Source organism: Acinonyx jubatus, chromosome C1, assembly GCF_027475565.1.
Source record: "Acinonyx jubatus isolate Ajub_Pintada_27869175 chromosome C1, VMU_Ajub_asm_v1.0, whole genome shotgun sequence".
NCBI classification, from domain to species: Eukaryota; Metazoa; Chordata; class Mammalia; order Carnivora; family Felidae; genus Acinonyx; species Acinonyx jubatus.
Window position 1 is genome coordinate 17,766,323 of NC_069381.1, and position 246,909 is coordinate 18,013,231.

The 246,909-nt window shown below is 49.1% G+C and overlaps 3 protein-coding genes, 1 long non-coding RNA gene and 1 pseudogene across 21 annotated transcripts; 3 read left to right on the plus strand and 2 right to left on the minus strand.

The window, feature by feature from the left end:
- Positions 1–61,951: 61,951 nt before the first annotated feature.
- LOC113599717 (uncharacterized) lies at positions 61,952–62,074 on the minus strand (annotated as a pseudogene).
- A 33,661-nt stretch (positions 62,075–95,735) lies between these two features.
- On the plus strand, positions 95,736–130,395 carry GRHL3 (grainyhead like transcription factor 3). 4 transcript variants are annotated; one of them, XM_015075202.3, is made up of 16 exons: positions 95,736–96,008; positions 107,485–107,671; positions 110,695–110,756; positions 112,159–112,504; positions 112,761–112,834; positions 113,854–114,007; positions 114,218–114,329; positions 115,668–115,762; positions 117,404–117,562; positions 118,119–118,197; positions 118,320–118,453; positions 120,452–120,486; positions 121,601–121,689; positions 122,585–122,670; positions 125,099–125,163; positions 129,438–130,394. In XM_015075202.3, exons 1-16 carry the CDS (start codon positions 95,992–95,994, stop codon positions 129,550–129,552), a joined length of 1,809 nt encoding a protein of 602 aa, XP_014930688.3. In that variant the 5' UTR covers positions 95,736–95,991; the 3' UTR covers positions 129,553–130,394. The 4 variants fall into 4 exon arrangements, with proteins under 4 accessions (XP_014930688.3, XP_026915883.2, XP_053064928.1 ...); XM_027060082.2 differs by having other exon boundaries at positions 95,750–96,008; positions 118,317–118,453; positions 129,438–130,395; XM_053208953.1 differs by lacking the exon at positions 95,736–96,008 and adding an exon at positions 97,955–99,056 and having other exon boundaries at positions 118,317–118,453; positions 129,438–130,395.
- A 3,825-nt stretch (positions 130,396–134,220) lies between these two features.
- Positions 134,221–189,479, minus strand: STPG1 (sperm tail PG-rich repeat containing 1). Of its 13 annotated transcripts, none has more exons than XM_027060075.2 (11): positions 189,351–189,479; positions 188,817–188,977; positions 183,365–183,505; positions 171,215–171,336; positions 164,175–164,333; positions 160,199–160,300; positions 155,600–155,770; positions 151,344–151,452; positions 146,075–146,240; positions 137,463–137,653; positions 134,221–135,506 (listed from the first exon to the last, which is right to left on the minus strand). In XM_027060075.2, exons 3-11 carry the CDS (start codon positions 183,435–183,437, stop codon positions 135,430–135,432), a joined length of 1,170 nt encoding a protein of 389 aa, XP_026915876.2. In that variant the 5' UTR covers positions 183,438–183,505; positions 188,817–188,977; positions 189,351–189,479; the 3' UTR covers positions 134,221–135,429. The 13 variants fall into 13 exon arrangements, with proteins under 13 accessions (XP_026915876.2, XP_026915875.2, XP_026915873.2 ...); XM_027060074.2 differs by lacking the exons at positions 188,817–188,977; positions 189,351–189,479 and adding exons at positions 185,693–185,804; positions 187,343–187,380; XM_027060072.2 differs by lacking the exons at positions 188,817–188,977; positions 189,351–189,479 and adding an exon at positions 188,160–188,285.
- Positions 189,480–189,603: 124 nt separating this feature from the next.
- On the plus strand, positions 189,604–240,091 carry NIPAL3 (NIPA like domain containing 3). 3 transcript variants are annotated; one of them, XM_027060071.2, is made up of 13 exons: positions 189,604–189,750; positions 194,165–194,488; positions 214,408–214,476; positions 215,948–216,119; positions 218,665–218,724; positions 221,282–221,427; positions 225,093–225,189; positions 227,259–227,394; positions 229,438–229,526; positions 230,960–231,023; positions 233,804–233,898; positions 235,312–235,343; positions 237,789–237,915. In XM_027060071.2, the coding sequence occupies exons 2-12, from the start codon at positions 194,393–194,395 to the stop codon at positions 235,326–235,328; spliced, it is 1,041 nt and encodes a 346-aa protein (XP_026915872.1). In that variant the 5' UTR covers positions 189,604–189,750; positions 194,165–194,392; the 3' UTR covers positions 235,329–235,343; positions 237,789–237,915. The 3 variants fall into 3 exon arrangements, with proteins under 3 accessions (XP_026915872.1, XP_014930652.2, XP_053064977.1); XM_015075166.3 differs by lacking the exon at positions 235,312–235,343 and having other exon boundaries at positions 237,789–240,091; XM_053209002.1 differs by lacking the exon at positions 237,789–237,915 and having other exon boundaries at positions 235,206–235,344.
- Positions 194,499–204,109, plus strand: LOC128312974 (uncharacterized). The gene is made up of 2 exons (XR_008293033.1): positions 194,499–197,944; positions 197,980–204,109. It is a non-coding gene; the product is annotated as an uncharacterized LOC128312974 (long non-coding RNA).
- Positions 240,092–246,909: the final 6,818 nt, after the last annotated feature.

Below are 246,909 nucleotides of genomic sequence, written 5' to 3' on the forward strand. Positions count from 1 at the left end.
CACCCAGGCGCCCCACCTTTATAAAACTTTAGAAACGTGAAACGTGTTGTACAGAAAAATTTTAAAAACTATTAAAAAATAAAAATAAAACATAATTCTACTCTTCAGAAGGACTCATTGCTGCCATTTGTGTGTCTGTCTTCGGTGGATGTATGCATAGATGGTATTTTTACACGCGTTTTTGTCCTAATTTTCCATTTAACATTATATAATAAGCCTGTCATTTAAAACCTTTTTTTAAATCTTGATTTTTTTTTTTTTTTTTTTTTTTTAAATAACTGCTTTCAGAATAGCTGTACCAGTTTGGGTTCCCATGAGGTGTGGATGGGTAAGCTTTGGAAGGAGCGGCATGGCCCTTCCACACCTGGACACAGGCTCTGGCCTTTAAGGGACAAAGACCTCTGCTGGGAGGGAGCCTGGTCAGGGTGTGGTCCCAGAGCGCCCAGGCTCCTCCTTTACCTTGGAGCCTGGGGGTTCTCCCAAAAAGCTTCCTTAGATAATCAACCAACTGCATTTCCTAAGAGTGAACACTAGGGGACACCACACACCAAGGGAAAGTGATCCAGACTGAGCCGTTGCATTGGACCCAGCCATTTCCCCAGCCACTCCAAGGCGGAGAGACCGTCTCCCCTGACCTCCTTGACATCCTCCCTGCCTGACCTCCTGCATCCTCTGGGTTAGGTGGTGTGTGTGTGTGTGTGTGTGTGTGTGTGTGTGTGCGTGTGTGTGTGTGTAACTCTCAGACGTGCTCAGAGGAAGCTCTGTGAGTTGCAGGGATCAGGTATTATACAACATCATGGTAAGAGCTCTGGACTGTGCTTCCCTGGTGTGCCTCTTTGGGCCAGTTACATCATTGTGTGCCTCGATTTTTCTCATCTGTCAAATGGGAGTGACAATTCCCTGCCCTTCTTTACTGTGTGTGTGTATCTTGTGTAAAAGTACTGTACTTTGAAAACCAGGGGCGCCTGTGTGGCTCAGTTGAGCATCTGACTCTTGATTTGGGCCCAGGTCATGATCCCAGGGTCATGGGATTGAGCCCCACATTGAGCCTTGCGTTGGGCTCCATGCTGAGCATGGAGTCTGCTTAAGATTCTCTCTCTCTCTGTGTTTACCCCTCTCGCTTGCTTGCTCTCTCTACAATTAAAACAGTAATAATAATAATAATAAAGGTACTTTGAAAACCAAGAAGACCTAAGGGCCGTGCCTGCAGTGTGGACACCGAGTGCAGGGGGTAAAGGTGCATGTACCAAGACTGCCTATGTGGCTGCCATGTGAGCCCAGGGGTAGCTGGGAAGGTGATGAGGAGCTGGACTCTGGACGTGTTTTGAGGGTAGAAGTGGAACCGATGAGATTTGTTGGAAGATTGGATGTTGGGTGTGGGAGGTAAGAGGGTTAAGGATGATACCAAGGCTTCTGGCTGAGGAACAGGGACCAGTAATGCCTTGTGCCTAGAATGGGGAAAATGGCGGGAAGATGGCTCAGGAGGTCCCAAGCAAGGGCTCATATTTGGACAGGACAAGCGTGAGATGCCCTTTCAGTCCCTGAGTGAACAAGTAAACACAGAGGTCAGAGGGTTAAGCCTTGGCCCCCTTCTCGGGAAACCCCTTTCTGGGGAAATGGCTTGGTCCAATGCAACGGCTCAGTCTGGATCACTTTCCTTTGGTGTGTGGTGTCCCCTAGTAGGTTCGACGAGATCGGAAACGCTGCCCCATCCCTGCCTGTGCCCCCGACAGACATCAGTAATTCATCGCGGCACTCAGAATCCTTCTCAACGGAGTTCTAGACAGCAACTCTAGAACCAACCGAGTGGAGATGATGGAAAGACCGCCATCATCCTCAGACTTGACGGGAGGCCCAAGAATGCAGTTAAAACTATAGGCTTTTGAGTGAGACACCTGGGCTGGAAAGCTAATCTTGCTACAAACTAATGTGAGACCTTGGAAAAAATCATTTATCTTCCCTGCTTCAGTTTTGCCATCTGAAAAACGGGGTTAATAATAGTTCCTATCTTATAGGGTCATTGGGAAGATTAAATGAGATAATCCAGGAGATTTACTTAGCACAGTGCCTGGGGCACGGTAAGCTCTTAACCAGTAACAGCAGCGGCAGCAGCAGTAATAGCTGTTGAATGTGTTATTCCAGCTCGAACGTTCTAGAACAGATCTCCCTTACCTGCTGTTTGTGACCTCTAGGACAAAGATACTGTAATGCCGAGGCTGTGCAGCAGGAGGCACTGTTGACATTTACATCTCTGTTGCCCACAGAGATTGAGGAAGTGGGGAAAATTTTCCCTGGAGTAGTGACCCCCCGTGATGGTCCTGGCAGCTGCCTAGACCCTTTTTTCCTGGTACAAGAAACCAAGCTCCTGGCTCCTCCCAAAATACGGTGTCTCAGTTTCCTTCACGGGCCTGGTCCTGTCTCCTCCGATACTGTTCCTGGCCTCCTCCTGCTTATAAACTCCAGCGAAGCCACTGAGCCTGGCATTCCAGACCCCCAGCCTCCCACTGTCCAGCCTCCCAGCCGGTGTCGACTTCCCCAAAGTGACCGGGCGTGTGCTCGCAGCCTTCCCTTGGCATGTTGTGCCCACCTGGAACTTGGGTCCCTCATCCTCCTTTCCCCTTTTCCTCGTCTTCAGAACAGGAAGGAGATGGAGGGGGGTTCTGCTAACCCCACCGTGCAGACGGAACGAAAGGAAGGCACATGTTCCGCAGCACACCCCAGCTCGGGTCACGGGCAAGCTAAAGGGGAAACCAGAACCCGGGTGTCCCCAGCCTCAGGCATGGCTGAGTCACTCACCACCCAGACCGCATTCATCGTCAGACTCAGGCATTCATCTGGCATGTGTTGAGCACCTGTGATCTGCCCGGCACCGGGCCAGTGCTGGGCCAGACCAAAATGAAGGCCCCGTTCCGGGCCTCCAGAGGGCCAGACGGTGCTCAGATGGGCGGTAACAGGGCCGAGCGAGGGTGCCGTCACAGAAGCGTGGGTGACCAGGGTGCTGGTCGGGGGGCTAATTTCTGGATGCCTGTGTTAACCCTGAAATCCACAGCCTCACTGAAACTTGCGCCTTTTTTATTTCATTATTTTATTTATTTATTTTTTTAATGTTTATTTTTTAGAGAGAGAGACAGAGAGACAGAGCATGAGAGGTAGAGGGGCAGAGAGAGAGGGAGACGCAGAATCCGAAGCAGGCTCCGGGCGTCAGCACAGCGCCCCCGACGTGGGGCTCGAACTCACGGAGTGCGAGATCATGACCTGAGCCGAAGTCAGAGGTTTAACTGACTGAGCCACCCAGGCACCTCAACCTGTGCCTTTTTTAAAGGGTCCATCTTTCCCCACACCCCACGTCCAACATGGACCTCTCCTCAGCCTCCACATCCCTTTCTTGGCCACATATCACCTCTTCCCTGCCTCCCCCGCACCCCCAACACACACACACACACACACACACACACACACACACACACCCCTACACATGAGCACACACACACATATATGCACACAGATGCACACACTGCTGTTCAGCATGAGATGCCATCATGGGAAGGCCCTGGAGGAGGGCCAGTCAGCTGGGAAGCAGCCTCCGAACCACCTCCTTTCCTTCCCCATCCCTGCTGCACCACTGCCCTCCACCCCCTTCCACCGACCCCCCGCCCCCCGCTTCATGCCCACTCTCGCCCTGGCATCTGAGGCCTAGAGGACATCTGTCCCCAGCCTTCGTCACTCTCCACCCCCCCCCGAGCCCAGTTGGGTACACAGGAGATGCGAGAACTTATCACTGGATAAACCCCGGCGTGCCTGCCCCCCCTCCCGCCGTCCTGCAGATGAAATCTGAGCTCTTTGGCATGTCTATGTTCCCAAAAAGCTACCAGTAGGTCATCAGCTGTCACCGTGAACAAACAAGAAAAAGAAAATGAAAATTGGGCTGCTTTTCGAGGCTCTTGTACCCCAAACTACAATGACAGATCTGGAGTTTTCGGTGGAAGGCAGCATGGGTCAGCCTGCGTGCTGGCCGGGAATGATACATGAGTCAGTGGACACGGGGAGGGAAGTAGTTTCTCTACACGTTGATAAAAATGATGTCTCTCCCTCTCTTTTTTTTTTCCAAAAAAAGAACTCTCCCCCCACAATACATATTAGCTGTACAAAAACTAGGAACTAGAAGTTTTAGACGTAACAGGAAAAGCAAACGTGTGCTTGTCACCCCACCACCTAGAAACAGTCAATCACTGGGAATGCCCTGGAGGGTGCCTCAGACCTCACACCTTTCTTTTTTCTTTTATGGAGTGAGTTCATACTGTATATATGTATATATTTAGAGCCTACCTTTCTTATTGAATAGGATCTTCGGAGTAAAAACAGCTAACGTTTATAGGGACTCTACGTCAGGCACAGTGCTATGCCCTTGACATGCGGGATCTCATTTCGTTACCCCCCTGAGGTTGATTGTTTACTGTCCCCATTTTACAGCCAGGAAGGTCAAAGGGTCAAGGGCTCTTTCTACCCTAAGGGACAGTAAGAGACGGAGTGGAGCCCAGGATCCAGTTCATTCTGTCCCTGGTTCAGGGCATCAGTTTTCTCATCTAAGGAATCAGGGTTGGGCCAGACGACCTTCTCCCTGGGGAGGGGGCTGCAGACCCCCCTCCTACCTACAGAGCGACCTCCTCCGGGGCCTCGCTTCATCCTCCTTCTCAGGCCGACAGTAATCGCTAATGCTCACTGGGCTGCGTGCCTGGATGTCCCAAGCAGTTCGTTAACAAGGTAAGAGTTATTTCCATCCCTCTTTCCAGGCGAGGAGACTGAGGCACAGAGAGCTGAAGTCACTTGCCCGATGTCGCTCCATTCGTTAGGGGCAGAGTCAACATGCAAAACCCAGACTCCTTCAGTCCCAGAGCCTGTGTCCTTAACTATCACCTGTAGCTTTTCCGATGCTTCCTCACCCACAGTAAGAAGCACATTTCACATCCTGACTCAGTAAACGCGCGTATGTCAATATTGAACTGGAATAAAAGTTTCATGAGCTGAAAACCTGAACTTCGTGACATAGTCTTCAGTATTATTTCTTCGAGTCTCTTCTTGAAAATTTCTCTCTGCGGCCACTACATTGCTTTCAAGGCTCATAATAGATTGTGACCTGTAGTTTGAAAATCATTGCTTCTGCCGTTTCCTCTCTGCCCCCAGGGAAGCCCTTTTCAATGGGTGCGGAGTCTGTCCACTTGATCCTAGGAAGTCGCCAGCACAGGCCCTGTGATCCCGTTTCAGAAGGGAGAAAGCTGAGGACCAGAGAGGGCAAGGGCAGGTCCTGCTGAGGACAGGTCACTGGGAGAGCACTGGGATTTACAATCTAGGGACAGGCTGAGGGCTGACCCAGGCACAACTGGCCTTCCAAGGAAGAAGCTCAAGTCAAGACAGTGTTTCTATTGAGCCCTGTTCTTTGTGGGGCATCTCATACCTCACGGCATGAGAGTTTAGGTCAATCTTCACAGACAGCAGGGGAGTTAGGAGCCCCCTGTTATAGATAAGGCAGCGAAGACTCAGAGAGGTCGAGTGACTTGGCCAGGGCCACCCAGCCTGTAAGAAGCTGGGTCTGGTTTGGGTCCCCACTGTGCTCCCGGAACCAGGCTCAAGGCTTGGAACACAACAGGTGCTCAGTAAACATGTCTGTCTGGCTGGCCCCAAAGCCCCCTTCCTCTGCCATTGCTCTGTGATTTCCTCATCAGCCCCCTTCCTGGGAAGCACGGTCCTGGGGCTGGGCATGCTTGGGTTCCGCCTGGGCAAGGGTCCCTGGGGTGGGTGGGTACTCTGCTGAGTTTCGGTCCCAGGTCCGTGCACGCTAGTCCGGCCCAGCCCTGTCAGTTGAGAGGGAGGGAGGGATCTAGACCGCTCCCCTGGGCTGGGGTGGAGGAGCCTGGCCGGCGCCTCTGCTTACGGGGCCTCTCCCACCCCTTGCCACTCCTGGCTCAGGCCTCTAGTGGGCCCAAGAACTCTGGGGCTACCTCCAGCCTGAGTCAGGTCTCACTCCTGGGGCTCTCTCCCTGGGCAGCAGGCACCTGATTTCTGAATCTTTCTGCTGGAGAAGTGGTTGTAGGTGAGAGGGCTGAGCCCCGGCTGAGGTCACGCTTCCCCTGGTGGAAAAGACACAGAGCCTCACACTCTCTGTTCTTTTTGGAATGTGCGTTGTCCTATCCTCAGAGAAAGGAGGTGGGGTCCCTGGAGTCTTAACGCTAACCCTCCCTTCCCTGAACAGGCAAGGATCTGACCCCTAGCAGGAAGCCCAGAGCTGACTCAGGAGATGGTTCTGGACCTTGGAGGGGAGGAGGGGAAGGATGAAGGGCTAGAAGCCAGGGCAGAGAGCCAACAGCTGGCTTTGACAAGGCACCGCATGTTTTGGAAAGTGCCACGTGTTGCAGGGATGTGGCATTTTCGCCTCCACCCTCCTCCCTGCCCATCTGGGCCCCACCCCTCCTAAAGAGCTGCCTCAACACTCCCTTCCTCCAGGAAGCCTTCCTGGATTGATTCTATCCTGCATTGCCTGGCATCACTTCCCCTATGAGGGAAGGAGGTGAGACTGAGACCCAGCTTGGTGTAAACTCACAGTCCAGTCGTGAGCCTGCACGTCACAGAAGTGAGCTTGCACATTGCAGCTGGCCCGACCTGTCTTCCATCTCATGCTCAAATGTTGGGTCTCTCTTTGGAAATGGCTGTCAGCAGGATTTTGCAGATGAAACGCGCGCGCGCGCACACACACACACACACACACACACACACACACACACACACTACTTGATCGTCCTATCTTGTTTTTTGTGGGGTTTTTTTGGGCCAGGAACAGTAGATGTTTCCAAAGTGAATTCTAGAGGTTGCCTGTTGATGTTAACCCACCCTCCTGACTCTCCCACCAGAACGAGGGAGCCCTGTGGTCCAAAACCTGGGGACTGTGGGACTTAGGGGTGTCAATTTCTGTGCAGCAAGCCTCCTCAGATCTTTAATAGACTGTGCACATTGTGAATCTCTGAGCACCTGCAGCTTCCCACATTTACCTGACCTCAGAACTTTTTTTTTTTTTTTTTTTTACAGTGGAGCATTTCAGGGGCTCATTACTGAGCACCCTTCGAGAAATGCTGGGGCAAAGACTATTCCAGAAAGGGCAGACCCCGCTTAGCAGTAACTTAAATTAACAACACAACACACTTCCATGGACCGAGGGCTAACTCTGTGCGGGGCTCTGTGCTAATAAGCCTCTCAGCAAATTCTCAAAAACAGTTGGTGAGATGAATATGATTCCGGAAGGAAGGAAGGATGCCTAGGTCATTTGGTGGTTTAATTCATGATAACCTCCCAAACCACGGGTCTCCCATGACCTGGAATGATGTTCAAACTATCAACCCACATGGGACAGCCATTGACGAATATGCAGGCATACCTCACGTTATTGCACTTTGTAGATACTGCCTTTTTTTTTTCTTTTTGCAAATTGAAGGTTTACGGCAACCCTGTGTCAAGCTAGTCTATTTATCGGCTCCATTTTTCCAACAGCATTTGCTCACTTCACGTCTCTGTGTCACATTCCCACAATATTTCAAGCTTTTTCATTATTATTGTATTTGTTACTGTGAATTGAGGTCGGTGATTACAACTCCCCGAAGCGCAGATGCTGGTTAACATTTTGTAGCAATCAGATATATATTTTTTAATGTTTATTTTGAGAGAGAGAGAGCGCGCGCGCGCGCGTGCCCACGAGTGGGGGAGGGGCAGAGAAAGAGGGAGAGAATTGCAAGCAGGCTCCATGTGCTCAGCACAGAGCCTGACGCCGGGCCCCATTTCACCAGCAGTGAGATCATGACCTGAGCGGAAATCAAGAGTTAGACGCTGGACGGATTGAGCCACCCAGGTGCCCCACAGTAAGGTATTTCTTAATTAAGACACGTATATTGTTATTACAACATAATGCTATTATACACTTAGTAGGTTACAATCCAGTCTAAACATAACTTATGTATGCACTGGGAAACCCCAAAATTCACCCGACTGGCTTTATTGTGCTATTCGCTTTATTGCAGTGGTCCGGAAGCGTGCAGGATCACAGAGGTGTGCCTGGATTAGAGACCAAGATGTAGTGAGATCCCCTGGTGAGCTGGGCATTAGTCCTTTACTCACTGAACCGTGGGGAGACCTGGAAGATTGGAGGGTAAGAGAGAGGATATCTCGGTGTTCAGGGGGCTGGTGAGGGGCCTCTGGGGGGCTTAGGACAGTAGCTGCTTACCAACCAGATGGGAGGTGTCTCGCTATTTTGACAACTTTGTGGATTCGCTCGCGCTGGGCATAGACCCCGACCGGACCACAGAAGACACGCTTCCTGTCTACTGGGAGGAAGCAAGGCACCGGTCACTGCCCAGGTTAACATTTTGGTTTTACTTGCAAATTGAGAAAACAGTCTAAGGTAAACATCAGGGCATGGACTTTGATATCGGGCAGATCTGAGGGTGAATCCCAGCGGCAGGTCCTTGAATGAGCCTTTCGCACTCTTTAAATCTCGGTTTCTTCCTCTGTAAAATAGGGACGGCCACACAGTTCACCTCATAGGGTTGTTACGGGGGTTAAATGAGAAAATGCATGTCAAATGCAGCCCTGGGTCTACGGGAAGTGCCCCACCAATGGGAGCCCTTGTCAATAAGGGCAGTGGTGTTTCTTATCAACAAAACGGTGGGCTGGTTCAGCCTTCTTTTGAGGAAGACGACCCAAGCGTGGGACCTTCCACGGGCAAAATCCATTTCTTTCTGGACATGTCAGGCATCAGTTAGGACAGGGAAACTGGGATCGCATCCTGAGAAATACAACTCGAGCAGCTTCACGTTGCTGTCACGTGGGTTTCTGCACGGGCCACCCTGTGCACGTGACTCCGAAGTCGTACTGTGATAGCCAGGCGGAAGTACATTCAGCCAATCAGAGTTTAGCTACGGACCGGGCCTGGCCAGGTCATCCAATTAAAGACAGCAAAGTCCCGAGCTTTATCCACCAGTCAGAACTCGGCAATGACCTAATCCCTCGCTGCTGTTCAATCAGAACTTGGCAAGGTTCAAAGTGTCCCGTTAACTCTATGAGAACTCGGCAATGTCCCGATGCTGGGCAGACGACTGAATGAGACCGTGGACCGGTGTCAGGCTGGTCAGTCACATGTACAAGAGCTGTTGGTTTGACCTCCGCCCCAGCTGAGTTATTATGGTGAATTCAGAGAGCTCTTTAAAAGACTTACATATAGATCAGGGCGCCTGGGTGGCCCAGTTGGTTAAACATCCGACTTTGGCTCAGGTCATGATCTCATAGCTGGTGAGTTTGAGCCCCACGTTGGGCTCTGCGCTGACAACTCAGAGCCTGGAGCCCGCTGTGGATTCTGTGTCTCCCTCTCTCTCTGCCCCTCTCTCGCTTGCGTTCTGTGTCTCTGTCTCTCAAAAATAAATAAACATTAAAAAAAAAAAAGACATATACCATACAAAAGAACAAATCATAATCAAATTTAAATCACAATACCATAATCATTTATGTTGTTTATAACAAGTATTATGTGTTTTATTATTTTGTTAACAAAAACTATTTAAATTTTTTTTTTCAGAGAGAGCGTGCACAAGTGTGGGAGAGAGGCAGAGAGAGAGAGAGAGAGAGAGAGAGAGGGAGAGAGAGAAAATCACAAGCAGCTCAGCACAGAGCCCGACACAGGGCTTGATCCCACGACCCTGGGATCAGGGCCTGAGCTGAAATCAAGAGTTGGACGCTCAACCAACTGAGCCATCCAGGCACCCCATCAAAAACTATTTGTAAAGGGCCATGCTCCCCATGAGAAAATTGGACACGGATGATTTCAAATGACAAAGGCTGGCGATATCCCTCACGGATGACTTTTGCAGAGGCCCTCACCAGCCAGGAACTGCCTCTGTCCCACGGGTGGCCTTTCCAGTACCTTCTCAATAAAAATGGCCTTGGCCGCTGGTGAATGAGCTAGCTGCCCACTGCCCACCAGTCAGTCCAGGGGACGCCTGGGTCTCCAGTCCAGAGCGGCACTGCCTCAAGGCCAGTCACCTGGAAGTAGGGGTCGGCCTGTCCAGAGTCGCCACCTCCTTCCCAGAACAGTTGGGGGTGATTCTCAGAGGAGAGGTACGCACAGCATGCTCCTGGCTAATGGACTCAGCATGCTTATCGCTGCCCAGATGAGGCCTGGTTAATTACTGACCAGAGAATGGAGGTGACTGAATCCTCGGCCTCTAGACGGTCCAGGGGGTCTCGCAGCCTGGAGGACAGTTTCTTGGCCCCCGCGAAGAGGTGCATTCACCACTCCAGCGAGAGGGAGCTGACTCAATTCTCTGGGGTGTTCAGACCTTGGGACGGAGGCCCTGGGGAGCCCCCAGGCTGTCTTCTGTGCGGCTAAGACAAGAAGCGGCACCTGCCCGTCTCAGTTGGCTTGATGTGTGATCCAGCTGCAGAGGCAGGGGCATTGAGTGCTTGGACGGCTACCAAAGGGCGGTGTGAGTGGCCGAGCCAAGGCTGTGCTCGCAAGGCTCCCTGGACAAGTCACTCTCCCTCTTTGACCTCAGTCAGATGAAAGTGCTGGAGGCTGTGATTGCCAGGGTCCCTCAGCCTGCTTTTCAGCCCCGCCCCCATTGTCTGGCACTCCCCTGTTCCTTCCTCTGCCCCTCCACCAACACCCTCTCCCTCAACAAGACAAGCTCTGCCCTGACCCTGCTCCCTTCCCCCTCTCCCCAAAGCCCTCTCCACGTCCCTCCTCCTGGGCAAATGCGACCTGAGCTGCAAGATCTGACTAAATGCCTTCTTCTCCCTGAAGCCCCTTCTGACTACACCAGCCCTTACGCATCTCCCACTCTCTAATGGTTGCCACGTGCTCTGGTCTTCTTCCAGGTTTCTGGAAGAATCACAGCAGCTAATACTATATAGCACTGCCTATATGCCAGGCACTGGAGTAAACACGGTATGCATGTTAACTCATTGAATCCCCACAATTCTGCTTTTATTCCCAGTTTGCAGATGGGGAAGGTGAGTCCAGAGTGGTTAAAAAAAAAAACCTGTGCACAGACAGTCAGTGTGTGTTGGGGCTGGGATACGAACCCAGGCAGTACGAGTACAGAGCTGTGCTGGGCAACAGGGTAGCCTCCAGCCCTGTGTGGCTAGGAGCACTGGAAATACAGCTAGTCTGAACTAAGACGTTCCGTAAGCATTTAGCGCACACCGGGTTCTGAAGCCTCGGTGTGACCCACGGAATGGAAAATGTCACGTTAATATTTTTTGCATCGATTACATGGCGACATTAGATAAAGAAAGTATATCATCGAAATTAATTTATTTCACTTTTTCTTTTTACTTCTTGATGTGGCTACTCGAAAATTTTAAATTATAATATGTAGCTCATATTATATTTCTATTGGACAGTGGTGTTCTAAAATCCACACTCCTAAACACTCTGCTGAACTGCCTGTCTCTTGGATGAAGGAGGTGGTGATAGTGGGGACAGGAGTGGTTGAGGTGGTGATGTTGACATGTGGGATGGGACGGAGGTGATAATGGAGTGGTGATGGATGAAGCCATCTCATTGATAACATCTACTACTGGATTTTATTTTATTTTTGTTTTTATTATTTATTTTTGAGAGAGAGAGAGAGAGAGACAGAGCATGAGCAGGAGAGGGGCAGAGAGAGAGAGAGACACACACAGACTCGGAAGGAGGCTCCAGGCTCTGAGCTGTCAGCACAGAGTCCAACGCGGGGCTCGAACCCACGAACGGTGAGATCATGACCTGAACTGAAGTCAGATGCTTAACCGACTGAGCCACCCAGGCGCCCCTACTTTATTTAATTTTTAAAAATGCTTATTATCGGGGGGCCTAGGTGGCTCAGTCGGTTAAGCATCAACTCTTGGTTTCAGCTCAGGTCATGATCTCACCATTCATGGGTTCGAGCCCGGTGTTGGAGTCCACGCTGATGGCACGGGATCTGCTCGGGATTCTCGCTCTCCCTCTCTCTCTGCCCCTCCACCATTCATGAACTTGCATTTGCTCTCTCTCTCTCAAAAAAAAAAAAAACTTTAAAAAAGCTTATTATTTAAGTATAGTTGACATACAATGTTATATTGGTTCCAGTTGTACAACATAGCAATTCAACAGTTCTATGTATTAGGCCATGCTGACCACGTTGACGGTGATGTGCAGTTACCATTGGTTACCATACAGTGTTATTACAACGCTGCGGGCTACATTCCCTCTACTATACTTTCCAGCTTCATGATTGAATTATTTTACAGCTGGAAGTTTGTACCTCTCAATCCCCTTCTCCTATGTTTCCCATCCCCTTACAACCCCCTCTCTTCTGGCAACCACCAGTTTGTTCTCTGTGTGTATGAGTCTGTGTCTATTTTTTTGTGTGCTATTTGTTGTGTTTTTTTAGATCGCACATGTAAGTAAAATCGTATGGAATTTATTTTTTTCTGTCTGACTGATTTCACTTCGCATAGTATTCTCCAGGTCCGTCCAGTTGTCGCAAATGGCAAGATCTCATTCTTTTTTTATGGTTGAATGATATTCCATTGTGTGTGTGTGCGTATGTATGCGTGTGTGTGCGTATGTATGCGTGTGTGTGCGTATATATGTGTGTATATATATATATATATATATAATCACATCTTCTTTATCCATTAGTCTCTTTATTTTTGTTATTTTTTGAGAGCGAGAGTGCGTGAGCAGGGAGAGAGAGAGAGAGAGAGAGAGAGAGAGAGAGAATCTTAAGCAGACTCCACACCCAACATGGAGCTAGACGTGGGCCTTGATCTCACAACCATGAGATCATGACCTGAAATCAAGAGCTGGACACTTAACCTACTGAGCTACCCAGGCGCCCCATCCATTCATCTCTTGAAGGACACTGAGGCTATTTGTATGACTTGGCTGTTGTAAACAATGCTTCACTAAACATAGGGGTGCATATCTCTGTTTGAATTAGTGCTTTTGTTTTCTTTGGGCAAAAATACCCACGAGTGGAATTACTGGATTGTAGGGTATTTCTATTTTTAATTTTTTGAGGGACCTCCATACTGTTTTTCACAGTGGCCGCACCAATTTACATTCCCGGCATCAGCACACAAGGGTTCCCTTTTCTCCACATCCTAACACTTGTTACTTATCTTCTTGCCACCAGCCGTTCTGACGGGTGTTAAGTGATACCTTCTTGTGGTCTTGATTTTCATTTCCGTGATGATGAGTGATGTTGAGCATCTTTTCATGTGTTTGTTGGCCCTCTATATATCTTTGGGAAAATGTCTCTTCAGGTCCTCTGCCCATTTTTAATCAGATTTTTTGTTTGTTTGTTTGTTTGTTTGTTTGTTTGTTTTTGAGTTATATAGGTTCTTTATATATTTTGGAGGTTAGCTCTTTATAGGCTAAGTTATTTGGAACTATCTCCCCCTGTTTAGTAGGTTGCCTTTTCATGCTATTGATGATTTCCTTCTCTGTGCAAAAGCTTTTTGTTCTGGTGTAGTCCCAACAATTTATTGTTGCTTTTGTTTCCCTTGCTTGAGAAGACAGATCCATAAAGATGTTAACATCTAATATTTTTTAAAATTTTTTTTTAACATTTATTTATTTTTGAGACAGAGAGAGAGCATGAACAGGGGAGGGTCAGAGAAAGAGGGAGACACAGAATCTGAAATAGGCTCCAGGCTCTGAGCTGTCAGCACAGAGCCCGACGTGGGGCTCGAACCCACGGACCGCGAGATCATGACCTGAGCCGAAGTTGGATGCTTAACCGACTGAGCCACCCAGGCGCCCCAACGTCTAATATTTTAAAAGAAATATCAGTTTTTCTTAAAAATACATATCCATTGTAAGAGATAATTCAAACAGTACAGAGAGAGTGAAAATCTCCCTCTGTTCTTTTACTTCAGAGATTGCCACTGGTTTAATAGGTTATAGCTTTCCAGACCTTCTGTTAATACAGAAACATGAGGTATATAAACTTAATGTGAGGCTATAAGCTTAAAAATAGATGATTTGGTATTTGATAGCATATATAGTGTCCTGTAACCTGTATTTTTTTTTTTTTTTTTTACCTAGCAATTTATTGTGTCTATTTTCCTTCATCAGTATGGACAAATTTAAATCATTCTTTTTACCAGCTATGTAATATCCCATTGCATGGTTCCATCAGCGCTATTCAACAAAACCCCCTATGAGTGTCCATTGAGTTGTTTCTAATTTGTACTATTTTAAGCAGTGATGCAATGAACATGTACACTGATCAGTCCTAGAATTTTGTGCTAACCATCCTATGGAGTGATTTGTAAAAACACAGCTGCTTGATTGAGGTGTCTACATGTTTACTATTTTGCCTCAGGTTGCTAAGGGACCCCTCAGGAATTACCCTCCTGAACACTGTATATGCAAGTTCCTACTCCCATCTCAGCTCCATCCACTTTTGCTAGGATGCGTGCAGTAGTCTCTCAGCGCTCTTCCCACATTCACTCTGCTACCCCCAATTTTTCTTCTTATAATAGCCAGGGGCACCTTTTCAAAATACAAGTCGTTTCCACCCCCCACCTCCTCCCCAAAAAACCCTTTGAGGCCACATTGCCCCTTGGGTAGAGACAGAATCCTTCCCCTGCCCTATAGGGCCCCATGGGATCTGGCCTCTGCCTACCTCGCCAGCTCTTTCTGTGCACATTCTCCCCCCAATCTCTGCAGCCACATCAGTTCTCTTAGAGTCCCCTGCATTCTCTGTTCTTTCTCACTTCAGGACCTTTGCATGAGCTATCTCCTCTACCTGGAATGCCCTTTCCAGCCCTCATCCCACCCCTTCACCTATTTAACTCCTGCTTATTTTTCATCTTTCAGCCCAAATGGCACTTCCTCAAGGGACCCTGCCCTGACCTCCCCCCAGTCTAGGCTCTCAGAGGATGCTACCCACCCCACAGGGCACCTCTCACTATTGATGAGTGCACATCTCTCTATGTGATTATCCTTCTCCTGGGGGGCAAGGGCTCCCCCCTGTGGCACCCCAGACTCCACACAATGCCTGGCTCTCAGACACTCCGTAAAGCGTTGTAGATTTTTTTTTATTTAACACATACTCGGTCATAAAATTCTGACCCATACAATGTGTTCTTGTGTGACCCTCCCTGTGACCTTACAAAGTAAGCGGGGCTTGGAGGATCACGATCCTTTCACAGAGGAGGAAATGGAGGAACGCATTGCTTTGTCTAAGATTACTGAGCAGGTAAAGGGCCAGGGTGTAGGATTCGAACCCAACTCTCCCACCGACACTTCTCACACCTGAACTCTTTCTTCCAGGACCCCAACCCTTGCTACTTGTCTTTTTGATAATAGCCATTCTGACGGGTGTAAAGTGATAACTCTATCACTTTATGCACTTTATGCAGAAAATTGCATCTTTATGCAGAAAATTATCATTTTTTTCTTTTGCATCGACTACTAAATCTTCTATCTGGACTTTTATGGTTCAGGCAAAGTTAGAGGTGGACAGAACCTTGCAGGTAAAGGTCAGGTGCCTCGTTTACACTGGACGGAACCAGGGTACAGAGTCTGTCCCCCGGAAAATACACTCAGTCACCTAGTGAACAAAGGTGCACTGAGCATCAGCCATGTGTTGACCACTGTTCCTAGTTCTGAGGATGCAGCAAGGGAACAAGACAGACTCAGTCCTTGATCTCAAGCTGCTGCTATTCTACAGGGGAAAGACAATAAACACATCTGAGAATTTCGGAATATGATATGCTTTGTCAGGAAAAAAAATTTCACCGAAAAAAGGGACAGGGAGTGCTTATCCATGGTGGCCGTGGAGGGCATTTCTAAGGGGATGACATTTGAACTAAGTCCTGAATGATGGGAAAGAGGGAGCCACGGGAAGTTCTGGGGTGGGGGCAGAGCATTCCAGAAAGAGGAGACAATGCAGAAGGCCCAGGTGCCTTGTGCACAGCGAGCAAGCGTGAGAATAGGGGCTGGTGTGGAAGGAGAGGTGGGCAGCAACCAATCCGACAGGATCTTGAGGTCATGGTGAGAAGAGTGGCTTTTAGCCCTGGTGTGATAGGAAGCCGGCTGGAATGTCTGAGCAGGAGAGTCCTGCAGTCTGATGTACAGTCGTAAAATACCACTCTGACCACCCCATGCAGACGGACGGTGGAAGGGTGGATAGGATGACCGGTTAGAAGTGACTGGTCATGTGGACCAGGCTGCAGGGAGGTGAGAGAGAAGTGGTCAGATGGAGTATATCTTGACCCACAAGAGGTGCTGATGAATAGGAGGTGGGGCATGAGAGAAACAGCGATCCAGGACGGCTCCTGGGTTTTGGATCTGAGCAACTTTTAATGGGCTGGGGACCCTGGGGGTGAGCCAGGATGGGGGGGAGTGGCGATCAGAATTAAGTCTGGGGGACATAGTCAGTTTGAGATGTTAAGGAGACATACCAGTGACCCAATGGAGTGGGCAGGTGGATTTCTGAATCCAGCCTGGGGTGGGGGGCATCAGTGTAGAAATGGAACCAGGGAGGTCACCTGCCTCCCGTCTCCGGTGCTCTTTCCACCGTCTGTCTCTCTGCCTGGCCCTTTCTTGCTGTCTCAGCTCTCCTACGGGAGGCAGGTAGCAGAGAGAGGCCTCTGGGGTGATGGAGAGCCCTGCCCTCTGCTTTCCCCGCCTACCCTGGCCCTGTTCCCTTGGCAAACAGCCCCAGGCCTCCTAGGCTGCTGTATTTCAGAAAAGCGTTCCAGTTTGGCAAAGCAAATATAGCCGAGGAGAAAAGGCAACACCTTGCAAAATAGCACCAGGCCCCCAAAGGAGATTTTCTTGGTCTTGCCTTTAAGTTTCTCAACTGGCCTCAAGCCAAGAATGTGTCCTGTATTTTCTTCCTTGGTCCCTCCCCACCGCCCACCCCATCCCTGGTGTCTGCAGTTCCCAGAGTGTTAATCTCCCATCACAGGAGTGGGAGACCTCAGAAATGGCCTGGGGGTGCACAGCTGGCCTGGGCCATCCTCCTCCCTCCCACAAAGCCCTGGGCTTCCAGTGGAATGGTGGGAAAGAGTGTGGGCTCTGGAGAGGAAATGCCAGGATTGGAAGTCCTAGCGTGGCAGCTGTGTGACCTTAGGCGAGTCACTTCCCTCTCTGTGCCTCAGTCTCCTAGTCTGTAAAATGGGATGATGATAGTACTCCCTGACAGGTTGGTGGTGAGGAGAGGAGTTATTAATGTGTATAAGGCTTAGAAGGGTGCTTGGAAGTAGTAAGTGCCAATAGGTGATATTGATTATTATGATTTCCCTGGGCTTAGTCAAGATAAAGAACACAGGCCCCAGAGGGGCACTGCCTGAGTTCAAGTACCGGCTCCACGACTTACCACTTAACCCCTAGGTGCCCCGGGCTCCTCCTCTCTAGCAGAGGGCTGCCCTCACAAGCTGGTAGGGCTTGTGGACATGCGACAGGCGAAGCACTTACCGGTGCCCAGCACGGGGTCCTGCGTGCTCCGTGGACGCTGACTGGTAGGAAAGCAGTGCCCTTGCTTACCTGGGCTTCCCAAATTCGGCCCAGGCCTCTGACCTCCGCAGCCCAGGCTGAGATTCACTCATGGGCAGACTTCCCGAAATTCCACCGTTACCGCCTCACTTCTTTGGCTTAACACTTTGCCATCATTAAAACACAGCTAGCGCAGGAGAGGGTGAGACTTTGGTCTTCTGTCACGCGAAGACCTCAGTGTGAAGATATTTGTCAGCTATTTTCCTGAGAGGGATGTGGGAAGGGAAACGTGCTCTCCCGTCATGCCTCTCCTCCGGGCTTAGACCCTCAGGCCCTCCCCTTGCCTGCTGCGAGGGGCTCAGGCTCCTCTCCCTGGCCTGCCAGCCCTGCCCAACCCACCTCTCACCATACATGTCCTGCACAGCCCCGAGGCCAGTCTGGACTTCTTGGCCTTTCTGGCCCCAGTGCCTTTGCTCATTCTAGTCCCGTCACCAAAATCACATCCCTTTCCCCCGTCCCTGCTCACGCTGCTCTTCGCCTCTCTCAGATGGTCTACGTCAGGGTTTCTGAGCCTTGGCACTCCTGACATGGCGACATGGCGGGGGGGGGGGGGGGGCAGAATATTTCTTTGTTGTGGAGACGGTCCTGAGCACTGTAGGATGTTTCTCAGCATTGCCAGCTTCTCCTCACTAGAAGCCAGTTGCACCTCTCCAGTGTGGCATCCCCAAATGCCTCTAGGCGTCACCAGATGTCCCCCAGGGTGTGGTGGGGTTGAGAACCACTGGTGTATAAGCAAGGAGCGGGGACTTGGCTGGGCCTGGGTTGGGTTCCCACCCTGGCTCTGCTCCCGCTGACTGGGGGGCGGGGCGAGAGCTACTTGAGCCTCAGTGTGCCCAGCTGCAGAGTGGGCACAAGAAAGTCTGTCCCACAGATGCCAGGTTATTTACTTATTGTTAACGTTCATTTCTTTATTTTGAGAGAGACGGAGGGAGAGGGCAACACGCGCGGGGGAGGGGCAGAGAGAGAGGGAGGCAGAGATACAAACTGTAGACCAGGGCTCCTGCAGCCTCAACACCCTGGTGTTGCCTGGCCCTCCCCTGGCCTAGTGGGCACCATCCACACAGGCCGCGTCCTCGGACGGAATTGTGGCCATGGCTGTGTCGCGGTCTTGACACGGGCAGAGGCCCCGACTGGCACACCTGGCCTCGGTGCCCACCTGGCTGGTGCCTCCGCACCTGTCACACTCCGGCTCTGGGGCCGTCGGGGGCAGGGCGCAGGCAGAGGCTCGCCCGACTCCCCACTTACAGCATCCTCCTCCCCCCTCCCCCCGCCCCAGGTACTCTCCGTGCCTTTAGCCCACTTTAATCTCTTCATGGGCTTTATCATGATCGAAACTATGTCCTTTATTTATTTACAACCTTGCCTATTCAGAGTTCTTCCCCAACCAGAATGGTCAGCTTCCTGGGAGAGGGGCCCTGTCCTGCCCACTGCTGCAGCCCCGGGGCCAAAGACAGGCATCCAGTAAGTGCTGGGTGAAGATGTGAGTCCAGCTGTAAAGTGTTGTCCATCTTGGACAGTCCAAACGTCATCTTGCTCCCCAAGTGGAAGCCACATTTCTCTTCTCTGGGCCTCCGAATTATCTGTATCTCTTTCCCTTCGCTGAGTTACTTGGTCCTTTGGCTCTGCTCCTTATGGAACGTGGCCCATTTTCCCAGATCCGCAGTGAGCTCCTGGAGGGAGTTGCTTATTCTCCCTGTTTATTTCTGTATTCCCTGCTTATTTCTGTAATCTGCACGGAGCATGGGATTCCCTGCTTATTTCCCTGCTTATTTCTGTATTCCCTGCTTATTTCTGTATTCTGCACACAGCATGGCACAAAGAAACCTCAGCATAAATACGGATAGGGACAGTGGGCGCCAAAGGAGGCATGAGAAGGGCACTGCCGTTTGCTGATTGTTTCAGAAGCTTGGCAGACAAATTTCATCTCCCCTGCTAGAGCAGATTAAAGATGGCTGCAAAGTCTTTGACATTCATCTTACATAAAGGCAGGGCTTAAGTCCCCTTAAACCATGGTGGGCCCATGACTGCTCTGGCCAAGAGAATACAGCCGAAGGGATGTCCTTCCAGGTCCGGGGTCGGGCCCTGAGAGACCGGTAGCTTCTCCTCGCTGTCATGAGGAGCCTCGAGCTGCCCCATGGACAGCGCTCACTGCCTTGGCTGGTGAAATCCGGCACGGAACCCCCGAGATGGTGTGGAGAGGGGACACAGCCTGGCTGAGCCCAGCCTCACAGCTGTCCCCACCAAGCTTCCAGGAGTGCGAGTGACGCTTCGGAAGAGCCCGGCTGCCAGCCGAATCAAGCAACCTCAGTCAGGCCATCTGGAGCCTAATTATTGCCCTGCTGACCTCTGCCTGAGTGCTTAGCCCACAAAAGCATGAGACGTAATGAAATGTTTGTTTTAAATCACCAGCTTTGTGATAGGTTATCAGGACACATGTCAACTCAGTTGGAGGCAGCTGAACGAGCAGGAGTCTGAAGCTGTGACTGGTGGGGAAGCCTCTGTGATCAATTAGTGATGTCTGCCGGGGATGTGGGAGGGAAGACGCGGCTGCACTTTTCATATTCCCGGAAAATTGTGCCGAATACAGCAGGTCATGGTTTTATTTAGTTCTCACGGGTAGGGCTTATCATTCCCATTTTATAAATGAGAAGACTGAGGAACACAGAGATTACAAAGCTTGCCCACGGTTGCTCAGCTAATGGGGGGCGGAATGGGTTCTGTGGCTCCAAAGCCCCCACTTTTCCCACTGAACAAGGCGAGAACACAGTCGTTTCCCCACAGGCGAGCCTCCCCTGTGTCCGGATTGATTGTTGACCTCTTGCCCTGCCTTCTGCCCGCCAGCCCTCCAGAGCTCACGACCAGGCCTTCACTCTGGGGCTGGAGACAGCTGGCACTAGGCCAGCCTCGCCAGGGCCCCAGAACTGCTGGGTTTCCCCTTCTGTCATGGGAGGCTGGCGCTTAGGTATCGCTCAAGGGTGGAGCCAGGCAGGTTTGTAAAGAGCTTAACAAAATACCTGCTTCACGGCTCCAGGAGCCGGGCAAAGCCAAGCACTCCGTGCGAGGTTCTTAGAGAGCAGTTAGGCCAACCTTTCTCGGGGCAGGGGAGGGGAGGGGGTCGTAAGCCCGGGGTGGGAGAGGGAGGACCACAGGCTGCCAGCTCAGGCCCAGCTCCACCCCTTCCTGGAAGTGGGATCTTGAACAAGTGACTTCGCCACTCTGACCCTCAGTGTTTTCGTCTGTCAGGGGAGGAATATTAGACCTCCCTTGGCATGATAATTTTGAAGATAAAAGGATTTAATGTCAGCGAATTCCTAGAACAATGCGTGGCACGCATTGGTGCCTATTAAATATCCCTTGATGAATGAATGAAATGCTGGAGACCTCTTTACTATGCCGAGGTGCATTCGCAGGTCTGGATCCCACGCTGGCCGGCTCGCTCTCTGTGCTCACCGAGTAGGTGCCTGATATGGATTTGCTGAAAAAAATTCTTCTAAGTCCAGCTGAAGGTAGTCATTTGCAGATACAATAAAAAAAAAAATGTGTAGAATACATTCCAAAGCGGACAGAATGTATTCAGGTGATGATAATACTTGCGTTCTTCAGACCCCATATCAGGCAGCCTTATCTGTGAACCAGGAAGTAAGCAAACAAACAAAAAAAAAAAAGGCCTCCGAACACACGGAACAGGCGATATAAAGTTCATGCACCGATACTTACGACTTTTCTCCTGGAAGTACCCTCCGATCCTCATTTTTAACCTAGTCACTCTTGGTTTACAAACAAATCTGACAAGCATTACATGGTGATTTTAAAGCCCACCCCAGATTAGAAGAAGCCCTCGAAGACAGAGAAGAAGTGCTCGGGCAGAAATGATGCCAACGGGAAACTGGGCTTTGTAGCCATGAAGTAGGAATGATAACAAAATTCAGTAAAACCCCGTAATAACCCAAATTCTTGTAAACCAGGATTGGCAACTGGCCCCTGGTCCCCTGGAAGTTTTGACCAGCTAGCTACGCAGGCTGCTCTAACGTTGCAACGCACAGTCTTGCATTATACGTGATTGGAATCTTTAGGCTCCGCTTCCAATGTTATGGCGGTTTTCTCGAGGCTTCTCAGTAAGCGCTCACTTACTGAGGACTTCATGTATGCCGGGTGTTTTGTGCACTTGCTCATTTAATCCCCACAACCAGCCCGTGAGATGGGTGTTATTACCCCCTTATTAGACAGGAGGGCTTCTCAGCCTTGGCACTGTTTACATTTGGGGACAGATCATTCTTGCGCATTGTAGCGCGTGAACAGTATCCCTGGCTCTTAAACCACTAGATGCCGGGGACCCCCCCATCCCCCATGTTGTGACAGCCAAAGATGTCTCTGGCAAGATGTCTCTGCCAAACGCCCCTAGAACTGAATCACCCCCAGCTGAGGATCTCTGTTAGAGGCGTAGAAACTGAGACTCAGAGATGGTGAGGGTTGCCCGAAATCATAAACTCGGGAGCGCGGAGCTGGGATTTGCTCCCAAGTCCGTGGGCCACCATAGCGTAAGCTCTGAGCTCCTAAAATGATGTCCAGGTTACCCCACAAAGACTGTTATAAGGCTCAAATGGGATTATATTCTGGAATAAAGGTCACACCTTGCTGTTCTTAAACCATTAGTGATCAAGCTGGGCCCCTTGGGGATGACCTTTGTTCTTGGGGACAAATTCCCCTGAACTGCACCCTTGGCCTCCCTGACCCTTTCCTCTTCTGCCTTTCCCTGAGGGTTTTCTCCAGGTTTCCTCTCCACAAGATGGAGGTAGCAAGGAATGGCCATATGTGGCACTCTTGTACTCCATTTTTGGTAGGCTCCTTGTTTCTTCAAAGAGTGATCTCCTAGGAGGAAACGACACTGTCCCTCCTTGCTCCCAATCTAGGTTTATAGGGTTGATAGCTCAGCTGGTTGCCCTGTTGAGGACACAAGTCAAGGACGGCAGTTAGGTTGGATGGAACGCAACAACCCCAATGAATTTGGGGGGCACCATGTTGAGAAGGATTCTGAGGTCGTATCTGGGCTTAGTGGGGAAGAGGCTTGTGCTGGTTTGTGGGCACAAGCAGTAGGGGTGTCCTGAGCTACTTTCTGTCCCCGCCTTAGGGTTAGAGGGAGCTGGTTCTCCCAGGTAGGTCCTGGACCAGGAAGATGGGCTTCAGAAGACAGGCCTTTGACAAAGGGACCGAGTGTCTGTATTTCCCCTAGGCCTCACTGCCTGTGATCTGGTTGTGGAGGAGTCTGGGTGTTCTAGGCGGAGGGTTCTCTTGGAGGGTGGAGAGGGCACTCCTTGCACACAGAGGCAGACAGGGAACTGGGCATTTCCTAAGCTCGCTGGATCCAGCACGGAGGGTGGGTGGCCTGTGACACAGAGAACTTAGCTGCCTGATGCCCTCTGTGCTTATGTTCCTCGTGTCCTCCCTGGCCGTAGTGGCATCTTGTTTAAAGGGTCTCAGCTGTGTTGTGGGTAACGAAGGTTAAAAACTCCAAGGCCACACTGGGAGCAGACCACCAAAGAGAGCACTGTGTGTCTCCCCAAGACGGGAGGGATCAGCGAGAGGCCCCCAAAGAGAAGGGGAATCTCGAAGGACAGGACTTGGGGCCGCCCCACTTTGCTGCCCACCTTCGAGGATGTGGCTTTGGATGACGGATTCCTTATAAAACACCACCCTCCCTAAGGTTAGGGGCCAGTTCAGACCCAGGGATCTGGGAAGAATCTGAGACAATCTCTCAGTATTCAAAAGGATGGCCGCATACACATGTCCCAGCCTTTTGGTGAGCACTTAATTGCTCGTGGGTACGGGGATCACGGGCCCTGGATTTTCACAGTAGCTGCTTTCAAATCATCAGATCTTTTATTCCAGACTGTGAGATGATAAAAGTCTCAAAACTGTCGAAAGCATGAACCTTTCGTGATGTGAATTAATTCATTCAATAAGTATTTATTGAGCACATCTGTGTGACTGGCATAATATTAGGCAGAGTGGTGAGCAGAATGGACAAAAATCCCTGCCCTCGTGTAGGTGACACTCTGGTGAGAGGGACAGACAATGACAAGCAAGAAAGTAAAGCGGAGGACACGTTACACCAGGCTAAGTGTGAAGAAGAAATAAAGTGGGGAAGAAAAGGGGAGGGAGAAGTAAAATTTTAAATAGGATGGCCAGGGGAGATGAGAAGGTGATTGTTGAGTACAATGCTGAAGGAAATGAGGCTGCTAGCCAAGGACAGTCAGGGAAGAACATTCCAGGCTGAGGAAACAGAAAGTGCAAAGGCCCTGAGGTGGGGGTGTGCCTGCCTATTCCCAGGAACATCCAGGAGCCGGACCAGTGAGTGAGGGGGAGAGTGGAAGGAAAGGGGGGCCAAGAGGTGACGGGCCCAGGCCATGTAGGGTCTACAGGGCTTGGTAAAGAATTTGAATTTTCCTCTCCGTCTAGAGGCTATGCCATACACAGTTAACAGTGGTTTTCTCTGGGGCATAGAATTTTAAGTAATTTGTCTTTACTTTTTTGTTGTATGTTTGTGTGTTTGCTTGTTAATACAATGAATATATATTGCTTTTAGAATAAGAAAAAGGCCAAATACCTTTTAAGTTTAAAAAAATGTATGCATTTTTGCTAAGTTTTGCATTCCCCCACCCTGTAATTTAAGGCAATTCTTTTTTTTTTTTAATTTTTTTTAACGTTTATTTATTTTTGAGGCAGAGAGAGACAGAGCATGAACGGGGGAGGGTCAGAGAGAGGGAGACACAGAATCGGAAACAGGCTCCAGGCTCTGAGCTGTCAGCACAGAGCCCGACGTGGGGCTCGAACTCACGGACCGCGAGATCATGACCTGAGCCAAGGTCGGCCACTTAACCGACTGACCCACCCAGGCGCCCCTTAAGGCAATTCTTAAGCACATCACAAAACGAGATTGGATTTGTCTTTTGGAAGATCTTTCCTGTAAGTGAAAAGCACTTGAGATCTTTTACGGAATGAATTGGATAAAAAAAACCATCGTGTTGAAAACACAAAGTAGAATATGCCGTCTTCCGCTCCGATTATTGTAGGTACTCCCAGTGTAAGGAGCACTGAGCAGGGTGCAGGATGCTGGTGACAGTGGGATACAGTGGCTAAGGGCATTACTGGAGGGTGACTGCCGGGTGCCATTGCCCCTTCCCACTCTGTCCCCAAGCTAGGTCTCTTAACCACCTGGGCTCAGCTTTCTCATCTATAAAAAGGAAATAATGATGATGCCAATGTGAGTGCGGGAAACAGAAGACATTCCAGGTACGTTGAACAAGAGAGATTTAACACGGGGAATTGGAAGCTTACAGAATCACTGGAACCATATGAGCCCCTGGGAACCATATCCAGAACTGACCCCCTAGGGGAGCTACAACTCTGAGGTCACACTCGCGATATACCCCTAACTGCCAGTCACGGGTCAGGAAGGCAGATTTAGAAGCCACCATCACGGGGCGCCTGGGTGGCTCAGTCAGTTAAGTGTCCGACTTCAGCTCAGGTCATGATCTTGCAGTTCATGAGTTCGAGCCCCACATCGGGCTCTGTGCTGACAGCTCAGAGCCTGGAGCCTGCCTCGGATTCTGTGTCTCTCTCTCTCTCTCTCTCTGCCCCTCCCCCGCTCATGCTCTGTGTCTGTCTCTGTCTGTCTCTCAAAAATAAAAACATTTAAAAAAAAATTTAGAACTCACCATCGCAACTGTCTCTTGGCTCCCTGTGTTTAAGGGGTACCGGAATCTGCTGCAGAAAAATGTCATTTCCTCACTTTTGCTGGGCAGCAGAAACAACTAAAAAGAGAGGAAAGGGGTTCTGCCGCTCCTCTGCCTACAAACACCTCATGAGAGCATCTAATGGGCAGAATCTAATTCCTAGCCAGAACCCTAGGTGCAAGGGAGTCTGGGAAATGTAGTTTTTCGCTTTCTAACCTTCTCACCAAAGATGAGATGGTCTGAGTCCTCTGGGTGCAGATGTAGGGACAGAATTAAACATGCAAGGATCTTATTAGGGGAAGTGCCCGAGGCGGAGAAAAGGGGAAGGGAGCCGGGGGAGCGAGGCTGGGAGATTGCAAAGCAAGTCTGACTCCAGGTGAGGGAGAGATGGAGAGAAGGTTGGGGGGTAGGAGGGGGAGCATCTAAGAAAGTTTTGGCAAAGCCACCTGAGAATCCTTGAAGCAGAACTGATCCACAAAGGAGTTTCGGGCTCCAGGGACCAAGTCTGTGGTCGCATCCCAGTCTTTCAAGGAGCCGTCCCTTGGGGATGGATTTCAAAGCTCGGCTGCCGGGGGCCTTAGGGCAACAACACCTGCTAGAGAGTAGGCTCTCAGCAGATGTTGGAGCAGCTTGAAGGTCCATAAGCAAGGAGGCCCCTTCTGGGCGTCAAGATCCTCTCCACCCTCTGTGGGAGACCATGCTGGGTGTCCTGGAAACAAGTAATTATAGGATGACGAGGCGGAGAGGGTGTATGTTGGCTGCGTGTCCTTGTCGACAGGGAAGCCTCTCATGACACGGGTTCTGGGCCCCACCCTGGCAGTTGATGGAGCTGGTGGAAGCGGGGGCCTGGACATACATAAATTTAACAAGAGGCCTGTAGTTCTGAGACCACAGCTGTAGGTGTCGGGGGAAAGAGGGCTTAGGCTGGGTGGAGGCGGGGGGGGGGGGGGCAGGAAGACTTTGGAGGTCTTGAAGAACGAATAGGAGGTCAAAGCGAAGGAGCGGAGGACATTCTGAGTGCGGGGACCAATGCGTACATAGGCCGAGTGGCTTCCGCAAAGATCTTGGCGTGGTCAGGTCAAGGATCTTTTTCTTTTCTTTTCTTGAACAGTTACTAGCGGCCGGGCTCAGTGCTAAGGGTTTAACAGGCTTTGCATCGCTGAGCCCTCACAGCAACCTTAGGAGATCAGTGTTATTACCACTCCCATTTTGTAGGTGAGGCAACTGAGGCTCAGAGAGGCTGCCTGACTTTCCCCAAGTCACACAGCTATTTTAAGATGAAGTCAAGGTTGGGATCCATTTGTGGCCAGAGCCCTTGCTGTTGATGTTTCTGGGAGAAGAGGCTGAAGGAGCAGGTAGGGGTCTGGGAGGGACACGGGTGCACGTACGGCGTGACGTCTAGAAACACAGGCTGTGGGGTCGTCAGAGGTGGGTTCGGACCTCCTGCTGCTGGCTGTGTGGCTTTCGGCAAGTTAGCCTCTCTGTGCCTTGTTTTCTTCATCTGTAAAATGAGGTAATAATGCCTACCTTATGGTAGGTCGGGAGGTTAAATGAGTTAGGATTCGCAAGGCACCTAGCACCGTGCATAGTTGTGAACTGTTAGTAAATCGTGCAGACTCGTAGAGAGTGGGGAGCTAAGCGTTTTAAGCTGGACTGCAAATACCTCTAGGAGGCCCACTAGGGAGCAGAGCCCTAAATTAAACGAAAATGCCACTCAGACTTTGTGGCACTGGCCAGCAGTGGCCGGGAGGCTGCGGGGCAGCCGTGAATCCCAGAGGCAGCTGGCTTTGTGGTCATTTCAGAAGTCTCACCACGTGGCCGGTCCCCCAGCGCCTGGTCCGCAGGCAGGGCCTCAAATTACTTTGGAAAAATCTCCGGAGGAGCCTCCTGGGCTGAGGTGAGGGAGAAAGCCATCGCACAGGGCCCGCTGACACAAGGGTGGGGCTGCGACTTTACAGAGACTCAGTTCCCTAAGCGTGAGGACAAACACCGCAATGTGACGTGTACTTATTTCTCGGGTGGTGGAATAATTGGGGATTCTTTCTCGCTCCTGCATTTTTGCGTGCTTTCCACCCTGAGTATGCCCGGGTTTTCTATTTTTTTGAAAAAACAAAATAAACGTTATTTGAAAGGGAAAACATAGACCCCTCCCCCTGGGGAGGCTGACTCACATCTCCCCCCGCATCCAGTGAGAAGGCCACGTATCCCTCCCCTCCCTCCGTAGGAACAGGCCCTCGACACCCCCCTGCCTTCTCTGCAAGCCCACCATGGCTTGTGTGTTTGTTTAGGGTAGTGGTTCTCAAATTTCTTAGTCTTGGGGTCACTTGACACTCTTAAAAATCACTGAGAGTTCTTGTAGGTTATATCTGTTGCTAATTTTCACATTAGAAATGAAACCTGAGGGGTGCCTGGGTGGCTCAGTCGGTTAAGCGTCCGACTTCGACTCAGGTCATGATCTTGCCGTTCGTGGGTTCGAGCCCCGCGTTGGGCTCTGTGCTGACAGCTCGGAGCCTGGAGCCTGCTTCGGATCCTGTGTCTCCCTCTCTCTGTGTCCCTCCCCCGCTCATGCTCTGTCTCTCTTTCTCTCTCTCTCTCAAGAATAAATAAACATTAAAAAAAAAAAAAAAGAAATGAAACCTGAGAAATGTTAGTAATATTCATTTACTAATTCACTACAAGCAGTGATTGTCAGTCGGGGACAATTTTGCTTTCCAGAGGACACCTGGCAATGTCTGGAGATATTTTACTTCATCCCAACTGGGGGTTAGAGGATGTGACTGGTGACTGGTGGGCAGAGGCCAGCAATGCTGATAATACCCTTCAACACACAGGCCAGCCCCCACCACAGAGAATTACCTGGTCCAAAACATCAATAGTGCCAGGGTTAAGAAACCCTGATTTAAAGTAAGGATAAAGAACTCACTACACACTGACATGAAAACATATTTTTATGTTTTATTTATTTTTTAATGTTTATTTATTCTTGAGAGAGAGAGAGAGCATGAGCAGGGGAGGGGCAGAGAGAGAGGGAGACACAGGATCCGAAGCAGGCTCCAGGCTCCGAGCTGTTAGCCCAGAGCCTGATGTGGGGCTCAATCCCACAAACTATGAGATCATGACCTGAGCTGAAATCAAGAGTCGGACGCTTAACTGACTGAGCCACCCAGGCGCCCCTTACAGTCCTCTTCAATGCCTGTTTTCTTGTGGCCACCACTGCGTTCAATCTGTTGCAATATCACAAGTCACGTGCCTTCTGGAACATTCCAAAGAATGCATTTTGTTAGAGTACAAGAGTGAAAACGACAAAGAACGTCTCAACACTAATTATGATCATTACTTTGACCTGTGGGCCCCCCAAAGGGTCTCCGGGACCCCAAGGAATCCAGAGACCACCTTTAAAGAATGGCTGCTATAGGAAGACCCTTCCAGAAACTACTTCCAGAAACAACGGTTGTGTTCTGGGTGTGAACACATCTGGCCCCGCTGGCACCGTGGGAGGGCAGTGGGGGGGGGGGGAGGAATTGGTGAAAAGCCAAATGTGTGTCGACACACACACACACACACACACACACACAGGCCCCCTTCTCTTCACCTCTGCTTCTATCACTTGTCAGCCGCTAGAAAAACATGACAATTTCTAAGGACAGATCTCACGTTTCACCTCCGTGAGAAAACAACAGGCCAGACAAGTGGGGATAAAAAGAAAGAGGGGAAAGGGTGGGAGAGGCGGGCTTCCCTGGCTGTTCTGAGAGGGAGGAAGGGGTGCCCCCAGCTGCTTTGGGGTCCCAGCGGCTGGGGGGGTGTGCAGACGGCCCACGCCTTGGCCTTGCCCATGAGCCTGGCCCTGGCAGCCGCAAGCAAGGTGCCCTGCCTTGTCTCTGAGTCACCCACCTGAGTTTCGAAGGGTGAGATAGGCTAATTTTTGGCAAGGAGAGAGGGAGCCCCAGCCTTTGGGGCCCAGAAGGGGTGAGCCAGGGTGTCACCTCTTTTCTCAAAAGGAGCCATGAATCCAGGTCAGGAAGCCTGCCACTCAGGAGGCCCGGCTCCCTGGGTCCCCTCTGGGCTAGCCCTTCAATGTGCCCACACCCCTGAGGGGGTGGAGAGATCAGCTGCCACTCTATGGAGGCTGAGGAAACAGGAGCACTGGAGGGCATTTATGGAGCACCTGCTGTGTGCGGCAGGCTCTGAGCTCATTCCTTTTAGTGCGTTTTGCATTTACCCTCACCACAGCCCGCGAGCTGGAAATCGTCATTGTTCCCCTTCTATCCACGTGGACAGCAAGGCCCCAGGAAGAAATTACTTATCCGTGGTCCGGGGAGACTGGAGTCGGGGTTGGATCTCGGTTTGTCGAGATCCACAGCCCAGACTCACAACGTTTTCTCCTGTAAATTGTTGTGCTGAGAGTCAGGCATTTACGAATGCACCGGGTCACGAGGGCCCACTCTGAGCCCCGTGCTGGGAGTGCCAGATACGGGCAGTGAAACACGCTTCCCGCCTTCCTCCCAGCTCTCTACTTGGTGGGAAGGGGCAGGGGAGGAGAGGGTTGAGCGAGGAAAACAGGTGATGCTACTGGGTTGCGTCGAGTGCTGTGGTGAGGTAAGCAGGGTGCCTGGGAGCCGAGGAGGCCCCTGACTCAGACTGGGGAGAGAGTGGGCAAGGCCGGCTTCCTGGAGGAGGTAACACATAAGCTAGAGACAAGCTGGAGGTCACCACGAGAGGGGTGCACCACAGTGGGGGAATGACACTTTAGTGGCACACACTCAGCGACCCTGGAGATCTGGGATTTCTACCACCAGCCCCCCACCCTGTTTGTATTCTACTTCTGGGAGAGGATCGGCTGGGGCACTTACGGGGGAACGGCAGCAGTCCCTTCCCCTGTATGGAAGCTGGGGACAGTGGTGGCGGGTGGGGACTCAGGGTGGCTCCAGGCCCAGTGGTGTGGGTGGGGAGGGGGCGGGGCAGGAGGTCCAGCTGCTCTTAGAAATAGGTATTTGCATGCTGAGTACATTTTTCATGCTGGGCATAAACCCGGGCACCGGCCATAAAGTACCTCACTGGAGTTTTACAATCCTGTGAAATTCGGGATGAATTTGTTTTATGTGAGAATCCTTTCACTGAAGGCCGTGCACAAATCCACACCCACAAGGTACAAGCCCAATCCTGACAAAGGGGTCTTGTGTGGCTGCGGCCAGCCCAGCAGAAGTGACCATTTCCTTGCTTGGCCTCCTGTGAAATGATTCGTGGTTCGTGAGTTCAAGCCCCATGTCGGGCTCTGTGCTGACAGCTCAGAGCCTGGAGCCTGCTTCCGATTCTGTGTCTCCCCCTCTCTCTGTCCCTCCCCCTCCCCCAAGAATAAATAAACGTTAAAAAAAATTTAATATGACTTTCTATCACATAACCTCCTCGCTGGTACCATCACTATGCACTTTGCAGACGAGGGAAAGGGGACTCTGAGGAGTGAAGGCACCAGCTTGGGGGAAATAGTGGGGCTGGAATTGGAGCTCAGACAACTGGTATCCAAACTCTTGGATCCTCACCCTGCTTCTCTGATGCCAGAAAAATCCCTGAATCTGGGAAGGTCCCCTCCTCCCTATCACTTGTCTGAGCCTCCCCTAGCCTAACTCTGGATGGCTCTTTCAACCCTTTCTCCCCCACCAGGGGAGCACAGGGAGGGAGAGAGAATAAAGCGTCTGCAGTGTGTGTTTAAGGTTTTCCCAAGTGACTCAGGGGCTGGGCCCTGAAAGAAAGTCAGCCTGGCATGTCTGGGCAAGCCCCCTGTCCTGGTTCCCCCCCTTTCCCCAAATAAGGCGATGAGTGTGGGGCCACTTGGGGCCCAGAGGGGCTGTAAGGAGGGCGGGGTGACTGTTGCGGGGTTGGAATAAAAAGATCTTAAGACTGATCCCTGGGAGGGAAGTGATTTCTTGTTTCAAAATAACTTCAGAATAGGAAGTCCTGATAAACCCAAAGAAAAAAGCCTAAAACCCACGATCCCATCACTCAGGCATAAACACTGTTCGTGTTTGGGCATGCTTCTTCCCAGTGCTTTGTGTATGCACCTATCTATATACATGTTTATGTTTGTAATAATAAATGTATTCATAATAACATTTTATTATTGCCAAAACAATGTGTCTTCACTGTAGAACGTTTAGAGAGTAGAAATGAAAAGAGAAGGAAGGAAGTAAAGGGGTGCCTGGGTGGCTCAGTCGGTTAGGCGGCCGATTTCATCTCAGGTCACGATCTCGCGGTCCGGTCCGTGAGTTCGAGCCCCGCGTCGGGCTCTGTGCTGACCGCTCAGAGCCGGGAGCCTGCTTCTGAGTCTGTGTCTCCCTCTCTCTCTCTGTCCCTCCCCTGCTCATGCTCTGTTGCTCTCTGCCTCAAAAATAAATACAAATTTTAAAAATTAAAAAAAAAAAAGGGAAGGAAGTGAAAAATGATGATCTCAGCTAGACTTCCTAGGTTTTTCTCCATTTTCTTGTGAATTGGGTTATAATGAATATATTAATATAAATCATCATGCTACTCCTGCCTGCTAGGGTTTTGGGCATGTAAGCGTTTCTCCAAACAAACAGAAGTTAAAGACAAAACAAAGGAGTGGATTTTAACCTCTTTTACATTACAGACCTTCTTGAGGATCCGATAAGAGCTACAGACACACAAGAATGCACACGTAAACGTTTTCCTAAAATGTCAGGGGGTCCACAGGCTCCCTGAAGCCCCGGCATAGGAGCCATGGGCCCCAGTCTCCAACTCCTCTGTTCCTGAATTATCAAGTGAGAAGGGCTTCTTATCCAGGGTCAAGAGGGAAAGTCACACCCAGTGCCCTGGCTACCCCCCTCCCCTTTTTCACCTGAATATTTTTTTTGGGGGGGGAGTTCAGTTTAGTTGGCAGAGTAGGAAGGGGTTTCTACTGTTAGTATTTCATTCTTTGGGAAAGAAGCGTGTGAAAGTAGTAGGTGTGGGAGGAGGGGGTGTGGAGGTGGGGAGCGGGCACCTGGGTGGCTCAGGTGATTAGGCGTCCTCCTCTTGGCTTCAGCTCAGATCATGATCTCGTGGTTCCTGAGTTCAAACCGCAAGTGGGGCTCTGCGCTGATGGCACAGAACCTGCTTGGGATTCTCTCTCGCAAAATAAATACACAAAAGTGAAAAAAAAAAAAGTTAATAGGCTTCCATTTCCCCTGCCAACGCAGAGAACGTAAACCTTCTCTGAGTCTCTGGGAACATACATATGTGTGTATTTACATGAATATCTTCCCTTGCTTAAAAAAAAGCCCTTATATATACAGAATAGTCTCTATATCTGAGATTTACGTTTTCTATTAATTGAAACTAAATACAGGGGCACTTGGCTGGCTCAGCCGGTAGAGCACGAGACTCTTGACCTCGGGGGGGGGGGTGAGTTTGAGCCCCATGTTGCATATAGAGATTGCTTACAAGCAAAGACACTAAATATAGCTGTCTGGGGCTGGCTTGCTGACTTCCAACCATCGGCAGGGAAAATGCTCAGGAAATCAGGAGGGAAAATGACAATACAAGGAGAAAATCCAAGGGATGCTCGGGCAGCCTTCAAGGAGCGTGCATGGGGAGCCTGCAGCACAGCTCTTCACATTTAACCTTCACATTTAACCTTCTTTCTGACACCCTCTAGGGCGACTTCACTCTTGTTAGTGTTTCATACTTTTTCCTTACAGTGCTGGGTGGTACTTTCTTCAGCCCTTCCCTATAGGTAGACATCCAGGTTGTTTCTGATTTGCTGCAGTGGATAATCATTCTGATGTAATAATCAAGATGATATGTCTTTAACCTCAACCGTATAAAACTTCTGTGCACATTAGCAAAAGGTGCCCATCCAGGTAGACGCGGGCCAGTAACAAGGTACTGACTTGGCTTGGCAAGTAGAGGGTATACCGATTCCAGCCCCACATGCCCCTCAGCCTGATGTCCTTGTGCAGTGAACAACCTGCACATCTATATGGTAGTCTCACTTTGCACCTTATTTTTTCCCATGTAAGATGGATCTCTAAAAGTAAGACTGCTCAGATAAAGGGTGGGCATTTTAAAAACTTTTTTAAGTGTTTATTTTTGAGAGAGAGAGAGAGACAGAGTGTGAGTGGGGAGGGGGAGAGAGAGAGGGAGACACAGAATCCAAAGCAGGCTCCAGGCTCCGAGCTGTCAGTGCAGAGTCTGATGCGGGGCTCAAACTCACGAGCTGTGAGATCATGACCTGAGCTGAAGTCAGAGGCTTAACTGACTGAGCCACCCAGGCACCCCAAAGGGTGTGCATTTTTAACTGTAAAAGATTCTGCCAGATGTGTGTGTGTGTGTGCATGTATGTATGCTTCCAAAATTGGGATATTTGTTATAACATATTTATATGCTATAACATGTTTATATAAACTATAACATATTTCAGTCCTAACATATTTTGACTGCCTTTCTTGTCACTACCAATTCTATGTTTTCACCTTGATTTTTTATTTTATTTTAAGTTTATTCATTCATTTGGGGGGGGGGAGGGGCAGAGAGAGAGACAAGGAGAGAGAATCCCAAGCAGGCTCCACACTGTCAGTGCAGAGTCCCACACGGGGCTCAAACCCAGAAACCATGAGGTGATGACCCGAACGAAATCAAGAGTCAGATGCTTAACAGACCGAGCCACCCAGGCACCCCTGCACCCTGATTTTTTAAACAGCTTTTGCGGTATAACTGACATCCAATAAACTCTACATTTTAGCTTTATTATTATTATTTTTTTTTTTTTGGCAACAGAAAAGGCTTATTAGAAAGTTCTCTCCCTGGGGTGCCTGGGTGGCTCAGTCGTTTGGGCGTCCAGCTCTTGATTTCAGTTTGGGTCATGGTTCCTGGGAGTTGTGGGATCAATCCCTGCGTTGGGCTCTGTGCTGCATGTGGAGCCTGCTGAGGATTCTCTCTCTGCCCCTCTCCCCCACTGGCACACTCTCTCTCTCTCTCAAACAACAATAAATAAAGAAAAGAAAAAGAAAATTCTCACCCTGGACTGGTGAAGTGTAAATTATACCTACTTAAATAATGTACAACTTCTTACAAATCTCGAGTCATTATGTTGTACACCTGAAATCAATATGTTACACATCAATTACATCTCAATAAAAAATAGATAAACCCATAAACGGACTCATAAAAAATGTAAAACTTCATACACTGTGACACATGGTTACACTGTTGAAACCATAACCAAAATCAAGAAGAGAAGTACAACCAAAAATAAGTAAACAATAGTCAAAATAAAGAAGATAAAACATATCCGTCACACCCCAAAGCCCCTTCCTATCCCTTTGTGCACACGCCTCGATCCCCAGGCAACCACTCCTTTGCTTTTTTCACTGTAGATTAGTTTATGCTACCTAGAATTGTAAAAAAAAAAAAAAAAAGTGGAATTAACATACTGTCTTTTGTCTAACTTCTTTCACTCAGCAAAATTATTTTGAGATTCATCTATCATTTGTATTGCTAAGTAGTGTTTCGTTGTATGGGTGTACCAGGGTTGTGTATCCACTCACCTGCTGGTGTTGTTTTTTTATTTCTTTAACATTTATTCATTTTTGAGAGACAGAGACAGAGCACGAGTGGGGGAGCGGCAGAGAGAGAAAGAGACACAGAATCCGAAGCAGGCTCTGGGCTCTGAGCTGTCAGCACAGAGCCCCACACGGCGCTCGAACCCATGAACCCCGAGATCATGATCTGAGTCGAAGCCGGATGCTTAACCGACGGAGCCACCCAGATGCCCCTCCACTCGTCTGTTAATGGACACTTGGGTCGTTTCCTATATGGAGCTATGACAAATAATACTGGTGTGAACATTCACGCATAAACCTTTGTATGGATCTAGGCTTTCATTTTTCTTGGGTGAAAACCTAAGAGTGAAATGACTAGATAGCATGGCTGGTGTATGTTCAGCTTTTTAAGGACATGACAAACTGTTTCCAGAGTGGTTGTACTATTTTACATGCCTACCAACAGTGTCCAAGAATTCTGCTTGTTCCAAGTATTCATCAACATGATATCGCTGGGCTTGTTCATTTTTATACTTTTATGCTGGACATTTTTTCACGTGCTTCCTTTCCATCTGTGCATCTTATTTGGTGAAGTGTCAGTTTGAATCTTCTGCCCATTTGTAAATTGTGAAATTCTTATTATTGAGCGTTGAGTGCTTATAAATTCTCACAACAAAAAGTTCCTTATCAGATTTGCAAACATTTTATTGCTTGTATTTTATTTTTTAATATTTTATCATTTTTGATCTTATTTACTTTTGTTATATTTCCTTTATTCTATTATTCTTAACAATTTAATTTTTGTTGTTATTTGCAAACATTTTATTTACTTTTGTGGCTTGTCTTTTTCACTCTCTTGATGGTGTTTTTTGAAGAGCAGAAGTCTTTAATATTAATGTAATCCAATTGATCAGTTTTTCCTGTATGGAATTTTGGTATCTAAAATCTAAATCTAATCCAAGGTTACAAAAGGTTTTTTCTAATGTTTCCTTCAAGAAGGCTTACACTTAAAAAAAAAAAATTAATGTTTATTTTTGAGAGAGAGACATAGATTGTGAGTGAGGGAAGGGCAGAGAGAGAGGGAGACACAGAATCCAAAGCAGGCTCCAGGCTCCGAGCTGTCAGCACAGAGCGTGACACGGGGCTCGAACCCATGAACCTCGAGATCATGACCTGAGCCGAAGTCAGTCGTTTAACCGATTGAGCCACCCAGGCAACCCAAGAAGTCTTACAGGTTTAAATTTTACACTTAGGTCTGCGATCCAAACTGAATTAATTTTTTTTGTTTGATCTGTGATTTTGTTTTTAATTATCTTAAGCCTTATCATATAATCTACAAATTTGTGCTGATGATATATCTCCTCTATTTTAATCCTTCTAACGAGTTGGCAGAACCACCGTTACCAATCACACGTACACGGTAATTCTACAACTGTGTTTTTGAATAGCTGTTTAGAAGACAATCCTGAATTACAACTTGTTCTTGGTAAAGAATTCACAAGCCAAGTTTGCTCCTTTACCTTGTCGCCCTGAATTTTAAAAGCATCTGACCTTATAGATTGTCTACAAAATGTGAGAAGTGTTATATATGTAAGCCACACTAAAATGGCCTTCATGAGGGGTGCCTGGGTGGCTCAGTCGGCTAAACGTCTGACTTCGGCTCAGGTCATGACCTCACGGTTCGTGGGTTCGAGCCCCGCGTTGGGCTCTGTGCTGACTGCTCAGAGCCTGGAGCCTGCTTCCAGATTCTGGAACCCCCCCCCCCCCCCCCCGCCGCCTCTCCCCCTCTTGTGCTCTCTGAAAAGTAAATAAATGTTAACAAAATTTTTTTCATGCCTTTCAGGAAGCAAAAGGCAACATTTTGGACGCAGAGTTTTAATTAAACTGGCATAGTTAAGGCCAAAAAGAGAAAGTGGACATTGCCAGCCTATCTTCACCCCTTGCCTTTCCTGGGCCAAGGAACATGACTTGAAACACAGCTGAATCCTGCTGTTACTATGAGATGGTGAAGGGATTCCCTCAGTATTTAAATACGTTGATATAACCAGTTATATAAATCTAAATATAAAACCAGGTTTAGAAATGGCATTTACCACCTCCGTGAAAAAGCTTCACATCACGAATTGTTTCCAATCGTATCTTCGGAAGGGGAGAAATGACAGCACTTGCTGAGCCAGAATTACTGTAAAAGTTCAGAAAGCTGATCGCATGCATTTAACCACAAGCCAATCTTATTGCAATCAGGACTATCCAAAAGAAATGTCCGATCAGCCATTCGTCATCTGAGTTCTGGTGTATGAGATCAATTTAAATACGGTACACGTAAAAAAAGTCAGGAGACATTTTTGTTTTGTATAAATAAGACCGTGGCCAACCATCACTCCTTAGTAGTTTTTGTGAAATAGGCTGTTAAGTCTGTGTGTTCTCCTGTCTTATTTTTTTTCATGTTTGTTTATTTTGAGAGAGAGAGAGAGAGAGAGAGAGAATGCACACAGGCGCTAGGACAAGTGGGGGAGGGGCAAAGGGAGAGGGAGAGAGAATCCCAACGCCAGGATGCGATGTGGGGTTCGATCTCATGAACCGTGAGATCATGACCTGAGCCAAAGTCAAGAGTGGGATGCTTAACCTGCTGAGCCTCCCAGGCGCCCCTCCCCTGTCTTCCTAATGCCGGTGAAGATCATTTTTGCTCCAAGGATGTACTTCTTGGGATTCTCCAAATACTCCATCAGTGTCTCCCCTCCCCAGGTGAGGCCTTTGTTCACGTTGGCATCCACGTTAGAAAATCCAGGGACCCGACCCGCCTTTCGCCAAATAGACCGTCGAGATTTGGCCCAGTCTCCTGCTTGCTTCTCTTTGCTGCCGTATAGCATCAGGCATGCTTCTGACCAATAACCTTGCCCTTCTCAGCATCATTCGTGTTTAAAACACTCTTTCATGGTACAGGAAACAAAGGTGCCCGCTCGCAAGCCAGATGTCTGCTCTTTCCGACAGGAGTTAAGTTTTACACATACGGGGTGAGGTGTGGATGGAAGTTTTTTGGTTTTCTTTGTGTTTTTGCATACGGTTATCCACTTGGATGCTGATGTTAATGGTGAAAGGTAACCATTGCCCAGCAAATCTCCTCCCCCCGCTTCCTGAAGACAAGTCCTACCCTAGATGATGTCTTTCTCACAGTGCTGCCTCCACTGAGGGCACTTAGTGAGCCCTTGCTGAATGACGAAATGAATCTGTCCCGCCTCAAGGAATCCCTGAATGTCAGAGCTGGGGCTGATCTCAGATTATCTAGTCCAGATGAGACCCCTTACCCCCATGTTACGGGGGGGAATACTCCAGCTTGGGGACAAGGAGTATTTGCCCAGAGCACAGGTGACAGAACCGAAGCTTAAACTCAGGGCCTCTGATCCTTTGTCCAGCGCACTTCCCAGAATACCACGCTGGCTCCTGTCCCCAAGACTGTTTGCCAGGAGCGACGCCATCTTGTGAAAGCCCCGACTGGGCGAATGTGTGTCAAACCCCTTTGGAAGGGCTACCACGTGCTGAGCGCCTGCCTTGTGCCAGGCATTTGCACCCAACATTTCACTTCATGCTCACAGCAGCCTTTGCGAAGTTCATTATGGTCTCCATTCTACAGATCAGGAAACTGAGGCCCAGAGAGCTTAAGTGCTACAGGCTCATGGAGGAGAATGAGCTCTAATTCACGACTGCCAAACTCCAAAGCTTCCTTTTGTCTTAAATATTCCTTCTCTGGCCCCGCTGCCGTCCAAGAGACCCCGCAGATTGGTTCAGAACCCAAACTCGAGCTGGAAGCCTGGTTTGAACCCCACCTGGGACAAGTCAGCTGTCCTTCATGTGCCCGAGTTTCCTCATCTCTAAAACAGGAACCGTGACACTAACAATGCCTGGCTGTGAGATTAAAAGAGCTGACATGTGGACCAGCCCTCAGAACAGTGGCTGAGAGTAGCAAGCCCTCAATGAGTCTCGGCGGTTATCTTTCTGGGGCAGGGAAGCTGGGACAGTCTGATGGGAGCTCCTGCACACCTGCCCGTAGAAGGGCAGGGGAGCCTGTGGGCCGAGCCAAGGTGAGGCTGAGCAGAAATGAGAATGGGCCAAACAGATGCAACCAAGGCAAGAGGCCAGGAGGGTACCCGCCTGGCCCAGGCTCCACAAACAGGGATCAAGCCCTAGTCTGACCCCTTGCTGTTCTGTGGAACGTTCCAAAGGCGAGGAAAAATTACATGCCCAGACACACTCATACTCACAGGTAGGTTCTCACAGATGGGGTGAGCTCGTGTGCGCACGTGAACTCACAGAACACTCGCAACGTAAAAATGGGACTATGTGTTGTGGGGATCCCCTCTCGCCTGTTTTCTGAGAATGACCGAGAAGGTATTTGAAGGGGTTGGTTCAGGCCATCATGAAACTATAGCTTCAGGTTTAGGAGGGATCTCAGAGGCTGTGGTTCACTCTTACTCCCTTCCCTCTTCCCCATTCAGGGGAGACAAGACAGCACTACGGGTAAATGCAGGCTTCAGAGATCACAGTCGTGGGTTGAAATCTGACCTATTCTGGCAGTTTTGCAGATAAGTCATGTGCTTCCTCACTGACCTCTGGGCCTTTGCACATGCTGATGTGGCTGCCTAAGCCCTCTCCCTCAACCTTTCATCAGACCAATGCCTCCTCCTTTCTTGGGACTCAGTTTAGACATCACCGCCTCTGGGAAGCCTTTTCTGACCACTGCCTACCCCCTTTTGCCCTGAGCTAAAGACCTTCAAAACATTTTGGTTTTTGCCCAGCACATATACGTCATGCTGTCTTCAGACGATCTGTCTGTTGTCCGTCTCCCCCAGTAGACTGCGAGCTACTCAAGTGCAGAGATTATGGCTTCTGTGTTATGTCATTTCAGACAATTCATTTAACTTCCCCAAGCCTCGGTTTCTTTACTGGGGTGTTGTGTGGATTAAGTCAGATAACCAAACAAAATTCATACAAAGTCCATCATTCAGTGCTTGGCACACAGTAGGTGCTCAAGAGATGGTTTAGATGATGATGACTGATGACGATATGGCAACTGCATTTGTCAGACTTGCTACAACCAGTAAACTCGAGAAATTTCAGGGGGTTAGAACAATACAAGTTATTCTGCTTTGGGGAATATGCCCCAAAGAATCAAAAGCAGGAACTCTTTAACAGATATTTGTACACCAGCGTTTACAGCAGCGTTATTCACAACAGGCACAAAGTGGAAACAACCCAAACGTCCACCGACAGAAGAATGGATAAGCACGATGTGGTGCATCCATACGATGGGGTACTGTGCGGCCTTAAAAAGGAAGGAAATTCTGACATACGCCACGACATGAATGAACCTTGAAAACATTGTGCTAAGTGAAATGGCCCAGACACAAAAACACAAATGCCGTCCGATTCCATTTGCATGAAATACCCAGAGGAGTCAAATTCTCAGAGACAGAATCTAGCCTGGTGGGGGCTGGGGGAGCTGGAATGGCCAATGATTATTTAAAGGGGACAGAGTTTCAGTTTTACAAGATGAAAAGAGGTCTGGGGACACAGGAATGATGGTGGTTGCACAACGGTGTGAGTGTACTTATTGCCACTGAACTGTAGGCTTAAAAATGGTTAAAATGTGGGGTGCCTGGGAGGCTCAGTCGGTTAAGCGTCCAGCTTCGGCTCAGGTCATGATCTCACGCCCCGAGTTCAAGCCCCGCGTCATGCTCTGTGCTGACAGCTCAGAGCCTGGAGCCTGCTTCAGATTCTGTGTCTCCCTCTCTCTCTGCCCCTCCCCCGTTCATGCTCTGTCTCTCTCTGTCTCAAAAATAAATAAACGTTAAAAAAAAATAAATTAAAATTTAAAAAATTTTTAAAAAAAGGTTAAAATGTGGGGCGCCTGGGTGGCTCAGTCGGTTAAGGGTCTGAATCTTGGTTTCTGCTCAGGTCACGATCTCACGGTTGGCGGGTCTGAGCCCCACATTGGGCTCCGTGCTGATGGTGAGGAGCCTGCTTGCGTGCTCTCTCGCTCTTTCTTAAAAACAAATGAACATAAAAAGTAGTTAAAAGGCAAGTTTTGTGTTATGCTTATTTTACCTTAATAAAATGTTAAAAAAAAATAAAAGTTTTATCTTTATTCCAGTTTTAGTCAATGAGGGTGCTCCTATTTGGGGGTTCTCCTCCATGCAGTGATTTAGGGATCCAGGCTTCCTCCTCCTTGTGCCTCCGTCATCTTCAGTGTGTGGGTCCCAGTGTCACCCTAGAATAGAGGTTGTAGGGGCGCCTGGGTGGCGCAGTCGGTTAGGCGTCTGACTTCAGCCAGGTCACGATCTTGCAGTCCGGGAGTTTGAGCCCCGCGTCGGGCTCTGGGCTGATGGCTCAGAGCCTGGAGCCTGTTTCCGATTCTGTGTCTCCCTCTCTCTCTGCCCCTCCCCCTTTCATGTTCTGTCTCTCTCTGTCCCAAAAATAAATAAACGTTGAAAAAAAAAAATAGAATAGAGGTTGTAAGCTAACCCTGTGAACCAAACACAGTTAACAGTCTGCTTTTGTATAGGCTTAAATCTAAGAATGGATTTACATTTCCAAAACACTGTGAAGAAGAAGAAGAGGAGGAGGGGAAGGGAAGAAGAAAAAAGAAGGAAGGAAACGAGGGGAGGGCGGGAAAAGGAGGAAGGAGGAAGAAGAATATGCAACAGAGACTGTATACGGCACGCAAAGCCTAAAATATTTATTGTCTGGCCCTTTACCAAAAAAGTCTGCCAATCTTTGGCTTAGACACATTTCCCATTCCAGACAGCTAAGTGGTCCACATCGCTTCCGCCCACATCCTATTGGCTAGAACTGTCACATGGCCTTATCTGGCTGCAAGGGAGTCTGGGATATGTAGTCCAGCTGTGTGCTCAGAAGGAAAAGGAAATGAACTTGGTGTCACCCCCAGAATCTCTGTTACCATGAAGATGACAGTCATGATGGTGATGAAGAACATCGGGGTTGTCTCTCTAACTGTTCCATCCCTCTCTCACAGCAGCGATAATGTAGTCAAGGAAGTTTATCTCAGCCCAATTTAGTTCAAGACATTCCTGGTGACCCCCATCTCCAGTGACTGGTTCAGAAACCCAGGCTTAAGCCAAGCAGAGAACGGCATTCCTCTGGCAACAGTTATTGCTTCGGGGATGGGGAAGTGACCCAAGTTGTCCTAGTCAGACCAAAAGGAAGAATTCTGTTTGGGAAGAGGTTCTCTCTCTTCCCCTAGTTGTGAAAAAGGGAGCATGTAGCCAGAGGAAGCACAAAATTCAGAAGGCAGTCATCCTGAGGAGACTTAGGTGATGTCAACCTTGTCACCACAGCACAGAGAGAGAGAGAAAGAGAGAGAGAGAGGATCTGCTACAGAACCAGCCCCTCGTGTTCAGTTACGAGACCCACAAATAACCTACTTGAGGCCATATAGTCAGTGGCAGAGCCAGAATGTGAACTTAGGCAGTGTGATTGCAGAATCCACCCCCAGAACGACCACCCCACACCATCCTTGTGAACAAGCCCTCCTGGAGAACCCTATAGAAACAATAAAAAGGCATTAGAGAGGGGCGCCTGGGTGGCTCAGTTGGTTAGGCATCCGACTTTGGCTCAGGTCACGATCTCACATTTTGTGAGTTCGAGCCCCACATGGGGCTCTGTGCTGACAGCTCAGAGCCTGGAGCCTGCTTCGGATTCTGTGTCTCCCTCTCTCTCTCCCCCTCCCCAATGGTGCTCTGTCTGTTTCTGTCTTCCAAAAATAAATAAGTGTTCAAAAAATTAAAAATGTCCCCTCACAGTGCCTCTTGAAATCTGATGAAAGCCGGTGGTAACCCTCGCCACAAGAAAACTGTACCCTCTCACTTTTGAAAATTCTGATACAGTTTCAGGGCATCTGTGAACCTCTTGAAGCCATCCCCATCCCAGGTGAAGAACCCCAGACTGACTGATTTAAAAAGAGAATTCAAACTCCAGGGGGCCAGAGAAAGCAACAGTAAACCCCAAAAGAGGAATGATCAAATGGGGGAATTTCAGCCAACTACTTAGATACGGTCAGAGGCTGGAATCTTACTGGGATGGGTTCCTGTTGGGAAGCGGGCTCCCCAGGGTCTGGGCCCAAATGAATGTGTCGTCTGTCCATACACTCCTCAGATGTTCACAGGGCATCTGCTCCGTACCTGGCCTTGTGCTCAATTCTGGTTCAGAGATGAACCAGACACAGGCTGGCCCTTAAGGAGCATAGAGGACAATGGCAGAGATGATTACTTCAGGGTTAGTATTTAAACAAAGGCAATCTGGGGCGCCTGGGTGGCGCAGTCGGTTAGGCGTCTGACTTCAGCCAGGTCACGATCTCACGGTCCGGGAGTTCGAGCCCCGCGTCGGGCTCTGGGCTGATGGCTCAGAGCCTGGAGCCTGTTTCCGATTCTGTGTCTCCCTCTCTCTCTGCCCCTCCCCCGTTCATGCTCTGTCTCTCTCTGTCCCAAAAATAAATAAATGTTGAATAAAATAAATAAATAAATAAATAAACAAAGGCAATCAGAAAATACAGAGCGAGGCCCAACAATCCTTGCCTTGCTGGGGCTTTAAAATATTTCCCTTACTGATGAGAATACGGTGACCGACAACAGCTAGAAGGGGCCTGCCAACCAATGATGAAGCTTGGTCTTAACTCAGGAAAGGGCCAGAGTCATACTAGAGGCGTCTCCAGCTCCTAAGATGACTGGGGGATGGTATGGGGAAGAAGGAATTAAGAACCAGCAAGAATTTAAGGGTGGAAACCTTTGCGTGTCCCTAGATAATGACCCCTCTTAATTGATACTTTTTTTTTTTTTTTAACGTTTATTGCCGAGAGAGAAAGAGACAGAGCATGAGTGGGGGAGGGGCCGAGAAGGAGGGAGACACAGACTCGGAAACAGGTTCCAGGCTCCACGCTGTCTGCACAGAGCCCGACTAAGGGCTCAAACTCACAAACCCTGAGATCATGACCCGAGCCAAGGCGGGACGCTCAACCGACTGTGCCACCCAGGCACCCCGATACTGAGTCCTCTTTGTAACAGGCCAAAGAAGGCAGGGCTCAGCCTCTCTCTTCCTCATCCACTGAAAGGTCCGTCTTACCCCGTGAAAGGCCAGCTCCAGATCGAGGCCTGCAGAAAGATCGGGACACATTCAGCAACGGCATCAGAAACCCGGCGGATGTCAGCACAAGAAGGGAAACGCGTCAGGGATTCCCGTGCGCCTGCTCTGTGTCACCTAGGGCCACCCGTGAGCAGGCATGAGGTTGAGTAAATGCCTGTGCCCTCTGTCTGCTTCACCGTCTCTCCTTATCATTGGAGCATCCTAGGCCCCCGGGGAATGGGATGGTGTCTGGGAAACTGAAGCAGCCACGGGTTCCAGCACTGACGTGGTGCCTTCTTTAGTTTTGTGCCGTGCTGATCTGTGAGCATGAGATTGTCCACTTGAGAACTCATAACAACGTTCTCACTTAAACCTTATAACCCCGGGAGGTGGGTGGGGTAAGGTCACAGAGCTAGGACACTGAAGAACAGGAATTTGAAACCGAGTGGACTGACTCCGGGACCTGTGCTTCTAACCATTATGACGCCCTGCCTCCTGCTGAGAGAGAGAGAGAGAGAGAGAGAGAGAGAGAGAGAGAGACCGTCCCGGCACTCGGCGATGGCCAGAGTGGCATCATCCTAGCAGCCATCTGTTCCTTCCTTCCTGCTCCAGAGCTCCAGTGCGACTCCGTGAGGCCCTCCCAAAGCACCAGAGTACCCTCCCTTCATCCCTTTTGAGTCACAGGTCCTTTCTGCTTTGCATTATGTTTCTATACATGTGCTTCTTTCTCCAAGACAGCAGACACTCTTTGTAGGACATGGGCCTCATGTGTATCGTCTGGGAGTTCCTCCTGGGGCCTAAGCCATGGCAGGCGTCAATAAAGTCCTGTCCAGGCTTCTAATTCACGAGCGAAGAAAGTAATTTCCCCATCTTGGTCTCACGGCGGGTCATGCTGCCGGGCACACAAATACTGTCCCAGGGCCGTGGACGATGCCACTCGGGCCGGTGCCTCATAAATACGGGCACGAGGGGCAGACTCGAGTCCATCTGAGGAGCAAACGTCCCTGAGGAAGTGGCGTGTTAAGGCAGAGATATGAGCCAGCCTGACCTGTGAGCTCCCGCAGTCCAGAAGGTTCTAGGAAACGGCTCCTTGTGGGGTGCGTCCGGGGTCAGGCCTGTGCACTGGGAAACCCGCAGCCCCGCCTCGGCGGATTGGAGCGGGGAGGCTGTTGGCACGAGGCTCTGCCCAATAGGAGAGCTCAGTGCCGGACGGTAACCCAATCAGAGCCTCCCGTGGCCACGCGGTGCACTCTGGGACTGGAAATTCACGATCCCGGGCCCAGAAACACGTGGTTCTTCTAGGCCTCCATCTTTGTTTCTGGGGGAAGAGGCGCAACCAGGTTGTGGAGGGGGCCCTGGCGTGCCTCGGATCCTCTTTGTTCGTCTGGCGGAAGATCTCGGGATCTTCGGTCCCACAGCTGGGATGGAAGAGTTAGCGTTCCATCTTTGATGTGCTACCCTAGCCTGCTCTTAACCACAAGGCTGTAGTGTTTCCGTTAAGTGGTCCTGAAAACCCATCCTGTCTTGCACAACTTTCCAGCAGCCAGTATCAGCCATCATCGCTTGAGTAGTTTCCTCCTACCCCCACCTCCCAGGCTTAGAGGGGTAAAGTGGCTTGCTCAAAATGGCACCATTGAACTATCAGGACCCAGTTTTGAACCCAGCTCTGTGTGATTCCAAGATCTTTTTTTTTTTTTTTTTTAAGTTTATTTGTTTTTTAGTAATCGCTACATCCAATGTGGGGCTCGAACTCATGACCCTAACCAAGAGTCTGCATGCTCTTTTGAGCCAGCAGGTGCCCCTGGTTCCCAGATCTCAGTAATTAGAGTTCCAAGTAAAAGTCAGCTTCTGACTGGAGTCTTGGGTTGTTGGCTGTTTCCTTCACTGCCTAGCAGTGTAGGAAGGGCATGCTGTCTGTACGCTGAGGGTTTAGCATAGGGCTGAGCACACAGTAGGTCATATATATGTGCTGGCTGGTGAACGCATTTTCTCTCGACTCTGCTTCACCGCTTACTGCCCTGATGAGGTCACTCAGGAGACCTCGCCACCCTTGCACGCATCCGTCAATTCGTCAAAAGGAGTGAGGAACAATAAATGATTGGTCAGCCTGTTGTTTCACTGGCAGACCTGTGGTGAGTTTCCCATCCTTCAAGGCTGGCAGCGTGGCACAGACCATGGGAGAGAGGACTGGCTCAGAGGTCAGACTGGCACAGGCCAAAAAAGCAACACTAAACTAGGGGAACTACATCAGACTAACAAGCTTCTGCACAGCAAAGGAAGCAATCAACAAAATGAAAAGGCAACTTACAGATCGGGAGAAAATATTTGCAGACCAGATCTCTGACAAAGGATTAATATAAAGCATATATAAAGAGCTCATAAACACAGAACAAACTCAGATTTTAAATGGGCAAAGGAATCTAAGTAGACATTGATACAAAGGAGGCATACAGATGGCCCAAAAAAAAAAAAAAAAAAGGTGCTCAACATCACTGATCGTTGGAGAAAGGCAAATCAAAACCACAGTGAGTTTTGGTTAGGATGGCTATTATCAGAAAGATAAGAATAAGTTTTGCTGAGGATGTAGAGTAAAGAGAAACTTTGTACACTACTGGTGGGAATGTAAACAGGTTCACAGCCATTATGAAAAAACAATATGGAGGTTCCTTCACAAATTAAAAGGGGAACTACCACGTGAGGGTTAGATACACAAAGGAGAGGAAATCAGTACCGTGAAGGGCTGTCTGCCCTCCCATGTTCCTTGCGGCACGATTCACAATCGCCAAGGTATGGAAATAACCTAAGCGTGGGTTGGCAGATAAATGAATCAAGTAATTGTCATATATACATATATATATGAATATTAATAAGCCTTTAAGAAGAGGGAAACCTGCCATTTATAACAGCACGGATGAACACGGAGGGCGTTATGCTAAGTGAAATAAGCCAGACACATAAAGAAAAATACTGCATGATCTCGCTCATATGTGGCATCTGAAAAAGCTGAATTCATAGGAGCGGAGAGTAGGACAGCAGTTACTAGGGGTGGGGAGACGAGGGACACTGAGCGTTGCAGTTAGATAAGACAAGTTCTAGAGATCTCAGGGACAGCAAGGTGATTTATGCTTACTAATATGGTGTTGTATACTGGAAATTTGCTAAGAGTAGATCTCAGGTGCTCTCAGCACACACACCAAAATTACTATGGGAGGAGATGGATATGCTAATCAGGTTGACTGTAGTCGTCGTTTCACTGTGTATATAAACATATCATGCCATAATACTTACATATACACAATTCTCATTGAAAGAATAAAATCAGACACCCCCCCCCCAAAAAACAGACCAAGTTTCAAATCTTGGGTAATTTACTATCTATAAGACCATGTCTGGTTTCAGTTTCCTCCACTGTATATAATAATTATCAACCTGACAAGTGCCCAACACGTCAACACATTAGTTTCCAGATGCTTTTTGTGTGTTTGGTAACACATAACCACTCGGGAAATTGATCCAAAAGAGAGATTCATTCCTGTGTCTCCTGACTCTGGATCCAGTCCTTTTTCTCCAAATAAACCAATCTCTCCTGTTCTCAATTTCCCTCTCTCTCTCTCTCTCTCTGACACACACACACGTACACTTTCTTTTTTAGTAAGCCAGACCTGGGTTCAAATCCTGCCCCTGCAACTTTTTTGTTTCCCCATCTTGGGCAAGGACTAACTGATATAACTGTATGTTAGACGCGATCATCGTTACAGCTTGGCTCCGTACTTTTCCTGCCTCTGCTACCGGGCGCATAACAAATTTATACATTTGTACGCAAGTTCGTACGCAAAGCAAAGCGTGTTGTTCCTCATCCTGGAGACTCCCCCCAGCCCAGTAGCACCGGCACAGGCACATTTACTGAGTACCTCCTACGTGTCGGGAACTGTGTTGAAGCCCTCACGCCATCACCCCTCTGCTTCTCACAGAAATCCTGCGACTGGGTCACATCAGCCCCATTTGACAACCGATGGATGTGACCGCTGAGACTCAGAAGGTTGAAGTGATTCGATTAAAGTTACCCAATAAGGAAGAAGTGGCCCCAGTCTCCAACCCAGGTCTGTCTGCTTCTGGAGCTCGTGTTGGCTGACCCATGTTGTGCCGCCCGGCCCTGCGAGCAGGTGTTCGGTAGCCGCGATGAATGGGTGGTGAGCTGTGCAGGGGAGTCAGGCGGCAGCCCGTGTGGCATGTGACCTGTCACCCGTGCCTACTTATGTCCAGTAGTATCTGAAGAGCCCTTTCTCTAGTCACACCGTCTTTCCTGAGGGCCCTGCAGTCAGGCGGCCTTCACGGGGTGGGGACCACATCCTCTGGCCCAACCTAGACCCCCAGTGGCGGCAGGGGCTTGCCACTGTGCCGGGCGCACGACCTTGTCAGCAGATGGATAGATGGGTTGGGTGACACAGAGGGCCCGTGAGACACGGCCCTTGTTGTGAAACTGCTCTTGGTTCCGGAGCAGGGAAGATTCCTTCCTGCCCACCTCCGGAGGGCTGGGCCGCCCGAGGGCCAAACACCCTCCTAGGAGTTGAGGAGGTTATGGGACGGATGCGGGCGTGGTAGGTGGCCGTGAAATTTTCCAGTCCCTTCCCTTCTCCTGGTCCTGTGACTGTCTTCACAGCCAGCCTACCAAATGCTATGCGTTGGAGTTCCCAGCACGCTTTCACATACATGAGCCCATTCTTGGGCCCCTCAGCCATACCTCGCAGGTAGGTGTGGACAGAAGGCAGCTTGGCACGGTGACAGAACCCGGGTTGTCGTCAGATCTGGTTCAGATCCCAGTTCCACCACTCACTAACCTTTGACTTCAGGAACTGTCCTAAACGTCTCTGAATCTGGGCTTCCTCTGTCTGTAAAATGGGGATAAGTGTAGTGCCTTCATCACAGGGGGTTGTGAGCATTAGATGACTTCTGTCGGATTTGGAAGAACTCAAAAACTGAATTTTTAGAAGTTGCATATTCCCTATATAATTATCCTGTAGTCTGCTGTCCACTGGATAAATGGCTTACTCCTGGTCGCTCAGCTTGTGAGTGGCAGAGTTGGGCTCACTTTGGGACAGTACCAGTAAGTGCTTATTATATGTTCCAGCCAACTGGAATAGGTTGGCAAAAGGGATTCAGGCTGCCCTTCACTTCCCGTGTTCCTATCATGCTTCTTGGGGACAGGAGAGGGCACCGGGCTAGGGAGTAGTATTCAGAGGCAGCAATGTGGGAGTGGGGCCGGATGGAAGGATATAGGGGGGTTCATGATGCGCCTTATCTTACCTCCTTTCCATCCACCCCCCCCCCCCCATCTAAGGTCTCCTCCCTGCCGGTTCTCTGCCTGTTGCTGTAACTTTCCAGCCTCTTGGTGATTTCCCAAGATTAACGTGCCACACCTCAAATAAGCTGTTTGCCTAAATGATAGGATGCTCTTGGGTCATCCAATGAATGAATATTTATGAAGTCTCCACAAGGCAGACAACCCTGTAATCAGAGCTGGAGGGCGGAGGTGGTGGACGAAAAAGATCTGGGCCCGAAGGAGCTTCTGCTACAGCAGTAGACCCAGGAAGCCGTACTGGGTGGATGTGTTTCTGTCCCCTCCACCTACTGCCTGATTCACGCACACCGGGGTTCTTTTTAAATCGGTGTCAGTTCCTTTGTCAAACTCTGCACACGGTGGGTGGAGTTCGGCTTCTTTTAGTCTCCAAGGGCTGTCTGGCTGGGTGGGTTCAGGGAGCCAAGAGCAGACAGCTATTTAACATTCTCTGGAAGAGGGATGAATGAATCACGGTTGTCTTGGGTGGTGAGTGCCAGCTGCCCTGTCTCTAATCTGTACCTGAGTGGGAGACTCTCGGAGAAGAGGACAGGGCGGCTTCTGTGTCCCTGCCCTCCGGCCCTGCCCCAAAGGCAGCTGCCTTTCTGAAGGGCGGGCAAGATGTCTGGCAGAAGTCAGGATGCTTTTGACCTCATATGGAGCCTAGGGTTGCCTTTGCCCCAGGTTGTCCGCTCTATCGGATGTATTAAATGCGAAGGCCTGTTGGGCCCTTTCTTTTTCTGCTGCCCTTAAAAAGAAATGAATCTTATTTTATTATTAGAAAGGTAATTAATACATGTCTAAACACTTTGGAAAAAGGGGAGTGTCGAAAGAATTTTTTAAAATTGTATTTAGACCTACCACCCCAAGACAACCGCAAATGTTGGTATATTTTATTTAAGTCCTTTTAAAAGTATCTTTGTAGATTTTATTATTATTATTATTATTTTCATTTATTGGAGTATAATTGACACACGACGTTACATTACTTTCAAGTATACAACACAGTGACTCGACAGGTCTATATGTCATACGATGCTCATCACAAGCATAGCCACCGTCCGTCACCATCCAATGCTATTCCAGCACCATTGACCATATTCCCCATATTCTTTCATCCAGGTGACTTATTCACTCTGTAACTGGAAGTCTCCTATCTCCCACCCCCCTTCCCCTGTTTCCCCCCCCTTCCCCCCCTTCCCCCCCACCCCCACCGGCAACCTGTATTTATGGGTCTGTTTCTGCTTTTTGTTTCTTCGTTTTGTTTTTTAGATTCCACATGTAAGTAAAATCATACCGTATTTGTCTCTCTGTCTGACTCATGTCACTTAGCATCATACCCTCTAGGTCCATCCACATGTCAAAGGGCAAGATCGCATTCTTTTGGATGGCTGAGTAATATTCCATTGTGTATAGATGCCACATCTTCTTTATCCTTTCATGTATCAGTGGACACTTAGGTTGCTTCTAAGTTGCTTCTAGGTTGTATCTTGGGCTATTATAAATATTGCTGCAATCAACGTGGTGAGCATATATCTTTTTGAATTAGTGTCTTGTTTTCTCTGGGTAAATACGCAGTAACAGAATTATTGGATCCTGTGGTATTTCTATTTTTAATTTTTTGAGGAGCCTCCAGACTGTTTTCCACAGTGGCTGCACCCGTTTACATTCCCACTGTAGTATATCATGTTAAAAATAATTTGCCATCATACTACGTGAAATAAATAAGTCAATCACAAAAAGCAAATACCATACGATTCCACTTATATGAGGTTCCTAATGTAATCAAACTCATAGAAACAGAAAATAGAACAGTGGGATGCCAGGGGCTGGAGGGTGGGGAAACAGGGAGTTGTTCAATGGGCATGGAGTTTCAGTTGTGCAAGATGGAAAAGTCTAGAGATCTGGTGCACAACAATGTGCATACAGTTAACAATACTGCACGGTACACTTAAAATTGGTAGGAGGGTATGGGGCGCCTGGGTGGCTCATTCGGTTAAGCGTCCGACTTCAGCTCAGGTCACGATATCGCAGTTTGTGAGTTCGAGCCCCGCGTCGGGCTGTGTGCTGACCGCTCAGAGCCTGGAGCCTGCTTCCGATTCTGTGTCTCTGTCTCTCTCTGCCCCTCCCCTGCTCATGTTCTGTCTCTCAAAAATGAAAAAACATTAAAAAAATTTTTTTTTAATTGTCAAGAGGGTAAATTTATGCCATGTGGTTTTTTGTTTTGTTTTGGTTTGGTTTGGTTTTTTGGTTTTTTTGCCCCAATAAAAAAATACTCTCTTTTTACCTGGTTATTCTGCTGTTCATGCAGTTTTGTATCCTGCGATACTCACTTAACAATATAAAATATTAAAGGAAATCTAAACTCTTCATTACCATTAGTTTTAGTGGCTACATAATATTCACTAAGTAGAGACACCATACTTTAATATTCCCCTTTTGGACATTTAGGTTGTTACTTTACTGAATAGACAAAGATAACTTGAGTGGTTTATATGTAAAGATTTTTTTAAATTGTTTCAGATTCCCTGGGCTAGCCTTCCTGAAGAGAAGGCGCAGGATCAAAGGATATAAACATTCCAAGGCTTTTGATAGACATTGCTAAATTGTTTTCCAGAAGGGTTGTATTAATTTCCACTCCTACTAGCAATGAATGAGGGTGCCTGTTTTACCACACCCTCGGCAACACCGAGTGTTATCATTTTCTCAAATCTGGGCTGATTTAGTAGGCAAATATTTACATATTGTTTTAATTTTCATTCCTTTGATGGCTAATGAGAGGGAACATCCTTCCGTATGTTTGTGAATCGTCCATTCCTCTCTCTAGCCTTTCCTTTCCTGCGTCCCTTTCGCTTTTGGAGTCTTCTGAGTTTGTCTTAGGAAGTTACCTAAGATCTCCTGGGACTACACTTCTGATACACCCTGTAACCCCCGACCCGGCATGGGATGATATGTGCCCCTTCCCTTTCCCAGCCCTGTCCCGCCCTGGAGTGGATGGACTTGCCCACCTCCCGCCCTTCTTCAAGGCCCAGTCAACACTCCGCTTTCAAAAGCTTACCTTGCTAGCTCCCATCTCTGTCTCTGTCCCTTTCCGCCGCTTCTGGCACGACCAGGTATTTCCCCGTGAGGTTATGCTTATGTTTCCAGAATCATGCAGGGTAGGTGTCTACTGTCTCACTGTACCTTGCCTGCCCCCGGAGCGTGGGTCCCCCCCTGCAAGACCCTGCACCGAAGATGCGCAAATAAATGCACGTTGAATGGACGTGGCGGAGACCCACCAGCTCTAAGACTCCCCCACTTTCTCTGGCCTCTGCCTGCGCCACAGCAGACCCACGCTTCCACTGTGGGAAAAGCCCAGTGGTTTGGTGACGGGCGGGCTTGAGTTTGAATCTTGGCTCCTCCGCTGGTTTAAAGAGACTACATCACCTGCATTGGCTGGGTCTCTGTTTTCTCAGAGGGCAAATGGGATCGTGGTTCTCATCTGGTGGTGGGAGGGTTAAATGAGATAATTTGAAACGAGGGTTTTAAACACTGCTTGGGACAAACTAAACACACACACACACACACAAAAGGAGCTATGACTATCTTTACACCCTCAATTCGTGTCTCTCCCCTCCATCAGAAAACTTGATTTTTCTAAGATGCCTTCTGAATTCGTTTCCTTTGCCGCTGTGACAAATGACCACACACGCAGCGTCTTAACACAACAGAAATGAATCCTCTTACAGCTCTGGCAAGCAGAAGTCCGAAACGGGTTTCACTGGGCCTCAGTCACGATGTCCGCAGGGAGCGTGGGCTCCCTCCAAGGCTCTAAGAGAGAATCTGCGTCCTTCCCTTTTCTTGCTGCGGGAGGCTGCTGCTCCCCTGGCAGGTGGCCTCATCCTCCACGTCCAGAACGCACACTGTGACCTCTGCTCTGTGGTCACGTCTCTTCACGCATCTCTGACCTTTCTGCCAATCTTGTCTGAACGCTTGAGAATACCCTGAGCCCATCCAAATTACCTTCCCATCGCAACTTAATCACAAGTGATGTTGCTCTATATTAACTTAAATTCAGTTCAACGAGCAACTCTGGAGCACCTGTCTTGAGCCAGACAGCATGTAATATATCACACGATTTCTTGTAATTTTATGTAAAAGTCGTTCTTTGACCTTGGGCAAGTATTTGGCTTTTTCAATCTTAGTTTCCTTCAATGCAAAATGAGGAGGGGGCCACAGGGGGAAAAAAATGAGAGCTATGAGCAAGCACTTTACAGAGGAGGAAATCCACGCGGGCAAGAAATGTATGGAAAGATGCGTCACCTCATTTAGGTGCCAGATGTATGATGTTGAACAAAAGAGGTGACACTTCCCGCCGCCCTGGAGCTTCCATCTAACCACAGAGGCAGACATTCACTAATTTTACGCAATTAGTTTTAAAGGTACGGTTGTGATAAATGTCCCCGAGGAAGACACACAGACTTCTATGAGAGCGTTTAATCGAGGGAGGCTAAACTTAAAAAATCCAACCACCGTGTCAGAACTGTTGATCCTCAGACATCTCTCCTTGTTTGATGGCCAACCAGATAGCGGTGCCCAGGGTCAAGAGCTCCAGACCGGCTGTAGCAGCTCATAATTCCGAGGTCACTCTCCAAAAACGCTGTTCCTTTTTCTGCTTTGCACTTTTGCTCAAGCTGTGCTCTCTGGCTGGGGTGCCCACACAGTTATCACCTGCAATTTCTCTGTGGTACTGTTCTAGATTTGTTGCCTACAAGACGGGGCTCCAATACCGCTCTCATCACGCATTCCAAAGAAATTCTATGTTTCTGGAAAAACACGCTTGGGCCTTTCTTTGTAAGAGTACTTAATACCTTCTGCCTTGTGCAGCTGTGCAAATCCCAGTATGTTACTAGCTGTGAAAACTTGAGCAAGCATTTCATTCTCCAGGCCTGAGTTTCCTCGTCTCTGACATGGGGGGGAAGATCAAACCTTTCTTGCAGTCTTGTACAAACTAAATGTGAAAATAAACAAGTATTTCACAGCATCTGGAAAATACTAAGGGTTAAGCACATGGTCGCTCTCCCCCACTAAGTCCCTTTATGACAAAACTTGATTTTTTTTTTTTTTTTTTTTTTGAGAGAGAGAAGGAGAGCATGATCAAGAATGGGGAAGGGGTGGGGTGCCTGGGTGGCTCAGTCGGTTAAGTGTCAGACTTCGGCTCAGGTCATGATCTCCCAGTTTGTGGTTCAAGCCCCGCGTCGGGCTCCATGCTGACAGCTCGGAGCCTGGAGCCTGCTTCGGATTCTGTGTCTCCCTCTCTCTCTGCCCCTCCCCTGCTCATGCTCTGTCTCTGTCTCAAAAATAAATAAAAACATTTTTAAAAAATTAAAAAAAAAAAAAGAATGGAGGAGGGGCAGAGGGAGAGGGAGAGAGAGAATCCTAAGCCAGCTCTACACTGTCAGTGCAGAGTCCAACTGGAGGCTTGAACTCACGAACCATGAGATCATGACCTGAGCCCAAACCAGGAGTCAGATGCTTAACCGACTGAACCACCCAGATGCTCCGACAGACTTTGATCTTAAGGGAAATGAAATAAGCAAGGATTGCACGTCGACTGCCTGCCAGCATTATGCTATCTACACATATTTCCTTACTCCTCACAACAGCCGGATCAAGTAGGTATTATAATTGCCCCCATCTTACAGATGAGGTGATCGAGGCTCAAGAGAAGGGAAGTGACTTACCCAAGGTCATGCAGTGATAATGGGCAGAGCTGGATCTGAGCCCAGACTATGTGCCTTCAGAGGTCACACTGACCCTGAGTAATTCAGCACAGGTTAGCAGGTCCCCTAGAAGCTACTCTCAAAGTGTATGGCTCTTGTCAGTTTACTTCTGTTTGCCTTATGAGCTTGTAAATTCCTGGAAGCAGGGTCTGTGTCTTACTCCTCTTTGTATCTCTGATACTCCCAACGCGTGCCTTGGAAACAGACATTTCCTGACGGACGAGCAGACGAGTGGATGGATGAGTGGCTAGACAGACCGACGGGTGGACAGATGGACAGGTGGATGAACCAATGAGCGGATGAACAAAAGAGTCCCCAGATGAAGGGCTTGCACCCCAAACATTCCTCTTTAATAGCTCCCTGCCCCCTTCCCCAGGGACAGCCCGGCTCAGAGCAGAAGACGGAGGGAGACAAGTGGGGGAAAAAATACACCCCACGTGACCACCAAGCCTCTTTCAAAGTGTCATCATGGTGGATACGACAGATTCCAGCCTCAATAGTCATGCTGGCCTGTTGGATGCCTCCACGGTGAGCAGACTTCCCAGATACCCATTAAGCATGGGACTAGAGCCTGATTCACGCTTCAGCCTTTCCTCCCCCTTTCCCTCCACCGGCACTCACTGCCCCACCCCAATTCTTGGCCATAAGGAGAGAGCCCCCCCCCCCCATCAGATTCTGTTACCAGAGCCACCAAAGCCCCGGAGAGGGAGAGAGGCCCTGAGGCTGGCTTTGGGCCAGGAAGTGGGTCAAAGGCCACTGCCTCATTATCAAAATAGTAGCGAACCCGTCATCACCGCGCACTGAGCTGATAACATCTCTGCCTCCCCACGGTAGATAGATATCATAGATATCCCGGGAGGAAGGGAGGGGACAGGGTGGCATGAATATCTCCAGCCCACGCTCACTTGGGAGGGATGAAGGAGATGATGCATTCAAAGCACTTCACAGGGATGTGGCCCATAGTAAGCGCTCAATAAATGGAAGCCACGATCGTTCGTGCTACCAATGATCGTTAAAGATAATTCACTGCCATTGAGGAAGCACTTCACTCTGGCTACGTCTGGAATGGTAGCCCATGGTTTTGATCTCGCGGCCATGGCACACCCCATGGGAAATGCCGTGTTTATTTGCAGGCATTTCGGCTGCGGTCCTCGAGTGTTCAGGCGTGAAGTCAGGGGCGCCAGCAAGTTTCTTCAAGCCACTTACACTTCCAGGGCCTCCGTTTCCCAAACGTAAAATGTCCTACCTGTGGATGAGTAAATGAGGGCTGGCATCCCTACGCTTGGTGTCGAACGAGAATCCTGAGAATAAGGACACAAGTCCAAATCCCCGTATTTCCAGCAAACAACTCGGGCAGGTCTGATGCAGCAGACCCCAAAACTGCTTCAGGGAACATGGAGTTAAGATTTGTAAACAAGGAGGGGCACCTGGGTGGCTCAACCTTCGGCTCGGGTCATGATCTCACGGTTCGTGGGTTCGAGGCCCACGTCGGGCTCTGTGCTGACAGCTCGGAGCCTGGAACCTGCTTCGGATTCTGTGTCTCCCTCTGTCTGCCCCTCCCCTGCTCACACTCTGTCTCTGTCTCTCTCTCTCTCTCTCAGAAATAAAATAAACATTAAAAAAAAAGATTTGTAAACAAGCTTAGCAGTTCTTGGCAGTCGTAAGTGCTCGGTAAAGAACTTGCTGTTACCAGCGGCCTCTGAGCTGTCCCAGAGCTCTCCACTCCCCACCTCTTACATCTGTCGACTTCCTTCAGAATTCAGTCTGAGCCCCTCCAGTGCTCGGCCACGTCTCCTGCTGCAACGCTGGTGCGGGCCACCTACACTCCTGCGATTGGTTTCCTCTCTTCCACACGTGGATCCCCAGAGTCTAGTCCCCACCAAGCAGCCACGCGGATCCTGTTTCTCCAACAGTTAAATCGGATCATGACACTGAAAGCAAAATGCAAACTGCTCCCCGTGATCTGTAAGATCTGGCTCCTGCATGTCTCTCCAAATAGAGCTTGATCTTTCACTCCGTGGCCAGCCACACTAGCCTCCTTTGCTGTTCCTAAAACAGACCAAACTTGTTTCCACCCCAGGACCTTTGCACCTGCTGTTTCCTCTATCTGGATCTAGTCCAAGGGTGGCCTGTGCTCATCACGAAGGCCCCAGTTCAAGGGTTACCTCCTCAAAGAAGGCTTTTATGACCCCTCTCAAATGTTGCCCCCCGACATATTGCATTGTGTTTTTCATAGCACGATCAGAAGTGAACGTTTTATTTTCGGCCTGAAAACTCCACTGAGGGGGAGACTTTGTCTCTTTTGTTCATTTCTGTATGTTCAGTGTCTAGAGAAAGTACCTAGAAAATATTTGTGGATACCATAAATATTTTGCTGAAAGAACGAAGTTATTATTACTGTTTGGTGAGCATATTAACATGTCTGTGGTAGGCGAAGGCAAAAGAGGGGTTTCAAAACAGAATGACATCTCCCTTTTCTAAAATTTTATTTCAAAAAGCACACACACACACACACACACATCTAAATGAATATATACACATCTATAAGGGATTTATCAATTTTTTGTAAGTTTATTTATTAATTTATTTAATTTTAAGTAATCTCTACACCCACTGTGGGGCTCGAAATCATGACCCCGGGATCAGGAGTCGTGTGCTCTTTCAACTGAGCCAGCCAAGCGCCCCATGGGATACATCAAAATGTTGAGTTTTTTGTTTACAGTCAAAACGCTTTTATTTTAAAATTAGAAATAACCTACAAAACACTTTCTATTTTGAAAAAAAAAATGTTAAAAACGTTTTTTAGGGGTGCCTGGGTAGCTCAGTCCATTAAGTGTCCAACTCTTGATTTCAGTTCAGGTCATAATCCCACAGTTGGTTCGTGAGTTTGACCTCCGCGTCGGGCTCTGGCCTGCTTGGGATTCTCTTTCTCTCTCCCTTTCTCTCTGCCCTTTCTGCTCTCTCAAAATAAATAAATGAACTTTAGAGGTGCCTGGGTGGCTCAGTCGGTTAAGCGTCCAACTTCCGCTCAGGTCATGATCTCATGGTACATGGGTTTGAGCCCCGTGTCGGGCTCTGTGCCGACCGCTCGGAGCCTGGAGCCTGCTTCGGTTTCTGTGTCTCCCTCTCTCTCTGCCCCCCTCCTGCTCATGCTCTGCCTCTCTCTCTGCCAAAAAATATTTACTTATAATAAATATTTATGTATTTTTGACAGAGAGAGAGCTAGCTGGGGAGGGGCAGAGGGGGAGAGAGAGAGAGAGAGAGAGAGGGAGAGAGAATCTTAAGCAGGCTGCACGCTCAGCATGGAGCCGGATGTGGGGTTCCATCCCATGACCCTGAGATCGTGACTTGAGCCGAAATCAAGAGTCAGACGCTTAACCGAATGAGCCACCCAGGCGCCCCAGTTCTAGTGACTTAAGACAATAATGGATGCACAGTGCTCCACAGGGCACATCCTTGGTGCTTAGTAAACTTTAGGCATCATCATCACCTTTGTGGTGCTAACAAAAGGGTAGGGAGAGTAGAGGTTCTCCAGGGTCATTGCGTCCGGATTCTGGGGCAAGTTTTCCCAATCTCAGTCTCCTCATCTGAAAAATGGAATCATAATAGTACCGAATGGGAGAAAGTATGTAACGCCTTGGCACATTGCCCTGCAGTTAAGCCCTCAGTGCTACACTCTCGAACGCCTGTTTACCGAGTGCCCGCTCGGTCCTAAGCACCTGTCCCCCGGGGGCAGGCGTTGGGCTGATTCTGTATCTGAGGGTCCTTGGCTGACAGACCACCTGATCCCTGGCTGTCAACGCTGTACAGTAGATCGACCTACTGTCCCCAGGAAAGCCAGCCGGGCGGGTGGAACGGCATCTGGCTCGGGGCTCGGGAATGAGCACATCTTGATCCCGCGATTGGCAGACATGTTTAGAAAGCAGAGGCCCACCTTCAGGGAAGGGCCTGGCCTATGGCCCAGAGGAAGCCCTCGGGTCTTGCCGGCGCCCTGAGCATTCCCTGCTCTGGGCCTCCACAGGGCTTTCTTCGTGCGGTGATGACGCAGATAACTGCTTCTGGGCGGCACATTAGCCGCCAACGGGCTGCCCCCGACTTAGCAGCTGGGGAGGCTCTGCTGGGCTGAGCCAGCCGCTGCCCCACAGGCCTGGACACCCCCCACCCTGCGCTGGCCAGCCTCCACGACGCCAGTGCGCTGGACCAGAAGGCCTGGGGAGAGAGGAACCAGAGCCACGGTGGGGCTTGGAAGCCCCAGATCCCCTGAGGTCTCCAGGCTAAGAGTTTCAAGTTTGTCTGTTCCTCACAGCAACTCTTCCAGGCAGGGATTATTAGCTCCGCTTTGTAGATCGGAAACCGGCTCCCGAGAGGTTGATTATGGGTGGCCCGAGGGTCCCCAGCCCAGCTCAATCCCTTCTGGCTGCCCAGCGTGAGCCCCCCGCAGGTGTGGCCAGAAGACAACGAGTAACAGTGCTGAAGCCGCTGTTTGAGTCACTCAGCATTTAGCGAGCCCGGACTGTGATGGACTATGTGATGTGCGCAATGCGCATGCGTTGTCACTCGGTCCCAACCTCACGCCCTATTATTAGGCCTCTTGCAGACGAGCAAAACGGAGACCCATGAAGTTTATTTGCCCCAGAGCGCACAGCTGGTAAGTGGCAGAATCAGAGTCTGGACCCAAATTTCTCTGTCCCCCAAGCCAGGATCTTTCCTTTCCATTTCACACGCTCCTCTGTGTGGCATAGACCCCGGGAAAACGAGTTTCAGAGTCAGGGATGGTGGCGGCACTGATTGAGGATGGGAGAGAGGGGTTCGGGGAAGAGGGGAAGAATGAAGGTCAGAGGAAGCAAGACAAATGGAGGAATCACTACCCTGTGTTGATTAAGGCAGGTTGGTAACATTGCAAGCCTTTTTAAAACTCTTTAAAGTACAGGGGCGCCTGGGCGGCTCAGTCAGTTAAGCATCTGACTTCCGCTCAGGTTGTGAGTTCGAGCCCCTGCATCAGGCTCTGTGCTGACAGCTCAGCGCCTGGAGCCTGCTTCGCTCTGCCCCTGCCCCGCTTGTGCGCGCGCTCTCTCTTTCAAAGATAAATTAACATGAAAAAAAAATTAAACGAAAACTCATTAAAGTGTAACATACCTGTAGTCAGAAAAAAGTAATAGACATTACGGAAAAGTGTACGAATCGTGAAGTTTCACACACCCAGCATTGCCATCAGCACCTCAGTGAGGAAGCAGGACCTCTCCAGCGACCCCCTCGCGCCCCCTGCACTGACCACTGTCCTGACTCCTCATCAGTGGGTCACGTCTGTTTGTTTTGAATGAAATCACGCGCATTCTTCCGTGTCTGGTTTCTTTCATGCAACATCATGTTTGTGTCTAGCAACTGTATTCTTCAACATTTTCTTTGGAACATTTTCAAACATACAGCAAAGTTGAAAGACTTTTCCAGGGAACTCCCACAAATCTACCACCCAGGCCCTACCGTGAACATTTTATTACACTTGCTTTCCTTTCATATCAAGCCATCTCTCTATCCATTCATTACTATGTCTATTTTATTACGCATTTCAAAGTAAATTGCAGACATCGGTCCACTTCCCCTAAGTACGTCAGCTTGCATGTTATTAAGGGGTTTAATATTTGTTCACGTTGTCTGGTGCAAAATTCAGATACGACAAAATGCACACGTCTTAAGCACACAGTTAGTAAATTGTGATAAACGCATGCACACGGGTCACCCCAAACCCTGTCGGGTTATAGAACATTCCCGTCACCCCCAAAACGTCCCTCGTGCCCCCTCCCAGTCAGTACTCCCTCACCCCGCGCCCATGGGCAACTACTGCCCTGATATTTTTCTACGCTATATTAGTTTTGCCTGTTCTAGAACTTCACATAAATGGAATCATGCAACATTATACCCGTTTGTGTAAGGCGTCTTTCTCTCAGTGTAATGTTTTCGAGATTTATCCAGGTTGTTATGCCTACTGGTAATTTGTTCTTTCTATACCACAGTTTATTTAACCCTTCTCCTAGTGATGGCCACCAGGGCTCCTTCTTCCGGAAAAGATGCTGTAAACACCCTTCTATAAGCCTCTTTGTGCAAGTACTCTTACTCGAGTAAGAGTACTGATAATACCTCCACTAAGGCGTGGAAGTCTTAAGTATTGGGTCACAGGGTAGGTATATGTTCTGTGTTACAGAAAACTGACGGGCTCTTTGCCAAAGTGGGTTTTATCAATTCATATTATCACCAACGATGAATGAGAGACCCAGTTCCTTCACAGCCTTGTCAACATTTGGTGTTGCCTTCTCTTCATTGCTTCTGGCAGGTACTTTGCATTTCCATGAAAAGGCATCCCTCCCTTCAGGTGGATACAGCTCCTTGCCCAGCCTCACAGCCTAGCAAGCAGAGTACATGCTCTCTTGTGCAGACCACAACCTGCCCAACTGTACATGGCAACCCTGCTTCAGGTCTTCCTGTCCAATGAGAACAATGAATAAGAGCCAACCGTTGGAGCGCCATCTTTATTTTAAAGAAAAATAGCATTCACAGTGGTTGAGACTGGCCTCTGCAGTCAGTCCGGCTGGACTCACACCTCGGCCTCACCATACACCAGCCGGCTGATGATAGACAGATTACTTAACGTTTATAACTCGTTCTCTCTAACCTACTCACAGGTTTGTTGTGAAGATTAATGAGATGAGACACACGAGATGCTTAGCACAGGGGCACCTGGGTCGTTCAGTCGGTTAAGCATCCGACTCTTGATTTCGGTTCAGGTCATGATCTCACGGTTGGTGAGTTCAAGCCCGCCCGCATCAGGCTCCGTGCTAATGGTACAGAACCTGCTTGGGATTCTCTCTCTCTCCCTCTCTCTGCCTTTCCCCTGCTTGTGTGCACTCTCTCTCTCAAAATAAATTTAAAAATGGGGGGGGGGTGGAATTTTCAATTAGCAACAATCGTGCCTCAGATAAACCTCATTGGCTACGACACTGCCACTGTGCAAAGCTTAAATTTAAAAATTAAGAAGAAAATATGCTCAGCACAGTGCCTGGCACCCAGGAAACACTAGCAAATGTTAGTTCTTTTGTTATTTTTATGTCCGATCAGAAAAGCTACGTCTGTGCTTATTGCAGAAAAGTTAGAAAGTAAGTAAAAGTAGAAAGAAGCTTGAAGTCATCACGACCTCGCCAGCAGCCAAAGATAACCAATATTAATACTTGGTGCATTTTTTCTAGCACTTCTTCTACAGAATCTTTTTATTTTCTTTAATTTTTTTTATTTATTTATTTTTTTTCAACGTTTATTTATTTTTTGGGGGGTCAGAGAGAGACGGAGCATGAACGGGGGAGGGGCAGAGAGAGAGGGAGACACAGAATCCGAAGCAGGCTCCAGGCTCCGAGCCGTCCGCCCAGAGCCCGACGCGGGGCTCGAACTCACGGACCGCGAGATCGTGACCTGGCTGAAGTCGGGCGCTTCACCGACTGCGCCACCCAGGCGCCCCTACAGAATCTTTTAAACACACAGTTGGCATGCTCTATCCGCAGCGTCATATCCTCTTTCCTAGAATTGACTCTTCGTCATTAGTGCCTTCCCCCGTCCTCGCGGATTCTTCAAAGATTCTGCTCTGAAAGGCCGAGTGACGCTCCAGCAACAGTTGTGCCACATCTGGAACGTGTATCCATGTGCAAGGAGATGCAACAGTGGGTTCAGGAGCAACCACCCTTAGACAACAGCCTTCGTGTCCTTGACCACGTGTGGTGTTGCCTTGGGATGGTTTTAAAGCCGTCGATAAACGTGGCCGGATTGGAGCCACGATGCAAAAACACCCTTTTGCCTATGTCCAAACATAGCAGGATGAGACGGTAAAAAGTTGCGAAGAAAACAAGTGAGACAAGCCACGAATGCGAAAGAGAGCAAGCAAAAGCCCCTCCCTGGTCCCCTCTTCATCCCACTGGTAAACAGCAGTCACTTTGATGTACATGCTTCTGGCCCTTTCTTCCATATGTATGTAACCGCAGACATACTGATCCAAGGCTAGGCAGGGGTCCTGGAGCCTGCCCAAAGCTGGGTCCGGTCCTGACTGCCATGCGTGACCGCATGGGACCCCGGGCAAGTTACCTAGCCTTGCCACGTGCCCCGTTTTAGAAGGTCTCGGGCAGTTGTTTCTGCAGTGAGTCTTCTAATGTCTCCAGCACCTCCCCCCCCACCCCCCACCCATCCTCTGTCAACCTCCGAACGGATATGGAAGATTGGGTGAAAGCCCATTCCTGAAGCCGGGTGGGGGTCCCCTTTGCCCTTTGGACCAGACATTCCTGCTGAGCCGCTTCTCGAAGGCCCCTGGACCACAGGCAAGGTTGGCACCCCTGACACTTGAAGCAGGGAGACGTGGGTTCACCTGGGCAGATGGGGGATTGCACAAGCTGCCTACACGGATGCCTCCCACCTGGCTCCTCCATGCTCACCCAGGTGGGTGTGACTATGTGGGGACAGGTGGGACTTGGGAGCCCCAATCATGGTCATCCTGTCCCCGTCAGGGAGCATGGAGAATGCCATCTAACGCTTTCTCAAAAGTGACATCGCCTTCTCCAGCCCAGGGTGTTGTCAAGCTGTGGCTGTGACCACAGGACAGGAGGGCATCTCACAGAACATTTAAATAAATGTGGAACAGGCCGCAGCGAGTGACCCCCGCCCCACTTAGGCCTTCCCCAGGAATTGTCAGATGCGCCTTCTGTGTGCACCGCCCCCCGCCCCCCCCCCCACCCACCCCCTGCTTCTGTCTGTCACCTCTTGGAGCTGACCTCATTCAATCGCGTGGGGAAAATCAACTGTGTGATTAACGAAAATTGCAAGACACGCTCAGCTTTACCTGGAAACTCTCCAGAGTGCTGCTTCCTCCAGGAGCAGGGAACTGGGCCACATGTTCACTTTATTTACTTCCCTACACATATCTGGCCCACTTTGCACGGTGATTCATTTCAGGAGAGGTGGATCAGATAGGGCAGCACCCAACCTGGAACCCAGCTGGGAACGGATGCTTGAGTCCCGGAATTGCCTTCCCGGTAACCTCGGAAGCGGGCTCTCCTCTTTCCCACTCCCACTCGCCCTCTCTCCTACCTGACGAGGCTCCTCGCCAGAAATCCTGAGCCTTTTGCACATTTGGCACAGGAAAAGGGGACTGGCCTTTCGGAGGGGCGGGTGACTCAGGTGGAGTCCCCAGGGAGACCCCGCGGGCTCAGAGTGCCACTGTGGAGCCCTAGCAGGTTGAGGACCTCCTGAGGACCCGGTTTCCTCGTCTGCAAAATAAGATGCTTCCTCTTGGGGTGCTACCATTTTCAGCGAAATCACATTGTGGGTAAGCTTGCCTCTGGGCCTTCACACACGCTGTTCCTTCTTCCGGAGACACGGTTCTTGTCACTCCACCCCAGTCCCAGCCCCTCCGCCTGACGGACACCAACAATACTTTTGGACATAGTTTAACGTTATTTCTTCACCCCCAGTCTAGCCTGCGCCCAGAAATACACAGTCTTTTGCGCTCTTCTTTCCGCCTCAGCTTAAGTACCTCTGGACTCTTTTTAACGCCTGCCTCCTCCGCCCGGACGGGGAGCTTCACAGGGCAAGGCTGGGTCTGCGTGGCTCGACCCCACCCCCCCCACCCCCCGTCCCCGGCTCCTCACACAGGTCTGACCCATCTCTGGCCCTCAGGAAACACCAACGTCCCTTTCAGAATCAGGAGGCGGCCGGCGGCTCTAAAGCCTCCCATGCCTACGTGGGAGGCCCTTAGACTTGGCATCTTGCGGATCAAGGCCGGGCCAAGGCCAAGGGGACTGTGACAGAAGCCTTGACGTTCACTGGGGTGCCTTGCAGCCCTGGGCCCGTGGCCGAGCTCCCCCTAGAACTCGGGGTTCAGTCAGTTCCCTGATTGTGCGGTCAGATTAGGGGCGGGCAGGCCCGGGCAGGCCTCCTCTGAAGCACAGGCCGCTGGGACGGGCAAACCCAGGGCCTCGCCCACGCTGCCCTGCACGCTGAGCGCACGCAGGCTGCTACACGCCCGGCGAGACGCGGCGGGCTGCTCGCCCCACACAGTCACAGCCTGTCTCCGTTTTGAGGGCAAGGGAAGCCCCTGAGGTACAGTGTGGCCCCTTGAGCCCCCCACGCCAAAGACACACCGGGTAGACACGCACGCTGACAGATGCCCCTGTGCGCCCACCCTCCACTCAGAGAAAACTGGGGGGGCCGGGCCCAGCCCTCTGCTGTGGGTTTTCACGGGCCCAAACAGTCCTGGGTTTACGAGCTGAGGAGGGTGGTAATCCTGATAAGCATGGCCCCGTGCCACAGGAAGCTGCTCGTCTGTGTGCCCTGGGGAGCTACATTGAGTGTGAGAATCATGCCAACGGTAGCCGCCACCGAGGCTGGCTTTTGTCAAAGGCTCGCTGTGTGCCAGGCACTGCGTTAGGCCCTTGGGACACAGCGAGGAGATGAGCCAGACCTAAGAAGTTCTGGCCTCGTGCAGCCGATGGCTGGAGAGGACAGACGATAAATGGGATAAATGGCGTGGCTTCCAGCGGGTTGGAAGGCGGCCGGTGCTGTGGAAGGAGAAGAAAATAGGAAAGAAGTGTGGGGCTGGGCGGGGGATCTCTGAGCTGCTGCACGGCGGTGATCAGGAAAGGCCTCCCAGAGAAGGAGTCCGGGGATCATCTCGCGTCACCTTGTTAACAAGCTCTTGGAGTCATTACACTCACCATCCCCATTTTATGGATGAGGGAACTGAGGCTCCGAGGGTCTCCCTGATATCCAGGCGCTAACCTGCCGTGAGACCCTGTCCCCTTGCCCCCTTGCGTGGTGGCCCCAGCCTGCCAGGCCCCTGCGGGACCCTGGGCTGTGCTCAGAACCCCACCTGCTGGGTTGGCCCAAAGAGAGCAGCTGCTGAGTGTCCTAGGGCCCGGCACTCCTGCCCGGCAGACCTGTTTGGGCTGGACAGCCCAGCCCCTGAAAAAGTTCTTTTGTGTTTTCTCAAAGGGCCTCACAGAGGGTTAAACGCCCTCACATTAGTGCTAATTTGGGGCTGACTGTCCTATTCAGCCAGTGACAAAGCCAGGTGTTTGCACAAGGGCCTGAGGAATGGGACCACACGCACTGCCAGGAGCGAGGCTCTGTGCCCTCCGCCCCCTGCCTTCCCAGGCACCTGTTTCTGTCCCAGTAAGTAACCAGAGCTCTGTTTCTGGCTCTGCCCCACATCTGCACCAGCCTTTGCCCAGCTCTCCCAGTGGAAGAGACCTCTGGGAAGGACTGGGAGCCCCACCTACAAAAGGGCCCAGGGGGCCTTGATTTGGCTGCAACCCCCTCATTGGCACGAACAAAAATGTTTGTAATAGGGGCGCCTGGGTGGCTCAGTCGGTTAAGTGGCCGACTTCGGCTCAGGTCATGATCTTGCGGTCCGTGAGTTCGAGCCCCGCGTCAGGCTCTGTGCCGACAGCTCAGAGCCTGGAGCCTGTTTCCAGATTCTGTGTCTCCCTCTCTCTCTGCCCCTCCCCCGTTCATGCTCTGTCTCTCTCTGTCTCAAAAATAAATAAACGTTAAAAAAAATTTAAAAAAATGTTTGTAATAATGAAAAATGAAGACACCCTAAATGACCATCGAAGGGAGAAATAGCTTAATAAATGAGAGAATACACCACAGGTATTTAGAACGAGTGAGGCAGGTCTGTAGGGACCAAAACACAGAAAGTAGCACACAGCCTGCTGTTATATGAGAAAGGGAAATTGCACAATTAAATAGACAGTAGTCTCCCATGTAGGTTAATTGAAAAACAACCCAAAAGAGGGGTACATGTCTTTGGATATGGTTGTAAACATATATATGAGTCTGATTTAAGGATTTAGAAATCAGTTCACTTTGGTCAGTAAAATCATAAAACATTAAAAATTTTTTTTAAATTTTTTAACATTTATTTTTGAGAGAGAGTAGGGGAGGGGCAGAGAGAGAGAGGGAGACCCAGAATCTGAAGCAGGCTCAAGGCTCCGAGCCGCCTGCACAGAGCCTGATGCGGGGCTCGAACTCACGAACTGTGAGATCGTGACCGGAGCCGAAGTCAAGACGCTCAACCGACCGAGCCACCCAGGCGCCCCTGAAATGCTTTTTTTTTTTTTTTTTTAAGAGTCTGGAAACAAAACATCAAACTATGAACGGGGAGGGGTATGGATGGGGAAATAAAAGTGGACTTTCAATGTTTCATTGAATTTTCTTCCGAATTGTTAAAAAGTTTTTAAAGAATGAGACTACACGTATACATATGTATTTCTGTATGTATATGTCTCTCGGGGGCGGGGGACTGGGGAGAGAAGCACGTTCAACAAAGAACTCCCATTTTGTTATATACAGTGGCTTCTCATCATTTGTGATAGTTCTGTTCTGAAGTCCCTACTGCTCCCAGGGGAAATACAGGCGAACGTTCCCGCAAGCCTCTGATCACGTTTTCATCAACTGATCAATCTGTAACCTTGTTTTGCATGTTTCTGTTTGAATGCACCTTATTTAATATAACTGCTGATTTATTCACATTGACCTCACAGCCTCTCTCTCCCTCTCTCTCTCTCCTGTTCTCTCTCTCCGCCCCTCCCCCACCCACGCATGTGCACACCCTCTTTCTCTCTCAAAATAAATAAATAAAACTCAACAAAACAAAACAAACCCGAAACAAGAAGGTGGAGCGTCACCTTATTTATCGTCAACTGGGAATGTGTGTGTTGGGCAGTTCGTACCCCACCCCCCCCAACCCCCACTGGATGCGTGTCCAGAAACGACCACAAAGGTGCCTCAGGTGCTGACTTGGGGGTTGCGAATAAATCTTGGCAAAGCTGGCTACTCCACACACACAGACTCTGCGAATAATGAGGGTCGACTGTCCATTCTTCAGCCTTCTTCCCACCGCAAGCTCCGGGTACCCGTGTCAGGCCGCTGGGGGGGCTGCGTGACCTTGGCTATGTCAGTATCTGAGCTCGGTGTTCTCTCTGTACCAACGCGGTGCCTGACAACTTTTTGGTAGGTCTTCAAAATTCGAAAGACGACCACCGTTGTTACCGCCACCCCACGCCCCTGCGTCTGTGCCCTGCGGGGAGGGGGACGTTCACCTGAGGTTTGGCGAAGTTTGTCTGCCTCAGAGCACCGGGCTCACATCCTTGGCACGCACGCTCTTTGTCCCAACCTTCCCCTCTCTGGCTGTCCCGCCAAACCCAGACGACCATCTGAATGTCGAAAGTTGCAGTCACCTCCGGTGTGGCGGTGTGGCCCTGGGGCTCCGCTCGCTCCTTGGGATTCCCCTGAGACGCTCAGCCCAGATCCCACTGGGTGATGGTTTAACGGTGCAGATACTCGGGCCCCAGGGCCAGAAGAGCCGCTTACCCTGGGCAGTCAGTACTCCCCGGGCTCAGCACGGGGCCCTGCAGAGATGGGCCTGTGATCGCCGAGCTGGGCAGAGACCGGCGCCCTGTGAACGCCGAGTGGAAGAAATAGGGACCGGGAGTGAACAGAACTTCCCACCACAAAACTCCCAGCACGAGCAGAAGTCAGTGAGCCCGTGGAGAATAGATCCAAAGTAGTGCTTGTCATCAGCGTGTGCTTCATAAGTGGTATCCAATGTTACTGATATTTTTGGCTCAATCTAGTGTATCTCAAATCCTAAATGGCCCCCGATACATTTTGCACTCTAATAAAACTACGAATAAAAGGCCTGGGAGCAGAGCGGGGATTGCAATTTTTCATTTAAAAATTAAAACTGAGCCTGGGTGGCTCCGTGGGTTAGGCGTCAGGCTCGTCCTTTCAGCTCAGGTCACGATCTCACCGTTGATGAGATTGAGCCCCACTTCTGGCTCTGCGCTGACCTCGTGGAGCCTGCTTGGGATTCTCTCTCTCCCTCTCTCCCTGCCCCTACCCCGCCCCCCCCCCTCAAAAATAAATAAATAAACATTCAAAAAGATTTATACAGGGGCGCCTGGGTGGCTCAGTCGGTTGAGCATCCGACTTCAGTTCAGGTCATGATCTCGCGGTTCATGAGTTTGAGCCCCACATATGGAAGCCTGCTTCAGATTCTGTGTCTCCCTCTCTCTCTCCCCCCCTCAAAAATAAATAAACGTTAGAAAAATTAAAAAAAGATTTATCCAAAAAAAGAAACTTTTAATATTGAAGAGATTAAACACAGTAATGGGGAAAAAAGAAGGAAGCAGTGAACAGTTAGCGCCCCTTATGTACTTGCGAAGAGGGACAGGAAAGGAGGAAGCAGAATGCCTGACAACTAAATAACCAAACAATCCAGTGAAATGACACCTGAATCGGACGGAGACATCGGAGCCCTCCTCCTCTGACCACAGCTGGAAAGGGCAAGCAGTGAAATGAGCCAGGGGATAGGTAACAGGCACTCGCACGACAGGTGCAATTGCGATGCGATCGGTTCTGTGCTGTGTCTTTTGAGTGTGTGAACCAATTTAAGCTCCACACCAGTCCTAGAAGTATTACTGACCCCATCTTACAGAGGAGCAGACTGAGGCTCCAAGGAAGCAAAGCAGATTGCCCAAGGTCACAGGGCCGGTTAGCAGGGCGATTGAACTTGAATCCACACGGCTGGCTCTAGACCCTGCCCTCCTAGCCACTACGGGCCACTGTCCCTCTGGGCTGTGATTGTTCTTGTCCCTCAGAGGCACTTCCAGGTGGTGGACATCCCATAGGGTGATGATAACACGAGGCTTGTCGGGACCACGCCCAGATTCCGCCGCCCAGATCACTGGGTCCGGACTCCCCTTGCTTGCCTCTTTCCCATTTCTGTGCTGCCTGTTCCAACAGACCTTTCCAGTCTTATCTCCTTCCCCTTCTTCCCCTTTCCACCGACTCAACTCGGTGCCCCAGCCCAGCCCAGCTGCTCCCTGTTCTCTAGTCACACCCCGTGCATTCCTGTCTCCAGGCCTTTCCTGTTGCTGTTCCTTCCTCAGCCCAGAATGTGTTCTCCCACCCCTGTCCATTGGAGTCCTCCCCACGTCCCAAGTCAAACTTTGGGACCACCTTGCTCGCAAAGCCCTCCCTGGCTGTCCTGGGTGGAATGTGTCACACCTTGCCAGCCTCTCGATAGGCCCCAAAGCCTGTCCCCCACGGCCACAGCCCACCCTAAGAAATTCTCATTGACCGGCAGCCTGGGCCGCACGTTCGCACCCCTTCCCACCACAGATGTGGGGGTGCCGGAGAGCAGGGAGCTTTGTATAGCTCATGTCTCTGTCCCCACAGCCTCACCCGGCATTTGGCATGGTAAACAGAAGTACTTCCGGCCCTGCAGGTGCAATGAATATCTTGACGGCAAAAGTAGTGACAGTTTCAAAGTCATCTGTTCTATGGATCCGTGCTCTGTGATTTATTTGCCCCATGAGTCTCTGGGTGCCGTGAGTTCGTGTTGTCAGCCATTAGGCTGATGATAGCATGATGGTGTTCCCAAATCTTCAGTTTCAGGGCTCCTTGGGGCTCCCTCGACGTACACCATTTTTCATCACACCTTTACCACGCTGTTCCCTCCATCGGGAATGCTTTTCCCCGCCACAGTTGCTCAGAGAATCCAATCCTTGCAAACTGGGTTTACATGTCCCCTCCTCGGAGAAGCCTTGCCCGACCACTCAGCACCCTCTTTTGTCCCCAGAGCTAACCATTTCTTTTGAGTTCCCGACACACTTCACACCTACCTGGGTGGTGGGTAAGCTTGCTGTGCACTACAGTGGATCTGTCTGTATGTCTGTCCCCTGATGGCTTTTTAAGGCCAGGGACATGTCATATCATCTCTGTGTCCTCAGGATCAAAGATAGTAATGTTCAAGCGTTTTTAGGCGTGGACCTCTCTCTCCAAAAGAAAATCTATGAGCATCTTGATATAAAACAGGTTCAAGGAAAACAGTTCCTGGGGCGGTGGGTAGACACCCCTGCCTGTGTGGTCACCTCAGACCCTGCCTGGGACCCTCCGTTGGAGCCCCTGAGCTTCTACAAAAGTCTGAAAGCCCCTGACTCAGCACCATGCTGGGAACAAGGTCACTGCTCAACAGATACTTTTTAAATGACTTGAAGAGCAAATCCCTTCGTGACCCAAGGAATGAATTCCTTGGAGGAGAATTTCGGACACCTTGATTGCAAGGAGGGGTGCACCAAGCCTTTGGGTCAGGAGACAGGGGTTCAAGTCTGAGCCCGATTGCTGTCTGGCTGGCAGGGACCTCACCTCCCTGGACCTCATTTTTCTCATCCATAAAATGAGAACGGTAACACCTCAGCAGGGCTCTGGGTTTGTGATTATTCCCAGGGGCAGGGCTGTCTAACCACCCCTTCCCCTGCCCATCATTCATGTCCACTGAAGTCAGGATGGTTGGCCAGTCTGGTATAAAGATGGGAGCATGGGCTTTGCCACTAGATCCCGGCTCTGACATCGACTAGCACGGTGAGCCTCAGTTTGTGCATCTGCCAAATGGGGATAAAAATAGTAGCTCAGAGGGTAGCAGTAAGCATGTGGCCAGGTCCAGAATGTTCTACCCTGAGGCCTGAGGCCTCACTTTCTAGCCCTGCGACCTTGAGCAGGTTAGGTTACTTAACCTCTTGGAACCTCAGTTTCCCCATCTATACAAAGGGGCCCATAGTAATTGCTACATGGGAGCAACTGATACCACCCCCCATGGGGCTGTTGTCAGGATTAAATTAATTTATATCTAAAATGTGCTTAGCCCATGGGGCACCTGGATGGCTCAGTCGTTTGAGCGTCCGACTTCGGCTCAGGTCATGATCTCACGGTCCGTGAGTTCGAGCCCCGCGTTGGGCTCTGTGCTGACAGCTCAGAGCCTGGAGCCTGTTTTGGATTCTGTGTCATTCTCTCTCTGACCCTCCCCTGTTCATGCTCTGTCTCTCCCTGTCTAAAAAATAAATAAAATGTTAAAAAAAATTTTTTTTAATAAATAAATAAATAAATAAATAAATAAATAAATAAATAAATAAAATGTGCTTAGCCCAGAGCCCGGTACGTGATAAGAGTTCGCTTGACAAGAGCTGATATTTAATATGAATTCAGTTCGAATTCAGCATGTTGCATATGAGCTTTGGGGGAAAACACACACACACAAAACCCAAAAAACAGAAGATGGGCAGAAACTCCAGGGCTTTGGATCTCCCTCTGTAACCTCCTGTGAAAGGGACAGAGGCAGCTTCTCTGGTAGGGTGGGGGTGCCCCACGGTGTGCTTCGGGGTGTGTCCTGCTGCCTGACTCAGAGAAAAGCACCCCCTCCCACCTGTCCCCCACCCGTCTCCCGCGGCACCCTGCGCCTGCCCATCCGTGTGGTGATCAGACCTGACCCTGGAGAGCTGCAAAGATCCTATCACTGCCCCAGGGCTAGGGGTGGCAGGAGCGGTTATAATTACGGGTTTCATCGAAATTGTGGCTATGATGAGCCCCGCTTTCCACGGCTCCTCTAAGAGCTCTGCCTGGGCCCTCCCCAACCCCTCCCACCTGGGTGCTGCCAGAAGCCAGCACTCCCAGCCCAGGGAGCTAAGCACTGTATTTGAAGTATCTCATTTAATGCTCACAAAAGCTATTGTCTCTCCCCCCTCCACGCCCCATTTTACAGATGAGGAAACTGAGGCTCAGGGAGGCAAAGCGATTCGCCCCAAAGCAAGTGGCCAAGACAGGCTCCAAGGTGCTTCTGGCTCATGGCCTGTGATCTTAACCTCCACCCCAGCCTGCATCTTGAACAGTGCCAAAATCTGCTTGTAATCGTACAATTCGGAAACTCGGCTCTAGAACCCAACTGCCCAGGGTTTGAGTCTAGGCTGTGACATTGTGTGATCCTGGGCGGTCACACCGCCTCTCTGAGCCTGGATCCCCCGCCACCCCCTCCCCCACCCCCTATCCCCCAGCTTGGATGTGAGAACTATGTGAGAAAACATAGGTATCTGTAAATGCCTGGAATAGAGAAGGGTCCGGTCAGGGTCAGATACCCTTCCTTTGCTGTTGTTAGTGTTAAGGTTTATTGATGAAGAGTCTGCATAGATACAGTCATCAGGGTGTGAAGAAACCTCTTGGTATTAGACGTGCCACATGTGACATTCCCAATTTTCTCCAGATTCTGAGTCATGAAAACGTGGATTGAGTCACGGGGTTTCCATTTTGCTTATATTAAGCCATCAAATTGTGGGATCTTTAACAGAATCTTTGGTGGAAAGCAAATGAAACAGATTCCTCCCCCGCCCCCCCATTTGCTGTGTGATTGGACCCCAGTCAGTCAACGTCTCTGATCCCAGAGTGTCTCCCTCTAGCTGAATGTGTTGATCCTTTGCCTGGAGGCTTGTAGCGACCACGGCGCAGAGCCTGGAGCTCTGGGAGGGAAAGGGGTTTTAGAAGCCCTAGGTTGGGGCGCCTGGGTGGCTCAGTCGGTTAAGTGTCCGACTTCAGCTCAGGTCACGATCTCGCAGTCTGTGAGTTCGAGCCCCGCGTCGGGCTCTGGGCTGATGGCTCAGAGCCTGGAGCCTGCTTCCGATTCTGTGTCTCCCTCTCTCTCTGCCCCTCCCCCATTCATGCTCTGTCTCTCTCTGTCCCAAAAATAAATAAACGTTAAAAAAAAAAATTAAAAAAAAAAGAAGAAGAAGCCCTAGGTAGTCCTGTCCCTTGTTTCCTGTTTCCTGTCCCTTGTTTCCTGTGATAAATGACTGAGAGACAAAGATGCCCAATAGGGAGAGGGAAAGGGAGGGGGTGTCATTTACTGCTCTGGGAGCACCTCTCTAAGACACAGCTTGGAGTTCTAACCATCTCCGGTGACCCACTTCACTCTGTGGCCCAGAGCAAGTATCACTCTGGCTTTCAGTGACTGTGCCGTGATCACTTGTCTCAGACTTACTCACGTCTCCCGGCGAGGCAGGAAGGAAACACCGTGCCTGGCATTAGGCAATCCCGAGGACTGGGCAGGATTCCATTAACCCCAGAAACGAACCTTGGGTTCCCATCTGCCAGGTCCCACCCGCGCCGAGGCTGGGGCTTTATCCTAATTTACGAGCTTCTCCATTTTGCCTGTTATTATGTCCCTCTTATTCATGAGCAGGCTTAGGACATTCAGGATTTCCTTAATTAGCGTTTCCTCCTTCCTGAGCATTCTGTCTTAGGATCTTTATAGGTCATTTACGACCTTGCAAAGTTTGGCATTGTCCCAGGCAACTCTGGTTTCTTCGCTGGGAAGGACAAGGGACAGGTTGAGAGAAATGGGCGGCTCATCTCAGTGGGCAGGTGGGAGCCGCTTCAGCTCAGGTCAAGGGCAGCCTCTTAATCGCCAAAGGCCAGAAGCTCACCACTTCCGGTCACTGGAGGACAGACACCATGCAGACAACCGGCCCGGAGCAGAGGTTTTGTACGTACGCTCTTTGAAAATCCAGAGGGCCAGAAACTGGTCTCCAAAGACAGCAAGTTCCTATCACCTTCCCCACTTTTTTTTTTTTTTTTTTTTTTTTCCGAGCTTCTAGTTCTGCGAGGTGCTTTCTCCCGGGGCCCTTTTCCCCCAGCCTCAAGCTCTCTCGGGCTGAGGTGGGCAGGGGAAGGGCCAGAGGTGAGATACAGTCCCAGTCGACACAAGCACCTTTCTTTTCGTTCTACCGTGTTGGACACACGGGCACGCTTAATAAAACAGGTGGCTGATCCGAAGTGCTGATTCGGCCACGCCCCCTCCCTTTCATCTTGGGCTGTGAGTGTTTAACAGCCACGCTTAACAAGAAGAAATGGAATTTATCTCCTTAATAAGCCACCCTGAAGTCACTGGGCTTAATCATGTTCATCTCCCAGGAGGCTGCGGGGATCATTTCTGGTTTTAGTAATAATTCACCTAGTGTGCTGCGCAACGATCCATATGGTCATTTAAAACAACAGCAACAAACTCGGGGCGCCTGGGTGGCTCAGTCGTTGAAGCGCCAGACTTCGGCTCAGGTCGGGATCTCACAGTTCGCGGGTTTGAGCCCCGCGTCGGGCTCTGCGCTGACAGCTCGGAGCCTGCCTCGGATTCTGTGGCTCCCTCTCTCTCTCTGCCCCTCTCCCCCCTCAAAAATAAATAAACATTAAACGACAACAACACAGAAACCCCATTGATACGGGTCTTTTGAAAAAAGCAAGTTTATAAAACATAGCACCTTGTGTGCAATTCCGGTTTTGTTGGGGAACGTCCACCTGTGGACGGGAGAATAGTTTGGAAGGTTTAAAATATCAGCACTGGATGGTGAGGTAACGTGGTTTTTGAATTTTCGGGTATTTACTGCCTCTCGAGATTTTGATAAATTCCTTCCACAAACATACATTATACTCGAGAGTCAAGAAGAAAGTAACCCCCAGGATATCCCTCAAACAAACTTGAGCTTGGCTCAAACAGTCTCGGGGACTCAGACCAAAAGAAAAATCTAGATGTCGTAACTAATTTCTGCTTTTATATCCCCTTCCTCAAGTCAGGCCCACCTCCCCGCAAGGCCCAGGAGTTGAAGCTAGGGAGAAATGATCACTCGTCATTTGTGTTCGACTCAGTGGCACATTTTCCCCCCTAGTTCTGGCTTCTTCCCACAGTGAGAGCTGTCGCAGAGGCACGCAGGGGTGGGAGCGGCTGTCTTTCCACAACCCTCAAATGTTTGGTTTCTCCCAGCCTGTGCTTTATCCTGAAGGCCGGGGGTTAGAACTACCGTTCACTTCTCTGAGGGAGGGGTGTTGAGAGGAATTTGCTGGTTCAACCTGGGTTGAGGCAACCAGACCTCGAGTGTGCAACCAGCCTCTTTCTCGCAGCCTTTTGGGGGGCAGTGTTCTCGGGAGAAGCCGGGACGGGCAAGGCCTCAGATAGGGGCTTCGGGTACTGACTCTCTTCAGCTTCCTTGAGAGCAGCCTGATTCCCTCCCTGCCTGAAGTTAAGCCTGGAAAGTTCCATCCCCCTGATTGGAGGAAGAAGAGGGGTTTACAAAAACGCCCTGGAAGATGAGGAGGAGGGCAATAGGCCGTTTGGGAGTCAAACGACATTTGTGGCTGATGAAGGCTGATTTTGAACCCCAGGTGGTAGTTTCCCGTGGGAAGGAGAGAAACGGCGAGTGGGCTGACTGCTGGGGCCTGCTCCTGCGATGGCTGTGCCTCGGCCTCCCTTCTGCCAGGCGTGGCTGGCGAGGAGCGCCTTCCCAGTGGCCCGGGCCTCCCTTGGGCCCGCTGCCCCGCAGCTGCCATTTCAGATGTGAGGCTGCAAGCTTCTGAGGGGGGGGGCCGCCTCCCGGGAGATTACGCACCCCTGCAGGAATTCTCCAGTGAGGAGGAAGGCCGGGCGAGAGGGGGTACCCAAACGAATATCAGGTCCACGGTGGGCACTCAGTAAATGAATGAACCCCGGGAAACAGTGGCTAAGAATGTGGCCACCGGAGCTGGTGGATCTGGGTTCACACCGCGGTGCCGCCTTTAAGAGCTGTGTGTCCGTCAGCAAAAGAGAACCCAATGCCCACTGCCTAGGACTTTTGAGGGGGATTAGCAGAGCACTGGGGCCTGCTAGTGCCACCGAGGACCTGGCTCTTAGACTTAATTTAATTTAATGTAACTTATATTTAAATCTGGAAACTGACTCAGCGTAAAGTATTTTCCTATGAAGGACAACTTTGTTTTGGTAGGACTGCATCACACTTTTCATGTATTTTTCTCTAACTAGCTGCTTTATTAAGATATAATTTACATACCATTAAATTCTCCATTTGAAAGTATACAACTCAGTGGCTGTTAGTGTATTCACAAGGTTAGGCGACCGTCACCACTAAATGCAGAACACTTCATCAGCCCAGAAAGAAAGCTCATACCTGTTAGCAATCTCTCCACGTCGTCCCCTGCCCCCAGCCCCTGGCAACCACAATGTACCTTCTGTCTCTAGGAGTTTGCCCATTCTGGACATAGCATATAAATGGAGTCCTTGAAGATACGTCCTTTTGATTCTGGCTTCTTTCACCGAGCGTAGTTTCTCAAGGTTTCCTTCATCTTGCATTTACTCCTTTTTATGGCTGAATGATATGTAATATTCCTTTGAAAGTGTATGCCACCGTTTGCGTATCTAGTCATCAGTTCACAGATATTTGGGTTGTTTCCATTTGTTGGCTACGAGCCCCTGGAAACACAGCAATCCAATTGAGATGTGTGCTAAGTGTGAAGTCAATTCCAGATTTCAAAGACTTGTACAAGAAAAGAATATAAAATGCCTTGTTAACACTTTATTTGTATTGGCTGTATGTTGAAATCACACTTTTTTTTTTTTTTACATGTGTTGGGTTAAACGAAACATATCCTTACAAAAAACTAGCCTGCAAACAAGACCGGGAAGGCGTGAGCCTCTGGGGGGCTGGGGGGTGGGGGTGGGCAGGGGCAGGGGTAGTTCAGGGCCTGAAATGCACAACGGGTTGACGCAGCAGCCAGAGCAGACACTTTTGGTCACCCGTCCTTGGCACTGATGGCAGCTGCAGGGAGGAAAATCCAGGCAGGAGTTGGGAGCAGACCCGCACGTAGAATTAGGGACAAAAGGAGTAACTGCAGTGGCCGCTGACAGCAGTGGCTTCTCCTGGCACCTGGCCTGGGTCGGGGCTGCAGAGATGCTCACACCCCCATAAGCTCCCCGGCTCCTCCCAATGGGAGAGGCCTCCTTACCCCTGGGCACCGGGCACCTGGCTCCTGAGTGGCCATCAGGAGCCTGGAGCCCCGGCTCTGCTGTGTCACCATCCTGCTGTATGTCCTTGGGCAAGTCCCTTCCACTCTGGGCCTTGTCAGGCGACGGGATTGGCTTAGGGGATCTGGAGCATTCTCCAGCTTTACTATTTAATATAACAATTTTAACATTAATATCTCCTATTCTAAATGAAAAAGTCCTGAGTCAAACAGATGGGAGATCAATCCCGGCTTTCTCCTTACGGGCTGTGTCACGTCTCTGCCCCATGTTTCTCCATCTCTAAAATGGGGTAAATAATAAATAGTTACCTCACAGGGTCACCGTGTAGTTTAAATCAGATAATCATTGCTGAGGCTGAGTGCTTAACTAGGTACCAAGTACTGTCCTAAGTGCTTTGCACAGATGAGCATATTTAATCTTCCCACCAAACCCTCCAAGGCAGGTCTCATCAGTTCCATTGCCAAGGGCACAGAGTGACAGTGTTTCAGAGCAAGGGTTTTAAAGCCAGGACTTCCAGAGTTCTTTATGTCTCATGCTAACCCAGTGCCAGCACACATAATAAACCCTCAGTAAGTGTTGGAAGGGAGACGGAGGCAGAACCCCATGGTTGTTGATATACCTCTATGGAGACACTATAAAGCTCCCCACCAAACAGATAGGGACACCAGGCCCAAAAGGATGAAGTGATGTGTCCTGGGCCACCGCCAAAATGGTGACAGTGCGAAACCCAAGTATCCTGGCTCAGAGCTCCCTCAGGTCTTTGAAACAGGAGTGGATCTCATGCAAGTCTGCTGGCACATGAGTGGCCCCAACCCAGGCTGATCTCAGAACTTATCACTTGGCTGATTAACATCTGAATATCAGCGCCGTGCTTCTGGAAATGCCTTTGTCTTCCTCTGTGTAGAGTCCCTGAACTCATCTAGGTAGAATCCTTAGTTGCTAGGTCTCGCATTTAATAAGAATTGTCTGCCCAGGGCACTTAAAAAGTCACTCTTGGCTTGAGACTCAGTTCAGATATTTCTTGAGTGTTTACTGTGGGTAGAACATGTATTAGGTGCCGGAGCTACAGGGAGATGAAGGGACTACCTCCCTGCCCTGCCCTCCGGGAGTTCCCAGTTGAATCAGACAGATAAAAGAAATTCCCTTGCTCAAGAATAATTGCTTAAAGATGGGCAAAAATGATAAAGGCCAGTGTTGGTGATGGTGTGGAGAAGGAATCACTCTTGTTCCCTGCTGGTGGGAAAGGAACTTGCTACCATCTTTCTGGAGAACAGTCGGTCACAGGGACTAAATGTCATAAAATTGTGCCTGCCCTTAAGATCCTGCAATCCTACCTCTTGAAACCGGCCCCGGGGAAATAGTTGTGGCTGGGCACAAAGATTTAGCTGTAGTTATGTTAATACAGCATTGATTATACGAAGGACAAACTGGATGTAACTCGAATGTCCCTCAGTGGGTGCCTGGTAAATGAGGCCAGGTCTTCCATACAAAGGTCTTCATAGAACATTTCATGCTGGAAAGAGGTTCACGTTGTTGCCTAATGGGAGGGAAACAGCAGGTAACAACAGTATCCGTGCAGTGATATCATTTTTTTTTTTTTTTTTTTTTTGGTCAGGATACATATTTGCCACGATGAGAGCTAACATTTATTGAGTCAATTACAGGAATTATGTCAATCCTACAACATAGATCATTTCTTTAAAAAAAAAAAAAAAACCTTCTAAATAAACTTTTTCATATCATAGATGCGGTTTTTATTTTCATTTTACAACTGGGGAAATGAGGTTCAGACAGTTTAGGAGACCAGGCCACCTGTGTATAGCTGGGATTAGAATCCAGCTCAGAGAGCCTGTGCATTTAACCCCGGGGGGCTGTGGCCTTCCTGTAGGCAGAGAAAAAGGTAGGGAAGAGCCACAGTAGTTCTCTTTGGATGCAAATTTTTCAGTTATTTATTAAATGCATTGTTACTTAATTTAGTCTTCATTATATTTATCTGCATTTTCTTTTTTTTTTTTTTTTCTCTCGATGAGCACGGTTATTTTTACTTCAGATAATACTGGCCTATTGACCCTACAAATCAAAAAGATCAAAAGCTTGAACTGTCAACAGGGTTTTTTCCCTGCCATGCCTTCCAACTGCCAGAGGGCTGTTTCAGGCTAAGGAGCAGGCACACCAAGGTCCAAACTCCTGCAAAGAGCGGAACCTCATCCCCAGCCAGCCCCCCTCACGCAGGATCCCAAAGGGCTAGGTTCCAGCCGAAGGGGTTCAGTCTACCCACCAGCCCCGGACCTCCAAGGCCTGGACCTCACCTGCAATTCAAAGGTGGGCACTCTGGTCACGGTGGCCCCATTCCTCTTGATGTAAGGCTTCCAACCACCTCATTTCAGAATGAACCAGGCAAGGAGAATCCCAAAGCAGGTGGCAAGGATTCTTAAGAAAACCAAGTTTTTCCCAAATCGGTTAGCGATCCCCTAGTCACCACCCACCAACGGGTTAGTTTTTTTTACTCCCTGTGCTGGCTGGCTGCTGTAATAACTGTTCATGATTTAAACTGTCACAACGGCTCTTAGACGGCCATATCTTAGGTTTCCACCCTCTGAGGAAAGGGAGACGTTGAGAGCAAGCCAAAGAACTGTTGGAGGGGGGGGGGGGGCGGGGAGGAGTGGGAGCGTGGGCGGAGGAGGAGGGCAGGGAGTTGTAACCATACCGAAAATAGCAAAACGGTAATAATAAACTTAACCAGCATTTACTGAGAACTTAGACATGCTGTGAGGTTTACATGCATGATCTCATTGAATCCTCCCTTAAAACACCAAGAGGTAGATCAGGCACTGTTACTACATGACCTCAAAGGTGGGAGAACCCAGGCGGAGTGATATTAAATAACTTGCCGGAGGTCATGTCACGCAGCTGATAAATGATGCAGTTAGGATCCTAAACCCAAGACCTCCTCTTGCTAAGTAGCGCCTTCCTGGAGCTATGGGAGCCCCAAACAGTCTTTACACCTCTCGGTGCACGCATGCGCGCGCGCGCTTTGCAGTTTCAGGGAAACTGCTGCTTTCAAGTCTCTTGGCCAGAAAGAGCTCACATTTCTTCTGGATTTATGTGAGGCCACTTTGGAAATAGGCCAGCTCGACGACTCTGAGATCAGGCACCCGGGTTTGTATCCTATTGCCAACACTACACGTTTCTGTGACCTTGGGCCTCAGTATCTCAGTGTAAAATGAAGATTGGTAATAATACATACACGCATGTACACAATCGCATGCTGACCATAAGGTTTGGAAATATACTATTATTTTGCCTGGATTATAATGTAACATAGCTAAACCGTTCACATTGGGTTATTCTTTGTTATTAGTATTTGTCTGTTTTCAGACTTAATGGCTACTATGTATTTATCTCATGGGGGTTATATGCATGCTCCTGTGTATATGTATACATACAGATATAGATGTTTAAACACATGTATATATATTGAAATATGTGTGCAAGGAACTTAGCATACAGCCTGACACACAGCAGGGGCTTAATACGTGATGGCTCCTGTTATTTTTATTTTCAGAAATCTGGCCTCAACTGACTCTCACCAATGTTAATTCAGTGCTTGCTATGGGAGGGCCCTGGGGGGAAGCTCACACCCAGTGGGGTAGGCAGACATCCTCATGAAGAATTCTTATGGGAGTCTACATAAGTGATGTGCTACCTATATGGACACAGTGCTTCGAGAAAATAATAGACAAAGGAGTGCATTATTGCCAGGGAGACTTAAGTGGTAAGATTTTTATTTTTAGGTTAAATGCACAATACAGATAGGTGCACAGGTCTTAAATGTACAATTTGGTGAATTTTGATGGAAGTATACACTCGTGTAACCACCACCAGAATCAAGATGGAGAATATTTCTATTCCCTGCCCCCCCCCCCCCCAAGCCCTTTTGTGCCCCTTCCAGTCACAAAGGCAACCACAGTTCTGTTTTTTCCACAGTAGCTTTGCCTGTTCTTGACCTTCATATAAATGGAATCATTTACAGTGTCTTCTTTTTAGGTCTGGCTTCTTCCATTTAACATGGGTGGCAGGCTCTAAGTTGAGCTTCAAAGAATTGCTAGGATTGAGTAAGTAAACAGTGGGGGCCAAGAAGGTAGCTTGAGAAAAGGTAAAAAGGGAGAAAGATTAACATAGTATGCTTGGGGAATGGTAAGTGTGGCTAGAATAAGGGTTGGGTTCCCAATGGGGAATAGTGAGAAAGGGATGGAAAGGTAGGTTGGAGTTTTGTTTTGCAGGATTTTAAATGCCAGGTCAAACAAAGTATGTGGACTTTATCCTGAAGGCAGTGGAGAGCCACCTAGGATTCCTGAACAGAAGATGAAATGTGGGTTTTGAGAAGAAACATAGATATCTATCTCCATAGCAGATAGCATAAAATGGAGTAGAAAGAGTCTGGGGCCAGGGGATCAGTCGTTGGATCGTTCATTCATGCATGCATGCATGTATGCACGCATGCACATATGCGGGCATCCATTCAGTCTCCCAACTTTTTGACCAGATAGACTGTTCATTCATTCACTCAAAAAAAATATCTGTGACTGGGGTCTGGTTTGACCATTCTCCATTACATTTCATCCCTGGCTTTGGTCCTTGGACTAGAAAACAAATAAAAATTTGATAAACCCTGTCTGTTGTTGTTTCAAATTCTACTCTCCCTTCTTCCACATTCTAGAAAATCCTTAATCTATTCTGGGCATCATCATCAAGTCTTAAGAAAATCTTCATCCCCATCAAGTATATTTTTCTTGAAGACCCTATTGGGCAGGCATCCCCTTATTTTGTGAGATTAGCCCCAAGAAACAGGAAAGGCTTAAATCAATGAAAGCAAGATTAACTGCTTTTGGTGGAAGGCTGGCATTAGAATTTCCCAAAGTGGGTTCTGCACTGGGCCACTGGTTCTATAGTTGTTGCAGGTATATGGTAGGGATAGGGAAGATGATTACATGGCCACCTCAGTTTGGGAAACCCTGGGTTGAAAAAGCAAACAAAACAGCTTTCCTGAGGCGCCTGGATGTCTCAGTTGGTTAAATGTCCAACTTCAGCTCAGGTCATAATCTCACGGTCTATGAGTTCGAGCCCCACATCAGGCTCTGTGCTGACAGCTCAGGGCCTGGAGCCTGCTTCAGATTCTGTGTCTCCCTCTCTCTCTGCCCCTCCCCTGCTCACGCTCTGTCTCTGTCTCTGTCTCTCTCTCAAAAAATGAATAAAACATTGAAAAAAAAACAGATTTCCTGTTGGACTTTTAGAGACTTGACTGTGCATTGCTAATTTTTAAGGGGGTCTGGTGAGTAGCTCTACCCGAATGGTTTGATCCCAGAACCTTTTCTTGGGCATTCTTGTATTGTCCAAAAACACATCTGTGGGATTTCCTGACTTGACTTTAGAGAATTCAAAAGCAATTGAGATCCAGGAGAGGCATGGAGCAAACTGCCCAGGACAGTAAAGCCAGAGAGAGGAGAGCCAGGAGCTGTGAAGAAGAGGGTGCTACTTGCTCAGGAAGGGTGGGGTGGGGTGGGGTGGGGTGGGGTGGGATGGGGGAAGGGAGTGGGCTTGAGCCTCACAAGGAAGTGGGAAGAAGAAAGAAGCTTCCCAGCTGGAAGAGGAAGTGGCTCAGGCTGGACTGGGGCCTGGAGAGGATAGGCATCATGCAGAATTCTATGGAAATGTTCTCTTCAAGACTGACTGCATCTGGATGCTGTTGCAGGACAGAAGGAAGAGGAGGAAAGAGTCCAAGGTTCCTGGCCACCGACTGGAACACAGGGTCCCCCATCACAATCTCTAGGGCTCTACCCACACCCACGGACAGAGGCCTGTGAAGCTGAGCTCCACCCCTTCCTGTCCTGGCTCAGACACTGTCACAGGCCCTGGGCTGCAGCTGCCCCTGCTGTCAGGGGACCAGAGGATGATCAGGTGGCGCTTCCAGAAAACAGAGTCTGAGATTTCGTGAAAGATGGGCAGATCTGTGTCTCATCACCACCTAGGTGGTGGCTTCAGGCAAGTTTGCACACGAAATTACGGCTGCCGCTGATGTTCTGGGGTAATTCCGGCCCCGGGTTCAAGTCCCAGCTCCACACCCTCCTTGAACAAATCACTTTACTTCTCTGGGCCTCAGTTTGCCCACCTGGAAAATGAAAAGCCTATTTTTTCCTAACAGTAAAATATTTTTTAAAAAAATAATAACATAATAGGTATAAAATAATTAGCATGCGTTGGGCACTAAGGGCTTTGTAAAAGTGTGTCTGTTCCTTACCAACAATAAATTCCTCCAAAGCCCATTGTCTCTGCAAAGGGAAATTTGTGGCGTGTTAAAATGGTTAAATGATGTTTTACTGTAGGGGGTAAAAACTGGTAGAACTAGTTGAAACCAATTGTTTTTTATTTTCTGTAAACCCCACCCATCTCATCCCCCTGGGGTCAAACAGGGCATAAGAATAACTCAGTGGGGCTCTGCTCTAATGGACACTCCTGCGGGGAAGGACTCTCATTCCCAGGGATGCTAGACGCCTCCTCTATCCCCAGCATTTGTCCCCTGCTGGGGGTGACTCAGACTGCTTGATAGGCGAGGGGTTGGGGGTGGGGGGGTTGGGGGGGAAGTGTCAGAGGTCACTACACTAAAAAAAAAAAGAAAAAGAAAAAGAAAAGAAAAAAGAAAACCTTCCATTTCCCTGGCGGGGCCTGTTTTATAACAGATCACTACATCCCCAGCCTCCAGGGGAAACATCCCTCCCTTACCATAAACTAATCCGTCCTGAGGAAGTGAAGACCGATTCCTGCCTGAGGCGTGGTAAGGGCAAAATCCTGGGGTGTGATGTTTGAGGCTGGCCCGGTGATTGTGATGCAGGTTTTGCTTTCTGACCCCACACCTTCCCTGGGGCCTTGCTGGGGCCTTGCTGTGGCTCCTGAAAGCCTCGTGGGGTCTTGCAAACAGTTCTTGGGGTTGGGAAGGTTTAGCCTAGAGGCTGCTTGGATGCGGGGTACATAGGTGGGGGATCAGCTTTTGAAGATGGCACCAGGTCGCTGGTGTTTGTGAAATGTGATCCTGGCAGATAAGACATCTGGCACTAATGCTTTCTTCCGTTCTGTTTTCTCTCGGGGGCACCTTCAACATCACAGATCACAAATCTTACCTAAAAGGAACCTGAATGACCTTCAAACCCAAACCTTTCATTTTACGGTTGAAGGGACTGGTTCAGAGAAGAGAGTTAACTTGCCTAAGGTCAACACAGCCAAGGAGAAGCAGAACTGGAACTCAAACCTTGACCTCCTGTCTCTTGGTCCAGTGCTCTCTCCCCCACTGGGTAACAACAGTACTGGTAGCAGCCGTGTTAAGTGCTTCACATGCATTTCATCCTCACAACCATCTATGAAGTAGATACTGTTACTGTTGCCATTTTACAGATGGAAGAAACAGACCCAGACAAACAAGCTCAGGGTCACCGCTAACAAAACGCAGAATCAGGATTTGAACTTAGGTCTGGCTAGAAACCTGGAGCTCAGATCATTAACACTAAACTTAACTCTCAATACTCCAAACCACCTCCTGGGCTGCAGGGAGCCTGGAGAGTGGACCAGGGTGAAGCAAAAGGCTCCCAAACGTGTCACATCCAGGTGAGGCTAAGTATAAGCTGTCAGTTATCCAAGGGTGACCGAATGAAATACTGTGGGACCCTATATTGGGTCATCAATCACTTCAGAGGCCACTAACAGTTTTGAAATATGGCCACACAGCCAAAGCCACTAGCTAGAGAGTCAGGTCCCTGTCACCTGCCTACGGAGACTCTTCTCCTCCTGGAGGTGTCCTCAGGGCCCTTTAATGGGTAATACTGGGGGTGTCTGCTCATGACTGAGGAGGGTGTGAATGACAGAGCTCGTTGTGAAAGGGGAGGGGGCTGAGGCTGAAGCATCTCTCCAGGGACAGTTGTCAAGGCATGACTCAGATTTCGAAAGAGCCTGGGCAGAGAGAACACTCATGCTCACTTCCCCTCTGAGGATGAGGAATCTGGTGACTAACCTCCATCACCAGGCACATCTGCCCTGAGCTGCGTGCCCTGGTGGCTGGAGCCGAAGAAGAGACAAGACAAGGAACTCACTGTTTCACTGGGAGGCAAGATAAGCCATCTGTAATGACAGCAACAACAGCTGACATTACCAGGACTTAGAACACAAGAGTGGTGCTAAATGCTTTGCGTGTGTTCAATCATTTAAAACCCTACAAGGTAGGAGTTATGCCTACTTTGAAGATGAAGAAACGGAGGCTCCGAGAGATCAAAGAACTTGCGTAAGGTCCCACGGGTGGTAAACGGTAGAGCCAAGGTTTGAGGGTTGGCTCCACAATCTATGATCTCAACTAGATGGTGCCCTACCGTGTGTTCATGTGTGTGCATGTGCACGTGTGCGGGGCAGACGCTCTGCAGTAGAATCCTGCATCCCCTGGAGGGGGAGATTAGCACACTCTCACGGAGTCCCCCAACACGTGAGAATCTGACAATTCCATCAGGAAACCGATTTTGCAGAAAGCCAGTTGGAGACAGAGGAAGGAGGCAAGGTTTTCCAGAGTAGAGGGGTTTGGTGAAGGTTCCCCCACCAAGCTTCCTGGTGGGCAGAAACATACCTTATTTGTTCCTCCCCCCGGCCCGTGGCACAAACGCTTGGCCAAAGCAGGTCCTCACTAAGCTTACTGAATAACTGCTTGCTGAGGCAACATCGACTGGTGGTTCAAGGGCTTGAGCTTTAGAGCCAAATGTCCCAGGTTCGAATCCTAGCATGGTCACTCTAGGGCTGTAGGACACCATCAAGTTCTCTGGCCTTTCCATGCCTCAGTTTCCTTACCTAGAAGATAAGAGGTGGTGATTGTATCTAAACCTTTGGGCAGTTGTAAGGATTGAGTGAAACCGGTCAGGGAACATGTTCATCACAGTCTGGCATATAGTTAAGTGCTCAAAAAATAAGAACTACCATTATAATTTTTAATGATTCAATGAATCTTCATAGTTGTTTAAATGAATAATGCACATATACAGACAGCAGGTCCTGAAGTGGAGGAGATTCCAGAACATCTGGAAAATGGAAGGTAGAGGTGGTAAATAAATAAACCCAGCCCGGGAGGGAAAGCTGACCACAGCGTGACATGTGCCCAGGTAGTGTGGGCAGCCTGTCCAGAGCACAGGCTGAAACGGTGAGTAGGGGCAGGTGGAAGTAGTGAACTGAGGAGGACTTCTGAGTAGCTGCCCTCCTGAGGGAAGAGGCGGAAGGGCCCGCTCTCGGTAGGAGACAGGGTTCGTAAGCACCTCCAGGCCGCAAGAGGCCCCAGAAGCTCTTCCCCTTCTTCCTCCTCGCTGCTTGACCACCTGCCACCAAACTGAGGGCCTTAAAAATCTCCCAGCAGACAAGTCATGGATTCAGAAAAACCCGAAGCTGAATGTCTGGGGTCCAAGGTCGAGTACTGAACCTGTGACCACATGGCCTCTGCCTTCCTGAGAAGGCACGGGGCCCAGAAGGCCCATGCATGTCCCTCCCTCCCCACTTCTCCAGTGAGATCAGATCTAAATAAACACCAGGGGCAGGCTGGTAAAGAAAGGCATACTGTAAAGAAATAGCAACAACGGACCTTACGGGTTCATTATGCCTACTTGGAACCTCTCTGAGCCTGGAGCAGGCCCCGCCCCACCTCGCCCTACCTCTCTCTCACCTAGGGACACTCCACTAACCCCAGACACTCACTCCTGTTCAGCACTGACACACCAGGACTCTGTGTCCAAGCCAGGTCTTGGACATTTTCCTTGTAGTTCCTCAAGGAAACCCTCATCTGAACCCCGCAAGCCTCCAGTTGGATCCCTGCAGACAGATGATAAGGGGAAATACATTTTTAGCTTTGTTGGCCATGGTGGCAGTGGGATTAATAGGTGTTTTTTAGCGAGGCTCCCTTTTATTTGGAAGTGGGCAGTAACTTTTTTTTTTTAAGTTTCTTTGAGAGAGTGTGCAGGAGTGGGGGTGGGGCAGAGAGAGAGGATCCCAAGCAGGCTCTGTGCTGCCAGCGAGGAGCCCAACCTGGGGCTCGAACCCCAGCGATCCGTGAGATCATGACCTGAGCCAAAATCGGGAGTCAGACGCTTAACTGACTGAGCCACCCCGGCGTCCTGGCAGTACCTTGTTTAACGGTGGCCCTTTTAACATGCAGACTGATGATGGCAATGGGGATGGGTCGCTAAGGCCAGAGAACAGGTGCCTAGAAAGACTGGGCCTCCGGGGCTGAGCCAGGAGGGTTCTGTTCTTTCCAGAGGGCCCTCTCCTCCTAGGATGGAGGCTGCCTTCCCTGGCTGCCTTTTGCTCTGGACAGTTCCTGGCAACAGAGAAAGACTTTCCAAAGAGTCCTCTGGCTGCTTCTTCCTTCCCCGCTCAGGGACAAGCCTTCTCTGATTTGCTACTTTTTTAAAACCACAGTTTCCTTTTTCCTTTCTTTCTTTCTTTCTCTCTTTCTTTCTTTCTTTCTTTCTTTCTTTCTTTCTTTCTTTCTTTCTCTTTTTTTTAATGTTTTATTTTATTTTTGAGACAGAGACAGACAGAGCATGAGCAGGGGAGGGGCAGAGAGAGAGGGAGACACAGAATCCCAAGCAGGCTCCAGGCTCTGAGCTGTCAGCACAGAGCCCGACACGGGGCTCAAACTTACAAACCACGAGATCATGACCTGAGCCGAGGTCGGACGCTTAACCGACTGAGTCACCCAGGCCTGCCACCCCCCCTCCCCCCACTTTTCTTTTTTATTAGCAGAAGAAATACTGTCCATAAGTAAGCCGAAAGAATAAAATATAAATGACCCCTGATCCCATTATCCATGATACTCTCTGGTGTGTATCTTTCCTGTTCTTTTTCTATTCATATAAATGGGTTTTTAAAACAGGAAGTGACTAATTTACTAAAAGTAGAATTTGAGACTCAGAAGTAGAAAACAGACCCAGCTTCTAGACCCAGAAGCTTTCAGTAAGTTGCTGCATGAATGGGCCTCCCTTTTCTCGTTTGTAAAAGGGTAACAGCAGCTACCTCATAGGGTTGTCATGAGCATTAAATGAGATAGAACACTGAGCCCAGTGCCTTGCCTACAGTAAGGACTCTAACAATTGTGCTGTAAACTCAGTAAATAACTTTACGGGCCTCCTTTCAAACTGGCTCAGTGTGCAACTACATTCGGGTATCTTATTCATTACTGAGCTTCTGTTGAAGGGTATTTATATTAACTCTAATTTTTTAGGATTATAAACGGTGCTCTGATGCATAAACTTGCAGATAACTCTTTGCACCACAGAGATTACTTGCTCAAACTAAATTCTTATGAGTGAAACTGCTAGATCCAAAATGAGCTAAAATCTAAAGCCCACGTTTGGACTGATTCACATTCCCTCCAGCAAGGAGAGAGCCTGTTCCCTCACCCTTAACAACACTGGGGTTTGGCATTTTCTTTCATCTTTATCACCTTGGTAAGTGAAAAAACAAACAAACAAACAAACAAACAACACTTGCCTGCTTGTTTTCCAGGTATTCAAACCTTCTCCTGGCTTTTTTAAAGGGACGCTTTGAGGACAGTTTTAGACCCCATAATGATTCTTCCCGTCCAAAGCACTGCCAGGAAGGAACACAGGTGGTGTTAACAACAGAACTGTGATAAAAACCTCAAGTACAGAACCGAAGAGGGTCTGGATGCTGCCTACCCCTCACCCCTCACAGGCACAACTTGCAGCTTCTTCCATGCTTTCAAATGAGGGCTGTATTCTCTGTGTAGGGCATGTGGCCAGTTTCTCCACTAAAGTCCAGGGATGGGGTAGAAAAGAATTTTACGATGAAATGTTTACAGAGCTTCAGGCACATGTCCAGGATAGCACTTTGGGGACCCATCAGGCTCCATAATGGTATCCAGGATGATGCTTTATCCAAAACCTGAGGTTCCAATCCAAACTCCTTTCTTAAGTAGGGATGTTTTCTCCAAACATCAAGTTCAAATGGGGCCAAAAATCCAACCCCACCCCCCCTTCACTACCTCCATCCTGATAAAGCCAGAGATAAGCCAGAGATAAAGCACAGGAAACATATTCTAAACTGAAAAGAGCTTCACACATCGGGCTGTTAACAGAGGCTGAGTGCTGAGTGCTTGCTGTGAATTAAGCCATGTACTGAGGCCAGAAATAGGTGGTGGCCAAGGACCCTAAGCTACATGCTCACCTATAGCCCCGGCTATCTTTTATTAGGTACCTACTATTAGCCACTGGCTTTCCATTGAGATCTTATTTAATTTAATCTTCAAATCAACCCCACTGAGGGATGATGGGGAAACTGAAACTTCCAGAAATGAGTCACTGGTCCAAAGGTATATGCTAATAAGAGGAAGTGTAGCGACTAGAAATTTGGAAGTCTTCCTTGGGGGTTGGAGATAGAAGGCAGCAGCCGATTTTCCCAGGATGTCAATTAGCTTCTGTACATTGTACATGTTCATCCATTTTTCATTTGTTCAACACATTTATTGAACACTTATGTTGAGACCTGGGACAGGCGCCACATAAGATTTATTTTTCTTTGTGTGGTTTCTGCACTCCAGAATCTTATAAATCCTTCCTACCTTACAAATCCTATCAACCAACCTATCTCTTTTTCTTCCTTTCTTCTCTCCTTCCCTTTTTCCTTCCACCACCCATTCATCCATCCAAGGCTTTATTCCAAGCACTCAGGATGCTGAAAGGACTGCTTCCAAGGCTTTAGGGTCAGGCAGACATTGGTCTGATTCCATCACTAGTCAGACAGCCAGGTGACCCTAGAGGAGTTCCCTCACCTCTCAGAGCTGTTCCTCTTCTGCAAAGTGGGGATAATTATGACAACTACTTCACAGAACTCCAGGGAATGACATGACCTGCACATAAAGCACCTAGAACTGTGCCTGGCACGTACAGGGACGATGGCACGTACTAAGGACAGTATCTCCTTTAACTTGCAGAGCAATCATTTCACCGAGGAGGAAACTCAGGTAACAAGGAAGTAAAGTGGCTTGTCCAAGGTCTTAGGCAGTTGACTCCAGAGTCGGTACCCTGTAGTAACTTGGCCAGTGCTCCAGGAGTCAAGTCCGTCTGGAGTGGATTATGTGACCCCATTTGACAGGCAGGAATAGCATAAAACATCTAAAGCAAGTAGCACAGGGTGAGTGCTCAATTAATGATCTTTTTTTTAAAATTTTTTTTTTTTAACATTTATTTATTTTTGAGACAGAGAGACAGAGCATGAACGGGGAAGGGCCAGAGAGAGGGAGACACAGAATCTGAAACAGGCTCCAGGCTCTGAGCTGTCAGCACAGAGCCCGATGCGGGGCTAGAACCCACGGACCGTGAGATCATGACCTGAGCCGAAGTTGGCCGCCTAACCGACTGAGCCACCCAGGCGCCCCACAATTAATGATCATTTTAATGAAGTCAAGATTAGAACTGATTCCTGAGCTCCCTGCTTCGAACCTGCAAGTTGGGCAGCCCCTATTTTCCATGCACGCACTTCACAGGGAGGCTCCAAGCAAGGACTCCACATCTTTACTATCTTTATCTCCATCTTTGCTCCAGGAAGAATTGGGACAGAAGGACCACTTAGTTAATGGGCATTAAAACTGGGGTTTGGGGGTGCCTGAGTGGCAGCTAAGCATCTGATTCTTGATTTCGGCTCAGGTCATGATTTCACAGTTTGTGAGTTTGAGCCCCACGTCAGGCTCTGCGTTGCCTTGCTTGGGATTCTTGCTCTCTCCCTCTCTCTCTGTTTCTCTCCTGCTTGTACTCTCTCTCACTCTCTCAAAATAAATAAATAAACAGCAACAACAACAACAAAAAACCCCTGGGGTTTTGTAGGGGTACCTGGCTGGCTCAGTCAGTAGGGTGTGTGGCCCTTGGTCTTGGGGTCATGAGTTTAAATCCCACACTGAGCACAGAGATTACTTAAAAAAATAAAAATATTTATAAACAACAACAACAACAACAACAACTGGAGTTTGGCATAGTATTTCTAATTAAAAAGCAATGCAAGATCAGTGCAGAAACCTGGTAGGGAAGAGAAGATAGGGAAAAAATTAAAATTCTGTCATTTTAGCACCCACAGAGAAGTATTGTTGACATTTGGGAATTTGTCCTTTCAATATTTTTATGTAGGTCAACAGATTTTCATTAAGTCTTGGGTGCCCATGAAGTCTTGATGTGTTAGAAAAAAAGGACTGTTCGCAGGGCCAACATGTCCAACAGCGCAAGTCTTGTACCCTAAGATGGCACTGTGCTTGTGCAGTGCACAACCTCTGCAGACAAACAAAACAGCTCCTGCTCTTAGCATGTACTTAACTCCATGGTCCTAACCTTTATCCCTCCCCAACACGTAAAAAGTGTCACACTCTTTCAGAGATAAATCTGGAAAGGAGAAGGAGGGATTTCCAGAAGTAATCTAGAAAAGGAAACCTGGGTGATCTCGCATGTAACGCCTCCCTTTTCGTGATTCATTAATCTGGTCTCAGAGGCTCCGAGAGAAGAAATTTACCCAGTTGTAGAGTTAGGAAGTGACCAGCGGCCAGGCAGAACTTGAACCCAGGGCAATCCCTAACTTAACCTAGTTCTACAAGAATGGAGGCAGAAAGATGTGGGTTCAGATTTCAGCTTTTACTTATCAGCTTTTCACTTTTGAGAAATCATTTAACTCCTTTCAGTTTCTTCACCTGTAAAATGAGGCAGCAGCTTCCTCATGAGGTTTACATGAGAATTAAGTGAGAAAAAAAGGCTATCCTAACAATTACTGAGTGCTCTGGGCCAGGCATTGCAGAATGCACTTCCGGTGCATTATCTCATTGAATCCTCACAATGACCCTATTTCACAGGTGAGGAAACTGAGGCTCAAAAAGCTCAAGTCATTTGCCCAACATCACGTGGTTGGGCTGGGATTTGAACCCAGATCTGTCAGTCTCAGAGCAATACTGTTAGCTAACATAGGTAACTCTTAGCACAGGGCTTCCAACATACAAACGTGAAATAAACAGCAGCCACCATTATTTGCTTACACTGTTGTGAAAATAATTACTATGTCACATGTGACTGGTTGGTCTCTGTTTTCAATCTTCTCAGCCAAGAAACCAAGAATTGGGCCAATCCATAGAGGAGGAGAGATGCCAGCCCAGCTTAGCCCTGGGGCATGCCCAGGCTACACAGGAGGAGGAAAGGGGTGTGGGCAAAGCTTGGGTAGTGTCTCTCTCAAACCTTGGCATCTGTGATTCGTTTAATGAAGGGCTAGAACAGCCCACACCTCACAACTGGGAGGCATAGCTCTGCTGAGGGGTCTGGTAACCTTGTAAACTGGCTCATGGTGCCCGTGCCTACCTACCCTAGACCATTAGTCTATGGTCTCCATTCCACCCAGGGTGCCTTCCCATGTTTGGAGACATGGGACCCCTCTGCCCCATGATCTGGGCCTCTGCTGATCTCTGCAGATGGGTGTGTGTGATTAAAGAGGCAAAATCCAGAAGTAGAGAGAGAGGACCCATTTTAAAAAGTCCAGCGAGCACAGACACGCCGCCCGGAATCCCAGCCTCCATCTGAGCCCAGCCAACATGAGTCACCTCCACAGCCCTTTACCTGTGAGTTGCAACACAGCTGACAGAAACTCCCAGCCTCCCAGGAGGCGGGCAGACCAGTGTGCCATCCCTTGGGCCGCAGTGAGCTTTGCAGTTACAGCCGGCACCAAATGGCTCTCCTGCCACCAATAACATCTGCAAAGTGGTTGGACACCGGCTCTGTTCTTGGATCAAATCCCAGCTCCAGCTCCACACTTCTAAGCTCTGCAGCTTGAGTAACTTACTCAGTCACTTGTACTTCAGTTTCCTCATCTCTAAAACAAGGACAATGAAAGCGCCCCTCTCACAGGGTCCCTATGAGGATTAAGTGAGACGATGCACGTAACGGCGGAGCACGACGCCTGATATGTGGTATACCGAGCACCTACCGTCCGCCAGACCCGTAGTAGGCACTGGAGGTTCAAAAGCGAACAGGACAGACAAGGTCTTTACTCTAATGGAGTTCACATTCCAAAAAGGGGGGGGGGGGATGAACAATAAAAAATCAGAAAAATATAAAAAAGCTGTAAGAGTTTTGCAGCGAGCCAAATAAAGTGGTGTGATAATAGTGACTGAATGTGACTTTAACAAGGGCAGCTGGGGGGCCCGGGTGGCTCAGTTGGTTGAATGTCCGACTTTGGCTCAGGTCATGATCTTGCAGTTCGTGAGGTAGAGCCCCGCAAGGGGTTCTGTGCTGACAGTTTAGAGCCTGGAACCTGCTTCAGATTCTGTCTCCCTCTCTCTCTGCCCCTCCCCTGCCCGTGCTCTTTGTCTGTCTCAAAAATAAATGTTAAAAAAATTAAAAAACAAAAAACAACCCCCCCCCATAACCCAGAAAAAACAAAGGCAACTGGAAAGGCCTACTCTGAGCTGATGACTTTATTAGCAATTACTATTACTATTTACTGTTATTCGTCAGGGTCCCCTTGGCTGCCACCAACACAGCCTCCAGTGAGAAACCAACCTCTGACATTTCTCAAACCCAGTACCCTTTCTCCACACTCCTGACCTCACCCTGAGAAGGCTCCTTCAGATTCTGACTTTACCCTGAAAACCTCCATCATATTGGCAGGAGGAGCTGAAACCGCACCCTTCCCTGAGAGAGAAAGGAGTGGGCCAAGGCGAGGCTCCCAGGAAGACAGAGCAAAGAGATAATTTGCTAAAAGGAAGAGGGGGTGGGCAGAGAACAGAAAGAGAGAGGGAAAAAACAGATACCAAGATCTGTAGCTTAGACTTAATTTCAAATTAATCCTGGTGGAAGCTCTAAAAACAGCTCTAGCATTCTCCTAAGTGTGTCTGTGGATCTTTCGGGTTTACCAACCTTGTTCCTCACAGAGCCAGCTCATGGCAATTATTCCACAATTACTTAGTCTGAGGAGTATCTGATTTCTCCTGTGTTTCCAATGAGGAAGAAAGCGCTTATTAGGCTCTGTGAAATGACCAGCTAGCTAAGGCTTCAGAGGTGGTGGACTTCAACTTTTCCATCCCTTCTGTGCTGGCCAAAGGTATCTGGTTTGCTCCTCTCATTCAGATCTGTATCACACCAAATAAAAGGCTGCTTCCCACCCTATCTCCACCCCCCACCACAGGCACACACACTCCAATTGTAGACTCCTCAAGAACAGTGACCCTGTCTTCTTGGCCTCCGTCTCCTCAGAACCCAGAGTAAGGCCTGGCACACAACAGGTGCTCAGTAAATCATCTGTTGAATTGCGGCCACTGACTTCAGCTCTAAGGGACAGCCAGACTTGGAGAGGACTGAAGATTCAGATCTGGGCTCTGACACTCAACTAGCTTTACCCCTGGGCAAGTCAATTTACCTCTCCCGCCTCCATTTCCCCACCTGTTAAGTGTGTTGGGAAGGAAGGGGGTGCAGTAATAATATCAGCCACGGTGGGTTACTGTGAGAATCAAAAGAACTCACTTGAATAACTGTAAGATTATTCAAAAATAACATACTGTTATCTTAAGGGGAAAGCTCTGAAAAACAAAGGGAATTTACACACAGGACCCCCCCCCCCCCAATACGGTGGGGTTGGGGCGGGGAGATCGGCTGAGAATTCCCCAGTGACTGAAGTATTTGATGCTGGGTAGAGGAAGGGGCAAAGGAATTGAGGGGATGTTCCCAAGTATCCAGGATACTAACTAGAAACAGAAATCGACCTTTGGCCAAGTATCTGTCTCTGTACTTTTCCTCTATCTTCTCTCCAACATTTTTCCCCTCCCTCTCTCCTCCCTCTTCTCCACCTCCCACCCCCTCACCTAGGAAGGAATTGGCCAGCTCCACCCAGCCGGCCCCCCCTTGGCTCCGCCCCCAACGCGGCAGGCCAAGAGTTAACAGCTGCACCTGTTGAGGCATACCTGCTGTCGCCGGCACCTGTACCCATAGCCAATCAGCACCAGCGCTGCCGGGAACCTACCTGTCAGCAAAATCCCGACACTCAAACCTCAACATAAATCAAACACTTCCCTGGGCAGGGAATGTCTGTGTCAGGCAAGAATTAGAGACAAGCGGTCAGCAGAGCCTCAGTGCTGGTGCCCGTCTTCATCTTTGAGCTTGGGAGCCTGGAAGCAAGAAGATGTCGAATGAACTTGAGTGAGTAAACATTGGTGGATGCCTGGCGCTCTCTGAGCATGGAGGCTCCATGGGGTTTCCAGAAGGGGAAAGCGCAGGGAGGCCGGCGCCAGGATTCACAGAGCAATTTGTAAGGGTAAATGAATGGGCTGACGATCTCACTTTGACGTGTTGAGGCAAGCCCCATCTCAAGCTAGAGTTGAGTGTTTCCCTGGGAAAATAGGTTTTTTTTCTCTCTCTCTCCATGCCGAGCAGTTTCGAGCCAGGTAGGGAAACACAGAGGACTGAAACCGCGAAGGCTGTCGGCACCACTTTCTAATACTCTTAAAGGCACTCAGAAATCAGCTCCAATCCCAACTAGGCTATCTTCTTGCCAAAAGGAACTTCTTTGAGGTAGTTCTAAGAGCAGTCTTAGGCGGAGAGCTGGATTTCTCTAAAGGGGCTTGTTTGTTGGGTTGGAACAGTCCCAAGTGGGAAGGTTACAGAGTGGTGTTTAAACATATGGGTTCTGTAGTCAGCCTGACCTAGGTTCAAATCCAGACTATGCTCCTTATGGGGTATGTGATCTTGGACAAGTCATTCAACTCACCTGAGCCTCATTTACTTCATCCAGAAAATGGGCACAAGAATGTTTTGTAGGGTTCCCGACAGAGTTGTGTGTGATAAAAACTGTAAAATACGAAGCACAGAGCTCGGGTCTGAAGATGCATTAACAAAATGTAGTTGATTTTATTCAGAGGCAGTTCTAAGTCTGAAGAAGCTGAGATGTGGTTTTCAGTGAGGTCATCTCCATTGCCTGGCAGGATGCAGCGCCTTCCTGCCCATATGAGTGAGATTTAGACTCCCCACTGGCTGATGCTGATCTTCACCATGGACCCCCTGCTTAGGGTCTAGACCTCAGAGAAGGTGGCTTGGAGCTGGGATTCTGGGCTGCTTTAGTTTGGGTTCAGGGAATTGGCAGATGCCAGGCTTCTAAAACAGACTCTCCTTGCTATGCTCAGAGGTGAGTGGGCAGAGACAAGGGCGGAACCATCTTTTTTTCTAGCTACTCCTCAATAAATTGTTTTAAGAACATGAGACCTGCGGGGGGCAACTGGTGGGTCCTAATTGCAGACAGTGTTCCATGACACCCGCTAGCTCTTGAGTTCTCCTGGATTAGCCAACTATGTCCATAGTACACTGACTGGGCATCAGATTTCACTTAACAAACTCCCTGGGGTTGACGATGTGTTGACAACTGGAATAAAAGCAGGGGCACTGGAGGCAACACCTGGGTTCAAATACCAGCTGTCGCTACTGAGCTGTGTGACCTTGCACAAGTCACTTCACCTACCTGAGTCTCTGTTTCCTCACTTGTAAATTGTGGGTGCCATAGTGGAGTTGTTGGGGGACCCAACTACTTTGGAAAAGTGATTGGTTTAAAGCCTGATAAGGAGCAAACTAACAATACCCTTGTTACTTCACAGAGAAATAACCGATGAGTATTTATGAGCCTCTTGCTTTGTATTTTTCCACACTCCTAAAACAAAAATCTTAGGTCTTGTAGATCTGCTGGTTAACACTGCAGAGGCTGGAGACAGAATCTGCTCATTAGTGCCCCTTTGGGGGGGGTGGGGGGAGGGGTTGGTAAGTGTCCTGAAGCTGGGATACTTGAACAGAAAGGTTTCCTGATTTTCTCCTTCTTAATGATTTGGGTTTGAAGTCTGATCAGCTGACAGTGGACACTTCTCTGATCCGATTGGGGGAGGGGGAGGGGAACCTGTGCCCGCAGAGTAATTGCAGACAGACTCGGAAGCCACCATCTGAGATTACAAGGACAGAGCCTCAGTGCCCTGGGGCTGGGCTACACTTACGGATAAGGGGGGGGAGGGTATCAAGTGCTTGGCTTGCAACTTTTGAGTAGTTGCTGCTGGTGCTGCTGTGACCACAGGCTTGGCTGCCGAATTCCCCCCCCCCGCCTCCCCCCCCCCCCCCAAAGTGCCGAGTTAGGAGGGCTGGTTCTAGCGTCCATCTTGAGCTCCGACAGTGTGATGAACTCTTGCCAGGCCTTGGTGTGGTGGGAAAAGCCGGGCTCGTGTAGGACTAAATGCTGCCACTTGGCAACCGCAGGATCCTGGTGAAATTTGTTTCTCCCCTCCGACCCTCTGTGTCCTCCTCGGTCCAACATGGGCTGTGCACACCCACCTGGCCGGGGAAACAATGCGCTCCGGCGTGCGGGCCACCCGGCCCGGGGCAGGCCTCGGGTGGAAGGCGGCACTTCGAAGGCCGGGTCCTGGGGTGCATGGCGGCGCGTAGTTAGAACCCCGCTCGAGGCAGCTTGCGGGTGGAGCACTCCGGCCTTTCATGTGGTCGGGCCCAGCGCCTGCCGGGTGCGTCTGCCAGCCTCGGGGCCAACGCAGGCCGCCTCGGGTGCCGCCAGTGGGCGCCGTCTGCTGCCCCGGGCTAGAGCCGCCGCAAGGGATCCTGGGGCTGCGCGAGGCGCAGGAAGTCGCGGCCTGGCGCGCTCCTCTCGCGGGACGCAGTGGGCGTCTGCGCGCAGCCCGCCGTGGCTTTCTGTGGGGGGCGGTCCGCTTACAGCCCGGGGTCTTATCCCGGTTGCTGTGGGTCCTTCGGGCCCCTTTGGGGCTACAAGTAGAGTGGTGCCCGGGGGCCTAGTGTGTGCCTGGCGCACCTGCCCTGGCTCGCCCCGCCCAGGAGGAAATGAAGCGTTAGGAGACTAAGTGATCAGCACATAGTAGGTCTAATCGAGTGGAGGAGAGAGAGTGAAGTGAGCGAGGCGCACCAGGATTTCCTCCTCCAGACTTGCACGGACTTCAGACTGAGAGCCCACCTGCCGCCTAGAATTTTCTCCCTCCCGAAAGCCTTGGAGAGACGGGACTGCCCGTGGGAGGGGGACAGGGGACGTCCCAGTGGGTGACCGCAGGCCTCTGTCGCCGCTCCATCTGATCTCCAGGAGCGCCAGGCTCCAGACTGCCTGGAGCGCTGAAAGAGTTAACCAGGAACGCCTCCCCACTGCGGTTTTGTGGTCGAAACCATGATTGCCAGGAGCAAATTTTTGTCGTGCACAAGGTGTGTTATTAAAAGTCGGAGTTACGCTGCTGGTGAATGAAAAGTTAAGAGCCCTCATTAAGCTCGGCCTGTAAAACAGGCGGACTGAGGCTGAGACAACCCTAACGGCGGCGGCTCCGGGTGCGGGACGCTCCTGAGGCTCCTGCTACTGCACTGGCTGCCCAGGCACAGCGAGGGCCCGGGGTCAGGTGCCTGGAGCCAAAGGGGGCGTCGGGGGTCCACCCAGAGGAAGCCGAGCCGGAGGAAGGGCGGACAGGAGGAAGGGCCACAGGGCCGAAACAGAAATAACATACTGGAAGCTTTCCCTTTGGTGAAAACAAAAGCAGCAGCCAAGCATTGACCCGAGGGCCGACTCCACAGCAGACACGGTGCCCGGTGCTTGGTAAACACATGATCTCCTTTAACTCTCCCAACAATCCAGTGAGGATGGGAGCATAAGTGCAGTGTTGCTCAAGGACGGGTCTGAGGCTTGCCCCAGGCTTGCTCGAGATCTCAAGGAAGAGCTGGAATCTTCACCGGGTCTCAACCAAGGGGCTAGAAGGATGTTCCACACCAATGTGTCACCCTGCTTCCTATCTGCACAGATATTGAAAAAAGAGGAAGAGATACGCCAACCTGTTAATAGTGGTTATCTCTGAGTGGAGGAATGCAGGTGAATTCTAGTCTCTGCTTCCAATTTTCTCTGTGTTTTACATTTTGTATATTGTGGTTTTACATACCTATGTTACTTTTGAAATGGGGACGGTGAGGAGAGAGAGCCATTATTTTTGCAGAGAGAGAATTATTGGTTCACCTAAAACTGATGTTCTCCAAGTGTGGTTCCTGGACCAGCATCATCATCTTCACCACCTGGGAACTTGTTAGAAATGCAAATTCTCAGCCTCACCCTAGACCTACTGAATCAGAAATTCTGGGGGTGGGGTTCAGCAATATGTGTTTTAACAGGCCCTCCAGGCGATTCTGATGCATGTTCAAGTTTAAGAACCATTGGCCTAGAAGACCTGGCAGAGGATTGGGAGACAAGAGGTTCCCAGATCCTCTTCTGACCTGCCACGTAGTTGCTTGGTCAGCAAGCTGAGAGCTCGTTGCTATGGGGGTCACGCTTGTGTTTGAGCCCAGCTCTGCCATGTAGGGACCAGGTGACTTTTGGTTGAGCTCTTTAACCTTTCTAGGTGTCAGTGCTGTATGTGTAGATTAGTGATAATACGCCTCCCCCCCCCCCCGCCCCCCAACAGGTCAAGTACAAGAATGAAAAGGCACAGGGCCTGATGCTTTTAAATAACAGTTCCTTTTCCTTCCCATGTTGCCCTTCCCCTCTTGGGAGCTCAGCATTTGCAACATGGAGCAAATAATCCTGGCTTCCTTTCATCTTCTAAAAAATTCAGAACTGACCTAGTGGATGTCCTGAAGGGAAATTATCTCGCCAATATTTGGTGTTATTTCACTGGTGGGTGGAGCACCCGGGCAGCAAGAATTGGAAACTTTTGAGGGCAGGGACAGCGTGGTGTTTACCTTTGTGTCCTAGTACCCAGCACAGGGCTTATTATAGGGTAACTCTCAGTGAATGTTTATTGGATGAATCAGTGCGTGAATGAATGAAGGGATGTGGCACCCTGGGTTTAGAGGTGGATTTCAATTTCTTAAACATCTCAATTGAAAGAGGGAACAAGGGGTGTCTGGGTGGCTCAGTTGGTTGGGCGTCTGACTTGATTTTGGCTTAGGTCATGATCCCGGGGTAGTGGGATCGAGCCCCATGTTGGGCTCTGCACTGAGCTTGGAGCCTGCTTAAGATTCTCTCTCTCTCTGCCCCTTTTCCCTGCTCACACACTCATTCACTCACTCCTTAAAATTAAAAAAAAAAAAGTGGGGGAGGGACAAGAAAATTGGACAGGAAATGAGAAGGACATAGCACGAAAGAAAAATTCCCATAGAGGGCAGAATTTTTCAAAGAGGAGAAAGCGAGTTTCTGTTATAATTAGAAAATGGCACATAATTAATTTGCGTGCAACCAGAAGCGCTGGCTGGAGCCTGACCGCCCTCAGCTTGCCCACCTGAAGCCAGATGATGAAGCTGGCAATGCCTGCCCCTCTTATCTGGGAATCTCCAAGCTTTAAGTCTCCTGTTGCTGCTAGGAGGAGGTGTCCCATTTACAGGTGGGAGAAGGTGAGGCTGTGAGTTGTCGTGCAATTTGATGGGGGCTGCCCTACAAAGTGAGTAATAATAATAATAGTTCACATTATTATGTGCCAGCACTCTGCTGATTACCTGCATTATCTCATTGCATTTTCCAACAGTAATACCTCATAAAGCTGCAAAGATGGAATAAAACAATGACTAGAAATTGTTGGGCCGGCACCTGGTGCTTGTTAAGCCCTCAAGTGAACAGTAGCTATCATAATAATTCTGCGAGATTAGTACTCTCGTCTTTCCCTCTTTTCACAGGTAAGAAAATTGAGGCACAGAGAGGTCAAGTTGCATTAAGTCACATAGCTAGTAACTAGCAGAGCTGAAACTGGAACCAGGTTTGCCAAACTCTGGGGCCCACCCCGTAGTCATGAGCTCACACTACTACCTCGTTCAAAGTGGCGTCACGATAGAGCCATGCGCTAGGCTCCCTCTTTTTTCCATCGAGGCCCCCAAAGAGCCCCCAGCATGTGACCAGGCACAGTTCACAACCTGTGCGTCCAGAAACCAGATGGGCCACTGGCAAGCACGAGAACCCCAGAGTGCTCCCGTCATGCCCAGGGGAACACTGTGCATGGGACTGACTGATAAATGATTCCTCGGTGAGCGGTTGTGGCAAGGCCTCCCTGTGGGTAATTAGTGAGTGTGATTGATCACTGCTGAGGAGGCTGGGTGGCTCACGACAGGGTTTGCAAGTTACTGGGTGTATCTGGGTGTCCACACCCAGCCCAGGTGGCCCCTGGAACTCTTCCTCCTTGGGCTGGAGGGAAGTGGGACCCAGCTCACTGGATCTATCCTGTGCCAGGCAGGGGCTTGAGGCTACCCCCGTGGTGGTGAGTTTTCTTCTCCCTTCTGCAAAATTGAGTAAGAGTCCTTCCTTTTACATCTCTGAACTATTGAAATGCCTTTGAGGTGGGGCAATGATTCAACTTAGCACTAGCTGGGAAGCTAAAAGACTCAACTCTCAACCCTGCTCTGTACTGAGTATCCTTTGGCAAAGTCACACTTTGTCTAAGAGACTAGAGTTTGAAAGTCCCTTTGCACCCTGAATTGAACCCCAAAGTCCTCAAGTAATGGCTCAGACACATTTACTTAGTATCATTGGGAGTTTCAAGTGGTTCTCAGCCCGAAGGCAGTGGGCACTCGGAGCCCAAAAGGACTTGGGAGGAAACCCACTTCATCATCCTGGGCTTCCTCCAGCATGGTGCCCAGAAAGCTCCAGGGTAGAGTCAGGAGGCTAAGAGTATGGCTGGGGGTGGAACAGCTGGTGCCACACCCCTCCCATGCTGTGGGCCCACAGTGAGCTGCTGGGGCAAGGCCCCACCCACATGAGAACCCCTGCTTGGGCAGTTTGCACATCCCCACAGGCTGGGGACAGGGGCTTCAGGAAGTGAAGCTTATCAGGTAGACGCCCGAACTCCTATCTCTTGATCTTCTATCCAACCCTCTCCCAAGTGGAGGAGAAGGCTGGCCCAGGGAGGCTCTGAGGAGGCAGCCTTGTGAAGGTTCTTGATGTTAGAAACCAGAGACCTCTGTTCTAAGCTTTATGCCGTGAGATACTAGCTGGGTGGCCTTAGGCACACCAGTGGCCCTCTCTGTGGCTCAACTTTTCCTGCTATCACACGGGGGATAGTCATACGTTCCCTCCCTATTTTACAGGGGCGTTGCAGGATCAGAGGTGATGACAAATGTATGAGAAGCATGTTGAAAAATATAACACGCTATGCAAATGAGAGGGATTATCAAATCTCTGACTTGAGTTTCCTCCTCAGTGGGCTGGCCTTCCTTGAAACAAGGCAACTTATGCAAAAAACCTGGCACACAGTAGGTGGACAAGCTCTGGGAGCGGTCCCAGGCTTATGCCTTTGATCTTGTGTCTCTTCTCCTCTGCTCTGGAAGATCCAAAATCCTCCCCACCTATCTCACTGCTCCCTCTTCCCTCCAGTACTCCTCTTAACAACATCCGGTTACTCCCCAGACTTTAGGCAGGTCAGGCTCCTGCTTCCTTTCCTTCATCGCTGTCTTCGCCTAATGTTAGGTGTTTGTTTTTGTGGTTTTGTCTGTCTTCCTGCCACTGAAATGCAACCTGCATGATGGCAGGGATGACCTCGTTGTCTTGTTTGCCTAGGACAAGGCCTGGCACATAGTAGTTACTTGACAAATATTTGTTAAGATCAGGGATGGAGGGTTGGATGGATGCCACCCATATTTATTGGGTTTTTCCTCTCTTCTGTGTCCCTTCTTGGAAACTAATTGTCGGTGGAAAAGTGACTAGTTGTGGAGTTAGATCCCAGGAGGGCTGGCTTTGTAACTCACTTGACCAGTCCCCTGGAACAGGTCACCTAACATCTGTGTTGTCTATTTCCTGGTCTGTAAAGTAAAGATAATAACACACCATGTATGTTGGGAGGCCCCATGAGATAATGAACGTGAAAGTCAAGGCGAGGGGTTATTACACTGTCTCTTTTGTTTTTGACACAGAACCTTGTTCACAGGAGGCTTAGGGAGGATGTTAATTTAAGAACCTCAGGCAGAGTCTCCCCTTTACTCTCATTTGGGGGGCCATGATGATGGTGATGATGATGGCTATTATTTACTGAGTGATTATTCTCTGGCAGGCTCTAGGCTAAGCACACTTCTTACGTTAATGCATTTAATTCTCCTAACAGCCCATGAGATTAGCCCCACTCGAAAGTAGCCATCCCTGGTGACTCCCTCACATGACTGTTTTAATTTTCTTCACAGCACTTATCACTGACTAAAATTAACTCATTTACTCCTTGTTTGTGGTCTGTCCTCCCCAATTAAGCTGTAAGTTCCATGGGAGCAGAGCCTTATCTGTCTTGTTCTTGGCTGATTCACCAAGGCCTAGAGAGTCCCTGACTGGGTGCACAGAAGACATTCAGGAGACCCATCTAACAGATGAGGAAATAGGCTCAGAGAGGCTAATGCCTTACCCAAGGACACACAGTTGACTTGGGTCTGTCAGGTTATGACTCTGGTGCTATTTCTTTCCATGGTGCTGCTCAGGGTTCTTCTATGCCCTGGTAGAGATCTGACATCAAGAAGGCTGCCCAAGGCCAAGTCCTCTGGCCATCCTGTCCTCCCCCATTCTCCTTCCTCCTTCTTGTAGCCGAGGAGCTCTGCCTTGGGCCAACAGAGAGTTGGTGGAAGCCCTTGAGAAGGTGACTGCACAGGGTGAGAGTCACCTTGTCTCCCCTCCTTATTCTGGCTCTGTCACCCTGAAGTAAGGCTCACTACTTGGAACTCTTCACGTCTCTCACCCACTGGGCCCTTGATCCTCAATTCCAGTGTTAAGTGAAGGATAGAAGTTCTTGGATTTCAGGATTTGGCACATAAGTCAATGCCAGTCTTATCCATAGTCAAGACTTTCTGGAAGCCAAGTGCTTAGTCTGGGAACATGAAATTGATTGGTAGCATGAGCAGGCATGGGGACGAAGACACTAGGGCTCCCAGCTCCTGGCCAGAAACTTCCAGTCATCTTGCTTTCTTACTCAGTTCCTCCTTCCTTGTGTGGGTGGAAAATCCTTTTCTGTATGTCAGTGGACCATTTGTTCAATGTATTGCAGAGGAGGGGAATTTCCAGAATAAGAAAGGTATCCCAAAAGGAGACGAGCATGGGGTACAGAACATCTTAGAGTCCAGAAGGTCCGAGTTCAGGTTGAGCTTCTACCACCTACCAGCTGAGGGACCTTGAGCAGGTAATATTACCTGTTTGAGTCTCCATTTCCCCAGTACCTGTCTCTCAGGGCTATTGCACAGAGTCGATGAAACAGTGCAGAAAACCAGCATGGTGTCTGCCTGTGGTAAATGCTTAAGGGTGTGACAGCCACTGTGTAGCAAGGACTCAGAGGGTGGGGTCCCAGCAGGGTGGACTGGAGACCCTCGTAGGCCAGAAAGGCCTCCCGGAATAACGACAAACACTGACCTTTTCTTCCTTATGGGACTTTATCACTGTCTTCTAAACTTGGATTTTTAAATACGGTAAGATAACTGATAGCTCATCGCAGCTGGTAATGGCCATTCCGCCAGAGTCAACGAACGGGCTCTAGGCCCAGCTCTGCCACTGGCTTGCAGGGTGACCGTGTCTTGTATCACTTTGCGACGCTCGATGTCTGGCTCCAAAGCTGGGTCCGGAGCACAAGAATGGCTCTCATGTATTAAGCACTTGTTATGTGCCAGTCTCAGTTCTAATCATTCTTTGTGTGGCAATGCACTCAATCCTCATACTCCTATGTGGTGGGTGCTTTTATGAGACCCTTCTTACAAATGAGGGACAGTGCAAAGCACTGGGGGTCCCAACTGATGTGGAGGGAGGGCACCCACCAGGCCTTTCCCTGCTTCTCCCCCGTCCTTTTAGTGTGGGAGTTTCCTTTAGCCTGGGGGTGGGAGGGGCCGGGGCCAGCGACCTGGGATTGCTCTGTAAATTCTTCTAACCCCCCGGCCCAGGAGGCAGCTAGGAGCGGCCTACTTCTCACTTCTCCGTCTTAATGCCCTTGATTTATTGTAACAGAAACTCGGGGTGTGCCTCCCTTTCCGCACCCCTAGCGCAGGAAGGTTTCTGTCATTTCTCTTTCCTGTGTGACAGCTCTCTCCCCCTCCCTCTCAGAGCCCTATGTCCCGCACCCTGGGGCCCAGTGTGATGGGAGACACTGTGCCCTGGATGAAGCCCCCTCCCCCCCTCCCCGAGAGCTGCCGCCCACTGCCTGCCTGGGTGTGGTCTGGCTGCTGTTCCCACTCTGTGTCTGGGAATGCGGGCTTGAGCTGCAGGGTGGCTGAGCTGCAGGGTGGCTCGAGGGCACTTCCTGCAGCATGATTGTGAGGTCCTTGCCCACCCACTAGCCTCCCGCAGTGTCCCAGCCTAGCTGCTCCCATCTCTCACCTGCCACTCTCCACACACTCATTGCTCTAAAATGAGCAGACCGGAACTTTCCCACCTCTATGGCTTTGCTCACCAACCATGATTCTCAAAAGGTGGTCCCTAGACTACCGGCATCAGAATCACCAGGGAACTTGTTAGAAATGCAAACCCCCAGCTACCCGAGACTTACTGAATCAGAAACGCCAGGGGTGGAGCCCAGAATTCTGTGTTTTAAAAATAAGCCTTCCGGGTCATTCGGATGCAGCTAAAGTTTGAGAACAGCATCCTGTATTACAGCATCATCCTGCTTGAGCTTGATTGCCCTCAGGGCCCCTCACTAACAGGAGTTTGAGCAATTCCCTTAGCTTCTCTGAGCTTCAGTTTCCTCATCTCTAAAATAGGGACACTAATAGTGCCTGCCTTGCGGGGTTCTTATGAGAATTAAGTAAGAGAATCCATGGAGAGTGCTTAGCACAGCATCTGAAACATGGTCAATGCTCAATAAAGATTAGATAATAATTTTAATAATCTACATCATTATTCTGTGTCATGTCCCTATCCCTATGGCCTCCCTTGGCTCTTCTGTGTGATCTATTCCCCAGTGCTGAGTATTCCCCCTGCTAAAATGTCCTGCTTCCTCCAAAAAGCCTCTCATGATCTCTTTCCTTTGAGCCCCTGTGGCTCGTCTCTTGGGCCACATGCCTTGTACGTGTCTGAGTTCTCAGCCCTTCCGGGTTCCGTCTCCTCCGCGTGCCCTCCAGCTTTCGCCTCTGGTTCCTGGCTCTGAGTGGCTGCTCGTGCCCTCTGCAGTCCGTGTTGGTCTGAAAAGCCACTTCCCAAGACCAGGTTCTGCCCACAGGCTTCCTCGCCCTGGCTCTCTCTGTTCCTCGCCACGCTCCCTAACTTGCAACGATCGCCAGCCTTCCGTGGCCTTCACAGTCTGGAGAGGAACTTCTTTGGAAGAACTTGTGCTGGGCCATCTGGAAATTTTGTTCTTCACAGCTTGTCGTTGTTTCCTATCCTTCTAATGCTAAATCCCCCTTGAATAAGGATCTACCATGGAAACATTTTACTGAATCCTGTCTGAAGCTTTGCAAGGTTGGGATTATGGTCTTTGTGCTGCAGATGAGGGAACTGAGGCCCGAGGTCTACGGCTTTCATATGGCAACATTTGATATTGACTGAAAGCATCTAGCGCCCGAGGGCAGGTACGTTCTAGTCCCCCAAGCTGCCCGGTGGTGGCAGAAGAAACGGTTCCAGGTTTTTAAGACTCTGAAATCCCTGGGCACTGGCCTGAGGCTGATCATCCATGGACCTTCTTCTGGGACAGCCTAAATTTAACATTCCTTACTCCCCTTCTAGTTTCAGGTCCGTACGACTGCTAAAGAATGACCCAGTCAACTTCCAGAAGTTCCCCTACACTAGTGAGGACGAGGCCTGGAAGACCTACCTGGAAAACCCCTTGACGGCCGCCACGAAGGCCATGATGAGGGTCAATGGCGACGACGACAGTGTGGCGGCCTTGAGCTTCCTCTACGACTACTACATGGTGCGTTCACCCCTCTGGGCATGTCCCCCCCCCCCCCCCGACTGAATGTATGCCTTCGCTTTCAGGCCTCACGGCCCCGCAGGCCTCCCCCAGCCCCTCGCTGTATTTTTTCTCTCCTCTGGGTCTTTGCACATGCTGTTCCCTCTGCCTGGCCCCCTCCCCTTTCCCCCTGACCAAACCCCACTCTTAACTCTGGATCTCAGCTTCAAGGTCACCTCATTCATTCACTGAGAACGGGGAAGGTTTTCTTGGGTCTCCCATTCTGTGCCTCTTGGTTCCCTCATTATTACCATCATTACCCTTGACTCTGTCTTTAGAAACTTATTATTTATGCATTTATTTCTTCATCTCCCTCATGACTGAGCTCTCGAGGGCAGGAACCACGTGGTGATCATTACTCGGTCCTCAGCACCCCACACTACTGGCCACACACTCAGTGCTCCGTGTGTGCTGATGGAATGGATCAATGTGTACCAATGGCACACACACGCCCTGACACCTGCCATCTTCTTCTGCCCCTGCCCTTGGGTCATCCCAGTCGCCCTGTCCCCCGCACCCACCTATCCCAACCTTACCACCTGGAACATGCCTTCTGCTCTTGAACCATTTTCTTTTCTTCCCAAGGCCACTTTCACTTGGCGGCTGTCCTGCCACATCCCCTCTCCCTCTCCCGAGTGTCTGACTGTCCTTCCTGCCGTTGCTGCCGCTCTGTATGATTCAGCACCTCCTGACGGACGGCCTTTATTGTTCTCTGATTGTTTCCGGGGACCTTGGCCTTGACACTCTGGTAGACTCTCCGCTCCTGAGAATTAGGCCCTCCCATGTCTGACCCGCGGGCTTGAAGTAGTCAGCAGTAACAAATGCATAACACAGTGACCTAGGTGCCCCTTCCAGTGCCTGTGCCAGACATTGCTAATGGATTACAGCCTGCATTCTCACTGGGGGTACGTGGGGCTGAAGAATCCCTACCCATCCGTCTGAATTGTCACATGACAGCAAACTTTCTTACCTTCCCTGGGCTGGGTGACTGCTCTAAGAGACTCTCCCAGATTTGAGAATAGGAAACAGAAACAGCCAATTATTGAGATAACTGGCTTTGAACTTGAAGATTTAAAGCTACTTTGTAAATAAGCCCTCAAATTTACTGACCAAAGAAATACTTTATCTACCTTACCCCAAGGGGGAAGGCAAACTCTCTGTGTAAATTCACGGGCCGAGGATGGAACGTGTGGCCCCAGATTCGAGAAGGCCCCCAATTTTCTCTCTGGCTTTCCTTCTCCCCTTGGAGTGGTATGGTGACCCTAGCTTACTTCCTCCCCAGCAGACCAATAGCATCCTGATAGCATTTGGCACAGGCCGACTGGAGACACAGTGGGAGCTAAGAATCCTAGGCCTGGATTGAAACCCAGCCTGGGATTTACAGCTCGAGGCTGGACCATAAAGTAAAATCCAGCACCATCTCCCCAGACAAAGGACCGTTCCCCAGGGCCAGAACGGTGGGGAGCCGCAGGTGACCCCTATGGTGGTTTTAGTGAAATGCTGTGTCCTGATGAGGCACACCTGCCCTTCCTCCCCATTTCAGGGCACTCTGGGTTCAGAACAGCTCTGTGGATAATGAGGACAGGGTCTCATGATGTGAAGAGAGCACTGAGTTGGGATTTGAGACCTGGTCTGGTCACAGACTGGCAATGTGGTTTTGGGCAATATAGTTCTAAAGGTGACAGCTTATCCTTTCTTACTGAATGCCAGGTACCTTCCTTCATCCTGTCCCATGGGGTGTGAGTAGGAGCCCAGGCTGTGGAGTCACTAGGCTGGGTTGGAGCCCTGGTTATGGCTTTATTAGCCAGAAGTCGAAATGACCTAGATGCTCTAAGATACAACGAGATTATAATTATAATCATTAAAATAACATTTATATAGTGTCCTCCATATGCTAGGTGCTGTTCTAAGCATTCATGGGGTTGAGGTTGCTATTATTATCCTTGTCTTACAGATGAGGTACAGAGAGGTTAAGAGACTTGCCCAAGGTCACACAGCCACTATATGGCCTATCTAGGAATTGAATCCAAGAAATCTGGATCCAGAGTCCATGCTCCTAACCACTAAGACAACAGAGCCTCTCTGGGCCTCAGTTTCTTCATTCATATAATGGAGATAACGTTAGTAGCTGTCACAGAGTGGTTGTAGGGACTAAATTAGAGATCACATAGAAGGCCCTTCATACAGGGCCCTGTGCACAAGAAGCACTCTACTGAAAAACCACAATGAAAGGGCTCCTGCTGGCTCAATCAGAGCATGTACCTCTTGATCTTGGGGTTGTGAGTTCGAGCCCCATGTTGGGTGTAGAGATTACTTAAAAGTAAAGTCTTAAGGGGCGCCTGGGTGGCTCAGTCAATTAAGTGTCTAACTCTTGATTTCGGCTCAGGTCATGATCTCACAGTTTGTGAGTTCGAATCCTACGTCGCGCTCTGCGCTGACAGCGTGGAGCCTGCTTGGGATTCTCTGCCTCCTCCTCTCTCTCTCTCTGCTCCTCCCCAACTTGCTCTCTCTCAAAAATGAACATTTATAAATAAAGAATAAGGAAATAAATAAATCAGACCTTTTTTAAAAAGTAAGCATTAAAAAAATAATAAAAATGAAAAATAAAAGTAAGCATTATTTTTATTAATAAATCTCCACAATACCCTTGAAGTAGGCATTATAACCCGCCACTCGCCATATGAAGAAACAGTCTCAGAAAGGTGTGGCCATTTATCTAGAGTCAGACAGCCCTTTTAAGTGGTCAAGTTAGAACTTAATCCGGATCTGCCTGAATCCAAATTCCATGATGCCTAACTGCTAATCTTGGGGTACTTCTCCAGATGGGGGCTCAGACTAAATGATGGCCTGCCAACTCTAAGGACTGGGTGGCAGGTTTTCTCCCAGTGACCAAGGTAGCTCCCCTGTCTGGCCAAGTCTGCTGGTGGGGGGGTGGGGGTTGGTCTTAACATAAATGTATAAATCTCTCTTTCCTCTCCTCTCAGGGCCCCAAGGAGAAGCGGATACTGTCCTCCAGCACTGGGGGCCGGAATGACCAAGGAAAGAGGTGAGGCACGCCCAAATACCATCTCTGCCCCTTTCCTCACCCTTACCTCCACCTCTGGGCTTATCCATTGGGCACAGAGGGCTCAGGGCTTAGGACCCATGGGACTCTTAGGGGCCCATGAAAGTGTTAGAATTTATTGTCAAATCAGAAGAAAACAATGATTGTAATGCAACCTGGATTATATTTATTTTTATACCAATGCAATTGTAAAAGGTATTTTAAAATATTTTTCATGGAAGAAGGAGCCTGTGAAGGCAAAAGAGACTAGGGCCCACCAAGTCATAGAGACCCTGCTTGAACACACACACACACACACACACACACACACACACACACACACATACACAGCTTACTGAAAACAAACTTCAAAGCCATCGGCTAGGAAAAGCCCTGAAGGCAGCTTTTCTGTCCTAGCTCCAAACCCCTCCTCCCGGCAGCCTCCCGGGAAGGGAGACCTGGCCTGGGGTGGGAGGGGGGGAGGTGGTTCAGGTACTTCTTTCCTCTGGCTCTCTTGGGCCTCTGCCTGGCATTAGTGCCTTGGGGCACTAATGTTCCTCTCCCTGTGGAAGGCAGCCCAGGCCATCCATGCTCGTGGTTAGATGGGCACTAAGAGGGACCCTGCCCTTTCTCTACTCTGCCCCAGCCCCCCTCTCCCACCACCTCCCCCACTGCTCTGCCCCACGTAGGGCCTCTGCTGGGAAATCTTCCGGGCTTCTGTCTGCCTTCCAGAAAATCCAAACTGCTAAGGCAGGCATTACCACTCATGTAGCTGGCTCAGGGCCCCTCCATGCTAGAAACAATAGGGTTTAGTGTGTGGGACTTTTCTGAAAACTAATTTTTCTTTTAATGTTGTTAGCTTTTCGGATTACAAAAGTAATACCTGTTTGTTATAAAATATTCAAATTCTATAGAAATGTATAAAGTAGAAAGTAAAAGTTTCCTGTATTCCAACTCCCCTCCCCCCCCCCCTTAACAGTTTGGGGTATATCCTTCTAGACCTTTTTCTGACCATATATTAACTGTACTCACAAATATACGCCACCACCCCCTACACACACACACTGTATTGATGACTGAATACAGGTGTTTTAAAGTGGAGACATTTGACTCTGGATAAGAAATAAATAAAATTTCAGTTTTTAAAATTACCAAGGACAGTAAAAGATAAAGCAGATGTTTTCCCTTCAGCCCTGAGCTGGTACTTTGTTCCGTTCTTAACATCCTCCTCCCTGCTCATCCCTGTGACAAACGGGCCTGGTACTGTGCCCTGAGTCACGCGTGTCGGGAAGGTCCGACGTGACGTTGTGTTAAAGAAGGTCGGTGCTCACCCTCCAGTCCGGCCAAGGATCCCCCTGCCCCTGGAGAGAAGAGGGGCACTCACTCAGCCCTCCTCTCTCCCCAGGTACTACCATGGCACGGACTATGAGATGGACCTCGCTCCTCTTGAAAGTCCCACGCATCTCATGAAATTCCTGACCGAGAATGTGTCTGGAGCCCCAGAGTACCCAGATGTGCTCAAGAAGAATAACCTGATGAGCTTGGAGGGGGCCGTGCCCACTCCGGGCAAGGCAGCTCCCCTCCCCGCAGGCCCTGGCAAGCTGGAAGCTGGCTCTGTGGACAGCTACCTGCTGCCCACCAGTGATGTGTATGATAACAGCTCCCTCAACTCCTTGTTTGAGAGCATTCATGGGGTGCCACCCACACAGCGCTGGCAGCCTGACAGCACCTTCAAAGATGACCCACAGGAGGTGAGGGCCCACCCCCATACCCCTCACAGCATCCCTGGATATGTGCATGCATGTGCAGAAGGGGAGAAGACAGTGAGGAGATCAGAGGTTTGGAATCCATGGGGTGAAAAGTCCTAGAGCAGAGGCAGGTTTGCCATGTACTGTTGTTCCAGTTGTGCACTAAACAACCTGCACAGCTGTATGGAGCAGGCCCGGGATGAGGCCCCAGCAGCCTGAATGTGGCCATTTATTCTCTCTGAATTGTGTTTCTCTGCAGTCACTGCTCTTCCCAGATATCCTGAAAACATCCCCAGAACCCCCGTGTCCAGAAGACTATCCCAGCCCCAAGAGGTAACTCAGCTGCTCTGGAACTTTGGCCACTTGGGCAGTAGGCCGGGGGCTACAGACAGAGCCTCATACTGTCCCCAGAGTAGCCATCATCAATGAATGAGAAGAGGAGAGTGAAGGCACATGAAAGGAAAGAGACTGACTTCTCCATTTGTTTCCTGGGCTGGCAAGGGGCTCAGAGCCCTGTTTAAAACACTGAGGTTCTGAGGCACCTGGGTGGCTCATTCGGTCAGGCTGCCTGACTTCGGCTCAGGTCATGATCTCATGGTTCGTGGGTTCAAGCCCCACATCGGCTCTCTGTCGTTAGCACAGAGCCTGCTTTGGATCCTCTGTCCCCCACCCCCCCACACACACATCTGCCCTTCCCCCGCTTGTCTGCCCTTCCCCTGCTTGTGCACGCACGGGCGCTCTCTCTCTCTCTCAAATAAATATTAAAACAAAAACAAAACAAAACTAAGATTCTGTTGCCCTTAGTCTCCCCTATGGTTTTGTCACCCCTCAGGGGTCTCTCTGGTTTCCATTATTTGTTATTCAGCAGGATTGTGGCTCAAGGAAACCACTAAATAGAAACTCCAGGGACGCCTGGCTGTCGTAAAGCATGCAACTCTTGACCTCAGGGTTGTAAGTTCGAGCCATATATTGGGTGTAGAGATTACTTAAAAATAAAAATAATTTTAAAAATCTTGAAGAAAGGGAGGGAGAGAGAGAGGGAGAAAGAAAGGAAGAAAAGGAAGGAAGGGAGGAGGGAGGGAGGGAGAGAGAGAGAGAGAGAGAGAGAGAGAGAAAGAAAGAAAGAAAGAAAGAAAGAAAGAAAGAAAGAAAGAAAGAAAAAGAAAGAAAGAAAGAGGAAAAAGGAAGGAAAGAAACCAAAAGTGTGGAAACTGAGGCCCAGGGAGGTTGAGTGATTTACTAGGTCACACAGCAAATCCATAGCACAGCCTCAGGCTCCCTGCCCCACTGCCCTCTGGGATACTCCTGCCTGGGAGCTCAGCCTTACTGTCCTCACCCTCTCTTCCCTGCAGTGACTTTGAGTACACCCTGGGCTCCCCCAAAGCCATCCACATCAAGTCAGGGGAGTCGCCTATGGCCTACCTCAACAAAGGCCAGTTCTATCCCATCACCCTGCGGACCCCAGCAGGCGGCAAAGGCCTTGCCTTGTCCTCCAACAAAGTCAAGGTATGTTGCCCCTGGAGCAGCTTGGGAAAGGGGTAGGATGGTTGGGCCAGCCCTGCCTGACAAGGACCCTAGGATAACTGTCCATTGCCATAGAGTGGGGGAAACTGAGGCAAAAGGGCAGGGGTACCGGACCAAGGCTCTGGGAAGGGTCAGGGGATGCCTGGGCCTCTCCAGGAGGCTGGGAGTCACTGTGGCTGCTTGTGCCTGCAGAGTGTGGTGATGGTGGTCTTTGACAATGAGAAAGTCCCGGTGGAGCAGCTACGCTTCTGGAAGCACTGGCATTCCCGGCAACCCACTGCCAAGCAGCGTGTCATCGATGTGGGTGAGAGCCCACTCAAGCCTCCTCTCTCCATCTCCCTCCCTTCTGCCCTCCCCCCCACAATTTCTCTGTCACACACACACATACACACACCCCAATCAGGTCTTGAAGTGCCCTTTTTCCCAGCCCTCTGTGATCTCTGCAGGACTTCCTTCTGACCCCAGCCGCCTGCCTGGCCCCTGTCTCCAGGTCATAACTATGGGGTTTGCAGGGATTTGCATCTGTTGGCTGCAGGCTGTGGCCTTTTACTGTGTTGCTTTGGGATAAACAGTGCCCTAGAGACCCCAACAGTGTTGGATAAATAGACCCCTGGCCTGCTTGTCCCCACGGGGGGCTTAGCCAATTGAGACACAAATGCATAAGACAAGAGAGCAGGCAGCTGGTGACTGGGAAGGTTTGAAGGGCGGTGCGAGAGAGCTCTGCTCTGGGAGCTGGGACCTCGGCTCTGTCAGCAGCTAGGGGGCCCGGGGAAGGGGCACGAGGTGCCACCTCATCCCTGCCCCAGGCCCTGGGATGGGACACGTAGGAGGCACAGCCCATCCTCGGGCCTCAAGGTTCTGGCTCCACACTCTTCTGACCGTGTGACCTGTGTCACCTCCCCTTTCCGAGCCTCAGTTTCTTCAGCAGTCAAATGGAATAAGGCCAGCTGCCCTGCCTGCCTATGTGCTGTTTCTTCTGCCTGGGAGCACGTGTACCGGAGAACATGATATACATAGGGGTGATTCTGTGACTTAACTGAGAGGCTACATAGCAAGTGGGTAGGAGCCTGTGTTCAGGGGCCAAAGCTGAGCTCCATTCTTGCTGTGCCTTTTTTTGTTGTTGTTGCTAGCTGTGTGACCCTGGTCAAGTGACCCGACTTCTCCGAGCTTCATTTTTTGCATGTGTAAACTGCGTATACATAGCATCATTGTGAGGATTAACAGAGGGCTCGCCACATTGACGTGTTCAATCAACGGGGTGGTGGTTCTACCGTTTGTTCGATATTCCTACCACCATCGCTGCCCTCATCACTACTACTAGTATTTTATCTGGGAGATCTCCTCAATCACAGTCCCAGTGAGAACGCTAACCCCCACCCCAAAATCATGAGGGCCCTGACCTCGTTGGCAGAGTTAGGGATTCTCTGTGGGGTGTGGGCAGATCTGCTTCCCAGGTTGGACCTCAGTTTTTGCATCTGCAACTCAGGGCACAGCAGTCAGTCCTTCCTTCCCCCTGCTCACCTGCCCCTGCCCCCCCCCACCCCAATTGAGGGATGGTTCTTGGGGAAGACAGTACAAACACCTCCCCACCACGTCCCCAAACCCCTTTCCTCCTGACTCTCCTGGTCTCCTGTGGTTTCAGCCGACTGCAAAGAAAACTTCAACACCGTGCAGCACATCGAGGAGGTGGCCTATAATGCATTGTCCTTCGTGTGGAATGTCAACGAGGAGGCCAAGGTCAGTGTGTGGCTGTGATGGGGCTGGTCGCTCACAAGTCCCCAGGTGGGCACCTGGGATTGTGGCAGCCGCTCTGATGAGGGCGCCTACGGAGGAGGCAGGGCACACAGCACTGGCTCTAAAGCCAGAAGGGCTAGGCCTACCTCCAGCTGCGTGACCTCAGACCGGCGCCTCGGCCATCAAACTGGGGTGCAGTTGTAGCACCCGCTGAGAGGTTGACGGGAGGATCACGGGAGATTAGTGGAAGTAGAGCGCAGTCTGACACCCAAGCGGTGGCTGCCGTTACGAATCCCATCCACCCACTCACCAGATGGGAGAACTGAGCCTCGTGCAAGGTCACACGGCAAGCCGCCGAGGACACCAGCTTCCCTGACTTGCAGGCCGTCAGTGTGGCAGGACAAATGCTTTGGAGTCTGGTAGATGAGGCTGAGATCTGTTACGTGGCTTCCCGCATCCGTAAGGAGGGAAAGGAGTCCACCTCCTGGGGCCGGGGTGGGGATTTATTCCACGGGATCATGCGTGTCAAAGAGATGGGCCCGGCGCCAGACCCACTGGAGAGGCCTGAAAATGGAGCCTCTGGTGACTCTTTCATACCAGCCATTTGGTGCCTAAGGCCAACTTTCCATGTGCTTCCGGGCCTCTCTGTGCCCTGGTTTTCTGTTTGGAGAGCCGGCACCGTGGACAGGGCACTAGTCTGACATTCAGGGACTGGGTCCCTTTGCCTCCTTGGGCCAGGCCTGCCCTATCATTCCACGGTTGAGTCCAGCCCTGGCAAAAACATTTCTGGCCTAGACAAGCGGGGGAGCTGGGTCCTGTCTCCCGGCTTGCCTCATGGAGCGGTCCAGGCCGCTGGGAGGAAACGGAGCTCAAGGGGCTCCGAAAACACGAAAGGAGGCACAAACGTGAGGGATTATTATTATTCAAACAGATGCCAGGGGCCAGAGGAGGGACTGGGGCCTCCAGTTCGGGGAGGCGGGGAAAGAGTTTCGTAGGAAGGGAGAGGAGGGTTTCGGTTGGGATTTTCTCACAGCCTCTTAAGCCCCCAGGCTTGGGTCTCTCTCAGGTGTGAGCTGGGTGGGAGCTGCATTAGGGCTGAGTTGGCTGAGGGGGAGGTATGTCAGGCATGCGCCCGCCCGGGGGCCTGGCCCCCCACAGCCGAGGAAAGAAGGGGATCTGCTCAGGCACCGCACCCCACCCCTACCTGTGCAGGTCAGGACCACTTCCGAGGGAAATGTCCCAGAGAACAGCGGCCAGTCTGGAGTGGGGTCTGGCCCTGGCGCCCCACGGAGGAGTCGGTCAGGCAGACAGTCGTCAGGCGAGCTTGGCAGGGAGTGCCCAGCTGAGACTCACCCCAGACTGCCGTCAGAGTTGGGCGGAGGCTTTGGGTTGAGACCCCAGCCGTCCCACTCCCCATGACAGGCCACTGCGTGCCAGGCCCACTAGGTGCTCCGTGCACCCACTGTGTCCCCTGGGGAAAGCTGGCACGCTGCCCTGGGCACAAGTCTGTCCATCTGTAAAAGAGGTGGTGACAGGCGCCTTCCAGGGGCGCCGTTTCCCAGGCTCAATATGCAGGGCGGTTTTGGGACGGCAGGGCTGGCCGCCGGCGCAGGCTGTTTATCCAGCTCCCCTGTGTGTCCCCAGGTGTTCATCGGTGTCAACTGCCTCAGCACAGACTTCTCCTCGCAGAAGGGGGTGAAGGGCGTCCCCCTGAACCTGCAGATCGACACCTACGACTGTGGCTCGGGCGCTGAGCGCCTGGTGCACCGCGCCGTCTGCCAGATCAAGATCTTCTGTGACAAGGTGGCTGGGGTGGACGGGCCCTCTGCTGGGCCCCGGCAGGGAGGAGGGCCAGCCCCCACCCTCGCGTCCTCCCCAGCAGCGCGGGGTGTGTCGGTCTGTCTCTGCTTCTTGCTCTCCAAACACCTCTCTCCTCTGTGTGCTCGTCACTGTCTGCCTTGGCCCCTGTGCGCATTTTCCCCGGTCTCTCTGCGCTTCTGTCTCTCATCTCTGTCTCTTTCTGAAGATCTCTTTCTAGACCTCAGTATCTCTCCATGTCTCTTTCTGTGTCTGTGTCTCTCATGTTTCTCTTTCTTCTTCGCATCCCTCTCTGACTCCACTTCCCTCTTCTCTGTTTCTCTCTCTGTTCCTCTCTCTCCACATCTGTTTCTCTCTTGTGGCCTGTACTGGCCTCAGACAAGGCTGGGCTGGGCCGCATAGGCTGGGAGCTGGTGCTTTCCCATCTCCCGGTCTCACTTTGGAAAGAAAGCAGCACTGGATGGCTGGTCCAGATTTAAGATGCAAAGCAGCCAGCCCCTCCCAAGGCCCTGGGTGACCCCCTTGGCCCTCTTCCCGGCAGGGAGCAGAAAGGAAAATGCGGGATGATGAACGAAAGCAGTTCCGGAGGAAGGTCAAGTGCCCCGACTCCAGCAACAGTGGTCAGTGGGGATGAGTCAGGGGCTGGGCTGGCCTGGGGTGAAGGGGAGAAGGAGACTGGAGGGCAGAGGCTTGGGACGTGAAGAGAGGGGCCTCGGACGCAGTGCCTTCCTTTTCCCAGCAGGTATGAAGGGCTGCCTGCTGTCTGGCTTCAGGGGCAATGAGACCACCTACTTGCGGCCTGAGGCTGACCTGGAGACCCCACCGGTGCTGTTCATCCCTAATGTGCACTTTTCCAGCGTGCAGCGTCCCGGAGGGGTGAGGGTCTTGGGCCAGAGAGCGTCTCGGCCCCTGGGTGGGGTCTGATCAGCACAGGCCAGTGAGGAGAAACCTACCACTCAGCCACTACAGACCAATTTAGATCTTTATAGGCCCCAATGTATATATATTTTTAAGTTAATGAATTTATTTTGAGAGAGAAAGTGAGTGGGGGGGGGGGGGCAGACAGAGAGGGAAAGAGACAAGAGTCCCAAGCTGATGCAGGGCTTGAACTCTCGAACCGTGAGATCGTGACCTGAGCCGAGATCGAGAATCAGACTCTTAACCGACTGAAGCACCCAGGCGTGTCCCCCCCCACCCCCGACTTTTTTTTTTTTAACATCAAGATGCAAATACTTGTATTGAATCCCAGGGGATTAAAAACATGGCCATACATCCATATGTAACATTAGTGAAACTTTTCTACTGGGGAGAAGAAGGTTAACGAAGAAACGGATTTCATAACCACCAAAGCGTTCACACCTGGGGCACACACGGAGGGTCCGAATTTCTGAGCCCCAAATTAGATTGCAGCTGACTCAACGCTGTGTGGATCACGATGGTCGCGGCAATGCCCGCGAGCGCTCGCTGTGCGCCAGGTGCCGCTGTCAGCACGGTCCACGCGCCGGCTGCGTTAACCTTCACTACCTCCCCGGGAGATCGATACCACGACTCTCCCTGGACTTGTGGGCTGGACGTTGAGGCGGAGACCAAAACCACACGGTACATGGCAAAGCCAGGGTGTGGACGCAGGCACCTCGGCTTTAGAAGCCACGCCCGGGAATTCTAGCTGTACCACCTCTCAGGCCAGTGAGCCATCCTTTGAGGGAGACACTGCTGTCCTCTCCACTTTCCAGATAAGGCCACACCATAGCTCAGTGGCAGAATCGAGACTCCAGAGCCTATCTAGTAGTTTGCTTCCATATTAAACAGTCTGACTATTTCCTGCCATTGAGGTCCCTCCGTGTAGGTGGGACTGTTTGCAGAAACAGCCCTTGCCCTCGAACAATAAGAGATTCTGGAACTGAAAGAGCAGGCAGTTCTTTTTTTCTTTTTTAAGTTGATTTACTTATTTTGAGAGAGAGAGAGAGAGAGAGAGAATAGGAGCAGGGGTCAGAGAGAGGGAGAGAGAGAGAATTCCCCACATGGAACTCGACACGGGGCTCGAAGCCACAAACCGTGAGATCGTGACCTGAGCCGAAACCAACAGCCAGCTGCTTAACCGACTAAGCCACCCAGGTGCCCCAAGAGCAGCTAGTTCGGAAGCGGCCCGTGGTCCACACTTAAAGGCCTCCTGCGTCCACCATCCTCCCTTCACTGCCCCGCCCCGGAAGCGCTCTGTGGCCCCACAGTCAGGTGGCCGCATCACCCTAGTGTCTCTCCCCAGCCAGAGGCCCCGAGTTGGGAGATGACCACTCTCGGGATTGAAGGCCCTGTGGCCAGGCTGACGGCTGCTCTGTGGGGAAGAGGGAGGCACCCTCGCATCTATGAGCCTGGGGGCCGCTCAGTCCCGACTCTGCCTCCTGCTGGGTGCGTTCCTTCCGGAGGCACTCACCAGGCCCGGTGCCTCACCTCACGGAACTGGCGATGACTGCTGCAGACAGTCTCTGGAACCCTCCGGAGAGTGCCCTTCCCCCCACCCCCTTTTCCCCTGTGCCTCAGCTTCCACTGCCCTGCATGATGGTGTGCAGTCCCGACCCTTCTGGGCAAGCTGGGGCTCAGGTGGGGCTCATGGAGTTGGCCACGTTCCTTTAGCACCTCCAGGCTCAGTCCCCGACCCTTCCACTTGGGCTGGTTGCTCCCTTTCCACTCAAGATCTCAGCTCACCTAGGAGGACTAAATCTGAGCAGAATGGGCTGGAAAGCCATCACAACCGCATTCCCCACCTCACCCCCACAAAGATTGTGCCCCCTCCCCCCAGAAGGCCACCAGCAGCAGAAGGCCCCTCTCATCTTCCTGCCTGCATGTGATGGAGAATGTCTTCTCTGTTCATTGCAGGCAGTGCCCTCGGCAGGTCAGAGCAGCTCCAACAGGTAAGGGCCTCACCACCCCCCCCCCCCCGCCTGGCCCCCTGCTGCTTGTGCTGCCCCCCATGCCAGGGCCTGGGCACAGAGGAAGCAGCCATGGGACTCTGCTCCCAACCCCCAAGCTACATTCACGCTCCTTTCTCACTGAAACTGCCTGCGTTTTTATGGGTTTGTTTTATGTGAAAAGCTGGCGAATCTCTGGCGAGACACCTGCTTGTAAAAAGGGAAAGAAAAGGCCTCTGAGATGGTAGCACAGATTTGGAGAGTTAGGAGGGGCCACAGTGCTGGAGGACCAACTGAGGGGTCCACACACACACCCCCTCCCTGACTTGAGGAGGGAGGGAGGCGCCCCGAAGGGCCCCATCCCCCCCTGTGTCAGCGTAGAGATCTGTCTGAGGGAAAAAATGGAAAAATGGCCTCGTGGGCTTGAGGCAGGGATGGGGGGCCATGTGAGAGGAAAAGCACACATAAGAAAGCACCTCAGTGTCGATATCAGTCTCTTCCCCCAAAGACAAGGGGTACTTTTCCTCTGGTGCTTTCACACCGAACCACAGTGCCAGCCAGCCAGGCGAGCAGGGGTTATTGCCCGGCTTTATGGATGAGGAAATGGAGACTCAGAGAAGTGAAGTGACGTGGCCAGGCTCACACAGCTCTTAAGCAGCAGAGGTGGGCTGGAACCTAAGCCTGTCTTCCCCCAAACCCCACAACGCTTCCCCCTCTCCCCGCCTCACATCCGAGTGGATTCTCCCAAAAAAGAACAACACGCTGATGATGAAACAAGAGTCCATATTTACTGAGACCCAACTGTGTGTCACACGCTGTTCTGAAAGCAGTTTGCGTGACGTCCTTCAGCCTCACAACTTTATGAAGTATTCTTGTCCTTACCTAATTGTCACCCCATTTGATAGAAGGGGACACTGAGGGACTAAGAGACTCATCCCGAGTCACCCAGCTAGTGAGTGGGATTCGAACCCAGGCAGTCCCACCTCCAGAACCTGCTGCTTTCGCTGCCGTCCTCCTGCGCTGTGCCTGCCCTCATGGGGTTTTCTGCACATCTGGGGCCGCTTCCAACTCTGGGATCCCCCGGATTCCTCACGAGCCCCTCCCTGTCACCCCCCAGGCTGCCTCTGAAGCGCTCCTGCTCACCCTTCGCTGAGGAGTTTGAGTCTCTGCCCTCCAAAAAAGCCAAGGAAGACGATCTTCAGAGAGGTACCCTCACTCCCTGCCCATCTGTTCTCTGAGCCCACCGTGTGGCCCCCAGCCCCCCACGGGGCCTTCCCCAAAGCCTCGAACGCCAATCCTGGCCTGGCCGCCGGGGCGGCACCCACCCAGCAGAGAGGGCGCAAGGAGCTCTTTGGAGCTGTATTTGGGCCACGACTTGAGGGTGGAGTGGGGATAAGGGTGACACGCAGGGTGCTTGGAGAGTTGACAGTGGAGCCGGAGGTCTTCTGCCTCCACTGGCCTCGTGGGCATGTCCCTTGTTGGGCATCCCACAGCAGCTGGGCCGAGGCAACAGGTCCATTATGTTGGGCAACCCCCCCCCCCTTCTCTTCTGGGGGTGGGAACAGCATTGGGTTTCCATACCTGGCTTTCTGGCTCTGACAGCCTAAATCTGTAACTTCCTGGGAGAGGGGGATGTGCCCAAACCTCAGGGGGCTATAGCTGATCATCAGGAAGAAACCAGCCAGCAGCCAAGATCAAAAGCTCCTGGCAACCTTGCATGGAACCTCGTACCGCACTTGGTGTTTAAAATGTCATGTCATTAATTCCCCAACACCCCTGTGAAATAGGGGGTGGGGCCACCTCCATTTCCCATTTGGATAAAGTGAGGCTCAGTGAGGTAACAATATCTTCTTCAAGGTCACCTGGCTGGCAGGTGATAGAGCAGGGATTCCAACCTGCCCAGATTAGCACAGTCTGAGGGGGGCCTGCAGAGCCCGTGGGATTTCCCATCTGGGTACAGACCCTCAGCGAGGATTTGCCTTTCCTGCAGAATTCAATCGAATGCCCGAAACGATACTTTTGAAGATTCCCCCATCCCATGAGGTATTCCCCGGCTCATTGACCCTCCCCTCACCACTAAAGCCACCCCTTTGCCTCTCAGTTCTGTTGTATGTGCGGAGGGAGACCGAGGAGGTGTTTGACGCCCTCATGTTGAAGACGCCAGACCTGAAGGGGCTGAGGAATGCGGTAAGAGGCCCTGTGACCCCGCCCAGCCCTGGCCGGACCCCACTCTGAGTTCCTGTCCCCACTCTTCACCACACAGTTCTGATTTCCCACAGGAAGCCTCTGAGAAGGAATATGCTGGAACCCTGGCTTTCTGATGGTCCACCTGTCCCACCCCATTTCAGGGGGGCCTGCGGGCCTGGCTGGTGGGGGCGTGCCTCTGTGATGTTATCTCGAAGCCAGAACCCTGGCCCCACCCTGGGAGGCACACACACCATAAATCCTCCCTAATCTGATGGCTGCTGTCTGACAGGCCAGAGCTTTTTGTTGGCTTTGCAAACCTGTTTCTGTTTTAATGGGAATGAAACCCAAAAAGGCCAGGCCCCAGAGACTCTCTTTTTTCTTTTCCAGGGGGCCTCATTCCTCTCGCCTGTGGTTGGCTGGGGGGCACTGGCGGGGGCAGCCAAAGGTGGCGTCTGGGCAAGGAGACCTTCCCCAACCCCCCAGATTGCCAGAGCGGGCAAAAGAGCCTTGAACAAAACCCACAGCAGCTTTGTGCCTCAGCTTAAAACCGAGCAAACACAAGCCTCCACCAGGGCCGGCTGTGCTTAAAGGTCCAACCACAGAGCAAAGCCAGACAGGTCCAAGATGCCAGGCGGGAGGGCGGTGGGGGTGGGGGAATGAATCTAATAATAGCACCAGCTTCCTTTTACTGAAGACCCACTATGTGCCAGGCATCGTGTCAAGCAAGCTGCGTTTGCTAGCTCACCATATTCTCTTAACCCTGAAAAGTGGGTACTATCATTATCTCTTCACTTCCCACAAGGAAACGGCCTTCCAGTGGTCGGGCGACTTGCCGAAGCGACAGAGCTACCATCCAGCCCAAGCTCTCTCCACTCGGCTAGCCCCTCCTGGTCACTTCACATACCGTCCACCCTGCTTGGTCGGCACCAGCCCCAGAAGTTGGGCTCACAAAAGGCCACTAACGTCACTTGAATATTGACTCAGAATCTTTGGGCCGGACAGTACCTAAAAGGGTCCCCATCTGGTATTTGAGCTCTCTCCCCAGGCGGGTACCCGCTCTTGACTCGTGTCCTTCCAGGAATGGGGAGCTCACCGCCACACGGGGCAGCCTACGCCGTCTTTGTACAATTTGTGGTTAGAAAATACCTAAGTCCGTTCGAGTGAATGGAGATCTTCCTCCTGGAAGCTTCTAGCCATATAGCCATTAAAACAAATAGCCTAAGAACTTTTCTAGACTGGAGGGATCTCCGGCAGGGCGGAGAATAACTGAGGAGCCAAACCTGACCCTCTTCCTAAAAGGCCAGAGAGAGCGTCAGTCTGAAGCCCTTGGTCTGAGGCTCGCCGCAGCCAGTAACGCCAGACTGCAGAGTAACCTCTGCCCGAGCCTCTCACCAGGGCACAGGCCCCGCGCTGGGCCCTTCGTGTAATCTTCTCGGTCCCTGCGCAGGACCCCGCTGTGCGTTTACCCCGTTATTGTGCCCGTTTTGCAAACGAGGAAGCCGAGGCTGGTGACCGGCTCAGAGTCTGCCCTCCGGGTGGTGGAGCTGGGACCAGACCAGACCCATCTGGCCCGGAGGAAACTTCCGGTGGTCTGGGAGAAGCGGGCTGGCTCTCACGGCCACGCTCACGGGCCTCGGAGCTGCAGGCTCAGAGCTGCAGGTTCTTCGTCTGCAGAAGGAGCAGCCGTGATTTGGGTCGTGACGGTTGGGATGGGGCAGGAGGACCAGGGATCCGGCTGGGCCTTGGTTGAGCCCAGCATCCTCCCCCATCCAATGGGGTTAGTAATTCCTGCCTAGAAGGGGGCAATATTTCGATAATCCCCCTCGCGACAGGGTGGGAGCGTCCCCACCACTCCCCTCCTAAAAGGACAACAGTGAGCACTTATGGAGGCCTTCCACCGCCAGGAACCGACCCAGGTGTTTTACACGGGCCAGATTGGTCACGTGAGCACCCCTGTGAGGTAGGCGCTTCGACCGGCTTCCCCAGCTAGTTTGCCCAAAGTCGGCAGCTGGTGAGTGGAACCCGCTGGAACAGTGTGGTTCTGACTACAGGCGAAGGTTGGGGACCTGGTGGCTGCTCTTTGGGGTATTTTACAGCCACTAAACATGCAGTTTTTCAGGAGCTTGTTGTGATGCGGGAAGGCTTATAACATACAGTGTTAACTAAAAACAGTTCTATAAAGCTGTCTGTGTGGAACATAAAAGATCTGTACGCATGGCCAAAAGATGGGAAAGGGCACACCCAGATGTCAGTAGCGTTTATCTCTGAGAAACAGGATTAGGGACTATTGAAATTGTCCTCTCTGGATTTTTCCACAGTATGGATGTATGTTACATTCATAATCAGGAAATAAAAAGTCCTAGTATAAAAGGCTGGAATGGATCCAGTCTGGGCAGCAGACAACACATCCCCTACTGTTTTCTTCCAGATCTCTGAGAAGTATGGGTTCCCTGAAGAGAACATTTACAAAGTCTACAAGAAATGTAAGCGGGGGTAAGTGCTCATAACAGCTCTCCCTCCCCCTTCCCCCTGTGCTGCCCCTTTCCCTCTATTTTATTTTTGTATTCTAATTTTTAATATTTACTTATTTTTGAGAGAGAGAATTCACATGAGCAGGGGAGGGGCAGACAGAAAGTGGGGAGAGAATCCCAAGCAGGCTCTGCACTATGAGCGCAGACCCTGACTCAAGGCTCAAACCCACGAACTGTGAAATCACGACCTGAGCCGAAACCAAGAGTCAGATGCTCAACCGACTGAGCCACCCAGGCGCCCCTTCCCCTTTCCCTCTAAAAGTGTTGGCTCTGGGAGCTCCCAGCAGGTGTGCTCTGCCTGGCCCATGCCAAGCAGCATTTGTACTTGGCTTCGTGGAAAGGCTGAGGGGTGTGGGGTTGGGTGGAAAGCCCCCAGTCAGGCAAGGCCACCTGCAGAGGTCGGACATTGACCACCACCAGGAAGGAAAGAGTGGCAGACTGATGGAAGGGTCTTTGTAGAGACCACAGGTGGAGGGGCAGCGCAGGTTCAAAGATCAGAAGACCCAGGTCCAAGTTCCGAGGCCGCTGGATAGCCAAGTCATTTGATTATAACGATGATGATAGTGACCACCATTCACTTGACTATGTGCCAGATACTGGGCTACGAGTAGCTCACTTAACTCTCACAGCCACACTATGAAGTAGACACCCATTACCCATGCTTCACAGATGGGGAAATTGAGGCTTGGAGGTGATAAGGAATATCCAGGAGCAGGAGCAGCAGCGTAACGGCGTGGAGGCAGAAGGGCCCAGCAATGTGGCCACAGGCCGAGTCAGGGGGCCCCAGAAGGGCAAAGCTGCTGATGAGTCCGGAAAGGGGGTAGTGATTGATGTGGTTTTGAGGGAGCCCCCCGGGGATGCTCCCCAGGCCTCCCGCTCAGGTCTGGATGAGGCAGCAGAGAATAAAGCTTTACCTTGCAGAGGGTCCAGCGGTGCGGGACCTTCCATATGTTCCTGGGGATTAGTGCTAAACACCACAGCACCCTTTGCTATCTGCCCGGGAGATCCCTTGGCAAGGGGAGACGGAGGGCCATGTGGTGACTGCCTTCCCAGGTTTGGGTCCCGTGGTCAGAGCCAGTGAGCTGGACCTTCACAGCCCTCGTGAACTGAGTCCCTGCACCGGCCCAGCGGGGGCCTCGGGTTAGTGAGGAATTGTCAGCGCCATTCCCTGCCCAGAGGACCCACTCCCAGCCCTCTGCCCACAGCTCAGACCCCATCCTCTTGCTCTAGATGGTGTAGCTCCAGCTACACTTACTAGCGGCCCCCGGAAGGTGCTTGGGCATCGCCCCGTGGTTACTGACTACGGGCTTTCCTTTTTAGAAGGCTTTGCAAAGCCAGGCAGGTTTTGTTCCCAGGCTGAGGCCCCGTCCAGTCAGGCCCGGGGGTTGGCCTCTAGCCCTCCCTCCTCTTTGGTTCCCAGCAGCCTCCCCCAGAAGGGCAGGGTGGGGGGGGGGGGTGCGGTCCTGCAGCCCCTGGAGAAGGATCCGTTGGGTTTTGGTTGTATGAGCGCCTAGGGTTTTTTGTGGGCTTTTTTCTTCCAAGTTTCGGTTTCAGATTGGGGCTCACATGTTCTCTGGGACGGAATCCACCTCATAGCAGAGGGCAGGCCCTGCTTTGCCCAGACAAGCCCAGCCCTACTTCCCCTTGGTGCCAGTGCCCACGCCCCCCAGCTGCAGCGGCACCTGGGCCACCAGCCTCCCTGACGGATGCCACTGCAGGCTGCGCTGAGGGGCTAGGCAATGTGTCGGTGTGATTTGGGGGTGGGGGTACACACGCAAGGATGCCCCAGCCCCCTTGCGTGGATGTGGATGATAGCGTCCACGTGTGGAGCACGTCCTATGTGCCAGGTGCTGGGCTAAATGAGTCCCAGGCATAGTTCGGTGTGATTATCTGTAATTCTACAGATGAGGAAACTGAGGTTCAGAGTAGTTAGTAACCAGCAGAAGGAATCCCGGCCTGTCTCCAGCCTCTGCATGCACCCATTTTTTACCTCGCCTCCTGCTTGTTCCTCTAACTGCTAAGTGATGTGCAAACAAAGACCGTGGCCAGGTCTTGTATTTGCCTAACCCCATAGCCCAGGGCATCACTCAGCGGCCCTTCAGAAGCACCCTACACCCCCCACACTCGCAATCATGAAAACTTCAGATCTAGCATCCTCTGAGATGCTTAAATGAGAAGAGTCCACAAAAACGCTTTGGGGAGAGGAGATGCCGGGCCCATTTTCCACCGCCCTCAGCGTCAGACTCACCTCCTCTGAGGAAGAGAGAAAATTCTAATCGATGGCCTAGTTTCTTTGCACAGAACCCTCCTGAGAGTCCCCTGGACAAAGGTAGATACAATCAGCTTTACAAGCACCACTGAGTGATTGAAAGATTAACAAATACATTGTTTTCCCGGCAGCTGGCCAAGCGTTTCAGGGGAACCAGGACAGAAGACAGCTAGTAGCTGGCAAGTGACAAGAGGCCCACATTCTGGGACAGTGGTTCCCAACAAGCCCTGCCTCTAGGGCCCGGTTGTCACTGACCTCTGAAGGGAAGGGGTCTGAGGGCTTGTCTGGGATCCCTTGTGTGTAGGTGTGCACTCGGGGCCCGCGGGGAGCCCGGCAGGGGAGTGGGAGGGAGGCAGCCTTCAAGTTAATGCACGTAAGGCACACAGGGCCTGGCATCTAGAAGCCCCCAGTAAATACCACTATCCGAATCACACACCCGGCTGCCAGCAAAGCGCTCACCCCTCTGGCCCAGGCCCGGCCTCCTCCGGTCTGTTCCCAGCCTGCAGCCCCTGGACGAGGATCCCTCTGTGAAAGGAAGGAACGGCTGACAGGACCTAAGGAAGTGGGGCGCCGTAATGAGACACTGACAGTCAGCACCCCGCCCTGGGCAGCCTGCGCCCAGACCTCCTTGCTGGAAGCAGCAGCGTCTGCAGAGACGGCCCGACACAGGCCATAGGCTTAGGCTCGCTGCTTCTGTAAGGTCTCCATCCTCCAGACTCGGGGACGATGGGGACAAGGCTACCGCCTCCCCGGAGCTTCCCCTGGAAAGCCAACAGCTACTTGCCGGAAGCAGGGAGCAGTAACGTGAGATCCTCAGCCCCCCCGACTCCCGCCCCACTTGAAATAACCTTGCGGCCATCTAAACTCTTTCCCAGCCCTGGATTTTGCCTTCCTTACATATGCCACTTCCTAACTTACATTCATAGGGTTTTTGTTTTTCTTTCTAAAAAACTGGTACAGCAGAAAGAAACCGAAATCTGGATTCAAGTCCAGTTCTGCCATCTATTAACTGTGTGACCCCTGTGCTTCTTTGAGCCTCAGCTTCCCCATCTACCCACTGGAGTCATAGGGTTACAAAGAGTCATTTTCTCGGGCCCTACTAGATTCTGAATTCCTGGAGGGCAGGCTCTAGGATCTCTGTGTGGCCCTTGTTCTTGCTGGGCGCAGGGCCCTGCACATGGAACGGCCTTGGCAAATGCTAGTGGGGTGGATGGATGAGTGGCTGCAGACACTCAACTCCATTACAAAGGGAAGCTGGTGTGGTCAGGTCAGGTCACATCTTACTGGGCTCTTCATCAGGGAGGCAGCAGCCAGAGGGGTGTCCTCTGGTTAACACCGTGGCCTTGACCCTCTGCGGAGGCCCACGGCGTGGAGGCTTGGTCCCGCTCAGGTTGGCCCAGGTCCCTGCCTGGAGGGTGTGGGGAGAGAGGACGGAGCCCCTCAAGTCTCTTGTGCCATCTGTGAGATTGCAGCTTCGTAGGGGTGGAACTGAGAGGGCACTCGTGTGGCACCTGCCTGTGGCTCAGGCGGGCACATCTGAGTGACACAATGCAGCCTCCCATTGAACCCAAACCACACTGGTCCACCCACCACACCTCTTGTGCTTGAACTCTCGCTTTGTGCCCGAGTCCTTGGTCCGGCCTGGTGACCAAGGAACACCACATCTTCCACACATCTCACGTCAGCCACTCAGAGTGTCCACACTCGTGTGTATTAGGAGAGGTGGTCTGGCGCAGCGGTGGCCATGGTTGGAGGTGTGGCTCGGCCACTTGGGGATCGTGGCCTCTGCCGTAACGGGGGACAGTGAATACCCGTCTCTGTTGTTCTGACGGTCAGAGGGAAAGTCCAGGAGGTGCCCAAAATGTTGGCACCCAAGAGGTGGTAACCGTTACTGTCATCCTTGTCACCCAGCAGCCCTGAAACAAGGGGCCTGCCACATTCTAGACACATCTCCTCTTCTCTTCCAGAATCTTGGTCAACATGGACAACAACATCATCCAGCACTACAGCAACCACGTCGCCTTCCTGCTGGACATGGGGGAGCTCGATGGCAAGATTCAGATCATCCTGAAGGAGCTGTGAGGCCCAAGCATCCACACCCTCAGACCCCGTGGGGTGGCTCCAGGCAAGGAGCCCCCTGGGGAGTGGCCCATGCCGCACACAACCTCTCCTCATGCCCCAGTGCTGTTACTTGAATGCCCTCCCTGAGAAAAACACATCACAGACCCACAGATGTCAAGGTCAGGAAGGGACCCAGGAGGTATCCTGACCTGAACCCCATCTCATGCTTGAATCTACCCTGGACTTCCTGCCAGCCCCCGCCCAGCCAGAAAGAGTGTCGTCCTGCTTAACGTTCCCATAGCCTGTCTCCTTCTCGGAAGACCCTGCTTTCAGTCCATCTCCTGGTTGGCTGTTCAGATGGTGCCAGTGGACCCTCTTTCCCAAAGCTGACTCGACTCCTGTCCGGCCTGCATTCTTGGTTCTTCCATCAGCTTCAGACTGAGGATCCCTTACCCTTTGGTCAATTAACTTGAAAACTCTTTTGATTTTCAATGCAAACAACTTTTAAATGTTACCATGGTGGAAACACTCTCTTTCTCCCGGATTTCCTTGATACAAGTTGTAAATAATAGAGCTGATTCATTGGAGTGGCTGCTGTATAAAATAACTTCCATGCCTGTTCACTGATGTACACATTTCTTATTTACAATTTTCATTTATGTTATATATATATATATATATAAGTATATATTGTATATATATGCAACATTTTATATTTTTCATGGATGCATTTTTATCATTTCAAAAAATGTGTATTTCACATTCTTGGACTATTTTTTTTAGCTGTTATTCAATTATGCATTTTGTATACTCACGTGGTATTTAGTAATAAAATTCTACCTATGTATTACTTCAAACGCTACACTTGTTCCTTCTGTGGAAGTCTTCCCGGAAGAGAGGGCGAAAGCATATTGGGCCCGCCTCCTCCTCTGTCCTGAGGGTGCTTTACCTGGGCTCCAAGGCTGGTGGCGAGGGCTGGGCACGGGCGAAGCAGAGGTGCCCCCGGGAAGGGAGTGGGATCCTGATGTCCAGATCTGTGTCTCACGCCGCCCCACAGGTTGAAGGTCAAGACCCTAGGACCACTGACTGGAGATGAAGAAGTCCCGGGAAGGACCTCACCCCGCGCGGAGCCCCAGGCTGGGAGCCACGTGACCGTGACCGGCGTTCTCTGCCAGCTCCGCCCCCACGCTCTGGGCCTCACCATTCTCCCCGCAGCTGACTCAGCAGCTCACAAAAGCTGGTGCTCCCGTCTCTTCCCAGCTTCGTGGTCAGTGACATCATGCTGGGACGTTGCCCGGGGAGCATTTACACCACAGACATTGACAACGGCTACAAATCAAGGCCTTTATTCCCTCTAGGGAACAGACGACAAACCTGCCCTTCCTTCCTCCTTTGCCCGCTTCCTAGCGCACGACCACCTCTGGGCCTCAGTTTCTTTGGCTCTGAAATGAGGGGCGCAGGGGGTCTACGCCGCCGGTCATCTGTAACTATCATCTTTAGAGCCCCAGAGCTCACCGCTCGGTCTCAGAGGCCACCTCGAGGTGGGCGGGGGTCGGAGAGCGGCAGCTTCTGAGGACGCTCCAGACTTCAGACCCGCTTTTCCCCTTTTACACGCAAGGGTTTCCCATAAACTTCTGTCTGAACAAAACTTTTTAAAAGATTTGTAAACCGCAGATGCCTCCAACTCTCAGCTCTGACAGCCAGAGCCTGTGGTCCTAATTCCCACTGCCCTGCCTGGAGTCCGCACCAGGACTAGGGTCCCGCCAGTGAGCCAAAGAGCTCAGTAATCAAGAGAAATCAACACAATGTGTTGCTTTTTTTTTTTTTTTTAAATAAAGGCAAAAAAAAAAATCCATGATGAACAAGATATCAAAATTTTGAAGCCAGGATCAGCATCACTGATGTTTCCTTTGGCCTCAGCCACCAATATGGCCTGCACGGCACTGCTCAGGGGACCCTGTGGGCATCCGGAGATGCCGTGTCCACTCCCAGCCTCGCCGCTGCTCTGACACCTCCCGAGAAGTGAGAGCAGGATGACGTGTGAGGATGGAAGGACAGAGTGTGTGCGGAGTGCCGGCACATCCACGCGTGCCAGAGGTGCTCAGCATCTGTGTCCTTCCTTCAGAGCTTCCTGCCGGCTCCCTGCCCCCCTCCCAGAAGCAGGCTGGGAAGCAGGCAGGTGGTGCTTCTCGACCTTGGTTTGCACCCTGGAATCACCTGGGCAGCTTTTATCCCTCTCCCCACCGGCCAGACCCCACCCTGGAGCACTTAAATCAGAATTTCTGGGGGTGGGCCCAGACCTCAGAACTCGTTAAAGCACCACTCCACCCACCCCCGTGATTACAATGTGCAGTCAAGGTCCAGAACCACTGCTCTAGAGAGGCCATAATTATACAGGCCTTGAACTTGAAGCCTTTGTCATCCTGCAGTGTCTGGCCGAATTAGCACCCACAAGGAATCAGTACCCGTGCATAGCTTGCTGCAACGTTCGGGAAGGGAGCCGGGCAGCTCCATACCCACACGTTGGCCAGCAGCCACCAGGGCTCAGTTCTCAGCAAAGCCACCACGTGATGAGACCAGGGCCGTTGGTGCCTAGAAAGGCCGTGGGGACCTCAAAGAGAGCCCTGCAGGGCTTGAGGAAATTCAGCCCTGCCCTCAGAGAAGTCAGGGGGCAAGGGCAGCCCCTGAGCCTGACAGCTGCCATTCTAGGACTGTCTCTTGCTCCAAAGAGTAAACGGGGGGGAAAGGAGTGAAGGAAAGTCCTTTGCAAACAGGAGTCACTTTGGAAAGGTGGCTGTCAGCCGGTAGGGAGGGCATCCCCTGCCTGGTAGCTCTCCCCTAGATGGCAAGTTGCCAGTGATGGGGGGAAAGGGAATGAATGAATAAGTGACGGAATGAGAAGAAAGGAGGGAGGGAGGGCGCAGGGAGGGAGGAGGGAAAGTAGGTAAACAGCGGACGGGCCAACAAATGGCCAGAGTTAAGCAATTAAGTGTATTTACGAGACCCTCGCTACCCTAAGTGTGGTCCACGGGCCAGCAACATCGGCGTTGCCCGACAGCTTGTTAGAAATGTTTACACCTAAAACGAATACAGTGTGATAAGGTCAATTATATCTCAATTAAAAAAAAAGAAAATGAAATGCAGGCTCTCAGGCCCCACCGCAGACCTACAGAATCTGCCCTTTAACGAGATATCCAAATGATACGCATGCCCACTAAAATTTGGAAAATACTTTATTCAGCTATCAGTGTATCCTAGCCTGAACTACACACATCATAATCACGCTGAGAACTTTTTTTAAGATTTTAAGTAATCCCTACGCACAATGTGGGGCTCGAACATGCAACCCTGAGATCAAGAGTTGCACGCTCTACCGACTGAGCCGGCCAGGTGCCCCTACTAAGAACTTGAATAAAGATACCAATGCTCAGGGGGCGCCTGGGTGGCTCAGTCGGTTGAGCCCTCTGACTTCGGCTCAGGTCACGATCTTGCAGTTGATGAATTCGAGCCCCGCGTGGGGCTCTGTGCCGACAGCCTAGAGCCTGAAGCCTGCTTCAGATTCTGTGTCTCCCTCTCTCTCTGCCCCTCCCCCGCTTGTTCGCATACTCTCTCTCTCTCACTCTCTCTCAAAAAGTATACATAAACATTAAAAAAGAAAAAAAAGATACCAATGCCCAGGCCCAGACCCTACCTCAGATCAGTTAAATCAGAGCTCTGAGGGTTGGGGCCTGGGCAAGGCTATCTCTGTAACAGCTCCCAAGTGATCATAACAGCCAGGGTTTGAGAATCCCTGGGCTGGATGGAGCTGTGAGCAGCAAACGACATCTTTAGAGAGACTAGACATGGTCAGGACAGACCCTCTGAGCTCAGGGCCTCACCTCCAATCGTGTCTTTGACAGAACACAGATTCAGACTGGCTACGAGCAGCCCTGACACTCTTTTTCCCAGAGTCCCCTCTTTCCTGACCCCACTTGGAGGGGTCTCCTCTGGAGAGACAGTATTCACCTGCCGGTGCTCGGCCCAGCTGCCGAGAGGGAGGAGAGGCCTGTCTCGTTTTCCCGTACATGTCCCCACGGAGACCCCCGGGCCCACAGAGACCAGACCCCAAGGCCGGCTGCTTCTAGCCCAACGGTCTGCTAAAAACCAAGGCGCGGGGATCTGGCCCCGTTGTCAAGAGTCTGGGGTCAAAGAAAGGTACAACTTTGAAAGGGTCTTCCAGAACTTCTAGCACCCAAGTGGACAACTGACGGCCTGCAGAAGTCTTCTTTAGCCCCAGCAAGCAATTCGAAGTTGCAGTGTGGTTGTCCGCGTCTCAAATCAGGAGATCTGGCATTTTAAATATTCCCCAGACTGTGTGGAAAGTGGGCCGATCTGGCACCAGTGATCTGGAGCCATGTCGGACGCCCCTTCAGCCCAGCAGCCTCGGCTCCCACACCCCATCCCTGCCCCTCACTGTTTTGCCCCATGTGCCGCCTGCCCGGCCCCCGCGAGTGTCAACCTTGAGCCCCGGAATTCGAACCTGACTCTTTACCTTCGAGAAGGAGCTCCGGACCTGACAGGATGGGAGCACGGGGCGTCCCGCCTCGAGGTCCAGGTGGCATCGCTCTTAACGAGGTGCCCCAGGCCACCCCCCGCCCGTCCCGACGCAGCGGGCACTTGAGGGAATCTGAGGTTCACAAAAAGGCCAGCTTTGGCGAGGTGCAAGAAGTCGGTTTAATTGGATATGGTATTCCATCCTTCTCCCTCCCTCTTCCTCACCCACCCCTCCCCACAGGGGGGGCCAGTCAGCGGCCATTCTGACGGGAAGGCCACTCACCCTCTGGTCACAGAGCAAAGTCAGGGGAGGGGCCCCGGGAGTGAGGGGCCTGGACTCCGTGGGGAGCGGGGAGGGGGCTGCATAAGTGCCTTCCGCTTGCAGAAGTGAACGACAACATCAATATTTGGGAAAGGAGGGGACGTGTGGTTTCTTCTATTCCCCCTTGGTTTCTTTGGGAATCTCTCCCTCTTGCCGGGGGAAACGGACGTGGCAGGTCAGAAAAGATTCATCAAAGGCTGTGTCAAACTTGAGCAGGAGGCCTGGGAGGAGACGGAGGCCAGGCCCGGGGATAGGAAAGTCCCAGTAAAAGAAAGAACCCGCAGGCACCAAGCGGTGCCTCCCTGCCCCCTTGCCCCCTCAGAATGCTGTTTCCAGGGCTCTGGCTCCAGCAGCGACCTGCCCACGTGTGCTGTTGAATGCCGGGCCACTCAACGGATGTGGTGGCCTTCTCCTGAAGGTGGGTACCGAGCACAAGTGACCACGGTGACTGGGGCCATGCTCTTCCTGAAGGTGAGGTGCGTAGGCTTAGCTGGGGGCCCGGGCCCAGGCAACCCCCTTGAGTCTGTCACAAGCACCTCTGGGCCTTTCCGGCTCCCGGAAGTCAAGGGTGAAGGATGGGAGTTGTGCCCGGGCCGCGGTCCTGTGCGGTCCACCCAGCAGGTACAGTCTGGACCTCGAGCCCTGGCCCAGCGTCAGGCTTCTAGATGGGGAATCTGTCCATGGCAGCCTTCTTCCTCGAGCCTGAGCTTCAGGAACCTCTTACATCTGCGGAGAGGACTGCACATCCCAGCACGGGCAGGTGCATGGCAGGTAACCGAGGGCTCTGTCCACCCCTCATTTCTGCTCAGGGAACCACTGGAGTCATTGGAGGCGGGTGTCCAATCTCCAGGAGGCAGTTCAAGACAAGGACAAACGCAGCCTCCCAGCTCCACGCCAGCCACGGGGGACGGGGGGCAGGGGCAGATCTGCCCTCCAAGTCGTCGTCTGTCACACACGAGATGGGCATTCTCTGAATGAACGTCCTGGGGGGCCTGGGTGAGGCAGCTGGTGGCCAGGGTTCTCCCCGAGCTTGTGTGGGGTCCCTACAACACTGGGATCCATTTGTTGTCCTCGTTGTAGAGAAAGGACTGTTTTCCAGGGAATTCTGGCTTGTACGTGGCTGTGAGGGGAGAGAGAGAAAAAGACGGTATTAAGAGGGAAGAGGCCCGTTGCCCAAGCCCCTGGCATTCTACATCAGAGCTGGCGATGTCGGGGCACCCCTGCCCTGGTCCCTGCAACTTACAAGTGGGGAGGCAGAGAGGGGAAGGGATTGGCCCAGCCGAGGCAGGACTTGAACCCCGGCTTCCAGCCTTTAACTCCCTAACAGGAGAACATTTACAAAAGAGTTTTCGATCAGATTTGATAAAGAAAAAAAAAAAAGGAGTAAAACAATACTCTTCAAGAAGCAAGGTGTCAGCTTGATAGGGTTTTGTTTTTCTTTAGTCCAGAAATTTCCAGAAGGGTGCCTGGCTGGCTCAGTTGGTAGAGCATGTGACTCTTGGTCTCAGGGTTGTGAGTTCAAGCCCCACACTGGGTGTGGAGCCTAGTTTTAAAAAGGAAAGAAAAAGAAATTTCCAGAAAAGTGAAAACCTTGACAACTGCAAGCACTTTCCGTAGGAGACCAGCTGCCAGGACCACACAGGGGTGACTAGAAACTCTCATACCGATGCCGATTCGGCCGACGAGGGTCCAGGCAGATCCACACCCACGGGAGGCCAAGCAGGCATGTGGCTCACTCCCAGGCCAGTCCTCCGGGAAACCCACCTAGATGCAGGTGGTCACAGCAGCAGGAAGTGGCCTGCACCTGTGTGCCAGGTGCCCCACACCATGTGCAGCAGACACTCAGAAAAAGCTCCTAGATGCCTGGACCAAACAGGGTCAGACAAGGCTCCTCACCGGTCCCCAGGCCTTCTGGAGCCCGCTGCTTGATTGGAGCGTGAGTACATTTGCCCCACCCTGCGGGGTCCTGCCTGGACTGACCAGGTGACCCCAAGGTCAAACCGCTGCAGTCTTCTTGACTTGGTTATCATTCCATTTCCAAGGCTGGAGCCATAAGGATGACTCTCCCTGTCCCGTCCACCTTACGCTTTACTCACCGGTATGTTTGGAGGGGAAGGTGTCTCCCCTACCAGACTGACACCTCTGGGGGTAACACCAGGCTAAGTCACCGTTGTCCCCCAGGGGAGGAGCGTCATCAGCGCTCCCTGGACGACTGATTTGGACAGACCTAGCAGCCACCCCGGCTCTGCCTTCCTCCTCCCCCACCGCCTGCCCACCAGGACACGCTGTCCAGTCCCCAGCGCCACCAGCTCCGGCCAATGTCAGGGAGGAGCAAAGAGCTAAGGGGCTGTGAGAGAGCTACAAAGAGGTCAGGGAGTCTAGAGACCACGCGCTGGAACAGGCCCCTCAGGCTATTAGCTCTCACGAAGGTCCCAGAGGCGACAGGGTCCCACGGCTTCAGCCATCTGCAAAGAGGGCTCGGAACCCGACAGCTCACGGGAGCTGCTCCAGTGAACAGTCCCCGGCTTGTTTCACGACAACAGGGCACAGGGGGGGAAACGGCGTGGCGCTCTGCCCTGCCGCTCTCTCACTGTGGCTCAGTGCACAACGTGCTCTCCAGGTCTTCCCCAGCTATAAGGTGACTTTGCCAGATCAGGCCAGTGATTTAAGTACTTTCAAGAACGGTGAAATTGTTGACCCATCTGACAAAGTGCAATGGCCCCTTTCTCCAAAATAATAGTAATAATGACAATAGTAATAATGTCTTCATGCTCCAAATCTGCAGGCAGTCTCAGAGTCACAGACCCCTCTGGGGGTCCGGATCCCATCTCCGAGCCTCTCGGACATTCACGGTCATTGGTTATGAACCCCTGGACGGGATTAACTCCAAGAGTCCTTTCACCTTAAAGAAAATCCTTTCATACTCCAAAAGCGCAGGCCTAAAAGTCTTCCGGATCGACTCTAACCTCTGTAACCTTCTTGGCAAACATCCCGTAAATCAGTGACATTTGATGGCCCAGGAATGACAAACACTTCCAGATTTGGTTTTTACAATCATTTAAAATAATCCTCTGACCTGGGCCGGGCAGGCCTGGCTGGGACGGGGCTGCTGTCCACCGGCTGGTGTTGGACGCAAACGATGCGCTGGAGGTGAAGTGTCTGGGGGGCCCCTCGTAGTCCACGATCTCGTACTGACCGGGGCCTGGAAGAGGCGGCTTCGGGGGCAGGGGCGAAGGCTGGGCAGAGAAGTTCAGGAGGGGGTTTCTCCTGCAAAAAGAGACAAAATGTGAAGACGGTGCTCAGGCAGTCTGCTGGGGAAACGGTTGTTTTTAGACGTGGCCAAGACCTGCCCAGCACCGAGTCGTCGGGGCGGCTGGGCAGGGCCGTGGCTCCACTGCCGGGGAGTCGGGGGCCCCCGGGCCTCAGTGTTCTCTTCTGCGCGGTGGTGGTTCTCACAGTACTTTCCTCATAGGCTTACCGCCAGGGTTCAACGGGATGAGGCATCTGTAACACAGAAGTCGGGGCAGCGCCCAGCACAGTGAGCGCGCGGCACGAGGTGTTGCAGATGATGTCGTTGAACTAACCAGAGAGGGCAGACACGTGCCAATTCTGATCACCTGGTGGCGCCCAGCTGGGGCTCCGTGTAGAGAACTCCGGCCTCGCATGGGCTCTAAGGAAAGAGCATGGGTGATCCACTTGTGATATCTGCCATGGCCAGGAAGTGGGACGAGGCATCCTGAATTCCAAGGATTTGCCATCCTAAGACTAGTAGATCTCAAGAGACCATTCCAGCACGGGCATGCCGAATCCTACTAAGTATCTTCCTGGCAAGGCAGGACGTGGGAGTGGAAATCAAGAGACCTCTGCACAACACTTACCTTTTGTGGACACCTTTGGAAGCAAGGGCATTTAAAAAAAAAGGTTTTTTTTTTAATGTTTGTTCTTGAGAGAGAGAGAGACACACACACACACAGAGCGTGAGTGGGGGAGGGTCAGAGAGAGAGAAAGAGGGTGACGCAGAAATCAAAGCAGGCTCCAGGCTCTGAGCTGTCAGCACAGAGCCCGACGCGGGGCTCGAACTCACAAGTTGCGAGATCATGACCTGAGCCGAAGTCGGACGCTTGACCGACTGAGCCACCCAGGCGCCCTGGAAGCAAGGGCATTTTAAAACTTGGAGAGCTAGAGGGGACCTAGAGATGTCTTATCCACCCTCCTTATTGTGCTAAAGAAACTGGCACTCAGAGAGAGAAAGTATGTCACCCAAAGTCACCCAGCAAATGAGTGGTAACGACAACACCAGAACTTGAGTCTCCGGGGCCTGGCAATTTGGGGAAGGCATCATGGCAGAGGGGACTCTTTGAGTTTTAGAGTCACGCAGACCTGCATCTGAATTCCTGTCATCCCACTTACTGGCTGTGGGACCTCAGACAAGCCCCTGGACCTCTCTATGCCTGCAGGAGGGAGAAATCGCACCCTCTCTTTATAAGGGAGGTCAAGAATGGAGGAAAGGTATGGAAGGACCGAGCAGAGCCCCCAGTAAGTGCTCAATAAAAGTGGCCACTGTTATGATGATGCTCCTGGAAGCCACTGCCTCCTGCTTGGTCTTAGAGGACGAACCAGGCTCAGGAAAGAGACGCCAGGGTCCCCCCCCCCCCCGCCCCCCACAGACTCACCTGAGGCAGGCCAGCCGGCCAGGGGAGGCCCCTGAAAGTCATGGTAAATCTGCCGGAGGCTCACATCTAATAATGGAGGCACAGCTGGCGTGGATGCTTCTATTTAGAACAAAGGTGCCCACAGAAAAAGGAGAGAAAACATTGCCTCTTTCTTCCCCTCCAGCTGACATGGGCGAACTGGTTATAGTGTGTGATCAACCACTTCTCCCCTCGGAGATAAAAGCTGGCTTCTCCTTGTTCTGGCTTCTGTCGCCCCTTCAAAGCACCCCCAGAAATTGGATGAGTGTGTCACTGGCATCCCTGAGAGACAGGCTGGATTCCTCACCGCCGCAGCTGGAACGAGCCAACCATTGCATGAGGTCACCCCATCGGTCTGGCTCACGCCCTCGCCCTGATCTTCGAGAAGGCCATGAGGTATGTACGTTCCTAACCAGGAACAGCCTGTAGGTGGCTGGGCCCGTGTCTCATCAGGATTCTTGGCCAGAGGGGTTAGAGCGGTCCCGTGCCCTCCACTCCGTCAGCGTGCCCAGGAGAGGCTCAGCTGTGACAGCTCAGCTGCCCGGACCTTTAAAGAGTGCCAGGGGCACCTGGGTGGCTCAGTCGGTTAAGTGTCCGACTCTTGGTTTCACCTCTGGTCATGATCTCACAGTTCGTGGGTTCGAGCCCCGCCTCAGGCTCTGTGCTGGCAGCATGGAGCCCGCTTGGTTTTCTCTCTGTCTCCCTCTCTCTCTCTCTCTGACCCTCCCATACTCTCTCTCTCTCTCTCCCTCTGTCTCAAAATACATCAATAAACTTAAAAAATAAATAAAGAGTGCCAGCCACGTGTGCAGCTCTGTGCCAGGCACTCTGTGCTAAGACACAGACCCTGAATGCTCCCAAGGGCTTGACAATTCACGGCTAGCGACAGTCGTGACTGGTGACAACTTAAGGAAGTACAGGCTTTGCACCCAAACTTGGGTTTGAATCTGCACTTCCCCACTCACCAGCTGTGTGTCCTTAGAGACGTCTCCTAGCCTCCCTGAGGCTCAGTTTCTTCATCTGTAAAGTGGGGGATAATAATACCTTCCATCCAGGATTGTTATGAAGTTTAACTGGTGCTTTCTTTACTTGTATTAGTATGTGGTTTTTTTTAAGCATGAAATGTTAGAATAGAGGTAAAAACACTGCACTGAGAGAGAGAGAGATTCCCACTAAGTGAACCCAGAAATCTACCCTAGAAGAGATAACCTTTGCCCTGAAAAGTAAGCAGGGAATTCTTCAGGTAGAAGAGGTGGGGGAGGCGGCATTTCTAGCAGAGGAAACAGGAGGGGCAAAGGCACGGACAAGGCACGAGCTGTGGCTGCACGTGGCAGGAATTGGGACAGGGAGGCAGAGGCCGAGCCTCCCAGACTGCCTTCAGCCCTCAATGCACCCAGGACTTCTAGGCTGTTCACCTGCTTCTGGCCATCCACCCTCAGAGACCCTGAGCGAAGCCGAAGGAAAAACTCCTAACCCAGCCTAATCCCCTAGGCCCCTTGCTCCCATTTGACCTTCCAGAAACACGCAACACAGATTCAGTCTTCAGCCACTCCACGCCTTGGCCCGTGCTATTCCTTCTGCCAGGAGCACCTACTGTCCCTGCAAACTCTGATCATTCTTCCCTTCTCATGTCCTTCTGGGAAACTTCTGTGGCCACTGCCCTCCCCCTCCCCCTCCGCCACCTCTCTTCCTGTGGCTCCACAGAGGAGCATGGGATCTGGAGGCAGCCGGACCTGCATGCCACTCCCTGCCCCACCAGCTTCATCTGTATTCTACGTGACAGTAGTCAGTGCCCTGCAGGGGCGCCGGGATGGCACTAAGGGACATCCGTCAACGCTCTTAGCTCCGTGTGGCTGAGCCCTCGCGATGTTCTAGCCACTCCGCACAGAACGTGCTGGGTTTCCTACGCTCCTTATGTGCCCAGCTCTTTATGGCAGGGGACTGCGTGTGACTCATCTCTGAGGCCCCCTCCCTACTCCCAGGACATTTGCTGAACTGTAGGGAAAACAGAGAGGTTGCACCAAGTAGGGGAGCCCAGACATCTGAGCCCCACCTGACAGTTTTATCATCGTCCAGGGCTGCTCCCTCCACGGCGAGGTGGGGCTGGGCAGATCACAAAGGTCCGGCTGGATCAAACCCAGGCCAGCCCTCAGTGCATTGTGACCGGAGCTTTTATGAGCCTCATTGCTCAGTTATAAAAGCCAACTGGGTCCTGCCCCGTAGAAAGAAAACATCTATCAAAGGCTCTGAGTTGGCCACAACTGGATTAAGTATGTTTGCAGCTTCCAATGTGAGCTGTTTGCAAATCGCCCGAGAATAATGAATGTCGCAGAGGACTCAGCAGGTCACTGGGGGAAGGCATCTGAGACCCCTCCGGACACTCCCAGGCATCGGCACGATTCACTCTGCCTCGGGGATTCCCAGGGTCGGGGAGGGATAAAGGGGCAATTTTTTCTCATCATTAAAGGGCAGCTGGTTGCCTCTGGGGTGGAATGCACTCTCTGTTTAACAGGGTAGAGGGTGACAGATTACAGCGCTTGGGAAGAAGCATCCCATATCTAATTGAAAATCCCAGGGGAACGTTAGGTGGGTCATCGTAATTACCCAGATTGGAGCGGGGCCAACAGGGTTTGATTCTTCAGCTCTGGCTGTGGCAGGACAGCGTGTCTGTGCAAAACCAGTGGCTTAAAAATTCCAGGAAGTAGATCAAGGGTTAGGAAGATGTCAGTGGGCGTTTCCCCTCGTTGCTGACGACAGCACCCGGGAGGGACCGTTTTGATCTCCAAAATAGCCCTTCTCCTGACTCACCCTGATTCACTGAGCCATCACTGTGACACTTCTCTTCTCTCCTAAAGACTCCCCTGGGAGCTGATAAATGCCCTTAGCTTTGAGTCGGCAAGGTGGCCACGGCAAAGAGACACCTGTGCCCTGTTCTTCAGTTAGGGAGCCCAGAAACGGTCATCCTAACACCCTGCCAGCCCTTAGCACAGCATCTGCCCTCCGAGGGCCACCCAAGAAGCACCAGGTGAGCGCAGAGGACCCGCTCACAGACCTCAATAAAAATGCAAGTTACATGTATGGAAAGCTTACCGTGTGCCAGACCCAGTGAGTTATGTGAGTTATTTTAGCCTTGCAAGCACATTATGAAGTGTTCATTTCACGATCTGCAGGGTTGAATTTGAATTTCTGGGAGTGAGGTGACCCCCCCTCCCCGCCCCCAGGCCCCCAGAGCTGGCAAGTCGGGAGGCTCGGCGCTGGCCTGACTTGGAGCCTGTGCTTTCCACCAGGCCACATTGCCTCCGCAGCCCATTCTCAGCTCTGCAGGCTGGGCCAGGGGAGTGGAGACAAGACAGGCCCATGCCTGGCCCCCTGCCGGCCTCCCGACCATTCCCAGGACATCACCCAACCCTCCCCTCCCTGGGCTTCACTTTTGTTGGTGGGGAACACGGGACTAACAACTGTAGGGGTAAGTAACATCTCCCGATTCTGCGTCCTCAAGAAAGCAGAGCCGAAAGATTATTTTTGCAGGCTAGGACCCTCCCCTCCAGATAGGGAGCCAAGTGTTCGCAATCGTAGACAAATAAGGACAGGCCTCAAATCACGTCACATGGGTGTGACGCCTGTGTTTGCCCAAAAGCAACATGCGAGGTTTCTCAGTTGCCCCGCGCAGCCCCGGAGAGCTAAATGTGCTCAGGCTTAGCGTGGATAAAGTCCCAACGAAGTCACATAGAGATGGGGAGGAAGCAACGCAGACCTTCTCAGGGCCCTGAGGATCCCAGCAGGTGGCCCCCAGCTCCTGTCCCTCTCTTCCCTCCAGGGACACAGGAGAGGAAACAGAACACCAGTTTGAGAGACAGGAGTCTGGATTCTCCCTCCATACCACGACATCCAGCTGTATCTTTTCCTTATATTAACCCATTTCTTCATTATTCAACATAAGCAGATGGATGTTTATTTAGGCTAACCCAAAGCACACTTGAGTTTTATCTTTTTGTTTTTTAAATACAATTACAGATTGTCAGCTTCATCCTTTCCATGTCAATTACAAATTTATATATTTTGGGCGCGCCTGGGTGGCTCAGGTGGTTAAGCATCCAACTTCGGCTCAGGTCACGATCTTGTGGTTCATGAGTTCGAGCCCTGCCTCGTGCTCTGTGCTGACAGCTCAGAGCCTGGAGCTGCTTCGGATTCTGTGTCTCCCTCTCTAGCTCTCTGCCCCTCCCCCACTTGCACGCACTCTCTCTCTCTCTCTCTCTCTCTCTCTCTCTGTCAAAAATAAACAAACATTAAAAAATTTCATTTTTTAATGTTTACATATTTTGGGCCTCCTTTGGGAGTCCAGGCTGGTTCTACGTTCACTGCCCCGCAATATGCTCTCCTGAATGCCATGGTGAGCAAGCACAGGGTCGTGGAGTGTTGGAAACGAAGAGACTTCCCCTCTTTTCCCACATGATGAAATGAAGGCTGAGGGAGGTGCTAAGAGCCACCTCGACCATAGGGGCTGTTAACCAAATGTCCTGCCCAGGGCACCATCCACTCACCAGGGTGAACCCAAGTGGGGGGTCTATCTACTCACCAGGGTGAACCCAAGTTTAAGAGACATTGGGTTTAGTAGGGTTTGGGGTTTTTTGTTGTTGTTGTTGTTGTTGTTTTACGTCGGGACATCTCAGAACCTTTAATTAGGCCATGCACACAGTGATGCTCCCAGAGGTACAGGGTTCATATGCAGGGCTTCCTAGACTTATTAACCAAAGATCTGTCACTCGCAAAGCCCCACAGAGAGCCAGTGATCCCCAGACACCCCCAGACACACCAGCACCACCGCACTGCACCTGCTGGAAAGACTGCTCTCGGGATCTGTGTGGCCACACAACCTTGGGGCCATATGCTCCAGCATTCTGCTACCCCTCCTCTGCCTTGCTCTGGAGTTGTTCCCAGGTGAGCCTAGCTAAAGGCGTGTACAGTGCCCTGTTCACCCGAGCACCCCCACGGCCTCCGGCACAGACCCAGAAACCTACAGGGCCTGTTGACTAACAGACGCAAATGCCGTGAGATGGGAATTATCCCCAACCACTCGTTCAAACTTCAGCAAAGGCCACACAGCACTTCTCTGGGGCAAGCGGTTCAACGCTGAGTATTCTCCACTCTCCTTCTCACCATTTCCTCAAAGAAGCTTCCAGATTCGAGCTAGGAGCCTGAGCGGCTCGCGCCAAGCAACAGCCGTCCCCTGTACGCTCATATGCCTATAGGATACGGAACAGCAGCAGCTCTAACGATAACATTTCTCGTCTAACCCTCACAGAAGCCCTACGAGACGAGACTCTTATCCCCGCTTCATAACTGGGAGACAGGCTCGGAGAGAAGAAAGGGACAGAGCCGTGACTCACGCCCAGGTCTGCTGACTCCGAAGCCTGTCCTCTTACCCACTCTCTTCGTCGGGACAGTAAGGGAAGGTGTGCAGGGGTGCCCTGAGCCAGCCCGGAGGCGGTAAGTCCCTGGTGTTCAGAGAGAGCGTGTTCCTGGAGACTATCCTGCCCCGGTTTTGAGCCCTGGAGCCCGTGAAGGCTCAACCTGCAGAACCCAAGAACCGAAGGGCAGAAGGGACTTCTCCAGTGGATGCCATCTGAGGTCTGGATCCCTTCTCCAGATCCTAAGTCTGGCACGGAAGGTTCATCTCCTGCTCCTCTCCCCCCACCCCATCTCCTTGTCCTGGACTGATGGTCAGAGTATATGCCCAATGTTGTCAGTCTCCCGGGTTGCCTGGACGTCTGACCCACTGTGGGTATGAGCCTGACCACCTGCCTGACCTCTTTGGAGGGGTCTTCTGCAGGTCAGCCTGCCCAGTGGCCAATCCTGCCTGCAGAGGACTATACCCGGGTGAGGCCTCAGATGGCGACAGGCAGACTGACCTGGCAGTTAGTTCCACAAGTTCTAGAACCATCTGAGGAATAAGTAAGCCCTGTGAACCTTCGAACCTGTTAGGTGAAAGTAACATTAAATGCACCGGATATTAAACATGTTAACACAAATCCTGGGCTTCACTTTTTAAATTGGTGTGAATATTGTCACCTTCTCACCTGCTACATGCCAAACATATATTATAAAATCTGAAAGCAACACTATGAGACATGGACTGTCCCCACTTTGCTTCACAGATGAGGCCTTGGAGGTTCAGAGGGCTTAGTACCATGGCCAAGGTCACACAGCATGAAAACAGCATAGCTGAAGTTCAAATCCAGCAGGTCTGACCAACTCCAAAGTCCGGACTTCCAGCTTATCAGTGCAAAACTCGAACGGCCCCGTGCTGCTGTATATCCTGCTACCCCAGTAGAGATTTTATGTTATAAAAGTAGAATCATGTCGGGGCGCCTGGGTGGCTCAGTTGGATGAGCGTCCGACTTCGGCTCAGGTCATGATCTCGTGGTTCGTGAGTTCGAGCCCCGCGTCAGGCTCTGTGCTGACAGCTCAGAGCCTGGATCCTACTTCCAATTCTGTGTATCCCCCCCTCTCTCTCTCTGCCCCTCTCCCGCTCGTACTTTGTCTCTCTCTCTCAAAAATAAATAAGCATCAAAAATTTAAAAAAAAAAAATATAGAATAATGTCAGCACCAGGATAAACACAACATCATGAGGAATGCGGAAAGATCCAGACAGTCCTGAGCCTGATTCCTAGCGGCATTTCAAGTTAGCTGTGTGGACTTAGGCAGCTCCTTAGCTGCCCTGAAGCCTACCTATGAAGTAAGAATAATAATTCTTGCAACCGGGGTACTACGATGGTTGAATAGGATGCTAAGTTCCTGGTGCATAGTAGTTGCTCAATAAATATCATGCATTCAGCAAGTATTTCCTGAGCACCTACTATGTCACAAGGGCCCCTGGAGAGTGAGTGACCTGGCGCCATGTTCTGCCAAGCAGTGACACCCCTTCCTTTTCTGCTCATGTTGGGTCCTTTCCCAGAACCGCCTTTCAAAAGAAAGATCAGAATAATCAGGACTCACGGGAAAAGAGCCTTTTTCAGAATTTTGATGTGGTCATTAGGGTTATAATAAGCAGGTCCCGGGCCTGTTGATGTCAGTTTTAATCCACGTCCAGTTTTTGATTTAAAACAAGACGTCAATACCTTTGGCGACTGCTTCACGAGGGATTCGTTGATATTATAATGCCCTAAGAAGAAAGACATTTTAAAACAGAGTAAGGAACTTGTCCCAAATAAATAAAAAGCAGTACCTTACACCTAAGAATACATTTAATGACTATAAGGTGGGATCACTCCAAGATGGTCAAATGGGAGGGCTGCCTGAAAAATAATACCCTTTATTTTTTATTTTTTTTTAATGTTTTCATTTATTTTTGAGACAGAGAAAGACAGAGCTTGAGCGGGGGAGGGGCAGAGGGAGGAAGACACAGAATCTGAAGCAGGCTCCAGGCTCCGAGCTGTCAGCACAGAGCCTGACGCGGGGCTCGAACTCACAAAGCGTGAGATCATGATCTGAGCTGAAGTCGGATGCTTAACCGACTGAGCCACCCAGGCGCCCCGAAAAATAATACCCTTTGGAGAACATGGGCCATGTGCATCACATACTTAGCTCATTGAATCCTCACAGAAGCCCAGCTACATGGGTAATTGTCACCTCCATTCCAAAAAGGAGGAAATGAAGACTCAGAGATAGTGAATAACTTGCCCCCCACATTTCATTTAACTAGGAAGTAGGCCCAGTTTCCTCCGCTATAAGGTAAGAATAATTCTTCCAACAACAGTAATATTTTAGTTCCAGGCGTATAGTCGTTGTTTAGTAACTATTATGCAATCAACAAATATTTATTGAGCACCTACTACGTGGGCCCAGGGCCACCTGTCTCCAAAGTCCATGCTTTCCCACTATGCCCTGCTTCAAGAGAGAATAAAATTAACTTGCTTCAAGGAGGAAGACAATGACCCGGGCTGGGGGGAAGTAAAGGCAGTCTCCTCTAAATTGTCAGAAGCCCTGCCGGTGGGTGCAGGTGTTTTTCAAATGCAAAGCAGCGGTGCAGAGCAAAAGCCTTGAGGACATCTGGACCTACTACTCAGAAATTAAGGGAATTATTCAACATGCAGGAAAAGCTCTAAGCGTAGAGACTCACGTAACAGCAGTAACTGCAGTGTGAGAAGGGCTAAGTGGCCTGAATGTCCAAGGCCAGGGGTACTGTCGTGGGAACAGCAGCCCGACCCGGTGGAATATGAGCCTGGACACAACAAATATGGAGACCAGAAGCCACACGGCAATGTTTTGGAAAAATAAAGGTGAGTGAAAAAAAGCAAAATAATGCCTAAAATTTCCCATACTATGATGATGTCTAGGTACAAATGGATACATCTGAATAAAAATAGGTGGGGGACACCTGGGTGGCTCAGTCAGTCGAGTGTCGTGTCGGAATTCAACTCTGGTCATGATCTCACGGTTCATGAGTTCGAGCCCCGCGTTGGGCTCGCTGCCGTAAGCAAGGAGCCTGCTTCAGGGATCCTCTCTTTCTGCCTCTCCCCTGCTCTCTCTCTCTCAAAAATAAATACACCTTAAAAAAAACAGATGGGAACCCAGAAAAGTGGAAGCGATTACATTAGTGTAATTAGTAATTACAGTTACACTATGGGCGGGAAAAATATTTCAAATTTTCTAAACATGGTGAAGTTGACTTTGTTTTCAATAAAAATGTACTTTTCTTTTTTTTTTAAGTTTTTTTTTTTTTAATGTTTATTTATTTTTGAGACAGAGAGAGACAGAGCATGAACAGGGGAGGGTCAGAGAGAGAGGGAGACACAGAATCTGAAACAGGCTCCGGGCTCTGAGCTGTCAGCACAGAGCCCGATGCGGGGCTCGAACCCACGGACCGCGAGATCATGACCTGGGCTGAAGTCGGACGCTCAACCGACTGAGCCACCCAGGCGCCCCAAAAATGTACTTTTCCATTGCAAAAGTACTGAAAACAATATGGTACGTATTAGAAAGATTTTATTTAAATGATAATACCAGTGGTGGCAAAGGTGGGGAAAAACAGTTACCTCACAGCAGCAGGAGGAAACTAATCCCTCTGCTGAAGAACAATTTGGCCACCAATGTATATAAAAAAAAAAAACCTTAACTATTCTACATGCTTCTGACTTAGCAATTCCGCTTTAAGTAATTAATATAAGGAAATACTCTTGATTTTACACAAGCTGTGAGCTACAAGGATGTTTGCTGCCTCTCTACTTATATTGGTGATCGGTTTAAAACAACCTAAATTTCCGGTAAGAGGCCATTTGTTCCTTAACTTATCGTACTGCCATGGGATGGAATACCAAACAGCCATTTCAAAAAATGATATTCTTAGAAGGGTTTTTAATAGCATGAAAAGATATTCCCAATATATGCTAAAGTTTTAAAAAAGTTGCTTCAGATTCTGTCTCACTGTCTCTCTCTCTGGCCCTCCCCTGTTCTCTCTCTCTCTCTCTCTCTCTCTCTCTCTCTCTCTCTTTCAAAATAAACATTAGGGGCGCCTGGGTGGCTCAGTCAGTTAAGCGTCCGACTTCGGCTCAGGTCATGATCCCACAGTCCGTGAGTTCGAGCCCCGCGTTGGGCTCTGTGCTGACAGCTCAGAGCCTGGAGCCTGTTTCAGATTCTGTGTCTCCCCCTCTCTCTGCCCCTCCCCCATTCATGCTCTGTCTCTCTCTATCTCAAAAATAAGTAAACGTTAAAAAAAATTTTTTTAAAGAAAAATAAACATTAAAAAATTTTTTTTTAAAAAGCAGGGGGGCGCGCCTGGGTGCTCATTCAGTTAAGCGCCTGGCTTCTGCTCAGGTCATGATCTCATGGTTCATGAGTTTGAGCCCTACATGGGGCTCTGTGCCGACAGCTCAGAGCCTGGAGTCTGCTTCACATTCTGTGTCTCCTCCTCTATCTGCCCTGCCCAACTTGAACTTGCTCTCTCTCTCTCTCTCAAAAAATAAACATTAAAAGTTGAACCATCGGGGCGCCTGAGTGGCTCAGTGGGTTGAGCGTCCAACTTCAACTCAGGTCATGATCTCACAGTTTGTGAGTTCAAGCCCCGTGTCGGGCTCTGTGCTGACAGCTCGGAGCCTGAAGCCTGCTTCAGATTCTGTGCGTGTCTCTCTCTGCCCCTGCCCCACTAATGCTCTGTCTCTGTCTCTGTCTCTCAAGAATAAACAAACATTAAAAAAAATTTTTTTAAGTAAATGTCCAGTTTGCAGCCTTTATAATATTGGGATACATCTCTCGTATTAGGCTTATTTTTCTCTCATTCATGTGTAAATATGTATACATTTGTATATATGTTGTATAAAATATGTTTTCCCCTCCCACAGAAAGGTTAAAGCAACGCTTGATTATCAAATGCTGAAAAGCAGAAGCAGGACAAAACAGGCGCCCGTGATCTTACGGCCCAGAGAGAACCCAGTATAAGCTCTGGTGCATTTCCTTGGGGTCTTTTCCGGAGTGTGGTTGGAAAACTACTTGCTGCTGAGCCCACTGTGCAGATTCGATTCTGCAACCCCCGTTTCTCAAGTGACACTTTAACACAGGTGTTTCCCTTAACTGTAAGAAGCTTCTTCTATTTTGAGGAAAAAGAGAGAGGAGGACATTGCTGATGAGCTTAGCAGATGTAAACTTTAGAAAACCCAAGCAGCAAACGTGTGGAGGTGAGCATTTGGCTCAGAATTGAAGGCGGGCGGGTCCTGGCCCTCCGCCCCTGAGGTAGGGGCCCTCAGAGCTGCTGGGACAGGGGCCCCGTGCTCTGCATCTGTTTTTCCCCAGCGGGGGAAGAAGAAACAACCAGAGTTATTTCTGAGAGGTCAGGGCTGATTGTTTCTCACAGGAGGGCAGCTCCCCCCAGCAGGTTTCTGAGGCAGCAGGCGCCAATCCGGATGGGCCTGGATTCAGATCACCGACGGGCCCCTGGGCCTGCTTTCGAGGTGTCATTTTTTGTCTATAAGACGGGGGTCGATGATCGCAGTGGCTCACACCTTCTGAGCACGTGACGGCATGCTGGCCGAACACCCCGCGGCATCTGGACATCATTGGCTGAGAAATGGAGAACCTGTGGCACCCAGTAGGAGCTTCACAGACATTGGTGCCCACCTCTCCCTCTCCTGCTGGGTTGTGGGCTCATGCGGCTGGCTGAGAAGGTGCCCACCTGGGGGGGGGGGGGCGCGATTCGCTGGCAGGGCCTCTGGCCAAACTCCAGGGCTGCCGGCTTTGTTCTGTATAAACAAACAAGGTGGGGCTTTGCCTGTGATGATGCAAGGCCGGGAGCTTTAGGGGGCTTAGCCTCCTAATTAGGGCTGGTTTTGTTATTCAGCTTTGGACTGATCTTCTCAGCTTTAATCTGGATTTGGTGAAATCTGAAGTGTGCTGCAACTTTATCCACACCCCCCTCCTCCCTGTTCCTCCCCTCAGCTCTGGGGCTCACGGCTCCCTCAGGGCAGGGCAGGGGGGGGGGGGCGTCTTCAGGACCCAGCGGGCAGGTGACAAGGGCTCCCGGAATACCAGTGGCAGCATCACCAGACCTCTCTCTGGAAACCTCTGGCTGAGGCTGGAATCGGGGAGCGGGTCTGAGCGAACAGACCTCTCCCAGCCCAGGGAGGAAGACGCCTGCAGGCCCCCTGTTGGGGCAGTTCCAGAAGTCACGAGGGGCTCACAAGGGCAGCAGCCTCCTCAGTCAGACACCTCTGGACTTAGGCCTGCCATGTGCTAGCTGCGTGACACCAAGCAGGTCACTTCCACTCTCGGAGCCCCCTCTCCTCACCTGAAATGCGGGCCCACGAGGAAGACAGGTGTGTGAGGGCTGCACAGAAAATACTTAGCACCGAGTAGGTGCTCAGTAAACGGAGCTACTGTCCATCGGTCAGTGACTAGTTGATGAAGTCAGCTCTGGGCTCAGGAGGAAAGGAAGGATCTGGACACTCAGCGTATTGAGGGCCCCGTTGGCCCGGGATGGCACCTGGGGCGTGTGAGCGTGCACACTTCTGAGGCGAGAAGCCGCTTCCCCAGCTGGCTGCCCAGGGAAGCTGCGCCCTGTCCTGAAAGGGGAGGCCAGCGAAGCTCCTCTGGGGGCCATTTCCAGAGCAGCGCCTTCTCCCCAGCCTTCTCCTTTTTGTTCAACACCTGCTCAACATCCCCTTTCCCCCAAAGCCTAACTCCTTCCGAAGAGAATCCCTCCAGAGCAGTGGTGCCCTGCAGAGCAGATCTGGTGCATCAACCCTTAGGTCAAGGCCAGTGCAAGATGGCTGCTTACCTGGGGCAGGTCCTGTGTCAGTGATAGTGAAAAATCCTCTCTGGGTTTTGGACATAAACCCGGCTCGGGCACAGACGTTGTTTCTTTGCTTGCAGCAAGAGACAGAGGCCTGGGGACAGGGGAGAAAACAAGCACGGTGTGCCCAATGCCTTCCCTTTCTTTCTCTTTGTCATCAAGCCCAGACAAGGGACACACTGGGGTAAAAAAAAAAAAAAAAAAAAAAAAAAAAAAAAAAAAGAAAGAAAAAGAAAAAAAAAATCTGATTTAAGCCTGTCCTCACAAAATGAACTGACGTGAATGGAAAAGGTCCCAGTGCCTTTTCGGTCGCCTCAGCTAGAGTGGTCCGCGAGTTTGTGACCACCCTCAGATGTCTGGTCACCCAACATGGCGCAGAGGACCGTGCCCGGAAGAGAACCCGAAGACCTGGCTGCCAGGCCCGCGTCTGCCCCACATGGGGCGTGATTCTGCACGAGGTGTTCAATTTCTCTGAACTTGGGTTTTCTCACCTGTAAAGCAGACCCGATAATCCCTGCTCTACTCAATGGAGTTTATGCTGGTGACAGACTTCGTCTATAGGACGGGGATTTTTCTGTAAGTCTGCGACACCACACATGCACGTTATTTTCATAATTTTTTCTATGCCTTTCGTTCCTTTCAATACACTTAGTCCTACATATCTCCACCCTGATTCCGTACTGTTCAAACAGCCCTTCTATAAACGCAGGATTTGGGGCACACCAGGGCGTCATGTAATTTAAGATTACGATCAGATTTACAACGCTCCCTTGTCCTGACTTTTCTGGACCGACCAGAAATCAAGCATTTTGACTGATCCATGCAATATACAGTGTGCACAGCATTCTAAAAATAACGGGGGGGAGGGGGGGGAAGAACACTGAGATCATTCTTCTGTGATACGTGAATCATAAATATTTTAAATGCCAATTGGCAGTCAGTCCCCTGTATTCATTAGATAAAGGTGCAATAAAAATCGGATATGCCATGACCGGGCCTATTTACTGAACAAGTGAAACTATGTGCTGGGGCCCAGATGGTTTGATTTTCCGAGATACTCCTTTGTCAAAAAAATGTTTCGCGAGAGATGCAGATGGCATTTCGATTTTGTGTTTACAAAGGCGGAGGAATTTAGCTTTTCCCGGGGTCCTAATGGCTAGAATGCATGCAGGGAGGACAAACAAAAACATCGGGTGGAGAGGCTAATTACTGGACAGAGGGCCAGGAGCCAGGCTGCCTGGAGAGGAAGTAATCACACGGTACCACGAAAAAGGAGCCGAATAGAGAGGTGGGGGGATCGTGGTAAGCAGAGGGGAAGAGAGGCCCCGACAGACCTCACTGCACCGTGTGGCTAACAGGATTAGCGCATTTCTGCTTCTTGCCAGTTGACTCAACCATTGTTCTCCGGGTCTGAAAAAAGCCTCCTGTAGACAAAACACGATCTCGGCCTTATTCCTCACCCAGACAGAAAAACAACTGAAAAAGGGAGCATTTTTGTCTACCGAGTGTGTGTCACTGGAAGATTTCACCATTAGATGAGGAAAACAGTCCACTCCACTAGCAGGTTGGGGGAAAAAGAAAAAATGAAACAGGTTTATTGTATTACCAGGGGGAAAAAAATCCAAGATACAGTGGAGTAGAAAATGCACGTGTACTGTGGATAACGTAATCCTAATGCTGGAAGTAGGGATGGGGGAGGAAGAGAATATGAACGAAACTGCACCTGTTTTGAATGGCGGTTTGCTTCAGAGAGCGGAATCACAAGAGACTTCTACTTTCCTAGCTCAAGCATTTCTATAATGCTCGAATATGTTTTAGGAGGAGCATGGATGCTTTTCACAGTCACATTAAAACCATAATCAACAAAAAAACATGCACTTGAAATGGATCCATTGGCAGAAGGTCCGAACTCTGTCTTGGGAAGCGGTCTTTTCTAGATGAGCAGCTATACGCTACTGGGGGTAATTCCTTCAATGTCATAAACACTTATCGCCAAGTGCTTGGCATGCCAGGCCCTGCACGGGGCACCGGAGATGTGAAGTGAAGGAGCACCCAGTGGGCTGGGGAGGCAGGTGTGTGAAACACTAAGTACCTGTGTCAGGAATGGCAAAGGCATTTTGCGGTGGCCAAGAACCTTTATTACCACTTTCTTGGGCCGGGCCTTGACCTCTCTCCTGTTAGTATAAGAGCCTTCTAACTGGTTTTTCAAAAGCCACTCCTCACCCACACCACGGTCCCTTCTCCATATGGCTGCTGGAGGGAGCTTTTTAAAAAAGTACATCAGGTGATGTCATCTCACACCCCCTCACCGCCCCCCCTCCAAAGTCTTCCCACAGAGAATAAAATTAAAGATCCCTCCCAGGGTCTTTAGGGTCCTGAGTGAACTGGCCCCTGCCTATCTGTCTGGCTTCCCCTTCTCCCCTCTCCTCCTAGCTAATGCTACTCTAGCCACCTTCTTGTAGTTCCCAGAGCTAAGCTGCTTGCTGTCTCAGGACCTTTGCACAGGCTGTTCCCTCAACTCTGCCTCTCCCTTCATTCCTCGGGTCAGCCTCAGAGCCTTCTCTGACCACCCAATCTAACCCAACCTGAAGTACATGATACTGCTAATTTTATAAATTATAAAATTTATAATCAGGGACGCCTGGGTGGCTCAGTCGGTGAAGCGTCCGACTTCGGCTCAGGTCACGATCTCACGGTCCGTGAGTTCGAGCCCCGCGTCGGGCTCTGTGCTGACAGCTCAGAGCCTGGAGCCTGCTTTAAGATCCTGTGTCTCCCTCTCTCTGCCCCTCCCCCGTTCATGCTCTGTCTCTCTCTGTCTCAAAAATAAATAAACATTAAAAAATTTTTTTTAAATATTTATTTAAAAAAATAAAAATAAAACTTATAATCAATAATTTTATATTGATTTGATGTTGAAATAATGTTTTGAATATACTGAGCTAAATAGAATATGCTATTAAAATTATTTCACCTATGCCTTTTTACTTTTCAATGTGGCTACTGGGAAAATTTAAATGATGTATGTGGCTCCCATTATATTCCTATTGAACAGTGCTGGCCTCACAGGCATATATTGCTCTGAGCACATTACAATTGATTTGACCACTCACAGAAGGTGGGCAGGGGCCTTGTAGTCAGAAAAACAAGTATTACTTGAAAGTGTTATAAAAGAAAAAGGAGGGGCGCCTGGGTGGCTCAGTCGGTTAAGCATCGGGCTCTCGATTTCCGCTGAGGTCATGATCTCACCATTTGTGAGACGGAGCCCCTTGGTCAGGCTCTGTGCTGACAGTGGAGAGGAATTCTCTCTCCCTCTCTTTCTGCCCCTCCCTTGCTCGCTCTCTCTCTCTCTCTCTCTCTCTCTCTCCCAAAATAAATAAATAAATATTTAAAAAAGGACATTAAAGATGAAGTATTCTAAGACCAAAACATTTTGCAGCATGGCATAGTGATATTAATACCTTATGTACAATTCACGTCTTATGTTCTCACACTTGATGTCTCATTTGCTTTTTATAATAACCCTATAGGGCAAGTATAATTGATTCCATTTTACAGCTGAGGCTCAAGAAGTGACGTGACTTCCCCAGAGACAGTTCTGCTGATCTCCATGTATAGTGGAACCCTGTGCGCCCAGGGCTGTGCCAAGCACTCAGCATCCATGACCTAATTTAACATTTGCATTAATACTACGAAGTGGACATGTGTCCCCATTTTACAGATCAACAAACTGAGTCCCAAAAGCTGAAGGGACTTGCCCAGAGCCACACAGAAAGTGGCAGAGGGGACATTTGAACCTGGCTCCATCTCTGAACCATTAATCATACCGTTCTGCCTCCGTGACTACATAGTGGGGCGTTACTGTTAAAAAAAACCAATTTCTGATACGGAAATATCAGGTGGAAAATAAGGTGGTAAATACCTATTGTCACAGATGAGAAAACTGCCTCAGAAAGATTCTAGGGCAGGAGTGATGACCGTGTTTTCCAGGGACTGGTCTTCCCACTGCTCCGCCCTGACCTCCAGGGTTGCTCACATCTTTCTCCAGGTTCTGCAAATTCTCTCTAAAGGCCTTTCCCAGCCTCATGTACCCACTGGGCAGTCAACAAGTACTAACTGATTTACTAATTGCATTAAAATGATATTTCCCAAAGCATCGTTGTGTCCCCCCCCCCCCTCGCCTTCATTTATTTTAGTAAAGCATTCATTCGATACATATTTAACAAGCATACCCAACATCTTACATTGTAATGGTTTGGTGCAGGAGTTTCAGATTTGAGGGCTTTCGCAAAACTTGGCAACTGAAACATGCTGGAACAGGAATTACTGAAGTCTTTCTTCGAAACAAAATGTGATGGGATAGTGTACGCGTTAGCTGCAGGGTATTTAGAAATGATGGTGTCCAGTCGGGCACGCTGTAAGGGGAAAGCCAAAGGCATCAGCAGTCTTACATAATCTGGGGGCCCCAAAGGACAGACGTCAAGGGGATGATGCCCAGCACTACGTCCAAAAGCAGTTTGTAAAAGCTGAAACTCTAGCCGGTAACAACGATAAACTGACCTCAGGCTTTGAGGATTTGCTCTTGGAGGATGCGAGTTCTGGCCTGTTTTAACTTCTGTAAACTAACTCAAGTTATTCATCTTATATTTGGGACTTGGCAAAAATAATGTTGCCATAAACGCATTGCCACCCAATCCCATTTGAGGCCACTTATACTTGACTCATCAGCTGTTGGGTAATTCATATGATGGGAAGCTTTCGACTTTCTTCCTCCAGCCAAGGCTTTCCTTCTGAGTAAAACCCCACGTCTTACTTCTAAGATTAAGTAATCTGAATTGCTCAAATAACAAGTTTGCTTCTAATGTCTTAAAGGCACAAGGGTCCATGGGGCTTGCTGTCCACCTGTGCCTCCGATCCCTCGCCTAATGGCTGATTTCAAAAAACCCTACAATATGTTTCTGTTTCAGTAGAACTGATCCTACTCCTTCCAGGAAGCCACAATAAACTATTTTCAGTTAAAAAAAAAAAACACAAAAACAAACAGAATCAATGTTTGCCAAATGAAAAGGGGCAAAAGCCATAGAAACTTGGTGATAACATCACTTTACCCTAGGATGCTATGGCAAGTATTGGAGTCTGATAAAATAAACGAGAAAATTCTCATTATTTTATGGTTAAAAGCTTGAGAACACTGCTCTGGGTTTTCCTCAGCGGGATAGGGGTCACTACCTATACAAGCACAGCGAGTGGGTGAGGCTGTGGGAAGGCACGAACCCCCACCCCCACCAACTTCTCGTCCTTGCTCGGTTGCAGTGGGTCCCAACATTCAGTCTATGGACCACCGATGGTACGTGGGTGGATGTGCTCCCAGGGGCAAGAATGTTCTTGTCCAGAGTCCCAGCTGTTCAGAGTCGAGCCTGGGTTCAAGTCCCAAGTCGGCCTCCCCCTGTGTCCGGATTCACTGATGTTCCCAGAAGGAAGGTCACCCCAGCCCTGTATGCACTTTGCCTTTGAGTTTTGGGCAATAGGTAACTGAGTACTTTCCACGGGTTGTTGCATTTAATCCTCATGAAAAACCTGGGGAGTGGTTATTGTGATTATCCCGAATTTACAGATGAGGAGACTGGACTTTCTCCATCAGATGAGGAGTGGAACCAACATTATCACCCAGGCAGTCTGCCCCTACTATATGGTATGGATTAGATACCTCATTCTTTTTTTTTTTTTTTAATGTTTATTTATTTTTTTTATTTTTTTTAATGTTTATTTTTGAGACAGAGAGAGACAGAGCATGAACGGGGGAGGGGCAGAGAGAGAGGGAGACACAGAATCGGAAGCAGGCTCCAGGCTCTGAGCCGTCAACTCAGAGCCCGACGCGGGGCTCGAACTCACGGACCGCGAGATCGTGACCTGAGCTGAAGTCGGACGCTTAACCGACTGAGCCACCCAGGCGCCCCAATGTTTATTTATTTTTGAGAAAGAGCAAGTGGGGGAGGGGCAGAGAGAGGGAGACAGAGGATCCAAAGTGGACTCTGCGCTGACAGCAAGTCCTACGTGGGGCTCGAGCTCACAAACCGTGAGGTCATGACCTGCACCAAAGTCGGACGCTCAACCAACAGAGCCACCCAGGCGCCCCTAGATGTCTCATTTTAAAGAGGAATGGGTCAAAAGGAATAAAGCAATACACGTTTTCATTTACAAGCTGGCCAGCCGATAAATGACTGGTGGAAGGTTCTAGTTCAAGAAGAATCGTTATGCTCTCTCTCCTCTGCCCACTAGGCCAGACCCATCTTTCCTCTTTCCTCTTCACTCCAAAGGAAGAGGGTGGGAAGGTGAAACCCTCCCTGGTGGTACTGTCGGTAGCATTTCCATCCTGAGTCACTCAACAGATTAGGCAAGAGCGTTTTTCTAAAGCACTATTTCCCAAAGTGTTTCTTGGCATGCGAGGTGCATAAGGTAAGTGAGTGTTGGCGGTCGCAGCAGCAGGGGGAGAGTTCCAGAGCCAAATAAGCTTGAGAGGGTCTCACAGCATCTTCCCATTTTGAAGATTCGTAATACCCGCCGCCATATTAAGTGCCCTGAGAAGTCCTACAATAAAGAAGCCCAACATATTTAACTAGGCCTTCCAGAACCACTCCCGCCACCATGCAAATACAGAAAGGCCATGGAAGTCTCCTCCCACCAGACTGACTGCTGTGTCATGAATAATTCTGCAACAAAGATTTAGAATATGCTAATGAAGCTCTTGAAATTACTTGGACTTAGAGAGAGCACAGGTCCCCTCCAAAGGTTGGGTGTAGTGGTTCCAACAACCATCAGGAAGTTTCTAGAATTTATAGATCCACAGAGTGTTTTGGTCAGCCTCACCTACAATCGCGCTCCTCCTGGCCAGACCGGGGTCAGGCAGGCAGATCTTTCTCTGACAAGGGCTGCTTCTAATTCCTTCAGAGTCTTCAGATCGGTAAAGGAGGAGGTAACGAACGGATGTGAAAGTTACCAAGTGGGGGGCAGAGGCACGAAATTGCATCTGCGCAGAAAGCTAGGTGAGATGTGGGATCTCCTAATAGATCTCCCCCAGCCACTGCCGGCTGCTTCCAGGAACCCAAATGTCTAAAAAAAGAAATTCCCATATCCATCAAATCGGGGAGGGGAAGCCGGCACCACTCAACGGCCTGCGTTCTTTTTGGGTTTGGTCTGAATGTTTTAAAGACCCGACAGGCGTGATTCGATTCTGTAACACTCCGACCTTCCCTTGGGCCTCTTCTCCTCCCGACGGCCCAGCCTCGTCGTTTGGAAAGTTACCGCACGCAAAGCCTAGTCGGGAGGAATTGACCGGCCACGAACGTCTCAGAGAAAACCTAGGTGTTGCAGGAGCTATTGTTTGTGACTCAGGTGGTAACACTCATGATATTTAGCATGTATACAATGCTCCCAGTTTCAAAGAGCATTTTGCTCACTGCAATTTGCCCAGAGCCTCCAGGGAGTCTCCACTTTTATGAGGCAACTGGGACACAGAAGGGTGACGTGCTTGAGGCCACGTCCAGCATCCACAGCTGAGTCAGGATCAGGTCTTCAGTCTTGTCTCCGGTGCCAGAGCCTGGTGAGGTGGCATTTCTGTTGCAGATTACTTTCAGGTCTCTTTGTTTGCAGGGCGTGGTTCCTCTGTAAGCTCACTGGGGGCATGTGTGACTTCAAGGGCTTTGCTGATGGGGAGTTAGCTCCAAAGTCAACTCGTTCCTTGAGTACTCACCTCTGCCAAACTCAAATTCCAGTAAGTGGCTGCATTCAGTGTGTCTTAAGTGGACCCTTTGTGTGTTGTTTTCTTTGTTTTTTTTTTTTTTTTTAAATCCATTCCAGTGTCAGGCATTATAATACATCTTTGCAAGAGATAATTAAAAAAAAATTTTTTAATGTTTATTTTTGAGAGAGAGGGGGACGGGGAGAGACAGAGCACAAGCAGGGGAGGGGCAGAGAGAGAGGGAGACATAGAATCCGAAGCAGGCTCCGGGCTCTGAGCCGTCAGCACAGAGCCCGACACGGGGCTCACACCCGAGAACCACGAGATGGTGACCTGAGCTGAAGTCGGATGCTCAACCGACTGGGCCACCCAAGTGCTCCTTGAGGTATTTTAATATTTAAAGGGACAGATGGCATACATGTTTTGTTGATGCAAGTTTGGGTTTGCTTTCTTTTTCACTCTCCTACCTCAGCCGGTCTTACCCTAGTTTGGCCCTTTTCCCTTGCTACATCTATTCTTCTTGCCAATTTACAAAGATTCGAATAAAGAACAGGAAAATCCTGCCCAAGTCTGTTCAGGGACATTGGGCCTTCGTAGAGTTCCTCGATTCTTAGAGCCATCCACCAACATAAAGACCCTCATTGCACAAAGAAGGGAAATAGGGAGGGGAGGACGATCACCGCATTTCAGGCCTGCTGCCTGCTTTCTTTCTGCCCCCATCAGATTTCTCAATATCTTGAATAACCCAATGAGACCAAGCGGTGTAAAACCTCATATTAGAGTGAGATCTTTTCCCCGGAACCTAAAAATCTCAGGAAAACATCTGCTTAGTCCACTCCGTGATGACAGAATTGATGGTGGATGATCAGGTCCTGGATCTCCCTTTGGCCTCTCTTCCCACTCTGGCAACGTCTAGCATGGGAGGGGAATTACTTAAAGACACAGGCTCTGATTTACTTGCGTGACACGTGAGGTGGCAGTTATGCTCCTAATTAGAACCACGGCATTTGGAGAGAAGGGACCAGATGACCAACACGTGTTTATGCAAGGAGCAAAGGAAATTACTGATCCCGCCAGTGGCCTCACTCAAGGAGGGGGTTCTCACCATAGAGGGAAAAGTGCACGTCCCTTTCTTAGACAGCGAGACCCTGTTGAACACTGGAGATTGGTGAATGACATCGTAGAAGCCAGGACCCGGGATATTATCCTGAAAGGGAGAGAACGTGGTGTCACTGGGATCCACTCGTTTCCACTGTGCTCTTCTGCGAGCTTTACATCCATTACATCCACGCTAAGCCTCAGTGTGACCCTCCAGGATGGCACCACCACTTTCCCGGTGACGGCTCGGCTCTACCGTTTCCTAGCCTGCCCAGTCACTGTCTCAGTGACCAAGCGCTGGGGTTGGAATTCCAGCCCAGGTCTGGGACCCCCAAAGCCCTGACTCTCCCTCCACCATGCTGCCCTGCATTCTAGAAGAATGCTATTGTTTTGTCATGGCATTAGAGAAGTGAGCACAAGATGGGATGCTAAGTATAGCTGATGCGTGAGTCAGCGTGTGCTGATTGGGTCCGCCAAACCCAAGGTGAGGGACCGATGACCGCTGTCACGTTAACCGCACCCACCTGACTCAGCTTCCTCCTCAGCCTTTCAGAGGAGAAAGCAGGGAGCGTTTCTGTTTACAGAGCAAAACGAAACAAAAACAACCTTCCTCCCAAACAAGTCCCTTTCTAATTCTCAAACAAAAGGAGGCAGGCTCACGAGGCTCACATGCTAAACAACGGAGGTAAGAGAGAGAGGAATAAACAAAGGCTTGATTTCTAAGCTCATTTCTGCTTTTGCAGCTAATTGGACTTTCAGCTCATTTCCCAGGCAAGTTACCAGGGGGAAGTATATGCTGACGGAAGTTGGCCAAGCAAGTGGCATGAAATGAAAAGGATGTTCCGTTGACTTGAGAGTTTACCGGGTGCCTACTCGATGCTACAAGCTTTTCAAAGGTTGCTTCATTTAATGCTCTGACAAGGAAGGGGCTACTGTCCCCATTTTACAGGTGGAGACACCGAGGCACGTGGGGATGCATTTATCCAACACCCCACTGCTACTAACAGCCGTACCTGAATTCAATGCTAAGGGCATGATGAACGCAAACCCTTTGCAGTGGGGGTGTTAGCAGGCCCATTTTAAGGAAAGGAAGGCCCAGAAGCATTGGGTCCACATTTAGTAAATGATGAAGCCCAGATTTAAATCCGGGCAGCCGGACTGCAGACTTGCTCTCCCCAACCTCTGTCACCCAGGCTCGTTGTCTCCACAATCCCTACCACTCTCCTCGGGGCAGAAAGAAAGCTTAAGGGGCCACCAGGGCTTTCCAGGACTTTCCAGTCTGGCCTGAGAAGTGTGTGATTAAGGTTTAATATTTGGGTTAGGGCCATCAGTCAGTGAGATTAATAGGTTCTTCTGTGCTGAATTTTAAACGCAGGGAATCCTTTGAGCCTCGCTTAAAGCAAGTGGGTGAAGGGGCACAGATTCCCGCTTTGTAGGTGATGGTGATCTTGGGTGTAGAGTGCGGGCTGATCACCAGGGAGAATGGGGTAGGCCATGAGACGTGCAGCAGAATCAGGTGCACCAGCGCCCGAGGCCGAGTCCCGCACGTGGGAGAAGATTCGAGGAGCTACCGAAAACAAGGACGAGGTTTTTCTAGGGGGCTGTTTGTAGGGCTAGCATTTATTTATTGAGTGGCCACTCACTGTGTGCCAGGCACTGTTCTGAGCACTTTATTTTTTTTTTTAAGTGTAAGAGAGAGAGAGAGAGAGAGCAAGTGGGGGGAGAGAGAGAATCCCAAGCAGGCTCTACACCATAGAGTCCAACAAGGGGATCAATCTCAAGACTGTGACATCATGACCTGAGCAGAAATCAAGAGTCAGACACTTAATCAACTGAGCCACCCAGGCACCCCTGAGTACTTTATGATTTTTTTTTAAGTAGGCTCCACCGAGCGTGGAGCCCAACGCAGGGTTTGAACTCACGACCCTGAGATCGAGACTCGGATGCTTAACCACCTGAGTCACCCAGTTACCGGCAGTAACTCATTTAATCCCCATTTTAAAGACAGAAGGACAGGACCAAAAGAGATAAGGCTCAAGGTCACATGGCTAGTAACTGTCAGAGCCCGAATTTGAACCCAGGGGGTCTTAGTACAAAGTCAACTCTTTTTTTATAGATTGAGGGATAACTGACACATAACATTCTATTAGTTTCATGTATACGGTGTAATGATTCAATATATTTATACATTGGACAGTGATCACCCAGTAAGTCCAATAAACAGCTGTCACCATACAGTTACAGGATTTTTTTCCTGTGATCAGAGCTTTTAAGATCTACTCGCTTAGCAACTTGCCAATATGCAATACAGTGTTATTAACGGTAGTTGCCATGCTGTATGATACGTCCCCGTGACTTTTTTATTTTGTGATTGGAATTTTGTGCCTTTTCATTTCCTTCACCCATTTTGCCCATCTCCACCAAACATACAGAATCCACTACTCTTTTTTTTTTTTAATTTTTTTAACGTTTATTTATTTTTGAGACAGAAGGAGACAGAGTGCGAGTGGGGGAGGGGCAGAGAGAGAGGGAGACACAGAATCTGAAACAGGTTCCAGGCTCTGAGCCATCAGCACAGAGCCCGACGCGGGGCTCGAACCCACGGACCGTGAGATCATGACCTGAGCCGAAGTCAGACGCTCGACCGACGGAGCCACCCAGGTACCCCCAGAATCCACTACTCTTAAGCATTCAACCAAAGTAATGTTCAAATGCGAAGGTGTAGGATAGAAGAAAAACAAAAATCCTCCTGCGTTTTGAATCCGCAAATTCCCGTCTCAGTGCTGCTACACGCGCCAACTGACTTTCAGCAAGTCGCCCCTCTGGGCCTCAGTTTCCTTATTTGCAAATCAGAGACATGGGGCCACACGCCTTTCTTTGGGTGCCTCTTAGCTTGGAGAGTCCCTAAGTCCAGGGAAAGCTGAAGCAGGACATGTACTCGCGACTCTTCCAGGTTTAAACAGTGAACGAGGAAGATGCACCCCCCTCGCCCCTAGTTTACTGCTACGCTCGACGCCCGCCATCAGTTTCCCACCAATTTTCTGGGCACCTATGTGTCTGAGGGGCTAGAGTTGCCCAATAAAAGCTACTCCGTCCCACCCTGCCCAGGTGAGTTTGAATTTCAGATAACTACAAACGATCTTAGTGTAAGTACGTCCCCCGCAGTTTGGGGGGACATAGTGATACTAAAATAGTTGTTCGCCATTGATCTGAAATTCTACATTAACTAGAAATCCTGCGTTTTTCTTTGCTCGATCTGGCAACCCCACTGGACCTAGCTCATGCTTTCATTCTGCTGTGTTGCAAACTGGTTGGAGGCCAGGCCAAATATGAAGAGGGCTGTCACCTCTTAGCCTGGAGGGACAGAGTGCTGCCTGTTTGCTCTGAAGGAATGTCTGAGAAGAGCTGTCCAGGCAGCAGTCTGCTGGAGCTGGCCCGTGGCAGCTCCAGAGGGGGACTGTTAGAATGTCGGAGGTTTTGCTAGTGGCCCCGGGTGGGGGTATTTACACCACAGAAATTGGCAAATGCTATGAATCAGAACTTCCCCCCTTCGTGGAGGGGACAGCTGGTCTACCAGCCCACCGCTACCTTCACATGACTCCCAGCTAGGTTTCTAAGCTCCTCGGAGGGAAACGTCCAAATGCAGAGCCTTCAGGCCCTCTCCGGCAACTGCTAGAAGTGGTGAATGGCTCTCTGGGCGGGCAATAAAAAGTCAGACCTTTCACCTCTGGGATGACAGTTCACATGACTAACCTTTCGTGGCTTCGGTGAGTTGAGGCCTCTCAGAGCAGATCCCAGAAATAAGAATCCAGACTGCAACTGGGGTGAACTTAGCCGCCTTGGTTTCTTGGCCAAGACCACCCCCAGAGGGCAAAAGTAAGCAAAGCAAAAAGGGGTGTGGGAAGGGAGAAGGGAAGAGAACTATCGATCTCAGCCCTACCAGCTGCCTATCGAGCACTGAGAGAACTATGTGGATGTCATACCTGTTGTCTCCCCGGCCTGCCCCAAAGTGTGAGGATTAATTGAGTCAATACACGCAGAGGGGTGAGAGCCAGTGCGTGGCCACCCTCGTCCTCGTTTCTACCTCTGCATTGCCCACGCCAGCCGCAATGGAGCCGAACCTTCCCGTGGAGGTTAAAGACCTGGAGAGTGGAATTAAGCAAGAGAGGACTGGCTCATGTGCTCCCATCCCTCCACCCAACACACACCTGGGTGACGTTTGGCTGAAACGCACTTTGAGAGCCCTTCTGAAGGATTAAAGTCCCGGAAGGCAGCCTGTGCGGGTGCCAAGGGTGGGACAAAGATCTCCACTCGCTTGACCCTGGGATAGGGTAGGGAGGTCATGAGGAGCAGGGCACAGACCTCCTCACCCCAGACATGTCCGTGGGTTATAGGAAGCTTGGAGTCCCACAGCGTGCAGCCAGCTATGCAGCCTGAGCTTTCGAGTCCTGATTTCATAAATTCTGTCCGATTAATACTTTCAAATCAACGGTTCGTCAAACTGCTTCTTGGCCTACAAAACATAGCCTCTGTTGGATCATTGGCTAAAGGCCACACAAGAGGAATGAAAACTTCTGAGGGGCTTAAAAAGATCTAATGGGGAGGGGGGGCGCCTGGGTGGCTCAGTCAGTTGAGCCTCCGACTCTTGGTTTCAGCTCAGGTCATGATCTCGCGGTTCATGAGTTCGAGCCCCGCACCGAACTTGGGATTCTCTCTCTCCCTCTTTTTCTGTCCCTCTCTTGCTCGTGCTCTCTCTCTCAAAATAAATAAACGTAAAAAAAAAAAAAAAAAGTATTAACAGGAGGAGGACGTGCCTGAGGTAGAACCAGAATCCTGTGCTGTGGTTAAGCCCCCGGCAAAATCACACAGGGATGTTAGGCTCCTGGGGAAACAATTTTTCCCCACAAATGCCTCTGGTCTTCAGATCTCAGGACAATGTGTCCAACGACCCTGCTGACTTCATCGAAGCGAGAAAGCTTTTAGTTTGATGTTAGGGTTGATGTGGCCAGAGTGAAGAGGACAGCACCGCCTGGACGGCGGGAGAGTCGGCCTCTGTCCCCAGGGCGCGGCACTGGCCCTCAGGCCCCTCATCTGTGGGGGCGTCAAGATCTGTGGTTTTCCGGCCACATGCCAGGCGTCCACAGGGAGCCAGGGAAGCTGGCAGCAGCTTGGAGGAGCAGTCTGCCCGTACCTGGCCCACCAGTGGGCTTCAGGACGAGACACTGTCACAGGAAGGGCTGTTCTGCTGAGCCCGGGGTTCAAGGTCACAGAAGCTCTTTCTGGTTCAAACTGTCTCTGACTCTGAGATTTGCCCCTTGGAAGACACCTTCCTCCTTTCTGCCCTCTGTCCCTCCCTCCCCCTCCCCCACCACACACATATGTTTCTGTCTGGCACCAAAGTCTCCACACCTCTGATCACAGGTGCAAAGGGAGAGAGGCCGCGAGCGTACTTCATGCAAGAAAACACTGTTTTGTTCAGAATGGGGCAGGATGGCAGAATGAAGGGACCCTGGAAGCTCTGGGGGAGCAACCAGGAAAGGGGATGAGGTCTCTTGAGGAGATTGTTTATCTTTGCCGGGGGGGGGGGGGGGGGAGGGTGTGGCAAGAGGGGTTAGAGAGAGAATCCCAAGCAGGCTCCGTGCTCAGTGTGGAGCCTGACATGGGGCTCGAACTCACTACCGTGAGATCACCACCTGAGCTGAAATCAAGAGTTGGATGTTGGGGCGCCTGGGTGGCTCAGTCGGTTAAGCAGCCGGCTTCGGCTCAGGTCATGATCTCGCGGTCTGTGGGTTCGAGTCCCGCGTCGGGCTCTGTGCTGACCGCTCAGAGCCTGGAGGCTGCTTCAGATTCTGTCTCTGACTCCCTCTCTCTCTGCCCCTGCCCCGCTTGCACTCTATTTCTGTCTCTCAAAAAATAAATAAACGTTAAAAAAATTAAAAGAAAAAATAAGAAAACTACTGTGGACCAGGGCTTGTGCTAAGGTGCAAGGAAGGATGCAGCACGATCTGTTAGCAGTTCACACACTCTAGGAATGGGATGGAGGGGCCGCAGCAAAACAGTGCAAAATGGACAGGGTGTGTTCCGTGACTCAGCGAGGGATGCATAGACTGGAGATGGGCTCATTCGTTCCATGCACTTTTGAGGGGTGTTGGGGTCAGGAAAGGACAGCGATGACCCCAGGAGTTTCCGGACAGGTGAAGGTGAGACGGGCACACCCCCTACCATCAGGTGAAGCAGAAGGTGGACAGGGGCACAAGAGTGGCTGTCCAGAGCTCAGAGGAGGGTGTCCCTGCTTCCATCCCGGGGTGACATGGGAAGCGGCGTCTGGGAACCAGGAGTTGCCACCTGCATGCATCCTTGCCCCGCCTGACCCTGGCCGTGCAAGTTACTCAACTCCCTTTTGTGTCTCAGGGTCATTATCTGAAAAGCAGAGACAACGCTGAGACTCAGCTCACAGGGTGATTATGGGAACTAAACGGGTCAATAAATGCAAAAGTCTTCGAGGGGTGCCTGGCATGCGGTCAGTGCCAGCCAAGCGTTTGTTATGTCCGGGAACATATAATGCAGACCCTGTGGGGAGGCGTGCCGCTGACCCTACTGTGGTTCAGACATGCAGCCGAGTGCACACTTGGGGTAATTATCCCCTTGAACACGGTGGCCCCTGCAAACTGAACTTCCTTTCGTTTCAATATCCCTGACATGTGGGGCGCCTGGGTGGCTCAGCCGGTTGAGCGTCTGACTCTTGATTTCGGCTCAGGTCACGATCCCGGGGTTGTGGGATCGAGCCCTGTGTGGGGCTCTGCACTGAGTGTGGAGCCTGGTTGACCTTCTCTTTCTCTCCCTTTGCCCCTCTCCCCGGGTTGCTCGCTCACTCTCTTTCTAATTGAAGGAAGGAAGGAAGGAAGGAAGGAAGGAAGGAAGGAAGGAAGGAAGGAAGGAAGGAATAAAATAACTCGACATGTAAAACATCCCTGATCCAGTGCCTCATCAAGTTAATCAATGAAATGATATTAGCTTTCTACAATTTCACACAAATTAAATACAGGCCTGCTTTCCAACTGGGACGGTGGATTTACTGTCAGGCTCTCTATCAAATTAACATGTATGTTTAAATTGAGCCCTTCTAGAGGATACAGTATACGCATGCTACTGGCATTCATTGATTACAGCCTGGAAGGGATAAGCTGGCTTGAGAATCATGGGCCTCGCAATTATAATGTCCTTGCTTTTTTTTTTTTTTTAATTTTTTAACGTTTATTTATTTTTCAACGTTTTTTTGTTTGTTTTGTTTTTTATTTATTTTGGGGACAGAGAGAGACAGAGCATGAGTGGGGGAGGGGCAGAGAGAGAGGGAGACACAGAATGCGAAGCAGGCTCCAGGCTCTGAGCTGTCAGCACAGAGCCCGACACGGGGCTCGAACTCACGGAACGCGAGATTATGACCTGAGTGGAAGTCGGACGCTCCACTGACTGAGCCACCCAGGTGCCCCACATCCTTGCTTTTAAGATGATGCAAAGATATTATTAGTGTTACACAGCCTGGAAGGCAGTGACCACCGTCCAGAGGGAAATAGAGACAGAAACAGGGAGGTGGAGGAAGAAAATGTCCATCAGCCTCCTGGGCTACGTTCTGCCCCAGATTAGGCATGTCTCTTCATGCACACGGAGTCACCAGCACATTTGTAAATAATCGTAAAAATGTGCAGGGAAGCAGACTTCATTTTTAGCAGCCTAAATTGCCAGTCCCGACACCAAGCTCCGTGAAGGATTGATTACAGGGCATATGAGCTGGGCAGTGTTTCCCCACAAAGTTAGACGGACAAGGTGAGTGCACATTTCACAAGGCACCGATTCTCTGTGTCAAAGACGTGCTAAATGGGTCACAGAACTAATGTGAGGATACAACCAAGTTATGAGATCAGGCTCAGGGTACGGATGATTCATGTCCTAAGAAGGGTGGTGAACATCAGAGTTTTAAAATCTGTTTTTAATTTGTATTGCCTCACGAAATTATTGGGTGATGTTACACAAGATCTTTCACTTCTCAGTGTCCATTTCCCTCAAGAGAAATGAGAATAATGAGCATGGAACAAGAAAAGTTTTTTTCCAGTTTTTATAGCTTGAAGAAGCTAAAAGATTATATAGTCCAAATTGTTTGTGTTTCAGATGAGGAAACCGAAGCCCAGAGAAGTCAAGTGACTTGTCTAAAGGCACACAGCCTCTTAACAGGGCAGAACACAGGGAACCTGATTTACGGATCCCGTCCGTGCTCTTGCCACAGAATTGCGTACTTTTTTACAGATGGCTTTCAAATACCTAGATGAAAGTTCCCACGTTGTCAAACCAACGTGACTACATCTGAAAAGTATGAATCAAATTTCTGAGCGATTTCTTTCCGTATCTGATGCTGCTTACAGCTTGGGCTGGTTGCCCCCTTGGTTCCTTGAGCAGAAACGTTTCTGAAAAGTAGTAGTTTGAATGCTAACTCGAAATGCCGGCCTCTTCAGTTTCTGGAAGCGAGTCTGGAGAACCGGATCACATAGAAGGGCGCCTACACTCATTGCCTGACATCCTTCCCTACCTTGTGCTGGGGCTGTTCTGGCGAAGGCCTTTTCAGAAACATACCTGCTGACTTTCATAAATCAAACGCATGGCTCTGGAGGCCACAAAAGGTGTGGTAGTGTGTGGAAACAACATGAGGCTTTGGAGTGAGCTAGACCTGGGTTTGAGGTCTAATTCTTTCCAGGTTGATTCAGCAAATATTTATGTAGGGACTCTTATGTGCCGAGCGCTGTGCTGAATGACCTTGGGCGGGTCATTTAACTCCCCTAAGCCTCGATTTCCTCTCCTGTTAAATTAAGACAATGAACCCTTCCTTTTAGCATTGTTCTGAGGATTAGGGACATGGTCTAAAAATGATTTCACACCTAGAAGGGACCAATAAAATGGTGGCTGCTACCATTTTTATTGGAGGCTGGACTGCAAGTATTCTAGAGATGGGCAACATATTATTACTGTCTTGACAAACAGGACCCCAAACAGAAGGGACAGAGACCGGTGGACAGTTAAAACACAGACACAGAAACTAGAGGGAGAAGAGAGAAAAGTCCTGAGCAAATATCTTCTTTATCATCTCTGAGGTAAACCTTCAAGTAATTAAAAATGTGCGTGTGGGTGTGCACGCACACGCGAGCCTATACACACACCCTATATTCTTTATTATTTGCTTTCTTAGAATCCTAAAATGTTAGAAGTGAAAGGAATTTAAACGTCCTCTCATTCAGCGTTCTTGTTTACAAAGGAGGAACAAGCTGAGGGGCAAAGGGGCCTGACGAGGCCCCCCACATGGCCAAAGGTAACTGAGATGTTGACTCCTTCAAAAGAATGTTATTCTACAGATCTTGGTTAAATGAGTAAAGGAATGAAGATTTTAAAGACTAAGGATGTCTGTGAGGTGCTTCGGCCCCCTGCTGGTGAGAGAGGAGACCGTCAGACCCTTGAACCTTGAGCCAATGCAATCCCAAGCTACTTGAGGACCCATGAGGAGTCCGGGGAGCCATGCAGAATCTTCCAGATCAACGAGGAAAAGAGACACAAATATGTGGAGAAACGGGGCGGGAGGGGATACAGCAACAGAAACAACACACTGTTAAAGGAAGTTTGAAAAAAGGGGGGGGGTCTTTATCACAAAGGTGGTTTTAAGTTTATTCGACCCTTTTATTTTTCCTTTTATGTTATTTGAAGAAAGGTTTGTTATTTCCTCTCCTGTCATAAAGAGTGAACGGGACCAGAGGGAGAGAAAAGGATTTTTACCTTTTACTTCATATACCTGGGATTCTTGAATTTTATACTTTTTTTTTCAACGTTTACTTATTTTTAGGACAGAGAGAGACAGAGCATGAACGGGGGAGGGGCAGATAGAGAGGGAGACACAGAATCGGAAACAGTCTCCAGGCTCTGAGCCATCAGCCCAGAGCCTGACGCGGGGCTCGAACTCACGGACTGCGAGATCGTGACCTGGCTGAAGTCGGACGCTTAACCGACTGCGCCACCCAGGCGCCCCTGAACTTTATACTTTTATAATAAATTTTAAAATACATTTCTTCTTGGGAACGCAAGCTGGTGCAGCCACTCTGGAAGAGAGTATGGAGGTTCCTCAAAACGCTAAAAATAGAACTACCCTACGACCCAGCAATTGCACTACTAGGCATTGATCCATGGGATACTGGTGTGCTGTTTCGGAGGGACACATGCACCCCCGTGTTTACAGCAGCACTATCAACAATAGCCAAAGTATGGAAAGAGCCCAAATGTCCATCGACGGATGAATGGATAAAGAAGATGTGGGATATATATACAATGGAGTATTACTCGGCAATCAAAAAGAATGAAATCTTGCCATTTGCAGCTATGTGGATGGAACTGGAGGGTATTATGCTAAGTGAAATTAGTCAGAGAAAGACAAAAATCATATGGCTTCACTCATATGAGGACTTTAAGAGACAAAACAGATGAACATAAGGGAAGGGAAACAAAAATAATGTAAAAACAGGGAGGGGGACAAAACAGAAGAGACTTTTAAATATAGAGAACAAACAGAGGGTTGCTGGAGGGGTTGTGGGAGGGGGGATGGGCTAAATGGCTAAGAGGCACTAAGGAATCTACTCCTGAAATCATTGTTGCACTATGTGCTAACTAATTTGGATGTAAATAAAAATAAATAAATAAATAAAACAAGTTAAAAAAAATAAATAATGAAAATAAAATAAAATACATTTCTTCTTTAAAAAAATGTTTGGGGTACAATATGGCACCATGAGTCCAGATGCCATCGTTCTCCCTGAAGCTAATAACTTCCCAACTCATTCTTAACCTTCCCGCACACTGGGAGAGAAGGCTATTGGCTCCTTGGGTGACACTGCCCTCTATTGGTCATAGGGACAACTGCACCACCCTGGCTCACACACACCCATCCCGAGGCTCAAACCCAGATTAAATAGAGTTTCTAAGACGATGTTATTACCTTTTTATAATAAAATCTTTTGGCTTGACTATTGAATCCCTTTTTTTCTGATTCTGGAATTGTTGAAGTCTGGTTCTTAAAAGGAATGGAGGAGGATTGTGCTGGATGTGCAGCAGTAAAACCTGAACAACAAAAGCGAAGTAAAAATTAGCACGAAGAATTGACAAAGGCAGAAAACGAAGAGCATTTTAAAGTGTTATTTTATTTTCAATATTTTTACTTTTATTTTTTTTAGAGAGCTACAGAGAGAGAGCACGCGAGCAAGGGAGGGGGACAGAGGGAGGGAGAGGGTCTCAAGCGGGCTCCACGCTCAGCAAGGAGCCTGACACTGGGCTCGATCCCATGACCCTGGGATCATGACCTGAGCCTAAATCAAGAATGGGACGCTCAACTGACTGAGCCACCCAGGCGCCCCTAGATTTTATTTTCTTCCTTTATTTTTTAAATGTTTATTTTTGAGAGGGAGCACAAGCAGGGGAGGGACGGGCGGGGGGGGGGGGCAGACAGAGGATGTGAAGTAGGCTCTGTGCCAACAGCAGCAAGCCTGGTGCAGGGCTCGAACTCACCAACCATGAGATCATGACCTGAGCTGAAGTTGGAGGCTCAACCCTTTGAGCCATCCCGGTGCCCAACACCACCCCCCCACCCCAAGATTTTATTTTTAGGTAATCTCCACACTCAACGTGGGGCTCACACTCACAACCCTGAGATCAACAGTCTCACCCTCCACCAACTGAGCCAGCCAGGCACTCCTTAAAGTTTTATTTTATTTTATTTTTTAATTTTTTTTAACATTTATTTATTTTTGAGACAGAGAGAGACAGAGCATGAACAGGGGAGGGTGAGAGAGAGAGGGAGACACAGAATCTGAAACAGGCTCCAGGCTCTGAGCGGTCAGCACAGAGCCCGGCGTGGGGCTCGAACCCACGGACCGCGAGATCATGACCTGAGCCGGTCGGACGCTTAACCGACTGAGCCACCCAGGCGCCCCCTTAAAGTTTTATCTTAAATGGAATAGGAGAAAAACTTGCCTTTTGATAGGAGGTAAACATGAAACTTTTTTTTTTAATATTCTCTTTACTTTTTTTCCCTCTTGGTAATCTGGCATTTCCCCACCCCGGGGCAACTAAACTAGTGAGATTTGGTCACATCGCTGAAGCATCATTTATAGAAAATCAACTTAAAATTGTGGATGTCCGGGTTGTGACATACAAATGATATACAAATTCCCCGCTCTCCTCTGCCCGGCCCCACATGTGGGAGAATGTCTCACATGAGAGACAACTGTTAAGGCTCCACGAGGGGCATCTCTCTGCACGGCAGACCAATTCCAAACTCCAACCTGTGAGGGTGATAGAATCTGACTCCGTTTTCGATGTGGGGCTGACTGCTCACAGCTTGTAAGCCTCAGCCCCCCGCTTCCCCTTCTGAGCCACATTGGGTAAACTGAGGAGAAGGCCTGGAGGCTCTCCCATTTGGTGCCGGCCAGAAGTTCAAACCATACCAACCCTTGCCCTCACTCCAGCCCTACCAACTAACCACAACAAAACCCCAAACGTGGCTCTCTCCTCTGGTTCTCTCGAGCCATTTTGGGGCCAGATGAGGAAGCCGACCCTGCTCTCCCCAGAAAACCTCACGATGTGAGGAATACCCCTCTTCGTGTCCCCTTGGTGCGGCATCACCAATCTTGACTTTCAAGCCAAATTTTGGATGGGGGTCCACCCTGACTCTGCAGGATGCGCACAACATATCTCAACATCCAAGTCCGAACCCTCGTAGAGGAAATGTGTGCCAGAGTCGGAAAAAGCCAGGAGACGAAGGGAGGAGGGATGCGTTAAGAGTGGGGGTGCGGTTGCACAGGAGCTGGCTTTAAGGCCCGTTTCTTAGTCTCCAAATTTTTGAAAACACAAAACTGGTTTTCAGACTCAGACACCCAATGCCAACAGGGACCCCTCAGGAGGTGCTGTGACAGATGAGGAAACTGAGGCTTAGACAGATGACGTCACTCGCCCTTAAGTGAAACACCCGGCTGGGGTTTGAACACAGTTGGTCTAATGAGCCGAGGCTCTTAAGGTCCAAGCTGCACCTCCTCGTTCTGAGTCTGGCCCATAGTCAGCTCCCCACACACCAGTGGGTGGAATAATGAGGGGCGATCTAGCCCAATGTGCTCGGCTCGAGGGTGAAGCAAATAAAAGAAGCAGAAGAAATGTCTGGTTAGAAAACATTTGAGAGAAATCTACGATGTATTTATGATTTTCTTCCCTTCTCTCCCCACCCCCATTTAGCAGGTGGATGGCTATGTAATTTTCTTTTAGCGAACTAGACAGCATCAGAAAACAGCAGAAGCAAGGCTTCCCAGCTTTTGTTTCTAAAAGTCCATGGAGCGATTTAAAGAGTTTGCAGAGAAGGCAGCAAAGAAAGGGGGATTCTTTTCTTTTCTTTTCTTTCCTTTCCTTTCCTTTCCTTTCCTTTTCTTTTCTTTTCTCCTTCCTTCCTTCCTTCCTTCCTCCCTCCCTCCCTCCCTCCCTCTCTCTCTCTCTCTCTCTCTTTCTTGGTAAAAGGAAGGACATTTCCCCCAGGGGAAGGAAAAAACCTTCCTGACTAAAAAAAAGATCACTTTCAGGGCGCCCGGGTGGCTCAGTCGGTTAACTGTTGACTTTGGATTTTGGCTCGGGTCATGATCTCACGGTTCATGGGATCAAGCCCCACAGCGGGCTCTGTGCTGACAAGCATGGCGCCTGCTTGGGATTCTCTCTCCCTCTCTCTGCCTCTCCCCGCCCCCTCAAAATAAATAAACAAACGTTAAAAAATAAAATAAAAAGATCACTTTCACTTCTGGCTGTGGTAGAACCTCCTGCATGAAAACAACCCTCTTGAGAAGAACCAGAAAAATGAGATTTTTATTTTTTTTATTTTTATTTATTTATTTTTGAGCGAGAGAGAGAGAGAGAGAGAGAGAGAGAGGGAGGAAGAACAAATGGGGGAAGGGCAGAGAGAAAGGGGGGACAGAGGATTTGAAGCAGGTTCCGCGGGGACAGCACAGAGCCTGAGGTGGGGCTCGAACCCACAAACCGCGAAATCGTGATTTGAGCCAAAGGCAGCTGCTTAACTGACTGAGCCGTCCCGGTGCCCCGAAAAATAAAGTTTTTAAAAAAACACTCTGGATAATTTGACCTTCCATTTCCAACCAAGATGGGGCTGGCTTTACCCTCTGAGCTAGGGAAACAAGAGTTAAACATGGACAAGATATATCAAATGATGGTTTTCAAGACACCGGACACGAAGCAACAAAGGATGGGGCTGCCCCGAGAAATGGGAAGCAAATGAGAGAGCAGTGGGATTGCCCCCAGCTTACTGCCTGGAGAACTTTCCAGGCCACAGCACAGGATGGAGGAATCCAGGGAGAGCCTGGCTGCCTTCTTGAGTTGAGGAAATGAATCCGAAAGCCCAGAAAGACCAGGTGGCTAGAGCTGCCAGAGCAGAGAATCCAAGAAGAGAGCTCCCCAGATAAAGAACTCTGGAGCCCAGCACTGGGTTTCCCCTCAGGTACCTAAGTATTGCTCGGGATACACATGCGAGAAAACTACCCAAAGCTGGGGAAAGAATCAGCCGAAAGATGAATACCTGAACAGCAGTACAGGAATAGCTTACACCAAACCAGGAGACCCTCCTGTTCCCACGCGTCAGAGGGAAAAGCTTTATAATACGGAGGACATAGAGTGTGCAGAGTTTTGCCTCCGGAATAGAGCAAAATTACCCCTAGGCTTAAGGCGGCTCGGGTCCCAGCTAACACTCAACAGCAAGACTTGAAAAACTACAACTGTTTCCAAGCAATTTAACTGTATCCCGGAACAAAGCATAAGAATTTATAGGACTGGAAAAGGATCCAGCACCCAACAGGTACAATGAAAAATATATAGTGTTCAGTTAAGAATTAATAGGCATGTAAAGAGAAAAAAATGCAACTCATCATGAGAAGATAGACAATCAACCAAAACCAAAATTTAATTTACAAAAACAGGCAGCGGATCAGATTTGGCCAAGGGCCAAAGTCTGCCAACCCTTGCTCTAAAGCAGCCATTAAGAAAACATGGTAAAGAGTTATTCCTTTTTTTTTTTTTTTTTAAGATTTTATTTTTATTAAAAAAAATTTTTTTTAACGTTTATTTATTTTTGAGAAAGAGAGAGACAGAGCATGAGCAGGGGAGAAGCAGAGAGAGGGAGACACAGAATCGGAAGCAGGCTCCAGGCTCTGAGCTGTCCGCACAGAGCCCAGTGTGGGGCTCGAACTCACAAACTGCGAGATCATGACCTGAGCCAAAGCCAGAGGCTTAACTGACTGAGCCACCCAGGCGCCCCATAAGATCTTGTTTTTGAAGTAATCTCTACTCCAATTCAGGGCTCGAACTCAAAACCCAGAGGTCAAGAGTCATATGCTCTGCCAACTGAGCCAGCCAGGCGCCCCAAGAGTTATTCCTAATAAGCCAACAAAGGAGATAAAATAGAAACAAAAATATACTCAATGCAGAAGATGACAGAAAAAGTAAATAAGGCATAGATACAACAAATAGCAAGCAAATCGCAAGATGGCAAACTTAAACCCACACACCAATGTTCACATTAAATTTCAATAGTCTAAATAGTCCAATCAAAAGACAGAGCTGCTCAACTTGGATAAGAAAGACCTAACTATATGCTGCCTGCAAGAAATATACTTTAAAGGTAATCCCAGGAATACGTTAAAAATAAAACAATGGGAAAAGATACACTATGCTAACATTAAAAACAATGCTAGATATTAGTATCAGACAAAGCAGATTTCAGAGAAAAAATATTCCCTGCAATAAAGAGGGTCATTTCGTAACCATATAGAGGTCAATTCCTTAAGAGAACATTACAAGCCTAAACACCAATATATCTGATAACAAGAAACTCAAAATACACGAAGCAAAAGCTCATAGTACTGTAAGAAGAAATAGAATATTCCACAATTACAGTTAGATTTAAAAGTTCCTCCCTCTGTACCCCAATGTTTATAGCAGCACTTTCAACAATAGCCAAATTATGGAAAGAGCCTAAATGTCCATCAACTGATGAGTGGATAAAGAAGTTGTGGTTTATATACACAATGGAGTAGTATGTGGCAATGAGAAAGAATGAAATATGGCCCTTTGTAGCAACGTGGATGGAACTGGAGAGTGTTATGCTAAGTGAAATAAGTCATACAGAGAAAGACAGATACCATATGTTATCACTCTTATGTGGATCCTGAGAAACTTAACACAAGACCATGGGGGAGGGGAAGGGGGAAAAAAAAGTTAGAGAGGCAAACCACAAGAGATTCTTAAAAACTGAGAATAAACTGAAGGTTGATGGGGGGTGGGAGGGAAGGGAAAGTGGGGGATGGGCATTGAGGGCACCTGTTGGGATGAGCACTGGGTGTTGTATGGAAACCAATTTGACAATAAATTTCATACGTAAAAAAAAAAGTTCCTCCCTCACTAATTTAAACAAGTAGATAGAATATCAGTAAAGATATATAAGACTTGGGGGCGTCTGGCAGGGTCAGTTGGTAGAGCGTGGGACTCTTGATCTTGGGGTTGTGAGTTCAAGTTGCATGTCGGATATAGATATTACTTAAAAATAAAATCTTAAATATATATACATATTATATGTATATATATTATATGTATTTATATATATTATATATAAATATATATTTATATATTATATATTTTATATTCTATGTTATGTATATTTATATATCATATATTATATATTTACATGGATTATATATTTATATAGATTATATACTTATATATAATAAATATATATATAAATATATATATTTATACATGTTATATAAATATATAAATAATATATAATATATAAATATATATGACGTGAATAATACTATTACCTAACGTGACCTAACTAACATTTATAGAACACTGCGCCTATCAATTCTGTATAATCTATCCCAGAAAATTGAAGAGGAGAAGACATTTCCCAATCTACTCTAGGTGGTCAGCATCACCCTAATATCAAAATGAGACAGTGTCATGGTGGGGTGGGAGGGGAGCCACTACAAATCAATAATCCTCATAAACCTACACACAGAAATTGTTAGAAAATTTGGGGGCCCCTGGGTGGCTCAGTCGATGAAGTGTCTGACTTCAGCTCAGGTCATGATCTCACAACTAGTGAGTTCAAGCTCCGTGTCAGGCCTGGAGCCTGCTTAGGATTCTGTGTCTCCCTCTCTCTGCCCCTCCCCCACTCATGCTCTGTCTCTCTCTCTCTCTCTCTCTCTCTCTCTCTGTCAAAAATAAATAAACATTAAAAAAATTTTTTTAAAGAAAATTTTTAGTAAGTTAAATCCAACAGTATATAAACAAAGACAATACATCATGACCAAGTGGAGTTTATCTCAGTAATGCAAAGATAGGTTAACATTTGAAAGTCAATGTCATTCACCATACTGACCAACTAAAGAGAAAAACCATATGATCATCTCAGTAGGTGCAGAACAGAATCATAGAGTATGTATTCTTTTTTGCCTGTCTTCTTTCATTTAGCATAATTAGTTTGAGATTCATCCATGTTGTTGAAATATCAATGGTTCATTGATTTTATTGCTGAGTAGCATTTCATTATATAGAAATGTGACAATTATTAATACCTTGCGGATGGAAATTTGAGGTGCTGACAGTTTGGGAGTACTACACATAAACTCTTCTCTCCATTCCACTACAAGTCCTCATACAAATGAAAGAGTGGGCATACATTGTCATTTCTCTTGGGTAAATACTCAGGAGTGGAATGGCTGCATAAGATGTTTAACTTTCAAAGAAACTGTCAGGGACACTTGGGTGGCCCAGTTGGTTGAGCCTCTGACCTCGGCTCAGGTTATGACCTCACGGTTTGGGAGTTCGAGCCCCATATCCAGCTCGCTGCTGTCAGTCCAGAGCCTCTGTCCCCCCCCCCCCCCCGCCCCTCCCCTGTTCACGCTCTCTCTCTCAAAAATAAATAAACATTAAAAATAATAAAAATAAACTGCCGAACTCTTTCCCAAAGTTGTGCTTTCGTAAGTCTCCACTATTAATGTATGAGAGTGATTGTGCCTTCACGTCCTCACCAACAATGGGCAATCTTTTTAATTTCTGCCATCCTGTGGGATGTGTAGTATCTCACTGTGGTCTTCATTTGCATATTTGTAATGACTAATGATGCTGAGCATCTCTTTATATGCTATTTGCCATCTGCGTATCTTTTTTTGGTGGTTATCTGTTGAGTACATAGAGAAAGCATTTCATAAAATCTAGCATCCTTTTAGGATAAAAAAAAAAAAAAAACAACCTAGCCAACTAGGCCTAGAAGCAAATTTCCTTAATCAGATAAAAGCTATCTATCACAAAAGCCTATAGTAAACGTGATAGTGAATAATGAAATATTAAAAGCTTTCTCCTGAGACAGACAATGAAGCCAGGCGACTGCTGTCATAGTTCTCTTCAACACTGTCCTGAAGGACTCTCATCAGCATAAGAGCCAAGAGAAATAAATAGATATGGATCAGAAAGGAAGAAATAAACATGTCATTATCTACAGATGACTAGATTATGTGTGGGAAAATTTGAGAAGAATCTATAGATAACCTATAAGGGGTAATCACTGAATTTAGTAAGGTCACTAGAATCAAGGTCAATATACAAAAGTCAATTTGTTTTATTTCTATACCAGGATACAATTAGAAAATGAAATCAAAATATTACCATTTATAACAGTATAAATATCAAATTCCTAAGGGAAACCAAAGCAAAAATGAACTATTGGGATCTCATCAAAATAAAAAGCTGCACAGCGAAGGAAACAATCAGCAAAATTAAAAGGCAACCGATGGAATGGGAGAAGACATTTGCAAACGACATATCAGATAAAGGGCTACTATCCAAAATCTATAAAGAACTTACCAAACTCAACACCCAAAAAAACAAAATAATCCAGTGAAGAAACGGGCCAAAGACGTGAATAGACACTTCTCCAAAGAAGACATCCAGATGGCCAACCGACACATGAAAAAATGCTCAACATCACTCATCATCAGGGGAATACAAATCAAAACCGCAATGAGATACCACCTCACACCTGTCAGAATGGCTAACATGAACAACTCAGGCAACAACAGATGTTGGCGAAGATGCGGAGAAAGAGGGTCTCTTTCGCATTGTTGGTGGGAATGCAAACTGGTGCAGTCACTCTGGAAAACAGTATGGACGTTCCTCAAAACACTAAAAATAGAACTACCCTACGACCCAGCAATTGCACTATTAGGCGTTTATCCACGGGATACAGGTATGGTGTTTTGAAGGGGCGCATGCAACCCCCCATGTTTATAGCAGCACTATCAACAATAGCCAAAGTATGGAAAGAGCCCAAATGTTCATCCATGGATGAATGGATAAAGAAGATGTGGGATATATATACAATGGAATATTACTCAGCAATCAAAAAGAATGAAATCTTGCCATTCGCAACTATGTGGATGGAACTAGAGGGTATTATGCTAAGCGAAATTAGTCAGTCAGAGAAAGACAAATATCATAGAACTTCACTCATATGAGGACTTTTAAGACACAGAACAGATGACATAGGGAAGGGAGGCAATAATAATATAAACAGGGAGGGAGACAAAATATAAGAGACTCTTAAATAACAAACAAACAAAAGGTTACTGGAAGGGGTGTGGGAGGGGTGATGGGATAAATGGGTAAGGGGCATTAAGGAATCTACTCCTGAAATCACTGTTGCACTGTATGCTAACTTAGATGTAAATTAAAAAATAAATTAAATAAAAATTAAAAAAAAAAATCAAATGCCTAGAAGGCATAACGGAGATACACATGACCTCTATACAGAGAGCCGTGAAACGCTTTAAGATTTTATTTTTAAGTAATATCCGCACCCAATGTGGGGCTCAAACTCGCAGCCCCACATTCAAGAGTCTCATGCTCTACCAGCTGAGCCAGCCAGGTGCCCCTCTGTAAAACATGTTTGAAAAAAATTTAAGAAGACCTAAAAGAAATGCACATGGATGGGAGAAATCAACATTATAGACATGTAAGTTATCCCTAAATTGATTGCTAGAATCAATGCAATCCAAACCAAAATGGCAGTAAGGATTTTTATTCTTAGGACATTAATGAGTTGATTCTAAAATTAATATGGAAATGCAATGGGGCCAAGAGTCACCAAGATAAAATACAAGGTTGAAAGATTTATACTACTACATTAAAGACTTATTATAGGGGCCCCTAGGCGGCTCAGTCGTCTAACCATCTGACTCTTTTTTATTTAAAAAAAAATTTTTTTTTTCAACGTTTATTTTTGGGACAGAGAGAGACAGAGCGTGAACGGGGGAGGGGCAGAGAGAGAGAGGGAGACACAGAATCGGAAACAGGCTCCAGGCTCTGAGCCATCAGCCCAGAGCCTGACGCGGGGCTCGAACTCACGGACCGCGAGATCGTGACCTGGCTGAAGTCGGACGCTTAACCGACTGCGCCACTCAGGCGCCCCACTAACCATCTGACTCTTGATTTTGGCTCAGGTCATGATCTCACGGTTTGTGGGAAGGAACCCCACGTGAGGCTCTGTGCATAGAGTCTGCTTGAGATCCTCCCCCTGCCCCTCTCCCACTCATGCTCCTTCTCTCTCTCTCTCTCTCTGTCTCTCTCTCTCTCTTAAAATCTCGCAGTCTGTGAGTTCAAGACCCGCATCGAGCTCCATGCTGAAAGTTCAGAGCCTGGAGCCTGCTTTGGAGTCTGTGTCTCCCTCTCTCTCTCTCTTCCCCTCCCCTGCTCATGCTCTCTCAAAAAATGAATAAATGTTAAAAAAAAATTTTTAAGAATATATATAAAAAAAAGATGTTATAAAGTTACAATAATTAAGACTGTGTTGAGTAATTGACCAGAATAAAGAATCTAGAAGTAGACCTGCATATACATGGACACCTGATTTATAGCAAAGATAGAGCAGCAGAGTAGTAGAAAAAGAATGGCCTTTCTTTTTTTTTTTTTAAGTGTATTTATTCCTTTTTGAGAGAGAGAGAGAGAGAGAGAGAGAGAGAGAGTGAGCATGCACCCGTGCGCAAGCAGGGAAGGAGCAGAGAAAAGAGGGAGAGAATCCCAAGCAGGCTCTGCAGTGCCAGCACAGAGCCAGAGATGGGACTCAAACTCATGAACCGTGAGAGTATAACCTGAGCCGAAATCAAGAGTCAGAGGCTCAACTGACTGAGCAACCCAGGTACCCCGAGAATGGCCTTTCAATAAATGGTCCTGGTTCACTTGGATATGGATATTGAAAACACCAAACTTGTACATCCACCTCATACCATACACAAAAACAATTCCACTGAATTGTAGGTCTAGACACGAAAAGTAAAATCATACGATTTCTAGAAGAAATTATTTGGGGCTAGGCAAAGATTTCTCAAGTAGGACAGATTATACACAGTAACTAAAAAGGAAAGGATTGATAAATTGGGCTATATTAAAATTAAGAGCGGAAAGGAAAATCACAGACGGAAAGATATTTACTCCACCTGTAGGTGACAAATTGACTCATTTCTAGAATGGTTTAAAGACCTCCTAAAAATAAGAAGAATCCAGGGGCTCCTGGGTGGCTCAGTCGGTTGAGCATCTGACCTTGGCTCATAGTTCATGGGTTTGAGCTCCGCATCAGGCTCTGTGTTGACAGCTTGGAGCCTGGAGCCTGTTTGGGATTCTGTGTTTCCCTCTCTCTCTGCCCCTCCCTCACTCCTGCTCTGTCTGCTGGTCTCTCTCCCAAAAATAAATAAACATTAAAAAAAAAATTTTTTTTTTAAGAAGAAAACTCCAATAGAAAACAAATGGGCAAAAAACTTGAACAATCACTCTTCCAAAAAGAATATTCTAAAGGTCAACCAACGTATGAAAAATTGCTCAATTTCATCAATCAAAGGGCAACGCAAATTAAAACCACTATGTGTGAAAGATGTTGGCGATGACGTAGAGCAATTGGAATTCTCATACGTTGCTAGTAAAGAAGAAAAACTGGCAAAACCGCTCTGGAAAAATGGCGATATTGACTAAGCCGATCATCAACACATCTTAGGACCCAGCAATTCTACTCCGAGGTAGAGACAACATATATACACATATGTCCCCAAAACATGTACAAGCATAGTTTAAGAATCTTATATTCATAGTAGCCCCAAACTGGAAACGACCCAAATGTCCTTCAATGGTAGAATGGATAAATAAATTGTGGTGTATTCCAACCACGAAAAACTTTATAACAACGAAAATGAACTCATCACTGATACAGGAAACATGGAGTTAAATCCCTCAAATATGAGTGAGAAACGCCTGAGAGCAAAAAGTTCATGTCATATGATTCCAATTTATATAAAGTGCAAAAACAGGCTAAAGTAGTTAATGCCATTAGAAGTCAGGATAGCTGTAATGTTTACTTTTGCAGAGATGGGGGAAGGGACAAGATGGGACTTTTGGGTTACTTGTTGCGATTTCACGTCTTAGCCTGAAGAGCGATTCCATAGGCGGTGTTTTCATTATGAACATCCATTAAGCTGTATAACTCTGACTGGTGTACTTTTTCTGAATATGTATTATGCTTCGATTTAAAGAAGTATTGAAGAAAAAGAGAGCACAAAGTCAAAGGATGGGAGGAAGAAAGAGAGGTCTGGCCGGGGTGGGAGAGCATCAGGGACTCTAGAAGCCCACCAGGGAGATGGAAATACCCCAAACAACCCAGCAGAAGGGGGGCTTGCATTAATTTTAGGAATATAGAAAGTAAGATCTCTTTATACATCTAAATGCGAGGACTGAGATTCTTACCAGATACATGGAAATAACAAGTGTGTTGAATAGACTTCCTCCTCCTTCCCCCCTCATCCTTTCTTTTCATAGTTTCTTCCCAGTCACCACATTAGAAAGCAGTGAGGAACCACCAACGCAATCTGTCTGATGTCCCTTAAGCCTCGAGGGTATGACCCAGGATTTACTATATTCCTCTAGAATGTGTTCTTATGGGCCAAAAAGAACACATGTCAAGAGCTCTCTTGCCCCTCAAAGACACCTGTGATTAAATTCACAAGACCTTTCTGTACTTTGTTGGCTTTGCTGGAATGTTTTTTGCCAGGGTGTTGGTCTTTGTGTGTTGAGTCATCCATCTTAGCAAAGTTCTGCGACACGTTCCATTTGTTTGATGAAAAACTCTACCACGGGTTCTTCTAAGCACCTGAAACAGCAAAATACAGCATGTGTAGGGATCATTTCACCTTCTTGTTAACCATGTTGATTGGGTTCTGGTCTATCTGCAGAAGACACTGGGGAATCTTGTGGGCAGAGGCTGAGATTTACCAAGTTCGAGGACCCTAACTCCCAAGCACATCGCACTGCCTGTAACAGGAACTCCGAACGTGTTCACTGTTGACGTTGCTTACAGAGCTACCGAAGGCTTGAACTTTATAAATTTATCCACGCTCAGGTAATTGACATGCAATCTAATTCATCAGTTCTAAGTGTACAGTTCAAAGTTTTGGCAAAGGTTTACAACTGTGTCAAATACATCACAACGAAGACATAAGTATACCCATCATCCCCAAATGTTTCCCGTGTTTCTTTGCCATCAGTTCCCTCCCAACCCTGCATCCGGCAACCACTGCTCTGCTCTCTGTCACAAGAGTTGCCTTTTCTAGAATGTCATATATATGTAATCATGACTATCTTTTTTCACATAGCACAATGCTTTTAAGATTCTTCCATTTGTTGCCTGTACCAGTAAGTTGTTCCAATTGCTACACATTCTGACCACGGTCATCACGAATCAAATACTTGAGAAGAAACTTCTTCCTATTTCTTTTTTCTTTAATTTTTTTTAATGTTTATTTTGAGAGAGAGAGAGATAGAGCACAAGCGGGTGAGGGACAGAGAGAGAGGGAGACACAGAATCTGAAGCAGGCCCCAGGCTCTGAACTGTCAGCACAGAGCCCGGCGTGGGGCTCGAACTCACGAACCGGGCGATCATGACCTGAGCTGAAGTCGGACGCTCAACCGACGGAGCCACCCAGGCGCTCCCCTTCTTCCTGTTTCCGAACTTTACCTGTGCAGGTCCCCCCTCCTCTGTGGTATTCTACCCTATAAATTCCAGCCTCTCCGGTCTTCCTGAACTCTGATTTCTATCTCCCCAATCCAGAAAGCTGGGCTTTTTTGAGGGTACCCTCCTCCCCCCCACTAAACTGTGGCCCGGAAACTGCCCCCAGCACTAACCTTGGGCAATTGCAGGGCTCACCTTATTTCCCTTCTCTCAGGAAGTGCCACACTAAGCTACCTCTTGTCTTACGTCTAAAACCAGTTGCCTCATGTCTGTCTTTATTTTAGTTGTTAACAGCAGGAGCAGGACTCAATTTCCATTGCAGTTCATCTTTCGTGGACAGACTTCACTTCTATTTTGCTCATCTTTTTTTTCCCCCAAAGAACTTATACGATTTCCGAACAAATGGAGGACTGAATGAATGATGGCGTGCTCAACCAATCCTTTTCACCTTCAGTATTTGTTCCCCACTTGTCTCTTAGCAGCAACTCTCAATCTTTTTTGGTTGATAAGCTACACTGAAACTTTAATCTTTAATAGAGCTATTGGCAGTCCACTTCAAGAAATTAAGAGATTCAAAGCAACAGAAATCAATAATGCTCACAGCAAAACCACCTACTCCAGTATAAAAATGTCTTCTAGGATCTATACAAGCAGCCACCATTCACTCACCACCCCAGAGTGCTGTGTTGTCTTAGTCCTCCTACTGAGTACTTAGTACTTCTATCATCTATTTCCCTAGCCACAAGAAAACTCTTATTTTTAAAATGCACTAATGGGAGGGGCGCCTGGATGACTCAGTCGGTTAAGTGTCCAACTTCGGCTCAGGTCATGATCTCGTAATTTGTGAGTTTGAGCCCTACACTGGGCTCTGTGCTGACAGCTGGGAGCCTGGAGCCTACTTCGGATTCTGTGTCTCCCTCTCTCTCTGCCCCTCCCCTGCTCGCGCTCTGTCCCTCTCTCCCAAAAATAAATATGTAAAAAAGATTTTTAAATAAAATAAAAATGCACTAATGGGGTGAGCACAGCATGATGGGATCCCTGGGGGATCCCTGTGTTGTACATCTGAAACTCATGAAACATTGTGTGTCAACTACACTCAAATATAAAGGTTAATTAAGAAATAAATAAATGATAAAAAATAAAAATGCACTAATGTATAGAATTACAGGTGTTTAGAAAAAGAATTAAGCTTCCTATTATAATGGTGATATGGGCACCTTATCAAATTTTTGAAATATACAAAAAATTAAAGAGACTTTCTAAAACAATCCATAAAGTCACCTAAAGTCAACACTGGCAATAATGCTTTCGAGCCTTGTCGCTGCATACCTGTGAAGCCAGGATGAGAGCAGGTGCAGCCCAGGTCTGAACGGAGCACTGTCCGGATGTACCTTACTGGTGCACGTCCCTGTATAACTGTTCATGACAGGATGTCATGGGCCTAGAATCTCAAAAAAGAGTAATAAAGATATACCACCTTCCTAATCGGTGGTACGTGTTTAAGCAAGTCCCAGGTGAGCACCAGCACAGTAATCGAGAGTATCCAGTCCTGGGTTCAAGGTTGTACTCTGCCACTTACTAGTTCTGATTCTAGCCAAGCCACTTAATCTTTTGAGCCCACTGCCCCCTCCATAAAGTGAGAATGATAATGGTACTTTCCTCTCAACGTGCTCGTGGATTAAATACAATGATCCACGTGATGAAAGAGATGATGCTGCCAGGCCTATGGCAGGCTTTTATTAATACTAGGTTTTGACCTACGCACAGGGATAATATATTAACAGCTTAAAATAAGAACTATCATTTATTGAGCCCTTACAGTCCTAAATACCTTGAATGGAATACTTCATGCTGTCCTTACAATAATCCAGTGAGGTATTATCCTCATTTTATAGATAAGAAAACAGCAGTTTAGAGAGAGGGGTTAGGTGACTTACTCAAGGTCACACCAGAGTGAGAGGTGGAATCAGGCTTTGAACCTAGAAAGTCTGACTTCTGCTCACTCTTAACCACTACAGCAACCTCTAAGGCAGAACCCACTGAATGTTAACCTGCTAAATTTTGACATTTAGCAGCCTTGAGTGGGTATGGCTGGATTTTTTAAAACGAGGATACTACAAATAGTTTTCAAAAGCAAACATTTGAGACCACTGCCCTTTCGCAGAATGCTGGGCTCTCCCAGGACTCAGTTTGAGAATTCCCAAGGCAGTTCACTGTTAGGTAGTTCTAATTACTAGAAAGCTCCTGCCTGTGTCAAAGCTGATTCCTTTTTCTCCCCCTTCACTCATCCTCATCCCGCACCTTGGAATCAGCCTGGAATCAATCCCACTCTCTTTTCACGTCGGTGATTTTCAAAATGCAGGGCACAGCCTGCAGTTTTTTGTGAGCTTTTCGTTTGTCATGTGCATGTGTGAGTGCTGGATGGCAACATAAAATGCATTTCTAGCATGGATCACATTCCAAAAGTTTGAAAGCCACTGTTCTTTGGGACTGTTCTTCAAGTATTTGAAGGCAGTTGTCATATCCCACTACCTAAAGGCATTGGACCTTTTCAGCCTCTGCAATACCTCCTTGTAGTATGGGGATTCCTCCCTTCCCTCTTCTGGGTATTGTCTTCTGACCCGGTCACCAGATTCGTCTGGGTCTCTCCTCAAAGTTTCTTAGGGACGTCTTCCTTAATCACTCTCTCCTACAGAATACCACCCCTCTCTCTCCAGCCCGACACTGCCTTATGTTTCTCAATGCACTTTTCACCACCAAGCATCATATTTTATATGTATTTCTTTGTTTATGGTCTTCCCCAATAGAATGTTCATCACTGAATCCCCAGTGTGTTTCCTAGCACATAGTAGTTGCTCGATAATATTTGTGGGATGAATGGATACTAGGGGTAGACGTATTCTAGCCATAGTCCATATTGATGTATTCATAATACAACTCTTTCCTTTCGGAGCCACATTCTATAAGGTTTTAACTCACCTGACTATAAATACAGGCATATCTTCACTCAACTACATGCTAGAAAAAAAAAACCCTTTATCATTTATGTTATAGTATTATCACATATTTTATACATCTATACATGCATATTAATGTGCGGCATGTATCAGTATATACTAAATCATATATACTGTTACTGTATGTGGAACTTCATAGTATTTGAGTGAGCAGTTTTGACTATATGAGATTTTTACCGATTCAGTCATATATAATGCTAAAGGTGCATCTTGAAAGTATTTTACACTTTTCAAAGCCCTCTCGGGGGAAATAATCCATTTACTATTTTTTCATGAACTGAGAAGGCATGTCAGAGAGCAGGAAGGAGCTTTAGCAGCCGGCTAGTGACTGCCAAATTCCAATCTCACCCTTTCACTTTACAGATGGATAAACTGAGGCCCAGAGCAGGGGAGACTTCGCTGAGGGACACCCAAGTTGCTGGGGAAGACCTGGGGTTAGAACTCAGCTCTTTGTCGTCCACCCACTGCCCAGCACGGAGCCCCCAACCGTTTGTACACTCCCAGAGGCAGAGGCAGGGGGCCAGAGGCCCACGCCCTTCATAGGACCTCCGTGGGGGAGGGCAGGCCGTGGTTATCATCATCGCTTTAGCTGGGGGCACACCATCAGGAGGGAGCACCTCCGACCTTGGCTTTTTCTCGCCCTGGGGCACCACCCAGCTCCGCAGAAGAATTCCGCACGCACCCAGAAGGCCGGGGATCTCAGTGATGTCCCATGGGGTGCGCCAGGTCCTCCTCCCCACCACCCCGCGACCCGTTCCCGGACAAGAACTGCCTCCTACCTCGTCGGGTTCCCCGCGGCTGACTCGGGCCTGCGCAGCCTCCCCGTCGCTATGGCAACCAACCGCCTAACATTCTAGAGTCCTTCCTCAGCCCGCCTCGTGAGTAACTAGCCAATGGTTTCCTCCGTTTCTTTAAGGTGAAAAGTTGTTGGCCAATCGCCAGAGGCTTTTCAAAAAAAAAAAAAAAACCCGCAGGGAGTTTGCCAGAATTTTAAGGGTTCAGGTTAATTAAGTCAGGATGGGTTGGGAAATTTAATAGGGGATTTTCTAAGTGATCCCTCAAATGTCTTGTGATAGACCAAGAGCCTTAGAATTTTACCTACCCAGAAATCTTAGTTAAAAGAATAAACCTAAGACAACATTCCTCCAAGCCCTATGTATAAAAGAAAAAAGATTGCTATGGACAACGATCCAATGGTAGACAGACATATAGTGTTCCTTGAGCCCCTCTTTACAAGCTTCAGAACAGTCCCTGTGATCTTGTCACCCGCCAGCTCAGAACCCTCAATGGCCCCCCCTTAAATTTAGGATGAAATCCAAAGGTTTTATTAAGCCGTCCCTGGCCGGGTCCTCTGATTGCGGCTCCTACCGCCCACGCCCCAGAAAAATCTTGCTCGAGTCACGCTTTCCTATGGGCAGTTCCTACGAAATGCCAACCTCGTTCTGCTCTCGGGTGTTCCCTCTGAGTCTCTCTGCCTCCAGATCTGAACCAAATCTGGCTACTTTCTCCTCCTTGGGGGTTTCTGCCCAAATGCCATTTCTTCATCTGTAAAATGGGCATGAGCTCCACGTCCCTCTCAGGGGGTTGTTGCGAGGATCTGAAATGAGATGCATGTATGAAGAAGTGTAAGCTCCATGCACGTGTTGATTACAGTTATTGCCTACTGTACTTATGGTTGTACATTACAAGTGCTAGGCTCACTGGAGGACCTTAAGCATTGCGGAGCTGCGGACGCGCTGGGAGCGTTGGTATATAGCTCAGCCAACAGGTGTTAGGGGAGGGCCCGCAAAGGAAGATGTATATGGCCCCCAGTACTAAGGAAGGCTTTTGGGGTAGCCGGGTCTCGAGGGATGTGAAGGATTTGAATAGATGGTGAGAGCATAAAGTGCAGCAACAGCAGGAGCAAAGCCCAGGAGGCAGCGCTCCTGGCAGGCTGACCACCTGTCGGGCAGGGGGAGGCGAGCAGTCACCTGAGCTCTCCGGAGAGCGAGAGCGGGGTTTGTTCCAACGTTCTTGGTGCGGCCGCTAGAGGGGACCCCCTCCAGGTGAGCGCGAAGCTGGAGGAGGGCGCCGCCTCCCCAAGTCTCTCCCCCTACGCTTCAAGCAAGCTTTGCGGCACAGCCAATAGCCGGGGGCTGTCCCGCCCATCCCTTCCTCGCAGCCACTCGCCTGCACGAAGTCGCCGCCAGCCTCTGACTGGCAGGCGTCCTGCCAAATCACATCGCGGCCTTTGAAAGCAAAACACTGCAGCACCCTGGCCGCTCTTGAGTTGGGGAAGGAATTAAGGAGGCTGTGCCTCCGGGTTGCGCGAAGAGTCCAAGTCATTTCTCAGAAACCTCCGATAGGTGGTCCTTAGAGAAAACGCCGCCGGTGAGTAGTGATTAAGCCTGAGAGAGGGGGGGACTTGAAATCAGCCTTTGTTTTTTTCAGGAAAGGGAATGCATTTGGAATCATCTAACGCCCCCTAGTACAAATACCCTTCCTTCTTGCTGTCATCAGCCTTGCAGGTCTGGGTCTCGCTGCCTCGGAATGCTTTTTTCCCCCATTTTTGCAGGGGGCATGGGTTTGCCTTAATATAGATGATGGCAGCCTTTACCAAATCAGGAAGTGAAATGCGGTAACTTTGCCAAAATTATCCCTCTACACGCCGGCTCGGGCTTCCTGGCAGTAGCAGATGGTGGAGTTAGCAGGTGGAATGAGGGGAGGTAGTCTTGATGTATACTGGCTGCTGGAAGGTGTAGTTTCCTGCTCAATGGGAGGGCAATGAAGAGTGTAACCCTTTAGTGAGCCAAAGCCCAGGAAAGGGAAAGGGCTTGGCGTAACTGGCACTGAACAAGCCGGAAGGCGAATCGTCAGGTGGTGGGAAAGAGCGTATTTTATTATTTTTTTCAGATAAAGCCAAATCCTAATGCAAACTCTACTCTTAGCAGCCATGACCTATGGTCCTGTCATCTGTCTGACCTGCTCTGTGGGTTGGTGAAATAATTCATTGAGATAAGGGGGAGGGGGGAGAGGAATGGAAACAAGCACCTAGAATTATCTCTCCTTTCTTGAGTCAGTGACCCTGTGCTCACTGCTGGCTGTGACGGCCTCAAAATTAAGGGGTGGCTGGGAACACAGAGTTGGCCACTTGCCTCTTGGGCATATGTTAGTCCTGGAAAAGTGCTTTGAAGGCAGAAAAGGAGAATCATCCAGGCAAAGAATGTGCGCCTTACAAGGGAGGGCAACTGGCAAAGAGTTCCTCCAGAGCTTTTATTTTCTTTTTTGAATGTTTGTTTATTTATGAGAGAGAGCATGTGAGCAGGGGAGGGGCAGAGAGAGAGGGAGACAGAATCCTAAGCAGGCTCCGCACTGTCAGTGCAGAGCCAGGTTCAGGGCTGGAACCCTCGAACTGTGAGATCATGACCTGAGCCAAAATCAAGTCAGATGCTTAACCTATTGAGCTACTCAAGCAGCACCCCCCATCCGAGGCCTTTAGTCTAGACTCCTCCCGAGCTGAGGGAGAGTTTCCTGTCTTTGCAGGTGATGCCTCAGAGGCCTGAGCGTTTCTGAGGCAGAGATAAGAGCTGCTTTTTAAAAGCGAATTAAATGACAGTCACAACACCATCACAAACAAAAACAAACACAGAAACCCACCTGAACAAAGTAACTGGTCCAAAGAAGGTTAGGAGGCCTAGGTTTCCATCACCCCATTGGCCTGTCCCCAAGGCCTGTTTGCTTTCTCTGACATCCTGTGGGCGGGGCTGGGTGCAGCAGTTGTATCTCTGGAGTTGTGGTTGATGAGGCCGGAGTAAGCCATTCCATTCTTGATTGCAAACTGCATCAGGTGCTTAACAGGCCTGCCTTTAGCCAGTCAGGAGGTATAGATGGAGGTCACCATGCCAGGCCCTGGGCCGGATCTTGGCAAGGGATGAACAGGGGATTCAGCAAACGCCTTCCCAGAGTTTGTGCCCCAGTGCCTCTCCAGTTCCAGCTTGAAAGCCTCTAAGGGTCTCTCGGAGGTCTGTCCCTGGGCCACTCTTCCTTCCTAAGGCTACTATATTCAAAACATTAAAATACATAAATTTAACCCAATAATGCTTTTCACCCACACATGAAAGTATCGTGAAGAATAATAATGCTTTTCACAAGATTGCAAATACTTTACAGTCAGGGAGGTTTGATTATGGGATGTGAGTTATAAAATTGATGAGTGTACCCTGTACGTATTGTATATATATGGCATGTATATGTATGTAATTAAGGTACTGACTATATACTGAATGTGTAACCTCATCTGGAGATAGCAACAAGGATTTAATTTTGAGGCCCTTCAACCAAGTGAGACCTGAGCTAAATGGTCTTTGTGCCTGCCCCTGTGCCAAGCCCTGCGTCTCGTGTCTCCTAGATGCTGGACGCAGTGTTAGCCCTGTGACATATGACTCCTACCAGGAACCAGCATTCCTGGGGAGAGGGCTAGATAACAGAAGGAACTGGAAGTCACAGGACAAAGAGCAACTTTGTCCTCAAGCCTGAAGCCTTGAGGCATAGCAGAGGCTGTGTCTGTTTGGCATATAGTAAGCCCTCAATAAATGTAGCATGAATGCATGAAAGAAAGGAATATTTGTGGGTAAATTAAATAAACTGATAAGAATAAAATTAATAATAGCTGCCATCCATTGGCCATTTGTTATGCATAGCATTTTACATGCATTATCTCATCAAATTCTCGCAACAGCCCTGTGGGGGTAGAAATGTTATTATCTGATTATCTGTATTTTCCAGCAGAGAAAACTGCCTGCAAAGTTAAATGACTTGGCCAAGGCAAACAGGTAGCATATAACAGATCAAAAGCTATTTATAACATTTTTTAAATTGAAATGAGCATAGACTTTGCAGTAGAATCCAAATTTGTATGATTGATTTTTTTTTTTCTTTTCTACTATAAGAAGACTTCAAAGAACCCTTAGCGTTGTGGTAAGGTATTTTTGGCCAGGCCTTCCAGAACCCTAGGAGCATACTTCATCTTTCTTCTCCATTTGGTAGAAAAGCTTGACACGCATTGAAAATATCAGTCCGATAAAGTCAACGGGAATTACTGTCATTGATGATCTTACTTGAAGCCACATTATTACCCCCACTTTACAGATGAGGCACCTGAGTCTCCCAGAGGTGGTATGATCCGGTCACACAGGTCTTCTCCCAGGGTCCAGTGTTACCTCACCTGTGCTAGGCTGACTTTCGGGTAGCAGCCCAGTTCTTCCACCATTCGTGAAGATAGCTTTTCTTCTCGTTCTTTCATTCCGATATCGAACACAGGTGGTTCCTTTATTATGACAGCAGGATATTTTTTGGAGGCCTGGAGAGGCAGACAAGACAATCTTCTACTTCTCATGTAGGGGAGCCTATGGAAAAGGTAGGATATGACGGGAAGAAGGAAGCCGGGGGGGGAGCAAAAAGGCGATTAGAAAAAAAAATTTTTTTAACTGTTTAATTATTTTTTTTAATGTTTACTTATTTTTGAGAGGGAAAGAGAGAGCGAGCACAAGTGGGGTCGGGGCAGAGAAAGAGGGGGACAGAGTATCCAAAGTGGGTTGTGCACTGACAACAGAGAGCCCCATGTGGAGCTCAAGCTCTTAAACTGTGAGATCATGACCTGAGCCGAAGTCGGATGCATAACCCACTGAGCCACCCAGATGCCCCTAATTATTTTTGAGAGAGAGAGAGAGAGAGAGAGAGAGAGAATCCCAAGCAGGCTCCATGCTGTCAGTGCAGAGCCTAACGTGGGGCTCGATCCCATGAACCTTGAGATCCCGACCTGAGCCGAAGTCAAGAGTCAAACACTTGGGGAGCCTGGGTGGCTCAGTTGGCAAAGCGCCTGACTTCGGCTCAGGTCATGATCTCATGGTCAGTGAGTTCGAGCCCCGCGTCGGGCTCTGGGCTGACAGCTCAGTGCCTGGGCCTCCTTTGGATTCTGTGTCTCCCTCTCTCTCTCTGCTCCTCCCCTACTCACACTCTGTCTCTCTCTCAAAAATAAACATTAAAAAAAAATATTCTAAAAGAGTCAGATGCTTAACCAACTGAGCCACCAGGTGCCCTGAGGAAAGGTAATTTTTAAGGGCCAGGGAAAAAGGTTTTGAGGTAGATGAGCCATGTCTTTATTATTATTTATTTATTTTTATTATTTTTTTAATGTTTGTTTATTTTTTTAATTTTTTTTTTTACCTTTTATTTATTTTTGAGAGAGAGAGAGAGAGAGAGAGAGACAGACAGAGCACAAGTGGGGGAGGGCCAAAGAGAGGGAGACACAGAATCTGAAGCAGGCTCCAGGCTCCCAGCTGTCAGCACAGAGCCTGATGTGGGACTTGAACCCAGGAACCGTGAGATCATGACCTGAGCTGAAGTCGGATGCTCAACGGACTGAGCCACCCAGGCGCCCCTTTAATGTTTATTTTTGAGAGAGAGAGAGACAGAGCGTGAGCAGGGGAGGCACAGAGAGAGAGGGAGACACAGAATCTGAAACAGTCTCCAGGCTCCAAGCTGTCAGCACAGAGCCCGGCCAGGGGCTGGAACTCACAAACCGTGAGACCCTGACCTGAGCTGAAGTCAGCTCCTTAATCTGCTGAGCCACCCAGGCATCCTGAGCCATGTCTTTATTAGGGGAGGCCAAAGGCATGATATAATTTTGTAAATGACTTCACTTCTCATGACGGCTTGCATTTTGTCCTCAAAGTATATCTCCCCTTGGGTGATCAAGCTGGGCTCACTGTACTTGCATTGTTCATGTTCCTCCCCACCACCCTAGGGCGTCGCCAGGATAAGGAATCGCACCCTCGCCTGCCTGCTCGGGAGAGACAGAACCTGGCACTTCTCGGGGTGAAGGTGAGGGAGAGGCTGTAAATCAGCCAGAAGAGCCTCGAAGTCCTCCAACGGCCCCTTGAAAGGAGGTGACCCCCCGCCAGGAGAGATGGTCTCCGGGTTCGGCCCCGCCTAGCGGCAGCTCCAGCTTCCCAGGGAATGTTCCACTAGCGCCATGGACCGAGCCCGCGGTGCGGCCCTGCAGCTGCGCCCGCTCCAGCCCACAAGCAGCGCAGACCCCGGCGGCAGTGAGGCTTCCTTCTCCTACAAGGCAAGAGCTTTCTGTCTGGTTTTGAAATGCGGTGTTTTTCTAACCCCAGAGTAACACAGCATAGCCCTGGCTAACACGTATTTCCGGGGTCTGCGTGCCTGTTAGCAGCAGAAACAGGCACAAATGTAGGAGAACGGGTAATCCAGAAGAAAGAAACACTCATTGAAGTACATAAAGACAGGGGGTTAGAGAAAAACATAAAAAGAGAAAGAGAAATATTTTTAGAAATTTTTAAAGTTTACTTATTTTTGAGAGAGAGAGACAGAGCACGAGTGGGGGAGGGGCAGAGAGAGAGGAAGACCTAGAATCTGAAGCAGGCTCCAGGCTCCGAGCTGTCAGCACAGAGCCGGACGCGGGGCTCGAACTCACAGACCGTGAGATCGTGACCTGAGCCGAAGTCAGGCACTTCACGGACTGAGCCACCCAGGCGCCCCGAGAAATATTTTTAAAGGGAGGTATTCCCACTTAGAAGATTTGTTTGTTTGTTTTAAATCACCTACTCTATTACTCAGAGATAAGCCTTGTTCATATTTCTCCTTCCTGTCTTTTTTTGGTGTTACGCTTTTGGGATCAGACTGCACAGAAAGTTTCGTATCTTGGTTGTTTCACGTAGCCCTATTTGTGGGTTATTTCCCCGTGTCATTGAGTCGTGATTTAACGCATACTTTTTGAACGGATTGCCCAGTAATCTGTTGAGCTGCTCTATCAAAACTTTCTGGACACATCCCCTACTGTTAGATGTTCAGGTTGTTTCTACCGCGGGGTGAGTGTAAACAGGGCTGCAGTGAGCATCCCAGAGTGCTGCTTGCGTCCCTGCTGTCTCTAAGAATTGGCTAGATCTGGGAGAGGTGGTCTCTGCCGGGTGAGTGAGGCCACAAATGCCAGAGCATCAAGAACAGAGAACACAAGAAAATACAGTTAATGCAGTTGGCTGTGATGAATGTGTGCCAAACAAACAGATACAGAATCTAAGAAAACACAGAACACTCTCCCAGGTGAGATTTCTAATAAGTTTCCATTTCAATTACAAATTATCTCTGTTACTTATTGTAGAAGTACCTTCCGGGTGCTGGAGCAAAGGTAAATCAATCATGGCGACTCTACCAACAAGTTTAGGAGTTGAGTTGAGATGGGAGACGGGCACATGCACAGTTATGAGCGAACTGAAGTTCCGGGGGGGGGGGGGGGGGGATCAAGGGAAAGAAGACGCGTCCTCGAATCCCTATTCTGCTCCTTCCCAGCTAAGTGCCCTTGGACATATGGCTTAGCCCCTCAGAGCTTCTCTTATGGGTAGAATGGTGGTAGTGATCCCTCCCTCCATCCCTCCTCCCTCCAGCCATGTAGATCAATGAAAAAGCACCTAGCCCACGCAGGAGGCATGCGGGAGGTGCTTGACTCACGAGTGCCTGGGGTTTACAAAGAGGAACAGAGGCAGGTGCCCAAAGCGGAGGAGCGTGTAGTTAATTGTGCCTAGGGAGAGAGGAAGTTGCTTCCTTCCACCTTGATTTGGTTAAGGCTATTTGGGTTGCAGGGAATAAAAACCCATTTCAGAGGCGCTGAGACAAAAGGGAAAACTATTATAATAAGACTACAAGGTAGTTCCTGCCACCAGAGGTAAGAAGGGCAAGGAGATTAGAACAAATTGGAACTCCTCCCCCGCCTTTGACAGAGGGAAGACCCGATTGGCCAGTTTGGGTCAGGTGTCTACCCTGGTCCAATCTGTGGTGGGCAGGTGGGTGGAGTCTCACACAGCAGACAGGTTTCTGGGGCTCCCTCCTTGTATGCGGCTCTCAGAGAAAAGTGGTTATGTGGGCTGGGCAGGCTGCCCCCAAATCATCTCTTATATTTGGGGCAAGGAAAACGTTAAGAGGGCCCAAGTGCAAGTTTATCAATGAGGTGAAGTTAGGAGCACGCCGTTTGAATTGCAGCGCTGCTCTCTGCCCTGGTTGTTGGGGCGGGGGGGGGGGGGGGGCTGTGAAAGGGAGCCCAAGAGGCCAGCTGCCCAGAAGGCAGCATCGCAAGGGGTTGCCGGCACTGGAAGCTTGGCCTCAGCCTGGAAGAGTCAGGCCTCAGTTTCTTGTGTTTAGCGAATAGGCATTTCAGCTGAGCACCTGCTCTCCCTGCCTGTGTGGGGTGGGCGGGGCTGTATAAACCATCGAGCTCTCTCTTCCCTGAAGGAGTTTGCAGTCTGGGAGGGAGGTGGGGGAAGCTATTTTTATCAGTGCCTTAGCCTTCGGGACAAATTTGATACAAAAGTAGAGCTAGGAGGGGTGTTACCAGCATGGCCTTTAGACTCAGAGAGACCTGTCTTCAAGGCCCAGCTCTCTCACTATCTGTCATTGTAACTTGGGGGAAAGGCATGCAACTTCTCTGCAGGTCAGTTTTAAATCCACCCTACATGGCGGTTGCGACCATGACCTGAACTTACAGATGTAGGAAACTGAAGCTGCCTGTATCCTCCCCTGTCTCTACTGATAGAAATCCTACGTATTCTTCCAGCTCCAGCTCAGGTATCACCTTTGGCAGTTTTCCTAGCAGGAAAATATAGGTCCTTTGTCACACTTCCATAGCCCATTCCCAGTTCCTGTAGTAATCATCACGATCATAGCAGCAGCTAACTTGTGTTGACTGTTTACTATATGACAGGGACTGTGCTAATCCTTACAGGGCCCCTCAAGGTAGGTATTATTACAATCCCCTTTTACGTATTAGGAAACTGGCACAGAGCGGTTAATTAACTTGCCCAAGGACACACAGTCAGTAGGTAGTAAAGCTGGGATTCGAATTGAGTGTGTGCATTGCCAAGGCCCTTGCTTTTATCCATGGCTCCCTGCTGCCTGCATTGGGCCCACCACTCTGCCAGGCCCCTTCTCTCCCTGACACTGGTTAGTAAGTATTGAAATGGCAATCCTGGGGAAGATAATGCCTCCCCTGCTGGAGAAGGTAAGCATCAGGGAGCTGGCCTGAAGCCAGGTTACAGAAGTAGCAGAGCCTGGAGAGCCAGGCAGCTGCCTCTCTTGTATTTGAATATGAGTAACCCTCAGAGCAAGCCAGAATGCAATTCATACTGAATTGTTGGCAGTTTTAAGCCCAAGGGATTGTGGGAGGTGAGTTTAAATAGCAAGTAATGACTGGTCTTGTCACCGTGATATTTAAATAGAGGCTCTTGTTGGCAGATGTAAAGCAGATGTTAGAACGGGAGATCTGAGCTGAGGTTTCACTCGGCAAGGTTTCCTACCTCTGGGACCTTTGGCTGCTTTTCTGGAAACCGTTTACTTTTTTTCCAGAGTCGTAGCTGGCACCAAAAAGGTCCTTAGAGCTATTGCTAAGAATAGTGATAATAAAAATGATAAAAAATAATGATAGTAACAAGCTAGAATTGTTTTAGTACTTTTTTATGTGCCAGGTGATGTTTCAACATGTACGTTATTTCATGTAACATGACATTCCCAACATGTATGTTATCTCATGTAACATGACAATCCCATGAGGGTTTATAATCCTCCATTTTTCAGAGGGGAAGCCAAAGCTCAGAGAGTTAAGGTAATTCCCCTGAAGTCATACAGCAGTAAGTGGCACAGGCAGGACCCAGCCCAGGACTTCTGGTCTTCAAAATCCACACAGGGAAGCTGAAGCAGAGAGAGAAGTGACCTTGATTTTGCTGCCCCACCCTTGACATTGAGGTCTGTTGAAGCCACGCCAAGAAAGCAGCTGAGTTTGAAACCTTGCTGCCTGCTTGTAGTGTGGCCCTCACCCTCCTTCCCTCTCCAGCAGCCCTTCCCATTCAGAGGCTGCACTATGAGTACAGGGACCAAAAGTCCTGGCTTGTGCCTCACGGCCACGTATATTAATAGAGCCCCCTTTCGTTTTCAAAGCGTCCCAGTTGGGTCCACCTGTGTCCTCAATATAAGGTTCCTGATAGTTGGGAGGCCTCACTGCTTCCTCACCTGTATATATGGGACCAAAGTGCTGGGGACACCTGTTAAGGTCCGGCCCTGCCGCTTGCTCACTCTGACTTTGGCCATGTCTTGGTCTTTCTCGGGCAGTTGAAATTCTCCACTGGCAGGAGCCCCCATGGAGGTATTTGCCTCCAAATGAGGCTGGCCCTTGCCTCTTTCCTCCCTTCTCTTCCACCTCAGTGGACTCTGCCCAATGAAGTCGAGAGCCAGTTGGGCGCCAATTCGGTGTTGCCTCAGCGGCATCGTCCCCATCTGACATCGCGGGCGGAGGAACTCAGGATCCAAAGATATGGCAGGTGAAGATGCTGGCCTGAGGCCACCACCAGGCAGTTCTCCCAACCTGCCCCTCAGTGGGGCAGGAATCTGTTTTAGTCTTGAGACAGAGTCACGGAGTCCAAGGTCAAATCCCTGTTCTGGGTTAGCCATCCACGTGGACTTGTTCAACACTTCCCCCTTTAAATGACTTCTGTGAACACACCTGGTGTGGTTCCTCTGCAAAAAGAGGAAGTCGGTGAAGCCACCCAGGCCCCACCCCTCATTCCCTCCCTACCAGCAGACCCAGACACCCCCATTTTGCAGTTTTCCAGCTCTGAGGTTTGGAGGCGGAGCTTAACGTCAGGAGTTCTGCCGGTTGTCACCTCGACTCTGAATCGCCTCTCGCCACACACTTGAGGGCTGCTAATAGGTGTACGTTCAAACTGTGTAACCCCTGGGCCGGTGGCATCGCCTTTGCCTGACTTTCAATGCTCACAAAATTGAATCAAGCACCACTTCACAAGGGCTTGGGGCATAATTAACGTTGATGAAGCCCTTTGAAATGCCTGGATGAAAGGGCATTTAATTATATTGCGCTGTTACTAACCAGGTCTGTCTGTAGCCAGTTGTTATGCGTGGAGATTGATATGCTTGTGGAAATGGCTTTTAAAAGAAACCCCAGCTGCCTGTGTCACTAGTGGGAATGTAGCACTCCCGAGGCAGGGTTGTCTTTTTTTCCTAATTTACCTGGGCCGCCTTTGAAGGGCACCTCAGAGAACACAGTGGGAGACAGCCCGGAGGAATAGTGACCGTCGGGAGACTGGAAGTCAGACCTGGAGCGACACAGAGCCTCCTGTCCCCACCTCTGCCAAGTTTTTACATTTCTTTGGGCCTTACTTTGTTCACGTGTAAAGTCCTTCCAACCCGTGTGCCGAACCTAGGACTCCTGACAGTACACACTTCGTAGGTGGGTTATCGCCCAAAGGCAACGCATGGAAAGGGTTTCACGCCACACCTAATGTGTATATATAAAAACACTCCGTAAATACCGTCCTTGATTATCATAGTAACCTTTTAACCTTGTTTTTCTGCTGCTTAGCCTGCTTATGATTTTTTTTAAGTTTATTTATTTATTCTGAGAGAGAGAGAGGGAGAGGGAGACAGAATCCCAAGCAGGCTCCACACTCAGAGCCTGACATGGGGCTCAAACCCGCAAACCCACGACATCACGACCTGAGCCGAGATCAAGAGTCGGAGCCACCCAGGAGCCCCTACGGTTTTTATTTCTAGGTTTGGGCCCTCACCATCCTCCTCCCCGAAATAGTATTGACTTGTCTACATGGCCACAGGGGCTCATTTCCCTTCTTGATCTCTTTACTTCCACCTGGCGAGTGGTTAGCACACTCTTCGGGCAGCCTTGTGGACCTCATCGGCATTGCATCTGAGGACAGCTTAGTCTCTTGCAGTAAAAATAAAATAGCTACCAGTTACAGGTTGAACCATATGAAACTACCATTTTGTATGGGTCCAAGTGGCAAAATAGTGGCATTTTCCTCCAGCTCACCCTAGTTCCAAGTTACCGAGGTAAGTGCTTTCTCCCAACTATCTCAGGAAGTCCACGCACCAGCTCTGAGAGAGGGGCACTGCTGACCCAGCTAGCGAGGAGGTGAAGCAAATCCCCCAGCCCGCCCTTGAACCTGCAGCCGCGTGATCCCCACGTGCCCTCTGAGAAGCCCTCACTGTGGTCTCCGCTTTCTGCACAACTCCCAGAGCCTGGTTCCAGCTCCCCTTTGTCCCCCATAAAGGAAATAAGGCAGCTGTGAGGTGTTGTGGGAGCCAGAACCAGGGTCCTTCTGTCTCCTCTCTGCCCAAAGCAGTCGCTGTAGAATCACTGCCAGTTAACTCTTTGAACCATTAATCATTAGCATAGATAAACTGACTTTCTGCGCCGAGTGCCTGCCTGGCCCCCAGGTCTCTGCCTCCTTGAGGATGAGTTCCTTGCTCTGTAGCCTTAATGAGCTACACTTAATGAAGGGCTTCCTTTGGGGTCTTCAGACTTGACCCTCTAAAGAAACACCTTGTGTTTCCTCATTCATTTCTTTGGTTGACATCTAAGACATAAAACTTGTGTCACAAGTTTATATTTGCAAAGTGTGTCGTTTCTAGCACATTTTAATACAAGTATTTTTTTTATAGCCCCTGAGATATAAAGCCCACGTGATATCTACCATCAGCCTTCGGAACAAACTCCTTTTTATTTTATTTTTTTATTTTGAGAGAGAGAGAGAGTGCGCACGCATACGAGTGGGGGAGAGGGAGAGAGGGGAGGGGGGGGAGGGAGAGGGAGAGGGAGGGAGGGAGGGAATCTTAAGCAGGCTCCACGCTCGGTGTGGAGCCTGACAGACTCCATCCCCTGACCCTGGGATCGTGACCTGAGCCAAAACCAAGAGTCAGGCACTCAACCAACTGAGCCCCCCCCCAGGAGCCCCTGAAAAAGCTCTTCCTTAGCAGTCGGAAATTTTTACGTCATTCCTGTTTGTCCCTAACTTTGTATTTTCCCGACCTTTCCCCCACAGAATTTTGTCCCCAAACAGTGTCTGTGTTTTAACACTTAAAAATTATATGGACGCATATCCTACTTGTGTACAAGAAAGGATGTAAAATAGGCGATCGAATTTCACTTTGTTAATATTTCCTTTGGCATAAGGTTTGTGAAATAACAAAAATTCAACCAAGTAAATTTTGTAGATCTAATTGGCTTTATTAATTGATTCATGAATCAGGCAGCATCACATCCAGCAAGTAGAGAGGAGCTCCAAAGGGCTACAGAAAGGGAAGCGGTTTTAAAAGCAAGACAAGAAAGTTATAAACAGAAAAAAGGACTATTTCAGGTGAGATGACCTTTGGGGACAAACGGGTCTTATTAGGTGGATTGTGTCATCTTCCTTTGGGGGATAGAGAGAGTCTATGTGACAGAGTACTTTACTGGTGTTGACCAGAAGCTTCCTGACTGACCAGTTAAGACTACATTTCTGGGGGAGGTTAGAACTTCAGTTAGGGGAGGTATTAAGCCCCAGTTTGGTGAGTTGGCCTAAGTGAGGCCATTTTGGGCCTCTGGCTTTCTTTTTAACATGTTCAGAAATAACTGATTCAACCCAGAAGCTTTTTATTGATACAATTGAATAAAAGCAATTGATTAATGTAATATAAAGTTTTATAATAATTATCAAGCATAAAATAACACATGAAGAATGAATATCTGGGGGTACCTGGGTGTCTCAGTCAGTTAAGTGTCCAACTTCAGCTCAGGTCATAAATTCACAGACCATGAGTTTGAGCCCTGCATCAGGCTCTGTGCTGACAGCTCAGAGCCTGGAGCCTGCTTTAATTTCTGTGTTTCCTTCTCTCTCTGCCCCTCCTGCCCCTCACTTTCTCTCTCTCTTTTCTCTCTCTCATAAATAAATAAATAATTCAAAAAAATTAAAAAAAAATTTTTTTAAATGAATATCTGAATGAGAATGGGACTTTGTTTTTAATATTCAAGACAAATATTACTGATGGCTAGAATGGGACAGATTTTAGCATCAGTTCTGTTGCAGGTTTGGGGTGTTATAGCTAGAGGTGCTGAGAACGTGTTCACAGAAGTACCTAGAATGGAAGGAATGTTGTTATGGCAGCATCCCTAAATTCTTTCAATTCCTCCGAAGTTTCGTGCTAAAAATCACATAGTGATAACCTATTTTTATTGACTTATCAGCTAACAATATGAGGAGAGCCTCTTTCAGCTTCATTCAAAACAAAGTACTATATACATTTCATTTACCACAGTACTTGTTTGGCTTTCACAGTGTAGGTTCCCTCTCCTTGTAGATTCTTTGGCTGGTCTAATAATTAAATTGACATAAGATAGATTCCACAAGAGAAAAATTTAATGTCATACATATGGAGGCCCCAAAGAAGTAACCAAAGCTGGTAACTTTCATACCTTTTAGACAATAAATTTGTGAAGAATTGATAAGACAAAAGGGGTTGGGCTTTGGGTAGTAAATTAGTGAAGTAGTAGCAAGTTTTGTTTATACAGGCTTCTTGGCCTTAAATTTCCTATCTCTGGTGATAAGAATGTCTTTCTTCCTTCTGGTACATACTGGAAAGGTACCTTTCACATGGAGACTTATTTCCCACTTTCAGGGGGACAAATGGGGCCTCAGAGTATCCTTCTTGTACTGGCTGTTTCTTAAGTAACTTTAATTCAAAATAATCAGTATGCCAAAGTGATATATTTTGGGGTGACCTATTTTGTTCCTCCTCAGTAAGTTCTGTGACATTGACCAAAAAGGCATTATCAATTATGCTGATAAGTTTTCACTTAGAGGCACATTGGGTTAACCTGATATATCCAGAAAGGGTTGGGGAAATTGAAATCTTGTTGATTTTACTACATCTTTGCCTATACAGTATTTCAATACATGTATTTTAATTACAGTATGTGATACAAATACTTACTATTTACTAAATACTAAATTTACTATTATATGTACTATAATATTTGTACATATAATTGCAATTATAAATGCCTTATCACATGCTTGAATATGGCAATTATAATCCCTAACACAATCACTAAGAAAATAACTCAAAAATAGTCAAAGAAATTATAAGGGAATTAAAATGGTACACTAAGAAATATATCTCTTTAACACAAAAGAAGGCAGTAATGGAGAAACTGAGGAACAAAAAAAAAGAGACATGACATATAGAAAACAAAACAGTAGAAATCCTTCTTTATCGGTAATTACATTAAATGTAAATGAATTAAACTCTCCAATTAAAGGGGACAGATTGGCAGAATAGATTTTTTAAAAAACACAATCCAAGTATATGCTATTTACAAGATACTCACTTTAGATTCAAAGACAAAAAAAGATTGAAAATAAAAAAGTGGGAGAAGATAGTCCATGCAAACAATAACCAAAAGAGAGCTGAACTAGCTAAACTAACATCAGACAAAATAGACTTTAAGATGAAAATTATTACGAGTGACAAAGAAGAACATTACATAATGGTAAAAGAGTCAATCTATCAAGAAGATATAGCAATAATAAAATATATACACCAAAATACATGAAGCAAAAATTGACAGAATGGAAAGAAGAAACAGGCAGTCCAGCAGTTATCATTGGATACTTCAGGACCTCACTAGCAGTACCTCACTGTCAAGAAAATGGAAGACTTGGGGGCGCCTGGGTGGCTCAGTCGGTTGAGCGAACGACTTCGGCTCAGGTCACGATCTCGCGGTCTGTGAGTTCGAGCCCCGCGTCGGGCTCTGTGCTGACAGCTCAGAGCCCGGAGCCTGTTTCAGATTCTGTGTCTCCCTCTCTCTGACCCTCCCCCATTCATGCTCTGTCTCTCTGTCTCAAAAATAAATAAACGTTAAAAAAAATTTTTTTTAATAATAAAAAATAATAATAAAAGAAAATAAAAAAAGAAAATGGAAGACTTGAACAACAACCAACTAGACTCAACCAACATCTATAGAACATCTCACTCAGTTGTAACAAAATATCCATTATTCTCAAGTGCATATGGAACATATGGCATAGAGCATATATTCTCTGGGATAGAGCATATATTAAGCCATAGAACAAATGTCAATAAATGTAAAAGACTGAAATCATATAAAGTATGTTCTCTGATCACAGTGGAATAAAGTGAGAAATCAATAGCAAAAGGACATTCATAACAATAAAGTAGGAAGTTCACATATGTGGAATTTAAACAACACATTCCTAAGTAACCAGTGAGTTAGTGAAGACATTACAGGGGAGATTGGAAAATACCTTGAGGGGCCCCTGGGTGACTCAGTCGGTTAAGCATCCAGCTTCGATTCAAGTCATGATCTCGCGGTTCATGAGTTCGAGCCCCGCATCAGGCTCTGTGCTGACAGCTCAGAGCTTGGAGCCTGCTTCAGAGTCTGTGTCTCCCTGTCCCTCTGCCCATCCCCTGCTCGTGCTCTGTCCTTCTCTCAAAAATAAATTAACATTTTTTTTAATTTTAAATAAAAAAATACCTTGAGGCAATCTCATCCTAAAGTTCATATGCAGACATGAGGAACCCCAACTAGCCAAAACAGTCTTGGAAAAAGAAGAACAAAGTTGGAGGATTTCAACTTCTTGATTTCAGAACTTACTGCAAAGCTACAGCAATCAAAACCATGTGATAGTGACCGAAGGATAGACTCACATATCAATACAGAGTCCAAATATAAACCGACACATCCATGGCCAACATACTTTCGACAAGGGTGCTAAGACTACTTCTGTGAGGAATGAATAGTGTTTTAAACAGATGACACAGAGACAACTGGATATCCACATGTGAAAGAATGAAGTTGGATTCCTTCTTCCCATCATATGCAAAAAATAACTCAAAATGGATCAAACACCTAAACGTAAGAGCTAGGACTATAAAACCCTTAGAAACATAGGTATAGGCACACATTGGAGACATTGAAAATTTGGTTCTAGACAACCTACAACAAAGTAAATATTGCAGTAAAGCGAGTCAAATGAATTTTTTGTTTCCTAGTGCATATAAAATTATGTTTACACTATACTTTAGTCTATTAAATGTGCAGTAGCGTTATGTCTAAAAAACAATGTCATGCCTTAATTTTAAAAGACTTTATTGCTTAAAAATGCTAATCATCATCTGAGCTTCAAGTCAGAATCTTTTTGCTGGTGGAGGCTCTTGCCTCCATATTGATGGCTGCTGACTGATCAGGGTGGTGGGTGTTGAAGGCTGGGGTGGCTGGGGCAATTTCTTAAAATAAGACAGTAGTGACATTTGCTGCTCTGATGGACTCTTTCTTTCACAGACAATTCCTCTATAGCCTGTGACGCTGTTTGATAGCATTTTACCCACAGCAGGACTTCTTTCAAAATTGGGGTCACTTCTCTCAAACCCTGCTGCTGCTTTATCAACTCAGTTTATGTCATATTGCAAATCCTTTGTTGTCATTTCAATAATCTTCACAGCATCTTCACCAGGAGTAGATTCTCCATCCACCATTCTCTTTCTTTGCTCGTCTATGGGAAACAACTCCTCATGCATTCAAGTGTATCATGAGATCGCAACAATTCTGGCACATCTTCAGGCTCCCCTCCTACTTCACTTGCTGTTGCCACCACATCCACAGTGACTTCGTCCACTGAAGTCTTGAACCCCTCACAGTCATCCATGATTGTGGGAATCAACTTCTTCCAAACTCCTGTTAATGTTGATATTCTGATCTCTTTGTATGAATCACAAATATTCTTAACAGCATCTAGAATGGTGAATCCTTTCCTGAAGGTTTTCAGTTTACTTTGCCCAGATCCATCAGAGAAATCACTCTCTCTGGCAGCTATAGCCTTAGGAAATGTATTTCTTGGGGGCGCCTGGGTGGCTTAGTTGGTTAAGCATCCAACTTCGGCTTGGATCGTGATCTTGTGGTTCACGAGTTCAAGCCCCGCATCAGGCTCTGTGCTGACAGCTTGGAGCCCGGATTGGATTCTGTGTCTCCCTTTCTTTCTTCCCCTTCCCCACTTGTTCATTCTCTCTCTCTCTCTCTCTCTCTCTCTCTCTCTCTCTCAAAAATAAACAAATGTCAAAAAATTTTTTGAAAAAAAATGTATTTCTTAGAAAATAAGACTTGAAAGTTGAAATTACTCTTTGATCCATGGGCTGAAGTCGGACTTGTCACCGACTGAACCACCCAGGCGCCCCATCTTCAACTTTTAAAAAAGAAAAATAACAAGTGTTGGCCAGGATGTGGAGAAATTGGAGTCCTCAGCCGGTGGGAATGTAAACAGGTGCAGCCACTATGGAAAACAGTTTGACCATTCGCCCAAAAGTTGAAATAGTCACCATAGATACCCAAGAGAATCGAAAATATATGTTGGTACAAAAACTTGTACAAGGATGTTAGTTATCTGTAATAGAAAGTGGCGATAACTCAGATGTGACTGGTGATTGGATAAACAAAATGTGTTATATCCACGTAATGGAATATTATTTGACCATAAAGGGGAATGAAGTATTGGTACATGTTATAACATACGAACCTTAAAACATTATGCTCGATGAAAGAAACCAGACACAAAAGACCACATACGGTAGGATTCCATTTATATGAAGTGTCCAGAACAGGACAGGTCCAGAAACAGGAAGTAGATTCGTGGTTGCCGGGGGCTGGGGTGACGGGGAACGGAGAGGGACTGCTAATGGGTTTGGGGTTTCTTTTGGGGGGAGATGGTGGAAATGCTTGGGATTTAGAGAGTCGCATGGTTGTACAACACTGATGAAAAGTGGACATTTCCAATATTGTGTTGCAACTGTAGAAATCAGATGTGCACCCCTCCCCCGTTTGCTGTCGTTGCTTGCTGTGGTTTGTTAGTGTTTGTTCGTTTTCGTGATTTTTCTAAATTCTTTTCATAAAGTCCATGTGACTGCTGTTGTATGCAGCCTGATGAAGTCTGTTCCTGTTGGGTGGTCACCTTGTGTTTTGACAGTTTCCTTAACCACGTAGATCCAAAAAAGGAAAAAAAAGAGAAAAAAAAAAAACCTCCCCCAATTCTCCCAGTCTAAGCACATTGGCTGTGTGTCGGGCCCTCCGATGCTTGGCCAGGCCCTTTATACCCCTGTGCCTTAGCCCTTGCTCCCTGCTTGCATCCAGCCTGCAGGCCAGCCAGAGGTGAAGGCTAGTGTTTAATCAGGCCTTTTTGGAGCATGCATCCAGCCCTGGCTACATGCATGGCCTTTTTGATTCCCCGGTATACATGGAGACTTTAGAAAGCCCTTATCCTCTGTGTGTCTCCTTTCCCAGACTCTTCCTGCCAGGCTTTTCTTTCTGTCTGTTGCTCCTCCTGAGTGCTGTCCCTTGCCCCAAGCTGTTACACAGCCATTACTTGTACCTTTAAAGGCTTTAAAGTCAGACAGAACAAAGACAAGCCCTGTGCCAACCCTTCAGGGATCACCAGACAGGTCAGAATCCACAACCACAGTTTTTAAAAAAAATAAGGTTCATGTATCACTCTCTCTGTGTCTTCATGGCTGTCACAGATCTGGGGTGTAAGGGATGGGAGGCAGACAATTTAAAATGCCACAGTGCTCTCTTACCGTAAAGCAACAGCTTCTCTCTTCACCATGCCTTCCTCTGATTGTTACATGTTTTTGGCTAGACCCCAGGGTTGTATAAACAAAGTGATTCTGATAGGTTTTGTCAGCTCATTAGCTGTTTTTCTGGAAAGATGGGTCCCTGGAATTCTCTATTCCACCATTTTCAATGGTGTCACTCATAACATTGTGAATAGACCAAAAACCACTGTGTGGGGTACTTTTAAAAGGTCAAAATGGTGAATTTTATGATTTGTGAATTTTACCTCAATAAAAAAGGTAATGATGGGTTAAATAAAGATATGCTAGGTCTATAGAATGGCCTTAAAGAGCATCTCAAGTCAGGCATTACAATGGGAAGACATTAGCTGGGCAAAGAAAGGGGGTGGGGAAATCAAGCAGGAGAATCATACACACTCAAGTCGGATGAAAGATGAAAGCTACCTGTTAGTGAATATCTGGGATAGAGTCAGATCTTGAGTCCCAGACAGAAACTGCTGGATCATTCATCAACCTTGGTTTACTAAGGAAGTGTATCAGTTAGCTACTACTGAGTAACAAACCACCTGGAAACCTAAATTTACAAACCACAACCATTTTACTGCTTGCAATTCTACAGGTCAAGAATCTGAACAGGATCCAAAAGAGTTGAAGTCAGGATGTAAAAGAGATAATAGGACTTGAGTATTGATTGCAGTACTATTCACAATAGTCAAGGTGTGGAAATAACCTAAATGTCCATTGAAGATGAATGAAAAAAGAAAACGTGATGTATCCATACAATGGAATATTGTGAATATTATGCAGCCTTGAGAAAGAAAAACATGTTTCTGAAAAAGGAAAACAGTCTGTGTCAACAGAGATGAAACTTGAGGACAAAATGCGAAGTTAAATAAGTGCTACGGGCTACATGTTTGTCATCCACCCCCCCCCACCAAAATTTATATGTTAAAGCCTCAATCCCCAATGTGATGTTTTGGAGGTGAGACCTTTGGGAGATAATGAGGTCATGAATGTGGAGCCCTCGTGAATGGGATTAGTGCCCCTGTAAGAAGAGACACAGAAGGATCATTTCTCTCTCTCTCTCTCTCTCTCTCTCTCTCTCTCTCTCTGACATGTGAGGATATAGCAAGAAGGTATCCATCTGCAAACCAGGAAGAGACCTCTAAGCAGGAACAGAATCAACCAAAATCTTGATCTTGGACTTGCTAGCCTTTAGAACTGTGAAAAATATTGTTGAAGCTACCCAGTCTGTGGTGTTTGTTAGAGCAGCTAACACTCACTGAGACAGTAAGCCAATCACAGACCGACAACACCACATGATTCCACCTAGATGAGCTGTAGACCATAGTCAAACTCGCAGAATCAGAGAGTAGAATGGTGGTTGTGGGGTTGGCGGGGAGGGGAAATGGGAGTTGCTAATCAACAGGCATAGAGTCTCAATTATGGAAGATGAATAAATTCCAGAGATCTTTGTGCCTATGTTTAACAGTACTGCATTATACACTTAAATTGTTCTTAAGAGGGCAAATTTGGGCTACAGTATCATCTGGAGTGCTGGACCGGGGCTGGAGAATCCAAAATGGCATCACTCGTGTCTGGAGCCTCAGCTGGGGTGGCTGACTCAGCTGGCAGTTGGCCGAGATGGCTGGGCCTTTCTCTTCTCTTGCTGTTGACTGGGCCCACTCATGTATCTATCTGGTCTTCCACATGACCCCTGTCTCTCCTTATGGATAGGCTGGACTTCTTTATAGGTGGTTGAATTCCCTCTGTACAAAAGTAGAAGGTATAAGGCCTGAGCCCAGAAGTCCCACAGCCTCATTTCCACCTCATTCACAAGGCCTGCCCAGATTCGAATGGTGGGGAGAAAAATTCCCACCTCTTGAGGGCATACAGAGATGAGAGAGATGTTTGGCAGGCATCATTCCACTTTTATTTACCAGAAATGGTAACCCCAGCTCGGACAGTATAATTGTGAAAGTGTAATGGTAAAAGTCCTGCCTCTCCACTAGGCCTCCGCTGACACCACCCAGTAGGAGAAGGGGACTTCACTGCTGCCCGCTGGGGTTAGAAGTCCACGCTCCCCATGTGGGCTCTTCTCACTCTGTGGGGTGGGGAGGTGCCTCATCACTGGACCCCAGATCCCTCCTGGGCCTTCTCTGATAATCCCAGCATGTGGGTTAAGGTGCCTTGTTATAACTGTGAAAGGTTGGAAATCTAGGCTCCCTCCGTGGCCTATGCTGGTGTTGGGGATTGGGTCGGGGGGAGCTATTTTTTTTTTTTCCTGTGACATTTGGAACACAGCAGTTGTCTAAAAGTTTTCTGTCTTGGGGCGCCTGGGTGGCTCAGTTGGTTAGGCATCCGACTTCAGCTTGGGTCATGATCTCACAGTTCATGGGTTCAAGCCCCACATCAGGCTCTGTGTTGACAGCTCAGAGCCCGGAGCCTGTTTGGATTCTGTGTCTCCCTCTCTCTCTCTCTGCCCTTCCCCCACTCACGCTCTGCCTCTCTCTCTCAAAAATAAACATTAAAAAAAAATTTTTTTTAATAAAAACAATAAAAGATTTCTGTCTTGCTTGACTGCTCATCTTCTGGTCTTTTGGCTAGAGAGCACGGGCTTTTCTTAGAGCTTTTTTGTCTATACCCATTATTATTCCCAGGTTGCCCGTTTCTTCAGCTTCGAGTCTGAGCGACGTGAGGTGAGGAGAAAACCCAGGGAACCCACTGCCGTGTCGTTCCTTGTGCCCCCAGTTCCCCAGCCTGTCTGTCTTCTCCTCTCCACCTTTCAGAGTTGTCTCATGTTTGCTTTGTATACAACATCCAGGGTTTCCTGTTGTACACAGCAGGAAGCATAGGAAAAAGTGAGTCCGCTCCATCTTGCTGGAAGCAGAAGTTCTGTCATTTGCTTTTTAAACCGGAAGGAATAACAGAATTTATTGTATGTAAATGGTATTGGAATATTTAAGACATATGTTTGTTATATTCTTAAGTGCAGTTTATTAGACTTACAAGCATTTCTTAGTTCCTTGGTAAGATTTTATGTAAAAGAAACTAAATTTGTGAATCTGTTTTTTTATAGCAAATATAATTTTTTTAAGTTTATTTATTTTGAGAGAGAGAGAGAGAATGAGCACAGCAGGGGCAGAAAGAGAAGAGGACAGAGGATCTGAAGCAGGCTCTGGGCCGACAGCAGAGAGCCCAACACGGGGCTCAGACTCACGAACCAGGAGATCATGACTCAAGCCAAAGTCGGATATTTAACCAACTGAGCCACCCAGGCGTCCCTAGCAAATATAATTTAAAAAAAAAAAATCAATGTAATACAGATAGGCGCTTTTTTTTTTTTTTTTGTCTGCAAAAGCCATCCTTCGAAGAAATGAACACTCAGGTTTACTAGGCGTTGGACTCATTATAAACACGTACCTGAACTGCATCCCATAAAGCATGGACTCAGGCTCTGTGGGGCAAACAATAGAAACCAACTCCAGCAAAAAAGACTGTGGGGCTGCTCCCAGAATGGAAGGAAGGGCTAGAGAAGGAGGTCTGGGGAAGTCCCAGGCACCATGATGGCCCCTGGGGCCTGATTTGCCCAGGCCTGGCCTTGGGCAGCAGTGAGCCCAGCCTTCTTTCAGGCCTCCATGCTTCTCTGTTCAAGATTTATACCCCAGAGAGAGGTTCTGACCTGCCTGGTTGGCTCAAGCTTGAGTCTAGGCCCATCTTTGTCCAGGGAGGACAGAGCACTTGGAATAACAGTCCCAATGAGACTTTGCACGGGGGAGAGGGGGCAAGAGGGAGCCTTCCACAGCAAAATCAGGGTGCTGTTACCAGACCAAAAGGAACGGGATTAAAATGGCAGGTGGGTGAGCATCACAGATGTCTGCAGACTATGAGTTCCAGAGCCAAGTAGGTTTGGGACACCTGGGATGGCCGAGGAGGAACTGCCCGTGAGGCCCTCCGACCTGCCAGTGCACTGTGGCCTCCAAGCAGTGCACCCAGGATCCAGTGTTTCCCAAACTTACTTAATTATGTGGTGCTTTTTGCCTCAGAATCCCATTGACGTCTCTAGGAACTCAGGGAAACCCTGGCCTGGTTGATCTCCAGTGACCTTTTTAGCTCTGAGATCTTGTGATCCCACAGGAAGGACATGGTTTCTGCTTAAGTCTGTTTAAGAAGAGACAGACAGCAGGGGCACATGGGTGGCTCAGTCTGCTGAGCGTCCGACTTTGGCTCAGGTCATGATCTTGCAGTCCATGAGTTGTAGCCCCACGTCGGGCTCTGTGCTGACAGCTCAGAGCCTGGAGCCTGCTTCGGATTCTGTCTCCCTCTCTCTCTGCCCTTCCCCCGCTCATGCTCTGTCTCTCTCTCTCTCTCTGTCTGTCAAAAATAAATAAACATTAAAAAAAAAGAGAGAGAGAGAGACAGCAAAAACACATCAACAGAGATGGAGAAGGACCAAGGAAGTGCAGCTCAAGCAGTGAGAGCCTTCTGGGGAAGAAGTGGAAGCCAGCTCCCTTGGGTCCATGAGATGCCCTCAATGACCTTCTATTAAGGAGTTGTTTTCTAAAGTGAAATGAACGAAAGTCAGGTTCCTGTCTGGCCTGCTCATTCACTTGGTTTCTGTTGGCAGTCTGGCTTAGGTGAGCAGAGGCTTAGGTGGGGGCTGGAAGGATCCTTAGAGGTTATCTGGGCTGGCGTTTACATTTTCAGACGGGGACACACAAGCCTGATGAGGGGAAGGGACTCCCCCAAGGCCATGCAGTGACGAGGCAGCAGAGCTATAACCAGAACCCAGGTCTCCTGGCTCCCAGCTCAGCATCTTGCCTTTATTTTGCAATGCTGCACCTTGCTGGGGACAAAGTCAAGGACAGGCCATGGTGGTTTCTGTCAGTGAAAACACCCCCTCCCTCCTCCCATCCTCTTCCACAACCACCTTCTTAGCTGTCTTAGGCCCTCAGGATTCCAGGAAAGAGGGGAGGAGAGAGGGACAGAGGCTTGACATCCTGCCTTAGGAAAACTTGCTAATTAGATCTTCCAGGTGAATTGCAAGACCGTGTTTGTCTCGTTCACCACTGATTTCCTAGGGCCCACCCAAGCCTTAAGGACCCGGCATATTTCACAGGGAGGTGGGCTTGGTGGGAGGAACCTCTTGAGCTTAGGGGGAGTTGGAAAAGGCCCATCCTGGGGAGGGAGGATGCGTATTTGGCTAAGATAGAACATTTCTTGGTGTTTAGTGGTGAAATAACCCCCGGAGGGTGTGTTGGCAACATAGTATAGTGTGGTTTAAATGCTGAGGCAAGTACCCTTTGACCCAGCAGCCCCCCTTCTAAGAATTTATCCCAAGGAGGTAATCCTCATAAATGCACAAAAATGCATGTACTAGGATATTCAGTTAGAGCAGTGTTTTCAAAAAAGGAAACAGCCTCAATACCCAATAATGGAGAAGCAATGATAAAAAATACGGTACATCGAAAAGACGAGTTATTTGGTATTTATTAAAAATGATGAATTAAATATGCTTGACAGGGGAATGTGTTTGTAATATCTTAAGTAAAAATGGGTTATAAAAAGATTACAGTCTTATTTTTATCAAATGAACTAACATTGTCATTCATATCTGAATTATGGACGGAAAAAAGTTTACAAGAACAAAATGTTTGTAGTTGTCTCTGGGTTTTGGAATTACAGGTGGCTTTTCTACTATGTCGTAATTGTTACTGTTCCTGTCATTTATTTGTATTTCCTGACTGTTCTACAATGAATATATATTTGGTAGTTATCTTTTAAGGTTAAAAGAAAATGCCATGCCAAGAAATCTGAACCTTATTCTTAAGGTGATAGAAATTAAATGTTTATAAATGAAATGATTAAAAATTAAGCACATTAGCCAGTTTAAAGAGTCTCACTGAGGGGCGCCTGGGTGGCTCAGTCGGTTAAGTGTTCGACTTCGACTTCGGCTCAGGCCTGATCTCATGGTTCGTGGGTTCAAGCCCCGCGTCGGGCTCTGTGCTGACAGCTCAGAGCCTGGACCCCACCTCAGATTCTGTGTCTCCCTCTCTCTCTGAACCTCCCCCACTCACACTCTTTGTGTGTCTCTCTGTCAAAAATAAATATTAAAAACTTAAAAAAAAAGAGTCTCATTGAGACCCCTCTGGCAACATGACAAATCCACTGATAAAATGGCAAATTGTATTCCTGCCTTTGTTTCGCTTGTAAATTCTGATTTCTGATGTTGCTTTCCTGCACAAGACTGCGGGGAGTCGACCCATTAAGGGAATAGCAGAGCAGATTCAGGCCTTACCAGGTCTTTATGACCGGTGGACAAAGGACGTTGCTTTCTGGAAGTATCCGGCTCAGGGCAATGTTTTGTAAACCAGCAAAGCAGCCGCGTTGACCATGAGTAGTAAAACTCCAATAGAAGGTCAGGGGTGTGGCTTTGTGGCAGATGTTTTCCTGGTTTGGTTTGGGGACAGCAAACAGTGGGACCTCAGATGTGCCCTGGGGCCCTTTAGCTTCGACCCAGCTCACATCTGCTCCTGTGAATTTTCCTTACAGGAAAACCTGATCGGCGCCCTTTTGGCCATTTTCGGGCACCTTGTGGTCAGCATCGCGCTTAACCTGCAGGTAAGTGTCAGTCACCAGCACCGTCTACAGTGGAGACACAGCTCTGATCAGCCGGGGCGTCTGGTGTGGACCCCGCTGCCTCCTCACCGTGGGATGCTGTCTACTCCATTCCTGGGCTGGGCCTACAATATCTTGTGGGTTGTTCCAGAATCTTCTTCGCCCCCATGTCATCCCCCCCACTACCCCTCCGCTCTGAGGACAGCACTCACCATTACTTAGAATCCCTGGGGGCCCTGGAGCAGCTGCTCTGGAAGCCGGCCCCCTTGGCCCATCCAAGCTGGCAAGCAGCTACCTGCTCCCAAGCCCTGCCTTGGAGGTTGCTTTGGGGACACCCGTGGACAGGATACGTCCCACAGCACACGGGCTGGCTCCGCTCTACCAGTGCTTACTCAGCTTCTAGCTGCGGTGAACCCGGAGCAGGGACATGAACACACATGGGCACTGGGTACATCTCGGCTCCCACGCACACACGTGTGCGGGAGTGTTTCTGTGTGTTTTTGGTCTCGTAGCCACTTGTTTGGTTCAGGCTCTTCTTTCTACAGACCGGCATCCCTGCCTCCACATCTGCTTCTCTGGAGCCCGCCTCATGGTACCCCCTAAGGAGCCCCGTGGTCCTCTAAGTCTGCCTGGCTCTCTTCAGTCACCACCCCACTTTCTCTGCCCCGAGCCTGCACTTCCAGAACAAAGGCTGTTGGCCATACTTGGGCCAAGTATCCACCCAAGGGAAGGCAGCGTCCACGGATACCCCGGGGGCTGCCCCAGCACGTCTACAGAAGGGAGTGAGGGCCGAGCAGGCACCCCGAGGTGCCCATGAGGAGTCCTGGGCATTGAAGTTAGAGGGAGACACTCAGGCCAAGGCCGGGCTAACATGGGGTTCCTAGACCACGGCTCCCACTCCAGACTGTGACGTGCATTAGAAATGCACCTTTCCTTGGGGCGCCTGGGTGGCTCGGTCGGTTGGGCGTCCGACTTCTGCTCAGGTCATGATCTCGCAGTCTGTGAGTTCGAGCCCCGCGTCGGGCTCTGTGCTGACAGCTCAGAGCCTGGAGCCTGTTTCGGATTCTGTGTCTCCCTCTCTCTCTGCTCCTCCCCTGTTCATGCTCTGTCTCTCTCTCTGTCTCAAAAATGAATAAATGTTAAAAAAAAAATTAAAAAAAAAAAAAAAAAAAAAAGAAATGCACCTTTCCAGGCCTCCCCCACACCTCCCCTGAGGTCGAGATGTTTATATTTTCAGAACTTCCCCGGGAGTTTTTGAGGCTTTCCAGCCAGTTGGAGAACTTCTGTCTTAGAGTGACAGTCGGGTATTGAGAGCCCTACTGCTTGCCTCCCCTCTGAACAAGGACTCCAGAACCTGACAAACCTTCCTAAATGAAAAGGTGGGGGCGGGGGGGGGGGGTAGACTTAGGATACATACATCGCAGCATCTCTCCCCAAACATCTGGGCAAGTCACATTCTTTCTCGGATTTCTAGAAGTACTGCCACATCCGCCTGGCAGGCTCCAAGGATCCCCGGGCCTACTTCAAGACCAAAACATGGTGGCTGGGCCTGTTCCTGATGCTGCTGGGCGAGCTGGGTGTGTTCGCCTCCTATGCCTTCGCTCCGCTGTCACTGATCGTGCCCCTCAGCGCCGTCTCCGTGATTGGTAAGCCCGGGCTCCCTGCACCACTCCCCTGGGACCCACCTGCCTGCGCCCGCACCGTCCTAGAGAAACAAAACACCGTTTTGCTTGGCCACATAGCTAACACTTACAAAGGGCTTCATACACACCGGTCCTGCATTTAGCACTTTACAGATACTAATCCTTCTAATCCTCCTTTTTGAGGTACTGTCATTATCCCCATTTTACAGAAACAGGGGCACTGAGCGGTGAAGTTCCTTCCTCCAAATCACAACAGCTAGTGAGTGGCGGGCCTGGGGTATAGATAGATGGGGGGCTGTCTGGCTCCCTAATCTGCTTAAAAATGATTCAGAAAGTGTACCAGAATTGCCTTTTATTTCCACTGAAGAAGGAAGGTAGAAACTTGGACCCTTTCATCAAGATAATCCAAGCTTTCATAGGGTTCAGGTGTCTCACACCTCTAAAAACTGCACATTCAACTTATTCTCTGATCTTTTTACATCAACTGATACCATCTTTAAAACATTGTTCACTTTCTCGGGGCGCCTGGGTGGCTCAGTCGGTTAAGCGTCCGACTCTTGATCTCGGCTCAGGTCATGATCTCCTCATGGTCCTCCTCCATGATCTCCTCATGGTTCATGAGTTTGAGGCCTGCGTCGGGCTCTGCTCTGACAACGTGGAGCCTGCTTGGGATTCTCTCTCTCTCCCTCTCTCTCCCCCCCTCCCCCACTCACTCACTCTCTCCCTCAAAATAAATAAACAAAAAAATATATTGTTCATTTTCTCACATGCCATTTTTCTGTCATTTTTATAATCACTGACCCAGGGTTTCAGAACATTTGAACCAATGAAAAGATAAAAGAAAAAGACACTCAAGCCAAGCCCACGAGACACTTGAGGTGTTCACACATGCTCTGTTCCTTTCTCACACAGTATTGTTCTAAAATATAATCTGGGGGCGGCTGGGTGGCTCAGTCAGTTAAGCATCTGACTCTTGATTTCGGCTCAGGTCATGATCTCATGGTTGGTGAGATTGAGCCCTGGTGGTGCTCTGAATTGACATCATGGAGCCTGTGTAGGATTCTCTTTCTCCCTCTTTCTCTGCCCCTCTTCTGCTCACATGCTCTCTCTCCCTCCCTCCCTCCCTTCCTCTCTCCCTCCCTCCCTTTCCCTCTTTCTCTCTCTCTCTCTCAAAATAAATAAATAAGCATTTAAAAAAATATATATAATCTGAATGCCTTTAGTTGTGGCAGAGGTCACCCCAGTCTTTGCCTTTCCTTGTCGTCTAATCTGGCCCACTTTCTATGTTTATTTTATTACACAGCCCCTACGGGTATTGACGTTTGTCTTCTGCCCATTGCTGATCTGAAAAGGACTTCAGAACCTTTACTCAGAATGAGACATAGGTGACCAAGTGCTTTAAATATTTGCCTTTGAATTTTAATAATTTAGTAATTCAATAATCAAATTCTTAACAATAAGAATCTGAATTGTAATGATGGGTTCTCAGGTATCAGCCACTAGAAAGTAAGGGGCTCTCAGAGCTTCTTAAGTCACCCAGTAAAAAATAATATTAAAAATAAATAAACATTAAAATAACTACAGTTTCTTGGGCACCTATTACTTAACAGTCACTATTCCAGGCACTTTAATAGTAATAATAGCTCAGTTATTGAGCATTTACTGTGTAACAAATTATCTACATGTATCATCTCATTTAATTGCCCTTATAACTCAGAGAAGTAGGTATTTTCATTGGTATGCTGATGAAGCAACATTCAGAGAGAGAAAATGAGAGAAGGAAAAGGAGGATGCGGAAGTGGGGGGAAGGAATTCCAATTTATATGGAGCAAACACCCCCACCATGGCTGATTTCACAGCCCACCATGCCTGAAACCACAGTGGCTTCCTGCATATTTAACAAGCAGCGAGCTGGTGTGAGCTGAATCCAGACTGAGACTCCCATGTAGTGACTTACCCACCAGTACACAGCCAGAAGAGGCAGCGCTGAGAATGGCCACCCAGGTCTGTTCACGGTGAATGCCAGCCCCACCCTTCCGAGCAGTAACCTGCAAGTTGGAGAGGGAGAGAGAAGAACCAGGGGAAAGTGTCAAAGTGTCAGAGGTAGTCATGGCAGTGGAAGGAGCAGGAGCCCTGGCCTCCGACAGCCCTTCCCAGCTGCACAGTTCTGAGTGGGTCCTTCACCTCTTGTAGCCTCAGTGTCCCGTTTTTCAGATGGGAATAATAGCACCCACCTCGGAGGGTAGATGTGCCAGAAACGACTTGTGCAAATCACCTGTCACAGTGCAGGTACTCAACACCAGCGCTCCTGGGCCTGTGGGAAATCCTCAGGAAGGCTCAGAGAGGAGCCTCCCTTTCCGAGATGGAATAACAGAGGAACCAGAAGGACTGAGTTTTGGGGAGGGGAGCATGAGGGAGAGGTACCAAGGAGTACCAAGTTCCAAGGCAAATGAGTCAACCCCAGGGCCTGGGCAAAGGGACTCCGTTGGGCTGATGGCAACCTCAATTTTCTTTTCCCTGTGCTTTTACTTATTTTTTTTTTTTATAGCTAGCGCCATCATAGGAATCATATTCATCAAAGAAAAATGGAAACCTAAAGACTTCCTGAGTAAGTTCACTGATTTGAGTCCCTGTTCTTAATGTTACGCTTGTGCCGTTTGTTCATTATAAAGCCAGCTCACCCCAATTTAGAGTTCATCTGTCTCCTGCTCCCTTCTCTGCTTCTATATTCTACCCTCATCAGGCTCCTGAGAGCTGGGTTTTTTAATCAGTGGTTCCCAAATCTGGCTGCACAACAAAATCATCTGCGAGACTTTTTAAAAAGGGCTTTCATTGATTCCACTCAATCTATATTTACTGAGCATCTATTGTTGGGATTTTAGGAGGCCTGATAAAAGGCACCCTCTTTCCCTAAATGAGTTCTAAAGCAATGGGAAACAAACATGGAGGTCAAAGACAAGAGGTCACAAGTTATGCTTTATTGCTTCTACAAATCAGATTAGAGCGTGCAGCCAAATGAACTTGCTCACGTGGCCAAGTTTGGGGAACAACTGTTCCGAATCGTCGGTGCTGGATAAGAGCAAGACAGGGCCAGAAGGCTTGAAAAAGAAAAGAATCTGACACTGCTCAGCAAACATACGATGCCAAGAGTCTTTTGCTCAGAGTGATCTGAGGTAGAGTCCCGATGACAGAGGAAGGGTACAGGGGTAGCTGGACTGGTTCTGAGACCAGTGTAGAGTTTTATGTCCCTTCCAGGCTCACTCTAGGTGGTCCTGGTATAAGAGACACGCTAGTCCAGGCAGTGCCCTATGTAAATTGGAAAAAGATGGCCCCTCTGGACATCTGTAGGTCTATGGGTACATGACCTGGTGAGCAGAGCATGGGCTAGATTTTAGCCCTCATCACCGCTTCAGCTAGGTGCTCTTAGGCAGTGAGCAATTTATACAACTGTACATGGCTGTCCTGCATAAAGTTCCATTAAATTCAGCAAACATTCTCCCAATGCTAGACCTGTGCTGTTCACCACAGGCATGGAGCTAAGTAAGACCTTTCCCTGCCTGAAGAAAACTTAAGAAAACAGACTTGTATATCTTAGCACAGAACTCATTATTGAATTTAACCGTGGCTCATTCATTCATCGAACAAATGAACAACTGGTTTTTGAGCACCATATGAGGCCTAGAATGAAAATTAAAGACATGTGATGTGGTATCACATTTTTTTGGGAGACAATGGAATGAAATATATAGTTAGTTCCATCCCACAAAAATCCAGAGGCCTGTGGTAACCAGGCATAGGTCAGAACTCACAGCCCTTTTCAAAGCTTGCCTGGGTCTGGGCTGGACTACCAGAGGTTTTTCACGAAATCCCCAGGGTGCAACTGGAGTGTGACAGGACCCAGGGGAAGAGGCAGGAGACTCCCCACCCCTCTAACAACCTCTGACAGGTCTGTGGAATAGAATATTGACAGTATTTGGACCGATCTCTCGGGATTAGGTTAACCAGCCGACGGGAAAGGATAAGGTCATTTTCAAAAGGTACATGGTAGGCTCTGTAGGTTTGCTTGTGAGGTTTTGTTACGTTTGGTTTTTTATGTTGCCCATAAAGTGATCGGAGCTTTCAAATGTTCCCCCCTGTAACATGCCCATTAAAACCACGGTGCATTATCAGAATGGCTACCAGGAAGGAAAAAAAAGAGGCAGTCTTACTCTAACACTCTCCCAGTGGGAGTGGCAATTGGTGCGACCAGTTTGGGAGACCGTTTGACAGTAACTACTGGGCTGACCGTCGGTGTATCCCCTGACCAGGGAATCGGCACTCCTCGTTTTACACCCAACAAGAAATACGGACGATATGTTTTCCAAATGACACGCTCAAGGATGTTCCTAGCTGGTTATTTGTTATCACCCAACAACTGGAGAGCCCTCAAACACCCATCAGCCGCAGAATGGATACACCGTACAGCCCTACACCCCACACCAGGATACAGATGAATCTCACGAGCTCCCAAACCTTAATGTTGCACGAACCCAAACACAAGGAAACGTAGTGTGTGAGCCCGCGTAGATAGAGTACAAAACCAGGCAAACTGTCGGCACCTGTTAGAAGTCAAAGTTTTCTCCCGAGGCCACGGTCTAGTGATTCAAAGGAGACACAAGGGAGGATGTTGGGGTCCTGCTAATGTTCCCTTTCTTGATCTGGGTGCTGGTTACGTGGGTGTGTTCACTTTGTGAGAATTCATCGGGCACTTTTTGGTATACATGCCCCACCTCACTAAAATGTTTTCAACATTACATGTTATTTTTTTTAAATAACAATAAGGAAGGGGTGCCTGGGTGGCTCAGTCGGTTAAGTGTCCAACTTCAGCTCAGGTCATGATCTCGCGGTCCGTGAGTTCGAGCCCCGCGTCGGGCTCTGTGCTGACAGCTCAGAGCCTGGAGCCTGTTTCAGATTCTGTGTCTCCCTCTCTCTGACCCTCCCCCGTTCATGCTCTGTCTCTCTCTGTCTCAAAAATAAATAAACATTTAAAAAAAATTTTTTTTAAATAACAATAAGGAAGATAAGAAAAACCAAAAGCAACAACAACAACAGCAGGTACCAGAAGCACATGCTGGCCTGAGGCCCAACCTGCCGCCAGCCCTGTGACAGCCTCCCTTTCTCTGCAGGGCGCTACGTCTTGTCCTTTGTTGGCTGCGGTTTGGCCATCGTGGGCACCTACTTGCTGGTGACATTCGCACCCAACAGTCACGAGAAGATGACAGGCGAGAACATCACCAGGCACCTCGTGAGCTGGCCTTTTCTCTTGTACATGGTAAGAGAAGCCATTGTGCCTTCCACCCAAGATGGCAGGAGGGAGCATCAAGTCCTAGACCCTGGGCACCTGAATATCCAGCAATAGGGGATTCAAGTGAATCATGACGTATTTCACAGCACCAAAGACCGTGCTTGTGGCAAGGATGTACTCCATGGGAAATGCCTTTTTCACTCATATCCTGGGTAATGTCTAAATCTGCACATATAATACGATAATTTTAGTTTTTAGAGATAGTGTAGGTGTGTGTGTACAATGTATATGTGAAGGACTAGACGGAGAAACAGAAACTCTATCTATAATTGTCTCCGAGAGCTGGAATTATGATTGAGTGTTCACTTCACCTGTGTCTTTATGCATCATCCAAAATTTCTCCAGTGATCATTTAAGACTTTTAAGGTAAGAAAAACACTTAACATTTTAAACAGTCATAGAAATGTTACCTATTTATTTTTTCCCAGTATCACACAGCTGCTAGAAGCTAATAGAGACTCCAGAGACACTGGAAACTGTCTCTTAAACCCCTAGCCCCGATTACGTCCCACGTTAGGTCTACAAATAAACTGAGGAAGCATGTAAGGTATTTAATAAGCTGCCGGTATATATTCCTGTTCTATGCCAGGCAGGCACTGAGCTAAACACTTTCTTGCGTATCATCTCAAATTCTCCCAGAACCCTATAAGGTTTTTCTCCCCATTTTATGGAGGAGAAAACTGAAGCATCGGGAGGTTAGCTGACTGCTCAGAGTCCCACGAGGGCAGAGCTGGATTCGAAGTCGGGCCTGCCTGGCTTCATGGACCACCTTCCTTCGCCACGGCCTGCTGATGAAGGTGTTGACTGTTTTTCCTCTGACACAAGCAGCCTGGGACTGCTCTACAGGCCTGAAACGTCCTTTTTCCTTAGTTTGCTCCCAAGGCAGAGGATAGATGTCCCCCAGATTGGGACTGTCTCATCTCCCTACCGTCAGCCAGCCCCAACGTGTAGCTGGTGGGCGTGGAGACTGCCACTTCTCCACACCCTGTCTCTGGCAGGACAGAGCCAAAGAACACCCCTCTTTGAGAAAAGCTTAACCCCAGAACACAGTTTTCTCTTAGGGAGTCCTGGGCTTGAATCTGTCATGCGCTGTGTGACCTTGGCCAGGTCACCTAACCGGAAGCTCTGCCTCCTTCTGTGTAAGCTTGGTGGGAGTCACTGGCCCGGGGCTGGTGGTTGGGGGACGTGAGGTGGTGCGGCAATCACCCAGCCCTTGGCAGATGCCCAGTGACCTACTCTGTTTGTCTCCTTGTGTCTCCAAGGCATTGCTGCTGTAACCGAACTCAAGGGGTCGCTGCTTGGGGTGCATCCAATTGAACACAACCCGAGGAAGTGTTGAAAGCAAAGACCTTTTATTACTTGTCACAAGTAAGGAGACAGGGAGATAGCTCTCAAAGCACTGTCTCCCCGTGGGGTTAGGGCAGGAAGCTTTTATTCAGTGTGCTGGAGGGCAAGGGCAGGGAGCTGGGCACATTAAGGAACTGATGCATTTTCTGTTTCTTAGGCACTTTGGTTCAGCTGCACATGCTTATTAGCATGTTGACGTGCTAGTCCATACATTGTATATTCACAAAAATTGGCAGAAAACCCCACCCATAGGAGATCTTAGCATTAGAATGAGTGAAAGGTAACGTTAGGGCAGCTCATAGGGCTTCTGTGCAGGCCCCGGTCTCCAGCGTGGCTCGAACTGGCTCACTCAAGGGGTGTCTCTGTAGTGGGGTACCTGGCCTTGACCTCTCCTTGACGGGAGCTGTTTATTTCCCTGCCTTTGCCCCTGCCCCCTCTCCCTCCCGCTGATAGATTTCAGTCCCCTGACGTGAGTACGTCTCTGTTGTGACCTAACACTGCCAGCTAGAGAGATGTGGCCCGATTCGGTCAACATTCATGGAGTATCTGCTGTGTGCCAGACACGGTGCACGTGAGACTGACGGCAGGTGCACTTGTGAGCAGAGCATGATATACAGAGTTGATAGAGTTGTCCAGTCGCTGTGTTGTACGCCTGACACTAACGTGACATGGTATGTCAACTATACTTCGGTAAAAAGAAAGGAAGAGAGGAGACATGCTCCCAGGACTCAAGGTCACGTACGCAGCAGCACCAAGCCTATGCCAGCACGCATTTAAGACTCGTGAAGAATGGCTAGAAAACCGGGCCCCCTGAGAGCACGCACGATGGTTAGCAATGTTGATGAGCAACTGCATCTGCTTGATGGTGTATGTTGCGGCAATTAAAGATAATTATGACAACTTCAGAAAATACGAGAGTTGTTTTTGGTAACTAAAAACAGCCCAGGACAAAACTGCGCTGACTGTGATGACAAGTAGATAAAATATGTATTCACTGCAACAAAGGCAGGAAGAAACAGGAACATGAAAACAGCTGGGGTTTGTTTTTTTTTTTTTATGGTCTCCAATTTTGAGGAATTTAAAATTTTTTCGAAATGCCCGTTAATGTTTCTGCGTTGCTTTTTATGAGTGCCTTCTACACCCTAGGCCCTGGGCCTCTCGCATCCGGGCAGCGTAGCCTAGTGGGAAAGTGCACGGGCCCTGGAGCCAGACTGCCCAGGTTCGGATCCCGGCTCTGCCATTTCATTAGCTAGCACTGTGACAGTGCCTACTTCACAGAATTATTGTGCTGATTTAACGACCTTAGTCTAGACACAGTGTTTACAAAGTGCCTGGCGCCTTTATGAGTTCGTTACGCGTTAGCGATGATTATGGCCTTACAAAGTAAGAATCGTAATCCCTATTTCACAGATGAGGTAATCGAGGCTTAGAGATGTTAAGTGACTTGCCCACGGCCACACAACCATTGTAGAAGCAGATCCAATTTCAAACTTGGGCCTCGCTGACTCCAAATGTCCTTTCTTTCGACCCCACCAAGCCGCACACATTGAAGGTTTGGTTAGGGGACAGGGGCACATATACTTAAGCCAAAGGTTCTACTTCAACCAAAGAGCTCTTCTCCTCAGTGAACAGTGTCTCCCTCTTTTTTCTTTTTCATTTATTTTTTAAAACTTTTTTTTATGTTTATTTATTTTTGAGAAAGAGACAGAGTGCGAGACAGGGAGGGGCAGAGAGAGGGGGGAGGCACAGAATCTGAAGCAGGCTCTAGGCTCCGAGCTGTCAGCATAGAGCCTGATGCGGGGCTCGAACGTACAAACTGTGAGATCATGACCTGAGTCGAAGTCGGTTGCTTAACCAACTGAGCCACCCAGGCGCCCCTAGTGTCTCCCTCTTTGACCCACCTTCAGTTTTAATGGGGTTACCCACGGAGCAGTGAGGTGGGGAGAAACCTCAGCCTGATGAATCCCGGCCATGTAAGACAGGGCGTGTGTGAGGCCAGCGCACCCCCCTCAAAGCCCTGAGCAAACTCCTCATCAGTGTTACCCAGAGGGTAGAGATTCACTCAGAGTTTACTCAGAGCCCCTCCCGTTTCCACGGGAGAGTTTGGGAAATGCTGGGTGCTTCAATTCCCTGTCAACTCTGAAGGAGTTGAATCCTTCCATGACTTTCAACTCCGTGACTTTAGTGACACCAGCAGCATCAACTCCAGCCCAGCCCAGCAGGGCCTCCCAGGCTTGCCCCCACCCACGGCCACCACTGACCTCCCTGCCTGCTGACTTCCACAGCTTGTCGAGATCATTCTGTTCTGCTTGCTGCTGTACTTCTACAAGGAGAAGAACGCCAACAACATCGTCGTGATTCTTCTCCTCGTGGCCTTACTCGGTGAGTGGGGGTCTGGGTGGTTGAGTTTTGCCACCATCGGGCAGCACCACAAGGTCCCTGCCGAGTGGAGGTGGCTTCCGTCAGTTCTGTCACTCTGCTGACTGCGTTCAGTGTCCTTGCTCCAATACCAAGAGTCCCCTAAGTGCCAGGAACGGTGCCGGAGAGGGAGCCACAGCGGTGGACAAGACAGACAAAGCCCTGCCCTAGGGAGGCCTCCATTCCAAAGGGAGGAAGTGTTAATAAACAAGCAGACAAATGCATAGATCCTGGAGAAGTTTGGGCCGTGGTGATTACAGTGAAGAAGAAGACAGCAGGGTAAGGGCGAGGGAGGTAAGAGTTTATTTCAGAGAAGTCAGCGGTGGGGCAGGCTCCAACAACTGCCTCCTTAAGGCTTCATGGAAGCCTGTCGGGCTGGGAAGGAGTGCTGGATTCAAAAGCAGGAATCGATTTTGCTCTGTCACCTGTTTTTTCTTTCCTTTGGGAGGGATGGGCGCAATGTGGGACATGGCCCCCGAATCAGACTGGGGCAAGGCCTGACCCCACATAGAGTGTGATATACTAATCGGGCTGTGAGATGTGCCCGGACTTCCAGGGGAAGGAGGGGGGGGGGCCCTCCTGCTACCCCCTGGGGCCTCTGTAGCCTGGGGCAGGTGACTCCCTCCTGTTGAAGCCACGCTGTCGTCTAAAAATAGGCCTGGGAGAACACCCAAATCTCAGGGGGGGTGAGCAGGGGTAAATGAGAGCAGCACGAGTGCCCAAGACGTGTTGCCGCCCTTCTGTCCTTCCCACACCGAGCCTCCACACCAGTCACAGGCCGTCAGCCACACAGATAGGGGCCACAGGGGCCAAGGTTGCAGCATTTTGATTTTTTAAAAACAGCTTTATTGAGATATAATTTACCCACCATAACATTCACCTGTTTGAAGTATACCATATAAACGGAATCCTCTAATAATGGGGCTTTTTGTGACTGGCGTCTTTCACTGAGCATATTTTAGAGGTTTGTCCGTGCAGTAACTTATAGTGGCGGTCCCTTCCTTGGTGATCTTGTTTGCGAAGCAGTTTGGAAGGTCAGGGTCCCTCTGATGAGCAGGAAGGCCAGAAGGCCCTAAGGCACATTGGCTGCTCTCCCTGTGTCCCCTTCTCACCAGCAAGGACACCCTCACGAAAGTGCCTGTCTTCACTGGCTGCTGCTGTTTGACAACCGTCATCTAGGTAGCCGAGGGGCCCAGAAGCCGCTGTGTGTGGTGGGTTGTTAGCAAGAGGGAAAAGGAGCAGAAGCCAAGAAAAATGGGAAAGGAGAGCACCTCAGCCAGAATAAAGGGCTTCATTTGTACCCATACTTGGCAGTGGTTTCTTTTCACTCCTCCTCCGGCGGGGGGATCGGACAGTTTAGGCTTAGCAGTCATTTCTGCACCACTGGATAAAGCAGTGGTCTCCATAGTGAGGTGAGCAATGATCTCTCCTGCAGCTGTTATATAATGTAAATACCATATAAGCACAGTGGTACGTGGGTATCACTTTAAAATACACAAACATGTATTATTGGAAAAGTATGTGCAGGCACATAGGGGTAGGATTCCAAAACATCCAGGGACCTCTAACAAAATGTTTGTTTGTTTTTTTTAATACAAGTGAATAAGCATTAAAAAAAAAATAGAGCTCCTTGCACACCATGTTTCTTTTCCCTGTGATTGCCATGAGAATGATACTCAAAAGAAGTTCATTTATCCATTCAAAGATCGTCTTGACCTCCTACCATGTTCCAGGCACAAGGCTGCCACTCGCGTTCAGACTTAGACTCAATGCCCTTTCTTGCTGGAGTCTGGAAATGACATTTGGAGACGCCTGTTGGTATTCTGCTTTCTTCTCTTCTTGGACGTAGCAGCACAGATAGGGCAGCTCATGGAAGGGGCGTAAGAGAGCCAAGGCAAACGGCTTCTTCTCGCCACGTCGGTCACTGGGTTGGCTCTGCCAGTGCTCTGTATTTTTCATCAAGTCCTTTGGGTCATAAACTGACTTTCAGGGGGCGACTCCCTGCATCCGTCCCTCCTGTTCACCTTCTGCAGGCTCAATGACGGTAGTGACGGTGAAGGCCGTGGCTGGCATGCTGGTCCTGTCCATCCAGGGGAACCTGCAGCTCGACTACCCCATCTTCTACGTGATGTTCGTGTGCATGGTGGCCACCGCTGTCTACCAAGCCGCGTGAGTCGCAGACCCTTTTCCTGCCGGGCCTCTGCACGCAGGTCTCTTCCGGGCGCTGGGCCCGATCTGCTTTGTTTCGGAAGCTGTAGGGAAGGCAGAACGATCGCACCACACAGCCGGCAGCCAAGGTTAGGCAGCCGCTGTGGGGGGAGAGGGGTCGCTGATTGGCCGAGCTGTCACGTGGTGGGGCGGGGCTCTGTGCCCCCGTAGAGACAAGCCCGGAAGGGACGTTGTTTTTCCCGCCGCCTCAAAATGGGAGAAATGTGTGATCACCGGCAGCCTCGCCTCCCGTCTCCTCCCAGGCAGGCGTCTGCTTCGTGGACTCTTGAAGCTGTGCGGCCCCCAGGAGCCACCTGTTAGGTGGAAAACGGAAAGTTGCCATTTCTTGCCCCCAAGAAATCTTCCCCGTAGAGCGAGGTGATCGTTTCTCTCTCGGAAGCGGTGGTCCTAAGGGTAGGCCTGGGCCTTGTCACGTCTGAGACCCGGTGCTCGGCAGAGGGCCCCCGACGGCCTGGGACCGGATTGAGTGTTGGGCCCTAGAGCCTCTCCCCTCCAGGCCTTTCCCTCAGCTTCCCTTCCTTGTCCGCAAGTGAGAACAACAACGGCCCCGACCTAAGAGAATCGCATAAAGCGCTCAGTACCGTCCCCAGAGTAATGTCCACAACATCTCAGCCTCTTTTATGATTATGATGACTATTATTATGGCGATTATTTTTTAAATGTTTATTTATTTATTTTGAGAGAGAGGGAGAGAGCGAACGAGCAGGGGAGGGACACAGAGAGAGAGAGAGAGAGAGAGAGAGAGAGAGAGAATCCCAAGCAGGCTCCACGCCGTCAGCACGGAGCCCAAAGTGGGGCTTGAACCCAGGGAACTATGAGATCATGACCTGAGCGCAAACCAAGAGTCAGATGCTTAACCCGCTGAGCCACCCAGGCACCCCTATTATGTGGATTATTACTGGCTTTAGTCCTACTACGGAGATTCTGGTCATCACCCCTGAGCCGACCCAGCGCCAGGCTCTGTGCTGAGCACCCCACGGTTCCAGAGATGAATCCGATGCCCACTCCCCCTTCTCACTCACCCAGTCAGCACACGTCCACCGAGGGCCCGCTGTGTGCCCGGCCGGTCTGCACACACAGGCCTGAGCAATAGTCGCTATCCCCAGGACACTCACAGCCCTGGGGTAGGGGGAAGGGCAGCCACACTAACGGAAGAGAACAACTGAGTGGGATGTATGTCATGGTGTAGGCAACTAGGTAGTAATAACTAAATGCTATGCAGAGAATGGACAAAGAATATATTCCGAGATGAGGGAGTCTTCATCCTAGATGGAGAGATTAGGAATGATTCTAATTTCTCTCTCTCTCTTTCCCGTACTTACTGCAGCAAGCACATTATTTTTGCATTAAGAAGAAAATTTGTTTTAAAAAAATAATTTACAGGAGCACCTGAGTAACTCAGTCAGTTGAGTGGCCGACTTCGGCTCAGGTCACGATCTCGTGGCTTATGGATTCGAGCCCCATGTCGGGCTCTGTGCTACAGCTCAGAGCCTGGAACCTGCTGCTGATTCTGTCTCCCTCTCTCTCTGCCCCTCCCCCCACTTGTGCACTGTCTCCCCCCCCAAATATAAACATTAAAAAAGTTTTTTTTTAATAATTACAGCAATAGGCAGAATGTGCTAAGTGCTGTAAGTTTCTTGGACTATATACAAGGACAGAAGTGGCTCTTTTTAGTGGGGTGGGGATGCTGGCGACAGTGACGGGAGGAGCGTGAGAAGGGCGTTTCGGGTGACGAGGACCCTGTGGCCAGAGAGGTATGAGACCGGGAAGGCATGGCCCACGTGGGGAACAGGATTGTCCAGGGGACAAATGGGAACAAAAGCGTGGACCCCAGACCGAGAGAGGCACAGGGGTGGCATCTTTGTAAACCCAAGGGATGTTCCTTCATGTGTCATCTTCATTTTTCAAACTGAGCCTACTGTCATCAGCTCTCACCTCAGCCTTCCTGACATGCCCACTGACCACAGTACTCTTGTGTTTAAGGTTTTTAAGTCAAGCCTCACAGATGTACGACTCCTCTTTGATTGCCAGCGTGGGCTACATTCTGTCCACTACCATTGCTATCACAGCAGGTAAGGGTGGCGATCGCTAGATTCCTGTCTCCCACCTGCGCAGCAGGGACATTAGCCCAGTGTGGAGGGACGGGGCTCTGCCTCTCTCAAAAGGCCAGTTCTGCGGACTTGTTCTACCTCTCAGAGTCGTGTATGACGTCATAGAGAAAGTGCAGGATTTCGGGCCAGAGGGACCCGGGTTTGCACCCTAGCACAGACACAGAGCCGTGTGACCCTAGGAAAATCACTTAACCTCTCTGAGCCCCAGTTCCACATTCATAAAATGGGAATAACACTCACGTCCTAGAATTGAAACACACATAAGATGTACTTTGTACAACTGGCACAAAGTTTCTCCAGTGATTTTTGCCATCATCTGCTAGCTCCACTAAGTGATCACAGATTTCTTCTCTATAATTTTTAGAGATTATGTCCGGATGAAGCATCTGTAATGTAATAGGTGCTGAGTAAGCCGTCATCAGTTTGGCAGGCCCCCTTTCTTCTACTTCACCCCTACTTTTTCTTCTGAGGTGGCTTCGGAGGCTGCAAGCATATCAGAGTGTGTTTGTTTTTAAGGGTCAATGAAGATGAAAATCTCCGAGGTAATAAGGCCAATAAGAACAGTGTGCCTCCCTTTGAGGAAGGCCCGGCCGTAAAGCCAGATGTTTTGCACTGCCCTTTAGACAAGCGTGCCAAATCCTGCTCACAGAGGTGGGAACAGGGTAGGCACGCGTCCTGCCAGAGCCTGTGCTGAGAGCAGGACCCGGGATCCCGGGAGGCGTTGACCCAGAGCAGCCAGAAAGTGAGCCCGCTGCACAGACTTAAGTCATGATCCAGAACTTGGGTCCAGTCAGGGTTGAAAGGAAAAGCCAACAGCATGATCAGAAGCTGGGCAGGAATCAGGAGCTCAGGGACACAACATGAAGCCCCGGGAGGTAGAATGAGTCCAGACAGACGCAGGCTGCAAGGCGGGTGAGGGCAGCCAGGCCCATGTGGCTCCCGGTGCAGGAGCGGGCCTGCAGGCCTGCCATCTGCTGGCCACGCGAGGTTAAAGAGCTCTGACAGCTTAACGCCAAGCCTTGCCTTTCCCTCTTATGAAAGACGGGGGAAGGGAGTATATAAAAACTGGCAAAGAAAGTCTGTAGTTTCGTTTATAGTGTGTTTAATTGGGGGAGGCTGGGTGCAGGGTCCATGAGAACTCTATAGAAAAACAAGATGGAGATAAGAGGAGTGTAGGAGAAAGAGAAGACAGTCTGTCTCCCCACCCCCCCCACCCCACCCCCCACCCCAAAATGGCTTTTATTCCACTCTTCTGACATTTGCCCTGCTGGTCATGATGTTTCTGATCACTTTGGTTTCCTACAGGGAAGAGAGTTTAGCCAAATGCTAGACAGACTGGCAAGAAGGTGATTTGAAAACAGCTCACCCATATTTCCTATTTTCTGCTGTTCCAGGCGCAGTATTTTACCTGGACTTCATCGGGGAGGATGCGCTACACATCTGTATGTTTGCACTGGGGTGAGTTACGTCCTGCTGTCTGGCCTGGGGCATTGCCTGGGGCCAGAGAACTCCAGGCAGTTTGCCTCTCTGGCCCCACTATTGCTTCTGCCTCTCAGGCAATCCTTTAGATCCCAGGGAGCAGCCAGGATTTAGAGCTTTGTCCTCCAGAGGATGAGGCTTTTCCTCCCAAAGGGCTTTATCTCCCTCCCCCTTCTTCTCTTTTGGGCTCTAATCTCCTTGTCATTTTGAAAAGATCCCATTTTGACACATGAAAAGACTCTCAGCCTCACCCCAGATCACAAAAATGCATTTTTTTAAAGTTTATTTTTTGAGAGGAGGGGGAGGGGAGGAAACAGGGGGAAGGGAGGAGAGAGGGAGAGAGAGAGAGAGAGAGAGAGAGAGAGAGAGAGAGAGAATCCCAAGCAGGCTCCACTCAGTGCAGAGCCTGACACTGAGCTCGATCCCACAACCATGAGATCGTGACCTGAGCCTCTATCAAAACTCAGATGCTTAACTGACTGAGCCACCCAGGTCCCCCCCAGAAATGCATTTTGAAGCCAAATGAGATGCCATCATTTTGCAAAAAGTAACAGGATTAATAAGCCATGTTGGCAAGAGGAGAGGACGAGGAGACCAGCTCTCTGCCACACCGAGAGGATGTTTAATGCCAGAGGACAATTTGGCAATGTCAATAAAAATTGTAAGTGAGCGATGTTCGATGCAACATTCCATTTCTAATCACTTATCTTGGAAAAATCATTGAAATGGGACACAAAGACACATGTATGAGGCTCTTTTTTAGTTAAAAAGTTAATTGTACAAGCAAAAAATTGGAAGTAGCCTAAATACCCAGCAATAGAATACAGGCTAAATAGATTGTGGTATGTCCATATAATAAAGTACCATGCTGCCATTTTGAAAAATTGAGGTCAGTCTATAGGTACTGACATAGAACCATGTCTAGGATATATTTAATGGAAAAAAATACATTTTTAAAAAATGTATAGTCTACCCTATGATCTAGCAACTCCACATCTAGATATATACCCAAAACAAATAAGTACACATTGACAAAATGACTTGTACCTGAATATTTATAGTAGCTTTATTCATCATATGTCCAAATGGATACAACCCAAATGTCTATACACAGGAGAGTAGAAAGCAAATGATATAGTATATTAAGACAGTGGTTTCAATATAACAAAACCAATGAACTACTAATATATACAATAAGGTGAATGAACCTTAAAAACATTTATCAAGTAGGGGCACCTAGGTGGCTCAGTCAGTTGAGCATCTGACTCTTGATTTTGGCTCAGGTCATGATCCAAGGGTTGTGGGATCAAGTCTCCCTTTGGGTTCCATGCTGAGCGTGAAGTGAAACCTACTTATCCTCTCTCTCTCTCTCTCTCTCTCTCTCTCCCTCTCGCTCCCTCCCTCTCCCTCTCTCCCTCTCCCTCTCCCTCTCTCCCTCTCCCTCTCTCCCCCCAACCCCACCCCACCCCACCCCCTGCCTCTGCCCTGCTCACACTCTCTCTCTCTAAAATTAATTTAAAAAGCAGGGCGCCCAGGTAGCTTAGTCAGTTGAGCATCTGACTTTGGCTCAGGTCATGATCTCACAGTTTCTGGGCTCTAGCCCTGCGTCAGGCTCTGTGCTGACGGCTCAGAGCCTGGAGCCTGCTTCGTACTCTGTTTCCCTCTCTCTCCGCCCCTCCCTCCTGTGCTCTGTCTCTCCTTCTCTCAAAAACAAACAAACAAACAATAAAGAAATAAGTAAATAATGAAAAGTTTATTAAGTGGAAGAAACTAGACAGAGTATATACATGCTGTATGATTTCACTTATAAGAAGTTCAAGAACAGGCAAATCAAGTTTTGGGTGATAGAGGAGGTCAGAACAGTGGCTTCCTCTGGGGCAGGGTTAGCATGGATTGGAAGGGGCGTGAGGAAACTTTCTGGGGTGGAGGGGATGCAAATGTCTCCTCTGTGGACCTGTGTGGCGATCACACAAGTGTCCACACGGACCAAATTCATCGAGTGCTACATTTAGGGTTTGTGCATTTTACCGCATGTAAATCACACCTCAGATTTTAGAAAGCATGTTTATTTATCTAAACTCTAGGGAAAAAGGAAAAGACTCTAGAAGAATGTACACCTGCGGGGGGGGGGGGGGTGGGATTAGGGAGAGATCAGGGGCTTTTTCACTTTTTCTTTCTCTCCTATACTGATTGAATTTAGGCCACAAAGAATTTTTTTGATTTAAACAAAATATTTTGGGGGGCACCTGAGTGGCTCAGTCAGCTAAGCGTCCGAACTTCAGCTCAGGTCATGATCTCTCAGTTCGTGGGTTTGAGCCCCGCATCGGGCTCTGTGCTGACAGTTCAGAGCCTGGAGCCTGCTTTGGATTCTATGTCTCCCTCTCTCTCTGCCTCTCCCCCATTCATTTCTCTCTCTCTCTCTCTCTCTCTCTGTCTCAAAAATAAATAAACATTAAAAAAATATTTTTTAAGGGGAGGTTCTGAAGACTCAGGCCAAATGGAAGGGAAGACATTTTGCCCAGGAAGAGTCTAATTTATCCTGATTAACGCAGTGCCGAGCGTAAGCGTGTGTGAGGCCATCGTTTATCTCCAGTCTGCTCCCTGCCCATCTCGGGCCCCCCAGCCTCCCCAGGGCTGTTCAGCAGCAAATCCCCTCCCTGTGGCCTGTGACCCTCTTTTCCCCCTCACCTGGGCTTGAAAGTAGCCCCCCCAACCTCACTCTGGCCTTTTTTCTCTCCCTCCCTTGCCCCTGTTCTCAGGTGCCTCATTGCATTCTTGGGTGTCTTCTTAATCACCCGTAACAGGAAGAAGGCCATTCCATTTGAGCCCTATATTTCCATGGATGCCATGCCAGGTAACGTTAAAACCCCATGTGTCCAGCTGCCAGCCCATCCATATAGAATGGCTGCTACTTCCTGTTTAAAAAGAGACGGCTCTCTGCTGGGTTTGGTACAGGGAAGGTGTGCTGTGCCGTTATGGTGTGACTGTCTCTCTCTCTCTCTCTCTCTCTCTTTTTTTTTTAAATCTCACTGTGCCAGATAGGAGGCAATGGTTGAGGCACCTCAGTTGGTTTTGAGCCCACCTCGCCAGTTCCCGTGTGTATTTTAGGATCTCTTAAAGACAATCCTGATTCACACTGGATAGAATTATGATCTGTCCACCAGGCTTTGTACCTGTGAAAGGAAAACTCCACTCATCCAGTTGGAATAGAACGACCAGAGAGGGGAAAGAATATAGGATGAATGAAATTCAAATACTATAACCTCACTCCTTAGATTCCATGAGGGAGTGGATTGTTCTGGAAAGCCTAGTTTCCCAGGGAGCTGGGGGTTCACCCTGAGCAGCACAGGCTCAGATGTGTTTCGTCCTTGACAGTCACAAATGCATGACTCAGCAGAGCACTGCACAGAAGGGAGCCGTGAGGGCTGTAGAGAACTGGGGTGTGCCCGCCCAGCCTCTCCAGGGACCCAGATGAGAAAAGTTAAGACACTGGGCCAGCCCCATCCAGGTTTGCCCACCTAAGTTCTGTGGGTTGCCGGTGACCACCTGCTTTCACTTTTTAGCTCAAAATTAATTTTTATTTTAGATATAACGGCGGAACTCTCTCCAGATCATAATTCCCACCCTGCGTTAAGACAGCCTAATGAAGGGGCGCCCGGGTGGCTCAGTCGGTTAAGCGTCCGACTCTTGATCTTGGCTCAGGTCGTGATCTCACGGTTCATAGGATCAAGCCCCAAGTTGGGTTCTGTGCTGACAGCTCGGAGCCTGTGTGAGACTCTCTCTCCCCCCTGGCTCGCACGCTCTCTCTCTTCATCTCTCAAAATAGATAAGCATTAAAAAAAAAACAAAAAACTTCTTAAAAAGACAGCCTAATGAACAAACTATAACCACACTGAAGGCATCCGGTAGTCCTTAATAAAGGACGCTGAGATATAGCTGTGTTCTCAGAGCTGACTGAGGTGCCCCTGCTTTAAATGGCCCTATGGTTTGTGTGTCTTTTATATTATTTCCTCATCTTGCTCTCAAGCTGTCGTCTGTCATCCGTGCTGTTACCAGCCTGCCTGTGTACAGCAACTCCAGGTCCAACTTCTCATTTGACCCGAATTGTATATAAAATTAAGATAAACAAGCTCTGAGTTGGGGCCTTACGGTTTCTCCTAGGAGTTAAGTGCATGAGCTTTAGTGCATGGACTTCGAGAACATCTAATCTGGCTGCTCAGATGCCTTTTTTGCTTACTTCCTTGTTTCTCGGCTGTGTCCCGGATAGATGAGGGCGCTGGATAGCTGAATTCCAGATAGGTGAGGTGTCAACTCTGTGTGTGTGCAAGTATGTGTATGTATATGTGTGTTTGTGTGTTCACACACTGTGTATGTGTATATATCTATATGAGTACTTGTATATGCATATACACAGATGTATTTTCCAGTGGAAAATAGAAGGTAACCTAAGGTAATCTTAGATATCAACATTCTGTGGTCTGTTTGTGGATGTGGCTCTGGGCTTCCTCTTTGTACCTTGTGACGGGTGGGAAGTCAGAGGTTGATGAAAGGAGACCCTGCCCTGTTGCCGTGGCGCGTCAGACACTTCTGAGTGGACGTGTCCCGTGCCACGTGGGCTTGGAGTTCTGGTGCCCTGGATTCCGATCCCAGCTCTATGTCCACCCGCTCTGTGACCTTGGGCATGTCCTTGGACAGGCCAAGGCCTCTGACCTTGTAAATTGGGATTCCTTCTCTCAGGGCAGTGGGATAATATGTGAAAGGCTCCCTTGCACAGTGTCTGCGACTTGGTAGATGCCTGGTTCAGTTTGGTTTCACTTCCCTTTTGCTTTAAAAAAAAAATCTTTGAAAATTTCAAACACGTGTTCAACCTGATGCCAGGTAGAACACGAAAAATAAAAAAATTTTTAAAAAAAGGAGGGGGACGCTGGCTGGCTCAGTTGGTGGAGCACAGCATTCTTGATCTGGGGGTCATGAGTTCAAGCCCCACATGGGGTGTAAGAATTACTTAAATTTTAAAAACTTTAAAAATAAATTAGTTAATTCATTAAATTAAAAAATAATAATAAAACTGTTTAAACCCAGTGCCTTTCCTACTACCTGTATTCCCTGGTCAGCATTAGAGCCTTGCATTTGGCCTACCTAGATTGACCTTCACAACCGACCAGTAGCTACAGTTCAAGAGGCATTCAGTTTCTTAAAAAAAGGAAAAAGCAGGGGCACCTGGGTGGCTCCGTCGGTTAAGCACCCGACTTCAGCTTAGGTCATGATCTCACAGTTCGTGGGTTCCCCACATCGGGCTCCATGCTGACAGCCTGGAGCCTGCCTCAGATTCTGTGTCTCCCTCTCTCTCTCTCTCCCCTTCCCTCTGTCTCTCAAAAATGAAAAAACCTTAAAAGAAAAAAAAAATTTTTTTTTAAAGGAAAAAGCAGTCTCACAGTCCCCCCACGGTGCACATCGCCCTCATTTTCCATAAATCAGTTAACCCATAATTGTTAGACTGTGGGTGTGGTCCTGCTGCTTAAGAACTTTGAAAACATCCAACAGCTAAGCCGTGCCCGGTAAGCGCACCCTTTTCCCGAAAGAACAGGCACCCCCTCAGCTTTTGTAACTTCACCCCTTGGAATCTGTGTCCTCATCCGGATAATGAGGCTCGGATTGGGGGGGGGGGGTATTAAGTGGAAGTGTGCAGGGCGGCCACACGGCATTCCTGTTAAGAGTGTGGGCTTCAGCGCTCAGACCACGCGAGTTTAAACTCTAACGCTGCCACTTGCCGGCTTTGGGACCTCAAGCAAGTTCTATAACCTCTAACCGCCTCGTTCTCCTCATCAGTAGTTGTGAGGATCAGATGAGATCAAGCTTTTCTTCTGCCAGGAGCTCAATACTCAGTACCCGTTAGCTGTCCTCATGCTCCCTGTGTTTACCATTGTGATGTAGAGCGCTTAGCCCAGAGCCTGGCGCAGTCGGGAGTCTGGCACCTGCTGTTATTGCCTTCATAGTTTCCTGGAGGACACTTTGAGTTCAGTTTCCTACGACAGCCTAGCGGCAAGAGAATTTGAAGTCTCAAGTCCCAGGCCAGGAAGAGAGTTGCCCTCCCAGGTCAGGTCCTGCCTGATGGGGAAAGTGTAGAACAAGGCTAACGGAATTCAGGAGTAAAGTCCCTGTTCTCAACTGTAAGAAGAAATCCAACATCAGTATGTGCCCAGGAGCGGTAGGCAGAATGGCACCTGCCCTCTATGCGGATCAGGGATGTTAAATGTTAAAGGTCAAAACTTGCCTTCTGAGTGTCCTGATGCATCTGGCACCGCCGCGTGTCCATGACACGAAAGTTACCCTCCCTCTTCTCCCAGGGGGATAATGAAATGTGCTGGATCCTGATTTAATTCCGCAGGAAAGTATTGGCATCTACCACGCTCGAAGCACGGTGCTGGTTCTGCTCCCCCTGGGGCCCAAACACGCGTTCCCACCTCGTGCTAGGCCAACCCATGGTCTCTCTTGACAATGGCTGGTCTGTGTGCATTATTTCCTGAAGATTCGTCCCCGGTTGCTTAGCAACCGTAATATTTCTAGCACATATTTCTGGATGTTCTTTTTTCGATCGAAAGCATTCAGGAAATTGGCAATGCACGTGATCAGCGCCCCAGCACTATAATTAGCCTGCGATGGGGTGGAGGAAGACGCAGTCTCCTGTGCCCCACCCCCACCCCTTACCACGTAATGATGGGGAGAAAATGGATTTCATTTCAGGTATGCAAAACATGCATGACAAGGGAATGACGGTCCAGCCCGACCTCAAAGCTTCTTTTTCCTATGGGGCCCTGGAAAACAACGACAACATTTCTGAAATCTGCGCTCCTGCCACGCTTCCGGTCATGCAAGAAGAACACAGCTCCGGGGCTGCCCCCGGGGTTCCCTACCGAGTCCTGGAACACACCAAGAAGGAATGAGCCCACCTTGCTCCCTTTATAACTGCTCAAGCCCTGCCGATAGTGATTCAACCCTGAATTCTGAAGTTTGCCTTTCGAGTCTTTTTTTTTTTTTTTTTTAACCGAGAACTCTCCAGAAGGGGATCTGGAAGAGCCTTTGTCTCTGGCAAAGAATATATTATCTTGGCTTGGAGATTCCGGATGACCAGGGTGGTGGTGGGGTGGGGGAGGATGAAAGCAGTATTCCGGGGTGGGTGGGGCGAGTGCGGGATTCAGACCCCGCCCCGTTCCGCCCCCACCCCCGGTCCCCCAGGTTGGGAGAGCCCCCATCATCCCCGAGGATGGTAACTGAACATCCCCCTTCGGTGACCGCAAGCTGCCACATTCCTCGCAGCTGAAACAAGACAGATCCTGCCCTCTCCTTTCCACATCGAGGGAGAGGCTGGGGACCCCTGAATCCAGTCTTCCCCTTGCCTGATCCTCCCCATCTCGCTCGCGATTCCATATTTTCACGTAACGTTTGCGTTGTCTTCACATGGCATAGCGGGCCAGCCCCGGGACCCTTCTGTCATTCACCTGCAGAAAACGCACGTGTGCCCCTTCCGGTTGTCTGTGCCTTTCTAGCGAAAACGTGCTTGATGTGTTCGTATTCCACCCGCGCTTGAAAGCTAAGTTGTTTTTGGTTCCGTGAACTGTATGATTGCCTTTTTTTTTTTAACCCCCCCAAAAGGAACGGAGAAGTTAAGAGAAGGAGGGAAATAACGTTCAGGAGCATCGGTGATGATACGTTAGCCTGAAAAGGAAGAAACATCCCTTCCCATCTTACAAAATGCGGTCGCATCACTTACAAAAGGATAGACAGAAAATCTGGCTCTTTTATTATGGGTATTTTCCTGCACACCAATGCCCTCTGGGAGGCCTGGGGGCTCTTATTTCAGAGACAGCCTCCATCATTCCCCCTCCATCCTCTCCTTTATAGATCAACAAGCCAGACTTGAATTATTAGTTAATTAACTTGGAGCTGATAGAGACGCTGGGTCCTCCTTTCATACGGTCCCACATATGTCTGGAAAAGCGGGCATTCTTGGTAAGGGTTGCTGCTTTCTTTCAGGCTACTCACGTGATTGTCTTCCCCTAGACTGACTATACTTTTGAGAACGGCAAGAGTTTGCAAATCTTAGCATAAGGATCCCCTAAGGAGTTTATTTAAAATGCAGATTCCTACACCCCAAGCGCGGATATTCTAAGTGGGAATGGCCCAGAAGTCTGCGTTAAGTCTGCGTTCTTAATTGGCAGTACAGGTCATTCTGATGCATGTAATCCAAGAATCCCACACCTCAAAAGCCTAATAATTGCAAGAGACGGTCTGCTACAACCCCCGGGGGGCCGACACACTCCAGCCTGGAAAGTCGGAATTAGCATTCCTTGTTTCCCGTCTAGGGTTCACTTGGCAGGTCAAATAATTCCCATAGGATCTGTGGCATTCATCCATCCAGTGATAACTACTTAGAACTACACTTGACGTTTCCCTAGGCAGTCTTCAACTAATAGGCAAGATAACAGTGTTAATAGACCAGTGTTGATAGATCATTAACCTTTATGGATTGTGCTTAATACCGATTTAGTACCTTGACTTCAAAACCCGGCATCTGTCGCCTGCGATAACCACTTCTGTATTGTGTCTTAACCACTTCTGTATTGCGTCTTCCATGCCTAACAAGGCAGCAGACGGTGACCTTTTTTCTTTAGGATACGTGTCCACTCAGTTCAACAATATTTGTGAGGCATTACCTGTGTGTTAATAAGCATTTGGACGGTGAAGGCTACAAAGAATGACCATGGTTCCTGCCTCCCCAGACCAGCAGAGGAAGACACATACCCAGGAAACCGTGGCAGGGCAGGCCTGGAGAGGTGCACCTTGCAACAGTGGGCCACGGAAAAGGACAGTTTGAGGGAGGGGGCGCTGCCAAAGGTCAGACCCCAAGCCTGGAACAGGGTACTCAGAATTGAAGGTGATTTGGGGGTGCCGGGTTGGCTCAGTAGAGCACGCAACTCTTGATCTCAGGGTTGTGAGTTCGAGCCTCATGTGTGCTGTAGAGTGTACTTAGAATAAAAATTAAAATTTCTGAAACTATTCAGTTTCAATTCATTTTATTTATTTTTTAAGTTTATTTATATTTGACAGAGAGAGAGAGAGAGAGAGAGACAGAGCATGAGTGGGGGAGGGGCAGAGAGAGAGGGAGACACAGAATCTGAAACAGGCTCCAGGCTCTGAGCTGTCAGCACAGAGCCCGACGCGGGGCTCGAACCCACGGACCACAAGATCATGACCTGAGCCAAAGTTGGACGCTCAACCGACTGAGCCACCCAGGCGCCCCATCAATTAATTTTAAAAATAAAAAGAATTGGAGATGTTTGGGGCCTCACTCATTGATGGGGGCAAATCTTACTAAGGTTTGAGCAAAGCATAGAAGTTAGGGCTGACCAGCAACACCCCCCCACACACACACACCCCAGGTAGAGGGGCCAGCATTTGCAAAGGCACAGTGATAGGGAGTGGGTGTTGACAAAGAAAGGAGAGGCAGAGAAGGTGGTGGGAGATGAACCTGGAAAGATAACCAGTGGAGGGGCGCCTGGGTGGCTCAGTCGGTTAAGCATCCAACTTCAGCTCAGGTCGTGATCTCGCGGTCTGTGGGTTCGAGCCCCGCGTCGGGCTCTGTGCTGACAGCTCAGAGCCTGGAGCCTGTTTCAGATTCTGTGTCTCCCTCTCTCTGACCCTCCCCCGTTCATGCTCTGTCTCTCTCTGTCTCAAAAAATAAATAAAAGTTAAAAAAAAAAAAAAAAGATAACCAGTGGAGGCCAAATCATGGAGGCCTTGAATACCTGACAGAAGAGACCAAGGTGCATCTTAGTGAGCATGGGAGCCATTGATGATCCATGAGGAAGAGAACGGCAGGATCAACGCTGATTGGAAAGGAGGCCTTATGCAGAGTGTAAGAGAAAGAATCTGAAGGGATAATAAAAGTCACTTTTCAAGGTCAAGCTGCAAAGCCTGCAAGAACAAAACACAAAAGGAAATTAAAATCTGGTTTTGCTGCTATTCAGATTTTCCAAGTGATTTTTCTGAGGTGGGCAGGGATGAGGTGGGAGGGCAGAGCGGATAAATGGAAGGTGAGCAGGGAAGCCATTTATTTTTTTTTAATTTTTTTTTTAACGTCTATTTTTGAGACAGAGAGAGACAGAGCATGAACGGGGAAGGGGCAGAGAGAGAGGGAGACACAGAATCAGAAGCAGGCTCCAGGCTCTGAGCCATCAGCCCAGAGCCCGACGCGGGGCTCGAACTCACAGACCGCGAGATCGTGACCTGAGCTGAAGTCGGACGCCCAACCCACTGAGCCACCCAGGCGCCCCGCAGGGAAGCCATTTAAATATGTCAAACCCAGGTGATCATTTTGGTGTATTATGTGCTCCCAACCTTACTCTGCCCCTTCCCTGTTTGGGTTATGGGCCTTTTAGTCCCAATCCAGGCAAGAATGAGATGAGTGGGTAAAAGTGCATTATAGTTTCCGGTCAGCTGACGGTCATGGTTTCAGTGCCACTCAGGCATTGCCCCCGGGGCCTGGGCCTCCCCTGCCTTCAGGTTGGGGGTGATGGCATAGCTGAGCTCCAGGAAGGCTGAGCAGAGAGTGCGTGGCAGCTTCCTGAGGGGAAGCCAGGGGCAGGTAGGTACCTGGGTATTCTGGAAGAACAGCTGATGTGGATCCAGAGTTCTGAATCTGCCTTGGACTATCTTCTCCCAGCCTTTCTCCCCAAATGTCAACTGTTAGCTGGTGACACTTGCTGTTGCGGGACGGGGGTGGGGGGCAAGCAGACATCAACTTTCCGCTCACATATTCCCGATTCTTTATTTTTTTCTCTCGGCTCTGACATCCCCCAAGCCCTCTTGAATGCTCCAAGCAACGTTAAGTCTCCCACCTCTCTCTCCTTCCTAGCGGCCAGTGCCTACACCAGGGTCACCAGACCTGGGTTTAAACCGTCCGTTGTTCTCTGGTCTTCCCCTCTCCACTCCGCTCTGCCCCCCTCTTCTCAAGGCTGGGACTCTGGGTTCTCTAACCAGACAGCTCAAACCCAGGTAGGTGCCTGTGGGCTTTGTCGAGAGCTCAGCCCCTCCCCGCACCCCTCCCTTGAAGCGATGATGCCGGGTCGCCGGGGTTCCTGCACCGTGGAGCCGACTGCTGGGTAGGAAGGGAGGACTGATATGTCCTTTGCCTTCCTGGTGGAAACCAGCCACCTCGATGGTACTGTGCACACAAGACAGCCATCAGGGTAGTTCGTGTTGGAGCAACTCCACCCTGCACGCGTATGAACCCCAAATCTGGTCCAGCAGTGGCCGGTAGGCAAAAAAATACACTGCGTGCTTCTCTGAGAAGCGGTGTAAGTGAAGTCGCCTTAGAATATATTCTGCGTGGATGCTTATATTTTGTGAACTTCATCACTGATACGACATGTCGTATGTCTCAAAAAAATAGGTGTGTTAGCTGCAAATAACATTACGAAGTGGTGTTTCGTTTAAAAAAAAACAACCCACGTGATACCTGTTGAGTTTGAGTCTTATGTTTGGCTAGTACTTTCTAAAGTTATCTAGAACGGTGCTGCGCCATAGAACTTTCTGCAAGGGTGGGATTGTTCTATGTCTGTGCCGCGAGGTACAGCAGCCACTAACCAGATGTGGTTATTGAGCCCTTTAAATGTGGCAAGTGCAACCTAGGAACTAGATTTTTAATTTTATTTAAACTTAATTAAAGTTAAATACCCACATATAGCTAGAGTATGGCTGCTGTAGTAACAGTGCAGTTCTAGAAAGGCCCGTGATGGCAGTTAAGGCTGAATTAAGCACCCCCCTGCCTTTTTTTTTTTTTTTCCTGCAGTGGTTAAGTGTATAGACTCTGTGGCCAACTGCTTAGGTTTGATTCCTAGCTCCCCACTTAGTAGCTGTGTGACATCGACAAGTCACTTAAACTCTCTGAGCCCCATCTGTGAAACAGGCACAGTAATAGTGTCCACCTGAAGATTCTTATGAGGATTGGATAAGCTCATAGTTACAAAGTCTGGCAACTATGTCCAGCATTCCATCAGGATGTTATATTATATTGAAGCAATGGGGAAGCCCTGAGCGCAGAAGCTTCTGTCCCCAAGGAGTTCGGGCCCATGAACCTCCCTTTACGGATGTTTGCCCACTTCCCCTGTATCCCAGGGATTTTATGGAGGCTACCTGCGTAGGCCTGAGCAATGAGTAACTCCGTTTCCAACCCCTCTCCAGGGGAGGGAGGGTAGAGCTGAGAATTCCCATCTTCCATTCAGGCTGACCAGCCCCCATCCAGGACCCCCGCCAGTGTTGCCTCATTAGCATAAAAGATGCTCCTGGGGCCCCTGGGTGGGCAGTCCATTAAGGGTCGTCCTCAGCTCACTTCATGATCTCACAGTTTGCGGATTCGAGCCCCGTGTCGGGCTCTGTGCTGACAGCTTGGAGCCTGGAACCTGCTTCGGATCCTCTGTCTTTCTCGCTCTCTGCCCTTCCCCTACTCGTGCTGTCTCTTGGTGTCTCAAAAATAAACATTAGGGGCGCCTGGGTGGCTCAGTTGGTTGAGCGTCGGACTTCAGCTCAGGTCACGATCTCGCGGTCCGTCAGTTCGAGCCCCGTGTTGGGCTCTGGGCTGATGGCTCAGAGCCTGGAGCCTGCTTCCGATTCTGTGTCTCCCTCTCTCTCTTCCCCTCCCCCGTTCATGCTCTGTCTCTCTCTGTCTCAAAAATAAATGTTAAAAAAATTAAAAAAAAATAAAAATAAACATGAAAAAAAAAAAAAAAGCTCCTAGTGCTCTTATCACTCACAAATTTACAAGGTTTAGGAGCCCTGAGTCAGAGACAAGGTCAAAGACAAATATTAGAGCCAGAGATATTCTCAGTGTTCTTACCACTGAGGAGACTACAAGGGTTTTAGGAGCTCTGTGCCAGGGACAAGGTGCAGAGACCCATATGTATATTTTCTTTGATCTCATAGTGCCCTCGTTAAACAAGCTCCCTCGCCCCTTCTGTTCAAGTGAGGACACAGCGAGAAAGACTACGAACCAGGAACGGGTTCTCACCAGACTGAATCTGCTGGCAATAGATGCTTGTTTGTTTCAGCCACCCAGTCCACGGATGTTTTAGTTACAGGAGCCCGGATGCGCTAAGAGACCAGTGCGATGAGAGAAGATTCTCACGGCAGGGCAAATGGTGCCTGCTGCCTTCTCACGTTGACACTGGAATGTGAATCTTCACCGTTGCTCCCTAGAAACGTTCGTGCACTTACTCTTCAGGATTGTTTTGTAAGTTAAAGAACAGCAACAGCAACAATCCACAAAGCCCATCTTTGACTCTCCAAAAGCCTGTTTGTCATGAAAACAACAGCCCCAGAAATACGTCTTTGCAGATGTCAGTCACACTCTGATCCTTGTAAGCATCCCAGACGGATTCAGGAAATTAGATAGCTGTCGTATAATGTCTTCTACTTTTCCCAAAATGTCATCTTCTACCAAAACGTTCAAGTCACAGACATTTATTCCTCTTCACATGAACGACGCTGAGTATCTTAGCACGCGTTTATACGCATTTGTGTATCCTTTTCTGCCAACTGTCCAGTCTTTGCCCACATTCTCTGGCCTTATTGGTCTCATTGATTTGAACGTGCTATTTGTATTTTGCATCAATTAACCCTTTCTCTGTGATGTGAATTTCAAGTATTCCCCAGTGTATTTGCTTTTTGATTAGCTTATGTGGCTTTTTTTTTTTTGCTATGAGAAAATCTTTTTGTTTCGTGTGTTTTGTTTTACATATAATCCAATTATTTCTATGAAATATATTTTTATACATAAGTATTTTATAAACATAATGGCATTGAGATGACATTTCTATAATACACTAACTTTCTAAATTTTCTGGACTCTCTGCTCTGCCCCACTGATATGTCTGCCTATTCATTCACCATTAACATACTGTTTAAATTATCTTTATTTTTTTTTTAATTTTAATGTTAATTCATTTTTGAAAGACAGAGAGAGACAGAGCACAAGCAGGGGTGGGGTGGAGAGAGAGGGGGACACAGAATCTGAAACAGACTCCAAGCTCCGAGCTGTCAGCACAGAGCCCGACACGGGGCTCAAACTCACAGACTGTGAGATCATGACCTGAGCTGAAGTCGGACACTTAACAGACTGAGCCACCCAGGCGCCCCTATATTATCATTTCAATAAACAGGACATTAATATCCAAATAGTAAACAGGCAAAATCTCACCATAAAGGCTAGTCCTTTAAGCTGAATAATTTAGTGTTATGAAAAATGTAGGGCAGTGTTATTATTTGCCTCATCTTGCCACAGACCCATAAGAAGACACCGGCATTCGGGAACCAAACTTGGCTTGATGTGACTCAAACATGGTGTTTCACATGTCAGGAGAGGGGGGCCCCGCAGAGGGGTCCATTGCCTAGTTACCTGCGGACCCAGGACTAGAACCCAGGTCTTGGGATCTCCAGTCTTTTCCTCCCCCACTGCACCAAGTCCTGCCACAGCCTATGTTCCACATCCACCACTGGCTTCTGAGCTCTTCCTCCTACTGTGTCATTTCCCTCCCTTCTCACAACAGCTCTGCCAGGAGGCTGCTCTGTCCTCGTTTTATAAGCACAGAAACTGAGGCTCAAAGAAGTTCAGTAATTTACTCAGGGCCACTTGGTGTGTAAGTTATAGAGCCTGGATTCAAGCCCAGATATAACTGACTCCAAAGTTTCTCTCTCTCTCTCTCTCTATGTATGTACACATATACATGTGTGTATAGATATATGTATATACACATATATATACATATATACATACACATATATATGTGTATATACATATACATATGTATATGTGTATATATGTACATATATATGTATATATGTACATATATGTGTATATATACGTGTATATGTGTATATATGTACATATATGTATGTATGTGTATATATATGTACATATATAACTTTTAAAGTTTATTTTTTAGTAATCTCTACACCCAACAAACTCACAACCCTGAGATCAAGAGTCACATGCCCCTCTGACTAAACCAGCCAGGTGCCCCCTCTATATATTTTAAATCCAGTCTTTTTTTTTTTTTTAACCTTTGTTTATTTTTGAGACAGAGAGAGACAGAGCATGAACGGGGGAGGGGCAGAGAGAGAAGGAGACACAGAATCGGAAGCAGGCTCCAGGCTCTGAGCCATCAACCCAGAGCCCGACGCGGGGCTCGAACTCACGGACCGCGAGATCGTGACCTGAGCCGAAGTCGGACGCTTAACCGACTGAGCCACCCAGGCGCCCCATTAAATCCAGTCTTTGATATGTCAGTAGACAAGAATTCTTTTACTTTTAAATTCTTTATTCATTTTTTTAGCACAGAATGTAACTTTCTCTGAGTCTGGAGTAGCCTAAGAGCGTAAGTTTTTTTTTTTAAGTTTTTATTGATTGATTTATTTATTTAGAAAGAGAGAGAACAAGCATGAGTGGAGGAGGGGCAGAGAGGGAGGGGCAGAGAGAATCCCAAGCAGGCTCTGCACGGTCCGTCGGGGTGGAGCCGGAAAGCGGGGCTCGAACTCACGGTTTCATGAGATCACGACCTGAGCCAAAATCAAGAATCAGACGCTTAGGCGACTGAGCCGCCCAGGCGCCCTACTTAGAACATAATTTCTTAGGCAGCTATTGAGTCAATCAGGGTCCCGTCAGGAGACAGAAACCATACCAGTTACTGGAACAGAAAATGTAATATAAGGAATTGGTAACTAGGTAGAAAGCTGTTTACTGGGCAACTGAAAGGGTAGGAGAGAATGCTGAAGTCTCATAGCGACAGCGGCGGTAAGAAGCAGCCCCCAC

Coding starts and splice junctions, on each gene's coding strand:
- GRHL3 (XM_053208953.1), top strand. CDS start 99,022: ATGATTGCCAGGAGCAAATTTTTGTCGTGCACAAG. Junction 110,757..112,158: donor CGGAATGACCAAGGAAAGAG/GTGAGGCACGCC, acceptor CTCTCTCCCCAG/GTACTACCATGGCACGGACT. Junction 122,671..125,098: donor TGAAGGGGCTGAGGAATGCG/GTAAGAGGCCCT, acceptor GTTTTCTTCCAG/ATCTCTGAGAAGTATGGGTT.
- STPG1 (XM_027060075.2), bottom strand. CDS start 183,437: ATGGATGACTCAACACACAAAGACCAACACCCTGGCAAAAAACATTCC. Junction 171,337..183,364: donor AGCCAACAAAGTACAGAAAG/GTCTTGTGAATT, acceptor TTTGTTGTTCAG/GTTTTACTGCTGCACATCCA. Junction 135,507..137,462: donor GCCAGGCCTGCCCGGCCCAG/GTCAGAGGATTA, acceptor CTCCCCTCACAG/CCACGTACAAGCCAGAATTC.
- NIPAL3 (XM_015075166.3), top strand. CDS start 194,393: ATGGACCGAGCCCGCGGTGCGGCCCTGCAGCTGCGCCCGCTCCAGCCC. Junction 194,489..214,407: donor AGGCTTCCTTCTCCTACAAG/GCAAGAGCTTTC, acceptor TTTTCCTTACAG/GAAAACCTGATCGGCGCCCT. Junction 233,899..237,788: donor TTCCATGGATGCCATGCCAG/GTAACGTTAAAA, acceptor ATTTCATTTCAG/GTATGCAAAACATGCATGAC.